Source organism: Prionailurus bengalensis, chromosome B2 (genome assembly GCF_016509475.1).
Source record: "Prionailurus bengalensis isolate Pbe53 chromosome B2, Fcat_Pben_1.1_paternal_pri, whole genome shotgun sequence".
NCBI classification, from domain to species: Eukaryota; Metazoa; Chordata; class Mammalia; order Carnivora; family Felidae; genus Prionailurus; species Prionailurus bengalensis.
In genome coordinates, this window is record NC_057349.1 from 135,003,822 (window position 1) to 135,292,179 (window position 288,358).

Sequence of the window (288,358 nt, forward strand, 5' to 3'; positions counted from 1 at the left end):
ATAAACCTCCAGAGTGGCTTACATTCACTCGTTCCATTTCTTCACTAGTTGTACTAGTTAGGGAAGACGAGGCTAAGCTGTAGTAACCGCTAAATCAGAGGTTTCAAATGACAGGATTTGTTCTTTTAAATGGTAGTATAAACATTTTCCCTTACACCAAAAAAAGTGTTTCATTCCAGGATAAACTGGCTTTTTGGGCTAGCTAGATGATCCAAAAGGCTGGAGAATCTGAAAGTTAAAAAAAAAAAAAATGTGCTTGAAAGCACCGTCCTTTGAGGACTCACTCTCCTTCAGGCAGCAAAATGTCAAAAAAATTAACTGGCTCAAAAATTATATTGAGAAATCAACAACAGTTAGTTATAGCTTGGAGAAAACAATTTGAGAACAGATGACACTAAATGTGGCTAGATTAATAATTCTGAAGTTTCCCTGGAGTTATTTTTTTTTAATTTAAAATATTTTAAAATGTTTATTTATATTTGAGAGACAAGTGTGTGAGCAGAGGAGGGGCAGAGAGACAGAGACAGAATCTGAAGTAGGCCCCAGGCTCCGAGCTGTCAGCAGAGAGCCCAACATGAGGCTCGAACTCACAAGCCGTGAGATCATGTCCTGAGTCGAAGTAAGATGCTTAACCTACTGAGCCACCCAGGTGCCCCTGAAGTTTCCCTGGAGTTATAATAGAACTCTGAGTTTACCAAAGGGGCTATAAACTTGTGCTCCTTTTAACACGATTTTTTTTTTTTCTCGTTTACTCTCTATGTTCATAGCAGAGTGGATGCAGGCACTAGGACCCTTGGCAGTAGGGGGGAAAAATGAGATAATCTGCACAACTTGTCTGGAAATGACACCTGCTACTTCTGCCCGTATCTCATTGGCCAGAGCAAGTCATGTGACCAAGCCTGACTTCAAAGGGATGGGACTGTGCAACTCTGCAGTGTGCTCTGAAGAAGAAAAAGAGAATGTGTGTTCCACAGTCATGACTACACTAGACATTTCTTCTTTTACAAGGGTGGCTCCTACAACCACCAGCCTTCTAAAGTGATTGTGTCCAAACTGGGACTCAGAAAATTATTTATTATTATCACTCATATAATAATAATGAGTGATAATAATAAATATTCAATAGGAAAAATGGAGCCATGCAAGTTTTCAAATGAAGGCATAAGTTATATAGCAAATAGGGAGATTAATTTGGCAGCTGTGAGTAGGAAGGTTTGGAGGGGAGGAAGAAGATTAGGAGACTTGCAAGAGGTGTGGTGACATGTGGAATTACACAGAGAGAAAGTTCTAGAATAAATAAATACATTAAACCATTTTTTAATTTAAATTTTTATTACTTACTGTTTTATTCCTTTAATTTAAATTTAAAACAATTTCCATTTCATCAGAGAAATCTAAAAGGACTTTTCAGACCACTTTATTAATTGTACTCACCTGGTCGATTGCATGTGGCAGTCCTTTTTCGCATACTTCAAAAATTTGAGCCATCTCTTAGGATACAGACTATATATATATATGAGAACATTCTTTTTTTTTAATGTTTATTTTTGACAGAGAGAGCATAAAAGCAGGGGATGGGCAGAGAGAGGGGTTGGGGGGGAAGGAGACACAGAATCCAAAGCAGGCTCAAGGCTCTGAGATGTCAGCTCAGACCCCGAGGCAGGACTCGAACCCACAAACCATGAGATCATGACCTGAGCTGAAGTCAGATGCTCAACCAACTGAGCCACCCAGGCCCCCAGAGAAAATTCTACCCATGAGTAAGAATACTGAATTTCTATATTCTGTTAAAATATTTGCAGTAACCAACTGGGGCAGATCCCCAGTGTTGTTCATTAATTTTATTATAGGGGTGCCTGGGTGGTGCAGTCGGTTAAGCATCCGACTCTTGATCTCGGCCCGGGTCATGATCTCACAGTTTGTGAGTTCAGGCCCCGCATCGGGCTCTGCACTGATGGTGCAGAGACTGTTTGGGATTCTGTCTCTTCCTCTCTCTGCCCCTCCCCTGCTTGTGCTCTCTCTCTCTCTCAAAATAAATAAATAAACTTAAAAACATTAAAAAAACCCCACTTTATTATATACACCCTTCCATCACAGTCCTGCTACTCCCAGACTGCTGAATGCTACAGGGGGAAAAAAAAAATCACACCACCATGAAGATTGATGCACAACTTTGTAACTTCCAACCCACCTGAAGCATATTTTTCTTCATGTTTCACCTCCATTCTCTGTTACTCTTGACATTAGTTATTTCAAACTTTCACCACTTTCCTCAAGCCACCTACCTACCCATTTCTGTCATCTCAGGAAATCACTACGTCTCCACCCTCAGAGAAGATAGAAGCTATTAGGTCGAAATTCCCTCAACTTGCTCCCTGAGGCAGAGAATGCCATCCAGCCACCAAATACTCATTTTCCTTACTTAGTAACAGAACCAACTTGACGAACTTGGGCCATCTGGAATAAGAACCACATTTCCAGACTCTTACGCAGCTAGGTGTGGCCACAGATCTAACTTCTGGCCAGTACAAGTGTTATGTACAACTTGGAGGAAGGCACCTTAAAGGGAGGGGCCCTGAAACTCCCCCTTATTCCCTGTCACCATCCCCTCTTTTTATCAGATTAGAACAGGGGAAAGATGGGAGACAGTATGTATAAGCAGCCAAGTGCTGACATAAGTAACCTTTAGGATAGAAGCCCTATGATGGAGGTGGCAGAATTGAACACGCGAAGTGTGGACTGCCAGCTCGGATGTTGTATTTCTAAGCAGTGATCGTTTGCATTTTATATGCAGCTAAGCCCAATTCCAGTACTTTTACCCTCCAATTTACACATGTCTCTACTTCACACTGCCCTTTGTTTTTTGCCTCTCATTTCGGTGAAAGTGAATCTTCCTTTGTCTATGCCCAGGTCCCTCACTTGAACTTAGATTTTTTTTATTTCCACTTTATGTCTTTGTATTTATATGGTTAAAACTCAAAAATAATACAAAAGATTATATAATGAGAAGTCTTCCTCCTATTCTTGCCACCCTAGAAATCCAGGTCCCATCCCCAGAGACAATCAATGATATCCAATTCATTAATTACCTTCCAGATGTCTTTTTTTTTATCATACATGCAATGAAATAATGCAATTTATTGGCCCTCTCATGAACTTTCTCATATTCTGCCAGTTTATGTCTTCAAAGGACAGTCTTTTTTTGTTATTTTTTTTTTAATATTTATTTTTGAGAGAGAGACCGAGCACAAGTGGGGGAGGGGCAGAGAGAGAGAAAGACACAGAATCCGAAGCAGGCTCCATGCTCTGAGCTGTCAGCACAGGGCCTGATGTGGGGCCTGAATCCACAAACTGAGATCATGACCTGAGCCAAAGTCGGACACCTAACCAACTGAGCCACTCAGGCGCCCCTCTTTTGGTTATTTTATAGCTTCCATTTTCTTGTTGGGATTTCCTATCTTTATATTTGTTATGAGAGTACTTTTCTTTAGATCATTGTGCATAGTTATAAGAGCCATTGTACTGTCTTTGCCACTTCCAGACGTTAGAATAGGATCTTAGAGTTGACCTCCACTGTTTGTTTTCTTTTGAGACTAGGTCATATTTTTTGTATTTCTTTGTAGGTCAGGTAATTTTGAAGTGTATCCTGGATATTGGATATGTTGTGTTATATATCCCCTGTTTCAAATCTGTGATGTATCTCTGGAGGTGGTGTTTGTTTGGGTGGTGGTTGTTAAGCAGGCAATTAGATTTGATCCACTTTCTGTTGGGCAGCACCTCAAATACCAGTTTAGTCCTTTTGTTCTTGGATTCTTCCTCACAGATGTGTGGTTAATGATTCAGCTAGAGATTTGGGCCTTTCTCAAGCAATGTATCTTGAAAATTAGATACCCCTCGAGTGCCACTCCTCTCTGCCAAGGGTTGTCTTCGATCCAGAATCTGCCTGCTCTTGGTTCCACTCAGTATCTTTAGGTGGATGTTTTTGGATTTTCCTCCGAGTTTAAAGTAGTTATATGAGATGAAGTCAATCCAGTGGGAGCTTACTTGGTCATTCCTTTTCTCTAACATCTCAGTCCAGGATGGACATACAGCCCCACATCACACAGTCTCTCAGGTAACCAGGTTTTATTCATTTTGTTGATCTACCACCAAGGTGTTTTCCTAGCTCTCACAATCAACAGTCACCAGTCTGTCCCTGTTCCATACTGTGGGAAAAGGGGAAAAGCAAGTGGAGGGCAAGCAGTATCAACTTTAAGTGTATGACCTTTAAGTATCACATATGCTCATATCCCAAGGGCCAATCACGTGGCCACACCTAACTACAAGGGAATATGAAAAACATGTGGTCGCTTAGGACAGTCAAAATTGGACAGGGATGGGGGCTCTATTCGTAAAAGACAGAATGACAGAATGGATGTGGGGGAACGAGAGCGGCATGTGTCATGAGTCAACCACTGTGAGAGCTAAGTTCTCATGAGAACCCCTTTTTCCAATACAGAAAAATTTAACCCCTCTCCAGGGGAAACGACTCAAAGTTCCACCCAGATTCTGAATCCAGCAGTATGTTTCAGATCTCTGGATCTTCTAAGTAGGAAGAAGGAGAGATTAGATATTAAAGAGAACAATAACTGCATGTATTTCAGACATAAATTTGATATCTCTTCTCTACCCTTCACACACATAAACAGATACAATTTTTGTGTGTTTGGCTTTGGCATAACAAAGTAGAGTCACAAGCATACCAAACAAGGGTCTACAATGTAGTATAATGAATCATAGGAATAATGCAACTTACATCAACTATACAACAGCCTCATGTAGACCAAATACAATTTTATAAAGAAGTGCAAACATGAGGATAAAGGACACTAAGAGTGATGGTAATGCTTGAAAAAGGATAAATAAAACTAAAAATGTGTGCATCTGTAGAAAGTTGATTTATACATAATATCAATATATGTATTAGAATTATAATATCAATATATGTATTTTCTCTGGTAGGCAAACATGTGATAAAGGACTGCAAATAAAGGAAAAGACATTAGTCAACTACATATTTAAAACATTTTTAAGTGGACTCAAATGATACTAAATGAGGAGTTTAATAATTAGAAAAGTTTAAATCTGTGCTGATCTAAAGGAAGCCTTCAACACGAAATATATATTGTACTTATGTGGGGCAAAATGAAAACATTTTACTGGGTTACTTTACTCAGTTTGCCTTAACCTAACTAGGTATTATCATTATATATATTTTAATTCCAAAACATCAAAGTTTTAATCACAAATTTTCTCTAATAAAGATTAAAATCAAACTACATAGATGACTTAAAAATCAGCTTTCCACACATAATTGAAAGATCTGAATTCTTTTTTTATTATTATCCCAGCAAATGTTACACTAGAGAAAATGATTGGGAAAATACAAATACAGTCATTAAAAACACAGGCTGATTATTCATATCTATTACATTCAGAAGTATGCAAAACAATTTAGTTATATTGCAAAGCTGTAATTCCTTTTCCTAACAAAGCATTATTTTATAAAACTGTAGTACTGTATTGATTCAATTTTAATACAAAATACTTATATACACAATACAATATAAAAGTAAACTGTGGTATAGTGCCTTCCACAAAGGGATATATTAAGGCGCTTTACAAACATACCAATATGTTGACTCAAATTACTTTTTGCTTTAGATTAAAACAAACAGGCTAAATAAATGTTTCACTTTAAATACCAAAGGGATTTTTGTTTATTTTTTGTATATTAAAGAAAAAATTTCTAAAGTACCTTAGGTAACAGCAGCAGCAATATCTAAAAATCCTCCCACTGTATTCTCTAATTTCTAACATATTATTAAGTCAGAATAAAACATTTCCACTCACAGTTTTGCACTTTGCAACAGCAGAAGGTAATAACTTTTTTAAAAAGTCAATCTCAAAGTGACTTCTTAGTCATACATTCTATGGTTCCTATTACAAATAAGGTAGAAAAGATACAGCAATAGGGCCTGCCTTAGGATGTCACTGGACAATACATAATAGTATCTACAGTTACATAATTATAGAACACATTTTATAAATACTATTAATATACATAAAAAGGGGGTAAGTATAAGAAAGACAGCAAGTTTTCAAATGAGTGGGAAAATGATTTTAAAAAGAAAACATGTATAACCAATGTTTTCACTCTATTTCAATTGAATGCATATAGATTTTTTATGTTGTTCTCCTATTTTTGGTCAGGAAGCACCAGATTCTATGCTAGAAGAACCAGATATAGTTTGGGAATAGGAGAGCTAATAAGTATATCCAAACTGTTAGAACTGCAGACACTAAAGGCTTGCTTTAGATAAACACAGAAAGCTCATATCGTCAGAGGAAATTTTAAAAGAACACACAATTTGTAGTGTCAACACAGATTTTGTGGGGAGAAATGGGGAGGAGACAGCACCCTAGTTTTCCTAGAACATGAAGGTAACAAAGTTGGTTCTTACGGCATTGTACCACAATCCAGAAGTAAAACAACCAAGTGGAAATTTCAATAAATCTGACTGAGAAAAGCCAAAGAGCCAGAGGGATATCTTAAAATTTGAGTAGTGAGCTAAAAATTCTTGAACTATTTTGTTTTGCACAGGATTTTATACGACTAATCAAATGTTCCATGAAGTGAAGACTGCCGACTCAGTATAGTGCCTTTTCTTACAATTCTCTAATGATTAGAAGTCCTTCAGAAATATTTCCGTATCAAGCCTGTAACAAGCCAAACATGTATTTCAATGCCCTCAAGTGTATGTTTAAAATGCCTTAGTGCCGTACCAGCGAGAGAAAGGCATTCCTAGGGATACGTTATCACATGTACAGAATTTTTCCATCACAAATTATCAGTGTTTATACAAGATGTGCTAATCTGAGTACTAACCAGTGAATTTAAAGCAAAGTTCTGAGTTTAGTGTATCAGTGTTCTTACAGGACAGAGGTCCTTAACCAAGTTTGTGACAGTTTTCAACATGTCCAGAATCCCTAAGACTGCACGCAGCATTATATGTGTGTGTGTTAATGTGCAATTTTCTGGGAAAAGAGTCTGCAACTTTCATCAGACTCTCAAAAAACCCAACGAACCCCCAAGACCCACCACTACACACAGTGGGGTATGCAGTGGTTTATAAGCTGAGCTCTGAGACAGCCACCTATGGAAAGGTGCAAGTGCGAACTAATGAATCTTCTTTGCCCTCCCCAATTCAACTGGAACAGCTTTGCCTTTACTTTCACTTACATATAGGATTTCCACTAGCTTGTTTCCATTGGTTTGAAAATCACTAAAATTACGCCTCTTCTTATCTACACATATACAATTTTGATAAAACAATTCCCTATCAGAGGATCTTAAAGGAAAGGAACTAAAATACAAATTTTACTAATGTCAGAATAGAGCCCTTTTCCCCTTCCTAAAAAATAAGCTAAATGTATTTTGGTATGAAACCACAAGTGTTCCTTAAAACCTAAACATTTTATATATATATATATATATATATATATATATATATATATATATATATAGGCATGCTGAAAAACATATTATTTAACCTTAAATTAAGTCAGGAGGATTTGAATTTTCTACTAAGACCACTATATAACTTTCTCTAATTACTAACAGACACCTTAAGAGTTAAATAATTTTTTCTGCCCATAGGTAAAATACTGCCAAATAGCCAGATTTCCTTTGCCAATAACAACTTGTATATACAGCACTGTTCTGAAAGAGGAAACATATAACATTACTGATGACATAATCAAAACTGTCACTATGCAGAAAAAGTACTTTTCTAGTGAATACCCACAAATAATTTTTCTACTTAAAGTTTCTTATGAAACTGAAAATAATCTTTCTGCTTAGGATGGTAGAAACTTAAAAAAAAAATCGAAGTAAAAATATGAAAGATCTTAGCATCCGGTATTGTAAATTTTGACTTATGGCATCTTTTTTCCCTTTTAAAACTAGAAGCAGCATTAAAAATACCAGTATAGAAAGAAAAATGGTAGTGCTTTGCTTCTTTTAAAGTCAGTAATTCTTGAGAAATAAATGCTAGAAGAGTAAATATTCCACAGAGGGGAAAAATAAGAAAGAGAAAATGCAGTATTTTTTCTTCTGATGAGCATACTGTTTCAACCCTGTATTTCTTAATTACAAGATGTAAATTATCAGATTAGCCTAAGAACACTCATCACCATAATGGCTTAATTTCTATAGCTTATTTTGTACCAAAAACCAGCATATGGGGTAAAAAAAAAAAAAAAAAAAAAAAAAAAAAAAAAAAAAATCTGTAAATGTGGGGTACATTTCATATTTGGTTAAAGCAAGATAAAACTAAAACTGTCTTTCAAAAAAATTTCAAATATTCTTGTCTTTTAAAATTATTTAGTGTATGTACAAATAGATACCAGGTTTCTCCTTTAAACAAAGCACTATTTTTTTTTTAAGTACTTTAAGTACCAAGAACTGACTATAATATTCAGTTCATAATTTATTTTCTTTATAACAATTTTTTTTTCTAAATTACTGATTAAAAAGGCTGGAATAAATTAACATTTAAAAAAGATTTTCCATAATTTAGGAACATAAAATATTGTACACAGAGCACTCATACATAGCTCTGTCACATTTGCATAATTTTACTCTCGGAGCCTCAAAAAACTCTGCGTTTCAGGTCTTTTTGCAAATCCTCATTACATTTCCTAGTGTGTTAAACATACACTAGATCACGATTTTTGATCTCTGAGCCTGTGTGTTGATCATCTTCATCTGACTGTTGCTCTGAGCCTTGTGAATTAATATATTCATATTCAATAGGCTTTGGATAATTATATGGGTAGCCATTGTCATCAAAAAACCTCCGAAAGGTAAATTCATAGAAAGCATGTTCAGGGTGCTTTCCATTTTTATACCATCCGTTGAGAGTGTCGTTTACATTTTCTTCCTCATTATCATCACTCCATAACTTATCAGGATCAACAGGATCAAAATTTGATGTATCTGTTGGGTGTGTGATTTTAGGAATGTATGAAGCAGATTGCTGTCTCAGGTCACTGGAGAAATCAATTGTTTTAAAAAATGGATGAGCTTTTATTTCATCAGCTCCATTCTTGCCTAAGCGATCTTCTGGTCCTCGGCAAAGTTTAATAATAAGATCAGAGGCTTCAGGACTCAGTTTAGCTTGAGGTGGAATGTGAAGAGATGTTTGCCAGTTGATAACCTTTAAAGAGGATTTTTTAGAAATTAGGAGGGAAGAGGTAAATAAGAAAAAAATGTCCTCCAAGTTTTATACCAAAGTCTTACCTATTTTTATCTTTAAAAATAAATTGCACAGTATTCTGCCTTCCTTACCTTTAATAATGAATGAATCGCTGATGGGAAATAACCTTTCCTCCCATTCCCTCCCCCCCAGGCAACTTATACTCATATTTTAAGACTCACTGTAAGTTTTAGCTCCCCTGTTAAGCTCTTCTACCTATGGCAGAAATGACAATTTCCATTGCGCTGTCCCGTTCCATGTGTTTACTGGTATCATAGTACAGACTTCGTGGGACCTGTTCTGTCTATGTCCTTCTACCACAGATAAAATTCCATAAGGCTATAGATCATGTTTTGTCTTTGTATTTCTTAGTGCTTGGCAAGTTGCCTGGCACATCGTTAATAGACGTTCGATAAATATTTATTCTGACTTTGAATAAACCAGAATGAGGGAGAGAGGGAGGGAGGGAGGGAGGGAGGAAGGGAAGAGAGGGAAGGATGGAAGAAAGGTAGTAGGTAATCAAGAAATATTTTTTACTATTGAGTTTCGAAAGTTCTTTTTATGGTCTAGATACAAGCCCTTTGTGGGAAATGTGTCTGCAAATGTCTCCCCCCAAGCTGAATCTTGTCTTCATTGTCTTAACTGTGTCTTCTGTATACTGAAAGTGTTAAGTTTTGATGAATTCCAGTTTCTCAACTTTTTCTTTTGTAGATCATGATTTTGGTATCATTTCTAAGAACTCTTCCCCTAACCCTAGGCCATAAAGATTTTATAGTTAAAGTATTATAGTAGTATAGTATTTATATTTTATCTCTGGATCGACAAACCATTTTGAGTTAATCTTTGTGTAGGGATGAAGTTTACATTAAGTTTCAGTACTTTCTGAATATGGCCGACCAATTATCCTACATTTGTTGAAATACTATTCTTTCTCCATTTGCACCTTTGTCAAAGATCAAATGGACATATTTGTGTGGTTCTATTTCTCTATTCTGTATCTTGTTCCATTGATCTATGTTTGTGTCCTTTTGCCAATATCACCCCGTCTAGATTACTGTAACTTCATAGTAATTCTTAAAAGTGGTTGATTCCTCTAACTCTGTTCTTCTTTTAAAACATTGTTTTCATTATTCTAGTTCCTCTGTTCACCCATATACATTTTACTTATTTACTTTTAAATGTTTGTTTGTTTGTTTGTTTGTTTATAGTGAGAGCGTGCACACATGTGCATGCGAGCAAGCAGGGGAGTGGTAGAGAGAGGGAGACAGAAAATCCCAAGCAGGCTCCATACCACCAGTGCAGAGGCCAATGCAGTGCTCGAACTCACAAACCATGAGATCATGACCTGAGCCGAAACCAAGAGACAGATGCTTAACCAACTGAGCCACCCAGGCGCCCTACCCATATACATTTTAGAATTGGCTCATCTGTACCTACAAAAATTAGGATGGAATCAAATCTATAGATTAATTTGGAGATAAGTGATAACTTTGCTATGTTGAGTCCTCCAATCTATCGACATGGGATATGGTACATGTCTCCATTTATGAAGATCTTTCTTGATTTCTTTCATCAGAGTTTGTAGCTTTCGGCATAGAGATCTTGTTCATGTTTTATTAGATTTATACCTGCATATTTCTTTTTTTTAATGTTTATATTTGAGAGAGAAAGACAGTGAATGAGTAGAGGAAGGGCAGAGAGACAGAGACAGAATCCCAAGCAGGCTCCAGGATCCAAGCTGTCAGCACAGAGCCCCAATGTGGGGCTTTAACTTACAAGTCATGAAATCGTGACCTGAGCCGAAGTCAGACGCTTAACTGACTGAGCCACCCAGGCACCACCCCCCTGTATATTTCAATTGGAGGAAACTTCTATGAATGGTACTGCTTTTATTTTTTTAATGTTTATTTATTTTTAATGTTTAATATTTATTTTTGAGAGAGGTGGGGAGAATGAGAGCAAGCACAAGCAGGGAAGGGGCAGAGAGAGAGGGAGAGATACAGAATCTGAAGTAGGCTCCAGGCTCTGAACTGTCAGCACAGAGCCCGACACAGGGCTCAAATCCATGAACCATGAGATCATGACTTCAGCTGAAGTCAGATGCTTAACTGACCAAGCCACCCAGGCACCCCTGAATGGGACTGCTTTTAAATTTCAGTTTCTGGTCATTTATTGCTTAAATATAGAAATACAATAGATTTTTATGTATTACCCTTATAAGTCTACAACCCTGCTAAACTCACTTATTATTTCTATGAGTTTTTTCATAAATTCCCTGGATTTTCTATATAGAAAGTTATGTTGTCATCTCTGAATAGGCTAAGTTTTTATTTCTTTCTAATCTGTATGCCTTTTATTTCTTTTGTTGTTGTATTACCCTGGCTAAGATTTCTAGAACTATGTCTAATAAGACTGGTAAAAACACACATCTTTGCTATGTTCTTGATTTTGAGGAGAAAGCATTCAGTTTTTCACACGCGCCTGCACACACGCGCGCGCGCACACACACATATATATATATATATATGCATATAGTTTCATATACATATATATTAAAATGAAGAGGAAATAAAGACACTTTCAGACAAACTAATTTGAATCAAACCTAAGAGAATGCATTATCAACACCCCTATACTTAAAAGAAATTTTACAGGAAGTTTTAAATATATTAAAAAAATTTTTTTAATGTTTATTTATATTTGAGAGAAAGAGAGAAACAGAGAAAGAGAGTAAGCAGGGGAGGGGCAGAGAGAGACAGATATACAGAATATGAGCTGTCAGCACAGAGCCCGACCTGGGGCTCAAACTCACAAACCACAAGATCATGACCTCAGCTCAAGTTGGACGCTTAACTGACTGAGCCACCCAGGCACCCCAAGAAGTTTTAAATATATTAAATGCAACGAAAGAAGTAGTTACAACTCAGGGGGAACATCATAGAAGAGATACCTTAAGAATGATTAAGAATGAGTTAGTTCAGGAGTTAAGCAGGTTTAAGAAAGTAGGGAGAGTTGTGGAAGATGGGAAAGAAAGAAAGAAGAACATTCCAGACAGAGGGAATGGTATGAACAGGGAAGGGAGTATAAATTTGGACTTTAATCCATGGACATGAGAACCACTGAAGGGTTTTTAATGGGACTGTTTATGACCAAAATTGTGGGCAGCTTTTCATTTAAGTGCCAGAGGTAATTTCAAGTGGAGATACAGATATTTGTTTGTTGTTTGGGGGTAAACTATGCATGGAAGGAAACAAAGCCAGGAGCCAGAAGGTGACAAAAAGTAAATTAGAATAAATCTGCACATAGTACTAAAGACTTCCATGAGAATGGAATGAGTATACAAGCACATGAGTGACAGTGTGATGACAGTGGGCTGACTGACACTAGAGTTCACTCCTGGAATTTCAGTGACTTCCTCTAACCTTACCAATTCATTCATTTTTCTTTTTTTTAAAGTAAACTCTACCCCCAAGGTGGGGCTCGAACTCATGACCCCAAGATCGAGAGTCACTCTACTGACTGAGCCAGCCAGGTGCCTCCTTACAAGTTCATTCTTTTTTTTTTTTTTAAATAAGGTTTTGTTGTTGTTGTTTGAGAAAGAGAGAGGGAAGGGGAGAGAGAGAATCTCAAGCAAGCTCCATGCTCAGTGCGGAGCCTGATGCAGGGCTCGATCTCATGACCCTGGGATCATGACCTGGGCCAAAATCAAGAGTCAGATGCTCAACCAACTAAGCACCCACGTGCCCCACCTTACAAATTCATTCTTAAATTCCAGAATAAGATGTTCTAAATAAAGGATTGCTAAAAGTCTATGATACAGGGACTCTGACAAGTCTTTGGTATAGATGCTATATCTTACCTTCATTTGTGTTTCTAATGGTGTTTGTGCCAAGAAAGGAGGTTGACCCACCAACATTTCAAAAAGAATTACACCAACACTCCACCAATCACATAACTGTGTATAGCCTAAAATAAGATACCAAAGTTATAGTTATTCAGAAACTTTTTAAAAAGTGCTCAGAATACAATCAAAATATTAAATCACCAAAATGCTGTATAATTAAAATTTTTATTATAAACCTGAAAAATAAGCCACATGTTAATTAATGTAAATTTCAGCTGGTCTAAAGGCCTATTGAGATTATCACAAAACTAATGTTTTTACCTGTTCGTAACAACACTTCAGGTGCAATATAATTGGGTGTCCCAACCAACGAATGTGCAAGACACCGCTGGTGTTGGCGTGCAGCTCTCCGCTCCAATGGCTTCAATCTATCTCCACATCGACAGTTAGAAGGGTCACCCCATTCATTACTGAAATCCATACTATCTTGCCGTGGATGGTCACCTATGTAGTAAGTACGTAAATAATAAATAAATAAATAAATAAAAGCAACGAGAACAAGAGTGAGCCTAAAGACTGTTTAATCTTTTGACATCATGGTTTAGAGTTAACAGTACTCTTCCCTTGAGACAAAATAAGACACAATGTATACCATATCACTGATGGTGTTTATTACTAACTACAGCCTGTGCTCCGAGATACTAATAGGACAAGTGTTACTCTAAGAAAAATTAGTATAAGTTTCAGTAATTTACTCAATGTTAAGTGATGATAATTAAAGTCATGAGTTCGTAGGATCAGGAATTTGTTATGCAGACTGCTTCCCCTTACTATTCTGAACAAAGTTTCAAACAAATGAGATCAGTGTTTGTTCATTCAATAAATGACAACAACAAATAAGACAGGGATCTTCTTTCAGGTAGCTTCTCTGTATTGGACAAACACAACAAACATATATATATATGTGTATATATATATATATATATATATATATCGATATACATATATAGTGATGCATATATATGATACATATAAAAATATATATATAAAAATAGTGATGCATCCCATTCAAAGAATCAACGTGAGGTAATATGACAAATGTACTAGGGTGGCTCAGGAAGATGAACTGAGGTGACATTTGTAAAAACCAGAGGGACTCAACCATTTGAAAACCAGGGCAAGACATTCCACAGAGAAACAACAGTAACAAGAGAGAAGACCAGTGGGGCTGGTAAATTAGGAGAGAATGGTGGACAATAGGAGTGGGAGCCGGTGCACCTGGGTTTAATAAGCAAAAGAAGTGGTTTGCCTTTTACTGCAAATGCAGTGGGAAGATACCAGAGAGTTTGAAGAGAACGACAAGATCTGATTTATGTTTCAAAAAGAAAACACTAACTGCCATGTAGAGCACCAACTGTAGGGAGGACAAGCGTGAGGAGTGACCAGTTCAGAGGCTACCCTGACAGTAACAGTGGAGATGTAGAAAAGTGAACAGATCAAGGGTATTTTTAGAGGTTGAATAAACAGGATTTATTGATGGATTAGATGTAGACGGTGTGGGGAAAAAAGAATCAAGGATAACTAAGTGGGTGGTGGTAGTGCAATTTACTAACATGGGGAAGACTGGAGGGGGAGAAATTGAGAGTTGTTTATTGGCAATGTGAAGTTTAAAAGGCCTATTAGACACACACGTGAACGGGAGGGGCAATTTCTAGAGAGAGAGATTTCAAAGTCACTGGAATGAAATGGCATTTAAAGCCATGACTGGATGAAATCACCTAGAAAAATACAGCTCATATTTAAACTGACTGTAATAATCATCTAGGCAGGGTGCCTGGCTGGCTCAGTCAGTAGAGCATACAACTCTTGATCTCAGGGTCACGAATTCAAGCCCCACACTGGGCATGGCACCTACTCAAAAAAGTAAAAAAATAAAAAGCAAACTTTAAAAAAATAAAGTACAATTTCCCCCCTCCAGTGAAGATTTTAAATCAGAAGACTGGAATAGAGCCCACGAATCATATTTTTAAGAAGAACCCCAAATATTTAGGGTGACTCTGAGGAGACAGGTTCAAGTGTCTCAGTTCTATCCACTTACTGTCAATCTACTTGGGTTCACAGAAACACAGGAGGCTAATACTTACCTGAGAAGATTGCTGTGACCCTTAAATTAGAATATATGTAAAGAACCTGGTCATATTAAGTATTCAAGAATTGTTAGATCGACTTACACTTCCATTAGCGCTTTGAAGGGATCTTGGTGAGCAGTGTAGTGTAGTAGAAATAACATGGGCCCTGTAATCAGACAAACCTGGGTTCAAAGCCTAGCCCCTACACTTCTTTTCTGTCTGACCTTGGGCAAATTGCTTCATCTAAGCCTCAGTTTCTTTATCCTGCCTCACAGTGATGTGAGATTGAACAAAATCATGTACATAGAGTGTTTAAGGTTAAATAAGTTGCATAATAGTCATACCACGGAATCCTAAATAGTACTGAAAATACATGTCATATGCAATAACACAGATCAACCTCAAATACATAAAAGAAGTGAACATAGAAGAATACATATAGAATGATTACATTGAAATAAAGTTCAAGAGTAGGCAAAATAAAATAACATTGTTTAGGGTTATAAACATTGGGAAAAGTATAGGGAAAAGTAAAGAACTGTGATTACGAAGTTCTGAAATAATGGTTAGTTCTGTGGAAGAAAAAGGGGAAGCAATCGTTTAAGGGCTTCAGAAGCATTGACAATCTAGTTTTTAAGCTGAATGGTGGGTATGGGGCTTCATTTAAAAATTCTGGGGGACGCCCGGGTGGCTCAGTTGGTTAAGTGTCTGACTCTTGATTTCGGCTCAATTGTGAGGTCCCACCGAGCATGGAACCTGCTTGGGATTTTTCTCATTATTTATTTCTAAATAATGATATTTAGAAATAATCTAACACATTCTTTCATTTTATAAGTCTTGGTGTCTAAAGGATTCACTCACATTTATCCAATAGTCAAGACTGAAACCAGGACTTATGGCTTCCATCCAGTGAGAATACCTTATATCTTATTACATTTACAAGTCATATTAATATGTACAAATTTTATGGTTTTACTCACCACTCTGATAGTACTTAGAATCATGTGTCCATCTGAAGCCAGTGCAGAGGCCGAAGTCAGTCAATTTAATATGACCATCACGATCAATCAAAATATTATCAGGTTTAATATCTCTATGAATAAAACCCATTTTATGAACACTTTCAACGGCACAGGTAAGTTCTGCTATGTAGAATCGTGCCAGATTTTCTGGAAAGATGCCCATTCTAATTAATAGGCTCATCATATCACCCCCAGGAATATAGTCCATTACAAAGTATAAATTGTCCTTATCTTGGAATGAATAATATAGACGAACTACCCATTCATTGTCAGCTTCGGCCAGGATATCTCTCTCAGCTTTAACATGAGCGACTTGATTTCGAAGCAGAACATCTTTCTTTCGAAGAGTTTTTGTTGCATACAAAGCCTTAGTATCTACTTTTCTTGCTAGACAGACTTCACCAAATGCTCCTATTCCTAGTGTCTTTATCTTCACAAACATAGACTTGTCCATTTTAGCCCTCTTAAGACGGATATAATTAGACTCTTTTTGGCAAAGCATCTTTCTCATTTGATCCTGGGCATCTTGAGATAGTCCAACCTAGGCAAATAAACTAAAGGTTAAATGAGGAATTAGCTTCTATACCAAATATTAAAAAATAGTTCGGAAAAATTCAGGCATATATTTAAAGGTTAAATGCATAATAATTTTTAATGAAGCATGTTAGAAATCTAGAATATACTTCAGAGAAAATTAATTAACACAAGTGCAGCTTAAGGGATAGTTAACAGGATATACAAAGGTGAGTTTTTTTTTTATGCAGATTCTGCCGTGGAGAGCAAGATGATACCAACGGTCAGCTTCCTACTGTTTTCTAATGCACCCCAACAAAGTTCCCAATGTGCAACAACCAAACATCTGTTAACATGCATCCTCATCCATCTCCCCATGCATATTCACCCCAAATTATGTGATCAGACTACCTTTATTATATATGCTTCTCTTGTGGAATGCCTACAATTAAAATATTCTTCCTCTTTTCTTTCATGAAAAGAAATTCTTCCCTCCAGATTCATTTATTCTAAAAAACTGATGTATTAAGAACAAAAGAATGTCTTCTCTAACTTAACCACTCATTCACAGCCCATCTTTCTTTTATTTTTCTCAGGCACTAGAGGAAGGGTAGGTAGGGTGCACAGCCACCACTAACACAAAATGCAAAAGGTTTCTCCTACCGCATTTAAAAAGGACAACTTGTTTGATTACAAGGTATCCTTTCGGTATTTTGGAACATTTCAAAGAATAGTCAATGTGACTTATGAAGACACCAAAAAACAGATTAAAAACAAAAGCCAACTTCTGAGTAGACATGGACTACCTGGATTTAGAAGGAAGTTTATTTTTGGCTAGTTCAATAAGAAACTAATTTAAGGGTTAAAATAGAATAGGAATGTAAGAAGTAGAGTCTAATTCTAGAAATGCAAGCCTAATTAGAATATAGCAACCTCATGCTTCTGTTAGGGTGTGCACATTTGCATGCAGTATCTTTTAAGAAGGGTGGCATGCCAGACTTAGTGTAGAACTGTTTCTCTTAAAATCTTACTTGCCTACACAGTAATGGAGGCTACAGAAGTCAGCAAAGCTTCCAACACCATAAAAGTTTAAATCAGCTATTAGTGAAAGTGAAGAGGAAAAAGGAAAAATAAACTAAGAAAATACATACAGACAGACTTAGTAAGAAATCCTAAGAGCTAAAATATGGATGGGTCATACAGATTATCATGGTGTTTCTCATCTAAGAAAATTCAATTTATAGCAGGAATAACAATACTGTGAAATCAGATTTAGACAAATCATTTTAAAAGAATGGCTCTCGTGACGCCTGGGTGGCTCAGTTGGTTAAGCGTCAGGTCATGATCTCACGGTTCGTGGGTTTGAGCCCGGGTGTCAGGCTCTGTGCTAACAGCTCAGAGCCTGGAGCCTGCTTGGGATTCTGTGTCTCCCTCTCTCTCTGCCCCTTCCCTACTCGCACTCTGTCTCTCTCTCAAAAATAAATAAAACATTTAAAAAAAAATTAAATTTAAAAGAATGGCCCTCAAATTATGTGAGGAAGTTTCATCACAAATTTAAGCCTCTTGGATTCTGAGTGAAAGTTAAATTTGTTTGAACTGTAAAATGTGACAAAAATAGTAACAATGATAGTATCACCATAATATCCAGTGAAGATAATGTACATAGAATCAAAACAGACTAATTTAAAATGAGTGAGCACTTATTCTTGATCTCCCTTTTAGTGGTTTAATAATTTCAGCATATTTTTCTAGTACATTATAAAAAAAATGAAATTAGATGAGGAAATAACTGAAGAGATAAGTCTTTGATACTTTTTAATAAGACCAACCAAATGAATAAACCTGACGAATAAGGTCCCAAAACTACTATAAGTAAAAAAAAAAAAGTTTCATATCAAGAGATGTACCCAGATATTTCTAGCTAGTTTAAACAGTTGTAAGAAAATGTATACAACTTAGAAAATAACCTTTGCAAAAAGAAAGAAAAGAACCTTTGCTATTTCCATAAAAAGGGATTATGTACACCTAAATAGCACTCCATAAAGTATATTTTTCTTAATTTATTAGAACTTTATTACAGGAAATGGAGTAAATTTTGAAATACTAAAATAAAATGGTATAATCAAAAGTACATTAAAGTTTACTGACTTTAAATAATTGATAATGTACTTAGCTATAAAAAGAAGGAAAAAACACTGGACTGATATTTAAAAATAAACACTAAGCAAACAGATGATCAAGTATAAAAATCTGCATTTTAAAAGGTTTTACCCGCATCATTTCATTCTCTAACTGTTTTTTCCGATGTAGCCGTTGCTGATGAGATTTGAGTACGTTTTCTACATGTTGCTCCATAAAGAATTTAAATGCCTGAGGAGAGTAACTTTGAATACGAGATTCCCTTCGCTCTTCATCTTTCTTGTTTTTCCTAACAGTGATGGGTGAAGTTGTAATCTGTTTCTTTTCTTTATCCCCACCATCCATATTTTCGTAACTTTTTTCACTCTCATCTTCCTTGGGCAAGCTGGGCTGATCCTCTTTGCTAGATTTACTGATTGATTCATATGGGGGAACAGATGGGTTTGGGTGTAGCAGATGTTTTGGGTAAGGTGGAGGTGGGCCTTGATAATTTGGAGCCTCAGCAACAGGAGGCATAACAGTCATATTTGAAGTGGTACCCTCAGAAAAAGGACTAGGTTGAACCGTTTGAATTGGCTGGGGTATCCAAGAAGGGTGTGTAGGTGCTAACGCAGTCTGTAGCTCTGGTTTTAATACACGTATACTTTTCACAGGCTGTTGAATAGGAGCTGGTGTAATTGCAGTGACTGTTGTAGCTGAGGGCTGAGAATTAGCAGAATGACTCGTTCTATTTCCTAACGGGTTATTAAAGGAATTTGACCTCACTGGTATGTTAGGTTGCCATGTGGGGATTTCATGCCCACTGCTTGGGGATGACTGGGCTGGAGCAGAAGATGACTGAGGCCACGTTGTTTGCAGTCCAGGTGCATTAATGTTATAAAGTTCCATGTTATGACTGTTTCTGTTTGGCACCATCATAGATTGGGGAATATTTCCATTTGTATATGATGAAGGGGCAGCAGATCCCCCTGTTTGTAAAGCAGAAGAGCTCTGTCCATTAGTTGGGGTCAGAGGATACGGAGGGGGCGGCTGCCGATTCACAGTGCCAGCAGGGACATTTTGGTGTATCATAAAATCAGTTTGACCGCTACCATTCTGAATTCCAGGTCTTCCTGGTGGAAAGTTAAATTTGTTGGAACTCTGCATGATGATAGGTTGTCTGCCAACAGGAACAGAACTAATGCCTCTCTGTCCCTGATTAGGAGGATTCATTGGGGACGTGTTCAGAGGCGGTGGAGGATAGCCCTCCTGCCAGGCTCCAGGTGGAACTGGAGAGATTCGGGAAATTACATATTCCATGTTTCCGGAATAGCGCTTTGTTTGAGAGTTTGGTTCCCACGAGGGAGGAGGTGGAGTTGTACCTCTTGGAGGGGGAGTCTGGCCTCTGGGAGGTGGGGGAGGAGTGACACTCCTTACTTGAGGAGGTGGTGGGGGGTTCACCCTCTGTCCGTTGCTTGGGTGGGCTTGAGCAAATGCTGTTATACCAGATCCTGACAAAGGTCTTCCTACATCTGTCTGCGAGTTGGGACTTTCGGAACGATAGGCCACGCTTTCTCCTAGCGGTGGGCCATGTCTCTGAGGAACTAAGGATTCTTTGGAACCTTTCCAGCTTTGTTTGCGGTTAACTGGTTGTTGCACACTCCCTATGGTCATAAAACAGAGAGAAAAAAAAAAAGCAGGTTTTTAACATCTTATTTTTAAAAAATTAAGTTTGGAATTCTGACACAGCTAAATGGTAACTCTCTTTCAAGAATTATAAAAATCAAAGTTTAGTACAGTAGTATTATTTTACCTTTCAAATTTTACTTATTTTGACTAGGTAATACATTTTCATGGCTAAAAATTCTAGAAGTACAAAAGAATACCCACGTCTGTCCCTTAGCCAACCAGCTTCCTTTCTTGAAGGTAACCATTATCATTAGTAAGATATTTTAGGGATACACAAGTAAATAGCATACTTCCTATTTATATTATTATGCCTACCCTTCTTCTTAAAATGTTGAAGATTCTGTATATAAAATGTTTTCTTACTTTTAAAAAATGTCACCACAGTGTTTCACTGTATGGATATACCCAAATTTATTTAATCAGTTTTCCTACTGAAGAATATTAAGGTTGTTTCTAGTCTTTTGCTATACAAAAAAAAAAAAAAAAAAAGGCATCGAAAAATTTTGTGCAGATATCATTTCATATATATGTTAGGTAGATAAATTATCAGAAGTGGCATTATTGAGCCAAAGTTTTGTCCATTTAAAATTTTAACAGATACAACTACTTTTAAATATATTTCTAAGACACCAGGGGGTAACTAGCTGAACACTAAATATAGATTTTACAGAGTTTCTCTTTACTAAAATTTCCAAATAAATGAAATAGGCAAGAAAATATATGATACTCATACCCGGCCCCCAAATGAAGTTTTTAAAATAGTCTGGATACTTGGAAAAGATCTTTAATACATTTAAAAATATATAAAATACATTTGTATAAAATATATAGAAATAATACATTACAGAAAGATTAAGTATTTCAGTGTAAAGATGAAACCATACAAGCACTAAGAAAAAAACAAGTGAACATCCATTAATATTGGGGTACCTCTTTTGTACCTCTTGGGAAGGTCTTCCCAGGTAGGACAAGGGTAGAGAACATACAGTAAAGACTGACAGATCTAAATACATAAAACATTTAACAACATTCAAAACAAAATAAGAAACATCTACAAATCTGAAAGGTCAATATCATCCTGGGAGAAAATATATTTAATAACACATATGAGAAAAAAAAGGTAAATGTTCAGAATGTACAGTTTAGGGGCACCTGGTGGCTCAGTGGGTTAAGCCTCTGGCTCTGGATTTGGGCTCAGGTCATGATCTCACAGTTTGTGGGATCAAACCCCACATCAGGTTCCATGCTGACAGCAAGGAGCCTGTTTGTGATTCTCTCTCTCCCTCTCTCTTTTCCCCTCCCCCACTCTCTCTCTTTCTCAAAATAAACATTAAAAAAAATGTACAGTGTAACAGTCTATTTCAGCTAGACTGGGCAGCATACTGGGTCTATGACTTGAGGAAAATCACCACTCTGGGCAACCTAGGCAAGTCCTCTGGCCTCCAAGCTCAGTCGCACCTTCCTCAGAGAGTCACCTGAGGCTAAAGACAACATGTATTCACTCCGCCGGCTTTTACCAGTTAAATCAGAAGTCTCCGCAACCTTCAAGTACACTGCCATCTCTGTTCTGCACCTCCCATAAAGCTCTCTGTGTTCTCCCACTTCCCAAACCCTCCCACTATTGCCCTCCAACAAATGCTCCTATATCATAACCTCTGCCCCAAGCTTTCCCACCACCTCCTTAAAGTTGGTTATCTTCTGCTGACATTACTTTCTTTTCGGTCCTTTGCAATTAACAGGTTTTCTTTAAAAAATGAACTGAGCTAAAGATGGGATTCTACCTCTTATTATTCCTTCACACTCTTTGGACGCTCATGCTATCTGGGTGGCCACGTTCATTCCTCTCACTTAACGAACTCCTACTTGTTCATCCTCATTCACCCATAGTTTTGACACCTGGTCTACCCTAAGCCCTGCCATCATTCTGTAACTTCAGCATCCACAAGGACGGACCATCCATCACCCTCACCTCTCAGTTCCTTGGTCTCCTCCCCTCGACTCTACCTCAAGTATCATTCCTAAGATAACATTTCTAATTTTGATATCATCCATATCTGCTTTTTTTAAAATCACTTCTTTGAGGTTTATACTCTTGGACCACAACTCTCCTTTCCTATTTAACTACTACTACAAGCATTCTTCAACCCCATTAAGACCTCCATATTAATCCCTACTTCATTAATCGTCTGCTTTCTTTGTGATACACTTTGGCTATTTTGTTTTCATTATTTTTTTAAGTTTATTTATTTTTGTGCATGTGAGAGTTGAAAGACAGGATCTGAAGTGGGCTCTGTGCTGACATCAGAGAGCCGTATCCAGGGCTCGAACCTATGAACTGTGAGATCATGACCTAAGCCAAAGTTGGACACTTAACTGAATGAGCCACTCAGGCACCCCCACTTTATCTAATTTAAATCCATGGTCCACTACTTCTTACTTTCCTCTGTATTCCCTTTTCTCTTCTCATTTCTATTCATTCATTAAATTTTTATTGAGCATCTAATTAATCTAAGTACAGTGGTGAACAAATAATATCCCTGGCCCCATGGAACTTCCATTCTTGGGGGAGAAGACTGACAATGATAACAAACAAATAAATAAACAAGGTAGGGGTGCCTGGGTGGCTGAGTCAGTTAAGCTTCTGACTCTTGGTTTCAGCTCAGGTCATGATCTCACAGTTTTGTGAGTTCAAGCCCCACATCAGGCTCTGAGCTGGCAGTGTCTCCCTCTGCCCCTTCCCCACTCACACTGTCTCTGTCTCTCTCAAAATAAATAAATAAACAAAAAATAAATAAACAAGGTAATATCTGTGTATTGATAAATCCAATGAAGGAACCATAAATGGTGTCAAATGATAGAGAGTAACAGGACAGAAAGGGATGACATTCAGAACAGAAAAGGCTCCACCAAGCAGATGAATTAAGAGTAGGCAAAAGTCCTCAACTGGGAGCTTGGTATTTTCCAAGAACAAAAAGAAACCCAGTATGACTGGAGAGAAGTAAATGAAGGGAAGTGGGGTACTGGATAAAGTCTGAGAACATCAAGGCCATCAAGAGGTGTCTGGAAGGAATGAAACGCCACTAAAGGCAGAGGAGGAATATGCTCTGATTAAGAACTTAAATTATAAATTACACTTTTATCAACATTCTGAACTCCCTTTATCGATCTTATTTGTACCTGTTTAGAACTCTACTCACAGATGATTCCAGTTACCCACTTTTTTCTCACACCTGCCAGAAAAGGTGGAGTAAAGTGCAGATTGATTCCACTATAAATTCAATGATCAGCATCATCAAATGGCTTTAGCACCGTCAGGAAATTCTACTGATTCTTTTGGTCTCCACTACAACTCTCCCCTGTTCTGAGTCTCCTCAAATCACCTGTCCCATTCCTCACACACCACTCCAGACACATGACCTGATTTTACACTTCAGAGAAAGCTGAAGGCATCAGAAAGGAACTCCTTATCTTCCCTACATCCCCTAAGCCTGTTTGTTCTCATTAAAGCAAAATGGTTGTTTCTCTTCCTCTGTAATATGCTAACAATCTAGGGAGGGGCAGTGAGAGAGGGGGACAGAGGATGTGAAGTGGGCTCTGCACTGACAGCAGCAAGCCTGATGTGGGGTTGAGCTCACCAACTGCAAGATCATGACCTGAGCCAAAGCTGGACAATCAACCAAATGAGCCACCCAGGTGCCCCGAGAGTTGATACACTGAAATGATTCTAAAACAATACTATTAAGAAATGAGAAAAAAAAATGTCTGATTAATCACCTGGTTTCAAGCTGGCATTGAGAGGTCTGGCAGCTGCTGCAGCCATCTGTTCCCGGCGAGGATCTTGGTAACTCATTTTACTAATGAATTCAATTGCTGCCTCTATACTTCTGTTGTTAGTTTTCTGAAGAGCTTGTATAACCATATCCTGGTATGAAGTTTAAAAAAAAAGACACAAAGTTTGAATCTGATAATTAATTAAGAGGCAAAGAGCACTATGAACTCCACCAGAGAAATTCAAAATTAGGAATAACAGGGCCCCAAACCATATGAATGTCCTGTTTGTAAAACTACTACAAACACCCATACAATCTCAAAGTAAAAAAGAAAATAAATCTTCAAATCTTTCACATGTTTAATATTTTCACCTTTATGTAACATATTAAAATTTCTGGGGCAATCACAGCAACATAACTGATTATTTCCCATTCTTAATTTCATCCTTACACAAAGAAGACTGTCAGATTGTTAAAAACGTATCAAACAAAATACTGGAAGCCACTCTTTTGTATCATTAAAGTATTTTAGTAATCACCTCTGTCACTGTCTTTACTAGTAAAAGAGCTAGTTTTTGCTTCTATCCTTAGAGCTTCCATTTTTAGAGAACCTTATTTACAAGGACATATATCTAGAACAAATGGTAGAAAAAACACTTAGACTGCATATAATTATGTGATGAAGACTTTAGGAAGCTGCATGGTATGATGAAAAAGCAGAGAGTTTGGAACTAAACAAGTGAGTTTGCGTTCCAGCAGCCTCACATTACTATGCTTTTGTTTTTTATGATTAGAAGCAAAAATACATTCCAGTGATTGCGTGGCCCACTTTAGAACTGTATCAACTTTGGAAAATTATTGAACATTTCAAAGCTCAATTTCATCTGCAATACACTCACAGTGTTGATGGGAGGACTAAATAAGAAAACACGTAGGGTGCCTGGGTAGCTCAGTTGTTGAACTTCCAACTTTGGTTCAGGTCATGAACTCACAATTGGTGAGTTCGAGCCCCACATTGGGCTAGCTGCTGTCAGCGCAGAGCCTGCTTTGGATTCTCTACCCCTCCCTTGCTTGTGCTCTTTCTCTCTCAAAAGATAACTAAACATTAAAAAAAAAAAAAAAAAAAAAGAAGGGCAACTAGGGGGTGGTTCAGTCAGTTAAAGCATCCGACTTCAGCTCAGGTCATGATCTCACAGTTCGTGGGTTCGAGCCCCACATCAGGCTCTGTGCTGACAGCTCAGAGCCTGGAGCCTGTTTCGGATTCTGTGTCGCCCTCTCTCTCTGCCCCACCCCCACTGTGATCGGTCTCTGTCTTTCAGAAATGAATAAACATTAAAAATATAACATTTTAAAAAAAGAAGAAGAAAACCTGTAAAAGCACATAAGCACAGGGACTGGAGATCAGATATGGGTTGTCCTCCTGCCCTGCTCCTTGCCCTTTGCATGTAAACCTAAATTATACACTAACATGCACAAAATATATGGACAGGCTTTTTTCAAGAGGGAGGCACATATTTACTTATCATAGAGGAGCTAGTATTTCAAACAATATTTTAAAGTGAGAAATGGCTTAGTAAGACTAATGGGTGAACAGACTGCTGACAGACAACCCTCCTAATGAAACGACTAGGGTGAGACCAACCAAAAAAAAAAAGGTTGTGGCAGAGACTTGCTGCCTACTCAAGATCCATTTTCCCTTTCTTGGAAAAAGTTACTGATTTTGTTGGAAGAAGTCTTCCTTATAGCTACAGTGGCCACATGACAATTCTGACAATGAAACAAAAACAAGGATTTGTGGAAGAGTGTTGCTATCCCTGATTTTAGGTACTGGTACTTCCTGTATCCTGTTTTGTAGATAATAGATACGACATCTGTGCTAGAGCATGATGCCACCAACAAGGAAAATTCAAGAAACTCTTAAGAATCTTATGTTCTGACATCTTCAAGAGACTGAACCAATACTAGCTATATAAACTGAGTCACTATTTTGTTTAAATCATTACTATTTGGATTTTTGTTAAAAGCAACCAAACTCAATCCTTAACTGATACAAAAGTTACAGTGTGATCACATTTTATGCCAATCAGACTTCTGCAATTTTGTAGTGAGACACAAAAGAATTAATAAGTTTCACTTTGTGTACAACTTTAATACAAATCACCCCGGATTAAAAATCAGTAGGGAGTGCTTAACTTCTAGCTAAGCCATACACAAAAATAGATTCAAAATGGATGAAAGACCTAAATGTGAGCCAGGAAACCATAAAAATCTTAGCACAGGCAGCAACCTCTTTGACCTCTGCTGGAGCGACTTCTTACTAGACACGTTGCCATTGCCAGAGGCAAGGGATATAAAAGTCAATATGAACTATAGGGACTTCATCAAGATAAAAGGCTTCTGCACAGCAAAGGAAACAATCAACAAAACTAAAAGGCAGCCCACAGAAGGGGAGAAGATATTTACAAATGACGTATCTGATAAAGGGTTAGTATCCACAATCTAGATCAACTCAACACCCCAAAAAACCCACAAATAATCCAGTGAAGAAATGGGCAAAAGACATGAATAGCCACTTTTCCAAAGAAGACATCCAGATAGCTAACAGAAACATGAAACAATGCTCAATAGCTCATCATCAGGGAAATACAAATCAAAACCACAATGAGATACCACCTCACACCTGTCACAATGGTTAATATTAACAACACAAGAAACAACAGGTGTTGGTAAGGATGTGGAGAAAGAGGAACCCTCTTGCATTGTTAGCGGGAATGCAACTGGGGCAGTCACTCTAGAGAACAGTATGGAAATTCTTAGGGACACCTGGGTGGCTCAGTCGGTTAAGTGTCGGACTTTGGCTCAGGTCATGATCTTGCAGTCCATAAGTTTGAGCCCCACATTGGGCTGTGTGCTGACAGCTCAAAGCCTGAAGCCTGCTTCAGATTCTGTCTCCCTCTCTCTCTGCCCCTCCCCTGCTCACTCGCTCTCAAAATAAATAAACATTAAAAAGAAAGGAAGAAAAACAGTATGAAAGTTCCTCAAGTTAAAAATAGAATTACCTTATGATCCAGGAATTGCACTACTAGATATTTACATAAAGGATACAAAAATACAGATTCAAAATGCACCCCAATGTTTATAGCAGAATTATCAACAACAGTCAAACTATGGAGAGGGCCCAAATGTCCACCAACTGATGAATGGATAAAGAAGATATGGTATATGTATACAACAGAATATTACTCAGCCACCAAAAAGAATGAAATCTTGCCATTTGCAAGCACATGGATGGAACTAGAGTATATTATGCCAGGCAAAATAAGTCAGTCAGAGAAATGACTTAAATACCAGAGAAAGACAAATACCATATGATTTCACTCATACATGGAATTTTAGAAACAAAACAGATAAACATATGGGAGGGGAGAAAAAAAGAGAGAGAGAAGGAAACAAACCATAAGAGACTCCCCCCCCCCCCCCCCCCATAAGAGATTCTTAAAGACAGAGAACAAACCCAAGGATTGATGGAGGGAGATGGGTGGGGGATAGACTAGATGGGTGATGAAGGAGGGCACTTGTTAGGATGAGCACTGGGTGTTGCATGTAAGTAATGAATCCCTGAATTCTACCCCTGAAACCAACATTGCACTGCATGTTAACTAATTAGAATTTAAATAAAAATTTGCAAAGAAAAATAAATCCACCAACTGATGAATGGATAAAGAAGTTGTGGTTTCTATATACAATGGAATACTACTTGGCAATGAGAAAGAATGAAATCTGGCCATTTGTAGCAATGGGGATGGAACTGGAGAGTGTTATGCTAAGTGAAATAAGTCAGGCAGAGAAAGACAGATACCATATGTTTTCACTCTTATGTGGATCCTGAGAAACTTAACAGAAGACCATGGGGGAGGAGAAGAGGGAAAAAAAAAGTTACAGAGAGGGAGGGAGGCAAACCATAAGAGACTCTTAAATACTGAGAACAAACTGAGGGTTGATGGGGGGTGGGGGAGAGGGGAAAGTGGGTGATGGGCATTGAGGAGGGCACTTGTTGGGATGAGCACTGGGTGTTGTATGGGACCCAATTTGACAATAAATTATATTTTTAAAAATATAAATAAGTACAAGAAAAGAAAGATAAATAAATAAAACTGGTTAGGCCAAATGAACTATATTCATGCTACTCTCCCACAGCAGTGTCATCTCACTTGGTAAGAAAAACTGGCACCCAACATGCTTTTTCAATATTGTGGGAATCATATTCTCGTTAATTACACTAGAATTTTAGCTGGTGATTATTATGCTGGCTTTTACTTTTGAAAAGTTATTGCTATATGTCAAAATATTTTTTACATCTGTTAACAGTATTGACCAAAGTCCCAAAAGTGGAGTGTTAGTACCAGTGTGAAAAAGAGCACTCTCATATCAGTAACTTTGGAATAGAAGTTTCATGTGATAGGAAACATTGTGTCCACATTACTATGGTTTTTTTCATGCTTAGAAGCAAAAATACACCCCATTGATTATATATTTACATACTCCAAGAATGCATCAATCCTGTTTAACATTTATTCCTACAAAGAATTTAATCTCAAAATATTTGAGATTTTTAAAAATTTTTATATATGAGAAAGAGTGGGGAAGGGGCTGAGAGAGAGGGAGACAGGGCATCCGAAACAGGCTCTGTGCTGACAGCAGACTTGAACTCACAAACAGTGAGATCTTGACCTGAGCTGGTCGGACCCTTACTGACTGAGCCACTCAGGCGCCCCTGAGGTTTTAATCTTAAAGACCACTAGAAACATACTCTCAAAAAATTGCAACAGCTTTGAACCTGGTGTAAAGGAACAGATAGGATTTATGAAATGATAAAATAGTGAGGTGAAAACTGGACAAAAATTTTAAAGCACCAAGTCAGAAACTTAAACAAATTCTTCAATATAAAGAGAGGCTATCAGAATGAGTGATTCAAGGAGGCAGCAGAAAAAATTTGCCATACCATATTCTCTATATCACCATGGAGATAAATACTGCTCTAACTTCATTATTTGGACAAATGAGGATTGACAAATGCCTAAATGCTTTTAGTAAAGCAACTTTGCTTAAGGGATTATTAATGTCAATAAGGTGACAATTTTGAAGCGTGTGGTGGTAATAAAGCTAACATATCTTTGTTAATGTAATGATTGTTATTATTGCCAACAGATAAAGAATAGGCTATTGACCTAAATGAAGTTAAGTCAAAGAAAGACTCAATACCATATGATTTCACTTATATGTGGAATCTAAGAAACAAATGAATAAAGAAAGAAAAAAAAAAACAGACTCTTAAATACAGAGAATTGGTGGTTGCTGGAGAGGAGGTGGGTAAGGGGATGAGCAAAATAGATAAAGAGCTACAAGAGGTACACACTTCCAGTTATAAAATAAGTAAATCATGAAGAGAAAAAGTACAGCATAGGAATATACTCAATAATATTCTAATAACAACGTATGAAGACAGATGGTGACTACACTTACCACGGTACGCAATGCATAATGTATAGAATTGTCAAATCAACATGTTATGTACTTGAAACTAATAACACTATATGCCAATTACACTAAAAAAAAAAATAGAGCATTAACTAATGCTTTAGATTTCTGAAAACAGTTTACATTACAGAAAGAATTTTTAAGTTCCTTAAAGGAATAGACCATGTTCGATATGACTCATTCTGCTGACTGAATAGTTCACACACAGTAAGAAATACATAGCTACTAAGGTGACTTCTCTGACATAACTCATTACTACTTAAGAGTCTTTATAGCCATGTGACTTTCTAAATGCTCTTTTCCTAGCAATATATAAAAGGAAAGAATAAGGTCAACGATTGCCTTCTGGCTAAGGGATTAGAGAAAAAGTACTCTGGAGAAACTCCATGTGAGCCATTTCCTTAATTCTCCAACTACTAACCAGGAAAACATCACAGGTCCTCTCCTCCTCTCTCTCTCTCTATTTTCAGGTACAAATTTAGTATTTTTAGAACCCGTAAGCATAAAAATGATAGTAAACAATATTAATCAAATGGATGAACAGAGTAGGCCAGAAAGATTCATCTTTTTTCTCCGTGGTTTAAGTGGAATCTCCCTTTTAAAATTCTTTACTATAATGCATACTTAAGTTCTGAACATTAGAGATATCTGAAAATGTTACCAATATTAACAATAGAAATAATTTTAAAGGTAATTATCTTTATGTAGTGGAGCTAGAAATAATTTTTGTTTCTTCTTTACATTTTTAAATTTTTGACAGGAATAGGTACTTTTATAATCAGTAAAAAAAGTTACTGTAACTGTAAGGAAAACATAATACTTGCTCATTCACATTTACATTTTCCATGGGCAATTTGTATCCAAAATGATTTCTGCCACCTAAAATATTCACAGAAAGTATGTAATCATGCAAAATAAATTTTGTTAATAACCGAAACAAAATATATACGTATACGTATATGTATGTATGTATGTGTGTGTGTGTATATATATACATATATATACATATATATGTGTATATATATATGTATATATATATATATGCTATGAAAAACTTTCAATATGAATTCTAAAGGTAAATATTAAAGACTTGGCCTAATTTACATGAACTGAAATTTCATTAAAGTAAAACTTAGAAGAGAACTCAGTGATTCATTAAAAAGGAATAGCATCCCAATCACAGGGATCCCAGAAGATGAAGAGAGAGAAAAAGGGGTAGAAGGTTTATGTGAGCAAATCATAGCAGAAAACTTTCCTAACCTGGGGAAACAGACATCAAAATCTAGGAAGCACAGAGAACTCCCATTAGATTCAATAAAAACTGACCATCAACAAGACATATCATAGTCAAATTCACAAAACAGACAGACAAGTAAAGAATCATGAAAGTGGCAAGGGAAAAAAAGTCCTTAACCTACAGGGGAAGACAGATCTATCACAGCAGACCTATCCACAGAAAGGAGTGGCAGGATATATTGTGCTGAATTAGAAAAATATGCAGCCAAGAATTCTTTATCCAGCAAGGCTATCATTCAAAATAGAAGGAGAGAGGGGCGCCTGGGTGGCTCAGTCGGTTAGGCCTCCGACTTCGGCTCAGGTCATGATCTTGCAGTCCGTGAGTTCGAGCCCTGCGTCGGGCTCTGTGCTGACCACTCAGAGCCTGGAGCCTGTTTCGGATTCTGTGTCTCCCTCTCTCTCTGGCCCTCCTTCATTCATGCTCTGTCTCTCTCTCTGTCTCAGAAATAAATAAATGTTAAAAAAAAAAAATTAAAAACAAAAACAAAAACAAAAACAAAATAGAAGGAGAGATAAAGAGTTTCCCAGACAAACAAAAACTAAAGGAGTTCCTGACCACCAAACCAGCCCTACAAGAAATTTTAAGGGGGGACTCCCTGAGGGTAGAAAAGGTGAAACAGAACAAAACCAAAAGCAACAAAGACTAGAAAGGACCAGAGAACATCACCAGAAACTCCCAACTACATAGGCAACACAATGGCAATAAATGCGTATCTTTCAGTACTCACTCTAAATGTCAATGGACTAAATGCTCCAATCAAAAGACTTAGGGCAACAGAATGGAGGAGAAAACAAGATCCATCTATATGCTATTTACAAGAGACCCATTTAGACCTAAAGACACCATCAGATTGAAAGTAAAGGGATAGAGAACCATCTATCATGCTAATGGTTGCCAAAAGAAAGCCAGAGTAGCCATACTTCTATGAGACAATCTAGATTTTAAAATAAATTCTGTGGGGTGCCTGGCTGGCTCAGTCGGTTGAGCGTCCGACTTCGGTTCAGGTCATGATCTCACGGATTGTGAGTTCAAGCCCCACGTCAGGCTTTGTGCTGACAGCTCAGAGCCTGGGGCCTGCTTCGGATTCTGTGTCTCCCTCTCTCTCTGCTCCTCCCACGCTCACACTCTGTCTCTCTCACCTTCAAAAATAAATAAACATTAAAAACAAAATTTGAAAAAATTAAAAAAATAAAATAAAAACTGTAACAAGAGATGAAGGGTATTTTATCATAATTAAGGGGTCTATCCCCCAAGATGACCTAGCAATTGTAAACATTTATGTCCCCAACTGGAAGCACACAAATACATAAATCAATTAATCACAAACATAAAGAAACTCCTTGACAATAATACCGTAACAGTAGGGAACTTCAACATCCCACTTACAGTGGACAAGATCATCTAAGCAGAGCATCGAGAAGGAAACAACGGCTTTGAAGGACACACTGGACCGGATGGTCTTAACAGATATATTCAGAACATTTCATCCTAAAGCAGTAGAATACACATTCTTCTCAAGTGCACATGGATCATTCTCCAGATTAGATCACACACTGGGACACAAATCAGCCCTCAACTAGTACAAAAAGATCGATATCATACCGTGCATATTTTCAATGTTTATTTATTACTGAGATAGAGACAGAGCACGAGTGGGGGAGGGGCAGAGAGAGAGAGGGGGGACACAGAATCCGAAGCAGGCTCCAGGCTCTGAGCTGTCAGCACACAGCCCGACGCAGGGCTCGAACTCACAGACCGGGAGATCATGACCCGAGCTGAAGCCAGACGCTCAACCGACTGAGCCACCCAGGCACCCCAAGTGTTCATACTGTGCATATTTTCAGACCACAACGCTATGAAACTCGAAATCAACTACAAGAAAAAGTTTGGAAAGACAACAAATACTTGGACACTAAAGAACATCCTACTGAAGAATGAATGGGTTAACCAAGAAGTTAAAGAGGAAATAAAAAAGTATATGGAAGCCAATGAAAATGATAATACCACAGCCCAAAGCTCTGAGACACAGCAAAGGTGGTCACAAGAAGGAAGTATATAGCAATCCAACCCTTCCTAAATAAGAAGAAAGGTCTCAGATACACAACCTAACCTTATACCTTAAAGAGCTAGAAAAAGAACAGCAAATAAAACCCCAAACCAGCAGAAGACGGGAAATAATAAAGATTAGAGCAGACATCAATGCTATCTAAATCAAAAAAATAGAACAAATCAATGAAACAGGAGCTGGTTCTTTGAAAGAATTAACAAAATTGATAACCCCCCCCCCCCCAGCCAGTTTGATCAAAAAGAAAAAGGAAAGGACCCAAATAAATAAAATCAAGAATAAAAGAGGAGAGATCACAACCAACACTGCAGAAATACAAACAATAGTAAGAGAATATTATGAGCAAGTATATGCCAATAAAATGGGCAATCTGGAAGAAATGGACAAATTCCTAGAAACATATAAACTACCAAAACCAAAACAGGAAGAAATAGAAAATTTGAACAGACCCATAACCCATTAAGAAATAGAATTAGTAATCAAAAATTTCCCAAAAAAACAAGAATTCAAAGCCAGATGGCTTTCCAGGGGAATCCTACCAAACATTTAAAGAAGAGTTTAACACCTATTCTCTTAAGCTGTTCCAAAAAATAGAAATGGAAGGAAAACTTCCAAACTCTTTCTATGAAGCTAGCATTACCTTGATTCCAAAACCAGAAAAAGACCCACTAAAAAGGAGAACTACACACCAATTTCCCTGATGAACATGTATGCAAAATCCTTGACAAGATACTAGCTAATGGGATCCAACAATACATTAAAAAAATTATTCACCACAACCAAGTGGGATGCAACCAACCTGGGATGCAGGGCTGGTTCAATATCCACAAAACAATCAATGTGATATATCACATCAATAAAAGAAAGGACAAGAACCACATGATCCTCTCAACAGATGCAGAGAAACCATCTGACAAAATACAGCATCCTTTCTTGATAAAAACCCTCAAGAAAGTAGGGATGGAAGGATCATACCTCGAGATCATAAAAGCCATATATGAAAGACCCACCATTAATATCATCCTCAATGGGGAAAAAATGAGAGCTTCCCCCCCTAAGATCAGGAACACGACAGGGATGTCCACTCTTGCAACTGTTATTCAACATAGTATTGGGAAGTGCTCACCTCAGCAATCAGACAACAAAAAGGAATAAAAGGCATCCAAATAGGCAAAAAGGAAGTCAAACTTTCACTCTTCACAGACGACATGATACTCTATATGGGAAACCCAAAAGATTCCACCAAAAAACTGCTAGAACTGATCCATGAATTCAGCAAAGTCACAGAATATAAAATCAACGTACAGAAATTGGTTGCATTTCTATACACCAATAATGAAGAAGCAGAAAGAGAAATCAAGGAATCGATCCCTTTACAATTGCACCAAAAACTATAAAATTTCTACGGATAAACCTAACCAAAGGGGTGAAAAATCTATACATTGAAAACTATAGAAAGCTTATGAAAGAAACTGAAGACACACACAAAAAAAGAAAAATATTCCATGCTCCTGGATAGGAAGAACAAATATTATTAAAATATCAACATTACCCAAAGCAATCTGTATATTCGATGCTATCCCTATCAAAGTAACACCAGCATTCTTCACAGAGCCAGAACAAACAATCCAAAAATTTGTATGGAACCACAAAAGACCCTGAATACCCAAAGCAATCCTGAAAAAGAAAACCAAAGCTGCAGGCATCACAATCCCGGACTTCAAGACGTATTACAAAGCTGTAATCATCAAGACAGTATGGTACTGGCACAAAAACAGACACTTAGATCAATGGAACAGAATAGAGAACCCAAAATGGACCCACAAACGTATGGCCAACTAATCTTTGACAAAGCAAGAAAGAATATTCAATGAAATAAAGACAGTCTCTTCAGCAAGTGGTGTTGGGAAAATTGGACAGCGACATGCAGAAAAACGAACCTGGACCCCTTTCTTACACCATACACAAAAATAAACTCAAAATGGATGAAAGACCTAAATGTAAGACAGGAAGCCATCAAAATCCTAGAGTAGAAAGCAGGCAAAAACCTTTCTGACATCAGCTGTAGCAACTTCTTACTTAACACATCTCCAGAGGCAAGGGAAACAAAAGCAAAAATGAACTATTGGGACCTCATCAAGATAAACAGTTTCTGCACAGCAAAGGAAACAATCAACAAAAGTAAAAGGCAACGGATGCAATGGGAAAGGTATTTGCAAATGACGTATCAGATAAAGGGTTAGTATCCAAAATCTATAAAGAACTTATGAAACTCAACACCCAAAAAAACAAATAATCTCGTGAAGAAATGGGCAAGAGACATGAATAGACACTTTTCCAAAGAAGCCATCCAGATGGCTAACAGATACATAAAAAAAATGCTCAACATCACTCATCATCAGGGAAATACAAATCAAAACCACAATGAGATACAACCTCACACCAGTCAGAATGGCTAAAATTGACAACACACAATTCTGGGGCGCCTGGGTGGCTCAGTTGGTTGAGCTTCCGACTTTGGCTCAGGTCATGATCCCACGGTTTGTGAGTTCGAGCCCCATGTTGGTCTCTGTGCTGACAGCTCAGAGCCTGGAGCCTGCTTCCCATTCTGTGTCTCCCTCTCTCTCTGACCCTCCCCCCGTTCATGCTCTGTCTCTGTCTCAAAAATAAATAAACATTAAAAAAAATTAAAAAAAAAAAAAAAAACACAGGAGGGGCACCTGGGTGGCTCAGTTGGTTAAGCATCCAACTTTGACTCAGGTCATGATCTCACAGTCCATAGGTTGGAGTTTCCTGTCGGGCTCTGTGCTAACAGCTCAGAGCCTGGAGCCTGCTTCTGTCTCTCTCTCTCTCTCTCTCTCTCTGTCTCTCTCTCTCTCTCTCTCTCTGCCCCTCTCCCACTCACACTCTGTCTCTCTCAAAAATAAATAAACATTAAAAACTTTTTTAGAAATAATAAAATAAAATAAATTAACAACACAAGAAACACCAGATGTTGGCAAGGATGCAGAGGAAGAGGATCTCTTTTGCACTGCTGGTGGGAATGCAAACTGGTGCAGCCACTCTGGAAAACAGTATGAATATTCCTCAAAAAGCTAAAAATAGAACTACCCTATGACCCAGCAATTGCACTACTATTTATCTAAGGGATACAAGTGTGCTGTTTTGAAAGCGCACATGCACCCCAATGTTTATAGCAGCACCATCGACAATAGCCAAAGTATGGAAAGAGCCCAAAAGTCCATCAACAGATGAGTGGATAGAGAAGATGTGGCATGTATATATACAATGGAGCATTACTTGGCAATCAAAAAGAACGGAATCTTGCCATTTGCAACAACATGGATAGAACTAGAGGGTATTATGCTAAGTGAAATTAGTCAGAGAAAGACAAATATCGTATGACTTCATTCATATGTGGAATTTAAGATACAAAACAGATGAACATAAGGGAAGGGAAATCAAAAATAATATAAAAACAGGGAGGGGGACAAAACATAAGAGACTCTTAAATATAAATATCAAACTGAGGGTTGCTGGAGGGGTTGAGGGTGGAGGCATGACTGAATGGGTAAGCGGCATTGAGGGAGACACTTGTTGGGATGAGCACTGGGTATTATACATAGGGGATGAAACACTGCAATCTACTCCGGAAATCATTATTGCACTATATGCTAACTAACTTGGATGTAAATTAAAAAATAAAAGATGAAATAGAACAAAACAAAATAAAACTTCTAAATTCCAGCAGATTGAGCAACATGTAAATTTTTAGTTTTGTGAATGTGGGCCTGAATGTGATGTGAACATCGCTGCTTAATGAAACCCTGATTATACTTCTTTCTCTGTAGTACAAACTTTAACTTCAAATGTTTCGAGCTGTCATTTCTACACAGCTCCCCAAAGCTCCTACTGCAGGCAGAGAAGTCCCTACCTACTCTGTCTTCCCCTGTGGCTTTCTTCAACAGCACTTACATTCTGACTTCATGACTTGACCTTTTAAGTCCCAGAAACCACAGAGAAAACTAAAGAGATAGTTATTTGATTTTGTTTTACTAATTAATGGAATTGTAAACAACATTCTTTGCTGACAGAGTATGCAAATTCGTATACATAGTTAAATTGTCTCAAAGGAATTATTTTGCCAGAAGATCACCTAAAAAGTGTTAGGTAGTAGTGTAAGATAAGAAAAATTCTTTCTTTTCTTTTTAAAAATTCCTACCTCGGGGCGCCTGGGTGGCGCAGTCGGTTAAGCGTCCGACTTCAGCCAGGTCACGATCTCGCGGTCCGTGAGTTCGAGCCCCGCGTCGGGCTCTGGGCTGATGGCTCAGAGCCTGGAGCCTGTTTCCAATTCTGTGTCTCCCTCTCTCTCTGCCCCTCCCCCGTTCATGCTCTGTCTCTCTCTGTCCCCAAAATAAATAAACATTGAAAAAAAAAAAATTTAAAAAAAAAAATAAATAAAAAAATAAAAATTCCTACCTCATCAAATCCAGCAGCTTGCAAATCTTGAAGCATTTGTGGATTAACTTCTGAAGTACTCCGACTTGTTTCATTTGCAAACGGTTGTAGAGAGTTTCGAATTTCCAGTAAGGCTTTATGATGGGTCCCAAATTTGGGTGGATTTCTAACTTGTCGAGGATCTTCAGTTGACATTTTACTTATGTTATGCTCAGCTTTAGCAGCATCTGATGGTTTGGATAAATTCCTAAGGGATTCCCGAATTTCTTGCAACATTTGCCGGCTACTGCCAGAGTAGTTACTGGCAGGAAAGGTCTTAGGCCTCATTTGTCTATATCCTTCTGGCTTTTCACTCCTCTTCATGAAAACATCTATATTTATAACCCACACGAAGGACTTCTTTAAGAGCTACTTGATAGATCCAGAGCTTTCTCTTGAGCAAAACTGAAAAAGATCCTTAGCAGAAGTCGCCAGGAATGATGAAATTCTTTACAATTGAAATAATTAACCCTATAAAAGAAAAATAAATAAAAGGTATAAAATGATTAATAAAGCAGTACCATGTATTTGGGGAGAAAACACTGATTTAGTAGTTAGAGACCTGTGTTATAATTCTGGCTCCATTAAGGATGGATGCAACAAGTTAGTTAACCTTTGTGCCTATTTCTTAATCTATAAAATCACCTCAAGTACTGGTTGTGGTGATAAAATGTAATTTTAAGAGTGCTTAGCTGGGGTGCCTGGCTGGCTCAGTTGGAAGAGCATGTGACTGTTGATCTCAGGGTCACTGAATTTGAGCCCCACGTTTGGTGTAGAGAGTACTTAAATAAATTAAAAACTTAAAAAAAAAAGTGTGCTTAGTAAGCATATAAAGTATACACAAATGGGGCATCTCGGTGGCTCAGTCAATTAAGTGGCCACCTTCAGCTCATGATCTCATGATTCACGAGTTCGAGCCCCACATTGGGCTCTATGCTGATAGCTCAGAGCCTGGAGCCTGCTTTTTGGATTCTGTGTCTCCGTCTCTCACTGCCCCTCTCCCGCTCATGCTCTGCCTCAGTCTCTCTCTCTCTCTCAAAAATCAACATTAAAAAAAGTATATACAGATATAAGGGATTACTAAGAGAATAATACAATGGACAACCTCTCATCAATTTCACCTTGCAGCTATGATTCTAGATTTTACAAATTAGACTTCAAGTATAAGATTTCTTTAGAAGAAAGGGTACTATTGTTGCTTTAAAAGTTTTTAAGCCAGTAGTCCAAAAGATACCTTTACACTTCAAAAACAGATACTTAGGTGTATTTCCCAAACTGTGGACTGGGACTCTAGAGACAGTAAGATTATTAGTGCTGGATGGGGGAAAGGACCTCCATGGACAATTTGTCTTATTCCTCACTTAAGGATGAATGTCTTCTAAAACACACTGGAAGAACAGTCATCTAAAGTCTACTTAAATGTCCTCACTGACAGGGAAATCACTAATGCAAAAAAGCCATTCCACTTGTGACCTGCATCAAGTGTTAGAGATATTTTCTTTTGTGGAACATCATGAAATCCCACTCAGCGCATACTAGAGCCTGTAATGGGCTGGTGGTGCTAAACACCTCTGCCCACATCCTTACTTAACCATCATCCTAACACCCTGTGAAGCAGCAGGTTTACCATCTTTACTTTGTATATGAGGAAACTGAGGTTCAGAGAGTTTGGCTAAAACAGTTTGTAAGTGGTACCACTGGGATGTGAAACATTGCTGATTATCACATATTAGGAGCCTATTTCTATTCTTATATATTTTTAAGTAATCTCTACACCCAAAATGGGGCTCGAATTTACAATCCCAAGATCAAGAGTCACATGCTACACCAAGCCAGCTGGGTACCCCATTTCCATTCTTATAAATGTAATCACCATTCACGTTACACAAAAAGCTCTACAGACAGATACAGACACATCCTTCTAGTCATTTAGGGCTCAACCCTATGTCACCTTTTCACCCACCCTTTCTCTGGTAACCTAATTATCCTATTTTCTTAATAGTACTTATTACTATCTAAAATTATTTTACTTGTTTAGTTGTTAATTGTTTATCTCCTGAGAATAGAAGACCTTATTTGCCTCATAACCAGTCTGTTCACCACTGATAATCAGAGCCTGCCTGACACACAGCGAGTGACATACAATGAATGTATACATTGACAAATGAGCAATAAACATGTGTCTTCTAAACATCCCCAATTCCTTTAAATGTTCTCTAATTCTAGCCATGTTCTTCTGGATATACTCTAGCTTGTCAAAATCCCAGAGGTGAGAAGAGTAATGGAAAAGCAAAAAAAATTATTCAAGCACCTGTTCTGTTAATTTTGGCAACATGAACTCATGCATTTACTTCTCTCAAAAACTGTCTCCTGAGGCATAAAATGGTTGGAGTAACATGGTTTAAGTTAAGGCTTGAATAAGGATTAGGAAAAATGCAATACAACTAAAGGAACACAAGTGTTCGAAGATGAAGCGTGTTCCTTGCAACACCATCTATAACGGCAAAACATGCTATCAATCCCGATGCTCATCAGCAACTGCTGGAGCAAGTCACAGCACATCGATATGTGACGGGGTACCTGGTAAAAAGAATGATGCAATTCTATCTAAATGTACTGACAAGAACAGACACCCATAATATATTCTTAAGCAAAAAGGGCAAGTTTCAAAACTATACATAAAACAAAGCCATTTTAAAATTAGATTATGGGGGTGCCTGGGCGGCTTGATCGATTAAGCTTCTGACTTTAGCTCCGGTCATGATCTCATGGTTTATGAGTTGGAGCCCTGCATTGGGCTCTGCACTGACAGTGTGGAGTCTGCTTCAGATTCTCCGTCTCCCTCTCTCCCCGCACTCCCTCTCCCAAAAATAAATAAATACACATTAAAAAAAATCAACTTTAGGGGCACCTCGGTGGCTCAGTCGGTTAAGTGTCGGACTTCGACTCAGGTCATGATCTCACAGTCCGTGGGTTCAAGCCCCATGTCGGGCTCTGTGCTGACAACTCAGAGCTGCAGTCTGCTTTGGATTCTGATTCTGTGTCTTCCGCTCTCTCTGCCTTTTCCCCACTCGTGCTCGCTCGCTCTCGCTCTCTCTCTCATAAATAAATAAGCGTTAAAAAATAAAAATAAAATAAAATCAAAAAATAAGACGATGATAGTTGTATTGCTCTGTAAATATACAACCACTGAATTGTATACTTTAAATGAGTAAATTTTATGGTATATAAATTATATCTTAGAGCTGTTAAACACTTTATTTTTAAAAATTACACTTATGTATATTCATTATATATGCCCATGCACGAATGTTTGCAGCAGGCCTGAAAAAGGATGAAGTCCTGAAGTAGACCATCAAAGCACAGTTTCCTGATGACTTCACCTCAACAATCAGTACTTTTGTGATACAGTTCTTAATTAGTTATGATCGATCCAATTCTACTTGACAAGCAGCCCACATTTCTCCATTTTGTAAAAACAAAACCTGTCATTTTGTTGCTAAAAATTACACATATTCTGTCTACAACATAACCCAATCTACTGATAATTACTTCATAAATGAAAGACTGACACATCTTGTGCTCTTATGAAGAAAGCTGGTCCCTAATGTGTACTTTTTTTTCCTAAGCATTCCCAAAATATTAATAGCTTACTAATGAAATTTTTCTAGGTTTCACATTTAGCTCACCAGTCTAAAATCTGCAGAATTCCCCTTTTCACCCTTTCTAAAAGCGAACGTATTTTCCACTCCTAGTTCCGGAACCCATCATTTCTCCACAATCAAGGATTAACAATGGCAGTTGTGCAGGGGCGCCTGGGTGGCTCAGTCAGTTAAGCGTCTGACTTCGGCTCAGGTCGTGATCTCACGGATTGTGAGTTCAAGCCCCACGTTGGGCTCTGTGCTGACAGCTCCAGAGCCTGGAGCCTGCTTCAGATTCTGTGTCTCCCTCTCTGTTCCTCTCTCGCTTGCGTGCTGTCTTTCTCAAAAATAAATAAAGATTTTTTGGGGCGCCTGGGTGGCGCAGTCGGTTAAGCGTCCGACTTCAGCCAGGTCACGATCTCACGGTCCCTGAGTTCGAGCCCCGCGTCGGGCTCTGGGCTGATGGCTCAGAGCCTGGAGCCTGTTTCTGTGTCTCCCTCTCTCTCTGCCCCTCCCCCGTTCATGCTCTGTCTCTTTCTGTCCCAAAAATAAATAAAACGTTGAAAAAAGAAAGAAAGAAAGAAAGATTTTTTAAAACTTCAAAAAAAACCAATAGCAGTTGTGCAATGTCATGTGTCACTTCGCTCAATAATTGGGTTACATTTCATTCATAGCATCTAAGCATTCAATACCTCACTTATTTTGGGTTTCAACTCTTTCCAAAATCATTCTCCTTGATAAAGAAAAAAACAAAAACAAAAAACAAAAAACCCAAAAAACAAAAACAACCATAATTTGCTCCTGTCAATATACAGTATTTGCTTCCATTGCTAACACAAAACTTGGTAAACGATAGCGGCACTGCAAAAATACCTGTTGAGCTAATAAACGCCAGTGACTTATCCTTTCCTTTTACTCTTAAAAATCTATAATCAGTTTTTTTCTAATTATACAAAGATGCATCCTTACTGAAAAATTTAAATATTATAGAATTATGTAAAGTAGAAGTCCCTCATAATTCACCTCCCTCAATATAAGAATCACTATAGTAGGCTGAATAATGGCATCCTAAAAGATATCTAGTTCCTAATCCCTAGAATCTTTAAATGTTATCTTATTTGGAAAAAGGGACTTTGCGGATGTCATTAAGGATTTTGAGATGGAAAGATTATTATAGATTATTCAAGTAAGCAGTATGCACAATTATAAGTGTTCTGAAAGGGAAGGGGAGATCTGATACAAACAGAAGGGGAAGAGGTAATGTGACCATGGGGACAGAGGTGGATTGGTATGGCCAGACGCCAAGGAACGTTGGCAGCCAAAGTGGCAAGGAACGGCTTTTCTCCTAGAGCCTCTGGAAGGAGAACAGCCTTGTCAACACCTTGATTTTGGGCCAGTGATACTGATTTTGGATTTCTAGCCTCTAGAACTGTGAGAGAATAAATGTGTGTGTGTGTGTGTGTGTGTGTGTGTGTGTGTGTGTTTAAGCCATCAACGTTGTAGTAATTTGCTATAAGCCTCAGGAAACTAATACAACCACTATTAATACTATATGGGGCCAAAAGATACATGAAAAGATGTTCAACATCCTTCATAATTAGGGAAATGCAAATCAAAACCACAGTAAGATATCAAGTCATACCTGTCAGAATGGCTAGAATCAAAAGACAAGAAATAACAAATACTGATGAGGATGTTGGAAAAGAGGAGTCCTTGTGCATGCTGGTGAGAATGTAAATTGGTGCAGCCACAGTGGAAAACAATATGGAATGCAAATACCATATAATCCAGTAATTTCATTACTGAGTATTTACCCAAAGAAAATGAAAACACTAACTCAAAAAGATATATGTACCCCTATGTTTATTGCATTATTTATAGTAGCCAAGATATGGAAACAACCTAGATGTTCAATGACAGATGAATGGATAAGGACGATGTAGTCTATATACACAATGTAATATTACTCAGCCATTAAAAAAAAAAAAAAAAATGAAAACTTGCCATCTGTGACAACATGGATGGACCTGAAGAGTATTATGCTAAGTGAAATAAGTCAGAGAAAGACAATATGTAGAATCTGAAAAAAACAAGTGAACAAAACCCCCTAAAACCCTCATAAATACAGAGAACAAACTAACAGTTGTCAGAGGGGTGGGGGTGGAGAATGGGCAAAATGGATGAAGGAGACATAAGCTGGGAGTATAGGCTTTCAGTTATAGAATATGTCAGCCACGAAGATGAAAGGTACAGTATAGAGAATATAGTCAGTGCTATTGTATGGTGACAGATGGTAGCTACACTGTGGTAAGCAAAGCATAACATCTAGTTGTCCAAACTGTATACCTGAAACTAATGTAGCAGAGCATCAACTCTACTTCAATTAAAAACATTTTTTTAAGGGTGACTGGCTGGCTCAGTCAGTGGAAAGTCCACTCTTGATCTCAGGGTTGTGGGTTTGAACCTCATGTTGGGGCTAAAGATTACTTTAAAATCTTTAAAAAAGTGTTCTTAAATACTGCATATACTTGGGGCACCTGGGTGGCTCAGTCGGTTGGGTGTCCAACTTCGGCTCAGGTCATGATCTCATGGTCTGTAGGTTCGAGCCCCACATCGGGCTCTGTGCTGACAGCTCGGAGCCTGGAGCCTGCTTCAGATTCTGTGTCTCCCCCTCTCTCTGCCCCTCCCATGCTCATGCTCTCTCTGTCTCTCAATAGTGAATAAATGTTTAAAAAAATTGAAATACTGCATATAACATAATACTACTATTAGTCAAATGGGAGCACAAAACATGACATCATTCTTTTACATAATATGTTAATTTATAAGAGAAGGTGTTGCCCAAACTTATCCGACCAAAGCACGTTTTTTCCCTCAGAGCATTTCATGAGATTCATTCCTATGGGATACATTTTAGAATATGCTGGGCCAGGGGCACTTGGGTGGCTAAGTTGGTTCAGCATCCAACTTTAGCTCAGGTCATGATCACCCAGTCTGTGAGCTCGAGCCCCACATCGGACTCCGTGCTGACAGCTCAGAGCCTGGAGCCTGCTTTGGATTCTGTGTCTCCCTCTCTCTCTCTGCCCCTCCCCTGCTCACACTCTGTCTCTCAAAAATGAATAAACGTCAAGAAAAAAAGAAAGAAAGAAAGAAAATGCTGGACCAGAATCATTCTAATCCTATATTCTGTATCTCTGTACTTGAATAATGTAATTTGTAACACTGCTAACATCTGAGTATATAATGGTCACAGAAATAACTGAGTTCTGGTATATGTGTAATAATGTGTTTTTAAGTTAAAATAAATAAAAAATTGGTTTATGCTTTATCTCTTTCATCTACATGTTGTAATACTTACGAATAAAATATGATGTCTGGAATTTATTTCAATATAATTCGGTTTTGTGGTGAACTGCATGGAAACACGGATGAGACAAAAGCACCAGGTAACTGTTGTAGCTGGCTGAGGGGCACATGAGAGTTATACTATCCTCCTTACTTTTGTGTATGCTTGAAATTTTCTGAAACAGAAATGCTCTGGATCTTGCAATGGTTCTGCTGCAAATTACTCTTACTCATATACAAACCACACCAAGAACACAAAGGATTTCTTTAAAGGAACCATTTGGGGCACTTGGGTGGCTCTGCTGGTTGAGTGTCTGACTCTTGATTTGGGCTCAGGTCATGATCCCAGGTCATGGGATAAGCCCTGCGTCAGGCTCCGTGCTGAGTGTGGAGGCTGCTTAAGATTCTCTCTTTCTCTCCCTCTCCCCTCCGCCTGCCCTGTCCGCCCCTAGAGCGCTCTCTCTTTAAAAAAAAAAAAAAAAAAAAAAGAAGCCATTAATACCATGCAACAACATCATTTCTTTTCTTTTTGTTTTTTTTTTTTTAACATCATCATTTCAACATTTTCTTTTCAGGGAAAAAATAACACAAACATTACATTTAAACATTCATTAAGTCAGAAGTCAGGTAATCCATACCATCTGATTTTCGCTAATGATGGAAAGGAGGAAATGTGGCAGATCTTTATCCAACTGCTGTTGACAAATCTTTGTGCCAGAGTCTATTTTCACATACTGCCCTCTACTTCCCAAATTAGTTCTGGTCAAAGCCCTGTGAGCGGATGTAACTAATGTGTCAATTCTGGGCTCAGGCAGTTAAAAGCCAGTTCTTCTCCATCTCTCTCTTTCCGCTTCAGTGACGATACTGGTCACTTTTTGAGATGGTAGCTTCACAATATGCAGTGAATGTGGGTCCCTAAGCCACTACTTAAGCTTCCTACTGAACTCCACTGGGGTCTGTGTGAGCAAAATAGGAATCTGTTGTGTTACCTCATGATATTTTGCGATTTTACCACAAAACCACCTAAGATTATTGTGGAAATAAAGACCACCTAAAGCAAGCAGAGTCTATTAAGAGCTTGCCATAGCAAGGGAGTCAGCCACAGTCTCTTTGGCAGAGACTCAAAGGCAGGCAGGGGAGTAGAAAAGCTTTAAACTGAATAAAAAGGAAGACTTCAGGTATGCTCTGGTTGTCGGCTGTTGCCACAAGGAAGCTGGAGGCCAGCTAACCTGAAGCAGGACATCCTATGTAATCGGTTGGCGGCTTTATGTCTTTCTCTGGTAAGTTCTGCGTCAGAAGGTGGCAGTTACTGACCAAGACCTGGCTGTTTGGGCCTACTGCTACTGAGGCTCTGGGTCACAGTTCTATTTTCATATATGATCTGGCCATTGTCTATCTGTATATTTAGTCTCTCATTCTCCTAATAGAGAAATTGGTACCTATAAGTGAGGTGCTATTATAACAAATACCTAATAGAGTACTGACTTAGTAGTCAGGCTGAGGGCTTCAAAGAAAGTGATACTGGAGGCTGGAAAAATGAAGAACCATGTTTTACAGTGGCAAAATATTTGATAAAGCTGTTGCCGTTATAACATGTAAGGTGACAGAGTCTACTAAATTTGCAGTTGCATAAAGAGTCTGAAAAAGAGAATCTAAGAAGTGCACTTTGGCTGCTACTGGCTATTTGGCAAAGTATTATAAATGAGGAAAGAAGCAGCTGATTTGCAAGCAGAAATAGGAAGGAATAGAAAGAGTTTAGAAACTAAAGTCTTGCAGGGTTGGAAAGCAGCTTGCTTCTAGGCCCCAAACAAGAAGAGATGGGAATAAAAGGCTGAGTACAGAGGCCCACTGGAATCTCTCGGCTGACTAAAGTACTTCAGTGGTAAAAAAATAAAATAAAATAAAATAAAAAAATAAAAATAAAAATAAAAATAAAAATAAAAAATAAAAAATAAAATCACATGAATGGGACGGCCTCCCCTGAAATAACCAACTGAGAAGAGAAATGGGAGCTCTCAAATCTTTGAATGAGGTTACTAACACATGTGAACTTTGGTTACGGACACATGGAATTGACTGGAACTAAACACATCAGCGGCTTATAACTTTGAGGAAACTGTTTTTGTTAAAGTTTGTTTTTGTTTTTATATAAACCACTCAGGCTCAGACTAAAAATAGTCTTTCACTATTCACAATTTAAACCCCTTGGGTTCCCAATTCCCACAAACCGGAAACTAGATGAGAAAGATTTGCACTTTCCAAAGAGGGACTATTCATTCCCCCAAAGCTCACACTTCATATGAGGCCAAAGATAATAATGAAAAAAGAATTCCAAGGAGGTTCTTGGAGTACAATGGCCAAGAGTCACAGAGAACAATGAATGAGGGAGTTCTTTCCATATAATTGAATTAAGGCCCAATCAAGGAATCCCCCCTACTTCCAAGGCAGGTTGCTTTCACAAGACCCGCCTACAGAGATTTCAAAATTATTATAGATCAGCAATTGCTATTTCCTATTCTTCTCCTTTTCTAACAGTAGCGTTTATTACGGCTCCGTGTCATACTACTGTGTACTGTGGTGAGTAAATCAGTGAGAGAGGGACGGAGAGAAGGGCAAAGAGTGAAAGCAAAGGTAACTGAACAGGTCTCTGGAGCAAAAGAAACCATATTTGGACCCAAAGAGGACATTACTGGACATACCGACCACAGGGTCTATGAATCTAGCTACTGGTGCTTAGGACACAATATACTAGCAAAAGAATTACGTAATACAACGAACATCTTACAGTAAGTACAATATTTTCTTGATTCTAAAATACATGCTTTTCCATATTCTGATATTTCTGAAGTTGAATATATCTTACAGTCTTTCTATATTTCTTTATAAGATTTTAAAGTAATCTCTACACTCAACATGGGGCTCAAACTTACAACCCTAAGATCAAGAGTTGCACACTCTACTGACTGAGCCAGCCAGGCACTCCTTAAAGTCAATATTTAAAGAAATTCTGGGGCTCACCTGGGTGGCTCCATCGGTTAACCATCCAACTCCGGCTCAGGTCATGATGTCACAGTTTGTGAGTCTGAGCCCCACATCAGTCTGTGCTGACAGTGCAGAGCCTGGAGCTTGCTTCGAGTTCTTTGTCTCCCTCTCTCTCTGCCCCTCCTCTACTGGAGCTCTGTCTCTCTCAAAAATAAATAAACATTAAATATATATATATTTAAAGAAATTCTGTCAGCTCCAAAGCAGAGAAGTTCTAGAACAGCAGACAGTCCACATAGCTAACCTGATCATAAATAAAAGGTGAAATTTCCTTGTCACTTCCACTGTGTTATTTTCATTGGCAGCACCACATATGGTTGAATCTGTACCCTTAATTAATGGTCAAAATGTCTTCAAAAAGATTCCACTATGACGTAGCATTATGTATTCAGGAATTGTCACCCAACAGGCAATGCAATTAAAGATATAAACAATTGTCAAATTTAGATGAGATCACAAAATTGTCAAAGAGATTCAAGTACAAACACTCAAACATGAACTTTCAAAGCCTTTTGAGTTATCAGAAGATGTTTTATTTCCAGCAGTAACTCACTCAACTAAGAAAAAAAATAGTTTAAGCAAAAGGAAAAGACAAAACCTCAGAATTTGTCAACATGCCACAAAATCATAAAAACAATAAAAGCAGCATGTCACCATGTTATGTGTTAACTATCCCCAAGCCCCAAGAAATTCAGAAGAATCCTAGATTCTGAATGTGAAGAAGGCTGAGATTCAAACTTCATCATGACCAAAAAACAAAAAAAAAAACAAAACAAAACAAAAAAAGGGTATACAATTGACAGGATAAATGTATGCTGCTGAAGGTTAATAAAAACTATGTTTAAGGGCACCTAGCTGCCTCAGTCGGTGGAACATGTGACTCTTATCTTGGGGTTGTAAGTTTGAGCTCCACAATGGGCACAGAGATTACTTATGAAAAAAAAATTTTTTTAAGAAATACTATTGAAAAAATTAATTACAAAAACAAAAACTACGTAGGGCACCTGGGTGGCTCAGTCAGCTGAGTAACCAACTCTTGATTTTGGTTCAGGTCATGATCTCATGGTTTCATGAGTTCGAGCCCCATGTGGGCTCTGAGTGGGCTCTGTTTGAGCTCTGTGTTGGCAGTGAAGAGCCCGCTTGGGATTCTCCCTCTTTCCCTGTCCCTCCCTCCCTCCCCCAAAAAACAAACAAACAAACAAAAACCCCTATGTTTATTTTCCTTTCCCTGAAATACTGTTACTAAACAGATGACTTTTGACTTACTGTTTAGAATTTCTTGAAACAGAAAATATGACAATTCAACCTCATCCTTTTTCATAATTATATATTGAATTACTTCATGTAGATGTACTATAATTTATCTATCCCCTACTCATGGGCATTTGGGTTCTTTCCAATTTTTTCTATTATAACATTTCAAACACTGATAACTTGAGTATTATTGGTAAAATTCTACTTCTGAGGATTGGTGGGGGAGTTCATGAATGTTCCTCTTTTATGATCATAGCTTACATGTATATAACATATTCCTTGTAAATATTAAATTAGTTCATAAAAATGTGACAATAAAAACTGTTGTGCAAACACTGTTAAGCATTTCCATTTTTTAAAAAAACGTTTATTTTTGAGAGAGAGTGAGCACAAGCAGGGAGGGGTGAAGACAGAGAGGGAGACACAGAATCTGAAGCAGGTTCCAGGCTCTTTGCTGTCAGCACAGAGCCTCATGCAGGGCTGGAACCCACCAACCTTGAGATCATGACCTGAGCTGAAGGTGGATGCTTAACTGACTGAGCCACCTAGTTAAGCATTTCCCCAGTTAAGCCCCAGTTAATGCCCCAGTTAAGCATTTCCCTTGAGATAAATTCCCAGAACTGGAGTTACTGCATCAAAGAGAATGCATACAGGCATATCTAGTTTTATTTGGCTTCACTTTACTGTGCTTCACAGATGCTTCATTTTTTTTTTTTTTTTAACAAATTGAAGGTTTCTGGCAACCTTGCCTTGAACAAGTCTATTGTCACCATTTTTCCAACAGCATTTGCTCACTTCATGTCTCTGTGCTATACTTTAGTAATTCTTACAATATTTTAAAACCTTTCATTATTATTATACTTGTTATGGTGATCTGTGATCAGTGATCTTTGATGTTATTACTGTAACTGATTCAGTGCACCATGAACCACACCCATAGAAGACAGCAAACTTGACAAATGTTGCAGGGGTTCTGACTGCTCCACCGACCAGCCATTCCCCCATCTCCTGAGGCATCCCTGTTGCCTGAGACACAACAATATTGATATCAGGCCAATTAATAACCCTATAATGGCTTCTAAGTGTTCAAGTGAAAGGATTTAGCTTTAAATCATAAGCTAAAAATGACTAGGGTGCCTGGATGGATCAGTTGGTTAAGCATCCAACGTCAGCTCATGTCATGATCTCACAGTTTGTGAGCCTGAGCCCCACACTGGGCTCTGTGCTGACAGCCTGGAGCCTTCTTGGAATTTTCGCTCTCCCTCTCTATCTCTCTCCGCCCCTCCACTGCTTGTGCTCTCTCCCCCAAATAAATAAATAAACTTAAAAAAAAAATGCTAAAAATGATTAAGCTTAGTGAGGAAGTCATGTCAAAAGCTGACAGGCCAAAAGCCAGGCCTCTTGCACCAAACAGTTAGCTAAGTTGTGAATGCAAAAAAAAAGTTTTTAAAGGAAATGAAAAGTGCTACTCCAAGGGCAGCTGGCTGGCTCAGTTGGTAGAAGCATGTGACTCTTGATCTCGGGGTTGTAAGCTCAAGCCCCACATTGGGTATAGAGATTACTTAAAAATAAAAATCTTTAAAATAAATTAAAAAATAAATAAAAGTCCTACTGCAGTGACTGCATGAATGATAAGAAAGCGAAATACCCTTATTGCTGAATATGTAGAAAGTTTTGGTGGTCTGTACAGCAGACCAAACCAGTCACAATATTTTAAGCCAAAGCCTAATCCAGAGCGAGGCCCGAAGTGTCTTCAATTCTGTGAAGGCTGAGAGGTAAGGAAGGTGCAGAAGAAAAATTTGAAGCTAGCAGAGGTAGGTTCATGACGTTTAAGGAAAGAAGCCATCTCCATAACATCAAAGTGCAAGGTAAGGCAGCAAGTACTGATGTAGAAAGCGCATCAAGTGATCCAGAGAATCTAGCTAAGATAATCGAAGTGGCTACACCGAACAACAGATTTGCACTGGAGATGAAACAACTTTCTATTGGAAGAAGATGCATCTAGGCCTTTCATAGCTAGAGAGAAGTCAATGCCTGGCTTCAAAGTTCAAAAAACAGGCTGACTGTCTTGTTAGAGGCCAATGCAGCTGGTGACTTTAAGGTGAGGCCAATGTTCATTTACCATTCCAAAAGTCCTAGGGCCCTTAATTATGCTAAATCTACTCTGCCCCTGCTCTATAAATGGAAAAACAAAGCCCTGATGACAGAACATCTGTTTACAATATGGTTTACTGAATGTTTTAAGCCCATTGCTGAGACCTACTGCTCAGAAAAAAAGATTCCTTTCAAAATATTACTGTACACTGACAATGTATCTGGTCACCCAAGAGCTCCGATAGAGACGTACAATGAGATTTATCTTATTTTTGTGCCTGCTAACACAACATCCATTCTGCAGCCCGTGGTCAAGGAGTCATTTCAACTTTCAAGTAAGGCTATAGCTGCCACAAACAGTGATTCCTCTGACAGATCCAGACAAAATACATTGAAAACCTTCTGGAAATGATTTACCATTCTAGATGTCATTAAGAACATTCATGATTCACGTAAAGAGCTCAAAATAACAACCTTAACAGGAGTATGGAAGAAGTTGATTCCAACACTTAGGGATGATTTTGAGAGGTTCAAGACTTCAGTGGAGGAAGTTAACTATAGATGTGGTGGAAATAGCAAGAGAACTAGAATTAGAAGAGGAGCCTGAAGGGGCACAAGGGTGGCTCAGTCAGTTGAGCATCTGACTCCTGGTTTCAACTCAGGTCATGAGCTCACGGTTCATGGGTTTGAGCCCCATGTTGGGTTGGGCTCTGCATGGGCAGTGCTAGAGCCTGCTTGGGATTCTCTCTCTGCCCCTCTCCCATGTTCTCTCTTCGCCCCCCGGCCCCAAATAAACTTAAAAAAAAAAAAAACAAAAAAAAAGTGAAGCCTGAAGATGTGACTGAATGGTTACAATCTCATGATAAAACTTTAATGGATAAGGGGTGGCTTCTTATGGATAAGCAAGGAAAATAGTTTCTTGAGATGGAATCTACTGCTGGTAAAAATGCTAGGAAGATTATTGAAATAACAAGAAAGGATTTAGAAACTGAGTTTCTTAGTTGAGAAAGCAGTGGCAAGCTTTGAGGATTGGCTCCACTACTGAAAGAAGTTCTACAATGGATAAAGTGCTATCAAACAGCTTCACATGCTACAGAGAAACTGTTTATGAAAGGAAGAGTCAATTGGTACAGCAAACTTCACTATTTTCTTATTGTAAGAAATTGCCACAGCCCCCCCAACCTTCAGCAACTGCTACCCTGGTCAGCAGCCATCAACAGCAAGGTAAGACCTTCCACCAGCAGAAAGATTAGGACTTGCTAAAAGCTCAGATGATGGTCAGCCCTTTTTAGCAATAATGTATTTTTTTTTTAATATATGAAATTTATTGTCAAATTGGTTTCCATACAACACCCAGTGCTCATCCCAACAGGTGCCCTCCTCAATACCCATCACCCACCCTCCCCTCCCTCCCACCCCCCATAGCAATAATGTATTTTTAAATTAAGGTATGTACATTGTCTTTGCAGACATAATGCTACTGCATTATCAGTAGACTCCAATATAGCATAAACACGATTTATATGTACTGGAAAACCAAAAAGTTCATGTGGCTCATTTTACTGCAATATTTGTTTTATTGTAGTGGTTTGGGAACTAAACCCACATATCTTCAAAGGATGCAGGTATTTAAAATCCTGACATTTGGGGGTGTCTGGGTGCCTCAGTTGGCTAAGTGTCCAACTCCTGCTTTCAGCTCAGGTCACGATCTCACATTTGTGAGATCAAGCCCCAAGTTGGGCTCTGCACTGGGCATGGAGCCTGCTTAAGATTTTCTCCTCCCTCTGTCCTTCCTCCACACACACTCTCATAAATACATACATACATACATACATACATACATAAATACTAAAACCAAAAATATAATTAACAACAAGTGTTGGCAAGGATGTGGAGAAAAAGGAACCCTCTTGCACTGTTGGTGGGAATGCAAACTGGTGCAGCTACTCTAGAGAACAGTTCCTCAAAAAGTTAAAAATAGAACTACCCTTAGATCAAGTAAATGCACCACTGGGTATTTACCTCAGAAATATAAAAACACTAATTCAAAGGGATACATGCACTCCTATGTTTATAGTAGTATTATTTACAATAGCCAAATTGGAAGCAGCCCAAGTGTCCATCAACTGTCCATCAATAGATGAATCGATAAAGATGTGGTTCATATGTGTGTGTGTACGTACACACACACACACACACACACAGGAATATTATACAGCCATAAAAAAGAATGAAATCTTGAATTTAAAAGGACATGAATGTAGCTAGACAGTATAATGCTACGTGAAATAAGTCCACCAGAGAAAGACAAATACCATATTTCACTTATATGTGGAATTTAAGAAACTAAAGCAAACAAGCAAAAGGAACAAAAAAAGGGTGAGACAAACCAAGAAACAGACTCTTAACCATAGAAAACAAACTGATAGTTACCAGAGGGGAGGTGGGTAAAACAAGCAACGGGGATTAAGGAGTGCACTTGCTGTGATGAGCACTGGGTGATGTATGGCATTGTTGAATCACTATATTGTATATCTATAACATAACACCGTATGTTAATGATACTGGAGTTGAAAATTAAAATTTTTTTAAGTTTATTTGAGAGAGGGAGAGAGAGCACGTATGCACGCGCACATGAGTAGAGGAAGGGCAGAGAGGGAGAGAGAGAATCCCAAGCAGCCTCTGCACTGTCAGCACAGAGTTGGATGCAGGGGCTTGAACCCACTAACCATGAAATCATGACCTGAGCCAAAATCCAGAGTTGGACACTTAACCGAATGAGCCACCCAGGCGCCCCTGAAATAAAATTTTTTAAAAAGGAAAAAAAATAAAGGAAAAGATATGCCAAAAAATAAAATAAAATCCTGACAGTGTCAAATTGCCTTCCACAAAGGTATATTAATTTACAATTCTTCCAAACAAGGTATGGTCAACACTGGCATTAACAAATCTTAGTAATCTTTGCTAATAGCAAATGTGAAAATTCAGATTAATAATCGGTAAAGAGAATTTAAAAAAAAATTTTTTTTTTTTTTTACATTTATTTATTTTTGAGAAACAGAGAGAGACAGAGCACAAGTTGGGGGAGGGGCAGAGAGAGAAGGAGACACAGAATCCGAAGCAGGCTCCAGGCTCTGAGCCCTCAGCACAGAGCCTGATGCAGGGCTCAAACTCACAAACCATGAGATCAGGACCTGAGTCGAAGTCGGACGCTTAACCGACTGAGCCACCCAAGCGCCCCTGGTAAAGAGAATTTTTTTAAGTTTATTTTGAGAGAGAGAAAAAGACAGTGTGAGTGAGGGAGGGGCAGAGAGAGAGGGAGAGAGCAAGAATCCCAAGTTCTGATAGTGCAAAGCCCAATGAGGAGCTCAAACTCACACACTGTGAGATCATGACCTGAGCTGAAATCAAGAGTTGGACACTTAACTGACTGAGCTACCCAGGTGCCCTGGTAAAGAGAACTTTTAAAAGAACTCTTCAAGGCAAAATAGCTTACCACTAACTCATGTTACACTGGTGCCAGATTAATCTCTCTAATAAATAGTTCTGATCATGTCAATTCCTTACTCCAGAACTTCAATGATTCCTTTAACTTAGTGATTAAAAAGCAATGGAGGGGTGCCTGGGAGGCTTAGTGGGTTGAGTGTCAGACTCGAGTTCAGCTCATGTCGTGATCCCACAGTCCTGGGATCAAGCTCTACATCAAGCTTGGTGCTGAGTGTGGAGCCTGCTTGGGATTCTCTCTCTCTCTCTCTCTCTCTCTCTCTCTCTCTCTCTCTCTCTCTCTCTCCCTCCCTCCCTCCCTCCCTCCCACCCTCCCTCCCTTGCTGCCCCCCTCAGCCCCTCCCCACTCCCACTCTACTACTCTCTTTCTTAAAAAAAAAAAAAAAAAAAAAGGAAAGGAAAAAAAAGACAATTGGAGTCAAACTGCAGGGTACAAATCCCAGTTCTACCACGAACTGTGTGATCTTGGCAAGCCATGTCTCAGTTTCTGCATCTTCAAATGTGGGCAATAATGATCCTAATAGAATTATTTTGAGCACTATGTAATGCTCAAAATACAGTTTAGTACAGTTGACCCTTGAACAACACAGGGGGTTAGGTGCAGCAACCCCCTATGCAGTCTAAAATCTGAATATAACTTTTGACTCCCCCCAAACTTAACTACTAATAGCCTACTGTTGACCAGATACCTAATAACGTAAACACAATTAACACTTATTTTGTGTAAGTATTATACTCTGTATTCTTACCTAGCTTTTTCTTAGGTTTTTTCAGTATTTCTAGGTTATAAAGTTCACCTGTGAGTTTTTTCAAATTGTTGCAAATCTCCAAAAAGTTTTCCAATATAATTTGTTGAAAAAAAATCTGTGTGTAAGTGGACCCACATACTTCAAATCTGTATTGTTCAAGGGTCAACTGTGCACGTTAAATGTTTAGAATAAATTCCCAACTCAATAAATGTCGGTTATCTTCTCTCTTTCCACTGTCTTACCCAGACTCTCCCCAGCATATCATACTCTAAACAAGCCAAATTACCTGAGAGCAGGTAACTTGTCCCCTGTGCTTTTCTACTTTCATGTCCTTACTTACACTGTTTATTCTTCTTGGGAGAGCCCCTGCCATATTTCTTCTTCTTGAAATTATACCCAACCTTTAAGGTACCAAATGACTTCTTCACAAAGATTTCATTAAACTGCCCATTTCTTATCCTTCTCTGAACTTTGCATGGTCAAATAAAACATGTTTTTGTCCTAGTCCTGTACTTGTCTTATTTTTCCTATTAGATCACAGATTCACAGAGAATATCACACAGAATAAAATACAATACATATAAAAATATATATCTCAACATATATACTCCAGGTAAAGAAGTGCATCCAGAGAGATAAACTGGCCCAAGTTCATGCAGCCAGCTGGAGGTCACGCTAGAAATGGAATCCACACATCCTGAACTGTCTCAGAGCTCTTTTCATCAGAACCTGCATCTTGAGTTTCCTAAGGGCAGGGATCATGACTCACTCATTCTTTTAAGGAACATTTAAATCAGCTAGAGTGAACAGACAAAACCTCCATTTCTTTGAAACTTTAGATCTTCATCTAAATGTCAGCAAACCCAAACAAATATTGTTGATATTTTGTCCAACTTAGGGAAAAACCAGGTACCATTACATAATAAGACTTCAAAGTGTTACCTTGGGTTGAATTAGGTTTATAAAAAAGATGGCCTGTCTCAATGCTTTGACAGAGTCAGTTCTGACAATAGCAACAGTAATATGTACTCTTTCTTTCTTAGCAGCATATAATCTCAGTTGTTTAGACAGCAATATTTAAGATTCTCTTATACTGAAGACATTTTCTTCACTTTGCATTCTATAAATTAGCTGATCAAAAGTGAAAACTATCACTATATTTTATCTTATGCTGAAAAATGACTGCCATTTCTACTTGATAAAAGTGTTGTTCAATGACTACATAACTTTATGGTCTACAAAAAGCCACTAATCTAAATACAACATCTAGAATGAAAACTAAATAACCATAGTTGGATCTGCTCCAAGGCTATATTTATATAGAATAACAAGGACTAGCATTAAAAACAAAAACGCAACCTACAGAAGAAAACACAGATCATACAAAAAAAAAAAAAAAGTAAAAGCATGTTTTATTTGCTTTTGGAAAGTCGCAGGGGATAGTCAATGAATAGTCAGGCATAGAAAGAATGCGCCTTCCCCAGCTAGGGCCTTGATCTAGTTTCTTGCAGTAGCAGCTGATCAGAGGAACACAATGCTACTTCTTTTAGTGTGAAATCAGTCAAATTCCTCCACTGCCTTAGGGAATCAACTAGCTCATTTTACCTATCAGCTTATTAAAGGAAAGAAATAACCTTACTTAAATCACAAATGTAACTATCTTAGCAGAGAACATTCAGTCCAATTATAATGTCCTGCCTTTTCTTCCTCATGAAGGAAATCTGATAAAGAATTTTAATCTTAAATAAATAATCCATAAAGGCCTGACAAGCTTCATGATTCCGGGTGAATGACACCGTAGTTGTGTGTGAGCCTATATTTGTTTACTTATGTCTCACCAGCTTTAGGAATAACATCTACAAAATAATATATATTTTTAGTCATATTACCATATGGGTCGACAAACATTAAACTCTGACCCCCTGGAAAACTTCCAACTGGCAAAGTCAGAGAAAGGGGTTAATTCAAATCACCTGAGAGCCATTCTTTGCGCTCCAAGTTCTTTTTGAAGTTACAACAAATAGCGTTTCTTGTATTTTCTTTCCTTCGTTTTATTTATGCACACATTCCTACTCCATAAAGATCTCTCCATCCCTCCTACCCCTTCCAACTACGAACAGCAAGCTAACATTACAGTGGACTGGAGACAGAAATTCCCGGGCTTTCTTCAAGGTATATCCAGGATCGAGTCCCTCTGGGATGCAAAGAACCGCAGCTCTTCCACTGCAATTTTGTTTCAGAACCACCTTTCACTTTCCTCCCTTCCTAAACACTGACCAGTCCGTGCTGGGGACAGGGGGGGGGAAGTGGGAGACAGTCCACCTAAGGCCTCCAGCAAATCAGGCTCTCCCCAACCTAACCTGCACTTCTAAGGCCGCAGTGCCTGCGGCTCTTCCGCCAGCCCGGGGCGCGGCCAACCCTCGCTTCCCCAGGGCAGGGCTCAGCTCGGGTCCATGCAACCAGCCAAGTCAGGCCCGCACCGGGCCGGGCCGGCCCGCTCGTCCGCAGCGGCCCCTGGACCCCCGCCAGCAGGACTGGGCGTGGGCCCCGGCGGCCACCGCCCCGCCAACTCGGGCTCGGGAGGAAGGAGGGCGCCCCACCCGCTACGCCAGCCCCAGACCTACCTGCAGGGGAAAGCGAGGCTCCTGGACAGCGGCCACGGGCCCGAGGGCTGGCGCCCAGGCGGCCGGAGCCCGTCCCAGGGACCCCAAATATCCCTGGTGGTGCAGGGCGGGGACAGACGCCGGGGGGCTGCCTCGGGCCAGCGCGGCCCGTCGCGGGGGTCGCGGGGACCTGGCTCTCCCCTCAGCACCAGTCCGCCGCCGCCGCCGCCATTTTGCCTTCCACTCGGTGGTGTCGCCGCCGCCGCACTCCGCCGCAGGTTTCCCGGATGTGGGCATTTCCCGGCGTCGCTTGCGCGGGGGCCGAGGACTGGGGGCTTCAGTCCGCCCCGCCGCCAGCAGCCAGCGCGCCGCTTGCGGCCTCCCGCCCTCCGCCGGTCGTCCTCTCTTCAGCGTGCTGGCGAGCGTCTCCCCGCGTCGCCCCCGCCTGGCGCTGGCCCGGTGACTCTCCCTGGCTCGTGGGATCAGGCTTGTCCTCTCCGAAGTCCGCTCATTTATTTCAGTCTCTCTTTTGCAGTTCAGCTCTTGCTGTGCACGGATCCAGAATCAAGACGCGCATCTCCAGAAGTTTAATTCTCAGAAGGAAGCAGCAATGAGTTGCCCTGAAACCTCGCTGTGGGTGGGCACTAGAGATTGGGATTTCTAGAAGCTTTGAAATAGATTGATTTTTGCTTAGCCCTCTTTCTTTCCCCGAGTAAGTCCGTGTTTAAGTATTTGCTGAATCAGATTAATATATTGCTGAACCCAAGGCAGAGTAACAGAGTTTGGAGATTTTTAACCTGTCAACCGAATCAGGGGATGAGAAAAGTCATTATTGTTAAGATTGGGATAACGTGACTGCGAGAAGAGGTTTTTATTTCTTGTTGAATTGGAAATTTGGGATGAGATCATTGGGTTTGTGATGTCTCAAGGTACCATCTACCCTTTGTAAAGAGTGCTTTTGTCAAATCTGCCTCTAGAAAATATATGGTTAATATTTGCAAACATCTAAGATCTTATTTTTGAAGTAATCTCTACACCCAATATGGACCTGAAACTCACAACCCTGGAAGAGTTGCAGACTCCACTGACTGATCCTGCCAGGCATCCCTCAACATCTTTCATTTTTCTACTAGAGACTATTAAAATTGTCTTAGGATTAAAGACTTATTTTTCTGATGTTAAATTAGTTACTGGCCACTGTATCCTAAAGTTCAAATGTGAAAACTAATGTTAAAAGAAAGGATTCCAGGGGCGCCTGGTGGCTCAGTCGGTTAGGCGTCTGATTTCCCCTCAGGTCATGATCTCACAGTTCGTGGGTTCGAGCCCCGCATCAGGCTCTGTGCTGACAGCTTAGAGCCTGGAGCCTGCTTCGGATTCTGTGTCTCCCTCTCTCTCTGTTCCTCCCGCACTCATACTCTGTCTCTCTCTCTCCTTCAAAAATAAATAGAAACCTTAATTTAAAAAAAAAAGGAAAAGAAAAGATTCCAGGGCAACTTGGTGACTCAGTTGGTTAAGTGTCAGACTCAGGGGTTGGTGAGATCCAGCCCAGGTTCAGACTGTGCTGACAGCTCCGAGCTGGCTTGGGATTCTCTCTCTCCCTCTCTCTCTGCCCCTCCTCTGCTCACACTCATGCTCTCTCTTTCTCTCAAAATAAATAAACTAAAAAAAAAAAAAAAGGAAAAGATCCCATTCTAAGAGCACTTTACAAGCACTTGGGGCACCTGGATTAAGCATCCAACTCTTGATTTCAGCTCAGGCTATGATCTCATGGTCTGTGGTTTGAGCCCCACATGCCTGAGTTTGGGATTCTCTCTCTCTCTCTCTGCCTCTCCCCTGCTTGCGTGCACATGCTCTTTCTTTCAAAATAAATAATCTTAAAAAGAAATCTACAAGCACAGAGTTTATAAAAGATACAGGGCATGACCCAAAGTGGGTCACATAATAGCCCTAGGTCTTACTTTCTTCACCTGCAGGACTAAGTAAGCTTTGGGGATCCTTTCAACCTCAAACTTCCATGAATGTTGGGGTACCTGGGGGGGGCTCAGTCAGTTAAGTGTCTGACTTTGTCTCAGGTCATGATCTCATAGTTTGTGAGTTTGAGCCCCACTTGGGCTCTATGCTGACAGCTCGGAGCCTGGAGCCTGCTTTGGATTCTGTCTCCCTCTCTGCCTGCTCCTCCCCTGCTCATGCTCTGTCTCTCAAAAAGTAAACATTAAAAAAAATTTAAATGGGGGGCGCCTGGGTGGCGCAGTCGGTTGAGCGTCCGACTTCAGCCAGGTCGCGATCTCGCCGTCTGTGAGTTCGAGCCCCGCGTCAGGCTCTGGGCTGATGGCTCAGAGCCTGGAGCCTGTTTCCGATTCTGTGTCTCCCTCTCTCTCTGCCCCTCCCCCGTTCGTGCTCTGTCTCTCTCTGTCCCAAAAATAAATAAACGTTGAAAAAAAAATTTAAATGAATCTAATATGTTCACAGGACTTCTTGTCCTTTTCAGGATTATATATCTGAAAAAGCATACTGCCTCCCAAATCTTGTCACCTTGGTCACTCATCCAGGGAACTTCTTCACTTAAGCTCTTCAATTAAAAAAAAAAAAAAAAAAAAAAGCTTATTTATTTTTGAGAGAGAGAGAGCGTGCACAAGCGAGGGAGAGGCCGAGAGAGGGACAGACAGAATCCAAAGCAGGTTCCAAGCTCTGAGCTATCAGCACAGAGTGCAACACAGGGCCTGACCCCACAAACTGTGAGATCACGACCTGAGCTGAAGTCGGATGTTTAACTGACTGGTCCACCCAGGTGCCCAAAAGCTCTTCAGTTGTAAGCCTAAAGGCGAGTATCTCCATAAACTACTGTTTTGGGGAAGTTTTCTAGATAATTCAAGGAGCTCAGTGAAGTGCTCTATCTGGGACTAGGAGATTTAATTCCAGTGAAGTAGTGGGGAGAGAAGAGGAGGGAAAGGAGAGAAGAGATGATTAGGAAAGAAGAAGCAATCCACAAGATGAAAAAAACGGCTGAAAGGTGGGGGTGAAGGTGAAAAAGCAGGGAAATACTAAGGCTGTGGCAAGTCTCTGAATGGCAATACCTAGCATTCATTTGAAGGGCTTTGTATTGTGATGAAAAACCCTTGGTCCAGCTACAGCCTACTGGACTTCTCAATGCTTCATGGAAATGAGGATTTGGGGTTTCATTTTGTTTTCATCAACAGAGGTAGGGGCCAATTTTCATGCTTGGGTGATTGCAGGATCAGGGGCAGCAAACAAGGAAGAAGTCTAAAGAGCAATGTGGCCCTGAGGGCATAAGCCCTCCTGGAAACTCAGTCTTAGGGGAAGGCTCTAGACTATGAGCTACCCACACTCAAGAGATGGAGAATTGCATTCTACTTCTTTCCCAGCAGAGAATCCACATAAATTAGTTTGAAGTCTGAGAAGATTGGTCTCTTCACTCATTTTTTTAAACCATTCATGTCAATATGGAGTCATGAATACTTATTTTATGGTTTGAGTATTTTATTTATTTTGTTGATCAAATTGTTCCAGCTTTGGCTATTGGGAGCTCTTCCGGTTGAATTGGCTTCTATGTCCCTTTGACATACCCTCCTTCTGCCATCATTACAGGCTTTTACAAGTGTTTCTTAAAAGAACTTCCTTACTTGAAAAAAAAAAAAGTTTATTTATTTTGAGAGAGACAGAGAGAGCATGAGCTGGGGAGGGGTAGAGAGAAGAGAGAGAATCCTAAGCGGGCTCCATGCTCAGCACGGAGCTTGACTCAAGGCCAGATCCCACAGCTGTGGGATCATGACTGGGTGGAAATCAAGAATTTGATGCTCAACTGACTGAGCCAACAGGTGCCCCAGAATTTCCTTACTTTCTGACAGTACAAGATGTTTTAAGCTACCTTATAGATTCCTGTCCCTCCAAGGAGTCCTTGCTCCTACAACTGGAGAATGGTATTAGAAACCAAATCTGGGTTCTCTGTGTGCTTATTGCTGCTGGAGTATCATTGCTTGTAGGACATCTCTTGCTAAGAAATTTTAAAATTTAAGTTCATTCATTCTGTACTATGAAGGTGTAAAATCTGTGTTTTTACGAATTGCAGCTATTATTTTACAGTTAAAAAATTTTCTTTTGTTTATTTTTGAGAGGGACAGAGCATGAGTAGGGGAGGGGTAGAGAGGGAGGCACAGAATCCGAAGCAGGCTCCAGGCTCTGAGCTGTCAGCACAGAGCCCGACATGGGGCTCAAACCCATGAACTGTGAGTTCACGACCTGAGCTGAAGTGGGACGCTTAACCAACTGAGCCACCCAGGCGCCCCACCAGTTTAGTATTAATTACAGTTTAGCTTATGTCCGTGGCCTGCACAAAAATTTTTTGACAGCTAATGCATTTCTACTTTTTTCCATGTGTATTCATTTTTGAGAGAGGGAGACAGAGCACAAGTGGGGGAGGGGGAGAAAGAGGGAGACAGAATCTGAAGCAGGCTCCAGGCTCTGAGCTGTCAGCAGAGTCCCACATGGGGCTTGAACAGCTGATGCATTTCTGATGTCTGTGTTAGGCTAGTCTGTTGTCAGCTACTGACCCCCAAAGTCTAGTTATGACAATTTAGAACTGAACATTAGTTTGTCTTTTTTACTTTATTTAAATAATTTTTTAAATGTTTATTTTTGAGAGTGCAAGCAGGGGAGGGGCAGAGAGAGAGGATGAGAGGATCTGAAGTGGGCTCTGCACAGACAGCAGAGAGCCTTATGCAGGGCTTGAACCCACAAACCATGAGATCATGACCTGAGCTCAAGTCGGATGCTTAACTGATTGAGCCACCCAGGAGCCCCGAACATAAGTTTACTTTTAATTAAAAATTTTTACCTAATCAGCTGTAATTTAGTCATTCTACTTCTCCCTGCTCACCCCCACCCTGTGGTTTTTTCACTCCTTGTACACCTAATACAGCAAAATGTTGGAATTGTTTTGATGCTAAGATAGTGTAGCTGGTAGTTTTGTACATTGCCACCACATTAACATGGTGGTTCAGAAGATACTGATGAAATAGTTTGAATACTTGCTTGTCAATAGTTTGGATACTTGCTTCAGACATCCCCAGGTTTCTTATCTGTAAAACTAGAGCATTGCTACTGCTTCAGACCGTGTAACTAGTCTGGGCTAGGTATCATATTGTTACCATAAGCTTAAATGAAGCCTTGATATGAACTATACGCTAATGAACTTGGTATTCTTCATGGACAAGATTCTAGAACGGATTACTAAAAGGATGTTTCCACAATACTATGAAATAGCAGTGTTACAAAGGAAAAGGAATTTTTCAACTTTGCAGCATTTTTGATGGGATAGCTATGTTTCTCCACAGCAACTTTGTGAAACAAGATAAATAAATGGGGCTGAATGTCAGTAAATTAGGTTGGCTTATAAAGATTTCAGTAACTGTAGCCAAATAGCAATGATTCACGTGTCACTGATAATTGGGAGGACTCAAGGAGTAGGCCTATGCACTTCAGTACATTTATCCTATCTCCTAACCAATGGGGGAGACTGTAGAACATTACAAGCAACTCTGGAAATCATCAGCTTCTGCTGAAAACATTCAAAAGAGATTGTTAGTTCTTTCCTCTATGGAAATAAGATTTGTCTTTGTAGAACAGGGATTGACCTCTAGTAAGGATCAAAGTCATCGACATTAATTCAAGAATAGGGGAAGCATAGTATAATAGACGTGTAAAAAAGGCTAACGGTTTAAGTTCAACTAGTCAGCAGTCTAACTGAACAAACATCAGAATAGTGAAAATAAGCTAAGACAGCATTACAAAGGAATATTGTACCAAGAACCAGGATGGTTAAGATTTCTGTCGGACTCTGAGCAAGGCAGACACCACCCGGGAAAGTGTTCATTTTGCAAGTCACACTTTAATGATGGTCTTTGGCAAATGGAAGTATTTTTTCCAAAGGAAAACACGATTGTGAGGTTAGTTCAGCTCACTCTGCACCGATTCCGTGTTTGCCATGGATCAGACATTGTATTAAACGCTGTTAATACAACATGCCCTGTTCTCGAGCACGTGGTCCAATAGACACTGGCTGCTAATACAGCTGCAAGCACAGCACAGGCTCTTAAAGCAGAGTATGATTTTTGTCTGAGGCCAGGGAAGGCTTTCTTGAGAATATGACATCAAAAAGGAGTTTGGAAGGGTTAGGATTTAGCCAAGGACAAGAAATACTGGGAAGAAATGCTTTGCCCATTAGAAACCATTGAAGAGATTAAAAAAGTTTACCCCAACAAGCTAGGGTATGTAGTTCGGAATACCTGAATATCTGATGAAAGATTACATTTTTTTGTGGCTCCCAGGAAGACAAACGAAAGCCAAGTTTCAGTTAAGTATATGAAAATGAATTTATTTAGTGAAACCTTATACTAAAGCACCCCAACATGATGCAAATTCAGTAAATTGATTGGTGATTGGCTATCTCACAGTAGGATCACATGATTGTTTCATTAACCCACAATAACATGACTCTTACCTTGTTTTTTTTTACAGGATTGTTTTCTATTCCATCCATACACTAAAACCCTGCCATAAGGCTACATCAATAAGAACTGTCCAAGTGAGGAGAGACTGCATTGGGAAATAGGAAACTTTATCACAGTATATTGTCAAGGGCAGGCTGGATGATAATTTGTTACGAATGCTCTGAAAGTGACAGTTAAATTTAGGTTAGAGATGCTCTCCAAGGTACCTTCCACCTCTGAGATCCTGCGGCCTTCAAAAGAAACTATTTGATAGTTTCGTGAATACAGGCAGTGACAATGAACAGATTTATAAATTAGGGTTTTTATTTATACTACATAAAGCTTATGTTTCTTATTAAATCTGAGACCCCCTCAGTTGATAGGAAATGTATCACTGTTCAAATATACTTTCTTTTACTCATGGTTACAAATACTCTTAAAACAAAGCAAAGATTCAACCTTGAAACTTGTTTCCAGCCCAAGCTAGTGTTCTAAGCCTACACATCTGGCTCCCTCCATCAATTATTTACTATAACAATCTAGGGAAATTGCATATATTGCTGCTGGAAACAAGAGAATGGTACTAGCAACATACATGAATCCTTTCAACTTTTTAGCAGCCTATAATGCAGAGGAAAGCAAAGGCACAGCAAGCTTACCACTCACTGTGCATGAAAAATGTGGGCCCAGGAGCTAGTCCTCCAAGAGGGATATCAACTCAGGGCCCACTCAGAGCACGGGTGGTAGCCTGCTGGATGGGAGAATGCCCGGAGGGTAAAGAAAGGGACACTGAGATCTGCGCTGCAGCAAGATATTTACATAAAGGGAAATAGTCAACGGAAAATTAATAGCTCTGTTGTTATTATGGAAACCATGTGATTACTGCTGGGGAATGTATTTCGATAAATATAACATGATATATTTCATTTTTAACAAATTACACACACATTGATGGATGGAAAAGGGAATGAAAAGACTATGAATTGTCTCTGTTTAACATTATAAGCACTTACAATTTTCTTTTGCCTTTTTTTCCTGTAATGAATTACTTCTGTAATGACAGAAAATCTTAAAAATTAGTCTCAGAAATAAAACTATAAACATTAAAAATTCCTATGGCAACATTTTCTTCTGATTCTTTGCAATTCAAGTTACTAATTATATCAAATATTTTTCAGACAAATATATATAAAAAAGCAGATTACATTTATGTATTCCATTTAAAAATGTTGACAAAAAACCCCAAACCAAAAGCCCTGAGGTAAGGTGGCATTAAAAAATTGAAAATATTTATTAGGACAGAAAAACAAAACTTTACCATAATTACTACCACTGGAATTATAAATAAAGTAAATGAATACATGCTCCAAGAGCTTAATAGCAGTGATTTGCCATTAAGGTCTTGATGTTCAATAACACATTTAATTTAACAAACTTTGAAAAGACAAAGTTATTAAAATGTCTTTAGGCACTACACATTAACCTGAAACTAATGGAACATTTTGTCAACTATACTCAAAACAAACAAAAGAAAACACTACAAGTTAGGTCATCGTTAGCTCTGTAGATAAGGACAAAGACATCAAAGAGTAAAGACATCTTTACTCTTATCACATCATCATACTAGTCTTATACACGTGATCTTCAAATTTCAGTTTGGAAGTTGGATCACTTATCAATGTCAAATTCTGTTTTATTGCACAATGTCCAGTTTGGCAATTTTGAACAATGTTGTAAAACTAAACAAAAGTAAAAATCTTTAGGAAAAATGTACTTTTTTCAAGAAAAATGAAGCTGGGTCCAAGCAGTTGATATAGTTCTGTTCAAACCTACTCTAACCTGTCATAACATTTCCTTTAAAAAAATGTGAACACTACAAAAAAATTGTCATTTTTGTTCTATTCTTTATGAAGAAGTTATTAAACTTATTAAGGAAAGAAAATGTGGAAGGGCTGAAGAAAATATCTACAATATAAAGGATAAACATCAACATTGGCTAGTGCCACCAGGGAGGGGCATATCCCTCACATTGTCAAAGAAAGGACAGGAACCTGTTGGTGGTTTGAGAATATTAAGTCTCACAACATCAAAGATGAAGAGCTGGGTCCACGAGCTGTCCAGAACGGCCTGTTTGAAGGCAGTGTCTACATCAGCAAAAGGATCCCTCTAATATTCTTCTACATGTTCCAATTCTCTTCTCACCAGTCATCTATCAGACTCTACGACTATGAGGGGAACATTCAACTGACAAAAACCAACGCTGGTCATCAACATCAACAATAGGTGACTGAAGCTTCCTCTGCCAATTTCACATTTTCCAATCATAAAAATATGCATAGAAGTGGTAATTCAAAAGGCTAACTATATGCTTTACCTGAAATCATGTAACTACTGTGTTTTCATGAAAAAAGTTGTCTAGTAACATAAATTGCTTCTGCATCAGTTCCACAAACAAGACAAGGACCTAAAACATCCAAACTGTTTACAGACAAAGTCCTGCTGGGAAGCAAGCTTGTGATTTCAATACGGTCTTTTGCAGGATCAGTGCTGAGCCAGGAGCTTATAAGAGACTGGTGAACATTAGCCTGGTTACTGATGCTGTGAGACAAAAAAGTGCTACTTCTTCCTCCTGTGAGAAAAGAAAAGAGAAGGGGAAAACAGCTTTCAAGACCAATTTTGTATTAGTAAGCATCTGAAATTCTACTGATATTGTTAAAAGGCTAGGATTTAAACTTTATTCTCAGAATAACAGAGTGATAAATCCATTATCACACATCACCATTTTTGACCAAATGCACATTCAGTGATATTAACTGCTCGCATTTCCATGGGACAATATGGATATCAGATTTGAAGTCGTTAGGCAAGGCAGGTTTTGACTGTCTTTCTGTTGATTATTTAATGGACAGTCTCAGAAACGTAGCATGAAAACCTCTGGCTGTGCGAAGTTAGCCAGTTTCTGGCATTTGTGGTCATCAGCAGTACAGCAGTAAGCAGCTGACAGATTTCAAGCCCTGATACTAGAATTTACCCTGAAGCAGAAGAATGGAAACATTCTGTCATCCTTTAACGTTAAAAATCTGAGAATTTCTAATATGGTATTTGAAACTATAACAAAATTACACACAAGAATCTTCATTAAACCCTTTTACCTTGGTTAAACAGTGATGATTTTTCAGGTACATCTGTGGAGGCGTCCCAATGCCAGAGGGATCCATCCTCAGAACAAGTAAATAGATGATCTGGGTTGGATGGGTGAAAGTGAACTTCCCACACTAAAAGATAAGAACCAAGAAGCTAATTCCTGTGCAGATTGGTTGAACAAACTTTAAAACCCGGTCTCTGTGCATCATCTTCCATTAACTCCACCACATACCTTCAACCCCCAAGTGTGTGATAAAAATCAAAGGCTTCAGAATTAAAGAAAAGACACAATATAATTCTCCAAATGGCTATAACATGTAGATAGCATAAAGAAGCCAAGTAAATCTACATGTGTATTGGGCCAGCAAATGAATGAAAATAAAGGCTAACCATTTGACCTATTACATTTTTTTAATGTTTATTTATCTTGAGAGAGAGAGAGAGAGCACCCACGCACACACATCTCAGGGAGGGGCAGACAGCAAGGAAGAGAGAGAATCCCAAGCAGGCTTCTCACTGTCAGCGCAGAGCCCGATGTGGGTCTTTGATCCCACAAACCTCCAGATCATGACCTGAGCTGAAATCATGAGTTGGACACTTAACAGAGTCACCCAGGTGCCCCAACCTATTACATCTTTTTATGGAAAAGTATGGCAATGGGAGAATTCTAAAAGTATTTTAATTGTAAGTTCTCTTATTTTTAATGCTTGTGTCATTAACATATGAAGGTTCTATTACTGGAAAGACTGAGAGAGAAGACCATAAAAGTAATATGCAAATGAATTTCAACTTTGCTTCATGTCAGGATTCCGGATAATTCTGGTATATATCACAGAAATAGCAACTAGCTCCTAGCAAACTAAAACCTAGCAATGTTCCCAGAATCTGGACTCAGTTTCAGATGGAGGGCTATTAAGAAGCCAATTTGGGATTTAGGACCCCTCAAGTTCTAAAACTTTAAGAGAACTTCCCGTGTCAAAAGACAAATGGGAGCCAATGACTGGCCAGGACGCCTTAGGAAATTATCTGCAGTGTGCAGATAAAACAGGTAGTGTGAACAAGAGTTCAGTGATTCTGGATTAGAAGCTTAAAGAGACAGCATAGAAGGTGCCCAGGGCAAAGCATATAAAGTTATTATAAGGCACATACTTGCAACCTGGCAATTCTCATTCTGACCATTACCACAATTAAGCATCATGCCACAGAACATAAAAAGCCCACCTTCTTCAGGAGAGCATGTTCTGGGCAAATTCCTATGTAAAATACATTGATACTGTTTCATTAAGACATAGTGAAACGAAACAGCCTGTAGAGCCAGAAGCAGAATGTACAAACCTAGATTCTTAAATATTTATTTTCAAAATAGAAAACAAACCTCTATACTAACATCATATTTCATTTCTAGCCAAGAGTCAGGATGAATCAAAAGAAGACATCACAATCTACTACATTTCTGTATATTGCTCAGCAATGCAGTCTGGCAGTTAAAAAGGGGCTCGAAGAAGAGATCTGAAAGTCTGTAATGTTACTACCACTGGCTTAGTCAACATCAGATTCTGTGAGGACATAACCTATTTCTTTTTATTTCTTTTTTTTTTTTCCTGGGCATGGTTATAGTTAGAAGAGGCAAAATAATTCTATCCTTTTATTTGCTTCTTGAATATAAACTTAAAAGTCATTTATCTTTCCAAGGTAATAATGTGATACTTAAACTGAGAAGTTGCAATATTGGTGTGTTTGTTCTTTTGTACTTTTACTCAAGTAGGACTTAATATAAACCTCTCAAGTCAGAATTTAAAACTATAACCCAGTCATGGTATCAAAGATGGTGATAAAACGAAAAAATTTCTATGCAGTCAACAACTCCCCACCAAAATCAAAAGATGAACAACAAAAAAAAGACAAGATCCTCTATCTACCGCTCTTTTTAAAAAACAAAACAGGTACAACAAAAAATTGAAGAACACACAGATTAGCAAATATTAATAATGATGGCCTACATTTGCATGGGAAAATGGCCTCCTCTCATAGGCAATATAAACTGTATGAGTATGGCAATATAAACTGGTATTACCTTTATGTATAACAGTTTGATAACATGTATTGCAACTTTAAAATTATGCAAACATTATGGGTCATTGATTCTACTTCTAAAGAATTATCTGAAGAAAATAAGGGCATAAAGATGAACATGTAAGAATAATCACTGTGGTTTTGGATATAATATTGAAAACACGTTGAAGGACCTAAACGTCAAATGAAAAGTGATTAATTATTACACATTTATACAATGCAGCCAAAAGCTACAACGTAAAATGATCCATATGTATCGTTACAGAAAGCTGCCTACATTAGTACCAACAAAAACTTGTGCATCTCCATAGCACTTACTTTCAGCTTCGTGAGCTTTCAGCAGAGACACAGGCATAGTACCTTGTCTAACATCCCAAATACTCAGCATTCCATCCTGGCCACCGGTGGCTACCACATGCTGCTGGTTGGGATGTCTATCAACACAGTGGAGGGGCACTCGGTCACCAGTCCTTTTGTGGGAGATACAACGACATCAAACATGCTGTCAAGTAGAATTTATCTTTGCACAATCCATGAAAACATGTTTCCCTCTAGTAACTAAATGATGGCCTCTGTGGCCTGAGCCACTGGTTGAACTTAAATTGTGTCCAAAAATTGAGTGCATTAAATATGTTTCCAAATACTAGAACTCTGGGAGGGAATTAAAGGCCAAAGTAATTTACTCTCTCTACAATTTGGAGACATAAGGAGCAAGATCATCTGATGGTAAGATGTGCAAACATATTTCCATTTCTTGGCATTTTAGAAACATTATGTGTCAACTAAACAGCACAGTGTTTACTTCTACCTTATTTAATATTTTGTTTATACAATTACTTTTTCAGTTTGACACATTCTATATTCCTCTTTTTTAATTTTTTAAAATGAAAAGTGCATTTTATTTTTTTCAGACATTTTTATTTTTATTTATTTTTTAAATATAATTTATTGTCAAATTGACTAACATACAGTGTGTACAGGGTGCTCTTGGTTTTGTGGGTGGATTCCTATGGTTCATCGCTTATATACTACACCCAGTGCTCATCCCAACAAGTGCCCTCCTCAATGCCCATCACCCATTTTCCTCTCTCCCCCTGCCCCCCATCAATCCTCAGTTTGTACTCTGTATCTAAGAGTCTCTTATGGTTTGACTATTCTTTTTTTTTTTAATGTTTATTTATTTTTGAGAGAGAGACAGAGCATGAGTGGGAGAGGGGCAGAGAGAGAGGGACAGGCAGAATCTGAAACAGGCTCCAGGCTCTGAGCGGTCAGCAGAGAGCCCCATGCGGGGCTCAAACTCATGAACTGCAAGATCATGACCTGAACCGACTGAGCCACCCAGGTGCCCCAACACATTCTATATTTGTAGAGAAAATAGCACACATAAGGGATTTTTGCTCAGGAAAAAATATCTTGGATTGTATTTTTTTTTATAGTTACTATCAGTAGCATCAATTGTTGAGCAAAAATAAATTCCCCATTAAATGATACAAACTTCAAAGAGATAAAGGCTCTGAATTAATACAAAAATATTTACTAAATGCAGCACAGGAATCCCAAGCCCATCAAATTATACTTGCTTTATCAAATTTAATTAGTGATCATTCTCTCTTCAAATGCAATTAAATACAATATTGTTTAAAATCAGTTGCTATGGGGCACCTGGGTGCTCAGTCGGTTAAGCATCCGACTTCAGCTCAGGACATGATCTCGCAGTGTGTGATTTCAGACCCCATGTCAGGTCCTGTGCTGAAAGCTCAGAGCCTGGAGCCTGCTTGGGATTTTGTGTCTTCCTCTCTCTGCCCCTCCCCGGCTCATGCTCGCTCTCTCTCTCTCTCTCAAAAATAAACACTAAAAAAATTTAAAGTCAGTTGCTATAAACAATCAAACGTTAACTATGTATTACACTACTGAAATTACAAATGAAAACTTACAGTGATAGTATCTGAGAGGGCTCATTTCCTTGTTTTCTGAAATCCCATATTTTTAACTGCCCAATTGAATTTACTGTAAGAATCTCAGGAGTTCGAAGGAAGGTTACAGCATGGAGCGTACTGCTATCTGCGTTGTCTACAAATTAAGAAAACAGTAGTGCCTGTTAAGAAGTCCTTTTTTTCCAGGAAAATCTTAAATCACATTCCTTCTATTAATTGAACTATTACAAGTGAACTTTTAAATGAATCAGTTTAATTTCTATAGTAAAAAGAAACAGTAATATATACATTAAAATAGACTCTGATAGAAAAATGATATCACTCATAAAACATCTGTTTTCTGCCTTATAAAGGGCTGAATTTTGACATATTTCTCTATTCCCCTTTAGATTATTACCCTCCATTGCTGAGAAAAATTTCAAGTTCCTCTCTATCCAATTTTATACCTTCCACTAGTGGTTAAGCCAGCAACTCCAAATCTCAGGGCTTCCTATAGAGCTCATTCTGAACTTGTGTCATCTGGCTGACTCATCTCAAATCTGTTCATCTTTAGGGGCACCTGGCTGGCTCACTTGGTAGAGCGTGCAACTCTTGATCTCAAGGTTATAAGTTTAAGCCCCATGCTGGGTGTAGAGATTACTTAAAAATAGAATCTTAAAAAAAAAAAAAAAATCAATTCATCTTTTGTTTCATCAACTCTCTTCTCCATGAAGTCCTTCCAGACTGGTATACCGGTCCTTTTCCTTTTCCCAGAGTGTTTAAGTTTATATCACATAATTTAGCATATACTTTTGTGATACTCCAAACTCTAGGCAATCGTCCTTAACAGTTAAAGAAGTATACCTCAGAACTCAAAAGAATAATAAACAACACAACTGATTCATGGGCTCAGTCCACGGAAGTTCTGATTCAGGTCTCGGGCGGTGGGTTGTTGAAATTCTCATCAGGCAAGTCTACGTGAAGCATAGTTGAGAATTACTGTACTAGAATAATCCTTCTAAAGCATGACAGAGAGGATAACATCCCCTTGCTAAAAAAGTTTCAATGGCTCTCTTAGGTGTCCACCTAACAAAATGTAACCTCTGCAGCTGCACATTAGACTTCACAACCCGGTCCCAATTCACGTTTCTTGTGAATTCAGGTGTGAGGTGGTATCTCGCTGTGGTTTTGATTTGTATTTCCCTGATGATGAGTGATGTGGAGCATTTTTTCATGTGTCACCTCTCCTACAGTAGCATCTAAAGTTGGGCTAAACTACACTTTTTGTCATTCTCTCAATGGACTTATCCTGTCCCCACATTATTCCCTTTGTCTGGTGTGCCATCTTTCAGTAATATTTGTGGCTTAGAACCTAGTTTAAATTAATTGCCACTTGCTCCTCAAGTCTTTACTTGGTAATCCCCTCCAGCCAAACCAAACCAAACCAAACAAAAAACCAAAAGTTTATTTTTCCTTTGTAGTCACTCATTCATATGTGCTTTATCGACCTATCATCTTGTAAAGAGATCTTACTTTGTTATCCAAGGGATACAGGTGTGCTGTTTCAAAGGAGCACATGCACCCCAACGTTTATAGCAGCAGTATCAACAATAGCCAAAGTATGGAAAGAGCCCAAATGTTCATCTATAGATGAATGGATAAAGAAGATGTGGTATATATATACAATGGAGTATTTAAAAAAAAAAAAATTTTTTTTTAATGTTCATTTATTTTTGAGACAGAGAGAGACAGAGCATGAACGGGGGAGGGGCAGAGAGAGAGGGAGACACAGAATCCGAAGCAGGCTCCAGGCTCTGAGCCATCAGCCCAGAGCCCGACGCGGGGCTCGACCCCACAGACTGCGAGATCGTGACCTGAGCTGAAGTCGGACGCTTAACCGACTGAGCCACCCAGGTGCCCGTATATACAATGAAGTATTACTCGCCAATCAAAAAGAATGAAATCTTGCCATCTGTAACAACATGGATGGAAATAGAGAGTATAATGCTAAGTGAATTTAGTTAGAGAAAGACAAATATAATATGACTTCACTCATATGAGGACTTTAAGACACAAAACAGATGAACATAGGGAAGGGAAGCAAAAATAATATAAAAACAGGGAGGGGGACAAAACATAAGAAACTCTTAAATATAATAGAACAAACAGAGTTGTTGGAGGGGTGTGGGAGGGTGGATAGGCTAAACAGGTATGGGGCATTAAGGAATCTACTCCTGAAATCATTGTTGCACTATATGCTAACTTGGATATAAATTAAAACAAATAAGTTATTAACAAAACGTAAAAAAAAAAAAAATCTTTGTACATTTTTACATCCTTCAAACACAGCATTGTGTTTACTTAGCACATGGTAGTTGCTTAATATACTATAATTAGCAATTAATATATTAAAATATATTTTAATAATAACTTATTAAAAACTTAAAAGTTTATTTATTATTGAGAGACAGGAAGAGACAGAGCATGAGCACGGGAGGGGTAAAGAGAGGGGGAAACGCAGAATCCAAAGCAGGCTCCAGGCTCTGACCTGTCAGCACAGAGCCCGACACAGGGCAACTCACAAACTGTGAGATCATGACCTGAGCTGAAGTCAGACACTTAACTGACTGAGCCACCCAGGCACCCCAAAATAGGATTTTTCTTACCTATGGTTCTTACAGCCTCCTTGTGATCAGCTCTGAAGAGATTTATTCGACCATCTTCTCCAACTGTGACAATTTCTGGGTTGTCGCACACAACACCCGTGCATGGTGCACTGCTACGGGAAGGACTGCCCGGACCTGTGTGGTAGTGAGCTGTGGTCCACTGCTGGCTGACTGACAGAGTCTAGGTGTCAGAAGTGGGAATATGATTAATCAAAGCAAAGCCCTAAAAACTAGCACTTTCCCCTGAATAAAGACTATTTTAAAATTCTGTCTCACGCCCTTCTAGAAAAAGAGTAATTTTCTCCTTTTTCCTTTGTATTTCTGAGTACTAAAGCTTAGAAACTACTTTCATCAAAGCTCTGTGTACACTGGGTTAGATTAAAAAAGAATGCTACTCAATAATACAGTAGAACCTTGGGTAAGTAGTAACTTGTTCTGCGTTCTGTGTTCCACATGACAAACATTTCTAATAAATTTTAACTTGATAAACGAGTGTTGTCTTGCAATACGAGTAATACAGGACGCCAAACGTCCCATGATCACAACTAAGCCAACGGTTCTTCTCTCTTGCACGCGTGCCTGAGGGGCAGGATTGTGGGTGATTGTCTTCCGTGTTCAAATGCTTGGTTTCAGGCCATGGTGTTTGGCAGAAAATCAGTGATTTTTCAGAATGCTGGAAGGTGCCCACAAACTGGCACTAGGGTATTTTTTGTCACTTCAAAGCATCTATGGACAGTCCTTTGCTTTTTCATACAAGAGGAATGAAATTCCTCTTGGAATGCTTTGCTTCATTCTACATCATTGAATAGGTTTCTTGTTAAAGTTGCACAAAAAGAAAAAGATTTCATTGAGCCAACAGGTAGCAGTGATTCTGTTAGTGAAAGTGAAAGTTATCCTACACAATAACGCTCCTCTCTCTTGTCTCCCTCACACCAGCCACAAAGGTTTTCAAAGGTAAGTGCAGGTTAATTTATTTTTCTTTATATTTTGTATTAGCTTTATTATTTTGTATTATATTACAGTATTGTAATCATTTTTATGTATTTTTGGGTTGTGGAATGAATCATCTCAGTTTCCATTATTTCTTATGGGGAAATGCGCTTTGATACACAAGTGGCTTTGGACTACAACTATGTTTCCAAAATGAATTACGCTCCCAAACCAGTTTTACTGTACCTCAAATATCTCAAATTAAAGATATGGTTTTAGTTATGTCATTTTTTTTTTTAAAGATTTTATGTTTTTAAAGTAATCTCTATACCCAATGTGGGGCTTGAACCTACACTCCCAAGGTCAAGAGTCACATGCTGTACTGAGTCAGACAGACACCCCAGAGAGTTATGTGCTCAAAAGCAACTCTAAATTCTTAAGGGAATTAGCCAACATCTGAGAAATAAACCTCTATAGCATTTTCTAAGTGGCCTCATTAAGAAAACTACTTAAAAAGATCTGGGTCTTATATTTACTAAGTGTGTTTATTTGGAAAATGACCTTTATTAACCTGAAAATCTAAACAAACACTCTTTTCCAGCAGCTTAAAACCATTACTAGATATGGGCTATTTTATCTTATTTATGTATTTATTTAAAAGTTTATTTATTTTTAGAGAGAGACAGAAGAGCAAGTGAGGGAGGGCAGAGGGGGGGGAGGGGAGGGGGGGGAGAGAGAGAGAGAGAGAGAGAGAGAGAGAGAGAGAGAGAGGATCCCAAGCAGGCTCCACGCTGTCAATGAAGAGCTCAATGCAGGCCTCAAATCCACAAACCATGAGATCATGATCTGAGATGAAAACCAAGAGTCGGATGCTTAACCAACTGAGCCACCCAGGTGCCCCCACATGGGACTATTTTAAAGGACTCCCCTACCATTATGCTCTGAAGGTCAGTATTCAGACTTTTAATATACAAGGCATTGAAAAAAATGTCAAGTCTTCCTATAGTCTATCCTCTCCAATTAAAACCAAGGTTCTATTCACAGAAGCAAAGTAGCTGTTCCTGTTCTCATGATACCTGAGCTAGAAGGTGCTCTTTCTTTCTTTGACAGATCAGAATAGCAACTGAAAAGAGAAAAATATAGGAAAATTACCTGCCGGAATAATACACTGATAGGTCAGGACTAACAGAATTTAAAGATAACCAATTTCAGTAAAGGCTGACACAAACCTGGTTCTAGACTTAGCCTACTAAAACATAGGTAATATGATACCTCCCCACTCCATATTTTGGGAGTATGAAACTTATTTGTGTCATTATTAAATACAGTCCTGTTTAGGCCCTTCTAAAAATAATTAAAATACAAATTCAGTTTTCAAGCAAAAATTCTTTACCTGGTTATTAGGATGGTGAAGGAAAACTGTTACGCATCCTGTTGATGAAGCAGCTACAATTCTTTCCTGGTCAAAAAACTAAATAGAAAATTCCTGCTTGTTATAGATTCAGAAATATTGATAAGGAGGAAGCCCATTTGGTTAACCCAATTACTAGCATAACAATTTTAAAATGCAACGAGCCTATAAATGCTAAACAAATAAAATGTGATGATGGGTCTGAGAGTAAAAACCACTATTCAAACAAGAGGATTTTCATGAAGAATAAATAACAATTTTTCCCCCTAAACTCCGCCTATAACTGATTTAATTTTGGACTGCTACCAGACAGGTTTAGAAAATAACCATTCTCAGAGTCAGGTAGCTTTCTATAGAAGAAAATGCAAGGAGTTTGAAGTCCTACAGATCAGGATTTGAAAACTTACTAATTCCATTCCCTCTACTTTACTGGCTTTGAGACATTGGCCAAGTTAAGTTCTCTAAGCCTTGGTACACCTTTAAAATGGAAGAAGTAATCTCCACTTAGGGGGTTGTGATTAAGAATTCAAAAAGCAAACCCATACAAAGTGCCTTGCACAGTATTTGTCACTTAGTGACAAAGAACATTTGATTCACAAACATGTGATGAAAATTACTTTACTTATGTAAAGTTCCCAAAATAACGTTGGGCAAATAGATGGACAACTAATTAAACAAATCAAGATTAAAACGAAAACTGAGATGAAATCTGCACCCCCTTCCCCAGTTCTGATTCTGCTATTAAGTGGCTATACAATGTTGGCAAATCATAACCTATAGAGAACTCAGTTTCCTGTAAAGCCGGAATGAAACTAGACACACTTTAAGGTCCTTTAGGTATCTAATTACTCTCAGTTTTTTAAAAGTTAGCTTTTCGATATTACAAAGACTTACTTGTAAATCCATGACATCACCGTGGTGTTTGATATCACACAATAACTGATGTTCTCCTTCAAATCCTCCATCAGAGTCAACGTTCCCAAAATCTCCAATAGACCACAGCGAAACATAATTTTCCTGTAAAGCATAAAGTTTTCCCTTGAGATGAAATAAACGTCAAACTCTCGAAAATTAAAATTTGTATTGCTTTCAAGCAACCTTGTTTTAAAAGCATCTCAGACAAATGGCAAGGTGATACTTTAAAGCACAAGAGATTCGAGGCTCAAGCACACCATCGATGGCTGAGGTACCGGACAACCGAGCCTCAGACACGAACTCGGGGGAGGGAGAAGGAGAGAGAAGCTAGAAGGCGAGAGTTCGCGCGCTGAACGCGGACGGCGCGGTTCCAGGAGAGACGGAGGAGGGAGGAACTTCCTGCCCGGGAATGGAGGTACCTCATTGTCCCAAGAGCCCGTAGCGAAGGTCTCGGCGGTCTGCAGGCTCCCCGGAGGTACCGGTCGCCACCGGGTTTTGCTGATTTTCTGAGACACAAACTTAGCATAAATCTCCTCCATGCCAAAAGCAACCACTGCAAATACAGCAAGAAGCACCGCGCGCGCCTCTCAGTCCCGCCCCTTCCCGCGGAGTCCTGATTGGATCGGACGTTACCAAACGGACGGTGGCTGCGGAGAGCCAATTCTCTTCCATGGGAGTGCGGTAACCACCAAACCCAAAGTGGAAGGAAATTGGGGCGCCCTTCCTCACCAATATGGCTCTGAACAGAATCTAATCAGTATGGCTCTGAACAGAGTCCAGTCAGTATAGGAACACGAAAACAGTGCACTTGTGCAATAATTGTGTAATATAAAGCAAATTTAAGGGGCGCTTGGGTGGCTCTGTTAAGCGTCCACCTGCAGCTCAGCTCGTGATCTCAGGGTTTGTGAGTTCTATCCTGCATCAGGCTCTGTGCTGACAGCTCAGAGGCTGGAGCTTGCTTCAGATTCTGTGTCTCCCTCTTTCTCCGCCTCTTCCCCTCTCATGCTGTGTGTGTGTCTCTCTCTCAAAAATAAACATTTTTAAAACATTTTTTTAAAAAGCAAATTTGAGAGCAAAAACAAAACAAAATCAACGCAGGAGAAACCACCTAGTAGCCACACCTAAGCATTATGGTTTGCATTCCAGGACCCATAGAAAAGCTTGAAAATCCCCCAATTCTCTTGGAAGTATGTACATTACTCTACAAACTTACTGGTAGTCCCTCAAATACTCTGCTTCAAAGTTGTTAATACCCACTATCAGAGCCTAGACTTGGAATTCTAAAAACTCCAATTCTAGTTTTGATGCCCATTGCCTAGCTGTGTAACCTTTCTCAATTCACTTATGTAATTAATAAGTTTTATCTGTCCCTCGACAGCCTAGGAGTCAGTCTCCTAAGTTCCTTCATGCTTCTTTCTGATTACTTATAATATCCTTTTATTCTACTTCTTGGAATCCTGGCCATCCTTCAAGAACCAATTCCTTCCCCTATCTTATCCTGATTACTCCAGCCCACGACAGGTCTAAATAAACATAGCACTTGATATCTAGACCGGTAATAGTACTTATAGGTTCCCCTCTGCTGCTTGTTTTCTTTTAATGTAGATCTCCCCAATCAGAATGTAAATCATATTGCATACAAGAGGTAACACTGATTTTTAAAAAATCTCCTTTAGATTACATCCATAACTGTGGTAGTTGTTTCTTAAAAAGGGGCCATGATATCTTGTTTTTGATATTGGTCGTCCTATTTCACAGCCACAGCTTATGGAAGCAGCACGTGTAGATGCAATCTGTCTAGGTCAGCTTTAGAGAGAGTTATCAAGCTCTTGTTGAGAGTAGACTGGTTTTGTTCTTTTTAAAAATTTTTTTAACATTTATTTATTTTTGAGACAGAGAGAGAGAGAGAGAGAGAGAGAGAGAGAGAGCGCGAGCGCATGAACAGGGGAGGGTGGAGGGTCAGAGAAAGAGGGAGACACAGAATCTGAAATAGGCTCCAGGCTCTGAGCTGTCAGCACTGAACCCCGACGCGGGGCTCGAACCCACGGACCGCAGATCATGACCAGAGACGAAGTGGGACGCTTAACCGACGGAGCCACCCGCGCGCCCCTGGTTTTGTTCTTTTAAGTAGAAAAACATTAGGAAACTTCAGAGAGATGACATAGAAAATTATTTAAGTCCCAAACTGACAATTTTATTTCTAATATTAAAGAACACTAAGATACCTCCTTAGCACAGTAGGCACTGCGTCCGACTCAAAAAGAACACCTTTTTGAGTGTGGTTTCATTTATGGTCACAGAGTCCCAGAAAACAGGTAACGTACAAGTATATTTAGGAGGAGGAGTAGGCTGAGTGTTACATTTAACAAAATCTGGTGAGAATTGGAATTTGAAAATTGCTGCTCATGCAGTAGCGTAGAGGTCTTGACATCACTTCGTTTCCTTTCTTAAACGTTTATCAGACTAAATGATGACTGGATTCTGTCAGTCTCAGTTCTGATTAGGAGTCAGCAAGTTGGATGTGATAGGCAATGTTCCCTGTCAGCTTCTCACTCATTGTCTTACAGGGTTGATAGCGATAAAGCTGGTGTCCAGTCTAACGTTGGAATCTGTGGGGATTAATCAGCTGAAAATGCCCTTGTGTTGGGAGAATAACACATTCTCCATAAGATACTGTGGTATTTTTAACCGATTGCATTGTTTTCAGGAGCAAAGCACTCCCTACGCTCCACCCACCCCAGTCTTGGTGTTCCTCCACTCAGATTTTGTGGTTTAGAATTGAGAACAAACCAGGGTCCCAAAGTCTCTGCTAAACGAACACTGATGTACTTGTCACAAAGCCAGAGGCTCGAGTACTCGGTTGAGAGAGGGCCTTCGCCCTCTGGTTCTATTAAGATTATTCAGGCTCCACGATACGGAGTTCGGGTTCTAACCGACCTAAATATTAGACAACTGGGTTGGGTGAGACAGGACCAAGGAAGCCCACCGTCTAACAATCTGGACAGCTATAGGAGCAGACCCGCCGCTCGCAACAGCTGACTCAGCTGGACTACGGAGCTACCGGCAGCGGCGTAACCAGATCGTAACCAGATCGCAACCAGATCGAGCAGACGCGGCGGCACGAATCAGCCTCGCCGTCGTGCCGCGGCGCTGAGTGACCAGGACCGTAGCCAGGCACGCGACCAACCGCTTCGGGGCCCACCCCGCCTAACCGCAAGGCGAACTCAGCAAATTGCCTGTGCGCTGGCCGAGGCCTCAGGAAGGGGGCACGCAGCAGCAGCTGCAGCGGCGGCGGCGGCGGCGGCGGCGGCGGTGGTGCTGACTCAGCCCGGGCTCCCAGCCCGTCCGCAGCAGCCGCAGCAGCGACCGGCACAGGCGGCGGGGCACGAGGCCACCCTTGCCTCCGGCCCCACCCCGCCGCACCCGAGGCCGCGCGGCGTCACAGAGCGCATGCGTGCCGCGGGGGATGCCGGGAGCGCGCAGTGGCGGCACCGGCGGCGACAGCAGTCAGAGCGGAGGCTACAGCGGGGACGCGAGCGGGGCGGTGACCGTGTGGGAGGTGGTCTCACTCTTGGGGAAACTGCTGGGCACCGTCGCCGCGTTGAAGGTGGTTCTGTACCTGCTCCGGGTGTGCTTAGCGATGGCCTGGAAATCCGGCGGCGCCAGCCACTCGGAGCTAATCCACAATCTCCGCAGTAAGTGCCACCCCCGCCCGATGTGGGGCAACTGGGCCAGGCTAGGCCTGGACTGGGTCCCCCTGGGCCGTCCGGAACGCTCTGTTTGTCCTCCCCCCGCCCCCCCATCTCCAGCCCGGTACCGGCTGGAGGGTTCGGCGCAGGGTTGCACCAGCAGCCTCGAACGGCATGCGCTGGCGATCGCCTCCCTCAGGACCTGTCACTCATCGGCGACGTGGACGCGAAGGGAAAAGAAAGCTACGGGCTGCTCGTGGTGGGGCAGGAGCAGGCGTCTCCCCGCGGGCCTGGGGGAGGGGTCGCGGCACAGGTGGTGGGGCTGTCACTCGAGTCAGCCGCCTGTTCGTCCGGGTCTGGCGGGCGAGGGGCGTGCCCTTGGGGTGGGGAGATGTTGGCGGGGCCTGGAGGCAGGGCTGCATCTGAGGGGACCCCACCCTCGACCCCCGCATCTTCTCGCCTTCCTCCTCCTCAATAATCGACCTCGCTGCGAGCATTCTCTCCCACACTAACTCCCCCGCCCTCCGTTTTTTTCCTCTGGAGGGAGATGCCACCCTCTGATATAGGCGAGGGGAGGGAGGGAAAGATGAGAGTATTGTCATTGCGGATGCTGGGAGAAATTTCTGGGGCGGCTGTCCAGTGGATATCTTCGTGGGGGGGGGGGGTGGAGGAAGAAATAATCAGAGGATGCTGTTCCTGACAGACTTGTATTTCAGGAGCTATTAGAGGTCCTGGTCCAGCGAAGGATTGTATGTGTGGAATGTTCTGACTTTGTTTTTCAAGGCTACCAAGGCTTTGTAAAAGCTTTGTGTGGAAATTTTTTCATGTCATTCTCTTTAGTTATTGTATGCCTTCCTCTTATGATGATTTTAGGGTGGGATGTGAGTGCTGTGTCACTTTCTTTTTTTAAATCGAAATACAGTGTCGCTATCTGGTTGGGAAGACCAGAAGGACCGCAGTCCATAATACTCACTGCGATCAGAATTTATAGCACCGTTTGCCACCAACTTTGCAAATAATCGTATCCTGCCACGTGGTATTTTTGTCTTATGTTATTTAGCTTTTTTAATGTTTGTCATGTTTCCTAATTCGATTTGTAACTTCCTTGAGGGCTGGGACTTTTTTTTTTTTTTTTTTTAATATCTTCGAATTCTCTCAACTCAATACCCCTTCCTTTTTTCGTAAATGCAATTAAATATACCTTATATGCTTGGATCTGTGCTTGGAATACCAAGATGAGTGACAAAAATAAATATTCTTGTCTGGCACATGGTTAGTACTTATAATTAGTCATTTGACTTTTTTTTTTTTTACAGTATTTTAAAAGTTTGAAATTATATCCTTTGTATTTAGCAACGAAGAATGTTTAGATTTCCCAATTCTGTCAAGCATCGCCAGCGTTCACTTTATGGAAGGATATTTGACTGGAGTGGACATTATATGCCGAGGCAGTATTTTGAAGTGTGATTTAGGTTCCTATGGATCACACATAAGCTCAATACGTTGCAAGTTTTTAGATAAAATTTCTTGAAATGGGGTAGTGCCTGCCGTTGCAGTGCACACACCCAAAACATTCTATGCACAAATTATGATTAAATAACGTTCCACTGGTAGGTTGGCACAATAGACACTCAGCTGTGGCAGAAATTGGTAATCAGGCTCTTAAAGTCTCTCCTTTTTGGGCCATATGTGTGGGAAGTCAAGCCTACCTCTTTCCCCAGTGGTTTTATAATCATTTTATTGTATTCTCTTATTCCTAGTTGAAATTTCTAAGGATAATTTTTCTATCAGAAAATTTAATAATAAATATTTAAGGAGCACCTGGATGGCTCAGCCAGTTAAGTACTGGACTCTTGGTTTCTGCCCAGGTCATCATTTCACAGTTCATGGGATTGAGCCCTGCCTCAGGCTCTGTGCTGACAGCGCAGAAGAATCCCCAGGGATTCTCGCTCTCCCTCTCTCCCTCTCCCTCTCCCTCTCTCTCTCCCTCTCCCTCTCCCTCTCCCTCTCCCTCTCCCTGCCCTACCCTGACTTGTGCTCTCTCTCTCTCTCTCTCTCTCTCTCAGAAATAAAGAAACATTTAAAAAATATTTAACATACATGGATGTTGATATTGCAGATATTTAGTCTTCTGTCTATGATTCATAAGAGGAAGTTTGAGTACTCAAATTGTTTTTCCTCTCGTAACACTTGTGCAATGTCAGTTTCAACTACTTGCAGAATTCTAGCTAATAGGTTTCATTTTTATTTAAATGTTCATTTATTTACTTTGAGAGAGAGAGTGCACGGGGGAGGGGCAGAGAGAAGGAGAGAGAATCCCAGGTAGGCTCCATGCTGTCAGGACAGAGCCTGGCTTGGGGTTCAGTCTCACAACTGTAAGACATGTAAGACATGAGCTGAAATTGAGAATAGGACACTTAATCTACTGAGCCACCGAGATACCTGGTTTCATTTTTATTTGTTAGTTTATTATAAAAGTAATATTTTCTTATGTGAGAATTTCAGTTAGCACAAAATTTGAAAACTTCTTTCTTTTCCTGGTTATTACACTGTTTATTCTAATAACTTAAAGGCTTCTACTTGAATTTTTAGAAGAAGATTAAAATGTGGTTATGTTGTTGAATATATTATATACTTGAAAATAATATGATGCTATTTGTTAACTATACTGGAATTAAAATTAAAAACTTAAAGAAAAGTGTTATTATATTGATGTTGAAGTGAAAAAGGATCTGCAAATTGGAAGAGGAAGCAAATTACAGTTATGTATCTTTTTAAAGCAATGAAGTTCACGATTGCTTTAGTTTTTTTTTTTAATGTTTGTTTATTTTGAGAGAGAGTGAGAGTGTAGAAAGAGAGAGGGAGAGAGAAATTCTAAGCAGGCTCTGCCCTGTCAGCTCGGAGCCTGACTCAGGGCTCAATCTCGTGAACTGTGAGATCATGATCTGAGCAGAAATCAAGAGTCGGATGTTCAAACGACTGAGCCACCCAGGTGCCCCATGATTGCTTTAGTTTTAATATTATTACAGTTTGTCGGGGTGCCTGGATGACTTCAATTGGTTGAGCGTCTGACTTCGGCTCAGGTCATGATGTCACAGTTTGTGAATTCAAGATGGGCATGGGGCTTGCTGCTCTCAGTGCAGAGCCTACTTCAGATCTTCTGTCCCTCTTTCTCTCTGTCCCTCCCCCTGCTTGTATTCTCTCTCTCAAAAATATATAAAACATTAAAAAAAATTTCAGTATTATTATAGTTTATTAAAAATATTTACTTAGTTTTCCTTTTATAAGATGTCGTACTATAACTATGATTGTGTATGATTTCATAGTTGATACGTCATTTATAGAATATTGTAGATGTAATGGTATATTTTATATTTCATAGCTTATGTTATGATGAAAATCACTATTTTTTTTAAGATTTTATTTTTGGGGTGCCTGGGTAGCTCAGTTGCTTAAGCGTCCAACTCTTGATTTTGGCTCAGGTCATGATCTCAGAGTTTGTGGGATTGAGCCCCATGTTGGACTCTGTGCCGACAGTGAGGAGCCTGCTTGGGATTCCCCTTCTCTCTCTCTCTCTCTCTCTCTCTCTCTCTCTCTCTCTGCCCCTCCCCACTCATGCACACATTCTCTCTCAAAATAAACATTAAAAAAAACAAGATTTTATTTTTTTTTTCAACGTTTATTTATTTTTAGGACAGAGAGAGACAGAGCATGAGCAGGGAAGGGGCAGAGAGAGAGGGAGACACAGAATCGGAAGCAGGCTCCAGGCTCTGAGCCATCAGCCCAGAGCCCGGCGCGGGGCTCGAACTCACGGACCGCGAGATCGTGACCTGGCTGAAGTCGGACGCTTAACCGACTGCGCCACCCAGGCGCCCCAAGATTTTATTTTTGAGTAATCTCTACACCCAACGTGGGGCTTTGAACTCACAGCCCCCAAGATCAAGAATCACATGCTCCACCAACTGAGCCAGGCAGGCACCCAGACAACCACTCTTAAGTAACTTAGAATGGTTAAAACTTGAGCATGCTTCAGAATCTCCTAGATCACTTGGAGAGCTTATTGAAACACAGATTGCTGTGGTCCAAGAATTTGTATTTTTCTTTTTTTTTTTTTTTATTCTTTTTAGGCTGGCTCCATATCCAGTGTGGGGTTCAGACTCACAACTCTGAGATCAAGAGTCACATGCTCCACCAACTGAGCTAGCCAAGCACCCCCAATAATTGGTATTTTTAACGAGTTCCTAAGTAATGCTGCTACTGGTCTGGGACCACACTTTAAGAATCACTGACACAGAGGGGCACCTGGGTGGCTCAGTTGGTTGAGTGTCTGACTTTGGCTCAGGTCATGATCTCTCATGGTTCGTGAGTTCAATCCCCACATCAGGCTTTGCAATCATGTTGGGGGGAGCCTGCTTCAGGTTCTCTGTCTCCCTCTCTCTCTGTCTCTCCTCTGCTAGCTTGCACTCACTCTCTATCTCAAAATTAAATAAACATTAAAAAAAAACTTACAATTAAAAAAAATCACTGACAAAGAATTGGAAATTATGAGGTTAAACACTGCCAATGTTTCAGCTGAATCAGTTTTACACTTTAGAATAAAGTTTTAGAAAAGAAGTCTATAGAAGTCCTGCCCAAAGAGTTGTCTGTAATGTCTGTATCTGTGCAGTTTAATATGGTAGTCATCAGCCACATGTGGCATTCAGCATTTGAAATGTGGTTAACACGGCTGAGGGACTAAATTTTTGTGTTATTTAACTTAAATAGCCCACATGTGGCTAGTGGCGGCCGTGTTAGTGCTGGTTTATGGAAATAAAGAATATAGCTATTTTATAATTATGGGCTAATAATGTGCTCTTGAAACAAATTAAAATAACTGTGAGCCTGCTTAATCCAGGAAATGTGACAATTTAAGTAATGTTTATATTAGAATTTATTTTCTACTATTATTGGGAACATTTCGAGTCATGGCCACGTAAAACAATGTGTTTTGTTTTGTTTTGACCTATTTTTATTTGTTAAAAAATTTCAATCCACTGCCCTAATATATCAGTTATTTTTACTTTGCATCTTTGTGTCATTTCTCATATACTCTCCATATAGAATTTGTCATTCAGCCAACCGATATTTAACTCTCTTCTGTATGCCAAACTCTAGGGATGTAGCACTCAACAAATATTGTCTCTTGTAGGTTACTTCTAATGGGAGCAGACAAGTGAAATAGCTGGTATGTCACATTATAAATGACAGAGTAGGGAAGGAGGCTGAGGAGTGTGGGGTGCTAGATTTGCAGTCGTAGGGGAGAAGGCCTCACCAAGGTGTCATTTGAACAAAGAGTTGGTGGAGGGGAAGAAGTTCTAGCTAGGTAGATAGAGCTGCGGGACAGGCATTCCAGGCAGAGAAAATTGCATGTGGTAGATTTGGATTAGGGGTGTGGGAGAAAGACTGAATCAAGGATATGATAGCAAGGTTTTGGGCCTGAGCAGCTGGAATGATCTGCCATTTTCTGAGCTGGAAATAATAAGCGAGTGAGCAGCAGGGACTTTGAAGTGGTGGGGAGGAGGCATGCAAGGAGGTGGGGGAGAGCAGGAGTTTAGTTTGGGGGATGTTGTGTTTAAGATGCTTATAAGACATTTCAGTGGAGACTTTGAGTAGGCATTTGAATAAAAATTATGATGGTTTGTGGTTTTTGTATCCTTATTTATTTCTGCAAATAAATTGGAATTATTTTCTTTTTGTATTTAGAGTGTCAGTTCTTAGGACTAGTAGCATAACTAGTGGGAAAGAGAATATTCCAATAATTTTATCATGTGTGTTCATGGGCCAAATATAACCAGCTAATAAAATCCTCAGGGATTATTTTCAGAAATTGGGGCAGAACATACCTCCTTATTTGACTTGTTTCAGGTCAGTTTTATGGGTACATACTAAGAAGTAAACTTACAGTACATTGAATCAGATTTAATTTATACGATGAGGGGGCCTTTAATATTGTGTCTACTTAAATTTAAATCATTTAAAATTAAATGAAATTAAAAATTCAGTTTCTTAGTCACACTAACCATATTTCAAGAGCTCAGTAGCCACATGAGACTTAGGAAGGAAGGAAGGAAGGAAGGAAGGAAGGAAGGAAGGAAGGAAGGAAAAGAAAAAGAAAAGAAAAGAAAAGAAAAGAAAGAAGAAAGAAGAGGTGCCTGGGTGGCTTAGTTGGTTGAGCATCTGCCTCTTGATTTGGCTCAAGTCATGATCCCAGGGTCGTGGGATCAAGCCCTGTGTCGGGCTCTACACTGAGTGTGGAGCCTGCTTGAGATTCTGTCTCTCCCTCTGCCACCTCCCCAACTTGTGTGCATGCTCTCACTCTCTCTCACTCTCTCTTTCTCTCTTAAATAAATATCCACATGAGGTTACAAGCTGCCTGTTAGTGCAGACAGAACATTTCCATCATTGTAAGTTCTATTGGGCAGCACTAGATCTGGATGTATTATCTATTACATTCTATTTAATGTGGTCTTGGGTCCATTGCGCTGTTCCACATATTTTTATTAGTATTACGTTTAGCTTTGACCCTCATGCTTTAAGAGTAGCAGTTAAAAAACAAGATATTCAGACAACAGTGATCAAGATGATGAGAGTTCGGCATTTTATATGGTGATTCGATGGGATTGAGGTTATTTGGTTTAGCAATGAGAAAGCTTAAGAGAGCAATCGTGTTTAAATATTTGAGGAAATGTCATGTAGTAGAGGGTCAAACCAGGACAACTGGGAGGCAGATTTTGGCTCATTATAAGGAAGTATTCACAATGCTATCCCAACAATTGAAGAGTTGGCTTTGAAAAATAATGTTTTTTGTCACTGGATATGTTGAAGCAAAGAATGACCGTTTTCTGTAAGGGATGTTGTAGAAGAGACAGGTCATCAGCTTTGACTGTGTGCTAGACTTCCACGGACCCTTCCAAATCCAGCATTCTGTAATTGTATTTATTTATTTATTTCTAATTTTTTTTTTAAGGTTTATTCATTTTTCAGAGACAGAGTGTGAGCGGGGGAAGGGGCAGAGAGAGAGGGAGACACAGAATCCGAAACAGGCTCCAGGCTCTGAGCTGTCAGCACAGAGCCCGACGCAGGGCCCAAACCCATGGACGGCGAGATCATGACCTGAGCTGAAGTCGGACGCTCAACTGACTGAGCCACCCAGGCGCCCCTGTAATTTTATTTTTTAATGTTTATTTATTTTGGGGGGAGAGGGAGAGAGAGAGCAAGAGAGAGAGAATACACAGGGGAGGGGCAGAGAGAGAGGGAGAGAGAATCCCAAACAGACTCCGTGTTGTCAGTACACAGCCCTACGAGGGTTTTGATTTCACAAACCATGAGATCATGACCTGAGCTGAGATCAAGAGTCAGACGCTTAACCAACTGAGCCACCCAGGCACCCCAAGATTCTGTAATTTTAAACATGTCATGGATTTCATAAAATCAGCTGTGGGGTTTGTGTATGTGTGTGTTAGGAGAGAGCCACAGAAGTTAACATTTGGTTACCTGTATTTTAGAGTTGTGTATAACATTTTAGTTTGTCAAATGTGAGGAGTCCAGGGAACATGCTGCTTTAAGAAATAGTGTCAAAACTGGCTCGCCTGGATGGCTCAGTCTGTTGAGCACCCAACTCTTGATTTTGGCTCAGGTCATGATCTCATGGTTGTGAGATTGAGCCCCGCATTGGGCTCTGTGCTGACAGCGCAGTCTGCTTGGGATTCTCTCTCTCCCTCTATCTCTGTTTCGCACCCTCTCTCTCTCACTCTCCAAATAAACTTTAAGAAAAGAAAAAGAAATAGTGTCAAGACAAATAGTTAGCTTTATGTATCTATTAGGAGTGATAGTTCAAGGAAAGATGTGGGTATTTACTAATTTTTTTTTTAAGATGTGGGTTTTTAAAAATTTTTTAATGTTTATTTGTTTTTGAGAGAGAGAGAGAGGGTGAGTGAGTGGAGGAAGGGCAAAGAGAGGGGGACAGAGTTTCCAAAGTGGGCTCTGCACTGATAACAATGAACCTGATATGGGGCTTGAACTCAAAACCACGAGATCCTGGGGCGCCTGGGTGGCGCAGTCGGTTAAGCGTCCGACTTCAGCCAGGTCACGATCTCGCGGTCCGTGAGTTCGAGCCCCGCGTCGGGCTCTGGGCTGATGGCTCAGAGCCTGGAGCCTGTTTCCGGTTCTGTGTCTCCCTCTCTCTCTGCCCCTCCCCCATTCATGCTCTGTCTCTCTCTGTCCCAAAAAATAAATAAACATTGAAAAAAAAAAATTCAAAACCACGAGATCATAACCTAAGCTGAAGTCAAACACTCAACCAACTGAGCCACCCAGGCACCCCAAGATGATTTTTTCTTTATTAATTATCTGACAGAGTGCTACATTAGTTTCAACTGTACGACATAGTGATTCGACAACTTTAGCGAGAAAGATGTATTTAGAAAAAAAATTTTTTTAATGATCATTTACTTTTGAGAGAGAGAGAGAGTGCAAGCAGGGGAGAGGCAGAGAGAGGAGACACAGAATCCAAAGCAGTCTTCAGGCTCTGAGCTGCCAACACAGAGCCTGACGCCAGGCTTGAACCCATTAACCATGAGGTCATTGTCTGAGCCAAACTTGGACACTTAACTGACTGAGCTACCCAGGCACACCAAGAAAGATGTATTTTGAAATAATCTCTGGTACTTAGATGATATGCTTTATTGTAACTTGCCATCACATGAAATTCTTCTTTAATTATAGTGTGAATTTAAAACTAATCTCTTTCCAGGGGCACCTGGGTGGCTCAGTCGGTTGAGCATCTGACTCTTGATTTCAGCTCAGGTCATGATCCCAGGGACGTGAGATTCAGCCCAATGTCAGGCTCCATGTTGAGCATGGAGCCTGCTTAAGATTCTCCCTCTCCCTCGTCCCCACTTCCTCTCTTGCATTCTCTCTCTCTAAAAACAAAATAAAATAAAACAAAATAAAATAGAATAAAATACAAAATAAAATAAAAACAGAAACTAATATCTTTCAGACTTTCTATACCCAGAGTGTCTCAAGCTCTGCTTATCTCATGTCTAATTCTCGGTAGGAAACAGGTGCACCCGGGTGGCTCAGGTCATGTGTGACTTTGGCTCAGGTCATGATCTCACACTTTGTGAGTTCGAGCTCTGCATCGGGGCATTCTTCCTGGTGTGTTCAGTGCTTCATATCAACACAGACTCTCTTCTTTTTCATTTCTACCAGGATTGCTTCTATTCTTCTATTCTCCCAGGTCACGAATCTTGAAGTAGTCATTGATTCTTTTAGACCGTTACCACATTAACTGAACAGTTCTTCCAGATGCCTTTTTTTTTTTTTCAACGTTTTTTATTTATTTTTGGGACAGAGAGAGACAGAGCATGAACGGGGGAGGGGCAGAGAGAGAGGGAGACACAGAATTGGAAACAGGCTCCAGGCTCCGAGCCGTCAGCCCAGAGCCCGACGCGGGGCTCGAACTCCCGCACCGCGAGATCGTGACCTGGCTGAAGTCGGACGCTTAACCGACTGCGCCACCCAGGCGCCCCCCAGATGCCTTTCTTGGTTTGCTTCCACTGTAGTTTCATTGATACTTTCCCAACCTAGGTCCTTAGTTCACGCTTGGAGTGATAGACCTCCAAGTGTCTGATAGGTTGTCACACTTTCCCTTTCCCTTCCCTCAGCTCTGTTCTACACATTATACTGATTTTCCTAATATACCGATTTCTGATAAGTTGCTTGCCTTCCCAGGCTCCTGTTGCTTGCTGTATTAAACACCTTTTGCTTAGCTTTGCGGCCTCTTTAGGGCCTTATACAACTAACTATTCCCATGCTCCAACTCCAGTTCTGTTCTTCAGGCTGATTTCATTTTCCGCTTCATATACTGTGTGCCTGAGGGTACCTATTCAGCTGCTATAACAAAGACCAAAATAACAATGGCTTAACATAATCAAAGTTTCTCTATCCTGTAACAACTAAGTAATTCAGAGCTAATATGGTGGTTCCATAGTGTAGAGCACAAGGATCTCTCTTGTGCTTCCTAAAGTCTTTTCCTCATCTGAAAGATTGAAGATAGTTTATTTACCTCCATCATTTCCATATTCCAGCCAGTGGGGTGAAGATTGAGGAAAGAGAAAAGCCCCCATTCCTTTTTAAGGGGATGATCTGGAAGTTGCATACATAATTTCTGGTATGTTCCATTGACAAGAGCTTAATTGTAAGATTATAGGTAACTATAGAGAAGCTAGGTAATGCAGTCTGTTAAAATTCTACCACTGTGAAGGAAAAGGACTCTCACTACATCTTAGATCTTGCTAATTGGAGAGTATATTTATGTATGTGTGTGTAGTGTGTGTGTGTGTGTGTGTGTGTGTGTATATATATATATATTATATATGTATGTATATAAATACAAACCATCTGTGATAAAGGGTTGGGAGAATTAAGATTAATTTTTAGTCAAGTAATATGTACATGGTTAAAAGATAAAATCATACAGAAGGGCTTTTAGTGAAAAATAATGATTGGTTGGCCCTATTCCTCCCCACCCCTAGACTCATTGCTTAGATGGAACCACTTGTGTTGTTTTGTTTTGTTTTGTTTTTAGTGGGCTCCATGCACAGCGTAAAGCCCAACGTAGGGCTTGAACTCATGACCCAGAGATCAAGCCCTGAGCTGAGTTCAAGAGTGGGATGCTTAACCAAGTGAGCCATTCAGGCACCCCGGGAACCACTTTTAACTATGTTTTTTTGGTTCTTCTGTTAGTTACCTTCATGTCTTTAAATCATGTGGTTAAACTGTCATTTCTTACTTTATCAACTTTGGACATTATCTGTTGACCTCCTGCCAAGATGGATGAGTATTTACACCTACTCCTCCCCCATCATAATTTTTGCTTCCTTTTTTGTGGTTACCTTTGTAACTTTAAGTAATATACTTTAACCTCACTTTCTTGTTCAATAATTCATAAACTAACACTACCTCTGGTAACTTTGTAAGAAAGGATACCAGCGAGCTCTTCCTCTCATTTTACAACTTATTAGTGGGTCTTTTACATTGTCAAAATTGATAGTTTGCATTTTGTTCTGAGCAGTAAATAAATTTTCTGTACATTGTTGTTTTTTTAATGTTTTCAATTTATTTATTTTTGAGAGAGAGAGTGAGTGGGGGAAGGCGGAGAGAGAGGGAGACAGAGGATCCGAAACAGGCTCTGCACTGACAGCAGTGAGCCCAACGTGGGGCTTGAGCTCACAAACTGCAAGATCGTGACCTGAGCCAAAGTCGGACACTCATCCGACTGAGTCACTCAGGTACTCCTGTACTTTGTTGATTTTTAAGTGTTGAAAATCAATAGTCACCAGTGATGATAACTCATGGCTGAGTTATGTAGTCTGCTGTGCGTTTATTCCCTGCCTTCTGTTTCCAGTATCACAAATCCCTCCTACTATTGTAGAGGAATAGTCAGATATTTTTCCTTGTTTTGTATTACATCAATTGCTTTAAATCCTGTCACATTTTAGTTTTCTTTCATATCTTTTTTTTTTTTTTTTCCCGGAACTTATTTCCCTCTGCACCCTTCTCCACCCCTGAAGTTAAGAAGAGAAACAGAGGGGTGCCTGGGTATCTCAGTCGGTTAAGCATCTGACCCTTGATTTCAACTCAGGTCATGATCTCACAGTTCCTGAGCTCAAGCCCCATGTTGGGCTCTGTGCTGACCACGTGGGCCTGCTTGGAATTCTGTCTCCCTCTCTGCCTGACCCTCTCCTGCTTGCTCTCTCTCTCTCTCTCAAAAATAAATAAATAAACATTTAAAAAAAAAGATGTTTTTAAGAAAAAAAAACCAGATACCTTCTCAACATGGCTCTAATCTCTTTAAGTTTTTTAATTATTTGGTTTATGGCTTGGATTCTACTACATTCTCCTTTTTGAACCTTCTTATTTGGATCAATTGCACATTTGGACCAACACTAGCCATTATTATAATTATTTAATTAAGGTCCTTGGTCCCTAGGGTGCAGGAAGATTGGGTATGGGTGGTTATAGAGCTGTTCGCTATTTCAGAAAGCCTGATGGTAATTACACATTTACTCATAATTGGGCTATCCACGAAAAGTGAAACATTAAATTATTTTAATGTTTGCTAAAAACAGTTCAGGGTGCTGGCAGTTATACATGTCAGATTACCAAAAATGGTAAAATGACTTAATAACTTAGTAAATGTAGCTTGGTTTAGGCATCTTTCAAAATACGGAATTTGGGGCAAAAATAAAAAGAATATTGTGAAAATTTTGGAAACTACCCAATAATGGCATAATAAGGGTTGATACTGAGACTTGATGTGTTCATCTTTTTAATAAATAGTGACATACTTTTAAAAACCATTTAGAGGGGTGCCTGGGTGGCTCAGTTGGTTAAGCGTCCAACTCTCAGTTTCAGCCCAGGTCATGATCTCCAGGTTCATGGGCTTGGGCCCCACGTCGGGCTCTGTGCTGATGGTGTGGAGCCTGCTTGGGATTCACTGTCCCTCTCTCTCTGTCCTTCCCCTTCTCATACTGACTCTCTCTCTCAAATAAATAAACTTTAAAAAATTTAAAAAAAAAAGTAAGAAACCATTTAGAGGGGCACCTGGGTGGCTTAGCTGGTTAAGCATCTGACTCTCCATTTCGGCTTAGGCCATGGTCTCACAGTTCTTGAGATCAAGCCCTGCATTGGGTTCTGCACTGACAGTGGAGCCTGCTTGGTATTCTCTCTCTGCCTCTGTCTCCATCTTTCTCTCTCTCTTTCAAAAATAAATAAATAAACATTTTAACAACAACAACAAAGACCATTTAGAGTTTTTAGTAAATTCCATATGCCTACATAGAGTAAGAAAGTAGCCAAAGAAACTCATGTGAGTTTGATAGAAGTGTATTACCTAGCTTAAGGGAAGTAGTCTGTTCACTTTGGTTTTTAGAATGTGCCTGGAACAATATGTTTGATTTTAGATATCACACTTTTAAGTATCCATCCAAAGAATGAATAAGTGAATATGATGATGGTTTTAAAAACTGATGAATATTGGAGACATTGAATGAAGCTGCTAAATCTGAGAAAGATAAGGCTTGTATCTTAAAGATATGATAAGTGGTCATATGTCTTCAGATGAATGAAAAATGTTGGCTGGATAGAAAATTCAGTATTTCTTTTGTGGCTTAAGAGAGCAGTACTAAGGGTTCATGTAAGTAAGTTGTAAAGAGGGAGATTTCATATTAATACAGGGAAATATAATAGAGTGATTTGAATGTGGAAATCTTCAAATAGTAATCATGATACCAATTTATGAAGAAGTTAGACTTTAGGGATCCTAAGACCCCATGTAACCTTGAGAGTCTGTGAATCATCTCTCTAGAATTGGAATTGAGTTCAAGACCAAAGAACCACTCAGTTATTTTGGGGGGCACCTGGGTGGCTCAGTCAGTTAAGTGTCTGACTCTTGATTTCAGCTCATGTCATGATCTCATGGTCATGGGATCGAGCCCCACATCAGGCTCTGTGCTGAGCATGGAGCCTGCTTTGGGTTCTCTCTCTCCCTCTCCCTGTCCCTCTTCCTCTGCCTCTCTCGCTCTCTCAAAATAATAAATAACATTAAATAAATTAATAACATTAATAAATAAATAATAAATAAATAAATAAATAAATAAATAAATAAATAACAAAAAGAATCATTTTGGGAAATGAATTAGAAGTCATTAAGCTATTTGAATATGTTAGTGGAAGTCAAGTGGTTAGTAGGAATGTAACATCTCAATTTGAATGGCCCTACATCTGATTTGCTCTGAGGTCTTAGACAACTTAGTCTCTAAACTCAATTTTATCATCTGTAAAATGGAGTAATAATAGTGCTTACTTTTTAAAAAAATATTTATTTATTTTTGAGAGAGAGAGAGAGAGAGACAGAGCACAAGCAGGGGAGGGGCAGAGAGAGAGGGAGACACAGAATCCGAAGCAGGCTCCAGGCTCCGAGCCGTCAGTACAGAGTCTGATGCAGCGCTTGAACTCACTAGCTGTAAGACCATGACCTGAGCCAAAGTCAGACACTCAACTGACTGAGCCACCCAGGCACCCCAATAGTGCTTACTTTATAAGATTGTTAGAGATGGCATAAGACTATTTGTAGTTCACAAGTTCATACCTTAACAGGGGTAGTGTATATAATATGGGTAGGATTTTGTCTGGCACAGGGTTATGTTTAGTAAATAATAAGTCTTATTGTGATTTAAAATTGTTTTGAAAATGCTTTCACTGTTTTATTTATTTCACTATTTTATTTTATTTTATTTTTTTATTATTTTTTATTATTATTTTTTTCAACGTTTATTTATTTTTGGGACAGAGAGAGACAGAGCATGAACGGGGGAGGGGCAGAGAGAGAGGGAGACACAGAATCGGAAACAGGCTCCAGCCTCTGAGCCATCAGCCCAGAGCCCGACGCGGGGCTCGAACTCACGGACCGCGAGATCGTGACCTGGCTGAAGTCGGACACTTAACCGACTGCGCCACCCAGGCGCCCCTCACTATTTTATTTTAATAAATTTCACAGGTAGCTTGCTTAAAGTTATTTGTGTAGAAATAGTATTTCCCATGGGAGTTAATTTACTCAAAATTTATACTACTTTATTTTATTTAAAAATGTTTTTAATGTTTTATTTATATTTGAGAGAGTGAGAGAGACAGTGTGCAAGGGAGGGGGAGGAGCAGAGAGAGAGGGAGACACAGAATCCGAAGCAGGCTCCAGGCTCTGAGCTGTCAGCACAGAGCCCGACATAGGGATTGAACCCTCAAGCCATGAGATCATGACCCAAGCCAAAGTCGGACTTAATCAACTGAGCCACCCAGGCACCCATATCCAAAATTTATAATATTTTAAAATGAAAAGACTAAATAAGTTTGTCTTTGCCAGTCTAGGACTATTTACAATGTTTTTCTTTCTTTTTTTTTTTTAATTTTTTTACATTTATTTTTGAGAGACAGAGAGAGACAGAGCACAAGTGGGGTAGGGGCAGAGAGAGAATGAAACACAGAATCCGAACCAGGCTCCAGGCTCTGAGCTGTCAGAACAGAGCCCAACGTGGGGCTCAAACTCACAAACTGTGAGATCATGACCTGAGTCAAAGTCAGATGCTTAACTGACTGAGCCACCCGGGCACCCCTTTACAATGTTTTTCTATTTCATGTGCTTTGTTTGCTAATTTTTAAGTATATTCTTTTGTTATTTGGAAGGTTTGTGTTTATACCTTTTGCAGTGTCTTTAAACTACCTTTTCTATTTGCTATCTGATCAGTCAGTATTAAATGGTATCCTTTGATTCCCCCTATTACCTACATAACAGTCAATGATCTAATTCTACTTTACCCCTTTTTTCTCCTCTCATTGTTTACAGATGCATTTTTTTTTTTACTTTGTCAGAACCATATGACATTTATGTATTATTCCACCCATGTCTCTACCCCTGTTTTAGTCTTTGCTTTACAGTTGGTTATGTGTCCTTTGATGATGTATCCCTGTTTATCTCTTGGTTAGATGAAGCACATCCTCTGGAAGATATCTCAGAAGGGCTTGTCTGACATTCCCAGAATTCTGGCACATTCAAAACATCTTTTCTCTAAACTTGATATTTGAAGGACAGTTTGGGTATAAAATCTTTGGTTTACACTTAAAAAAACATCTTTATTGAGGTATAAATCAACTAATTTTAAGATTACAATCTGACGGGCACCTGGCTTGCCCTGTGGGTGGAGCATACAACACTTAATCTCGAGGTTGTGAGTTTGAGCCCCATGTTGGGCATGGAGCATACTTAAATAAAATCCTAAAAAAAAAAAAATTACAGTTTGAAAAATTTGACAAATATAGTTGTGTAACCAACACCCTAATGATGTAGAATAGGGATTAGCAAACCACAGCTCAGAAGCCCATTCTGGTCTGGTGTCTATTTTTAGAAATAAAGACTTACATTACTTAACACAGCCATTCCCTGTATTTGGTATTGTTTGTGTTGTTCCCACACTACATTGACAGAGCTGAGTTGTTGCAACAGAGACTATTCGGCCTGCAGAGCCTCAAATATTTACTATTTTGACCTTTATGTAAATTTGCTGATCTACGATCTAGAACATTTCTTTTACCCACAGAGTTTCTCATGTTGCTTAGCAATCAATCTCCTTTACCCCTAACCTCTAGCAATCACAGATCAGCCTTGTGCCACTATGATTTTGACTTTTCTAGAATTTGATATAAATTGTCATATAGTGTACAATCTATAGGAGTCATACAGTATATATGGCTTCTTTCACTGACATTAATGCTTTTGAACTTTATGTTGTTGAATGTATCAGTAGTTTGCTGTTCTTGTTGTTTTGTGGGTTTAAAAAAATTTTTTTTTTTACATAAACTCTACCCACAATGTGGGGCTAGAACTCTCAAACTCATGACCCAGAGATCAAGAGTCGCATGCTGTATGGACTGAGCCAGCCAGGTACCCAGTAATTTGCTTTTTTAAATTGTTGATTTGTACTTTCTTTTCTTGAATTTCTTGAAAATGTTGCTTTATTCCTTTTTTGCTCTGAATTTTGCTCTTAGGAAATCTGACGGTTGCCCAATTTTTTTTTTTTAATCCTTATTACATAACTTGATTTTTTTGCCTTGAGGCTCTGAGGGTTTTTTTTCCTTGCCTTTAAACTCTGATAGTTTGCAACAACCTCTTTGACCTCAGCCACAGGAATTTCTTACTTGACATATCTCCAAAGGCAAGGGAATTAAAAGTAAAAACGAATTATTGGGACCTCATCAAGATAAAAAGCTTCTGCACTGCAAAGGAAACAATCAACAAAACTAAAAGGCAACCAATGGAACGGGAAGAGATATTTCCAAATGACATATCGGATAAAGGGCTAGTATCCAAAATCTATAAATAACTCACCAAACTCCACACCTGAAAAACAAATAATCCAGTGAAGAAATGGGCAGAAGACATGAATAGATACTTTTCCAAAGAAGACATCCAGATTACCAACAGACACATGAAATGATGCTCACCGTCACTCATCATCAGGGAAATACAAATCAAAGCCACACTGAGATACCACCTCACACCAGTCAGAGTAATGGGCAAATCAGGAGACTATAGATGCGAGGATGTGGAGAAGCAGGACCCTCTTGCACCGTTGGTGGGAATGCAAACTGGTGCAGCCGCCCTGGGAAACAGTGTGGAGGTTCCTCAAAAAATTAAAAATAGAATTACCCTATGACCCAGCAATAGCATTGCTAGGAATTTACCCAAGGGATATAGGAGTGCTGATGCATAGAGGCACATGTACCCCAATGTTTATAGCAGTGCTTTCAACAATAACCAAATTATGGAAAGAGCCTAAATGTCCATCAGCTGATGAATGGGTAAAGAAGATGTGGTTTATATATACAATGGGATACTACTTGGCAATGAGAAAGAATGAAATCTGGCCATTTGCAACAATGTGGATGGAACTGGGGGGTATTATGCTAAGTGAAATGAGTCAGTCAGAGAAAGACAGATACCATATATTTTCAGTCATATGTGGATCTTGAGAAATGTAACAGAAGACCATGGGGGAAAGGGGAAGTGGGGGAGAAGTTGCAGACAGAGAGGGAGGGAGGCAAACCATAAGAGACTCTTAAATACAGAGAACAAACTGAAGGTTGATGAGGGGTGGGGGAGAAGGGAAAGTGGGTGGTGGGCATTGAGGGGGGCACCTGTTGGGATGAGCACTGGGTGTTGTATGGAAGCCAATTTGACAACAAATTACATATATATAAAAAAGAAAGAGGGGCGCCTGGGTGGCTCGGTTGAGCATCCAACTTCGGCTCAGGTCATGATCTCGCGGTTTGTGGGTTCGAGCCCCGCATCGGGCTCTGCTGATGGCTTAGAGCCTGGAGCCTGCTTCGGATTCTGTGTCTCCTTCCTCTCTCAGCCCCTCCCCAACTTGTGCTCTGTCTCTCAAAAATAAATAATTGTAAAAAAAAAGAAAAGAAAAGAAAGCTACACCAAAGTAAATAAATAAATAAATAAATAAATAAATAAATAAATAAATAAACAGACATTAAAAAAATTCTTCAAATAAAGTCTGATAGTTTTATTAGTAAATGTCATGAAGTTGGCCTGGTAATATTTTTACTTACTTTCTGCTAGGTTTTCTTTGAATGTAGTTTAAAAATTATTGTTTCTGTTTAATCAGCCGGAATGTTTTTATTTGTATTTTGTTTTCTTTTTACAGTATCTTTGGATGGAGTTGAGTTTTTTCGTTTTCCTATTTTTAAACATTTTGTGGACACAATTCAACAGCGCCTTTTTTCAGTATTGTGACTTGCAGTTTCTTTTTTTTTTTTTTTTAATTTTTTTAATGTTTACTTTTGAGAGACAGAGAGACAGAGTGAGTGAGAGCAGGGGAAGGGCAGAGAGTGAGGGAGACACAGAATTTGAAGCAGGCTCCAGGATCTGGGCTGTCAGCACAGAGCTGGACATGGGGCTCGAACCCACGAACTGTAAGATCATGACCTGAGCCGAAGTCGGACGGTTCACCAACTGAGCCACCCTGGTGCCCCTGACTTGCAGTTTCTTTAATGGACGATGATGTGTTGGGAGTAGTGTTGGGAAAAGGGGAGGAGTCAGCACATCTTTTTGCTCTTTTGTTTCTGTAATATCCTTAATTATCTTTTCCCTTTTGCTGCACCAAGAGGCACCATCCTTTCCCTTTTTATTTGATTCTCCCCCAGAAGTAGAACTTCTCAAGGTTGCCACCTCTAGTCCCATTTAATTTTTAAATAGAACCATACAGTATCTGGTGTTTTGCTACTGGTTTCTTTCACTTAGCACAGTGTTTTCAAGGTTTATTTTATTGTATGGATATACCACATTTTGTGTACCCATTCATTGGTGGACATATGGGTTATTACCACGTTGGGCTATTATGAATAATGCTCCTATGCATATTTGTGTACAAGTTTCCATGTGAACATATTTTTTCATTTCTCCTGGGGATACATATAGGAATAGAGTTGCTGGGTCCTGTGGTAACTCTTACCTTTAACCATTTGGGGAGCTGCCATTTTCTGAGGTGGCAGCACCGTTTTACATTTCCACCTGCAGTGCATAAGTCCTTGCCAGTGTTTGTTATCATCTGCCTTTTTGATTGTAGCCATTGTAGGGGCTATGAAGTGGTGTCTCATTGTGGTTTTAATTTGCATTTCCCTGAGCAGCATCTTTTCATGTACCTATTGGCCACTTGTGTACCTTTGGAGAAATGTCTATTCAGATTCTTTGCACATTTTATCTCTTTACATTCAATTGTAAGAGTTCTTTATATATTCCAAATACAAGTCCCTTCCCAGATACATGATTTGCAAATATTTTCTCCCATTCTATGAGTTATTTTTCACTTTCTTGATAGCATCCTTAAGGCACAGAAACTTTTAATTTTGATGAAATCCAATTTCTATTGTTTTCTCTTGTTGCTTGTGCTTTTGGTATTCTGTCTGTGAATCCATTGCCAAATCCAAGGTCATGAAGATTTACCTCAATATTATCTTCTATGAGTTTTATGGTATTAGCTCATATATTTAGGTCTTTGATCCATTTTGAGTTAATTTTTATATATGATATGAAGTAAAGTTTGAGTTTCATTCTTTTACATGTGGTTATCCAGTTGTCCCAGCACTGTTTGTTGAAAATGACTGATCTTTCATCATTGAATGGTCTTGGCATCTTCGTCATCTCACCGTCTTTTAAGTTCGTTTCTTATAGCCAGTGCTGTGAAGATCCAAGTCCCAGGCCTGTGTTCCGTATTTTAGTACTTAGTGCTGTTACTCCTTTTGAGGGGAATGATTTTGTGTGTGCTTCATCTGTATCCCCTGCTTCTCCTTTTTCTCTTGGAGTCTTTTAACCTCATCCCATCCCTACCCTGGTTTTCTGTACCCACAGGCTTACCGCAATGGGAGGAACTTTGTTGGAATTTAGTGTTTATTTTATAGGTAATTCGAAGTCTGAATATTCTCTGCCTTCTAGTAATATGAAGGCATGGGTCATGTGTGGTTTTATATATGCCCCTTCATGATCTTAGGTTGAGGATTTTTTGAGTGACTATGTGAAGAGACTCAGGTTCTGGTAACTGCCATTACCCTCTGGAACCTGGACACTCCACAGTTAATGAATAAATTAAATAAGTTTGCATAAATATTTGAAACTTCTCATGATGCTTTTACTGAAGTCTTATTTTTTTTAAGTTTATTTATATGAGTAATCTCCACACCCAGCGTGGGGCTTGAACTCACAACCCTGAGATCAAGAGTCACATGTTTTTCCTTTTTTTTTAAGTTTATTCATTTATTTTGAGAGAGAGAAAGAGTGAGAGTGTGCACACACACACACGCTTGCAGGGGAGGGGCAGAAAGAGGAAGAGAGAGAATCCCAAGCAGGGGTCGCACTATCAGCGTGGAGCGTGATGTGGGGCTCCATCTCACGAACTGTGAGATCATGACCTGAGCCGAAATCAAGAGTCAGAGGCTCAACCGACTGAGCCACCCAGGTGCCCCAAGTCACATCCTCTCTCAACTGAGCCAGACAGGCACCCCACTAAAGTCTCATTTTTCAAAGAAAATTTTTAAATGTTTATTTTTGAGAGAGAGAGAGAGAGAGAGAGAGCGAGCGAGCACGAGCGGGGGAGGGGCAGCGAGAGAGGGAGACACAAAATCTGAAGCAGGCTCCAGGCTCTGAGCTGTCAGCACAGAGCCCAAAACGCAGGACTTGAACTCACGAACCATGAGGTCCTGACCTGAGCTGAAGTTGGAAGCTTAACTGACTGTGCCACCCAGGCGCCCCTAAAGTCTCGTTTTAAAGTAGTCATTCATAACGTAGCCAAATTCAGCAAAGCATATTTTGGTTAAAAAATTTTATTTCTTGAATGTTAAAGTCAAGTTCATACATTTAGTCTTACAGTTTTTAGATCTGTGAGGACAGGAATATGCTATCTTGTTTATTTGTATAATCCTAAGCATATACCATTTTGTCTGGTATGTATTAGACAGTCAGTAAACTTATTGAGTGAGTTAATAAGGGCTTTACTGAATAACAACATGGTACCATGAAGGTTATTCAAATTTAACGTAGTATATTTAATCTCAAAGAATGAATAGTTGGGGGACCCATATATAATCATTACTCACCCTGCTTTCCTTCTTGAAAAATTTCTTTTCGCTTGGGCTTTGTAACAGTTTATCTACTTGATTTTCATCCACCCTTGTGACTGCTCTTTGTCCTAATCTCTGAAGGTTCTGCTTCCTTTGCACATCTCTTCAGTGTTCGCTTTTGTTTTTCTTCCTGTGTATTCTTCCCTGGCCACTTATTTCACTTCCGTTGCTTCAGTTACCATCTGTATAACTAGAAATCTTTATCACCGCCCTAGATCTCTTTCCTGAACTCCAGGTCCACGTGTTCCGTGGACTGCTGCGTATCTCCACCTGTATGCTCTTTAGCCATTAACTGAATAAGTAAGTTACCCTTTTCTCCTTAACTCTGCTCCTTCTGTAGGATTTCTCAAGTCAGTGTATGACGTCAGCATTTCAGCCATTCTCCCCGTTCTTCCTTCAAAGCTAGTTAGTTAAGTATACATTACCACTAAACATAACTCAAATCCTACTTTTCTTCATCCTAACTGTCCTCACTGAGGACCAGGTTGTGTTTACCTGGGTCATTGCAACAACTGCCATTCTTGCTCTCTTCCAATCCAGTCTCTACAGTGCAACCAGAGTAATTATTCTAAAATATAGCTAATCATCTCATCATCTCACTCCCAGCTTAAAATGTTTGCCTCATTCGTTTCAGAAAATGGAATCATCAAAACAGATAAAGTGTTTGAAGTAATGCTGGCCACAGACCGCTCCCACTATGCAAAATGTAACCCTTATATGGATTCTCCACAATCAATAGGTGAGCTTCTGGATTTCTGAAATTGTCACATTTTTACTCATTAACTGTATAATTTTTGTTAAGTAAAACTAGTTTGAGACACAGATATTATTACCTTGCTAATTTGAATTTTATGCCTCAGGAAGTTTCATAATCCCAAACATAATCATTTCAATAAGATGATGTTATGTGTATGAAGTATGTTTTCTGTTTTCTCAAACTGTATATAATATATATAAACAATATTTTAAACATTCTTCATAAAACATACTTTTAATGAAAATTTAAGTTTAAGCTGAGTGCTCTTTAGGGCCTCAATGTTGACTGAGGTGGTTTTTCACATTAGTATCAGTTTTTTAAATCAATATTAAAGGAAGTAAGTGTAATAAAGTAGTTATTGATTTCTCTGCTTCACTTGCCCTGAATCTTTTGGTTTGTGCTTGATTTCAGAAAGTTCTTTATTTAACTCCTTCTCCTGAAGCAGTTTTTGCTGAACTGCTGAGCCTTGGCAGTGGGCGCCTTTGAGGCTTAGAAGTGCCTCGGGATCCTGTCGGCCAGCCGCCATACTTTCTTCTTTCAAAGCACTATAACAGTCAGCAGAGAAGATCCTGGGGAGCTTCTGAACCCCGAAGGCACCTGCTACCACCGCTCAGTGAAAATTGCTTCAGATGCAGAAGCAGGTAAATAAGTTTTGAGAAAGCAGCACCGGAAGAAAAAACTTGAAAGCTAAACACTACGAAAAGATTGTGAATTACCATCAGGTGTTAGTATATAGAGCAAATTGAAGTAGGTGTTAGTCTCTTAATCTACTCGGAGTGCCAGTTAGTTGTTCAATAAGTTGTCGGAAGTATGAAGCCACTTAATTTTGCAAAGATTTTGCATACCTATTGTATATGGAAGTTTGTTTTCTTTTCATAAATCTGGGGAGGAAAACAAGCCATAAAGTTACCAACTCAACTTACTTTTTCTTACTTTTTTAGCTAACTATACGGGAGAAGAATTTTTCAGAAATAGTGGGAGTGTTGTACTAGAAGAGCACATCAGCCTTTGGCATGATTGTATTTTCTCATTTTAACTGCTGCTTGACAGTACTCTAAAATGCAAAATAAAAGTTTTATTTTCTTGAGATCATAAAAACAAAAAATATTTTATGACAAAGAATTTGTGGATGTGAGGAAAGGAGTTACATGGAGTATCTGGTATGTTTTTGCATCGAATGTGTCAGTAGTTCTCTTCTTCTTTTGCAGGTTTCCAAGCAACAATCAGTGCTCCACATATGGTAAGTTAACTTTGGTCATTCGGGCACAATTGGATCACAGTTTTCCACTAAGATGGGTTTTTTTCAGTAAAAAAGGTTTAAAGAAAGTTAAATTTTATCATCTATGAGTTATGTCGGTTGGTAATGAGCCTCTTTTATTAATCCATGATCTATAGAAGGAAGCCTTCTTGGTAGAAACTGTCATTAAAGTTTTTGTTGGTTGTCATTGGTATCTAATCATGTAAAAATTGGATATAAAAGGTTATTTAGTGATGAGTGAATTAGGGAGAGAGTATTTTAAATGATATAATGGACATATCATAAAATCTCAAGTTGAATTTAATTTGAAATATTTTATTTGGAAAATCCATTAGGGGTTGGTCAAGTATAGCAGCTATGAAAATTTGTAACTTTGAGAAAGACCTATCTTAAGTTATCTAGCACTTTCAATCTGTTGGGAATTTTCTTGGGTTTTAAATGTCAGTTATTTGAATGAGTCCTCTATTGGTTTTTGGAGAGAAAAACAATAGCTTTTCTGATTCTCTGAAAGTATTTGGGGTTGGAGAAACTCTTATTTAAATGTAAAGACCTCTTTGTACCAAAATAAAGTCATATATATGATGAATTGGTAATTATACTAGAAGAAAATATAGGAAAATTATTACTTATAAGCATTAAATAGAAATGACTTTTTAAAACATTACAAGGGGCACCTGGGTGGCTCGGTTGTGTCCAACTTTGGCTGAGGGCATGATCTCATGGTTCATGGGTTCGAGCCCCGCGTTGGGCTCTGTGCTGACAGCTTAGAGCCTGGAGCCTGCTTCAGATTCTGTCTCCCTTTCTCTGCCCCTTCCCTACTCATGCTCTGTCTCTCTCTCCCTCCCTGTCTAAAAAATAAATAAACATTAAAAAATAAAAATAATTGCAACTATGTGGATGGAACCAGAGGGTATTATGCTAAGTGAAATTAGTCAGAGAAAGACAAATACCATATGACTTCACTCGTATGAGGACTTTAAGACACATAACAGATGAATTCAAGGGAAGGGAAGCAAAAATAATAGAAAAACAGGGAGGGGGACAAAACATAAGAGACTCTTAAATATGGAGAACAAACAGAGGGTTGCTGGAGGGGTTGTGGGAGGGGGAATGGGCTAAATGGGTAAGGGGCATTAAGGAATCTACTCCTGAAATCATTGTTGCACTATATGCTAACTAACTTGGATATAAATTTAAAAATAATAATAATAAAATAAAACAAAAATAAAGCATGACAAAAGACAAAGAAGCCTGATATATTTTGCAACATAAAAAATTGGGATTTCTAGGGTGCCTGGGTGGTTCAGTTGGCTAAGCATCCAACTTCGGCTCAGGTCACAATCTTGCAGTCTGTGAGTTCGAGCCCCGTGTTGGGCTCTGTGCTGACAGCTCAGAGCCTGGAACCTGCTTCGGATTCTGTCTGTCTGTCTGTCTGTCTCTCTCTCTCTCTCTCTGCCCCTCTCCCACTCACGTTCTCTCTCCAAAAAAACATTAAAAATTTTTTTTTTAAAAATTGGGATTTCTGCAGAGAAAAAAATGTTACAAGCAAAATTAAAAGAAAAACTGAGGGAAGTATTCAATAGGTAAAGTACAAGAATGATAGTTCATAGAAGAAATACAGATGACATTAGCACTTAAACCAATGAAAAGATGTCATTTTCATTTATATTTACATACTTAATAAGTTACACATTAGTGTTGTAGTAAAGTACCATTTTTCATGAACAGATTGTCAGAGATCAAAGAGCTTAATACTTTGTACTGGAAAGGGGAAACTGACAATTAATATACAATATACTTTTTTGTTGAGAGAGTACATTGGTAGTGTTGGAAAGCAATTTGGCAAATCTATAAAATGTGAAATAAATGTACCTTACACTCTTCAGTTTAAAAAAAATTTTTTTTTAATGTTTATTTATTTTTGAGAGAGAGAGAGAGAGAGAGAGAGGCAGAGTGTGAGCAGGGGAGGGACCGAGAGAGAGGGACATACAGAATCTGAAGTAGGTTCCAGGCTCTGAGCCATCAGTACAGGGCCTGACACAGGCCTCTAACTCATGAACGGTGAGATCATGACCTGAGCCGAAGTTGACCACTTAACTGACTGAGCTACCCAGGTGGCCTACACTCTTCAGTTTTATTTCAAGATATTTATCCTTGAATAATATAGTATATTTTTATAGGTACAAAGTTACTAACAATGTTCATTCTGCATTATTTATAATAGCAAAAAAAAAAAACAAACAATGATATTATTAACGAATAGCCCATTAATAGTCAGTGGTTAATAATAATACAGTGAAATACTGTGAAGCTGTTAAATGAGGAGTCTCTGTAGGGACCAGTATGGCAAGATGTTCAGCAAACATTAAGTATAAAAGAAGAGTATGTAAGAGTGTTTACAGTATTTTGTAATACGCAAAAATCAAGTCTGCACGTATACATATATACATATGTCTTCCTATAGGCATGAAAACTAAAAATGAGTTCTTCTAAGGTCAGAATTAGATGATTGGAGGGTGAAAGGGAGATCTGCTTTTCACTCTGCACTCTGTATATTATCAGTTTCTTTTTGTTTTCCTCTTCCCTTTTTTTTAAAGTTTATTTATTTACTTAAGTTGTCTCTATACCCAAAGCTCATACTCCCAACCCCAGGATTAAGAGTCGCTTCTCTGACAGCCAGCCAGGCTCCCCCTTCTTTGTTTTTTTTGTTTGTTTGTTGGTTTTTTTTCCATTCATGGAATAGGAATGGGTTTTTTTATGCATTAACTATTCAAAGAAATGAATGACTTAAAGCAAGTGTAGTCCTAAGATTCCTGCAGGCAGTTTGAAGTACTACTTACAGCAAAAGATTTATGTAGAAGCATTCATTTAATTCTCAAAGTTATTTTGGAGAATTGGTATCCTGCATGTCTGGGAAATTGACTGGAGGGGTGTGTCTTCCTATATCAAAGGAAATACTGCATGAATTTTTCTTTTCCCCTGAAGCTTGGTGCTGAGTATCCAGTTCACTGCCAAAGAAAACATGGCAGAAACTCCATGGCGAAGGATGCATTTTTCGACAAAAAAAATAACAACTTTAGTAAGCTACAATTCACCTACTGTAAAATTCACCCCTTTAAAGTTATGGATTTTAGTCTATTCAGAGTTGTTCAAACATCACCACTATCTAATTTCAGAACGTTTTCCTCAGCTCAAAAAGTAATGCTGTACCCATTCACAGTCAATTCCCATCCCTCATCTGCCAAAGTCCTGGTAACTACTAATGTGCTTTTTATTTCTATCTCTCCCGGACATTTTGCATAAATGGAATAATACAATATATAGCATTTCGCAACTGGCTTTTTATATTTGCATTTTTAAGGTTTGTATTGTAGCATGAATCACTACTTCATTTCTTTTTATTGCTGAATAATATTCCATTGTATGAATATACCACACTTTGCTTTTTTGTCAGTTGATAGACATTTGGGTTGTTCCCACTTTCTAGCTACTGTGATTAATGCTACTGTGAACATTAATGTACAAATTTTTGTGTGTGCATGTATTTTCAATTCTTAGGAGTGGAATTGGTAGATCATATGGTAATTCTAGATTTAACATTTTGAAGAATGGTCAACTGTTTTCCAAATGGCTGCACTGTTTTACATTGCTACCAGCAACGTATAAATGGGGGTTTCAGTTTCTGCACTTTCTTGTCAACACTTGCTATTGTGTGCTTTCTTTCTTTTATCCATCCTAGTAGCTGTGAAGTGGTATGTCATTGTGGTTTTGAGTTGCATTAACCCTAATGATAATGATGTTGAGCATCTTTTCATGTGCTTATTGACCATTTGTAGGTCTTTGCAGACATGTCTATTCATATCCTTTTCCATTTCTTAGTTGAGCTGTCTTTTAAGAAAAGGCTGCATTTAAAATAATATTTATTGTGGTATAATGCGTATAACATAAAACTTAACATCTTAATCATTTTTTTTTTAATGTTTATTTTTTGAGAGAGAGAGAGAGCACATGCACGCATGACCAGCGGAGAGGCAGAGCGAGAGAAGGAGAGAATCCCAAGCAGGCCTCCATACTTAGCACAGGGGCTGAGGTAGGGCTTGACCTCACGACTGTGAGATCATGACCTGAATCAGAGTCAAGAGTGAGATGCTCAACCAACTGAGCCACTCAGGTGTCCCCTTAACCATTTTTTAAGCATATAGTTCAGCAGTGTTAAATACATTGATACTGTCGTGTAACTAATCTCTAGAACTCTTTTCATCTTGCAAAACTAAAACTCTATACCATTCAACAGTAATTTCCCATTTCCTGGTCTCCCCAGCCCCGGGCGACCACCATTCTATTATCTATCTCTAAGAATTTGACTAGTCTAGATACCTCATAAGTGGAATCATAAAATATTTGTTTTTTTATGACTGGTTTATTTCACTTAGTGTAATATCCTCAAGGTTCATCCATGTCATAACTTGTATTAAAAGATTCATTTTTAATCACTTATATTTCCTTACCTATGTCTCTTAGTAAGGAAAATGTGTGTATTCATGTGTATGTGTATAGTCACGCAGTAGCTCTCTATGTATGTATGTGTGTGCAAGCAGTAATAATACAGTGTCCTTTGATGCTTGTGGAACCAGGATGTGAGTAGAATAAAATAATATTAATTATACATATGAACAACATTGTAATATGAACAAACATTTGTGATCTTATATCATTTATTGTATAGATCTCAGAAGTATTGAAAGAGAAACGGAAAGCGAGAAGCAACTCTTTGCTCTCTGTTGACATCTCTTTTTAATGAACTTTAAAATCACAGACTTGGAAGTAACTACAACCCTGGAATATTTTCCAAAGGTGTAATTGAAAATGTAATATATGCATTGGGCAAGAGATTAAAAGCAACCTGTTAAAATGGCATCCCAGTAGCAGTGAGCACACTTAGCATGCAGATATTGAATCCTAAATATCATTTCTCACTAAATGAGACTAGAGTTCCTTGGAGAAGTGACTGAATATTGGGAAATAAGGAAGTACTCACAGGTTGATGGGTGATGTTGAAAGGACATAGGAGCAGGTTTGAAGAGACTCCCAGAGGCCAATTGGAGATAATTTGAGAATTGGAAAATGATACATAATGAAGGTAATGTATTTTAACATAGTAAATCAGAAACAAAAATCCATGAATTCATAGAGATTAAAAATAAAAAAGTAAGACAGAAAATGAAAAACAGAAGAATGCCAATTAATACATATGGAGGGAATAATAAAATTTAAAAAAAATCACTATTTGGGGGGCATGTGGGTGGCTTAGTTGGCTAAGCATCTGACTCTTGATTTCAGCTCAGGTCATGATCTCATGGTTCGTGAGTTTGAGCCCCACATCAGGCCTACACTAACAGTGTGGGGCCTATTTGGGATTCTCTCTCCCCCTCTCTCTCTGCCTCTCCCCTGCTTGCATGCACTGTCACTCTCTCAAAATAAATAAATGTTAAAAAATATATATTTAAAAAATAAGTAAAGTAAATAAATCACTATATTGTAATCATCAATATAACAATTAAATTGGGCAGAGATTGTCAGTTAATCTAAAACAATTTAGAGGGGGTACCTGGGTGACTCAGTTTTGTTTTTTTTTTAAGCTTATTTATTTATTTTGAGAGAGAGACAGAGAGCAGGGGAGAGGCAAAGAGAAAGGGAGAGAGAATCCCCAACAGGCTCCATGCTGTCAGCACAGAGCCCAACATGGGGCTCGAATTCATGAACTGTGAGATCAGAACTTGAGCCCGGATCAAGGGTAGGACCCTTAACTGACTGAGCCTCCCAGGTGCCCCGGTAGTCAGTATTCTGAAGAACAGAAAAGTGGTAGGTGGAGGAGAACCGAAGGGAGAATATTTTATATTGACAAATACAATGCATAATCCTTGAATGGATTGGGGTAAAAACAGCTATAAAGGACATTTTGGGGACAGTTGAGGAAATTTAAGTACAGTGTGTATGTTGGATGATGATACTAAATTGATGATTTTCACGAGTGTGGTAATGGTGATGTGGTTGCGAAGGGAGATGTCTTAGTTTTTTTGGCATATGCGTGCTGAAGTATTTTGCTGTGAAGTATCATAATGTGTACAGCCTATTTTCAGATGGTATGGTAAAACAGTATGGCACAATACATAAACAGTTGGTGACTGCATATGAGGGAAAATGTGTATTCGTTGTATTTGTGGGTTTGAAATTTTGCATAATTATAAAAAAACTTAAAATTTTTAATGTTTACTTATTTGTTTTTTAATGTTTGAGAGAGAGCAAGACAGAGCACAAGCAGGGGAAGGGCAGAGAGAGAGGAAGACACAGAATCTGAAACAGGCTCCAGACTCTTAGCTGTGAGCACAGAGCCCGACGTGGGGCTCAAACTCCCGAACAGTGAGATCATGACCTGAGCCAAAAGTCAGATGCTTAACCGACTGAGCCACCCAAGCGCCTCTGTGTTTATTTATTTTTGAGAAAGAGACAGCATGAATTGGGGAGGGGCAGAGAGAGAAGGAGACACAGAATCTGAAGCAGGCTCCAGGCCCCAAGCTGTCATCACAGAGCCAGACACAAGGCTTGAACTCACCCACTGTGAGATCATAACCTGAGCCGAAGTCAGACACTTAAATTAAAAAAGCTTTTAAAAAACTGTTAATTTTGGATTTAGTGATAAACATGGGTTATCCAAAAAAATACTAGCTAGGGTGATAAAAGCATGAAAAATGCTAATAATTGTGATTGAAGGCCTTGACAATAACTCAGCATGCTCCCCTTTTATAAAAGCAAATCTTGTATAGACATACTGCTGAAAAAATATTCCTGGGTTTGTTTTGGAATTAAGATACCACAGTACTGCATGTAAACTGGGAATTGACACCTTAAAGAAGTCCCTTCTTGTCCTTTGATTTCTGGATCCAGAAGGACAAGTATTAGGGAAGTTATTTTGTTTCTTTGGTTACTTCCAAGTTCCTATAGTGTGATACTTGTTATTGTATTATTAATAGAAATTATTAAGCCTCATAACTGATTGTTATATGAATATTATGAAAGCTACTTCCGATGTTTAGTCCAGACCTTTTTCATGGTACCAATGTTTTTCACTCTTTAGACAAGAGCCTCTTTTGCGAAGCAATCTATATGAAAGATTGGTAAAGTTAGTTCTCTATTACTCTTTTCCCAAAACACACCTTTCCCTCATTGTACATTTGTGTGTTACCTCTCAAGGGGTTCTGTGGAATATTAATGACTTTGTGGAACACTGTTTGAAAACCATTGGATTGTGTATGGCTGTATCTGTTAAAGGCCTTTTCCCCATTTTATGTTAGTTGTGGAATAGTAGCCTTAACTTTTTCGTTTTTAACTTTTTAATATGGAAAGTTTCCAACACCACATAAATAAATAGAATACTATAATGAACCCTCATGTAGCCATAATCACCTTTAATAATTACCCCAAATTTGTTAATCTTGTTTTGTTTTTATTTTGTCTTCCTCTTGCTGAACTATTTAAAAACAAATCTCAAACATAATATTGTTCACCCCTCATTAGTACTTAAATGTAAATCTGATGACTTTAAAAACACAACTACAGGGACGCCTGGGTGGCTCAGTTGGTTAAGCATCTGACTTGGGCTCAGGTCATGATCTCACAGTCCGTGGGCTTGTGCCCCGCATTGGGCTCTGTGCTGACAGTTCAAAGCCTGGAGTCTGCTTCCGATTCTGTCTCTCCCTGTCTGTCTGCCCCTCCCCCACTTGCAGTCTGCCCCTCTCTCTCTCTCTCTCTCAAAAAGTAAACATTAAAAAAAAAATTAACTACAATATTATATCATATCATATTGTTCCTTACTTAGTATGTTATGTTGTCTTAAAACCAGTCCATGTTCAAACTTTACCAGGTGTTTCCAAGAAGTTCTTTTATGGTTGATTTGCTTAAATCAGGATCCAAACAAGGTCCAGACATTACATCTTTTTAGTCTTTTTCAGTCTTCTTAGTCTCTTTTAATTTTAAAAGTCTCCTTTCTTTTTTTAAATCCCACTTATTGGGCGCCTGGGTGGCGCAGTCGGTTAAGCGTCCAACTTCAGCCAGGTCACGATCTCGCGGTCCGGGAGTTCGAGCCCCGCGTCAGGCTCTGGGCTGATGGCTCAGAGCCTGGAGCCAGTTTCTGATTCTGTGTCTCCCTCTCTCTCTGCCCCTCCCCCGTTCATGCTCTGTCTCTCTCTGTCCCAAAAATAAATAAACGTTGAAAAAAAAAATTAAAAAAAAAAATCCCACTTATTTACTGACAAAAACTCATCCATTTGTCCTGTAGAATTTCCCATATTCTAAACTTGGTTAAGATTGTTTCCTGGTAATACTTAACTTGTCCCCCCTACCCCAACCTTTTTTTTTTTTTTTTTTTTTGTCTTTTCAGGAACACTGCCTAATGGTTCTTTCCATTGCATCACATCAGGAGGGACACGATGTCTGATCATTCACTTTTAGTGACTGGAATAGTCTTTTCAGGAGCTTTTTGTTGAGCTATTACACACATCGAGTAAAGTACACAAATCTTGTGTGTAGCTTGATGAGTGTTCACATATGTGTATGTGTAACCAGCACCCAGATGAAGATCAGTACGTTTCCTATGTCCTAGCAGGTTCCCTCATGCCAGTTCCTTAGCTTCTAACCTTGGTGTAACCAGTATTCTGGCTTTGGTCATGTAAACTAGTTTTCTAAATAGGGAGTTTCCAGTCTGTTCCATTTTTAGCTTTTAACAGAATTTCAGACTTACAGAAAAGTTGTAAGAATAGTACAAGTATGTACTTTTTACCCATCTTCCCCTAATGTTAACCTTTTACTACATTTTCTTTATCATTTTTTCTTTCTCTTTGTCTTTCTCATATATATGTATATACATGAAATATATGTATTTTCTTTTTAATGAATTCTTTGGGAATAATTTGGGGATAGAATGCTCTTTACCTTCAAAAATAGGACATTCTCAATAATCACAGTATCAAAATCAGGAAATAAACATTAATACAACACTGTTAGCCAGTTGACAGACCTTACTTAAATTTTATCAGTTGTTCTGGTTATGTCCTTTACAGGAAAATACAATTACAGAGCTGGAGTTTCATTCAGTTGTCATGTCTTCTTAGTTTTCTTTAATCTGGAACAGCACCTCAGTCTTCTTTTATGGTCTTGAAAATTTTGTGAATATAGGCCAGTTTTTTCTAGAATGTTCCTCAATTTGGGTTTGTCTCCTGTTTCCTCATGATCAGATATGGGTTATGCATTTTTGCCTGGAATATCCCAGAAGGGATGTATTTTAACAGATGCCATATGATGTCAATGTGTCCCATTATTGGTGATGTTAATTTTGATCATCTGACTAAGGTAGTGTCAGCCACGTTTCTCCACTGAGAAACTTGAATTCCACTGTAAAGTGACAGTTTTCATTTTTGTAATTAGTAAGTATTTTGGGTAAATACTTTGAGATTATGTAAATCTTCTGTTATTCCTCAAATGATAATCTACAAGTTTTAGCATCCATTTATTTTTGCTGAATCAGTTATTACTGAAGTGGTTGCCAAATGGCAGTTTCCTAAGTTCATCATTTCATCAGTATGAATTGATTGGGAACAATTTCCCCTTAATCTCCTATTTTTATATATATAGAGGTTATGTATTTTCTTATTATCACTATGGATTCATAAATATGTATTTTTACCAACCAAGATCTAGTAATGTTTATTGATACTGAACCTGATGATTTTTAATAATGAACGTAAGTAGGTATTTTAGGACAGCTTTTGAAATAACATTTATTGTTTTTTTTTTTTTTTAACATTTATTAGTTCTAACTTCATATTTTAGAAAAGCACTGAAATGTAAGTTTATAAAGAGGATGGAGTAGGGAAGGCTTTATTTCTTGGTTTGGCCCAAAGCATAAGCAATATGACTTTATTTGATTAATAATTTATATATACTATAAACATAAAAATATATATCCTTTGACCCCCTCAATTCTAAGAATTTATCCTACAGATATACTTTATAAGGTTTTTATAAAGATGATTATATTATCCTACATATATACCCGTTTTAAAATTTTATTTTAGAGCGAGACCATGCATAAGCAGGGGAGAGGGACAGAGGGAGAGAGAGAATCTTTCTTTTAAAAAAAATTTTTTTAATGTTTATTTTTGAGAGAGAGAGAGAGCGAGCAAGCGTGCAATCAGGGGAGGGGCAGAAAAAGAGGGAGACACAGAATCTGAAGCAGGCTCCAGGCTCTGAGCTGTCAGCACAGAACCCGACATGCGGCTTGAACTCACAAACTGCGAGATCATGACCTGAGCTGAGGTCGGACGCCTAACCGACTGAGCCACCCAAGCACCCCGGGAGAGAGACAGAATCTTAAGCAGGCTCCACGCTCAGTGCAGAGCCCAACATGGGGCTTGATTCCACAACCCTGGGATCATGACCTGGGCTGTAATCAAGAGTTGGACGCTCAACAGACTGAGCTACCCAGGAGCTCCTACACATATAACTTTTAAGATTATTCTGTCTCTTTTGTTATAGAAGATTGGAGCCAACTTAAATATCCCTCATTAGGGATTTTTGGGGGAGGATTTTTGTTATTATAATACATTCATATAAGAATAGACTCCTGAGCCATAAAAAAGAATGAACAGGCTATTTAAGTATTGATTAAGAAAGGTTCTTCAAGATACAATAAATGAAAAATATAGATAACATATTTGCTTGTATATACATAGAATGGATATGTTTGGCAGGAAGCACAAGAAACTGACATCATTGGTTGCCTTTAGGGAGTGAAACTGGACAAGGATGGGGAAGGTTGGGGACAGGGGTGGGGTGGAGACTTCACTATAAAAGTATATAGTATGTCATGTTTTCATTATCTTGGTAGATGACAATACTAGAAAAATCGGCAGGAAGTTGGCAACTTTTATTTATATGCCATGGTATATATACTTTATAGAGTCTTGAAAAACAAATGAATATTTGCTTTGTTTTCTTTTGGCAGCATGCATATGCACTAGAACTTCTATTTGATCAATTACATGAAGGAGCTAAAGCTCTTGATGTAGGATCTGGAAGTGGAATCCTTACTGCATGTTTTGCACGTATGGTAAGACCTTTATTTTTCATTCTGGCTCCAGCAGAAGCATATTATATATTTGGCTGTAAATTTCTTTACTAGCAGTTTTTGAGGTTTTTTTTTTTTTTTAATCCTATTAAAATAGCAGTTGGAACATGTATCACTTAGGATTTTCTTGTTGTTGGAAGTAACAAGATTCAGTCCACACTGGCAGAGGTAAAAGAATTTACTTGGTTTATATAATGGAAACATCTAGAGTGTATCTGGCTCTTCGTGTGGCTGGATTCAAAAGAAGATCAGATGTTGTTATTGACAGTGGGTTTCTCTCTGGTTCTGGGTTTGGCTTTGCTTTCCTCCAAATGTTGGCTTCAGTCAGGCTCCTCTCTTGTGATCACAAGATGGCAACCAGTAGCTCCCAAACTGTGTTCTTCCGGATTCTCAGCTGGCAGAAAATAGAATAGAGAGTCTGATTTCCAGACACTCCTACTAGGTTATTAGAAAGAGGGTGGAGCAAGTGCTCTTAGAAAAATATGTGTTATACTCTCCAGAGTATAAGTCTGGAGGCCTATTCAGGCATCTTGAGTAAAGGTTTGTCTGTGCTCAGATAATCAAATCAATTTGATTATGAAGTCTTGTCCCTTGCGGCCAGATAGGAAGATTCTGGTTTAGTTAAGTTGGGATTTATGGATGATGCGTCTTGGACCAGAATCTACTTAACTTGTTGTAAATATGTAATTGGCAGACCAGACCACTAGCATGTGAGCTCCAGGGAGGTGGGAATTTCATTTGATTTTTTTTTTTCACTGACATATCCATCCATAATAGTACCTGTTACATAATAAGGAATCAGGTTTTTTGTTTTTTTTTTTCCAGTTGTTTCACTTGTTTTGTAGAAGCTAAGTCATCACTAACAGAATATCAGGATTTTTTTTTTTTTCAAAGCTTAGTATTTAATTAGTGGTGTTCTCGATACTTGATGTATTTATGTTTCAGAGAAAAATTCACTTTTTAAAAAACATTAGATTTCTGAATAATCTTTTTTTAAAGTGAATTTAATGTTTTTCACACATTTATTATGTGCTAATTAGTGTTCTAAGTGCTTTTAATTCTCACGTCACTTAGGAGGTATGTCCCCTTTTCCTCATTTTACAGCTGAGGAGCCTGGTTCATAGAGTAACTTGGCCAAGGTTGTATAGTTGCAAATAAGTGATGGAACTTATATGTGAACCCAGTTACTCTGACTTCAGAGTCTTTTTTTTTTTTTTTTTTTTTTTTTTTAATTTTTTTTTTCAACGTTTATTTATTTTTGGGACAGAGAGAGACAGAGCATGAACAGGGGAGGGGCAGAGAGGGAGGGAGACACAGAATCGGAAACAGGCTCCAGGCTCTGAGCCACCAGCCCAGAGCCCGACGCGGGGCTCGAACTCACGGACCGCGAGATCGTGACCTGGCTGAAGTCGGCCGCTTAACCGACTGCGCCACCCAGGCGCCCCTGACTTCAGAGTCTTTATTGTGTTATTTTATAATTTATATTTAGGGCCTTTAATATTTTTATGTATTTTATATTTTCTACATATGGCAGTAGAATCAGGTACAGAAATCCCTATAGAATTTTTTATGTAACATTTTAAGATTTAGAGTGACATTTTTACTTTTTATTTTTTTATTTATTTATGTATTTATTAATTTTTAAATTTATTTTGAGAGGGAAAGAACCAGCAGGAAAGGGACAGAGAGAGGGAGAGAGAAAGGATCCCAGGCAGGCTCCATGCTGTCGATGCAGAGCCTGATGGTGGGCTCAAACTCATGATCTGTGAGATTTATGACCTGAGTCAAAACTAAGAGCTGGATGTTTAACCAACTGAGCCACCTAGGTGACCTCATGTATTTATGTATGTATTTATTTATTTATGTATTTATGTATGTATTTATTTATAGAGAGCATGTGAGCAGGGGAGACGGGCGGAGAGGGGAAATCTTAAGCAGGCTCCATGCTCAGTGGAGCCCAATGTGGGTCTCAGTCCCACAACCCTGGGATCATGACCTGAGCTGAAATCAAGAGTCAGATGCTTAACTGACTGAGCCAGGCACCCCTAAAGCCACACTTTTAGATGAAATTTAAATTAAAAATGATTGTACCAACTATCATTTAATATTGGCAGTTAAGTCTTACTTCAGGGTTTGGGCTTTAAAAATCAGAAATTGAAGAAAGAAGGTTTTTTGTTTGTTTGTTTTTAGTATTGCAAGTTTTTGTAATTTATTCTAGCTTAACTACTGAAATACATTTATCCATTTGGGAGTTAAAGCTGAGAAAGTTGTATTTCGTAAATATTTTATAGTATTCTGAATAACCATACAATTGGAGGCTTGAACCTTTTGTCTTCATTTCACATTGCAGAATATGATTTTAGCTGAGGAAACACTTTAGTGACACTTCAGAAAGACAAATTTAGGCCAGTGAGCTATTGTATTACTCCCTCATTTCTAGGTTGGATCTACCGGAAAAGTCATCGGAATTGACCACATTAAAGAGCTAGTAGACGACTCAATAAATAATGTCAGAAAGGATGATCCGATGCTTTTGTCTTCAGGGAGAGTGCAGCTGGTTGGTGAGTATCAGAAAACTGTCGAAATTTCCTCTCCAGAGAATTTTTATTTTCAGAAGATCCCATGCAAGCTAAGTAGTATTCAAGCTAATTTTTGCCTTTTTTTTTTAACATTCGCTTTAAAGTACTAAGTAAGGAAAACAGTTACTGTTTTTTTTTTTTTTTTAAATTCTTTTTTTTTTTTTTTTCAACGTTTATTTATTTTTGGGACAGAGAGAGACAGAGCATGAATGGGGGAGGGGCAGAGAGAGGGAGACACAGAATCGGAAACAGGCTCCAGGCTCTGAGCCATCAGCCCAGAGCCCGAGGCGGGGCTCGAACTCACGAACCGTGAGATCGTGACCTGGCTGAAGTCGGACGCTTAACCGACTGCGCCACCCAGGCGCCCAGAAAACAGTTACTGTTAATTGTGATGCTGATATGACTGTCAGCTGTTTCAGAAAATGAGTTCTTTCTTCATTGCTTTTTAAGAAGTAATAGCAAAGTATCAAGTGCCCATTATGAAAAATTTAAAGTGCAGAAATGTGAAAGATAAAAAAGAAACCCCCTCCTTTTCCCTCTTAAGTTTTCTAGACATAACTATATGTGTGAATAAATACACATATACACACTTTTTTTTAATCTTTCTTTCTTCTTTTTTTTTTTAAATGTTTATTTATTTCTGAGACAGAGAGAGACAGAGCATGAGTGGGGGAGGGGCAGAGAGAGAGGGGGACACAGAATCCGAAGCAGGCTCCAGGCTCTGAGCTGTCAGCACAGAGCCCGACGCGGGGCTTGAACTCACAGACTGCGAGATCATGACCTGAGCCGAAGTCGGATGCTCAACCGACTGAGCCACCCAGGCGCCCCTAATCTTTCTTTATTCTTGAGAGAGAGACAGGGTGTGAGCAGGGGAGGAGCATAGAGAGAGGGAGACACAGAATGCAAAGCAGGCTCCAGTCTCTGAGCTGTCAGCACAGAGCCTGACATGGGGCTCGAACCCACGAACGGTGAGATCATGACCTGAGCCGAAGTCGGACACTCAACCGACTGAGCCACCCGGGTGCCCCTACATGTTTTTTTTTTAATTGACTCATATATTCTGTCCTGTAGTTTGCTCTTTTCCATTCAGCAGTATACAGTGGACATATTTCCATGTGAACACTTTGTACTGTTGTGAGATATAACTAACATCAAAACATGCATAAAGCATAAATGTGAAGCTTAGCAAATACCTGTTTAATTAATCACAGTGATCAAGAAAGGGAATATTATTGGTGGCTTACATGTCCTCTGCTTGCTTTTCCCTCCACGGAAGACTTTCCTTTCTCCTTAATGGTAACCAGCATCATTACTTTTATGCATTTACTACCTAATTGCACCTCCATAGATAATGTTCAATTTAATTTTGAACTTTAGATAAACGGAACCATATAGTATATAGTCTATGATGAGTGACTTCTTTCATTCAATGTTATATTTGTAAGATTCATCCATCTTATCATATAGTTAATTTTTTTTTGCTATATAATATTCCACTGTAAGACCATTATCAAAATTTGTTTATTCTACCATAGATGGACATTTTGGTTTGTTTCTAACTTGGGGAATTAGAAAGCTGCTGTGAACATATGTGTATAAAGTTCCAAATGTATACGTGCACTCATAATACAAGCATTTATTTATGTAGAGTATTATTGCAAGTTCATAGGGAACCATAGATACTGCAAAACTTTTTTAAAGTGATTGAACCAGTTTACATTCCCATCAGCAATGTGTCAGAGTTGCTAGTGCTCGGTGTCTTACCAACACTTGATACTGTCAGTTTTCTTTTTACCCACTTAGTATAGAGCAGTGTCTCTTTGTGGTTTTATTTTGTATTTTCCTCTTAACCAGTGAGGTTGAACACTGTTTCATTTGTTTGACCATTTGGATTTCCTCCTTTGTGAAATGTCTTTTTCAGATATTGAGTTGTTCATATTTCTCTTTGATTTGTAGGACTTCTATAGATTAGCCCTTTATCTATTTATTCATATTGTAAACCTCTTCTCCCACTCCATGGCATGCCTTTTCACTTGTGTTGGTACTTTCTTGATTAATAGAAGTACTTAATTTTAATGTATCAGACTTACCAGCTTCTTCTGTGTCCTCTTTAAGACTACTCTAAAATCATGAAGATATGCCCCTATGTTATTTCTCAGAAGCATTATCATTTTACCTTTTCACATTTAGGTCTTTGATCTTTCTGACATTGATTTTTGTGTATGTAAGAGGTAGAGGTTCAAGTATATATTTTTTCCATATGAATATCCAGTTGTCCCAGCATCATTTATTAAAAATCTCTCTTGCTCTGTTTTAAACCTCCTATAATTCTTCCCACTGGGTAGTTCCGTCCAAACAGATTTTTAAAGCATAATTTCTTTTCTTTCAGTGGGAGATGGAAGAATGGGATATGCCGAAGAAGCCCCTTACGATGCTATTCATGTAGGAGCTGCAGCCCCAGTTGTGCCCCAGGCAGTGAGTTGGGTTTTTTTTCCCTGTGTCTTTGTGCTTCAGTCAACTAAAGCTATAAAAGATTTATAGAGAAATGACTTCTAGATGATGTTCAAAACATAATTAGACTTTTATGTCATGCATTTTCATTATACCTAGTATGCAGGGTTTTTTTCGTATGCAAAGAGTTGTGTAAATGACTTGAAGATTACTAAATCACAGTTTGTAGCTACCTTGTTTGAAGCAGTGTTTGATCCATCTAAGAACTAGTATACCAATAGAATTAGGAAAATCCATCTGGAGTCATAATCTGATAATCACTTGGTATTTTATTAAATACCAGAATATGCAAGATTGTTGGATGCATGGGTGAGACCAGGAAGTATTTGTCATACATTTTATCTCACAAAACTTATATTCTGGAAAACAAGTGTCCTACATATAACAGGAAAATTAATGATATGATAGCATTATCATTAACATGTAATATATGTTGATGCCAGAAGAAAATCTGTACTGTAAGAGTTCAAGGGAGGGAGAACATTTTTGCCTGGAGTTATCAGTGAAACTACATGCATGAATGGAGTTGCAGCTGAATCTTAAAGAACAGTAGGGTTTGCATAGTTGCGCTGAGAGGGAAGGGTATTCCAGTATTGTATATTACATAATTTAAGTACAAAATTGTTTTTTTATTTTAGTAAGACTGATAAACTTATGTCATCCCTTAATAATCCTTGATTAAGTTCACTGAGATCTTAGGCTTCTATGGAGTCTGAGTTTTCCACAGGTCTGGACTAGATGGCTAGGGGCTGAGAGTGACACTGCCTCTTCTGCCCAGTCTCAGCCACTCCCCAGTCTGGAAAAGTTCCTTTCTATATGTGTAGAGGAGTTCATGAGAAGCTGAAAGTTAAGGAACTTGTTCTGGTCATTGACTTTCTGCTTTATTGGCTGCTGAATGACTGGGAAAATCACTTAATTTCTCTGGCCGTATTACTTGTTAAAAAAAAACAAAACTAAACCAGTCGTTTTAACACATTGTATTTTTAATTTTTTATCTTTTATTAATTAAAAAAATTTTTTTATTATTTACATTTATTTATTTTTGAGAGACAGAGAGAGACAGAGCACAAGTGGGGGAGGGGCAGAGATAGAAGGAGACATGGAATCGGAAGCAACCTCCAGGCTCCGAGCTCCGAGCTGTCAACACAGAGCCCGATGCGGGGCTCGAACTTACAAACCGTGAGATCATGACCTGAGCCGAAGTCGGACGCCCAACCGACTGAGCCACCCAGGCGCCCCTATCTTTTTTTAATTTCAGAGACAGGGAGAACGTGAGTGCGGAAGAGGGGCAGAAGCGCAGAGGGAGAGAGAGATAATCTTAAGCAGGCTCCATGCTCAGTGTGGAGCCAGACATGGGGCTTGATTCACCACCCTAGGATCATGACCTGAGCTGAAATCAAGAATTGGATGCCCAACCAACTGAGCCACCAGGCACCCCTTAACACTTTTTTTTTAAATGTGTATTTATTTGTGAGAGAAACAGAGCATGAACAGGGAAAGGCAGAGAGAGGGGGAGACACAGAATCCAAAGCAGGCTCCTGGCTCTGAGCTGTCAGTGCAGAGCCCGACACGGGGCTTGAAGTCAAGAAATGTAAGATCATGACCCAAGCTGAAGTCGGATGCTTAACCGACTGAGCCACCCAGGTGTCCCTGGGTGCCCCCTAACACATTTTAGTTGAAGGATTAATATGCTGTAGAGGAGATGCCTGACTGTCTCAGTCAGTAGAGCATGCGAATCTTGATCTCAGGGTCATGAGTTTGATCCCCATGTGTGGCATAGAGTTTATTTAAAATTAAAAATATATATATATATGCTGTAGAAAGATGTACATGTCATAAATGAATAGTTCAATGAATGGTCACATGTGGACACATGATCCATAGGTATTTATTTATTTATTTACTTATTTATTTATTTGTAAGGCAGCCTAATAAGAACAATTAAAATGTGAAATAGAACTGTATTTAAACACAGGGCTTATCTTCTCCACTAAGACCCAGAGATGATCTCCAAGGGCATTTATGGCTTTAGCTCAATAGGAATTAAATGTTTGCAGTAGCAGTGGGAAGCGTTATAGGGGTTTTTATATATCAGATTAAAGAGAGACATTCTGAAGGGAGGGGCTTTCCAGTTTCAAGATAACAGAAAAGATGTTTATGCCTTTTCTTGTATATCACCCCAAAACAACTGGAGAAACAAGAAACAGAAACACAAAGTCCATATTTCATTATCACCTAGGAGATTGCACCTGCACTCCTGAGCCCTGTGGCATGTGCAGATAGAAAGCAGATGAAGTAATAACTGAGTCAGGAGGGCGGAGGAAGTTGAACTAAAGAGACTGCAGAGGGAATCATTGCTGAAGCAGCTTGCTCTGCAGAGCTTTTTATCTTTTTTTTTAAGTTGTATTTATTTTTGAGAGAGAGAGAGAGCACACAAGCAGGGGAAGGGCAGAGAGAGAGACATACACACACAGAATCCAAAGCAGGCTCCAGGCTCCAAACTGTCAGCGTAAAGCCTGACATGGGGCTCGAACTCACACAGTGAAATCATGACCTGAGCCGAAGTTGGATACTTAACTGACTCAGCCACCCAGGTGCCCCTACTCTGCAGAACTTTGAAAGGGCTTAGAAATTGGAGGCATCAGGACCTTGGAAATCACAGATGAAGCATGGGTTTGAAAAAAGGGGCTGCTGCTTGAAATTTCTGTATGAGGAACAATTAGTGTGAAGCCTTAAGTAAGAAAATTTCCGAGAATTGAAGGACAGTATTCTATAGTTTGAAAAGATCTGTTGAGTGCCCAGTATGATGATTTTTTTTTTTTTTTAAAGGGAGGGGTGCCTGAGTGGCTCAGTTGGTTGAGCATCCACCTCTTCGTTTTGGCTCAGGTCATGATCTTGTGGTTCGTGGGTTGGAACCCCGCATCGGGCTCTGCTCTCACAGTGCAGAGCCTGCTTGGGATTCTGTCTTTCTCCCTCTCTCTCTGCCCCTCCCCTGCTTGCTGTCTCTCTCAAAATAAACTTTAGGGGAACCTGGGGGTCTCAGTTAAGTGTCTGACTTTGGCCCAGGTAATGATCTCACCCTTCGTGAGTTCAAGCCCTGAGAGACAGCCCCTCCACTGCTCATGCTCTGTCTCTGTCTCTCATTCTCAAAAATAAACATAAAAAAAGAAGTTTAAAAAAAATAAACTTTAAAAAAAAAGAGAGGAAAAAAGGAACCATAATATCACCGTGATGCTAGAATATCAGGGATATTCTAAAAGCTTCCAGATAGAACATAATCTGTTAACGATTGGTAATCAGAAAGGTATCAGACTGCAGAACAGCAGCATTAGAATCAAGTCAGGGGCACTTGTGTGGCTCAGTCCATTGAGTGTCTGACTCTTGAGGTCGGCTCCAAGCCCCGTGTCAGGCTCTACACTAGCATGGAGCCTGCTTGGGATTCTGTCTCCCTCTTTGCCCCTACTCTATGCACAGGCACATGCTGCGCTCTCTCTCCCTCAAAATAAATAAATGAGCTTAAAAGAATCAACAAGTCAGAAGAACAAACCATCACAAATCTAAACTGAAAATGACTTCCAGCCTTGAATTCTATACTCACATATTGTCAAATATGTAAAATAAAGGTCGTTTTGGACTCGAAGATCTCATTCTCTCTCTTAAAATATTCTGTGCACTGTTTCACAGAATACTTCTAGAGGAATCACTTTGATAATATCAAAAAATGAGGGAAGAGAGAGACAGTAGGAAAAATCAAAAAGAGGAAGCCACGAGATCTCAGAAGGTAGGACATCTGGTCCAGGAGAGAGATGATACTATCCAAAGTACAGTTTCTTCCTTACCGTGTTTGATTACTGGTCATTTGAAGGCTACATTCAAATGGTAACATAGGGTTTAAATGTTTTCTGACCAAAAGGGCTTTCACTGAGTACTCTTGGTTTTTCATTGACAAGGTGTCCTCATTCTAATGCTTCAGGAACTCCAGCCTACCTTCCTTTGTCATGGTGCCAGTAATCCTAAATTCAGTCGTAAAACCGAGGTCTCCTTGTTTTCAGCTCCGTGATGCCCTAAATTCTGCAGTGTCAGAATAGGAATTCCTTGCTGATTTTCTGCACTGCCCGCTTCCTTCCCCACTCCAGACCACAAAGATTCAAAACAGGCACTGAAATTTCCTACTTTGCCTTTGATCTTCCCAAGAGAGGATGGTTCTGCTTACGCGGTTCAGCTTGAACATTGTGAGCCCTGCAGTTGTACTCCGTCCTATGTTAGATGCCAAAGGGCACAGAGATGGATAAGATCACAGTCCCTGTCATCAGAGAACTGGTAGTTTAGTAGAGGAGGTCGATGGGTAATTGAGTAATAAGTTTAACAGTCGAAGTATGTATGTACTAAATAAAGCACATTTCTGCTTTCTGCCCACGGACGCGGGAAGTTGTTTACAGTGTAGTAAAGTGAGTCTTAACGTAAAATCGGTAACTTGGCGTGTCTTTTTCTTTTAGCTGATAGACCAGTTAAAGCCTGGTGGGAGGTTGATACTGCCGGTCGGCCCCGCAGGTGGCAACCAGATGCTGGAGCAGTACGACAAGCTGCAGGACGGCAGTGTCAAGATGAAGCCCCTGATGGGAGTGATCTACGTGCCTTTAACAGATAAAGAGAAGCAGTGGGCCAGGTGGAAGTGATTTTATCTTCTGCTCTTTCTTCTTCCACACACGCAAGGTGAAGGGTGTGGATTCTAAGACATTAGACCACAAGGCTGCTTTTTTGGTTGTCACCTTTATGCTTCTCCATTCTAACATCAGAAATTCACTACATTAAAAGTCTAGACAAACTTCGCATGAGTGTGCCCTTCTTTTGGTTTAACTCATATCTTTGGGAAAGGGGGGTGAGACTTGGTTGGCACGAAGGTGGGGTTTTTTCCTTTCCCTTGGTTTTTTAAGTTTTTTATTTTTCCAAAGAGGCTTTTAGCCACTGTTCAGAACTTTCTAAGGATAATTTATTATCAGCCATTAATTTGCTATATTCACAGATCATTTTTGTAACTGCTGTATGATCATGGAAACAAAGGCTTTGGTCTGAAGAGAAGGGGCCATCATTTCCTGCCCCTTCCACCCCCCTGTTGTACCATAGTCGTAAAGAGAAAGAAGGGAAAAGATACTCTTGTCCCAGTTTTCAAAGGTGTCAGAATCCCAGAGAGGACATTGTTCCTCTCAGCTTGCTTTCTCTCTTTCAGTCAGGTTCATTGACATTCTGTCTGACAACCTGTGCCTGTTTTACATTCAGCTACTGTTTCAGAGCCACTATAAGGGATAAACTTCTCCCAGTCTATAGAACTGGCCAGCGCATTTTAAAGCCACTCTGAGTTCCTGGGGAGGTGGGGGGATTCTCTAAGCTCAAAGGGAGTGCCCAGGTCTCACAAACCCACCCAAAGGGCCAACAGCATGCGGCATAATCTTCAGTACAGCATGGCTCATTATAATGCCTACTTGTGTTTTGTGTCTCTGCATAATCTGAATATTTTGTTTGAAGCCCAGGTTTCTCTTCTTCCTCTCTCCTTCTTCTCCCTTCCCCTCCCCACGTCCTCCAGTGGGAAGGAGTGAAATCGATAAGTAAGAGTGACACTAGCTAAGACTATTTAAAATTAAATGTCTAAATAAGAAAGGCTTTACAGTTTCCTTGTTCTAGGATTTTTTTTTTTTTATTTGACAGGGGTACTTATTTTTAGAGAATTATTTTTATTTTTTTAGTGAGTAAAATGGTGATTGTAAGGTTAATAGACCTCAATCTTGTTTTATGGAAAGCGGAAAGACACTTTTTGAGTAAATGTTTGATTGCAAAAATGGTCATCTAACTCCGTTTGTTCAAAACTGAGTTTTTCTTTAAACTCCGATTGGCCATTTCTGGGATGTCTTACTAGGAATTGCATTTCATTCTTCACTTAATATGGATATAGCTCTTTTCTTTGAATTTTAACCTGGAGCACGGCCACTGCTTTAAAAAAAAAGCTTTAAAAAGCTATGAGTCTTGCCAGTTGAAATCATACAGTTTTTAACAACTAATTACAGACTTCCTCGACTTTGCTTCTAGGATGGTTATCTTGTTACATAACAGTATGATTTTGCTGCTATACACAAGCGGCAAACATATCACTGAGCTCACTGACATTTGCTACCAAGTAAGAGTTCAGATTTTCATTAATAATTTAAATTTTTTCTTTTACACACAATAAATGTTAGTATTGAACATTCTACTGTCAATTTGATGATGAAGGAATTACAAAAAGGTATCTTGTTTCTATAATAAGCGGAGGTGGGTTTAGCATGAAGCTCGTGACACTTAAGCTTCAGGACCTTCACGTGCTTAGGGTCTCTCCTGGTCCTCCCAGTTTTCTGGGCAGTCTTGTTTTTAGTCCTCTTTTTTTTTCCTTCATGAAGAGGTTCTTTCCGCTTCCCAGGTCATATAAACTCTAGGTTTCCACAACACCTATATTTACCCTTTATAAAACTAAACTATTTATATTAAAGTTAGGATAACTTTTAAATTTATGGACAAATATTTAGTCATTTACCAAATATTTAGGTATATATATATATATATGTCTGTTTTTCTTTTCGGTCTTCAACTTTTTAAAAAATTGAGCAATTTTACATGTATGTATCACTGGAGGCATTTCTCTAGTTGTACTAGAAAGACTTCTTAATTCTTTCTGTTGTAAATGTTGTTTGTTCAGACACGTTTTTCCTACATCCAAAGATGTAGTTTGATTTTGTTTTTGTTTTTAAGTAAGTTCTGTGCCCAATGTGGGGCTTGAACTCCTGACCCTGAGATCAGGAGTCGCATGCCCTACCAACTGAGCCAGCCGGTTGTAGTTTTACAAAGATGTAGTTTTACAAAGACAATCAGTTACTTAATTGTAAATCTTTCAAGAGTATAGGTTTATAGAATGTGAAGGTGAATGCTGAAAACAGCATTGGAAAAAAAAACAACTGCCACATTGAAAAAAATTTGTGCTGAAACAGATTACTAGAAAATAAGATGTTTGAAAGGGTAAAACAACAGTTAACTGAAAATCAAAAGAGACCATTAATCCACTGTTTCTATTTGTATTCTTAAACTCTCTGGCAGGATCGAGGCAGAAAACAGAAAGTATGCTCAGCTAGGGATTTTTAAAGTGATTTTAGTGAAAGGACCAATCAAAGAAATACAGGCAAGGTTATGGGAATAGTGAAGGGTCTTGACATACCCAGGGACCGGGGACCTACCATGCTGGGCCATAGGGGGAGGAAACAGTTTGACTGGAACCCACTGAGAGCAGGGACAGCATTGCCAGGGACTGTACTAGGGCCATGGATACACAGCTGTGAACGTGAAACCGACCATTCTCTTGGGACTTCTAGTCATGTGGGAGATCCAAACAAATCTAAAGAAGACAAACAACCAGTTAGAGTGTAGTGTGTTTAGGAGAGCAATTGAAGTGTTGAAGCCAGACCGTGAGGTGATCAGAATTCCATTTCAGAAAGATGACCCTGGCCGTGGCATAGAGAGTAGATTGGAAAGGGACAGAGCTGGAGTCTGAAACAGAATGCGGTTGTAGCAAGCTAGGGGTGAAATGCTGGTGGCCTGAATTAAGGCAGTGGTAGTAAGGATAGAATGTGGCTCAAAAGAGTCGCTTGCCATTTCCCACATTTGGGAATTCCCATCTAAAAAGCTCCTCCTCAGTTTTATTGCCAGGTGAGGTGATCTCTGTTCTTTCAGATCTTCTTCCAGATTAATGTAACAGCTCATCCCCATGCTTTCTTCCGAACCTTCTCATTTCCCACCAGCTTTCCGTCCTCCTCTTCCTGAGGAATCCAGAGCCGATTGCAGTGCTCTGTGAGGGTGAGGTGCAGTCTTTGCTGGGGACCTTCGATAGAAACTGTGTGGGAAAACAAGAGCAGTGGTGGTGGGCATGCTGCGTTCTCATGCCGCATAAAGCCCCAAGCCTGCGTGCAGACTTCTGTTTCCTTATGCTTGGAAGGGAGGTCATTTCTAGTTTTGGCGGAGTGATAAGAGACGATGCCAGACGTGGGGGCCATAGACCTAGAACCTGTGGTAGTATGTTCATGACGTGGATGTGTAATAGTTGTATCAGCTGCTTCGTGAGCTCTTCATACTTTTTAAATTTGTGTTTCATTTAACATAAGTATATTCATTTTATATATGTAGAGATCAGTATTTTGTTAATCATCTGGTAAGTTTTATTTTTATTTTTAAGAGCCACAGGAGTCAATGGAATAAGTTCATCTCTGGTTTGTGACGCTGAGGAATGTGTCAGCATTCTCATTCTATCAGCGCTTTGTTTATCCATGTCATCGTAAAGTGAAAAACATGTTATGAATCGTTTGGGCATTTCTAAGGCCGACAGTGTAGTTCCTAGGGTATCCGGTTGACCCTGTGTTCCGTATCGTCCCGTATTGTCCCTTTTAAATTCCTTGACAGACATTACAGCATTAATGCTGTACATACAAAATACGTGCAGTATTTTGTACCCTTAAAGGCAGGGATGTGTTTTGTTGCTTTTGGAATTCTTTTTACGTCTCTCATAAAGCTTTGTACAATCTACTGTATTACCTCAGAAAACCCATTAATTAGAAAACACTCGTGGATTTTGATTATTGTTTCCTGGTAGTACATCTTTACATTTGTTAGATAAATGTAAAGAATATACAATATACAATAAAGAATATACAATACCAAATGTTAGTAGGTTAGAGTTATTAACCTAATAAATAAATTAAGTATAGTTATATATTACATAATAATATATATAATTATTAACCTAATGAACATGTTTAGCACATATATAACCATTTTAAAGAGCCTTTCTAGAAATTAGGACATAATACTTTTTTTTTAAAGTTTATTTATTTTGAGAGAGAGTGAGCAAGGGAGGGGCAGAGAGAGAGGGAGAGAGAGAATCCTAAGTGGCTCCACACTGTCAACACAGAACCTGATGTAGGGCTTGATCTCACAAACTGGGAGATCATGACTTGAGTCGAAATCAAGAGTTGGATGCGTAACCAACTGAGCCAACTAGGCATCCCAGGACATAATACTTTTTATTATAAATGATCTACATGTGTAAGTCAGCTAAAGAAAGATACTTATGTAGAATTTGGAACATTAAATGGAAAAATAAAAGCTTGAAACTTATATAGATTTTGGAGTAATAGGATGTGACAAAGTTATACATGCACTGACAGCAAATTTTTGGTTTTCTTTGGTGCCCTAAATGTTAAAATTCAGGTTTATAAACTTAATTTCTTTTCCTTTTCCTTTTTTTCTTTGTAGTGCTATACAGTTCCTTCTATTTGTTTTTTAGTAATACTGTTTCTGACTACCAAAGTATAATGCATGTGCCATGTAAAAATTTTTAGAAGTACAAAGAATGAAATAAAAATTACCCACAGTGTCAGAACCTAGAGATAAACATTATCAACATTTTGGTAGATATATATATATGTGTGTGTGTGTGTATATATATATACACATTTTTTTTACTCTTTTATCCATAGTTCTGTATATAGCTCTTTTGTAATTCTGAGTTCATATAGTATAATTTTATAATCTTTTTTATTAAATAAAGTGGTATCAGTATTGTCCCACATTGTTAGCTGTTCTACAATACAATTTTTTCCCAGTTTTATTGAGATATGATTGACATAGGATTACATTACTTTTACATGTACAACATAGCGATCTGATGTATGTATATACTACAAAATGATTACCACATTAAGTTTAGTTTTATGGTTTCAGGTCTTACATTCAAGTCTTTAATCCGTTTGGAGTTGATTTTTTTGTGTGTGGTGTAAGATGGGCCAGTGTGGCGTAAGATGGGCCAGTTTCATTCTTTTGCATGTGGCTGTCTGGTTTTCCCAGCACCATTTACTAAAGACACTATCTTTTCCCCATTGTATTTTCTTGGCTCCTTAATTAGTTGACCATATATGCGTGGGTTTATTTCTGGGTTCTCTGTTCTGTTCCATTGACCCATGTGTCTCTTTTATGGTAATATCATACTGTTTTGATTACTCTAGCTTTGTAATATAGTTTGAAATCAGAAAGTGTAATACCTCCAGCTTTGTTCTTCTTTCTAAAGATTGCTTTGGCTATTTGGGGATTTTTGTGGTTCTATACAAATTTTAGGGCTGTTCTATTTCTGTGAAAAATGCTGTTGGGATTTTGATATGGATTGCATTGAATCAGTAGATTGCTTTGGTAGTATGGATATTTAACGGTATTAATTCTTCCAATCCATGAGCATTGTGTCTTCTTCGATGTCTTTCATTAATGTCTTCTACTTTTCAGTGTCCAGATCTTTCACCATGTTTAAATTTATTTTAGATATTTTATTCTTTTTGATACAATTATAAATGGGATTGTTTTAATTTCTCTTTCTGATAGTTCATTATTGGTATATAGAAACACAACTGATTTTTGTATATTGATTTTGTTTCCTGAAACTTCATTGAATTGGTTTATTAGTTTTGATTTTTTTTTTTTTTTGGTGGTGGTTTTAGGGTGTTCTATATATAATATGTTGTCTGCAAAAAGACAGTTTTACTTCTTTCTTTCCGATTTTGATGCCTTTTATTTCTTTTTCTTGCCTAATTGCTCTGGCTAGGATTTCCAGTGCTATGTTGAATAAAAGTGGCGAGAGTGGGCATCCTTGTCTTGTTCCTGATCTTAGAGGAAAAGCTTTCAGCTTTTCACCGTTGAGTATGATGTTAGCTGTGGGCTTGTCATATATGGCCTTTATTATGTTGAGGTACGTTTCCTCTATACCTAGTTTGTTGAGAGTTTTTATCCTTTTCTTTTGTAAAACAATTTTTAATTGAAGAGGACATATGGAAATGTTGTGCTATGTTGTTGGCAATAAGGATATACGTTTACAATGTCCTTAATGCCTTGCAACAGGTAAATCAAATACAGTAAATTATTTTGCAAAGACAGTAGTATCTTCAGTTTACATTTTAAAGAGTTAAGTGAATTTATGAAAAGAGCGTTTGCAAGTATGAAATCTTTGCAGTTTAAATATTTTAATGCTTGCATGAATTTAAGTAAAAGCTGTTCTATGAGAATTCTAGCATTTACATTATTTAGAAGAATATATTAAAAGGGACCAGAAATGATCATTTATCATTTAACAGATAATCCAGTACTCTATGACAAAGGCAGTTTATGGGAGATGTAATTTTTAAAATAATTTCTCACACAACTTACAAAATTTAGTTTTAAAAGAAAGCGTATTGTCTGATAGTCCCTTAATTCACCACATACCTGGGAAACTTTAGCTCTTTACTTACCTTCCCTTCACATTGATTTTAACAACTTTTTAAAGACTTTTTAATTTTTATTACAGATTAATTGTAAGAATAGTAGGAAGAGTTTCTGAATCTCTACATCCAGAGTTACCAATGGTTAACGTTTTTATACATTCACTTTCTCACCCCCTCTTCTCTATTTATATATGCATATATATCCTATTTTTTCTTGAGATCACTTGAGATTTAGTTGCAAACGTCATACTTCTTTACCCCTAAAATTCTTGTGTATTTAGCGATGTTTTTGTCACTCAGATTGCCCTCTACTCTGAAGTTTTTTTGGCTTTTTTGATAGCTTTATTTTTCCACCTTTAACAGCTCTATTGAGGCGTAATTTATATACCATACCATTTATTTTAGGCTGCATTTGTATTCCTTTCTTCCTGTCGCTGGCAGTTGCTGGGAAGGTGCTGTGCCTGGCTGAGCGACTGGTTTCTTTTGGAGCTGATGAGGCTGCCTTCTGAAATCAGCTGACAGAGACAGCACACCTCCAGATGATGCTTTTTCTTCCAAAGAGTTTGGTTGAGATGGACCTACGCAGCACTTGCTAACAGATACTCTAAACAAAAGACCAAATTCTTGTCCAGTTTTGTAAATGTAACTATAAAAAATGATTTGAACTCTACTCATCATCATTTTCTAATAAACAGTGTTAGCAAGCTCCTAGATGGAGAAGTTAAAGTTTCTCTGAATTTTTGCTCTTAAAGGAAGAAAGTTATCTTTAAGAAGTAAAAAATAAAGAATTCAGGGCCTTGAGGTTTCACGTTTCATTGCAGAGCAGCATGAGGGATGTGTGGATGGCTGACTCCCATCTTTGCTTGGACTTGGGACTGTTTGCTTTGCTTTTTTTTTTTTTTTTTCCTTCCTTTTTAATGCTTGGGGATTGGTGTATTTGTACTTATGTAATAATTGTATCTGAACTACCAGAAAGTTATAGTATGTAACTCCTACTGACGTATTTCTCTTTTTCACCCCCAGGGACGAACTGTAAAAGCGCCATCAGCTTGACCAGTATATAATATTACAGTGGATTGCTCATCTCAGTTCTCAAAGCTTTTTGAAAACCAACAGCATCACAGCTTGTTTTGGACTTTGTTACACTATTATTTTCAGCATGAAAATGTGTGGTTTTGTAGGGTTTCTAATTCTTCAAAGAGGCACGGAAGCCGAATTGGTAGAGGAGCGATGCAAAGTATAAATTTGTGGATTTATTAATTCAACACACCCACACTTTACTTTAAAATATTAAAAGACGAGGTTCTGTCAAATGGAAAACTTAGTTTGTGAATTGATTCTGAGGAGTGGTTTTTCTTTTAGACACTTAATTCTGTTTCAATATTAATTTATCAGATTCCTTTTGTACATCAGATAACACCACCATTCACAAGTTAGGATTCTTGGTTTTTGGATGTCTGTTAGATGCCACTAAGAAAATAGAGATGAGCTCCCTTTTTAAAGCTTTTGATGTGGTGTCATAGAATAGCATGTTGTAGATACAATCAGCTGCTTTGTCACCTTAAAACTAAGCATTTGTAAATATTAAAACTTACGAAGATGGCAGGTGATGTCCTTTAAAACACTCAGCTGTTCGGATTGGACATAACTGACATAGTACTTTCCCTCTTTAAAATTATAGGAGACTTGTAGCTCAGTATTGTTTTTTCTGTTTCCGATTTGCTGCTGATAACGTATATGGATTTAACATGCTGTGTAAGCTGGGTCCTAGTCACTGAACAGTTTATGCAGCTGCTTTGCCAAATAAAGTTAAAAGTAAAAGAGGCCTTGGTGGTGTTTGAATCCCCGGGAAAGAACCACATGTCCACCAGATACAAAGTGCTGACTGAGAGAGATCACGGAGAGAAAGTTGTTTCTCTGATGCTCCGCTTTACGACATCTGAGTGGCGTGGGTGAACAGATACCTCCAACGGTACGTTGCTAGACTGACTGTTTCCAGCGGACCAGGACCACACCTCATCATTCTTCTTTGCCTGACACGGGGCTTGCCCTCTTGCAGATGAACAGTAAATGCTGAATGAGTGCGTGAATGAAGGTCAAGGATGAATGTGACAAAACCCATCTCATCTGTAAACGTTTCCTGGGGCACCTGGGTGGCTCCGTCAGTTAAGCAGCCGACTCTTGACTTCGGCTCAGGTCGTGATCTCACGCTTCGTGGGTTCAAGCTCTCCATCGGGCTCTGCACTGACAGCGCGGAGCCTGCTTGGGATTCTGTCTCCCTCTCCCTCTCTGCCCCTCCCCGACTCACTCTCGCTCTCTCAAAAGAAATAGATATGTATTAATATGATGACTGTAAAAATGAGTTTGTTTTTTTTTTTAATTTTTTTTTTCAACGTTTATTTATTTTTGGGACAGAGAGAGACAGAGCATGAACGGGGGAGGGGCAGAGAGAGAGGGAGACACAGAATCGGAAACAGGCTCCAGGCTCTGAGCCATCAGCCCAGAGCCTGACGCGGGGCTCGAACTCACGGACCGCGAGATCGTGACCTGGCTGAAGTCGGACGCTTAACCGACTGTGCCACCCAGGCGCTCCTAAAAATGAGTTTCTAAGAAGGCCGTAGCGCTTTGGGATCTTGTTTAAATATTGTCATTTTATACCTTTTATAAAAAGATCTTTGTTTTTCCAGGAGTTCTAGAACTTGAAAAAATACAAACTGTGTATCTAGCACAGCTAGTACTCTCAGCAAAAGACCCCTCCCCCGCCCCCCCGCGTGCAAGTGAGTCTGATTCTGGCAAGTTGATCCTTAGCGTGTGTGGCAACTCTCCCCCACTTCTTAAAGTCTTAAGCTTTACTTGTTTAAAAATGGTTTTAAAAAAATATACACACATGTTTTTTCACTAGTGTCTCGGGTAAGATCCCACACAGGAAACTAGCGTTAGTTGGCAGTTAAAACTTGTGAGTTTTAGTTCCCTGCTGGTTTGCTGGTGTTGGCATCGCTTCTGGATCCAGTCCACGAGCCCTTTTGGTGCAGGACTCCATGTCATTTGAGGTAGTTTCAAAGGTCCGGTATCCTTTTAGGATTTTAGATTGATTCTTAACCACTAGTCTGTATCCTTCATAGCGATTGCCAACATTTTATTATATCTAAATTCCTACCATATGTAAAAAAGCCCTTACTCTCAAGGAGTTTGCAATCTGGCTTGAGGGGACAGGTTATAAATATGCTAGGACCAAGTGTCACCTGGTTGCTATAGACAAATGCCATGCCAAGCATTACTGTTGGATTTTATACTTTTGTGAGTGAACAAATTTTAAGTATTTATGTATTTTGAGAGAGAGCATGCACACACGTGCACGAGTGGGAGAGGAGCAGGGAGGGAGAGAGAGAGAGAGAGAGAGAGAGAAGTACAAGCAGGCTCCTGCTCAGCACGGAGCCCAGTGTAGGGCTCGACCCCATAACCCTGGGATCATGACCCAAGCTGATTTCAGAGAGGCGGACACTCAACCGAGTGAGCCCCCCAGGTGCCCCAACAGGAGTGGATTTTAAGGGAGCATTGATAGGGGCAGAAAGCAAAAATGAATTTTAACTAGGTATAAGAGCTTTCTTTTTAAGAGAGCTGAGTTTATGTGTGTGCCAGAGATAAGAAATGTTTAATCTTTAGTATTCATAATCGCTAAAATGCTTTAGCATTCCATTGTTTCTTAATAGAAGTGATTCCTTTAAACAGTATAAAGAGGACAGTGAAAATATTTTTTAAAGTTCCAGTCTGCTGTGTTCCTGTTGAAACAAGATGATTTTATAGATTTGATTTTATTAAAGGCCAACCTAGTTCTCAGTTAAGAATGAAAATGAAGAACTCCAGTTTCTAATGAGGATTTCAACTCTTTTCCAATCAGTAACATTAGTGGGGGGGGGGGGGGGGAATGACATTTTAGGAAAATAGTACATTATCATTGTCCATGTAAATATTTAAAATCCATTGCCTTGGGGCGCCTGGGTGGCGCAGTCGGTTAAGCGTCCGACTTCAGCCAGGTCACGATCTCGCGGTCCGTGAGTTCGAGCCCCGCGTCAGGCTCTGGGCTGATGGCTCAGAGCCTGGAGCCTGTTTCTGATTCTGTGTCTCCCTCTCTCTCTGCCCCTCCCCCGTTCATGCTCTGTCTCTCTCTGTCCCAAAAATAAATGTTGAAAAAAAAAATTAAAAAAAAAATCCATTGCCTTAATTTTTAAAAACTGCCATTGCTCAAAAAAAGTTGATTACACTTTTTAAATTGGCTTAATGTACCTATCCTAAGGTATCTTAAAAATTTAATGTATTTTAGGAGCGCCTGGGTGGCTCAGTCGGTTAAGCGTCTGACTTCAGCTCAGGTCATGATCTCACGGTTCGTGGGTTCGAGCCCCACGTCGGGCTCTGTGCTGACAGCTCAGAGCCCGGAGCCTGCTTCAGATTCTGTGTCTCCCTCTCTCTCTGCCCCACCCCTGCTTGTGCTCTGTCTCTTTCAAAAATGAATAAACATTAAAAAAATAACATTAAAAAAAATTCAATGTATTTTAAAGTAGGATAACATTTTTTTAGTAATATTTTAATGCTCATGAATTTTTTGAAATCTGAAACCATCCATAGCATTAGATTGTGAGCCGAGGAATAAAGCTCCTTAGTTTTGTTTCATTAGAGAAGTAGGTGTTTCTGCTTTTCAGGTAACTGTTAGTGAATCTTCCAGGAGTTTGGTGTGGCACTAAAAGAGCTCATATGACAACGGTCATTGAATACTAATGTTGTAAATGAATAGCAAACATGGGTAATTTTTTAAATGTTCTAAATGGGAGTCAGAAGGCCAATAACTTAGGTAAGTGCTACATTCTTTGAGGGTATAAATCATTTCCTACAACGCACTAAATTCTTAAAGAACTACATTAGTAAAGTAAAAGTGCCCTGATCTTGGGGTGCCTGAGTGGCTCAGTCAGTTAAGCATCCAACTTGATTTCAGCTCAAGCTATGATCTCACAGTCGTGAGTTCGAGCCCAGTGTCAGGCTCTGTGCTGACACTGCAGAGCCTGCTTGGGATTCCCTCTCTCCCTTTCTCTCTCTGTGCCTGTCCCCGACTTGCTCCTGGGCACACTCCCTCTCAAAATAAATCAAGTTAAGGGACACCTGGGTGGCTCAGTTAGGTGTCCGACTCTTGATTGTGGCCCAGATCATGATTTCATGGTTTGTGGTATTGAGACCTGCATCAGGCTCTGTGCTGTCTGCTTGGGATTCTCTCTCTCTCTCTCTCTCTCTCTCTCCCTCTCCCCTCCCCCACTCTCCCCACCCCTCTCCTACTTGCTCTCTCTCAAAATAAACATTTAAAAATAGACTTTTAAAAAAGAAGTGTTCTGATCAGATTTAAGTTTCATGTCTCTTAATTTCTCCTATCATTTTTCAGGAAGATGACAATGTTTTGTCCCCATTGTACTTAGAGGGTAGCTCAGATTGCCAGTAAGAAAATCCTGCGTAGGGGCACCTGGGTGGCTCAGTCGGTTGAGTCTCCCATGTCGGCCTAGGCCATGATCTCGCCATTCCCGAGTTCGAGCCCTGCATCGGGCTCTTGCTGACAGCGCAGAGCCTGGAGTCTGCTTCGGATTTTGTGTCTCCCTCTCTCTCTCTCTCTGTCCCTCCCCCGCTCGTGCTCTGTCTCTGTCTCTCAAAAACAAATAAACATTAAAAAAAAAATCCTGTGTGAAGAAAACTGGCTGGCCCGTGTAGCCCACAGAAGTTGTGTATCGTAATATAATAAAAATGAAACAAGTCCAAGAATTTCCTTATCTTTAATTCTTCTACCAGTGCTCTCATGGTAGATGTTAGTTCCCCTCTGTAGGCTTCACCTTTATAGCTGGCTTTGTGTTGTTTGAGCCGGGATTCTGTTTGAAGTGCTCCTTGTCTGGTGGGAGAGAAAAGATCTGACTTTTAGTTCCCATAGAGGCTGTCCTGAGGCAGTGAATCCCTCTCTTCCCCTCTCTCTTTCCCCTTGTTCTTTCCCTTCACTTCCTTTCCAAGACGAGAGAAAGTTCGAGGGCTGCTGGAGCTGAAGAGCTCATTCTTACTCAGAGTGTCCTAAGAGGATAGGCATCAGAATACTTTTTTTGTCCGAAGGGCAGGTGATTGCAGCACTGAGGACATCTTAAATACAAGAGCAGCAATCCAGGGGCCGGGGGCAGCCAAGGACATTTATATTTGAGTTCCCACGCCCCAAATACGTCACTGTGATGCCCCCGCCCAAAAGATCACATCACATAGAATAATTTTTTTTTTTTTTTGCCAACCCTGTTTATTTAGGCTTTTTGGGGTGATTATCTTGTCAGGATTTTGCTTGGGAATTACATTATAGATGAAAGAGACTGCAGAATTTCCATGCGAACACGACCGTGTCAGTTGTAAATCAGATTATAGAGATTTTCTGGGGGAAAAGAGCTACCCTTCTTTGGGATCTTGGCTCCTTTATGTGATTAGCTTGTAGGGAACAGAATTGGATAAAGCAGGCCAGACATTACAGGTGGGGGTGTTAAAGGAGTGTCAGATTGGCTCCCCTTCAACAGCAAACAACATTGAAGGCGTGATCTCAGATTGTAGAGTTCACGGTTCTGATTTCTTCATTCTTCTATACACACATTTCTAGATGACACATTTAGAGATTTTTCCAAATTTCTGTTTTGAGCTGTGAAACTGCTTTGTTTAAATATGAGAACATAGACTTTTGATATTTTTGGACTTTTGGGTCTTCAGTCATATGAAATGATGAAAACGAAAGAATTTTTAAGTCCATATACTCAGTACAATTTTCCTTAAGCTTTTTGGTAAAAGTTAAACTCATTTTAAAATGTGTTTTGAGGGGCGCCTGGGTGGCTCAGTCGGTTAAGCGTCCGACTTCGGCTCAGGTCATGATCTCGCGGTTTGTGAGTTCGAGCCCTGCGTCGGGCTCTGTGCTGACAGCTCAGAGCCTGGGGCCTGTTTCGGATTCTGTGTCTCCCTCTCTCTGACCCTCCCCCGTTCATGCTCTGTCTTTCTCTGTCTCAAAAATAAATAAATGTTAAAAAAAAAAATGTGTTTTGAGAAGTTTCCTATGTTTTGAAATAACTGTATAAAAACATCTTTAAGCTGAATGATATTGTAAGTTGATCTCTTTCCAATTTACAGCGAGGTAACAAAGACTAAAAACAGAGGTGATGGGAGAAGTCAAATGAGTAGGAACGAAGACACACGGAGACCTAAATGAAGCAAATGGAGGAGGCTCAGTCCTAGCCACTCAGTTCATTTCTGAACACAACCAGCTTTGGTGTGTCCAACCGTATTTTCATCCCTGGCGGTTTGACATTTACCCCCCCAAAAATCTGTGCTTGCTCTTAAAGTAGCTATAAAATATGCACTTTATTTAGAATACTAGAGAGAATTGAGCAGGACAAAAGAGCTGGGAAAAATAGGGCCAGTGCCCCCCAAAAAAGTCAGCATCACAATTGATTAAAAAGCCAGGGAGACGTGAACATTTGTGAACAGCAAACTAAGCTTTTCTATTTGGCTTGGGCAGTTTTTCGTTAGAAATCCTCATTCGGTTTTAACACCAACAGTTAGACAAAACTTAGAGTCCAGTAAAGAGAACAAATAATTGAGAGTCACTCTGCTAGGAACAAAACGGTACAATCCCCAAACATCGAACTGGGGACAGTGTAACTTAAGAGCCCCCCAGCGACAATCCCAGGCCCAGAAGCTGCTGTTACGGAGCATCACGACTGTGATGCAGGCAGCACGTTGTGAGGACCCGGACGGCCCCGTGCCCTGGGGCACAGCGCACTGTCCTATGTTTATGTACGGGAAGTCCAGTTAGTTCATCGGCAAGGTCTGCCCTGAACGGCAAAACTGAAGAACAAATAGAAATACGCATCTCCGCGTTTGGGTTGCGGGAAAATATGATAAAGGACAACATGAAACAGCCCTCAGTGACTGAGGAAGGCTGGGAAGTGTGAAAGCGAATCATGGAGCCGAATCACAGATTATGAAAAGGCAGGAGGAGAAAGATGAAGACATTCTGTTATTTTCCTGTGGAAGAGAACAAACCTGATACTCGAGTGACTGGCATTCAAGCTTCTGGAAGGATGGAGACTGGCTGTTGTCTGCTTGTAGAGACGGGAGGAAAGAAGCTCTGTGTTTTCTGGAAGGTGGCTCAGATGGGCCTTTTCTCAGGAAGAGACGTGAGACACACGAACATGTTTGAGCAGCAAATCGTGGACAAGCTTCCCTCTAAAATTATTTTGAAATCATCTTAGATGCAGAATGCCTTCAGATACTCACAGTTAAGGTGACTTTCAAAAGTCCCATTCAGTCCTTCTGACAATACAAATATTTTGTAGACCCCCGATTCTCCTTCTCTAATTCCTAATTTCCCCCTTTGCAAGATAAGGTTGATAGGATTAAATCCAGGTAATACAGGCACAGCTCAGTAAATACTAGCAACTTAGGATGATTAGGTTAAATGGTTGTTTAAAGTCACAAGAATAAAATACAATTTAGGAAAGGGATATCGTACACGTGGATATGGACATCTTTTCTCAAGTCTTTCAACACCATAGCAACACTAAATCGTGTTTTAATTTCTTCACGTATAAAAGATGTGCTGAAAGATGCACGCCTCAGCAGTTTTTATTGTGTCGCGTATGGCTACGGGTGATGTCCTTCTCTGGACTAGGACACTGCACGGCATCACACAGAGAGCGCCCAGGGCCTCAGGTCACTCGTGCTGTCCTTGTTCTAACCTGCCCTGGAGGGGAGATTGAAATCTTTGCTCAATTCTTAATATTCAACAAAATGCTTGGACCTCTCAGGACATAAAAGTAACCGATCTCTTTGTTTTTCTAGAACTAACTTGCCATTTCTTAATGGGTTCGTTATATTTCTGACCCAAATTAAGCCCTTTGCCAAAGGAACGACTTACCCCAGGTTCAGTCTGAAAATCAAGTGTTCTACAATGTGTTCAAGCATTTTAGAAGACTTGCCACTTATGAGAAAAAAGCCATACTATGTAAATGGTAACATCGTGTGAGTGTAGACAGGCACCACATTCCTCTCAAGGAGAATGATTTCTACAACATGTATAATCCCGGCATGAAGTGATGACGGGAATAATTTGCCTTTAAAAATCCTACCGACTGATTAACAGGGAAAAGATGCAAAGCCAGACGGCCAGTTTTCTGCAAAGACGAATTTGTGCAAGACTGCTCTATGCTGTGGGAATACGTAAGCCCGGCATTAGCTGATTGCACGTTACAGCGTCTGAAGCATTGAGTAAATAGTGGAGAAAAGTGGCTCAATCCCATTGGATGAAAGACCCTGCTGATCCTTAAACGCGGCACGTTTACAAAAGCTGCACCTACAAGTCCACTCAGCGTTCTGCTTCCCAGTTTGAATGCATCTTCCTCTTCCATCAACACAGACTAGTGTTGAAAACCAGCGACTACAGAAATAAAGCTGCTGTGTTCGGGACCATCAAGCAGTGCTGAGGAGATTCAAGAAAGAACTAATTGTCCTCCTCGCACTTCGCCCTCAGCTGAGTTGGTATTGAAATGTTTGACCTGCCACCTCTTCTTCCACCAGGATTTCCCAGCTCCCTTCACGACCGCGTTACGGCTATTTGTCATCCAAAGTCGGGGTTTTCTCACCCAAAGGTAAGCCTGATGAGGCAGCCCCCTAAATGACATGATGTCAGAGGCCCTGGGATAAACTCACATTCACCTTCCCCGAGGCCTCCTTGACGTGTTCATGGGGCTCTAGTACAGATACTCCTGCCATTGAAGGTATAAACTCGCTTGAGATCCATTCCTAGAGACAGGTTTTGAAGGGGAGAGGAGAAAGGAGAGCACGGGAAGCTTAGCGTGAAGAACAAGAGGGCCTCAGAACGAGAGGAAGCCGTGTATCAAGAGGCCCGTGGTTGGCCTCTAGGAAGTAAAGGGTTAACGTCGCCATTCCAAGGCCACCCCTCGAGTCGCTGAATTTTCTGCCTTCTGCCGTGGCTAACTGCAAACTGCTATTTTCAGGGACAGCTTACGTAAGTCAGAATTCGATGTGTGAGTCTTTACTCAGACGGACTCCTCTCTAAATTTCAAAATATTTCACACACTTCCCAAAGAAAATCTTCCTACAATAAATAAAAACAAAGGTTTGGGGTTTTCAGAATTTTCTGGGGTTTCAGTATTTTTCTTAGCCCAGTTCAAACCAAAGAGGTTTCTAAATATCCGGAACCCAGTATATATATGAATTAAAAGTGAAACATCCTTGCCCCCCAGCTATTTAAGTGACACTTTTATAGATACATCCCATTTATGAGGTAGTCAGATTCCTCAGACGTAATGGGACGAGCTTTTTTAAGTTTCTGTTTCACCAGGCGTAGTCGGCAAGCGACCATGAGAAGCAGCAGAGCCGTGATGGCCAAACCCAGGGCCAAGGGTAGCACTGCACCTGTGGAATCGTTAGAAACAAATAGGGCAGGTCACTGACTAGTAACAATAACGCTGCAATTTACTGTGTGATAAACACTTTACATGCGCTATTTAATCTGAACAAGTCAATTAAGTAGGTACTCGAACCATCACCATCTTATAGATTAACTAAGGTGCCCAGATTACGTAATTGCTCTAGGAGCACACAGCTGGCAAATGGCAGGTCTAGTTCTCAAACCCAGACGTCTTTAAAACCAAATCCTGGGATGCCTGGGTGGTTCAGTCAGTCAAGCGTCGGACTCTTGATTTTGGCTCAGGTCATGATCTCACGGTTCATGGGTTCGAGGTCTACATCGGGCTCTGCACTAGTGGTGCAGAGCTTGCTGGGGATTCTCTCCCTCTCTCTCCCCCTCTCTCTTCGCCCCTCCCCTGTGCACTCTCTCTCTTTCCGTCTCAAAAACAAATACACTTTGGGGCACCTGTGTTGCTCAGTCGGTTAAGCATCCGCCTCTTGATTTTGGCTCAGGTCATGATCTCCTGGTTCATGAGTTCGAGCCCCTCATCAGGCTCGGCACTGACAACGTGCAGCCTGCTTGGGATTCTCTCTCTCCCTCTCTTTCTCTCAAAATAAATAAACTTAAAAAAAAAAAAAAAAAAAGAAACTTCTTTTCATTTCTAAATCCAGAGAACCTACTCTCAGCCAGTAGGAGCACCGCTGAGAGGGACCTTCAGAATATGGTGGCGTGATTCTCGCTAAGGGTAGTTGAAGAGAAAGTCTCTGCAGTTCTCCTTCACAGGCTTTACCCTGTGGGATCGGACGCAGACACCCAGACTAGAAGCAGCCTGTCCAGGCTTGCAGGAGTCGGGAAGGGACAGGGTGTGCCCCAGATCAGTCTTTCTTATCAAGCTCAGCAGCTCTATTCTTAGACCCGTCTACTCTGGAGTCCGGCCAGGCTTGGAGATGATATGGTGGAACCATTTTTAGCTGCAGGGGCCTTGCCAACTGGTGGAATTAGAGGAGTAAAAACGTCCGTTGCAGAAGCTGATTCGGTAACGCTTCATTTCATTCACTTCTTCATTCGCTCAGTGTTAATTGGGAGCCATGCGCCTGACCCTGATCCAAGTGTGGGCGGCCAAAGACAATAAGCCAGTGCTGCAGAGTGCCAGCACCGCACTAGGTGCTTGGTGGTTTAAATCTAAACCTCACAACCACCACGAGTTGGTACTATTAGTATACCCATTTTACCAATGAAGGAACTAAGACAGCAAGAATTAAGTGACTAGCAGATGCTGGCAAGGATGCACGGCATCCTTTTGCTCTGCTGGTGGGAATGCAAACTGGAGCAGCCACTCCGGAAAACAGTACGGAGGGTGCTCAAAAAGCTAAAAATAGAGCTACCCTACGACCCAGCAATTGCACTACTAGGGATTTATCCACAGGGTACAGGTGTGCTGTTTCGAAGGGACACATGCACTCTAATGTCTGTAGCAGCGCCATTGACAATAGCCAAGGTATGGCAAGGGCCCAAATGTCCATCAACAGATGAATAAAAAAGATGTGGTATATATACACAATGGAGCATTACGCGGCAATCAAAAAGAATGAAAATCGTTCATTCTGTGGGTGGAACTAGAGGGTATTATGCTAAATGAAATTAGTCAGAGAAAGACAAACATCATGGGACTTCCTTAATATGGAATTGAAGATACAAAACAGATGAACATAGGGGAAGGGAAGCAAAAATAATATAAAAAGAGGGAGGGGGACAAAACATAAAAGACTTAAATATAGAGAACAAACTGAGGGTTTCTGGAGGGGTTGTGGGTGGGGGGGTGGGCTAAATGGGGAAGGGGCATGGAGGGAGACACTTGTTGGGATGAGCACTGGGTGTTCTACGTAGGGGATGAATCCCTGGAATCTACTCCTGAAATCATTATTGCACTATATGCTAACTGACTGGGAGATAAATTAAAAAATAAAAATACATAATAAAAAAATAAACATAAAAATAAAAAGAATGAAGTGACTAGTCTAAGTCTGTACGGTCAGGGGTGGAGCTAGGATAGGGCCCCAGACAGCACAGCTCCAGAACCACCGTGGTGCAGTGCTTCTCCAAAAGGGAAATGAGAGCATTATTATTCATGACTTCCGGTCTGGGTGGACAAACATTTGAATGAAAAAATGCAATTAAGTGTAATTATTATGATGGAATTATATAGGAAGTGCACATGTGAAAGATGTAGCTCGTGCTTCTGGTTCGTAAGAGTTTTGCCTGCGTGTTTAAATGAATAATGGAGCTTGTTTGGGGTGGGTGGGGAGATATGTTTCTTTTCTGACATTTTCAGATTGAGATGCCTATAGATGATCCAGGTCGAAATTTCTATTAGGTTTCTGGATTATTTGGCCTAAATATGTGAGAGTCTGTAGCGTCAAGGTGGTGACCGCAGCCACAGAAGTGAATGAGATCGCCAGAGAGAAAGGGAGAAGAAGGAGAACCAGGAGCGAGTAGGTGAGGAAGCACCGGCATTTAAGAGGGCAGACAAAAGAAGAGAAGCTAAGGGAACAGGAGACGGATCAGAGAGGTGGCAGGACAGCCAGGGGACAGGGGAGCCTTGGAAGCACAGGGAAGAGATTACTTCAAGGAAGCACTTGGCTGAACCAAATGCTAAGCAGAGGTCAAGTGGGGTGAAGCCCAGAGAGGCCAACGGACTTGGCAATCGGGAATTCATTTACGCGGAGACTGAAGATGGAAGGGTGCTATTTCGTTTTTGTGTGTTGGGAGAGATCTGAACGTGTCTGCAGCTGTCGGGGCAACGAGCCAGTAGAGAAACAGATGAAAAACATCAGAGAGTTAACCGATGATGGGGATAAGGGGCTGCCTCAAGATCAGGGGGAGACTGACCGTGGAAAGAGGGGACACTCCTTCGCTTAGTACTGAAGGAAAGGAAGGGTATGGGTGCAAACGGGCGACTATTCACGTGCGGGGAGGGGTGGTGGAGGAGGACCGCTGTGCTTGTTCAGGGCAGGGAAAGCATCAGAGGCTGCCCTTCTAAAGGTGTGTGATTCGTGTGAAGATGAACACCAGCGCTGAGGCCGCAGGGGGAGGGGGCTGTGGTTGGAGATGCCAGCCCCAGGGCCACAGTGCAGATGCCGTTGTGGTGACAACAGAGCAGACATACAATCTAGGGGAAACTTCTACTTGCCAAGTCAGATGTGTGGTGGCTGAACGTCGAACTGACTCCTGTTTAATGCTTTGATGACAAGGAAAATGAAATCTCCCATCACAAAAAACTTGCTACAATACTGAAAATTATTCTGGACTTTTCAATGCTTACTCGGCATGGTTTCTTCATTGTCTTTATCAGGGGTAATTTGAGATTTAAAATTTTCTAACCCCTAAAAAAACACATCATGATATAATTTTCTCAGGAACCAGCGAAGGAGATGAATTGTTCATATGAGCTGGAGTGATGTTCATAACATATAACAACTAGAATGGGCAGTGGCCAGTTAGAATGGAGGCTTTCTGCACACATCTAGGCATGGGGCGGGGGCAGGGGCAGGCCTGGCTTCCCTTTATATGTCGATGGGGCACAGGGCACTTTTTATTGAGATATGTGGGGACAGGGGCAAGGCCAGCAGTCCAGCAGACAGAACAGCCTCTAGGCACTTGACGTCTGGATTATTTTGGCCACTTGTTGGTTAGTGGTTACACGATAACGTGGTCCAGATTTTACAAAGAACACTCTAGGGTAAAAAAGTCTTCTCCGAGTTCAGGTCTATAATTTAACAATCATATTTTATTCTCCTAAATCTTTTACTAATTAGTTTGTGGGATTTAGGATTAAAACCTGCCTTTCTGAAGAACCGAGTCAAAAGTGTTCTCTTTCTAGTTAAAAGTGACCATAATTATGGAATTGTGGTATTCTTCTTTCACTCACTAAATATCCCCTCGACCTCCTACACTCTTTCCTCATTGTCTTTGGTCTTCATCCATCACTAGAGCAGCTGGAGAGAACTAGGTACTCTAGGATCTTTTTTTTTTTTTTTTAATTTTTATTTATTTTTTTAATTTACATCCAAGTTAGTTAGCATATAGTGCAACAATGATTTCAGGAGTACATTCCTTAATGCCCCTTTCCCATTTAGCCCACAACCACTCCAATAATCCTGTTTGTTCTCCATATTTAAGAGTCTCATGTTTTTGTCCCCCTCCCTGTTTTTATATTATTTTTTTGCTTCCCTTCCCTTATGTTCATCTGTTTTGTCTCTTAAAGTCCTCATATGAGTGAAGTCATAATACCCTCTAGTTCCATCCATGTAGTTGCAAATGGCAAGATTTCATCCTTTTTGATTGCCGAGTAATAACTCCATTGTATGTATGTACCACATCTTCTTGATCCATTCATCCATCAGTGGACATTTGGACCCTTCCATACTTTGGCTATTGTCGATAGTGCTGCTATAAACATTGGGGTGCATGTGCCCCTTCTAAACACACACCTGTATCCCTTGGATAAATACCTAGTAGTGCAATTGCTGGGTCGTAGGGTAGTTCTATAAGGTCTTTATAACTAACTCAAGCATAATAGCCATCATTTACTTATTTATTATTTATTAGCCAAACCAGTGTGGCTATTTATTATCATTTATTTATGCATGAGTCACACACGTGTGCTAAACGGTTTATGTTAATTGTCCCATTTCTCCCCCAACAAGTCTGAGGCAGTGATAGCTGCCATTTCCATCTTACGACTGAGGAGAACTGGGATCCGGAGAGAGAAAATCGCCTGCCAAAGGTCATGGAGTTTAGTGACGGAGCCAGGGTCTGAACCTCGGCCTCAGATTCTAGGGCCATGAATATCTAGTTCTTAACTTCTAGGCTGTGAATATTACTTTTTCCATAGCATGTTACACCTGGAAAGAAACAGAGTGATCCTCTAGTCCAATCAACTGAGAAAAGAGGAAGCCTAGGTCCAAGGATGTGAGGTTACTAGTTCAAGAGCCCACAGATGCAGCCTGATAGAGGGAGAATACAACAGCTCTTCCGATCCACGGATCGGTCACTGCTCTTGTCCTAGACTCTTGCAGCTTCATCTGGTACCTTCCACTGGAGGATATGTGGTTCTACAAATGTTTGTACTCTGCAATGAGTTTCCAAATTCCAGATTTACCTGTTTCTGGGGCTGGGTGTTCCCCTCCTCCTCGATCGCTCTTTGATTCAAAAATATAATTTTTTTCTTTTCTGTTCTTCCCTGAGGAACCACTATCTACAGAAAACAGAGAGAACATATGTCAAAGGTACATCAGAAACTTTAGGAAACAGACATGAAAATATAGCCTCATCTATTTTTCTTAGGATGGATTTAAAGAACTTGTAAAATTTATTACTCTTGTAAATGTAGGTCTGTGTTTGATATTAAAACACTAGGTAACTAACATGACCAGAGTATGGGACGAGAACAAAACCGCTGGACAGAGAAAGGGGAAGAGGCACACATACGAGAAATCCTACCAGCACTCTGGAGAAGGAAGGAAAGACGTCAGCTAGAAAAGTCACGGGTGATCTCTGCAATCCATACCATGAAAAGCAGAAACGTCCACAAAAGTTTTTCTTTAAAAAATGAAGAGTGAGCTTGCATAAGCCACTCAGACAAGTCGTTTGACTTTCTCACCTCAGCCCTACTTGGCGGGTATTCATTGCTCTTTGTTTTCCCCTTGGGTCAGAGAGGCTTGGTACTGGCCCGGGTTCTTTTTGAGTAGTAAGCGGGTCACAGGGCTGGGATTTAAACTCAGGCATGTCTAACTGCTTGTTGGTGGAAACCAGCATTTCTGGTGTAATGATATGTTGTTAATTATTTACTCGATCCAGTTGTATTACACTATTGAGAGTGACTAGTAAGAAAGATCAAACCTTAGGACTTTCATCCCAGGTCTGATAAGCCACGGCCGTACCACTGAATCATTTCCCATCCGGGAATTTACAGCATTTGTGTGCTTATTACATTGACAAGATGATGATTAAGCTAATGGAGTTGCCCTCGTGCTATGGTGTGATCTCAAGTGAGCCTGGGGGATAATATAATCCTCAGTGACAGTAAATAGAACGGATGAGCTGACATGAGGAATTCTACTGAGAAGCAAAAGCTTAAAGCTTCTTTACTCCTATGTCATCTACAGATCTGTTCGCAACACCTGCAACTGAAATAAGGCTACTTAAAGGTAGTTTTTATAAAACTCTTCGGAATCTGTACTAAGTGATATGCCTGGATTTACTAAGGATCACAAAACTCAACAGGATGATGGAAAATTATAAAGTTATTGCAGGTACCTACTAGGGCCAGAAAGCCAGGACTTGAAGAGATGGTTGCAGTCACGTGCTTGTGCTGTTAAAGAGAAGGGACTGCAAATGCGTGTGTTTCATTAAGGCATCCTTCAAGTTCCTTTTCACTCAGCCCTGCAAGCCATCAGTAGCTGAATCACACAGGCCATGTCCACGACACTCTGAAATACCCTCGACTACGGTCCCTCTTCTCCGTCCTCAACTGCCACAGCTTTAGGTCTCTGTCACCTTTCACTCAAGCACTCTGCGTGCAGACATTGCTACTGGAACACGTCTGCAAAGGCCCCTCATCCCCACTCGCTCAGCATATCAGTGCAAGGAGGTTAACCCACATTTGCTTCTCACGGCCAAGGCCACGGCAGGCTCCCTACCTTCTGCCGTGCTTTGTCACGTTACTCTAAAAGGCACCATACACGCCACCTGCAGATAGCCAGTAACTTGGGCTGTCCTCCATAAACCGCGGGCCCGAAGAGAATGACAGATGTGAGTAAGGCAGGAGCAATTTCTTGTGGGCCAGAGAATCAGAGTTACCTTGCAGGCTGATTGCTATCACTGTCCACTGGACTGTAGTGCTGGAAGCCCCCTCCCAACCAGAACGGCGAGGGGAGGGAACGGAAGCAGAGCAGGCAGTGGGAGACTGTAAGAGAGTGACCCCGGGGAGGCACCGGGCAGAGCCAGCCAGGGAACGGCTCTTACTGTGGCGGGCCACCAGGTGCTGGGACTGCTCGGCTCATGGCTCACGGACAAAGGGATTGCTGCCTGGAGCTGGAGACCTTTCCCAGCAGGATGGGGACAGGGATACTGCATTGAAGCCATGGGGCTGCTGGGGCCCTGGGGCCATCGAGAGCCCGGGCTGTCCTCCACCTGGCAAGCTGATTCCAACACCTTTGGATTTTGTGGATCAATCCAAAATTCAAAATGATTCTTGGGGCCAAGTTAGGGTCAATTTTTTATTTTGCCAAATAAAGACAGTAAAAGAAATGGCCATTTAAGAAGGCCATTGCCGGGGGCGCCTGGGTGGCTCAGTCGGTTGAGCGTCCGACTTCGGCTCAGGTCATGATCTCACAGCTCGTGGGTTCGAGCCCCGCGTCGGGCTCTGTGCTAACAGCTCGGAGGCTGGAGCCTGCTTCGGATTCTGTGTCTCCCCCTCTCTTGGCCCCTAACCTACTTGCATTCTGTCTCTGTCTCTCTCAAAAATAAACATTAAAGGGGCGCCTGGGTGGCGCAGTCGGTTAAGCGTCCGACTTCAGCCAGGTCACGATCTCGCGGTCCGTGAGTTCGAGCCCCGCGTCAGGCTCTGGGCTGATGGCTCAGAGCCTGGAGCCTGTTTCCGATTCTGTGTCTCCCTCTCTCTCTGACCCTCCCCCGTTCATGCTCTGTCTCTCTCTGTCCCAAAAATAAATAAACGTTGAAAAAAAAAAAAAATTTAAAAAAAAAAAAATAAATAAACATTAAAAAAAATTTTTAAAAAAAAGGTCATTGCCTTCACCTCATTATAAAGTAAGGAAATGTGTAACCCACAAAACATGAAGAGTTTAATACATAAAAAGGATAGCTCTTTGAATTGAATGAATGTAGTCTTATAAAAAAACTCCCTGCATTGTCCTTATTTTTCTCATTTTGCCATGAATGGATGAAAGCTTTATTATGGATGGATATTGATCCTTCTTCGACTGGCTTTGGAGACCAAATTCTCTTACTCTCCTTTTTTTAAAAAAATTTTTCTTATGTTTATTTTTTTTTTTTTAATTTTTTTTTTCAACGTTTATTTATTTTTGGGACAGAGAGAGACAGAGCATGAACGGGGGAGGGGCAGAGAGAGAGGGAGACACAGAATCGGAAACAGACTCCAGGCTCCGAGCCATCAACCCAGAGCCTGACGCGGGGCTCGAACTCACGGACCGCGAGATCGTGACCTGGCTGAAGTCGGACGCCTAACCGACTGCGCCACCCAGGCGCCCCTCTTATGTTTATTTTTGAGAGAGAGAGAGAGAGAGAGAGAGAGAGAGAGAGAGACAGCACATGCATGAGTCGGAGAGTGTCAGAAAGAGAGGGAGATAGAGAATCAGAAGCAGGCTCTGTGCTGTCAGCACAAAGTTCCACACGGGGCTCAAACCCACAAACCACAAGATCATGACCTGAGCCGAAGTTGGACACTCAACCGACTGAGCCACCCAGGTGCCCTGTTCCTCTCCTTCTTGATTCCACCTGTCCAGAGCTTCAGCAGGGCTTTCAAGGTTCTCCATATTGCCCTCTATTGCCGGCAAACTCCCTTCACTTTGGGTAGCTGGGACCTCCTGCTTCAATAATTGCCATTCTCAAACCCATTTTCTCAGGCTATTAATTAGAGCCCTTGTTTTCCATGTATTCAAACTCTTTCTGCCCATTCTTCACAGCATAGCAGAATGTCCATGCCTATCACAGGTGGGGACCACCTGTCCACCAGGCACGATGGGCATCGAACCTGGGGCTTGCAAAAATGTTTCAGTTTAATTTCTCTTAAAAATCACAAGAAAACAGGGGTGCCTGGGTGGCTCAGTTGGTTAAGTGTCCAATTTTGGCTCGGGTCATGGTCACACGGTTCGTGAGTTCAAGCCCCGCGTTGGGCTCTGTGCTGATAGCTTGGAGCCTGGAGCCTGCTTTCGATTCTGTGTTTCCCTCTCTCTCTCTACCCCTCCCCTGCTCGTACTCTTTCTCTCTCTCTCTCAAAATTAAATAAACATTCAAAAAAATCACAAGAGAACAATGGATATAATAATAATAATAATAATACATATATAATAGCGAATGTAGCCTGTGTTATATTAATCTCTACACCAACACAGTCATAAAGTTTAATATTTCGGGTTTTTTTTTAATAGGTCCATGAAAGTCATAACGCAGGTCTACAAGTAGCCAATCCTGACTACTCCAGTACTCACAGATGTCTTCCCTTTTTTTAAAGCTTATTTATTTATTTTGAGAGAGAGAGAGTGAGAGTGTGCACGGGAGGGGCACAGAGAGAGGGAGAGAGACTCCCAACCAGGCCCTGCACTGACGTGGGGCTCAATCTCTTGAACCGTGAGATCACGACCTGAGCCGAAATACAGACCTCGCTGCTCAACCAACTGAACCACCCAGGCGCCCCCGGATTCTCGTCCTTCTGCGCTTCTAATGCCCTAACATAAAATACCATACAAGCAGGTCTTAAGGGAACTGTAGCTGCTTCCTGTCTCTGTAGCTAAGAGAAAAGATCCTTGAACACTGTGAGGCTTGCTGCCGAAGCCATCATCCCCTTGGGGCTGGGGTTAGACCGCTGAGTTAAATTCTGGCTTTATCACTTCCTAGCTGTGTGACCCAGTCTGAGTTCTTCACTTCTCTGTGACTCAGTGTCTTCATCCATAAAATGCTGCTAATGATTTCTGCATATCACCAGGTTGCTATTAAGACCAAAGAAGCAGGGGGCGCCTGGGTAGCTCAGTTGGTTGAGCATCGGCTCTTGGTTTCGGCTCAAGTCTTGATCTCACAGTTTGTGAGTTCAAGCCCTGTGTTGAGCTCTGGGCTGGCAGTGCAGAACCTGCTTGGGATTCTCTCTCCCTGCCTCTCTCTCTCTCTCTCTCTCTCTCTGCCCCTACCGTGCTTTTTTTCTCTCTCAAAATAAATAAATAAACTAGGGGGGAAAAAAAAAGACCAAAGAAGTCCACAGTGACAGGCACTCAGTAAGTACTATTTCCAATAATAAATCTGGAAGTGGGAAGATCACATGGCTGGGAATTCATGTCCTACTTTTTAAAAATAATGAGCCAGGAATAAAAACACTGAAATTTACCAACGTCCAATTCTTTTCGGAGGATTAACTCGTTTGTCTTCTATCCAATGTAAAAATACGAAATAACCACATTCACAATCCCCTCCCCCACCCCATCTTTCCACCAAAGATGAGAGATTCTTCACCTTAATTCTGAAGAGAAACTCAGTACTGGGACCACCACTGCACTATTTCTATTTTTTATTAGAATTAACTATCTCGTAAGCTTGTAGCTCTCTTACCTGAGTTTCCTAGTGAGTGCTCCAGCGAAAATTCATCTAGCACTAACAGTTACTGAGAGACGTAAATTATATTTACGTACGATATCTCACGCACTATGTATAGCAACACTGTGAGAAGATATGATTATCCTCTTTCAAGCAAGGAAGGAAACACAGTTCGGAGAAGTTAATTACCTGGACACTAGTACCAGGTGGTGCTGGGATTAGAACCCAGGACCGATCCACAGCAGGAGCTTGTCTTTCTTTTTTAAAAAATATTTTCTTTAATGTTTATTTATTTTTGAGAGAGAGACAGAGACAGCATGAGAGGGGAGGGCAGAGAGAGAGGGAGACACAGAATCCAAAGCAGGCTCCAGGTTCTGAGCTGTCAGCACAGAGCCCGACGTGGGGCTCAAACTCACAAACAGCGAGGTCATGACCTGAGCTGAAGTCAGATGCTCAACCGACTGAGACACCCGGGCACCCAGAGCAGGAGCTTTTCTACTGAACCAAACTGCTCTCAAAGTCACAGATCCAAGAACTTAGAGTTTATACTGTATCTATTTACTCATATCCAGGCAAATCAAAAATAACTAGGCAAAATCACAAATTGAAATATTTCCTTAGGAAGTCTGAGATAAAGCTCTCTATTAAGGATGCAGCAGAGAAATAGGTTAATTGTAGTTAGAAAGGGGATCTTGCCTTGGAGATGGGTTCATTTGAAAGTAAACATATTCATTCTGGATCTTCAGTTGTCAAATCTGAAGAGTATTTTCTTAAATGCCCTCACTCCTGGGGAGAGGAAGCCAGTGCTGTGGGAGGTGGGCGAGCTCAGGCATTAGGGAGAGGACAGTACACACAGGAGACTTAAGAAGCCACAGTTGCCACAGACTCTAGAATTTCCAGGGGACGTGCCCTGCCCGAGTTGGTATTTGAAATGTGAATTTCTGTTTTCTACATTTCAGGGAGGAATTCACTGTCATTTCCAGACTGCCTGATTCACTTTTCCTGGACACCAACGTATGGAACACCATAGAGAAATGCTTCATTCCACACGTGCTATCATAGGCTCTCCCCAGAGTGGCAAGTCAGAACAAACGAGACAAAGATGGAATTTGCTTCTGCAAATAACTCATTTTGGTAATGATCCTTTTAGAAAAGTTAATGTCTTAGGAAATTATTTTTCCCCTCTTCTGAATGACCTATTGTGTTAACGTGTACCATGCATAGCCATGCACTCACAGAAGGAGTTGGAAGCTGGACAGAAGTTGCTTTAAATTTATTTTCAGTCGCCACTGCACATGCAAGCATGTTCTGGAAGGAAGGTGGAAATACTAGCTAGAAAAGTGATTACAATATGGGCCTGCCTTCCAGAATGTACTATGGCTTCCTGTGACCACCTGCCAACTAACACAAACAACAGAATCATTCTTTCTCACTATTCACTGGTAGACCACACCGCATGTCAACAGAGTAGGTAAGAAGGAGCTCTCTTCAGGAAATGTTCTGGATTATACTAGGACAAGATCCATTCATCTGAGGAAACAGTTGACTCCTGCCATCATGTGGGAGCATAATGTTATTCATCAGGCTTCAACAAATTCAAACTACCTTCCCAGACGTGTTATTTCATAAGTTCAGAATGGCTTCTCAATAAGAAGAGACAGTCCAGCAGAACGAAAAAATGAAACAGCCATGAAAAATACAGGGCACATGAAAAAACTCTTTTGAGTATCCTTTATAAGGATAGCCTCTCTGGATAAAACATCTCCCATAACGATGCGAAGGTCACAGGTGCTCACTCTGGCTACCTCCGGAGAGAAGTGAAACAGTGAGGCTTTGGCATGTTTAGCAGGGAAATCGGAGACAGTACAGGCAGAACCCCATGTGTCCATACAGAGACCAGGCATTCTCCCAAGTCTATGCTTCAGTTTGGATCCTTAAAGAACTTGGTTGACCTGCCGGGCTGGACATGAATTCTCAACTTCCAAAAAAATGGATTCAAGGGGTGCCTGGGTGGCTTGGTTAAGCGGCCTACTCTTGATTTCAGCTCAGGTCCTGATCTCACAATTCGTGAAGTCGAGCCCCCACTTCAGGCTCCTCGCTCACGAGCCTGCTTTGGACCCTCTGTCTCCCTCTCTCCGCCCCTCCCTCACTTGTGTGTGCACGCATGAGCGTGCACTCTCTCTCTCTCAAAAATAAATAAACGTTAAAAAAATTTTTTTTAATAAAAAAAAAAAGGATTCACTGTGAATGTGAATGTGGATACACCACTTTTCGAGCACTCTGCAGGGCTGGACATCTGATTTCTTTCCTCCGGCCAGCTCCGATAGAAAGAGGACAGCCTTGTTAATAAATGACTTGGGCCACACAGGGAACAGGCCCTACAGATGCAGCCACATCTCACAACAGTTCAGCCATTGAGTCACTGCGTGCTGAACAAACACAGGCACCACCGCGGCTCTGAGCGGGCGAGCGGACATTCACTGTGTGACTGGATATTGGCACAGGTCCTTAATGTTATCCTTAGTAACACGCTTGGGATGAATTCCCAAGTGTGGCATAACTGAATCAGGGCACATACAGATTCAGTGCTTCAGAAACTGCCCTCTAGAAGATTGTACTGGGTTCAGTCCCACCAAGAGCACCTGAGTCTTGTTTCTCTGTGCTCCATATTATTGGCTCCATATTATTGGCAAGGTAATAATAGTTTTCACCTTGCCAATGTGACAGGTGAAAAACCGCATCTCATTACTTTCTATACTATATTATCAGTATTAATGATAGTATCTCTTTAACATATCTTCAGTGAGTTAAGTTTTTTATCCTTACGAGATGCCTGTAGGGGAAGGAAGTGGCAGAAAATTCAACTTGTCCTTATTATATTAGCTGATGATCCTTGTAAAATCCAGGCACAGGTCACAAATAGGAGTGCATTTTTATTTATTTATTTATTTTATTAGTTTTTTAAATGTTTGTTTATTTTGAGAGAGAGCAGAGGAGGGGCAGAGAGAGAGAGGGAGAGAGAGAATCTCAAGCAGGCTCCACGCTGTCAGCACAGAGTCTGACCCGGGGTTCAAACTCACAAACCATGAGATCATGACCTGGGCCGAAATCAAGAGACGGAGGCCCAAAGGACTGAGCCACCCAGGCGCTCTGATGATGCATTTAAAAAAAAAATTTTTTTTTAACATTTTTATTTATTTTTAAGAGAGAGAGGGAGAGACAGAGACAGAGACAGAGAGAGGCAGAGAGAGTGCAAGCGGGAGAGGGGCAGAGAGAGAGAGAGAGACACAGAATCAGAAGCAGCCTCCAGGCTTTTATTTCTTTTTCCATCCATTTCCCCAACCACCTCCCTTCTAGCACCTATCAGTGTGTTCTCTGTATTTCGGACTCCTTTTGTTTGTTTCTTTTTTTGTTCGTTTGCTTTGTTTCTTAAAAATGTTTTTGTTTTTGGGGCACCTGCTGTGGCTCAGTCTGTTGAGCGTCCAACTTCAGCTCAGGTCATGACCTCACAGTTCATGAGTTCGAGCCGAACGTCGGGCTCTGTGCTGACAGCTCTGAACCCGGAATCTGTTTCCGATGCTGTGTCTCCCTCTCTCTCTGCCCCTCCCCCACTCACACTCTGTCTCTGTCTCTCTCTCAAAAATAAATAAACATTAAAAAAAAATTTTTTTTAAGTTTTTGTTTTGGGGGTTCCTGAGTGGTTAAGCGTCCAACTTTGGCTCACGGTCTTTCTATTTGTGAGTTCAAGCCCCACATGGAGCTTGCTGCTATCAGTGAAGTGCCAGCTTTGGATCCTGCCATCCCCCTCTCTCTGCCCCTCCCCTCCTCAAAGAAATAAACACTGAGAAAGAAGTTTTGGTCTTTGATGGGCATGTAATAACACACATAAATACTCCTGAGAAAAAGAAAAGTTTCATAAACATAATGTGTTCCTATTTTGTTAAAAGCGAATAAATGTCCAAAAAACTATTAGAACTGATAAATGAATTCAGTAGAGTTGCAGGATACAAAATTAATATACAAAAATCTGTTGCATTTATAAATACTAATAATGAAGTAGTAGAAAGAGAAATTAAGGGAAAAAAATCCCATTTACAATTGCACCAAAAAGAATAAAATACTTTGGAATAAACTTAATCAGGGAGGTAAAAGACTTAAACTCCAATAACTATAAAACACTGAAGAAAGAAACTGAAACTGACACAAACAAATGGAAAGATACACCACGCTCGTGGACTGGAAGAACAAATATTGTTAAAATGTCTATACTACCCAAAGCAATCTACAGATTTAATGCAATCCTCTCAAAATACCAATAACATTTTCCACAAAACTACAACAAGTAATCCTAAAATGTATATAAAATCAAAGAAGATCCCAAATAACCAAAGCAAACGTGAGAAAGAAGAACAAAGCTAGAGGTATCATAATCCCAGATTTCAAGACATACTACAACGCTGCAAGAATCCAAACAGTATGGTACGAGCACAAAAATAGACACATCGGTCAATGGAACAGGATAGAAAATCCAAAAATAAACCTACAACTATACGGTCAAAGGAAGCAAGAATATACAATGGGGAAAAGGCAGTCTTTTCAATTAATGGTGTTGGGAAAACTGGACAGCCACATGCAAAAGAATGAAACTGGACCACTTTCTTACACCCTACACAAAAATAAACTCAAAATGGATTAAGGACCTAAATGTGAGACCCGAAACCATAAAACTCCTAGAAGAAAACATAGGCAGTAATATCTTTAACGCTAGCTATAGAAACACTTTACTAGATGTGTTTCCTTAGGCAAGAGTAAAAACAAACAAACAAATAAAAGTATTAGGACTACACCAAAGTAAAAAGCTTTTCATGGCAAATGAAGCCATCAACAAAATGATAAGGCAACTTACCGAATGGGAGAAGGTATTTGTGAATGATATATCAAGTAATGGGTTAAAATCCAAAATATATAAAGAACTTAATAAGCCTAACACCCTCCCCCAAAAGCCCACAAAGAATCTGATTAAAAATGGGCAGAATAGACATATTGCCATAGAAGACATACAAGTGAACCACAGACCCATGGAAAGATGTTCAACATAGCTAATCGTCAGGAAAATGTAAATCAAAATCACAATGTCAGAATGGCTAAAAACAAAAAAGATAAGTAATAACAAGTGTTGATGAGGACACGTTAAAAAAGGAATCTTTGTATTCCGTTGGTGGGAACATGAACTGGTAAAGTCACTGTGGAAAACAATATGGAAGTTCCTCAAAAAATTAAAAATAGATTACCATATGATCCAGGAATTCCATTACTGGGTATTTACCCAAAGAAAACAAAACACTAATTTGAAAAGATATATGTGTCCCTGTTTACTGCGGCATTATTTACAATAGCCAAGATATGGAAGGAACACAAGTGCCCCTCCATAAATGAATGGATAAAGACGTGTGTGTGTGTGTGTGTTGTGTGTGTGTGTGTGTGATGGAATATTACTCAGCCATAAAAAGGACAAAATCTTGCCATTTGCAACAACATGGATGAACCCAGAGAGTACAATGCTAAGTGAAATAAGCCAGCGAAAGACAAATACCATACAATTTCACTCATATGTGGAAATTAAGAAACAAAACAAGTGAACAAAGAAAAAAAGAAACAAGAACAAAAACAGACTTAAATACAGAGAACAAACTGGTGGTTGAGGGAGGGGAACTGGCTGGGGGATGGGTGAAGTTGGTGAAGGGGATTAAGAGTAAATTTATCATGATGAGCAGGGAGCAATGCATAGAATTATTAAATCATTATATTGTATGCCTGAGACTATAACACTGTATATTAATTATGCTAAGATAAAAAGTGAATAAATGTGTGCATGTATGTGTATACATGAAAGTGACCAGAAAAAATGCAACAGAATATTAATGGTGAGTTTTGCTACATGGGCTGATTTACCCATTAGGTGGCAGTACTAACAAAGGTATAGACCCAGCTTAGGCATTTGAAAGCACCTAGTCGAAACTGTCCAAAAGAAAACCCTTCATGGAATATTTCTGTGGGCATATCTGTACAGATACACTTAAAATCTAAACAGTAGATGGGGTGCCTGGGTGGCTCAGTCAGTTAAGCATCTGACTTCGGCTCAGGTCATGATGTCATAGTTCGTGGGTTTGAGCCCCGCATGGGGCTCTGCTGAGAGCTCAGAACCTGGAGCCAACTTCAGATTCTGTGTCTCCCTTTCTCTGCCCCTCCGTGACTTGTGCTCTTACCCGCGCGTGCACGCTCACATTCTCTCTCTCCCTCAAAAATAAATAAACATTAAAAAAAAGAATATATGAAAAAAACTAAACATTAGATAAACAAGACTAGAAAAAAATATACCAAAATACCAAAAGTTGTTTTCAGTAAAGAGTGGTATTTTAAATTATTTTCCTTTTTTATTATTTGCATCTTCTGCATAGAACAAAAGAATTTCATAAAGAAGTTATTAAAGTAGCGACAGATTATTTCTGTACAAGGTATGCAGAGTTTGAGTACTGAAAAGACATTTACAAAGGCGTACAGAAATGTGATATTCTATATTTCTGTCTCTTGTCACAAACAATACAAATGTGCAAAAACAAATTTAAGATGTCAGAATGTTAATGTTTCAGCAGTGTGAACGTAGACAAGATTCTTATTAGCCTTATTAGTGAAAACAAAAAAGTTACAGATTTCGTTAATTGGGAGCATAGGACTGAAGTGCTCGCACAAGCAACCATTTCTTTTTTTTTTTTTAATTTTTTTTAATGTTTATTTATTTTTGAGACAGAGAGAGACAGAGCATGAGCAGGGAAGGGGCAGAGAGAGAGAGAGAGAGACAGCGAGGGAGAGGGAGACACAGAATGTAAAGCAGGCTCCAGGCTCTGAGCTGTCAGCACAGAGCCCATCGCGGGGCTTGAACTCACGAATTGTGAGATCATGACCTGAGCCGAAGTCAGACACTTAACCAACTGAGCCACCCAGGCGCCCCACAAGCAACCATTTCAATATGACGTAGATTCTCTTTACTTACATTCACTAGCTTAGTGCGAAGAGGGTTATGCTGCTTCATCTCAAAATAACCTAAAATTTCACACGTAGGGCATTTGTTTTCTTAACACAGGTGTTGAAATTTCCTAATTCGAACGTACTTACTAATAAATGTACAGGTAGCCCTGGAGTATATATGAATGTATTTAGTAGGTGTTCCTTAGTATAATCAGTGCAAATGTCAGATGGGGTGGGTTTTTTTTTTTTTTCCTTTTTGGCCACAGTTTTCATTTTAACTCTCTTCTTTGTTTTATTTCCATAACACTCTTCAAATATAACCTTCATTTTGAGCCCAGCGTCACTGGAGAAAATGAGGCTGTTTGCGGAGAAGCTGTTGAGGTCCTTACCTGACATCACAGGATCAGTCTGACTCTCTGGTCCCCAAAAAGTGGAATGATTCCTCTTCTCTGTGTTTGATACCACCAGTGGCTGGTTTGGGACAGTCACTTTCTGGGACTTTTCCAAGAAGGAGCCTCCTGCCACATCTTTGATTGGTCCTGTGATTCTAGGCTGGGCAGTTGCTGTGTGGGTCACCGTCTTCCGGTCAAGGCGCACTGAAGGATACAGGAGCTACCGTTAGCTGCTGGGTTTCTTTTCTGAACTGTAATTAAAAGCACTAAATTTGCAGTAGATTCAAAGCCATGGATACTTGGGAATAATAACCATCTAAGCCATGTTAGAGCCCCATAAAAATTACTCCCTTCTTTTCGAATGGGTAAACTGTTTTCTCTTCTTCCAATAACTGGCTTTCTAAATGTCACAAATAAATTGACAAAAACAAAGCTTAAGGGGCGCCTGGGTGGCTCAGGTGGTTAAGCGACCGACTTCGGCTCAGGTCACGATCTCACAGTTTGTGGGTTCGAGCCCCGCATTGGCCTCTGTGCTGACAGCTCAGAGCCTGGAGCCTGCTTCAGATTCTGTGTCTCCCTCTCTCTCATTGCCCCTTCCCCCACTCATGCCCTGTCTCTCTCTCTCAAAAATAAATAAACGTCAAAAAAATTACAACAACAATAACAACAACAAAGCTTAAGCTTAAGGTTTTGAGATTTTACATCCTTCTTCAAAACCAGCAGTTTTCTTCTTTCTTTCAGTGCCCTTTTGTGTATGTAGGTGACATTATAAGACTGGTTTACAGTCCTGACTTAGCTACACCCTAGTACATCACAATTTTTTCTAGGGGCGCCTGGGTGGCTCAGTCAGTTAAGCGTCTGACTTCAGCTTGGGTCACGATCTCACGGTTTGTGAGTTCGAGCCCCATCTTGGACTCTGTGCTGACAGCTCAGAGCCTGGATCCTGCTTCAGATTCTGTGTCTCCCTCTCTCTCTGCCCCTCCTAGCTTGTGCTCTGTGTGTCTCTCTCTCAAAAATGGATATTGAAAAAAAATTTTTTTCTAAAAAATTTATCAAAACAAAATCTTAACTCGCTTTAGGTTTTTTTGTGTGTGTTTTTTTTTAACATTTATTTATTTTTAAGACAGAGAGAGACAGAGCATGAATGGGGGAGGGTCAGAGAGAGGGAGACACAGAATCTGAAACAGGCTCCAGGCTCTGAGCTGTCAGCACAGAGCCCGACGCGGGGCTCGAACTCACGGACCGCGAGATCATGCCCTGAGCTGAAGTCGGCCGCTTAACCAACTGAACCACCTGGGCGCCCCTCACTTTAGTTTTTTTTAAAAGCATATTCCTCACAGCATTTTTAGGATGGGGAAGAGTCTTTTAGAAAACAAAGCAAATTTTGAAGAAGGTAAGCAATATAAAACATTTGACATTTGCAACTCAGATTACAGACTTATAGTTAATGGTCATTTAATTTAAGGCATAGCTTATTCACACGAAGTTATACCTAAAACTGGTTAGAAAAAGAACAATACTGAATTTGCATTTTATTATGAGAATAAAGATATCCCGTCTCCCCGCCTTGCCCGAAAAGGCCATGCAGCTGACTCACAATTATGACAGAAAGCCTCATCGGACCCATCAGGACACTGCTCCACTCCATCGCAAGCCAGCATGATGTCAATGCAGCAGCCGTCATCACAAGAGAAGTGGTAGCGTGAGCAAACGTTCGAGCATCCTGTTTGCGAACAAGTCTCAAGTCACAGGAGTGCCATATCGTCAACACTTCGCTGTGTCATGATTAAGTAAGACTAAATGTACATGGAACATTTTGGGGGAGAGAGATGCACATAATGGGGCAGACACCAACAGTCTGAGCTGGAGCAAAAGGTTGTGAGAAAGGGGTGCCTCCTTGACCCCCTGACTTAACTCTGAGGCATCACATGGGCTCTTGGTCGCGGGGCCGTTCTCCAGGCCAGCGCTGCCTACCAGGTGAGAACAGACGAGCAGCAGCTCTGGTCTTCCCCAGCCAGCCCCGGGTTTGCTCCCTCACGTTTCACTCTGCGTTCCTTTGTTCATCCCGTCGACTCTGTGGGCCCCCTAACACTGCCCCCCACCCCGCATGGCATTTGGCTGGCTGAATGTGTTTTATTAGAAACACCATTTTATACATGCTATGTCTTTAGACATGCTATGTCTTGCATTCTTGTTTTCTAAGTGATCATTTTTACTGAGATTAACTTTCGACTATTGAACCCTACTTGTTGACTACCATACATCCCTACCGCCATAAAGAATAAACACAATCTCTAGCTACTGGCTGGTATGAATTTATTTTCTTCAAATAATGAAATTGTCTCCCTTTTGGAGCTGTTAGTTGTTTTTTTTTAATGTTTATTTATTTTTGAGATAAACATTTATAATGTTTATTTATTTTTATTTTGCACACACACACACACACACGCGCGCGCGCACGTGTGAGCAGGGGAGGGGCAGACAGAGAGGGAGACACAGAATCTGAAGCAGGCTCCAGGCTCTGAGCTGTCAGCACAGAGCCTGACACAGGGCTCGAATTCACGAACTGTGAGACCATGACCTGAGCCAAAGTCGGATGCTTAACCTACTGAGCCACCAGGCACCCCAGGGGTTTGGTTTTTTTTTTTTTTTTTAAGTTTCTTTACTTATTTTGAGAGACAGAGAGCAAGCATGCATACAAGTGGGAGAAGGGCGGAGAGAGAATCCCAAACAGGCTCCGCACTGTTAGCATGTAGCCCAACGGGGGGATTGAACCCACAAACCGCTATATCATGACTTGAGCCAAAGACACACACTCAACCAACCAAGCCACCCAGCCGCCCCTGAAGTGGCTTCAGGCGGCCCTGAAGCTGTTAGGAGTTTTTAATCTACAGTGTAAAGGAGCTACATGTATTTTCTTGAAAGGCATTCCCCTACTCCAGATTAAGCCAACTTTACTAGACTTAGCTACACAACAACTGGGTGACTTTGACACTGGTTGATGCAGAGTAAAGGTATCAGGCTAGACGTAGGTCGTGAGGAACTCCCTAATTTCCCAGGGACACAAGGAACTAGACAATTCTCTCAGGACATGGGAGAATGGTAGATTATGATAATCCACCGAGGCAAATGGTTGAGCATAGTAGGTAAGTCCAAGTGAAATCTTGGATACATATTCCATTGCATGCAGTTAAACAAGGGCCTGGGAAAGGAGTCTATCTGGGTACAAGGCAATTTGAAGATACCTTGATCCAGGAAGAAGAGAAGAAATGGTGGGAGAAGTTCCTGAGAAAGAAGAGGAAGCAAAGGGCCTCAGTTATGACTGAAAATTTGGTCCTGGAAAGGAGAATCTGCTTCGGTTCCAGGAAAGGAACTCGGAGGAAAAGTGAAGGAAAACTGTGCTACCCTGAATACCAAGAGGGATACAATTACTGCTCACATTTTTCAGTTCATGACATGGAAATCCTAAATATGTCAAGGTTTTACTTACTACTTGGTAGCTTTTGGAGATAGATTGATATCTGTAACGTATCCATTTATTACTAGATCAGTGGTCTCTAAACTTTTTTGACCATACATCTGATCAATACATATAGTGTTGTATACTATGCATATAGTGTAATAAACACACATCTCCATCTAAAAATAATATGCATGTACCAGCATACTAACATATTAAACATGATATAGGGGCGCCTGGGTGGCTCAGTCGGTTGAGCGGCCGACTTCGGCCCCTTAATTTTCTATAAAAAGTTACATATATAAGATCTATACTCCAGTGGCCTTTCAGTAATCAGAAGTGATGCATGCACATAACTTTCTGCCACTTCAGATACATTTTGTCATCTTGGAGAAAGGCCGGAAGTGTGCAACTGGCAATTTATCTTTGGAGCCCTGGAAAACTGGCCCAAGTCAAGAAACCAGGCAAACACTGGGCTGGTGCAGTGTTAGCTCTCTGCTTGTACTCACACTTCTATCCCTCTCTCCCGCCCAGGCACCTTGGTTGTACAAAGCAAAATCCCTTTCAAACTTCTATAGGGATAACGGGATATCCATGCCTTCTTCCTATGAGCTCTTTCTTCCAATAATCGGCACCTGACTTGGTTCCTGCCCAGGCGAGCACTCGATCCCAGGACAGCCCGCTGGGTTCAGTGGTCCTCCGTAGGGAGGGAGTGGCTGGGGCTGATGCCATGTTTCCCATGGCCCTGGTGCATGCCCAGTACACCGAGGTACTAAAAACATGTTTTTAAGTTTATTTTTTAGTAACCTCTACGCCCAATGTGGGGCTCGAACCCAGAGATCAAGAGTCACACGTTTTTCTGGCTGAGCCAGACAGGCACCCCTCAAAAATGTGTTGAGTAGCTGTCTGGCTCTACTTTGCAGCTGCCATACATCAACGGCCCTGCTGGAACCTGGGCGGGATCAGACTCCTGACCCGGACGGCTCCTCTCACTTGCCATCACTGCTTCAGAGGGCAACAGCGGGCAGGAAATTGGTGTCACTCCAGGCCACAGGCAGCAGCCTCCTTCCTCACAGGAGGCTGGAACCTCGGCCGGACGGGGAGTCAGCCAGTCACATTCCGAACACTGATTGCGCTCTGTGTCCCTGTGGAAGGCAAATTATCAGGGGTGCCAAGTCCTTAGGATCCTCAAGTCTTGCTTCATTTTCAATATGCATCCCGACCTATGTTGGATGGAAGACAAGATCAGCCATATGCAGTCATTCCCTGATCTTTTTACCTTTATTCTCCCACTGACTGAGTTATCAGGGATGGCGAAGACATGCGAAGGATGGGTTTTCTGGAGCCATGGTTAGTGACTGTGAAGGCTCACCACGTGGGCGCGGGTGAGCACCTCTGTATGCCCAGTGCCTCGCACAGCTCCTGTGCACCCTGCGGTCCCGCACACACTGACAGAGTCCGCGGACTGAACGACAAGACCCTCAAAGACACAGCATCTCTGTACCTCTCCCTGGAGTCAACTGTGGGGGGTTTCCCCCTGCAATACCTCTATGTCTTTTGTGCTCTCAAGTTCCATATACATATATGTATATATATATTTTTTAACTTGATGAGCTAATCTTAGAAATGCAGATGTTTGGGAAGGTAAGAAACATAGATAAATGAGAAGAATGAGTTTACATTGTGCAACTGAAAGTGAGAACCATCACATGTATGTAAAGCTATGTTATTAGTATTTGTGTTAACGTGTCCATGAAAAATTTTAGCCCTTTTTTTTTTTTTGCCCAATAGTGTTTTTAAATTTTTTTTTAATGTTTTTATTTATTTTTGAGACAGAGACAGACAGAGCATGAACAGGGGAGGGGCAGAGAGAGAGGGGGAGGCACAGAATCTGAAGCAGGCTCCAGGCTCTGAGCTGTCAGCACAGAGCCCGACGTGGGGCTCGAACACACGGACTGTGAGATCATGACCTGAGCCGAAGTCAGATGCTTAACCGACTGAGCCAACCAGGTGCCCAAATAGTGTTTTTATTAAAGCATGGGGACAGGACCTGTGGGCAGAAAGAGCTAAATAGTCCTTTTATGGTTTTTTTTTTAATTTAATTTTTTTTAATGTTTATTTTTGAGAGGGGCAGAGAGAGCAGGCTCCAGTCTCTGAGCTGTCAGCACAGAGCCCGACATAGGGATCGAACTCACAAACTGTGAGATCATAACCTCAGCCAAAGTCGAACACTTAACCGACGGAGCCACCCAGGCATCCCTAAATAGTCCTTTTAAATTGACACATGCACTTTATAAATTTTAATTTGTTTTAAATTGTCATATGTTTAGAAAAGACTCTTAATTCAACAACAACCAAAAATGGAATGGAAGAGCCCATGGAATGAAGTCAGAATATAAACTGCTGGGGCATCTGGGTGGCTCAGTTGGTCGGGCATCCGACTTTGGCTCAGGTCATGATCTCATGGTCCGTGAGTTCGAGCCCTGCATCGGACTCTGTGCTGTCAGTTCAGAGTCTGGAGCCTGCTTCGGATTCTGTGTCTCCCTCTCTCTCTGCCCCTCCCCCACTCACGCTCAGTCTCTCTGTCTCAGAAACAAACATTAAAAAAGGTTTTTTGTTTTTTTTTTTTTAATTTTTTTTTTCAACGTTTATTTATTTTTTTTGGGACAGAGAGAGACAGAGCATGAACGGGGGAGGGTCAGAGAGAGAGGGAGACACAGAATCGGAAACAGGCTCCAGGCTCCGAGCCATCAGCCCAGAGCCCGACGCGGGGCTCGAACTCACGGACCGCGAGATCGTGACCTGGCTGAAGTCGGACGCTCAACCGACTGCGCCACCCAGGCGCCCCAAAAAAAGGTTTTTTTTTTTTTTAAATAAACGTATTTTAAACTATTTAACATTATTAAGCTTTATATTAGAATTCTTAACCCTTAAAAACCTTAATTTCTGGTTAAAATTAAGAAGTAAACAGTTGTGGGGGCCCCTGGGTGGCTCAGTCGGTTAGGCGTCTGACTTCGGCTCAGGTCATGATCTCACAGTTCGTGAGTTCGAGCCCCGCGTCCGGCTCTGTGCTGACAGCTCAGAGCCTGGAGCCTGTTTTGCATTCTGTGTTTCCCTCTCTCTCTGCCCTTCCCCCACTCACACTCTGTCTCTATCAAAAAATAAATCAATGTTAAAAAAATTTAAGAATATAAAATGCTAATCCAATACCATCTTTCTGTAAGTAGCTGGTTTCTGTCGACCATTGTGAATGCAAAGGAAGGACTTTCCTCTCACCTCCTGTGGAGAAGGTCATGGGCAGCACTGTCACTGAGACGTTGTCAGAGCTTCTCTGCCCAGCAGTGTCCATCACAGTGAGCTGAAAAGTATATGTTCCTTCCCGTAAGTGGGACAGCTTCAGGGTTCCTGACTGAGGTACCTGACACCCAAACAGGAAACAGCACATGTAGTTAGGAGATCTGAGGCACAGAGTCCAGTATCATCCTGAACTGGAAATCAGCATTACCCCTGGAACAGTCCCATGTCCCACCTGTCCACTCCCGGCCAAGGAAGGGAAATCCTAAAGCATGCACCATTTGGGCAGGTTGCCCTCCTCTGAACTCACAATTCTCAATTTTATCTGGGCTGACAATCTCCTTGACTAACAATAGTCTTTCACTTGCCCTTGGCAGTTGATGTTCCAAACCTGTAACTCTCCAAGCTCCACACCCAGTATCTAGTCCCTTCCTTCTCAGCAGGTGACCTCATCTACTTTGAGAAGAAAATTAGGACATAATTATGGCCATGATTATGTTTCTACCACTCATTCCTATGCTGGGAACACACCTGTATCTGTATCTGCTGTCAGCTCCTTTCCCCCAGCCATAATAAGATGAGCTGTCCCTCCTGCGCTCCAGGCCAACTCCCCCATCTAGGCCTTGACCCCTTCCCTCTATGACCTTTTTTTTTTTTTTAATTTTTTAATGTTTATTTATTTTTGGCAGAGAGAGAGACAGAGCATGAGCGGGGGAGGGGCAGAGAGAGAGAGAGAGAGAGAGAGAGACATAGAATCCGAAGTAGTCTCCAGGCTCTAAGCTGACAGCACAGAGCCCGACGCGGGGCCCGAACCCACGGACCGTAAGATCGTGACCCGAGCCGAAGTCAGACACTCAACCAACTGAGCCACCTAGGCGCCCCTATAACCTTTGGAACACTGACCATCAAGTAATTTCTCTTTCAAATGCCTCTGCTATCACTATGCTCAAGTTTCTCTCTACCCCCAAAAAAACAAAACAACAGCAAATAAAAAACCCTACAGTCCAAACCCTACAGCAAATAAAAAGTCATACAATCTTATCTCCTTCCCATTTCAACTTACCTTTCAAAGCCTTGTTCATGCTGCACTTGCTGCTTCCATTTGCTCATTTCCCATTTATTCTTTATCCCACCCATCTGATTTCTTTCCTCACCATTCCCCTGAAACTGCTGGAAAAACTCATTAGCTGATCTAGCAAAGATCACCAAGTTGTCAAGGTCAATGAGACTTGTTAGCCTTGCCTCCTCCCACTCCCCCTCCACTGGCTGTCTTACTGTATTTTACAAAGTTAGCCACTCCTGGCTTCTGGAACTCTCGACTTCCCTGGCTTCTGTTTCTGTGTCTGAATTCCCTGTCTATTCCTTGATGATCACCATGATGGGCTTCACTTCTGCTTACTCCCTAAACCCAGGGTCCCATCTTGACCCCCCATTCTCCTCTGCCATTTCTCAGGCAGTCTCCCAATCATGGCAAGAGTGATAGCTTCTGAGGTCAGTACTACGTTGTCATTTTGGGAGTCATTTTTGGATGCTCAATCCAACTACTATTTTTTTCAGCTGTCTCAAAGATACTGTAATGGCTGAATGTCCTATTTTCTAGGAAAAATCCCTTTTTGCTTAAATGAACTAGTCTGGATATCCGCTACAAATGAATTCTGACCATTACATGGTTTATTACATTGATGCATTACCAGACTTAAGAGTACAGAGAGTTGCCCTATTAGAACTATCAGCTGCTGGGAATGCAAGCTGGTGTAGCCACTCTGGAAAACAGTATGGAGGTTCCTCAAAAAACTAAAAATAGAACTACCCTACGACCCAGCAATTACACTACCAGGCATTTATCCATGGGATACAGGTGTGCTGTTTCGAAGGGACACATGCACCCCCATGTTTATAGCAGCACCATCAACAATAGCCAAAGTATGGAAAGAGCCCAAATGTCCATCGATGGATGAATGGATAAAGAAGATGTGGTGTATACACACACACACACACACACACACACACACACACACACACACAACACACACACACAATGGAGTATTACTCAGCAATCAAAAAGAATGAAACCTTGCCATTTGCAACTATGTGGATGGAACTGGATGGTATTATGCTAAGTGAAATTAGAGAAAGACAAAAATCATATGACTTCACTCATATGAGGACTTTAAGAGACAAAACAAAGGAACATAAGGGAAGGGAAACAAAAATAATATAAAAACAGGGAGGGGGACAAAACATAACAGACTCACAAATATGGAGAACAAACTGAGGGTTGCTGGAGGGGTTGTGGGGGGAGTGGGCTAAATGGGTAAGGGGCATTAAGGAATCTACTCCTGAAATCATTGTTGCACTATATGCTAACTAGTTTGGATGTAAATCTTAAAAAATAAAATTAAAAAAAAAAAAGAACTATTAGCTGCTTGTTTGTATTTATGAAATCCTAGAATTTAGATTCCTGCACATAATTTTGGCTTGGAGGCTTTGTCAGAACTATATATGCACAAGAACAGAATGCTTTACAATCACTTTAGGGGGCAATGCAAGGAGATATGGTTGTATCAATAATCAATCACCCAGAGCTCCTGTTAAGTACAGGTTTCTCAGCCCAGCCTTAGAGTCTGAGTCAGTGGGTCTGAGAGTGGGATCTGGGAATTTGCACACAACAGGCACATCCAGATGATTCACCAATGACACTGCAAGAAACGTGGGTGAAGTGGTTAAGAGCACGGAGTCTGGCCCAACAGAGCTGAATGCCAGCTCTACCGTGTGCCAGCCCTGTGACCTTGTACAAGCCACTTAACCTATTTAAGCCTCAGTTTCTTCATCTGTAAAGTGGAAATAATAATGGCACTTACCTTGTAAGCATCAAATGAGATAACTATGTAAAAAGAGCTTAATGTGGGGCTTACATATAAGTTTTAAATATAAAATACAAGTTTAGTTTTTTAAATATCGAAAGAGCATAACGTAGTAAATGCTTAAATGTAACTAACTGTCTCATTCGTTAGTTCTCATCTCAAGCTGAATAACCCTGTTTTTACAGACAGGAAAATGAAATCTCAATAACGTGACTCTCACTCACTGAGACAGAGACAGAATCGAGATGTCCAGGTGTAAAACCGTCACTAAGTGGTCCCATCACTCTCCTTGCAAAAGCTGTAAGCTGGAGAGCTGGCAAAGAAGCAAGCCAGTCCTTCGTTGTGTATTTCAAGGAGATGTTAGGCAGTTTTCACTGCCACACTGTCACATGATCTTCAGGCCCAACTACAACAAGAGAATATCAAACTTATTCTTATTAAGTGGGGTCCACTTATGTGAGAACTACAACACTACCTAAAGGGCATGCAGAGAGAAAACTGAAGATGACAAGAGAATGTGAGAGTCTGGAGCAGGCAACTGATCCTCAGAAACAAGAGGGTTCTCGATGTCTGAGAACAAGGAGGGAACATCAGCGATTCAGACGAGTGAGATTTAAAATGAGACAAAAACTGCGGCTTGGGACTCAGGGTCAAACCAAACCCCCCCTTTCTTTCACATTCCATATCCAAACACATCTGGAATTTAAGCGCTTCTCATCATGTCCATTGTCACCATCCTGGTCTGAGCCCACCCTGTCTCTAGCCTGAGTCACTGCAGGGGTCAAGAGACCTGCACTCCAGTGGCACTGGTACTGGTATCCCTTTATTCTGGAAACTTTCGCTTCCACCCCTGTCCACATGATTGCAAGGGAAGGGTGAGTTATAACCTCTCCCTATGGCCGGAGGAGTGTGAGGCTGAACCAAGGGGCGCCAATGACTGCAAGGGGCAAGAGGCTGTAAGGTTGCCGCTGGTGACAGACTCTCACTCTCTCCGACTCTGGCTCAGAATCAGGCAGGCCTTCCTAGGTCGCAGTGGTGTAATAGATAAGACCACTAGTTCCGGGACTTAGAACACGTGGGTACATGGTGGCAGCTGATGGCCATGCTGGAATGTGTTGACTGAGCCTTGCAGCCTTGAGTAAGGGAGTAAGGTGCTATGAGGGGAGAAGCTCTGTCACAGCTGGTCTGCCTGCAGACTTAAGACTGCAGAAAGCCGGCAGCTGAGAGGTTTGCTGCCCAGGTACATGAGAGGAGAGAGAATCCCAAGCAGGTTCTGCACACTCACCTCAGAGCCCGATGTGGGGCTCAATCTCACAATCCATGAGATCATGACCTGAGCTGAAATCAAGAGTCAGACACTTACCCGACTGAGCCACCCAGGGACCACGGGAAGTCTCTTTTCAGTGCTGGGCTGGAAGGACAGGCATCCACTATCTAAGAGGGCAATTGTCCACCTGGGCTGTGGATGCCTCTCTCTGCCTTCCTAGGCACCTCCTCTCTGATGCAGGGAACACTGATCCAGATCCAGGTCATGGTAATAACCTTCAAAGTCCTGGGTGAGCTTAAATTTAGATCTATTCAGGTTAATATCCTCTCCTTGGCCTTTTTATTCATTTAGTTAACAAAAGGTGTCTTTCCTTGAAATCAGGTATTTAGAATATTTAGAATGGTTTCCTAACTTCAAGCATCCAGGTGATCCTTCCATATCTCATGTTTATTTGACATTGGAAAGGATTTTACAAACATTTCCTAAGTGTCAGGATAAAAAATATATATGGCAGAGGAGAAAGAGAATAAGACAAAAGTTCTCATTGTTCCAACCAAGAGTAGGACAACATTCCCTGAGCACATGAGCCAATTTTCTTGACATCTGGCCATAATGCAGAGTTTCTACAGACAAAAGATTAGTACTGCTTCCCTGTTGTTTCTTCTCTTACTGCCCTTCTCTCCTTTCGAGTCTAGGGAAGATCGATACGATATCTTGGTGTGGCAAGATGTGGGTAAAGTGTAGACAAGATCTCTCTGAATCCTTCTTTCCTTCTTTTCTTTTCTTTGCTTCTCTTCTTTCTTCTCTTCTCTTCTCTTTTCCTTTCTTCTCTAATGTAATCTCTACACCCAACATGGGGCTTGAATTTACAACCCCTAGATCAAGAGATTCATGCTCTACTGACTAAGCCACCCAGGCACTCTCCTCTGTACTGTTTTTTAGAAAGAAAAGTAAAAGTATGTTATTGTACAGACCACTGGGCAAATGGCCAACTATCTATCCTCTGGGTAAAGCCAAACCTGATTCTCATTTTAACTGGATAGTGATTTTATGGCCCTAAGTTACCATATCAGAGAATACACATTGAATTTGAATGCTCTCAGACATGTCCAAAATTTTTGCACCATACAATGTGCATCTTTTCAAGTCAATAAGACTTTTGTAAGTCCTATCCTATTATCAAAATATTCAGGTTATAGAGACATATACCACAGGGCCCTCATCTGCAAAGTGCTCTCTGACTTCTCTCAATGAGATTATAATCTCTTCTTCCTTTGAACCCCAGTAGCACTTTTTTTTTTTTTAATGTTTACTTGTGAGAGAGGGCAAGTGGGGAAGGGGTAGAAAGGGGACAGAGGATTTGAAGCGGGCTCTGAGTTCACAGCAGCGAGCCCAATGTGGGGCTTGAACTCATGAACTGCGAGATCATCATGACCCAAGCTGAAGTTGGACACTCAACCAACTGAGCCAACTAGGCACCCTAGTCTTGCCACTTTCTACTTGGTATTTTTGTTATTTAGGTGCATATCTAATCTCAACCAGTGTCAAGTTACTTGAGGGCAATATTCCCTACAAGTTTTTCACAGCGCCTTACTCCCTTGCTTCTTGCCTTTGAAAGGCCCTCATAACTTTTTGTTTATATACAAGTGAGTGAATCTATTCTGTTTGTAATTCAGTTAACGTATTGGTCAAAATAGCCCAATATTTACATCCCAGGGTATTTAGATAAAACTGTAATAGTTTTCCTCTCCTGGAGTGCTCATTGTTTGAAATGTTTATTTATTTATTTTGAGAGAGAGAGAGAGAGAGAGAGAGAGAGAGAGAGAGAGAGACCGCACACACTCGAGCAGGGGAAGGGCAGAGAGAGAGGAAGAGAGAAAATCCCAAGCAGGCTCCACGCTGTCAGCACAGAGTCTGACATGGGGCTTGATCCCATGAACTGTGAGGTCATGACCTGAGCTGAAACCAAGAGCTCAACCCACTGAGCCACCCAGGTGCCCCTCCTGGAATGCTCATTTTGTGCTCTGAAATATGCTAAGCGCTTTATTTGCGTTTTCCTATTTTGATCCCTTACTGAAACTCTATCAGGTTGTATCATCCTCTTTACAATTGAGGAAGCTGAAGCTTAAAGAATGGAATAATTTTCCCAGGTTCACCCAGCTAGGGAATTAGCAAAACTGGGTTTGAATCCAGGCCATTTAGTTATAAATTCCATATGCACAGCCATTCCAGAATCCTACATCTCGGTCAGCAGATTCAGGCCTTCCAAGGTCCTTATTCCAAGAACCATTTCTTAGAAAGAACCCAGGCACAGTTTATATACAGACTGGCCAGCTGTCATGGTCTAAAAAACGTAGATTACAGTAAATCAGGTTTAAAGCCCGTTTGACCAGAAGCACACAGATTGACTGTCAACTCCTGTGATTCTGGAATCCTACTGTGCTTGTCAATTATTGTCTGGGAAGTTGTGTGTTTGTTTCTGAACAGGCAAAGAACTTCAAAGCTTCTGCCCTTTCTGGAATAGATCTTTCTTAATTCAGTTTACCCAGATTTATTTTTCCTGAATTACATACTTTTTCTTCCCCAGGGAGATTATTTTTCATTTCCTTATAATGATAATTACAAATAATTATATAATAAGTAATATAATAAGTAATATTATAAGTAATTTTTTTAAAGAAAAAACCTGCAATTAAATATTCAAGCCCTTGAGCTATAATGTAAAAAGAATTCCTACTTAAGTGAGGGCAGGCTACATTTAGGCTCATGGCTGACGCTGAAACACAACAGGTACGAACTATCCCCATCTTGCATGCTCTGAAGTGTCTTCCCCCTTAATCAGAGCAGGAAGTTCTAGGATTCACTGGTTTTTTTTCTCCTGTCTTCATTCTTCATTTTTGAAGCAAGACACTTACAAAGAAATCCTCAAAACCACAATGGAATATTCATTCATGGGCACCAATTTATCCCCAGGTGTTACTTAGGAAATCTGTATGGGGAATCGTCTCTGTCTGGAAAATGCCCTGCGGGCTGCCATTACTTTCTGTCCCTTATTCGAAGATTTGGGTGAATGGGAGGGCTGAGGTGCATGGATGTTGGTGAAATTTTGAGGCAGTTCAGCCTTGTTTCAGTTCTTTGGAATGTGGTATGTTTTGCTTCTCTTCTCCTGCTTTTGTTCTCACTCCCAGGAAACGCCTAGCCCTCTGGCTTTCTCAGTGTCAAAATTGCTCATTTTAAATTAAAAAAAAATTTTTTTTAATGTTTATTTTATTTATTTTTGAGAGACAGAGAGAGACAGCATGAGCAGGAGAGGGCAGAGAGAGAGAAGGAGACCCAGAATATGAAGCAGGCTCCAGGCTCCAAGCTGTCAGCACAGAGCCCGACACAGAGCTCAAACTCACGAGCCATGAGATCGTGACCTGAGCCGAAGTCGGACGCTCAACCGACTGAGCCACCCAGGTGCCCCAAAATTATTCCTTTTATAAAAGTCCTTTCTGGCCTCAGATCAGAGTCTGAAGCGTTGCCTCTTCAGACATTTGAGGAGTGAGTATTTGCTCCCTGTTGAAGGCTTTTTGTGCGCTGGTGAGCACATGGAGTATTTGGGGTTTGGGCTTCCTTGGGAGAATCTCTAAAAGAACAGCACCCAGGCAGCAACACAGTCTTGCTGGGTGTAAGACAAGACTATCAGGAGCGGTGTGAATACCATGGAAGGAAAAATAATCTCATGATACACTGAATAGTATCATCATGCTTGAATGTTTGCTATGTGCTGCTCACTGCTCCGGGGGCCTTACTTGCACAACCTTATTTGACCACAATAATAATGCCTTGAAAGGGCTCCTGTTCTTTTCATCTTGCAAGTGGTTTAAATCATCCGCCAAGGTCTCCCACACAAGAAGTAGTAGAGCTAGGATTCAAAAACCACAGTCAAGCAGATGCCCTGTCAGAAGTTTTACTTGTTTGTCTTTCATTCATGACAAATTGGCTCACTTGAAGGAGGAAGGAAATAGATGAAGTTGATTCGAAGTTTTCTCAGGTACCCAATGACCATTTTTCTCTTTTTCTTTTTTAAATGTAGAAACAGCTTCCTCTCCATCACTCGGCCCACTCCCACCAGAGGCCTAGGATGTCTGGGATAACTTTTATTGAAGTGATTTACATTTTGTTTTTCTGAAGACTAGAAATTCTCCAATAGCCAAGAAATAATAATAGTTATGTATGCCTAGGATCTCCTTTGATGGGGGGCAAAGAAATTGTCAGACGACACATAACAGCTCTTTGCAGTATCTGTATGAGACCAGAGTGCTGAGCAATGTTCTGCTGGTCACGCTAAGAAGGATGATACAGATCTGGGGGCTGTAAGAGCACTTTTGGAAAGATTAGCGAAGCAGTCAATTACTTAACAAGAGAGAGAGAGACAGAAGCAATTAATTAGCAAGTATTATTAGAATCCTAGTAAGTATTGTCACAGTTCTAAGCTTTAAGAGAGAAAGGGAAAAAATATCAAGGAATAAAGGAAGGAGGGAGGGAACAAGGAATGAGAAGGGAGACAGAGCCTTCTGGAAGCATCTGTGGGCAGTAAAATCCCTCTTCAGCTCATTGTTCCTCCCCTCACTGAAAATACTTCTAAAGAAATCCCTCCTCAATGTTATAAATTCTGTTGTGATATTACAGATTTTATGTATTTCTTTCTACACATCAAGGAAGACGTGTAGAAAACAGAAGACGATGGACACAGTTAGTGTTTAATCTTTAAGACCACAGTAGGTCCTCTGGAAACTTGGGTATTGGTTTGACAACTGCAGGCTGTCTTGAAAATCCTTGCTAAATTTTTATAAAATCTTTCAATAGGCTTTTAAGTCATCTCCTTAACACGTAATGATTCATTCCTTTTGTGAGCATTTTCAGTACTGACCCAAATCGTATCTCAGGAAATCTGACTGAGGAGGAGTAAGTGACAAAACGGCTCCTATACAAGGAGACAGAATGCAATTTGAAATTCAACAATTATTTTGTGCTCTCTTGCCCTATGACTAAAAACTCAAGTCTTGTTTCTATTTATATTCATTTTCTTGGAAACCTTTACTCTAAGGTTGAGTTATAAAATACCATTTTATCTGTTGGGGGTGGTTTAAAAATGAGTCTAGTTGGGAGATCCCATATAGACCATCCCGTCTCAAGAGACTTGGATTTTATCAAGGAGGACCCATGTTCCAATTTTCCTCTGTGGTCCTGGTGTAATTAGGAATACCACCTCCCTTGAGCATCCGACTTCAGCTCAGGTCATGATATCATGGTTCGTGAGTTCAAGCCCCATGTCAGGCCTGCTGCTGTCAGCACAGAGCCCGCTTCAGATCCTCTGTTCCCCTCTCTTTACTCCTCCCCCACTTCTGCTCTCTCAAAAATAAAAAATAAATAAATAAATAAAAATAAATATTTGGGAATACCACCTCCTTTCCCCCTCCCCTCAATAGGTCCCAATTTAGATGATAATCTATTTTCAAAAATTAATTATGTGCAGCAGGCAAGCCAGTGTGCAAATGGTTTTAATTTCATAATGAAGTTATTGATGTAAGCGATATCCATTCTTTTTTTTTTTTTTAAGTTTATTCATTTATTTTGAGAGAGTATGTGTGCAAGCAGGGGAGGGACACAAAGAGAGGGAGAGAGAGGACCCCAAGCAGGCACTGTGCTGTCAGCACAGAGCCTGACATGGGGCTCAATCCCACAAACTGTGAGATCATGACTTGAGCAGAAATCAAGAGTTGGATGCTCAACTGACTGAGCCACCCAGAAGTCCCCAAACCATATCCATTCTTTAGTAAACTTTCGTTACATGTGATATTCTAAGATCATTTAGTTATTCTAAAATCATTTGAACATCCTTGTACTCTGTATCCTGTTCCTAAATGTCATATTTTACTTTTGACTTCAGATTTAAATGTCTTATGTTGAAAAAAATGTATTACATTGAATAATCGTGAACTCAGTGTCATCTAATGGGCTGCCTAAAAAAATGTGTCCTTTTCCATTTAAGAAAATGCGCCCTTTTGTATTTGCATTTTGTATTATAGATTAATATTCAGTTAAGCAGATATAGAATATCCTGTTCAAGGGCAGAAAACATGTAACTTTATTTTATTTTATTTTTTTTAATTTTTTTTTTAACGTTTATTTATTTTTGAGACAGAGAGAGAGCATGAACAGTGAAGGGTCAGAGAGAGAGGAAGACACAGAATCTGAAACGGGCTCCAGGCTCTGAGCTGTCAGCATAAAGCCTGACGCGGGGCTTGAACCCACGGACCGCGAGATCATGACCTGAGCTGAAGTCGGACACTTAACCGACTGAGCCACCCAGGCGCCCCAAAACATGTAACTTTAAAGTCCAGCGGGTAGACTCTTCGTTCTGACCAATCATCTTTCCTATTCTTTTTTCATAAATGAAGAAACCAAGCCAGGAACATAAGCTTTCCCATATGTTTAGTCAAAGTAAACTGCTTAGTATAGCACTGAATACACACGCTAAGTACTAAAAATACTTAGACTAAGTTTTTTTTTATTATTAAGTTGGCAGAAATAATTCCTCTCTTACAATAAGGACCTAGTTGGTTTTTGTTGTTTTGTGAATACCTGAATGAGTCTTTTGGACGTGAAAAGATAGTCCTACAACCTAGCCTTAAGGTATTTCAAGACAAAGGGAGGGCTGACACTTCTACCCCCCACCCCTCCCCAGGCCTTTACTCAAAGCTTCTCTCTAATGAGAGAAGGAGTTAAGGAGCCTGTGCAGATGGAGAACAGGGAAGACGGAAGGAGAGAGGAGGAGTCCAGAAGAGGCACCCAGTGGAAAGCCTGGCCAGGGAGGGCCCTAGAGGGGTGAGAATGGTCAAGGGGCATAAGAACAAGTGTATCCCACATTGGGTTTTAACTTAATTGTTTTACGATGCTAGCCTATAATTGCCCTGCCCCCATTCTCAACAACCTTCCAAGTGAGCCCCTTTTGCAGCTTGAAGGAGGATTGCATTAACATTCCAGTCAGCTGGATCCCATCCTCAGAAAAAAGAATTTGACTTGAGAGTCCCAATTTTTCTGTCAGAAGTTTTGGGGTGTAGGGGTGCCTGGCTGGCTCAGTCGGAAGAGCACTGACTCTTGATCTCGGGGTCGTGAGTTTGGCCCCACACCTGTGTAGAGACTAATAGATAAAATAAACTTAAGAAAAGAAATTGTGGGGTGTAAAATCAGGCTGCCCAAGTGAAAGGGATCCGTGGGATGGCCCCTGAAGGATGTTAATTACTGTTAAAGGAAAATTCTCAAAATGTTTAAACTATGACTCTCACACAAATCTTCATTGTTGTTGTTCTTATGTACATATTTAATTTTGGAAGGAAATGAATCACTCTGAAATCAGAGACTTTTAAAAACCTCTCACTTGGGTGCATTGTAAGCAAAGTATAATTCCACAATGGCTTGAAAATACCTGTGTATCTTATTCTCGGGTATGAATATGTGTTAAGATCTCACACAAATCTAATATGAACCTGCATCAAAGATTTTATTTAGCTCTCTCTAACTAAAGAGAAAACCAATAAAGCATCCCACAGATTCAAAGGCAAATCTGAAGAATAGGAAGATACAAGGAGTCATGAATGCTTAAGTGAAGTTGCCAGGAGATGCAAAGCTGAAACAAGTTTGCTGTTAGTAACTATTAGTCACCAAAATGCATGTATTAACAGATTAATACCTTCGGGTGTTAAAATGTCATGCTTGAAATCCACTTTTCCACAGGACAGAAATCAATTTTATCTCTATATGAAAAATTTACTTGCATTTCAATGGACAAGAATAATTTGCCTTCCCACCTCTTTTCTTTCTTTAATGTTTGAGAGGTTGGGAGGGAGGGAGGGAGGGAGGGAGAGAGAGAGAGAGAGAGAGGGAGGGAGAGAGAGAGACAGAGAGAGAGAGAGAGAATCCCAGGGAGGGTCTGCACTGTCAGCGGGGGGGTCGATCTCACAAACCGTGAGGTCATGACCTGAGAGCCCCACCCTCTGTTTTCTACAATGTACCAATGGCGACCCTGAAGGATCTGCTCCGCAGCCCCATCTCTCCACTGAAAGGCGCTAAGTCATCTCTTGCCATTTCAGTCTTTCACCACATTTTATTACAATTTTCACCCACAAGGTGGGGATGTGCCTTCTTGTGAGGTTATTCTGAGGATTACAGATAGGTCTACACTGCCTGGCACTGAGTGGGGGGCTCAATTAATGGCACCTTTATTATGATGAAGTCATAGTAGGGTAAGAATTTACTTTTGAGAGCATTCATCAATGTACACCATTATAAGATAGTCAGTTTGGTAGCAAATAGCTCTTTTCTTGTAAACTTTGTCACTTGGGTTATGGTTTTATAACTTTAGATCCATCTGCCAATACATTATACACTTGGCTGGGGAATTGGTCCACATTTTCCTCTTGATGGCAGAGCAGTCAGCCCTAAAAGCCCATAAGGAGTGCCTAATTTTGTTACTTCTTCATAAATATCTTCAGTAAATTAATACTGAATCATCAGCAGTATTTTTATTCAGCACTCATCTATGCAATTCATTGCTTACAGAATAAAGCTTTTAATAGCAAATACACAAAGCTAGATGATAATGGAGGAAGATTTATAGCTGCTGGAACAGATATGTCCCAGAAGTGCCAATTAACAGTCAGTGTCCATCTCAAGGGAGCTCTCTAGTGGTATAATCAGTGGCTCGTCCAGGTACCTTTTCTGATCAAAGCAATAAAGATATTAATTTTTGCAGCTGACACAATGCATTGGAGGATAATAAATATGCTGGATGACACTTAAAGTTCAAAATTATTTCTGTTGTAGATGAAAACCAAAAGACTCGGATGTAAAAGGATAAACATAAGGTCCTGTACTCAGGTTCAGTAAATCGATTACACAAACACGGGATGGGGAGGCTATCAGGACAGCAGTTCATGTGGAAAGATGAAGCAGGTTTTAGGTAATCCTGCTAATGGAAAACTCACCATGAATCTATTGTGTGAAGCAGCCACTAAAATAGCTTATATAAATTAAGCTTCATCAATACAAGTAGAGACAATGCCTGAATCACAGGAGGTGATAGTCTGTGTCAGGAAGAACCACAGTTTACATATGGAATTCATAGGGGTGTCAGATTTTAAGAAGGGCATGGAACAGTCTTGAGAAAATCCAGAAGATGCTGAATGGTAAATGTGAAATCTGAAAAATCAACTCATGAGGAAGAATCTGAAAGACTGAGAGTGTTGAATTCTGAGAAGAGCATTCCAAGTGGTCGACGTTCATTTTTTTCAAAATTGTAAGTGGCTGATACACAGAATAAAAAGAAGATGCGTTCAGTGCTTTTCCAAAGAGAAGATCCAGCACCAGGGCACAGATGTAAGAGGAGGCACATCCCACTTCCCTAATAACTAGAGCTGATGGAAGATGTCACAGGACATGATGTGAACTAGTAAGCTTTCACCTCGGGAAAAAACAGGCAGACAGTGGATGACCACTGGAAGGGATGTGATGGAGGGGGCTCCTCTATGGGTGGGAAGCTGGGTAAGATGCTGGCCAAGGGTCCGGGCAAGTCTAAGACTATATAATTGTTGACTAAATAATGGACTTAAATCAGTCTTGAAGGACTAGCTGATTATCGTTTTTGGTTTTGTTCCAACAGAATCAAATCAGTGCTTCCCCACAGAGGGAAGACCCTGGAAGACAGAGGAAGCAGTTGACAGCTAACTGCAGGTCAAGGAGAGAGGCCTTCGAAGAAGCCAGCCCTGCTGACACTTTGATCTTGGACTTCTAGCCTCCAGGACTGGGCGAAATTTCTGTTGGTTAAGCCACCCAGGCTGTGGTATTTTGTTACGGCAGCTCTAGCAAACCAGTATTGACTTTTTGTGCCTCCTCTAACTAAAGCGGTTTGGACAAAGTTTATTTGACTAAGCCAGGAAATATTGCTATCTAGGAAGGGTCTTGAAGGAGTTAATAAAAAGCGACTAGTCTCACAACTCAGGATACCTTTTATGGACCCAGCAATTCCATTTCTGGGTATTAATTTGAAGGAAGCAAGAACACTAACTTGAAAAGACATATGCGCCCCCCCATGTTTACTGCAGCATTATTTACAATAGCCAAGATAAAGAAATAACCTAAACGTCCATTGACAGATGAATGGATAAAAAAACAGTGGCATACAAATATTCTGCCATAAAAAAGAATTTTGCCATTTGTGACAACATGGATAGACCTGGAAGTTATTATTCTGAGTGAAATAAGTCAGAGAAAGACAAATACCTTATGACCTCACTTATACGTAGAATCTAAACAAAAAACTGAACTCCAGGACACCTGGGTAGCTTAGTCGGTTCAGCATCCAAATTCGGATCAGGTCATGCACGATCTTGTGGTTAGTGAGTTCGAGCCCCACACCCAGCTCACTGCTGTCAGAGCTGAGCCTGCTTCAGATCCTCTGTCTCCCTCTCTCTCTGCCTCTCCGTCGCATTCTCTCTCTCTCAAAAAAAAAAAAAAAATGTATATATAAATAAATAAAATAAACATTAAAAAAATGAGTTTGGGGCACCTTGGTGGCGCAGTCAGTTAAACATTCTACTCTTGATCTTGGCTCAGGTCATGACCTTGCAGTTCCTGAGTTCGAGCCCCGCATGGGGCTGGGCACTGACAGCACAGAACCGGCCTGGGATTCTGTTTCTCATTCTCTCTGCCCCTCCCCTACTTGTGCTCTTGCTCTCTCCCACTCAAAATAAATGAATAAACTTAAAGAAAAATTAAAAGAAAAAACTGAGTTTATATATACAGAGAATAGATGGGTAGTTGCAAGAGGCAAGGTGTGAAGGTTGGGCAAAATGAGTAAAGTGATGAAATGAATAAGTCATGGGAGGTAATTACAACATGGTGGCTATAGTTAATAATACGGTACTGTATTTTTGAAAGTCGCTGAGAGTAGGGGCGCCTGGGTGGCTCAGTCAGTTAAGCATCCAACTCTTGATTTCGACTCGAGTTATGATCTCACGGTTTCATGAGTTGAAGCCTCACCTCAGGCTCTGTGCTACAGTGCAGAGCCTGCTTGGGATTCTCTCCCTCCCTCTCTCTCTACCCCTCTGCCGCTCACTCTGTCTCTGACTCTATCAAAATAAATAAATAAACTTAAAAAAATTCTTTTAAAAAAAGGAAAGTCGCTGAGAATAAATTTTTTTTTAATGTTTACTTAGTTTTGAGAGACACAGAGACAGAACACGAGTGGGGGAGGGGCATAGAGAGGGAGACACAGAATCCAAAGCAGGTTCCAGGCTCTGAGCTGTTGGCACAGAGCCTGATATGGGGCTCAAACCCACGAACTGTGAGATCGTGACCTGATCACAAAAAACAAATGTGTTACCATGAGATGTTAACTAGAATTATTGTTGTGATCATTTCACAATACCCAGTGATTATGTTGTTCTTCTGAGACTAATGTTATCCACAGCTCAAACAAGGCAAAACAAAACAAAACACAACACGACAGAAAGACTCTTGTGTTTAGACCGTCACTGAGCCAGTGACTCACTCCCATGTGTAGCAATTCCTGCTCAGCCCAATAAGTCTGGGGGAAAACCAGTGCTGTGTGTGCCCAAACCCGAATGTCTGAGGTCACTCTTCACCTCACTTACAAACTCAGTTATCTCAAGCAGGCCTCGTTGCTAGGTGAGATAGCTGCTTTCTGGATCATGTGAAGAATTCATGTATTCTATTGTTATTTTCCTCTTTATATTGTTTTATATTTTTCAAATTTTCTGCCTGAACCTTGAACTAAGGAAAGAAGAAATAAAAAATGTAAAAAAAAAAAAAGTTAAAAATGTAAAGAAATAAAAAATAAAAAAAGGAAAAAGTAACCTGAGTCATTAAAACAAAGCATGAGTCTTTTCCCTTCAAATGTTTTGCCAAAAATTAGCAAAAAAAGAGAAAGCTTCGGGGAGCCGGGGTGGCTCATTCAGTTGAGCATCTGACTCTTGATTTCAGCTCAGGTCGTAATCCCAGGGTCATGGGATCGAGCACTGTGTCAGGCTCCACACTAAGCATGGGGCCTGCTTAAGATTCTCTCTCTCTCCTCTCTCTCTCTCTCTCTCTCTCTCTGCCCCTCTCCTCTGCTCATGCCCCACCTCTCACTCTCAAAAAGGAAGAAAGAAAGAAAGAAAGAAAGAAAGAAAGAAAGAAAGAAAGAAAGAAAAGAAGAAAAGAAGAAAAAGAATGAGAATAAGTTTCAAAACAAATGATCAGGATCACTGTTTACTCAGTAGAATGTAAGTTCCTATTAATAAACCAACTTTTTCAACAATCACTTTTTAAAAAAAATTTTTAAAAACGTTTTTATTTATTTTTGAGAGAGAGAGAGACAGAGCATAAGCCTGGGAGGAGCAGAGAGAGAGGGAGACACTCAATCCAAAACAGGCTCCAGGCTCTGAGCTGTCAGCACAGAGCCCGACGTGAGGCTCGAACCCACAAACCATGAGATCGTGACCTGAGCCGAAGTCAGACGCTCAACCGACTGAGTTACCCAGGTGCCCCTCAACAACCACTTTTATGCTTTCTCCATTTTATAGCTCTTCTGCTAGCTTACTCATAATTTGGAAACGGGAGTGGAAGAACATTATGAGAGATCACCTCATGGGAATATTTGGTGTCATTACAATGACATCATGAATTACCTTCATGTCCACTGATGGGTCACCCAGCAACATTGTCCACTCATACTGGACTATGGCATGGTCGTCTGTGCTCTCACGGCCGTCCAAAACCACTCCATCTGTAGGCAGGTGCAAAACCACATCCTGTCCAGCCTTGCTGAGTGGAGGCTCATCCTTTTCTGTGAAAGAATATAAATAATTCACAGGAGATGACTGCCTATTTTTTTTACAATTTATTTAAAGCAGTATCTTGTTTGCTAGAATAGATGTAGTCTAGCAAGCAACTAGTATGAGAATGTATAGCAACTGAAAGCTATTTTCTTACTGATTTTCATGTATTCTCTTTATAATAAACAATAAAATAGCAATTTATTAAGAATATGGAATTTAGCTCTAACACATGCCGAAGAGAAGGTGTGGAGAATCAGCTATTAGCAGTAGCTAGGACAAAATTGTGGGTACAAGACAAAGTAGTAGGCCATCCAATCTGGAGTAGCAGTTTTACTCCCTAGAGTTAAAGTTTCATTTAAATCATAAATAATTTAAGTTCAAGGTTCAATTAAATGAATTTTTTAAAAAAAGGACTTTTGAAACATATCTGAAAAACATCCACCTCTGATATAGATTTTTTTCCTCATCCTCAAGTTTTTAAAATAGGTATAAAGTATTCTAGATATAGGAAATAAATTGGGCCACCTGGGTGGCTCAGTCAGTTAAGTGTCCGAATTTGGCTCAGGTCATAATCTCATGGTTTGTGGGTTTGAGCCCCATGTCAGGCTCTCTGCTGACAGCTTAGAACCTGCTTCAGATTCTGTCTCCCTCTCTCTCTGCTCCTCCCCTGCTTGTTCTCTCTCTCTCTCAAAAATAAATAAACATTAAAAAAATTTTTTTAAAGCTAATATGAAATTTGGAAAGTTAAGGCAAGTTCTTCAATTCACACAAAATAAAGCTTAACTTAGCAATTCTCTGGAAAACAATTTTTCACCTAGGAAAATAGAAAACATTCGGTTTCTAACAACTAGTTTTTATAACAGAAGCTGGCACACTGAGTTTCTGTATAATAGCAAAACAAATATGCTTACCTTTGATCTGGCATAGTACTAAATAATTTAAGGCTAACTACGTTCACTAACTACTAATCTATAACTGGTAGCTGCTTCAGTTGTGACTGATAGGAGAAGCTGCATACAGAAAACATTTCTAAGTGCAGAGTTATGAATATTTTATTGATTTAAGCTTATTAGTAAACTTACTCAAATGTACATATATATATGTATGTGTGTGTGTGTGTGTGTGTGTGTATATATATATATATATATATATATATTCTTTTTTTTTTTTTGAGAGAGAGAGAGAGAGGGGGAGAGAGCATACCTGTGTGAGTGGGGGAGAGGGGAAGAGGGAGAGAGAATCCTAAGCAGACCCCACACCCAGTGCAGAGCCAATGCAGGTGGATCCCACGACCTTGAGATCATGACCTGAGCCAAAATCAAAGGTAGGACGCTTAACCAACTGAGCCACTCATTCACCCTGATATATTTTAAAGAAACTTAGTAACACTACTGGGAAAAAATCTATAGGTTCTTATAATATATCCTTTTTGGTATCTGCTACTTCCTCCCTACTCCAGTGCCAAAGCTCTGTCCAAATGCTGGCCTGGATTTGTTCCTCCTTAACTTCTGCTGAATGATGTTGCTGAGGCACTGCTCTCTTCCTCCAAAGCCCAGTTGCTCCCTAAGCAAATGTCTAAGAGCCAATTCAGATGTCGCAGGGCCTGAGGTCTGGGGCTAGCAGCAATCCTATTGGTTTCTCACTAGGCAATAACAGGTAGTCACTCTTGACACACTGCAGCTAAAATGACTTTTCTGAAATTCTAATCTGATTGGGTCATTTCCATGCTTAAGAAAAACCCTTCAACAAGTTACCATGACTTTTCAGATGTTCAGAGACCTGCTCGTCCAGTCCTATCTTCTACTCTACTGATCCTCCCAATACCCAGAAACAGAATTTCTGTAAGGGGCGGGCAGCTCTCAGAGCTGTGGCTGTTCTGAATAAGAACGCTGCTGTTCATCTCAAAAAGAGATGACTTTTTTTTATGAGCATGTTTACAGGGCATAAGCACATTTGCTATTGCCAATGGTTACATTTGTCTATTGAGAAGAGTCCCATTTTTATAGTCATTTAAGAGAATGAGGACTAATAACTTAGATTTAAATAAGCCACACAATCAACCTTTGCCTAAGAAGAAATTTGTTCTGCCTTCTTCCACCTCTGAGCAAAGACCCAGTGTCTTATGTCTTCATTCTGCTTCTCCCAGATAAGGAGAGAGGTGACAATTTCATTACTAATAGGCCATTTTACACAGTGTTACACAGATATTTCTTTTGGTTCTGGAAGTTTCCATTGCTTTCCACACAGTAGTTTATCACTTTATAAATCTGGAAAGCATCTTATAATTTGCAGTAATACCTTATAATTAGCATGAAAATTTATTTTTAAAGTATTGTTTACAAGTAAACAAACTAAACCTATAGGATATAAACAATGAATGCTTTAATATATTTTTAAGCCCTCAAAGATGTAACCACAAAGACTTAAGATGGAAAAATCAGGTAAGTTCTGAAATACCCCACATATTACAAAACTAATTAATTTTATCCCTCCTGGAAGAAAAAAAAATCATTGTTTTAGTTGTTCACTTTTCTTTAGGTAAGCTTTAAGATACCATTTATAAGCACAATGAAATCCTCATATCCTCTACATTGATCACTATTGTAACTGAAATAAGAGAGATACATTTCTTCATCAGTTCAAGTCCAGGAAAGTTACACTGCATAATGCATTTCAAAATAAGCCAGAGCTTATCTACCCAGAAACAGGCCTTAAAAATAAACAAGTGACAATAAGAAGAGGAAAGGAGTGTGCTATCATTTAAAAAAATATTTGACTTGATGGGTCACCTGGGTGGCTCAGTTGGTTAAGCGTCTGACATCAGCTCAGGTCATGATCTCGTGGTTCACGAGTTCAAGCCCTGCGTCAGGCTGTGTGCTGACAGCTCAGAGCCTGGAGCCTGCTTCAGATTCTGTGTCTCCCTCTCTCCCTCTGCCACTGCCCAACTCGTGCTCTGTCTCTCTCTCAAAAATACATAAAAACATTAAAAAATTTTTAAAAATATTTGACTTGCTGATAAAGAACATGACAAAGGTAAATCTGCATTTTTCATCATCAAAATATAATAAAGCAATGCTAAGTACTCTGGAAGCATTGATTTCTTTCGAAAACCAGACACACTTGGTAAGATCTACAGAGGCGAAATAAGACTCGTACCAATTTTGATGAAGCCTATCAAGGTGGCATGTTATACAGGTAAGAATAATATTACTGTTCAGTTAACTAATCTGACTTACAACACACTGCTGTAAACAGAGCCTTAAGGACAAGGAGGAGGTTCTGGAATCTGGATCTGTACTGTGTGGGCACAAATGATATAGCGGAGGTTGAGGAATTACAAAGGACTCTTGAAGTCAGGATATAGAAGTCACGCCAGACTAAGGGAAGAGGCTTAGATACTATGTGTCAAAATCCATGAGTTTGGTTGATTGGTTTTTGTGGTTTCTTTTTTCATTGTGTGTTCTTAATTGTAACACTTCAGGAAAGAATTATTCATAACCCCAATCTGATTATCATCATTTTTAGTGTGTACTGTTATAGTCTTTCTCCATACGAGCTGATGATAATAAGAGGTGCCATTTATTGGGTGGCATAAGTGCTAAGTGCTCGTAAGCCATAATGTCACTCAACTCTCATGAGTCTCTGAGGTAGGTATTATCAGCTGCATCAGACTCAAGAAGAAATGATTTAGAGGCTAAGTTGCCTAAGATGATACAAATGATAAATCTGTCAGTTCTGATGTCTGCCCAGATCTTTCTAAGTATACTGTGGGGGTACCCAAAGTGTATTCCAGTTACAGGAAATGTAAATTTACATCCTGAATTAACCTAACTTATTAATAGGTTCTATTTATTAATATTTATTCATATGTTCTATTATTGCCCATGTTACTATATAAGCTTCACAGTTGCCATTTTGATTTTTTAAAAATATTTTTAATGTTTATTTATTTTGAGAGACAGAGAGAGGAAAAGAGAGAGAGACAGAGCATGAGTGGGGGAGGAGCAGAGAAAGAGAGGGAGACGCAGAATCCAAAGCAGGCTCCAGGCTCTGAGCTGTCAGCACAGAGCCCGATGCAGGGCTCAAACTCGGAAACAGTGAGATCATGACCTGAGCTGAAGTCAGATGCTTAACTGACTGAGCCATCTACGTGCCCCATCCATTTTGATTTTTAACCTCTCGTATTAGACATCTACTTTGTTATCAATTTTTTTCACCATTATAAATGATGCCACAATAAATATTTTTGCTCCTTTTTCTTTCGCATGGATCACTTTCCTACAAAAACTATTCCAGAAGAACGGATGACTATTTTAATGGTCTCTGCCACATATTTCCTGAGTGACACTTGTATGACGCAGCTCCACATTCACAAGCATCGAGACTTTGGGCAAGTTACTTTCTCTCCCCAAGCCTTCCAGTACACGAGAGATTATAACAGAACCCAGATCTTTGGCTGTTGTGAGGAGAATGAGTTCCTGTGTCTAAGGACCTTATAATAATGCCTAATACCAAACTCAATCAGCAACAAACACAGCTGATGGACTCTGCTATAAATTTGTGCCATCCCATCCCAACCACCCCCTCACCATTTCATGACGTTTTGACTCACCTCACATGGCCTCCCAACAAATTCTCTGTAAGAGCTTTTCTAAACCATTTTCATGCTCCTTTGGCTTCCAACTCTGTATGCTCACAAAAGTCAGAAAAAGGGATGCCTGGGCGGTTCGGTCGGTTAAGCATCTGACTCTTGATTTCGCCCCAGGTCATAATCTCACAGGTGGTAAGATCAGATCCCACATCGGGCTCTGAGCTGACAGTATGGAGCCTGCTTGGGATTCTCCCTCTCCCTTTGTCTCTGCCCCTCCCACATTCACGCGTGCTCTCTCTCAAAATAAACTTTTTTAAAAAAACAAAAAAAAAAAAGAGACAATTCAAGAAGGAAAAACATAGAAGTTTCGGAAGCATAAAGAACTTCAAACGGTTAAGCATCTGGGCAGGGCAAACACAGGGCATGTGGGTAGGTAACCTTTGCCCTAGCTGCAGAGAATGAGGGTGCCTTGGGGCCCGAGCTACGCAAACCCTTCTGGTTTCCATGTCGCTGGGGATATGAAGTGTGAGCATGTCAGTGTTTTCCAGAATGAGGACCAAACCCTGCAGTCACCTGTATTCACCCCTGACCATCTATATAATTGAATTCCCAAACTCAGAAACTTCTACTTAGTAAACCTAACTTTTTTTTTTTTTTTTTTTTAATTTCCACAAGCATATTCCTTGTTTTCCTTCTGTTATCCCCCGACTTATAAGAAAGCTTCCTGTGGCAATGTTGGTTTTTTTTTCCAGACGTGCATTGAGAACAAGGGAAAGGGATTTTGTTTCTTTGCTGCTGGGATTTTTTGGTCTGTGTTTGAGTCAAGAGGAAGGATGTATAACACCATGGGGCAGGCTCAGTGATGGTGGTGGGGGTCCAAGTGAAAGTGCTTCCTGCCTCCACTTCAGGGAGAACACTTTGGTGTTCTTCCCAATGTCTGCCTCAAGGCTGAGCAGTCACAGGGTGACCTTTGATGTCTGCTATCCCAACACGGGTTCTGAGCTTTCTCTGAGGTGCAGGTGGGTAGGGAGGTGGGCCATTGTGGATACGGTTTTCCAGACCCTTGTCTTTGGACCTTCAGGTCTTGGGAGATTCCAGATTTCCAAAGCAGCTGAGGCTATCCGCACCCCCCCCCCCCCCCAATCTTACTATGGTATCATTCTTATGTTATTATAAATCAAAGAGCAACAGAGTGGAATCAAAGGTGGGCCCAATCAAGGTTTTATTCCCTCAACGGCCTTAATCTCCAACGGCTACAATTTTTCTAGTGCCTTCTGTATATGCCTTGACTCTCATTCAGAACATGTGCAGGAAGTAAAACTATAGAATGAAAAGCATCATTATTAGCTCTTTTTAAAAAGGGACATGCCTTAAACTTTCTTATTCTCAACTAAAATCAAATCCCTTCCTTTCCCTCTTTACAAAAGGGATCTGTAGTTCATGGGAATCAGTTGGATCCACTTCAAAAATACCTGACACCAAGTTTCCCCTTCCCATTTTTGTCTGATGAAAATCACTACACACGGAATCATGAGTCGTGAGAACCGAGCTAAGAAACGGATGTGCTATGAGCAAGCTGGCATCTAATTAGATTTTGCTTTTGTGATTTCTTGACACAAACCATGACTTACAAAAAACCTCTGGGCCTAAAATAAACTCCCCCCCCCCTTCGAGCTTTTCTCCTTTAAATCGAATTTCTGTGACTCCTCTCAGGTCAGCCTCCCTCCCCGAGCCTAGAAAAATTCCAGAAGCAGCCCACGGTGCCCTCTTCTGCCCAATCTACTAAGGTTTCTCAGAAACCATCCATAAGACAAATCACAGCCACTCCTCTGGATGCCCGCGAACTAAAATAACTTGGAACGAAGCTGTTCCATTTCTCACTTGGCTGGACTGCCTAAGCGGGTCTCCCGGACGCAGCCACCCAACAGGTGCGAGGGCGGCCGCACCCAAGAGGTCTGACCCAGCCTCCTCCCGCGGAGTGCTCACCCTTGGGAGGCGAGGCGTCCGGGTCTTCCTGCGCGCCCTGCAGGGCGCGGCTCAGGCTGTAGCTGCTGTAGCCGCGGTGCAGCGCGAACTTGCAAACGCTGCGGCCGCGGGCGGTGCAGTTGAAGAGGTAGCAGCCGAGCGCGGCGGCGGGGGGCGCGGGCCGCCGGGGCAGCTCCACCACGGCCACGGAGCAGCGCGGCTCCGAGCAGCAGGCCGCCACGCACTGCCGCCAGTCCCGCACGGCCGCCGGCGCGGTCAGGAAGCTGGCGCCGGCCGCGAGGGAGTCCTTGGTGCGGATGATGGCGTCCGGCATGGCGCTGTAGCCGCCGCCGCCCGGGCCCGGGCAGCCCTCCTGGGGGCCGCCGCCCGCGCGCAGCTCCAGCTCCAGCTCCTCCTGCGGCCGCTCCTGCTGCAGCTGCCGACGGAACTCCTCCAGCAGTTGCTCCACTCCCGACAGCTGCGCGTGCAGTTCGGACAGCGGCGCGGAGGGCGGCCCGGCCGCGCCGCCGCTCGGCAGCCACAGGCAGAGCAGCAGCAGCCCGCGCAGCGCCCGGTGCCGCGGCGGCCGCCTGCGCCCCGAGCCCGCGCTCTCCCCGGCGGCGAAGGCCATGGCGGCCGGCGGCTGAGGCCGCGAGCCGAGGCGGGGCCGCAGAGCGCGAGGAAGGCGGGCGAGCGCGGGCCCCGTGCCCCTCCGGCGCGACCGCGGCGGCCGCTAGGCCCTGGCGCCTCACAGCGCGGCCTCCCCGGGGCCCGGCTGCGCCCCTGAGGCCGCGGGCGCGCGGTCGTCGGCGGGAACGGCAGCAACGAGAGGCATAGCCAGCCGGGCCGGGCGCCGCTCCTTGTCCTTTCTGGAGGCTTCCGGGAGGGCCCGCGCCTCGGGACCGGGACCCTGGGCGCACTCTGAGGCGGCTAGGCGGCCTCGGACCGGATCAGCACCCGGGCTGTGAACAGTGGCCGCGGCGGGGGCGGAGGCGCGTCAAGCCCCGCCCCCCACCCCCGGCGCCGAGGTCCCGCCCCGCCCCTTGCTCTCGTTGACCCCTCCCACCACACCCTACCGCAGGCTCCTCCCAAACTGGGAGGGCGCGGGAAAGAGACCTGTAGGGTAGCTTTCCGGGGGTGCCGCCCTGAGAGTTCTTAGGCCGACCACAGCCCTCCAAGCCTGGGCAGGCTTTGCATCTGAGACCCACCCGGCTTCATTAACGAGAGAGACCTGCTCGAGTGTCAGCTCGGAGGGGAAGCTCAAATCATTAGGACCTCAGGGTCTGCTTAAGAAAAGGGACTTGAACCAGGGAACCACCAGTCTTCAGTCCTTCACCTCCAGCGTCCCCGATTGTTTACACATTAGGTTCCCCAGATGCACTTGGGTAGCATAAGGCTGGCAACGCTGTTGAAATATATAAAAATCAAGCACATTCCCTTATGTTTTCCATAAGGGAAACTTATGGAAATCTGAACACAGCCAATTAGGAGGACCTGATGAGTTACCTCTATGCAGCGTGTAGAGAGGCCTTCCAGCTTAGATCATGTGAGATCTAGTGGAGTTGTGTTTTATTTATTTATTTATTTATTTATTTATTTATTTATTTATCTTTATTGAATGAAATTTCGCAGATAATCTTTCCCTTTACCGAAAATCCAGTCTACTGGAGACCACATCTGAGAGCTTTAACCGCCTGCCAGCAACTTCTACAACTTATTTATCTCAGACAGACTCTCTTTCTCTTGATTCATTTTTTTCTCCTGATTGTGGATCACATTTTCTTGCTTTTTGGCACATCCAGAAGTTTTTTTGACTGGATACATGAACATTGTAATTTGTACATTGTTCAATGTCTGTATTTTTTAGGAGGGAAAGAGAAAATAACTGGATAGGAAAATGCAATTTCTGATATATACATATACATTTTAAATTTTAGAGCTTATATTTAGGGACCTATTGCTTTCAGATCTAGAATAGAGGAGATAGAACTAGAAGGTAAAAATACAAAAGAAGAAAAAAGAAAACATAGCCCAGTATTTCTTGCTATTCCATGAAAAGGGAAATTCTTAGAGTTCATGAGGGTGTGTATGTGAGTGACTTTGAGGCTGAAAAAATGGCCTCTTAGCACTAAAGGCTACGTCTGGACTATAGCCTGGGCGGCTGGTTTTTCTACCTATGAGATAGTCACCCCACACAACCGAAGCCACTTAAAGATACCTTTGACAACATAAGCATTCCTTTTGTCTTAGACCTCAGAGAGCACCAGTAGTAGGCTTATGATAAAGAGAAACTTTTACTTGTGCTAAGAATGGACCCTGGAGGCAGCATCAAATCTTCCATTATAATAATAATTATTATTATGAAACATAAACATGTATGATAGTGCGATATAATATTAACTAACGATTGTAATGATTGCAAAGTATGCCGATACTTTCGTGTACATGAATTCATATGGCTTTCACAGAGATTTTAAGATGGACATGTGGCCCTCACTCCTGCCTTTGGGGCAGTGAAAGGGAAGTCCGTATAGAATGAGACCCAGCTCACATGTTCCATGGGGGAGACAATGAGGGACAGGTGGCAGGGACAGCATTTCTCAGGAGCATTCATCTCTAATCCTTCCAGCACTACCAAAGCTTCCCCCTTTATAACTTCACAAGAGGGTCCTTTTGAGAAAAGTAGAAATGACTTAATGTGTTTACCGTTAACACTGGTTATTTCTGTGGTGTGAGATGGGAATAGTGGAGGGAAATACTCACTTTTTTACTTTACAAGACTTCGTATCAGTTGAAATTTTTGTGATGAGGTTGTCATAAAATATTTTTCATTAAAAAAACAAACAGGCTCTGACTTCTGCTGCAGCCATATTAGAGTAAAGGGGTTGGGTTTAACCTCCAAACTTAGATGAAAAATCCAGAAAAAAATTAAAAAGAAACAACGTGCAGGGGCATCTGGGTGGCTCAGTTGGTTAAGTGATATAGGCTCAGGTCATGATCTCATGGCTCCAGAGCTCAAGCACTGCATCGGGCTCTGCACTGGCAGCATGGAGCCTTCTTGGGATTCTCTCTCTCCCTCTCTCTGCCTCACCTCCCCCCAAATAAATAAATAAACTTAAAAAAGAAAGAAAGAAAGAAAGAAAGAAAGAAAGAAAGAAAGAAAGAAAGAAAGAAAGAAAGGAAGAAAGAAATAATGTGCTTTGGACAGCAGATAACAGGCAGTGCAGGACCCTGGACAAGGGACACTAAGGAAGTGATCTTTCTGACTGCCTTGGCTTCCTGCCCGGAGAGGGATTCCAAACTGCAGGGCTGGGAGGGGAACCCAAAGGGAGCCTGGCAGTCTCTCTGAGCAGAGAAAGTGGCACTGAGAATTTTAAAGGGCCAGGTGGCTAGAATCCACAGGGCGGAGTACCAGAGGGGAGAGAGCTACAGGGAAAGAGATCCGGAGGCATGCAGAAGGTTCCCCCGAGCCTTCACCTGAGTGCCGGTCAAGTGCATGCTTGTAAGGAAACTATCCAAGGTCAGAGAAAGAACCACTGGAAAGAAGCAGGCAGAAGAATTTCCAAGCTGCATTGGCCTGGGAATAGTGATGTTCTGGACAGCCAGAGTGGAGAAACCTGTAATACCAGGGTGCAGTGGGAGAGAAGGGCTAGAAAGAAGTGCAAGTACACTTACACTAGGTGTAAGATACGTTCACATTTTGATTGTGGTGATGGTCCCACTGGTCCCTACATGTGTCAACGCTCATCAGAGTGTCTACTTGAAGTAGGTCCAGCTTATTGTCTTCAATTATACTTTAATAAAACTGTGAAAAGCAGGTTTCATTGCATGGTATATTAGGAGGGAGACTGGGGCTGATTATGATTTGTGAGAGAGGCAATAAGTCATTTCTCTCCAAGTTGCAGTTTTTCTCCTTTCATTTCTATTGGAAACAAAATATCTTTGTTTGCAAAGCCCACACATCAAAACCTTACCGATGGACAGAAGAATTTGTATGTAAAGACAAATATGTTGGGACTTTGGGCTGAAAAGATGGAGATGCATTCCTGCTTTATAAGATCATTAAGGGAAAGGCGCCTGGGTGGCTCAGTGGGTTAAGCGGCCGACTGGGCTCAGGTCATGATTTCACGGTTCATGAGTTTGAGCCCCGCTGTGCTGACAACTCAGAGCCTGGAAGACTGCTTCGGATTCTGTGTCTCTCTTGCTGCCCCTCTCCTGCTCACACTCTGTTTCTCTCTCTCTCTCAAAAAAACAGACACTAAAAACAATTTAAAAAAAAAAAAAGATCATTAAGGGTAAAGTCCAGCAAATTGGGATCTGCACATTGTAGGTCCATTTATTGAATGTTGGAACAAGATTGCCAGCCTAGTGACCATCATAAATGCTTTACAGGCATTAAATAAGTTTAGTGCATGCAAAGTGCTTAGAGTACAGTCCGCCACTTGGGAGATGCTTGCTAAATGCTAGTTATTATTTCCAGTTCCACTTCTTTTTTTTTTTTTTTTTTTTAATTTTTTTTCAATTTTTTTTTTTTTATTTTTTTATTTTTTTATTTTTGGGACAGAGAGAGACAGAGCATGAACGGGGGAGGGGCAGAGAGAGAGGGAGACACAGAATCGGAAACAGGCTCCAGGCTCCGAGCCATCAGCCCAGAGCCCGACGCGGGGCTCGAACTCACGGACCGCGAGATCATGACCTGGCTGAAGTCGGACGCCCAACCGACTGCGCCACCCAGGTGCCCCCCCAGTTCCACTTCTTAATTTTACAGGTACAAAAAGTAGGACCCACAGAAATGAAGGAGCGTCCCCAGTATTAGAAGGTGTGCAAATGCCCAAAGCCTGAATTTCCTACAACCTGGTCATTATACTATGATTCCTCCTTGTCCACACCACTTTCACGGAGTCTAATGTGCCCACACCCCTGGAAGGGGCAGCCCCAGCTTCCAGGTGGCCCCACCCCGTCCACTCAGGGAACCAATAATGAGCACCCAGCCCAAGCTGAGCTAATCAGATACTCTGTCCCAGGAACATAAAATACAGAATCGAGACACAGATGCAATGGGTGAGAAAAACATAGCTGGACAGCCGGGCAGGCTCCAGGGCTCCGTGTAAGGGGATGATGAAGCAGAGAAGCTGATCAGCAGAGGAGGAAAAATGGAGCAGTGGGGGCGGGAGGGGGGCGGCAAACAGGGAAGAGTGGACAGGAGCTCCTCGAGAGGGGCAGAATGAAGACAGGAGCTTCCTGGCAGCTTTGAAGCCCCAGAAGGCTTCCCTGAGTGCCTGCTTGGCCTTGCACTCGGGTTCTTTGCCTAGCCTTTTATTCTTTGCAGCCAAGTGAGCCATGCTTGTCCTGATTCAATTTCTGTGGGTTGCAAACAACAGAAACCCACTTCAAATTGGCTTCCACCGCGCTTACGCATGTGAGACAGGCAGGGCACCAGAGGCCACTGGGCCTGAAGGAAGGCAGTGGCCTGAAGGAGGGCCAGGACCCAAAGACAGACAGCTCTCCGCTTATTCCCAAGTGTGGGGAATAAGCTTCGGAATTCCCAGAGCCTGCACAGATGGGTTAACAAGGCGTAAAGAAATAGAAAGCTACAGGATGCTCCCACCCAAGTCTGGGTAAACAAGATTAGGTAAATAGGTATAGACAGGGCAGGGCAAAGGCCCCAAAGTAGAACAAAGGTATAGGAGGTAAACAAGATTACTTTGTATTCAGGGTGGAAACACCCCCCAAGTTAGTACTATAGCAGAAAGCTGCTTTCACAGGAAGGAAGGACCAAATTAGGCAAACGGGTAAACAGGGCTATAAATGGCTGCAGGGCGAAGTCTGCCCAGAGCAGAGCTAGTTAACAAAAGAAAGGTGCCCTGCTGACCCTGAGGTAGCGTGCTCTTTCTTGTCCCCTAGGCCAGTTTAGGTAAACAGCGGTGGTGCCTCAAGTCTGCTGTAAACAACCTTCCTCCTGGCTGGCCACCAGGATTTTGTTTTGTATTAACTCAAACCTGTAACCCCGCATATCTTCAAGACCCCCATTCCCTCACATCCATGAGTTAATGTTCACAGTTTCATTGTTTACCATATTTGTAAGCCTTCTGATCCTAATAAAAACCGAGCAAGGACCCTTAATGAGGGCTCTTGTCTTTTCCTGGACATTAGCCATCTCTCGCATTTTAATCCTGCATCCTGCTTTCTTGCTAGGCGAGAAAGAACGCTAGACCCAGAGTCTGTGACCAAGCAATTGGTCTCCCATTGGCTGTCTCTCCCGTCCAGGGCCAAGTGGTCTGCACCCATGATACCTGGTCAGTTCCAGGAGAGAGATTCTGTTGAGTCCAATTTGGTCCTGTGTCTCCCTCCCCTGGGGCAGTTACTGAGGTGCTGAGATTATGAGGTACAAATGTGGCTTCGGGCACTGCTTTCCCTCCTATGCGGTGAAAATCCTGAAAAGTTATCTTTTTTTTTTTTTTTTTAACGTTTATTTATTTTTGGGACAGAGAGAGACAGAGCATGAACGGGGGAGGGGCAGAGAGAAAGGGAGACACGGAATCAGAAACAGGCTCCAGGCTCTGAGCCATCAGCCCAGAGCCTGACCGGGGCTCGAACTCACAGACTGCGAGATCGTGACCTGGCTGAAGTCGGACGCTTAACCGACTGCGCCACCCAGGCGCCCCTGAAAAGTTGTCTTCTACATTGTTTAAGGCAATGCCCAGCATTGGCCCAGACATGTCTATTGATTTTTTTTTTTTTTAAGTAGGCTACACACCCTGCATGGAGCCCAACACAGGGCTTGAACTCATGACCCTGAGATCAAGAGTCAGACACTTAACCAACTGAGCCACCCAGGAGCCCGTGGATTTTTATTTTAAATTTAAGAAACATTTAGGGGCGTCTGGGTGGCTCAGTTGGTTAAGTGCCTGACTTCGACTCAGGTCATGATCTTGCAGTTCGTGGGTTCGAGTCCCACATCGGGGTCTGTGCTGACAGCTTGGAGCCTGGAGCCTGCTTTGGATTCTGTGGCTCCCCCTCTCTCTACCCCTCCCCCACTCACGCTCTGTCTCTCTCTGTCTCAAAAATAAACATTAAAAAAATTGTAAATAAAAAAATTAAGAAACATGTATAAAGACGTTGTGTTAGGATTGCCAGGAACTGCTCAGAGTTCTGCACCAACACAGACTCATTGACTTCCAATAACCTTATGTAGCATATACCATTATTATCCCCATGTTGTAGTGGTTGGGGAATATCCTACTCCACACATCAAAGCTCTTCCCACTTTGGCCAACTCTTCCTATATTCATTAGAATGTTTTCCCTTATATTCAGTTATCACCTGTTTCTAGCTTCCAAGTACTTGTCCTAGTTCATTTTCTGGGGTCTCTCAGAGCAATCTCTACCTTCTCCCAAGTGACAGTCATTCAAATATTTAAAAACTGCCACGATGCCATGCAACTCAGCCTGCTAAATAAAGTACAGCCTTAAGGGCACCGACAGCAATTCTAGTGCCAACTCTTACCGGCTGTGTGACCTTGGGGCAAGCCACCTACTCTTTTGAACACCCAGATTGCTCATCTATACTATACAAACAAGTAACATTATCTTCTCACATTGGTGCTGAAGTGGGTGAGGACTTCAGCAAGGTTGGTGGCAAGGAATGGTGGGATGGGGAAGGGCTCTGGGGGCTGTGACGGGGAAAGTGTTGCATCCACACGACTCCTGAAACAGAATGCTCCGGGCACCAGTGACAGTTGCAACAAAGTTTATTACAATGAGAGGCAAGGCCGACCGATCGGGACCAACACTCTTGATAAGAGTGTGGCTCCGAACAGCCGGGGTACAGAGTTTTTTAAAGCCGATCACATCGTTTTATCGTTATCTGGGAACAGAACAGAGAAACGGTTCCCAGATGAGTTAGAAACAGTTGCCAGATGAGTCAGAAACAGTTATCGAATGAGGTGATTATTTTAGACTTTCTGCCGCTAAGTTGCAACCAGTGGATCTCCTTGACCTTGTCTCTGATGCTCTTTTTTGAGCTTTTGTTTCCTTCATTGGTAAAGCCTGATTCACAAGAGTATGAAGTATGATTTACAAGAGTAAAAGCAAGGTTGTTATCTTTTGACCTTCAGTGTCAGAACAAAGTTGTTATCTTTCAAGCTAAGCGTTAGCCCTATAGTACAATTTAACCCTTACAAAAGGACAGTGTGTGGGAATTGCCTGTCTCTGACTGGCTCCCAGAGAGAACTTTCAGGGAAGCCCCTCTATTGGTCACTCCCTCACCCTTCCTTTTCCACATACTCATTTGTCTGTCAGCTCCACCATTTTGTCCCATTGACCAGGAATTCTCAGGCTGTTACTTGTAATCATCTTTGGAGGCCTTGGTGCCTTTAAGTTTGGTATGTCATGGGTGGTCATTTGCGAGTCTTGCTGGAAGGAAGTTCCAAGAAAAGGGTTCTGTGCTCAATCCCAGGGACGGAGGGGATTGTATTTGCCCCACAGTCGTTACTCAACTACAGTCTATATTGCAGGAATACGTAGAAACGCGACAACAGCACATGAAGTCAGTCATGACGAACACTTTACGCACAGAGGTGCCAGGTTTTGCCGCAGTTTTGCCGCACGACATTTTGTCTCTGTAGCAAGAATATTCCCTCCTTAGTGGCTAAAACAAGTTCTGTTCTCACCATTAATATACTCAGAATTTATTAGCGAACTAAAGTTTCCACTGTCTCTACTGAATTAATTAGAGAGATACCATATTGCTATTTTGGCCTGCAACAATTTCAGGTTTTCTTTTGAAAAGCACTTTAGGCTTGGGGCGCCTGGGTGGCTCAGTCGGTTAAGCGTCAGACTTCGGCTCAGGTTGTGATCTCTCAGTCTGTGAGTTCGAGCCCCGCGTCGGGCTCTGGGCTGACAGCTCAGAGCCTGGAGCCTGTTTCAGATTCTGTGTCTCCCTCTCTCTGCCCCTCCCCTGCTCATGCTCTGTCTCTCTCTGTCTCAAAAATAAATAAAGGTTTGGGGCGCCTGGGTGGCGCAGTCGGTTAAGCGTCCGACTTCAGCCAGGTCACGATCTCGCGGTCCGTGAGTTCGAGCCCCGTGTCAGGCTCTGGGCTGATGGCTCAGAGCGTGGAGCCTGTTTCTGATTCCGTGTCTCCCTTTCTCTCTGCCCCTCCCCCATTCATGCTCTGTCTCTCTCTGTCCCAAAAATAAATAAACGTTGAAAAAAAATTTTTAAAATAAATAAATAAATAAATAAATAAAGGTTTAAAAAATTAAAAAAAAAAAAAGAAAAGCACTTTAGGCCTTTTTTTTTTTTTTTTTTTTCATTTGGCTTGTTTGTACCTGAGGACTTTAAAACTTTTCATCATAAAGTTTGGAAAATCCATTCCTCCTTTATTTCTGCTCTGTTGCCAGAATGGGTTTTTGTGAGGTTTAATGCATTCTAGGTTGTATTGTAGCATATACATCACTATCCATAATTTTATAAGTTCATCAACTTTTTATAATTCAGAACAGGTGGGTATGTGACTGATAACCACATTCATTACTGTGCTACTAAAAAATCCTTTTTGTGAACATTGTTCTAAGAAAATCATCCTTTGCATATCTAGGATTTAGTTTTAAACTGAATTCATGTGGCACTATGAGCTGTTCAAACTGCCCCCAAGGCATGTTAAACTACACCATAATGTGAAGCTACCACAAAACAACGTTAGCAACCGTGGAGGAAACACCCGGCATTATGTCTGTTTCAGGTTTTACAACAAAGTGGCATTTCACATTGAATAAGCATCTTTTTTGTAAAAAAAAAAAAAAAAAAAAAAAAAATCAAGAATTTGTTTTCTTCTTTTTAAATTTTTTTTAAATGTTTATTTATTTTTGAGAGAGAGAGAGAGTGGGTGGGAGAGGGGCAGAGAGAGAGGGAGACACAGAATCCAAGCAGGCTCCAGGCTCTGAGCTGTCAGCACAGAGCCTGAAGCGGGGCTCAAACCCACAAGCCGTGAGATCATGACCTGAGCCGAAGTTGGATGCTTAACCGACTGAGCCACCCAGGTGCCCCTTGTTTTCTTATTCTTAAAAAAAAAGTTGGAAACAAATATTGCTTCACTCTGGGCCACAGTAGCCCAGTGCACATAAAGAGGCAAAGATACAATCTGTCTCTCCACAGGGTCAACACTTTCCACCAATAGCAAGTATCCCTTTGTTACAGACCTTAGAACTCAGTTGCCATTTGGGCAAGTGAATCAAGAGGGCTTAGACAACGGCTGGGCAGATTTTAATGTGTTCATTTCTTTAGTTTTCTTTTTATTAAAAGTCTTGTGAGGGGTGTCTGGGTGGCTCAGTAGGTTAGGCGGCCGACTTTGGCTCAGATCATGATCTCACAGCCTTCTGGAACATTAGAGTTTCCGAGAATTTGAAACAGTCAACATTTTTCTCTGTTTTTGCAGGAAAATACTGGAAGTAAATAGGGGCATGGAATTCAACAGCTGGCTAGAAATGTTTTACATTCAGTTGTTTGGAAACATACCAATTCAGCTCCTTGAATCTTCTGGTTAGAAAGCACAGATTTAACCTACTGTCTCTTCAAACACACCAAGACCAAAAAAAAAAAAAAAAAAAAAAAAAGTCATTTGAGGATAATATAGTTTTGCATTAAAGGTGAGTCTGCTTGGTTAAGTGTCTGACCGGCTCAGGTCACCATCCCACAGCTCGTGGGCTCACAGTTCATGGGCTGGAGCCCCGCATCGGGCTCTGTGCTGACAACTTCGAGCCTGGAACCTGCTTGGGATTCTGTGTCTCCCTCTCTCTCTGCCCCTCTGTAAGGGTTAAACTGTAGTGTAGGGCTAACCGGTAGCCTTAAGAAATAACAGCTTTGTTTTAACACTGCGGGTTAAGAGAGATAACAGCCTTATCCTATCAATCAAGGGAACCGAAGTTCAAGGAAAATCAACTGGCTTAGTGTTTGATTGGATTGGGGCAAGGGCATGTCTGAACTGTTTCCACCCCCATCTGGGAGCTATTCCTTTGTTCTGCTCCCAGGTAATGATAAGATGATGTGGTCAGCTATAAAAACTCTGTACCCTGGCTGTTCGGGACCGCACTCTGGTCAAGAGTGTCGGTCCCTATCGGTCGGCCTTGCCTCTCACGGCAGTGAATTTTATTGTGACTGTCACTGGTGCCCATAGCATTCTGTTTCAGGAGTCGTGTGGATGCAATGCTGCTCACTTTAAATAGCAGTTCATCTTTTTAAACCTAGCTTTCACTGATGACCTGAACTAAAAACAATTCGGCAACAAACTAGCCTACCTGCCTTCCCCACGCCCTTAACCCGCCTGCCTCTGCACTGCAGTCGCCCGCCCACCCTTCCCATGGCTCGCCCTACAGCCGGTTCCAGTAGATATACCGCCCAGGCCCGGGGCTAGGGAGAGAGCCCTTCCAGTGTGTTCAGGCAGCCAGGTCCGGATGTGAACAGGGCACATCTGTGGCCCGCCGCAACCGGGCGCCGGCGGCTTCAAGGGGAGACTTCGGGACCTGGACAGGGCTCCCCGTCGCACCGGAAGTCATTGGCTTGTGGGGTCTCCAGGACACACACTTCTCGGGGCGGGTCACAGGCCCAGCTGGGGCCTCCTTGTCCCAGAAGGGCTCCACAACCGGCGATAGTGGCAGTCCGGGCCATCGTCTGGGTCATAGGGCGGGGCCAGAATGTCCAGGAAGGCAGCGGGCCTGTCCACAGCATCGTGCAGGTGCGGGTTGTCCCGGTGCGGGGTGAGGACGCAGGGGCCGTGGGCGTGTGCTCAGCCTGTGAGCGTCGCACGCCCATCCACACGGGGGCGACCCACTCCGGGGCCTGCAACTGCAGCCTCAGCAGCTGCTCTGGCCCACCGCCCACCTCCGGCTTGTCTATACCACATTTTTCCTATCCATTCATGTATCCGTGGGTATTTAGGTGAGGCAACCACTATTCTAACTTGTGCTACCATGAACTAGTTTTGTTCGCTCTTGAACTTCATACATAGTCCTGTCAGATTCATCCAGGAGTTACGTACATGTCACAGTAATTTTTTTTTTCTTTAAAAAAAAATTTTCTTTTAACGTTTATTTATTTTTGAGACAGAGAGAGACAGAGCATGAATCGGGGAGGGGCAGAGAGAGAGGGAGACAGAATCCGAAACAGGCTCCAGGCTCTGAGCGGTCAGCACAGAGCCCACACAAGGCTGGAACTCACGGACTGTGAGATCATGACCTGAGCCGAAGCCGGCCGCTCAGCCGACTGAGCCACCCAGGCGCCCCAGTTTTTTTCTTTTTAAATACAGTAGATATCCAGTTGCACAGTACTATAACTCACTCATCCATTCATCTCCTGATGGGCATTTGTTTCATATTCCGGGGGCTCTTATGAATCAAGCTATCATGAACATTCTTGAATACATCCTCCAGCAGGAATAGGCAGCTGTGCCCACGTTTAGGATGGACCATGAGCAAAAAGAGGCTTTACCTGGGAAGGGGCATTAGGAAGAGATTTTATCCTGAAATCCACAAATTCTTGAAATGGTTGATGAGCATGAAGAAACGTTAGGACTTCCTACTGTCAGCGTGAAGCTGCACATGGACCTCGATCTCGCAAACCTTGAGATCATGATCTGAGCCAAAATCAAGAGTCGAATGCCCAATCAACAGAGCCACCCAGGCTCCCCTGAATCTCTTCATGTTCTCTGTTTGCTGCCAGAGTGAGAACGAAAGAACAGCGAGGCAGCCGTGGTCAGACGCTAAGGAGCGCTGGAGAGCTGAGCCTTGCTTCCTGGTAAAGGGCTTCTTTGGGCTTCTTTGGGCTTCTCTGGGCTTCAGAGGAAAAGAAGTGTTTATGTTAGATTCTGGGTCAGATTATCTTGGGTCTACCCCCTGCCTAGTGTTTCCTAATTTAAGACCCTTCCCGTCAGCTCTTTTCCTCGTTTGGTTTTGATGAATCACCTCTCTCCTCTGTCACATCAGCAAAAGCAATGTCAAGAAATGCCAGACAACAAAATAGGAATGTGCCATGGGCACACAGAGCTCTCTGTTTTCTCAAGTGCTGATGCTCGCTCTGATGGGAAGCCCTCTGAGACACAGCGGGGGAGGCTCTTCCCAAAGGTGGAGGAAGCGTGGGAAGATACATTTTTTACTCCTTATCTCTCACACACCCCTCCCTGGGCCTCACCTACCTCCCACCTCCCCTCAGCTCAGCTTGGACACTGACATTCACCGGTTGAACCCTGCCCCCGTCCCTGTCCAGACATGTAGCCCTTGAACGGCAGGCTCAGGCGGCCAGAAAGAAGCTGGCTGAGTTCAATCCCAAGTGTCCATGGAGGCCCAGCCTCCTTTAAATCCTCACTGTTGAGACCTAGCTCCTTTTCTTTTTTAAATTTTTTAAAATTTATATTTATTTATTTTTGAGAGACAGAGAGAGACAGAGTGTGAGTGGGGGAGGGGCAGAGAGAGAGGGAGACACAGAATCAGAAGCAGCCTCCGGGCTCTGAGCTGTCAGCACAGAGCCCGACGTGGGGCTTGAACCCACGAACCGTGAGATCATGACCCAAGCCGAAGTCAGCCGCTTAACCGACTGAGCCACCCAGGCGCCCCGAGACCTAGTTTCTAAAATTGGTCTTCTGCCTTCCTCCCTGCTCACCAGTCCCCTTTGCTGCAGGGACTGAAGCCTAAACCCCAGTCTGCTTGGTTGAGGCAGGTGAGCCCTTCTCAGGCACCTTCCACCTGGGGTTAAAGCCAGACCCCTGTGCCTGCAGCTCTGTGCAGGCCCCTACCCTGTGAAAAGAGATCATCTGGACCCACCGTGCTGCCGCCCCTGTTCCAAGTCTTGTTATACACAAACCCTGGGCTCCTGCTGCTGTCCTACTACTCACAGCAGGGGCCCTTTCTGGACAGTGGCCCCTGTCTGACTACTGATATGTGCCAAGCACGTTGGGACACTATTATTCGGTAAGCTTACTTTTCACTTCAGGGCCCAGACTTAAAACAGAGCAGGCTGAACCTTGCTGTTCTGTTGAACAACTAAAAGAGTTGAATCATTTCCCACATTAGTAACATAGTTCCTCACTGAATCCTATATGGAGTGGGTTATTTTGATCATCAGAATCTTGACTTTGGAGTTCACAGAGAACCCCAGGAACTGTGACTTTAACCCCAAGGTGTCAACTTTTCTAAACTGTTGTACCTCAATGTGTGAAGTCTCTTTGGGTCAGCCTGGAGAGGAAGTTATACAGATGATAACGGCAATAGGAGAAAGAAATGAGTTCTTAAGGCCAGGGAGATGGTGGGACAGGACTGGTTAGTGGAGTCTGGTGCTGTCTGGCATGTAATAATAGTTTTCTCTGTCTCTATGTCTCTTACCATATATATGTATGATTCTCATCAAAAAAAGTCCAATGTATTTATAATTTAATTCGCAATTGAAGATATTACTGACTAGAGAACTACCAGTTTGTCAAGACATTAATGAAAACCGGAACATCTACTTAAAAAAAAAACAACTTTTTTTGTTGAAATGTAATATTCCTATACAATAAAGTATATAAATCTTTAGGGTCAGCTTGATGTACTTTTTTTTAATTAAAAAAATTTTTTTAATGTTTACTTATTTTTGAGAGAGACAGAGACAGACTGTAAGTGGGTTAAGGGCAGAGAGTGAGGGAGACACAGAATCCGAAGCAGGCTCCAGGCTCTGAGCTGTCAGCACAGAGCCCGACGCGGGGCTCGAACTCACAAGCCGTGAGATCATGACCTGAGCCGAAGTCGGATGCTCAACCGACTGAGCCACCCAGGCGCCCCCCCCTTTAAAAAATTTTTTTTAATGTTTATTTATTTTTGAGAGGAAGAGAAAGACAGAGCATGAGCAGGGGAGGGGCAGAGAGAAGGGGAGACACAGAATCTGAAGCAGGTTCCAGGCTCAGAGCTGTCAGCACAAAGCCTGACACGGGGCTCAAACTCACGAACCGCGAGATCACGACCTGAGCCAAAGTCAGACACAACTGACTGAGCCACCCAGGCGCCCCTGGCTTGATGTACGTTTAAAAGTGAAATGCACCTGCATAATCACCTGTCAGGTCAAGTTATAGACCATTTCCTAATCAGTATCCACTGTTCTGACTTCTATTATCAAATATCAGTTTTGTCTGTTTTGAAATTTATGTAGAGTTCTAGAATATATATTCTTCTGTGTCTGACAGTTTCTTCTTAACTTCCTATCCATAGGAATCATCCAAGTTTTGTGTAGCAGCTTATTCCTTACCGATTTCTTTTCTTTTTAAGGTTTAGTTATTTTTCAGAGAGAGAGAGAGAGAGAGAGAGAGAGAGAGAATGCGTGGGGGAGGGGCAGAGAGAGGGAGGCAACGAACCTGAATCAGGCTCTGCTCTGTCTGTGCAAAGCCTGACATGGTTCTTGAACCCATGAATCGTGAGATCATGACCTGAGCCGAAGTCAGATGTTCAACTGACTGAGCCACCAGGCACCCTTCCTTATCAATTTCTATATATTTTTTTTTATTTCTAAATATATCACACTATCATTTATCCTTGGAACTAAGCCAGGCACCATAGGAGATATTAATATGTAAACAGATAAGTTAATTCACATGTCACTTTGCCATATGGTCCTCTACTTTTGTGTTATGACATCTAGTCAGTCAGCAGAGTGGACCTGTGGCTTCTGCCGAGCAAGAACTTATCTACACACAGAAGTGAGTGTGAATACAAAGTTAACCAAACACGAGTTAAACCACAATACATATATTCCTAGCTCATTTTCCTCTCAACTAAATAAAAAATAAAAATAAAAATGCAGGCACCCACTCCATTCCACCTGACACAGAAGGAAGTCTGATGGAAAGAATGCAAAGGAAGGGTTAGAAGATCATGTGTTAGATTGGCAGCCAGATTGCCATTAATGTTTTTGTTTTGTTTTGTTTTGTTTTTTGCCACCAAGGGTTGGTCTAACATCGCTGCTCTCTCATGATCCAGAGAAGAAACATCTGATAGTGGAACAGCTATCAGAACATTACAAAAATTGTTGAGTACATGGTGCTATCCTCAGACAGCAAAGTTTTTTTATTTTCCATCAAAGGTCTGAGGGAACCATGGGCTAGATTGCAATCAGGCAACGCCCACCCCAGACGTGGATCTTAGCCCCTGCCCCACCTCAGGAGTAGACGTCAGGGTGACCCCTGCCCCAGTGTGGGGGGGGGGTGTGTTCCACACTGAGAAAGTGCATCATTTCTGTGTAGAGACGGATCAGTGGACAGGGGCTGGGGCGAGACCCGTGGGTCACCTGTCCCAAGTCCTTACCGGACTGCATCCTCCCCCACAGCCAGAGGCCAGCCTGCGATACACTTACCCAATTTTCTTGAGATGCTGCAGCAGATGACAGTGATGACTGAGCTGATGACAATCACTCCTAGGATGATGCATGCAACTGATGACATGGGTAAAGACCGGTCAGCATCTGGGACCTTTTTGGGTGGTACTAAAACAAACAAAAAGCGAAAGCCCTGTCAAACCTGAGAACACACCTTCCTGGTGCTTGTCAGGTGGGGCGGGGATGGGTGAAATAGACAAAGGGGATTAAGGGTCCGCTTATTCCGACGAGCACGGAGTAATGTATAGAATTGTTGAATCATTATATGGTACATCTGTACAATAATATACAGCATATACGAATTGCATTTCAGTAAAAAATAAAATACCTTCCTGAGCACCCTGTCACCCCCAAATGTGTTGATTCATTATGTGGCAGCCAGTCTATCAGGTGGTGGGGTCTAAAGATGAACAGGGGGTTGTGCCCTGTCCTCACGGAGCGCATATTTCTACTGAGGGAGGCAGCTGATGTCCATCTGGTTATCAGACCGTTTGACATGTTCTCTGTGGACAGATCTATTTGAGGTGATGGCATCGGGGGTGCTTAGTTCTGTGGGGTGGGGGAGGGTTGGTGAAGGCTTCATTGGAAGTGACCTTTGCTCTGGGTCAAGAACAGGTAAGACAGAGGGAGAAGAGAAGGCTCAAGCCCAGGGATGCACGTAGATTTGGGGCCCACCTAGCAGTCCGGGGTGACCGGATCATTGGTTAGCGGGACGGGGGCCCCTGTGCAGAGGGAGGTGGCAGGGAACGGGGGATGGTGGAGGTCCTGTGGCAGCCACTGACTCTCCAGTCCACCAAGAGGCCAGTCAGTCGATGGATCCTTCCCATCTTTAATTGCACACACATGCTCTATCCACACAGGGAAGGCATTAGACCTTTAAAGAGATGTACTGCATCCTCCTCCCCCTGCTCAGTTACCTGGGGGCTCCAGCACTTTCTCCCAGTGTTCTAAGAATTCCCTAAGCCAGTGACGGCAGTCTCCCATTGAGATCCTCCTGAAATAGTCTGCCAGTCCCTTGTTCTCCCACTCCTCCTTGATGCCTCTGGCTCCAGGACTCGTGACTGTCCAGGTCATGTTCATTGCGTCAAAGAGGAGGGCTGGCTGCCCGTTGATGTTGAAGTGCCAGGACGCAGCGGTGCCTCGTTCTGCTTCACACTGACAAGACAGCTGGATGTGCAGGGTGGGGGGACCTGCAATTCACGCCCAAAGTCATTGGCTTGGACTCTTTTAGCGCCGTCACCTCCCAGTAGGTCCACCGTGTCTCTTAGGCGGGACCAACGTTCAGTTCTCGTCCCAGAGCCCCTTCCCTGCCTGTGCTGGCTCCTCCCTCTCTGGCTGACTATCTCCACCTCCCTACCCCCTTCTCCTACTCACCCCTGGTCACGCTGTTCTCCAGTTTGATGTCAGACACGATCATCCTGAGCGCTCGCCCCACCTCTCCCAGCATCTGGGTCAATTCTGTCCATGCTTTGGTGGCATTTACTTTCGCCCCCAGGAGACCCAAAGGTTTCATCTTGCTGCTGTCACTGTCATACTGAAAGACAGGCTTTTCGTCCACTGAGGCCTGCACTTCATACCAAGGGTGTCCGGGTCCAGACTGAGATTTGACGGTGAGGTCAAGGCAGAGAGAGTGAGTATCTGTGAGAGAGAAAGGGAGCCGAGGCCCCGACGCTCACTCAGAAGGTCCTTCTGCAGAGGGAGGGGTCTCCACTCCAGCTCCTCAACCTTCTGCGTCCTTAGTCCCCACCTCTTGCCGCCTGAGCTTTAGCAAAGTGCCTGGATGCCATAGACCCCTCGGACACACAGGCTGTCCCCCGGAGGATACGTCTGGCAAGTATTTTTAGTGACTTCTGCCAAGGTCTCAGGTAATAAAAGTACAAGGCAGTGTCTGCCCTCCTGGGGCTTGAAATCTAGCCGAACAGACAGGACTTTGAACGGAAAAGACACCACAGGACACATGACTAATTCAGGATGGTTCCCGAGTAACCGGCAGAGGCTTCCTGGAAGAGGAGGTGGGGACTCAGCAGGAGAGGGAGAGCTGGGAATTGGGAGCACAGTACAGGCAGGAGCCTCGGGCCGGGGCCCCCGTCCTTAAACACACAGGGACGGGCACCCACTTGCCTAAAACCTGGGGAAGACCCTCTCCTTCCTCCCTTCTCTCATCTTCCCAGCCAGGTTCCCAGATCCCAGGACACTCACGGTCCAGCGTCTTCCAGGTTTGTACCGGCGGCAGCATTGACAAAAGTAAATGTGCAGCGTGGTATGCCAGCGACATTGCTGATGTCCACGCCTTGGAGGGTAATCAGCAAGAAGTAGCTGTGGGCCACTTTCCAAAGTCGTCACACCCGGTGGCCCTGCTGAAATCCGGCAGAAGTAAGGTGTACCGCGGGAGAGTTCTGTACGTATTCAAAATAGAGCTAACCATTAAAAAACAAGAGAGAGAGAGAGGATGGTCCAAAACAAAGTTCACTTGGAAAATCCCTCTCCACTTTCCTCAAAACCCCTCTGGTGTGAGTGGGATTGTTGGCAGGTGCGTGAGCTCCTTTCCCCTCTCCGCCCACCAACTGCCTCTTTCTGTCTTCCATCTCCTCCTCCTTCTTCCCACATTTTCTCCCCTCTCTCGTCTCCCTTCTCCCACCCTCATCACTGATTGACTTTCACTCTCACCAAGTACACACGGGTTCATCGAACGAGCTGGAGACACCTAGCACCTGGTCTATCATCAAAGACGGCTTTACAGTCAAGTCCAGCAATCCTGTGGGAGCCAAGACTTGTGGAGCCGAGCCAAGCCAAGCAGTTTCTCATCAGAAAAAGTCTTGGGGCTCTGAGTTTTGAGTTGTGAAAGGCAGTCTAAGAACAAAGCTTTGGGGTCACTTTGAAATTTCCCACATCACTCGAAAGTTCCCCTCACAACTAAATGCTCTGAAGCCCATTCCCCTCACTTTTACAACCGGTCTACCTCTCCATCCAACAGCTTAGCCAGCTTGGGCTGCTCTAACAGACCAGCATGTGCCAGGCAGCTTAGGAAACTAACCTTTATAGCTCACCGTTCTGGACGCTGGAGAGCCCAAGATCGAAACACCGACAGGTCCTGTGTCTAATGAGGATCCTTTTCCCGGCTTGTGGACAGCAGTTTTCTCCTTGTGTCTTCACCATGCAGAGAGAAGCAGGCGATAACAAGCCCTTCTTGTTTTTTTAATAGCCTACGGAGACCTCACCCTCATTTCCTAATTACTCCCAAATGACTCATCATCTAATGTCTTCATGTTGAGGATTTCAACATATGAGTTTTGGAGGGACACATTCAGTCCATAACACCATCTGTCCACCTCATATGTAAATTCCCACTGTGTGCCTGGCATTCTGCCGGTTATTTAAAAGGCAAGTCAGACCCATTTGGTATTGTCTTGTGAATCAGACTCTGGGCCTTCCCCGATGCTTGGTTAAGTGGGTCTGTACCACTGGCCTTCCTTTAACTAGATCAAACATGTTGGAGTAGGCAGTAGGTTTTTAACCAGACACGTGGAGGCCCCTAATAAGAAAGTCATGGCCAGCTGTCAGGAATGTCAGAGGCCTGCCTGGCAGCACTCCACAGAAGCGGGATCAAACCAGCCAGGCCCAAGATGGCAGGTGCCATGAAAACAAACACTTGACCAGAAATGAAGAAAGAGCAGGAAACTCTGTATCCCCAAACTAAGTAATAAATATTCCACCCCCGGTTAACAACTGTCAATAAAAGAAATTCAACCCCCAAGGGCACGCTGCTGTGCTCTCTCTCTTCTGTCTCCGTCTCTCACTTAAAAAAAATTTTTTTTTAATGTTTATTTATTTTTGAGAGAGAGAGAGAAACAGAGCACAAGCAGGGGAGGGGCAGAGAGAGAAGGAGACACAGAATCTGAAGCAGGATTCAGGCTACGGACTGTCACCACAGAGCCCAACGTGGAGCTCGAACTCATGAACCACGAGATCATGACCCGAGCTGAAGTCGGATGCTTAACTGACTGAGCCACCCAGGTGCCCCTGCCTCATTTTTAAACTGGGTTATTTCCTCCATATTATTCCATGTAAGTGTTCTTTATATATTCTGGATACCAGCCTCTTACCAGATGATGAAGGAGCATAAGTCAGGCTGAGGGCAAAGTACAAGCTAGCACACTCTCCCCACCCCAGATGGGATGTGTGTGAAGTTCCTCAGGCACTCCTGGCTCCCCAAGAACAAAGGAAAGGAAAGAAAACAAATGGTTAACTGCTTTGATATATTATCTTAAGCTGAAGGCTCTTGAAAAACAGCCAATGCAGGGAGCAGTTGTCTTTGAACTCCCTTTATCTGCCAAAAGGAACTCAATTGTCAACAACCTTTTGGCAACCAGAAAGGGTTGACTCATTATCACTGGAGAGGAGACTAGAAGTTGACACCCACACCCAGCTTTGTCACAAACTATTCTTCCTCTTCTCTATTCTTATTTTTTTTTAACATTAAAAACAATTTTTTTTTAAGTTCATTGATTTATTTTTGAGAGAGAAAACACAAGCAAGGGAGGGGCAGAGAGAGAGGGAGACAGAATCTGAAGTAGGCTCCAGGTTCTGAGTTGTCAATGCAGAGCCTGATGTGGGGCTTGAACCCACAAACTGCAAGATCATGACCTGAGCCAAAGTGGGATGCTTAACCAACTGAGCCACCCAGGCACCCTGAGAGAGAGAGAGAATCATAAGCAGGCTTCATGCTGAGCATGATCCTGGGATCATGACCTGACCTGAAATCAAGAATCAGACACTCAACGGACTGAGTGACCCAGAGGCCCCTACCCAGAATTTTTTTTGATTGGATGCTTGAACTTCGTTAAATGTATGTATTTTTTAGGAAGTCAGGAATAAATAACTGGACACAAAAAATAGCAGTCTCTGCTATCTTGTTTTGTTTTTTATTTCCAGAGCAAACCCTAAGGAACCCATTGCTTTCAGATCCAGAGCAGAGTCAGAGATACAATTAGAAGATAATAATGCAAAAGAAAAGAAGTATCAGCCTAATTTTTTGCCATTCCATGAACAAGAGCAATTATAAAGTTTTTATAAATCATAAAGTTTTTAAGGGTGTGTTTGTGCGTGACTTTGAAGTTGAAAAACTGGCTTCTGAGCCCTAAAGAGAGTGGCTCACTTTGGGCTGCAGGTCCTCCCACGTATGGGATCTTGACCCCACACAACAGAAGCCACTTAAAGATACATTTGAAAACATAAGGATTGCTTTTGCCTTAGACCTCAGAGAGTGTGAGTAGGCTTATGGTAAAGAGAACCTTTCACTTGTGATAAAAATGGACCCTAAAGGTATCATCAAATCTTCTATAATAACAATTATTATTATTAATATGAAACATAAACACATATGATAATATAATAGTAACTACCAATTGTAATGATTTCAAAGTTTTCCAAACACTTTCATGTACATGATTTTATGTGGCTGTCACAGAGATTTTAAGATGGACACGTGACTCTTACTCCTGCCTTTGGGACAGTGAAAGGGAAGTCAATATAGAATGACATCCAGCCCACATGTTCCATGGGAGAGATAATGAGGGAGAGGTGACAGGGACAGAGTTTCTCAGGAACATTCATTTCCAATCCTCCCAGCACTGCCAAAGACTCCCCCTCTACTGATGGGGAAAAAAACCAAACCCTGACCTTGATAGGGAAAAATGATGTCATATGATGGCCGACAGAGGGGGCATCTCCAGTCCTCACCCGAAGACTCTCCTTCCGGGTTCTTCTTCCTGCCCCGCTTACCACGTGTGCCAAATTGCCAACTAATGTGGAAGAAACAGACTGTAAATTGTCCCCTATGTTTATGCTCAGGACTCAGATCTTTGGAGAGACCGTCTCCCTGGAGTCCAACGATGTAAATAAACCTCTGATCCTCCAAGATCCCCGAGTGCCGCTTGGTTCGTCTGTCAGTGATGCAGCCTGGTTCCCTAACACTCTAACTTCACAAGAGGGTCCTTTGGAGAAAAGTGGAAATGACTTAATGTGTTTACTGTTAACACTGGTGGTTTCTCTGGTGTGAGATGAGAATAGCGGAGGGGAATACTCACTTCTTTACTTTATAAGACTTCGTATCGGTTGAAATTTTTATAATTAAAAAGATTTTATAATGAGTCATAAAGCATTTTTCATTAAAAAAACAGGCTCTGATTCTGCTACAGCTGTAATAAAGGAATATGATTTATCCCTCAACTTAGATGAAAAATACAAAAAAAAAAAAAAGAAACAATGTGCTTTGGACAGCGGATAACAGGCAGTGCAGGACCCAGGACAAGGGACACTAAGGAAGTGATCCTTCTGACTGTGTTGGCTTCCTGCCCGGAGAGGGATTCCAAACTGCAGGGCTGGGAGGGGAACCCAAAGGGAGCCTGGAAATCTCTCCGAGCAGAGAAAGTGGCATTGAGAATTTAAAGGAGCCAGGGGGCTAGAATCCACGGGGCGGAGTACCAGAGAGGAGAGAGCTACAGGGTAAGAGATCTGGAGGTGTGCAGAAGGGTCTTCTGAGCCCTCACCCCAGAACGTGCATCCATCATATAGAAATGATTAATTACCTTACTTCCCATGCTTGTGAGGGTTAAGGGAAGCAAAGCATTTGAAGCACCTGGAACAATGGCAAAGGCATGGTATAGACTCTATAACTGTTGGCCAGCACTATTTTCTTTTAGTCCATTGGTCCATCGTATCATCAAGTTTTAGAGTTTGATTCTGTCATCCAATATACCTTTTTAAAAAAAGTTTATTCATTTTGAGAGAGCGAGAGCGAGAGCATGCACATGGGTGAGGGGAAGAAAGGGAATCCCAAGAAGGTTCTGTACTGCCAGCGTGGAACCCAATGAGGGGCTCGAACTCTTGATCATGACCTGAGCCAAAATCAAGAGTCAGATGCTTAACCTCCTGAGCCACCCAGGTGGCTCATCTAACATACTTTGTATCCCTTTTGGCTTTGTAGCACCTTAGAGGACAATCGTGTCTTCTGTCTTTATCTAAGAAATTGATTTAAAATATGGATTATGAGGGGTTCTTGGGTGGCTCCATCAAATGAGCATCAGACTTTTGATTTCAGCTCAGGTCATGATCTCAGGGTTATGGGATCAAGCCCTATGTAGGGCTCCACGATAAGTGTGAACCCTGCATTGACCCTTCCTCTGCCAGGAAGACTATGAGACATGGTTGGCTGCCACCATTGTGGCCGGCTCCACCATTTTTTACTCCTTATCTCTCACACACCCCTCCCTGGGCCTCACCTACCTCCCACCTCCCCGCAGCTCAGCTTGGACACTGACATTCACCAGTTGAACCCTGCCCCGTCCCTGTCCAGACATGTAGCCCTTGAACAGCAGGCTCAGGCGGCCAGAAAGAAGCTGGCTGAGTTCAACCCCAAGTGTCCATGGATGCCCAGCCCCCTTTAAATCCTCACTGTGGAGACGTGGTTTCTAAAACTGGTCTTCTGCCTTCCTCCCTGCTCACCAATCCCCTTTGCTGCAGGGACTGCAGCCTAAACCCCAGCCTGCTTGGCTGAGGCAGGTGCGTCCTCAGGTGCCTTCCACCAGACCCCTGTGCCTGCAGCTCTGTGCATGGCCTCCCCTACCCTGTGAAAAGCGATCATCTGGACCCACCATGATGCTGCCCCTGCCCATATCTAGGTATGTCCATTCCCTGGGTTCCTGCTGCCACCCTAGTACTCACCAGGTGAGCCTTAAGGCAGCAACCTAGTCTGACTCAAACCATAACTTGCCAAGCATGTTCACATTTCACCTCAGAGTCCAGCTTTAAAATAGAAATAAGCCTGAACCTCGTTAGAGGTGCCAGCCCTTTCCCACTGCCCCAAGACAGTAAGGCTTCATCCGGACTTAGAGGTGAGCCTGCCCAGGTCAAGGTTACTCTGCTATAGGAGGCCCTTACTTTTTTTTTTTTCTTTTTCTGAGAAGGAGAGAGATTGAGGGAGCAAGTGAGCACAAGTGAGCGAGGGGCAGAGAGAGAGAGAATCCCATGAAGGGGAGAGAGAAGGAGAGAGAGAGTCACTTCACAACCCCAGTGCAGCTCTTCCTGCCCTCGGGTCCTGTCCCCCATGCTTTAGTAAAATCACCTTTGTGCACCCAAGATGGTCTCTGAGAATTCTTCCTTGGCCTTGGGCTCTACGCTCTACTCCCGTCCCCCCAAAACCTCATCACATCTGCATCAAGTTGACAAAGCATCTTGACTTGGAAGGCGGGAGGACCTTCTCTACAACATCTACAGAGATCACTCAGGGGAGTCCTTACTGCCCAACATGGCCTTATGCTTCCTGTGCCCTGAACACCTATGTGCCTCTCTCTGTGCACGTCCCAAGCTGCTGCTCAAGTCCTGTTCTTATTGCCAATTGGGTTTCCTGGGTCCCTGGAGTTGGACCCTTCTGGTTTTTACTGAGAGCGGCCAAAGCCACCTGCCTCCCTCCCCCAGGACCCATTCTCCTCTTCACCCCCATGGTCTTCGGGGCCTGGTTCCCACCACTCTTTCCCCTGGGCCCACCCTTTCTCCAGCTGAATGTCCGTCAGGATCAGGATTGTCCTGAGTCCTTGCTTCACGTCTTCCCTAGAGTTTGGCTCTGTTCTGACCACACTTTGGTGGCATTTACTTCTCCTCTAGGAGAGCCAAGGGTTCGAACCTGTTGCTGTCACTGTCACAATGAGGGGAAAGTGTCACTGTCACTCACTGCCCTCTGCTGGAGCCCCTCACCTCACACCAGGCCTGGGCTGAGAGGTGACAGTGAAGTCGCAGGAAAGACCTTACGAGTCTGTGCGAGAAAAGCACAGATGACAGCTGGGAGGGGAGTGCCACAGACTCAATGTTTGTGTCCCCCCCAAATTGACATGCCGAAATCCCAACCTCCAGTGTGATGGTATTGGAAGGTGGGACCTTTGAGAAGACAGGCCACGAATGGGACCGGTGCCCTTATAAAAAAAAACCTCGAGTTCCCCCGACCCTTCTACAGTGTGAGGGCACAGTGAGAAGACAGCTGTCAATGAGCCAGGTGGCAGGCCCTCCCCAGACACCTGCCCAAGCCTTAATCTTGGACTTCCTAGACTCCAGAACTGTGGGGCAAAAAATTCTGTTGTGTATAAGCCAGCCAGTCTGTGTTCCATCAGACTGAGACAGGGAAGAAGGGAATTATCAGAATTCTAGTCTCTGGGATGCCAGGTACCATCCTTCTTCCCCTTCCCCTTCCTCTCCTCCTCCTCCTCCTCCTCCTCCTCCCGTAAAATATTTATTTATTTATTTATTTATTTATTTATTTATTTATTTATTTTTGAGAAATAGAGAGAGAGAGAGCAAACAGAGGAAGATCAGAGAGAGGGAGGGAGACAGAATCCCAGTCAGGGCAGATCCTGATTCGGGGCTTAAACTCATTGTTCCGGAACCAGGCTGGAACGCTGGCAGAAAAACCAAGCGGCACTTGGAGATCTTGGTGGATCGGAGATTTCTTTAACACCGGCGGGCTCCGAGGAGACCGTGTCTCCAAAGATCTGAGCGCCGAATGCAAGCGGGAAGGGTAATTTATCATTGTCAGTCTCCATATTCGTTGGGGGGGTGGGGGTGGTTTTCACACAGATGGCAAACAGGGCGAGAAGAATCCGGAAGAGGGGACTCCAAGCTAGAGACCAGAGCTTGTTTTAGTCCCATCGACCATCTTATGGTGGAAAACTTGATTTATTTTCCCAACACATGAACTGTGAGATCATGACCTGAGCCAAAATGAAGAGTCAGAGGCTTAACTGACTGAGCCACCCCGGCGGCTCTGGGCACCATTCTTCTGAAAGGCAGGACTGGTGGGTGCGAGGAAGGGAGGTGTTTTCTCCCTCGGTGCTAATTGATGCCTCCTTTTAAGCCTCCGATGTCCTGTAAGAGACACAAAAGAGCCCACCCGGAGGCTACCGAGTACTTTCCGGGTGTACATACTGTTGCCAGCACAGTAGATCTAACAAATATTTGAGGAAGACGTCAACTGTTTTGGAAGAACAGGGCCAAGTGCAGGGAAGGCACAACAATAGCTGATCCTGTCTAAGCTTCAGCAGTTAATAACGTAGCCGAACACAATTAAGCACCAAACAAAAAAATACACAAATATTATAAGTACCCTGGAGTTGCATGGTTTCTGGCCAAGAATAGCATTTCAGGAAGCCTGGGAGAACAGCCCTGAAGTGGGTGGAGGATGGGTGCGGTGTGCGATGTTAACTTTATAAGCCTCCTGACAAGTGTGCCCAGTAGAGCTGTTCACCAGCGCTGGCCCAGGGTCTGGAATTCTCTCTTCCCCCCGAGTGGATGTTGCTGCTCCAGGAGGGCGCCCCAGGACGCACTTGGCCGTGAGTGTCTAAGGGTGGGGCTCCCTGCTCGGGCAGTCCCCTCCCCATCCAGTCCAGCCACTGCCATCACGCCCCCGCCGCTCCCTCCCCCTTTAAGACGAACAGGGGGTAGGAGATCTCAACAAATCCGGGGATGAGGGTAAAGTGGAAAGGCAGAGAGGTTGAGGAGCAGGGCGAGGGGGACAGAAAGGAGTTGTGGAGGGAGGACAGGAAGACTCCCCAACAAAGTGGGACGACAGCGATGGGGACATGGGCCTGGAGAGGGGCGAGCTTCCTGAGTGCTGGGCTCTCCGTACAGGGTTCAGGCAGGCACGCTTCTGAATGCCCTGCTTCATTTCCAGACCCCCTTTTCCCGCTCCACCTCCCCTGCCTCCTCCCCTTAGCCCGCTAGGAATCTACTCGCCTCCCCCACCCTCTCTCCTCATTTCCTCTCCTCCCACCCAACACAGGCACATCCCCCTTCTGTTGGTGTTTTGCCCCCTCTACCTTCTTGTGCTGCCGGGGGATTATGTCCTTCTGCCCTTCGTAGGATGGAATGGATTGAAGGGAATATAATTGCTCAGGCAACAGGCAGGGGCTCTCTGAGGAGCAGAAACCCCGAGAGTGGAAAAACCAGTTCAGACCCTGGGCAAAGGCGGGACCCGCTGGGTGGGAGCAAGCTCTGGGGCGCCACCTAGCAACTGTCCCATCAGTCAGCATCGGGGTGGGGATTCTTGAGTGTCAAGTCAAAAAAAAAAAAAAAACAAAAAAAACCACCCAAAAGGATAAAAGGAATGTCACCAGCCACCCAGTTTTTCCTTGTCCCTCTTCTGTTTTGGTCCCATAAGAATTTCACGGTGAGGCCGGTCTAGGTTGTTGATCCCGGAGGCCAGGACAAGTCCCAGGGGGCAGACGACCACCCATGCCTCCTTAGTAGCATTCCCACCCGAATTGTCACCCACAAGGAGCCTACCCTTCCCATACCCACTTTCACTTCCCACGCTTTCACCTCCGTAGTCAGACACACACGCACCCCTACATCCCACACTGTGCACGGTAACCCACCCTCCACCCCGACTGTCCCTCTCCATACCGGCTGCTCCCCAACACCCTTCAGATAAACACATCCCCCCACTTATTCTTCATTTTTACTCATCCTTCTTCCACACACATACAAATCACCCCTCCTCGTGCTTTCCACACAGAAGGTCTCCTCACACCCCCCTTGACCGCCCTGTGCGCCCATTCTCCCACCACGCATACTTTCTCCCACAGACACGAGCCCGCTTGCCCCCACCCTCTACAAAATTCTTCCACACAAAAGATTCCAACACACTTCCACTGTCATCTCCAGAAACATTGGTGTCACAGACACTTCCCTGACACACAGGTCCTCATACACACATGGTCCCACCCAAGCGCATCCTACCCCCTCACTCTGCGTACACGCACGCCTTCCCCTTCCATCCCACGCTGACCTGTGCAGAGTCGAAAATACAATCGTTTGTCAACACACTTCTGGGAAATACTAGACACACACACACACACACACACACACACACACACGGCAACAACAACAAAACGCCCCAGAGTTGTCTCACACGAGTTGTAGTTGCCCCTCACACACACACCCATATCCACCTTAAAAGTGAAAGAGCCATGGGAATGCAAACTGGTGCAGCCACTCTGGAAAGCAGTATGGCGGTTCCTCCAAAACTTAAAAATAGAACCACCCTATGACTCAGCAATTGCACTACTGGGTATTTATTTAAGGGATACAGGTGCGCTGTTTCGAAGGGACACAGGCACCCCCATGTTTATAGCAACACTATTAACAATACCCAAGGTTAACAACTCGGGCAATAATAGATGTTGGCAAGGATGCGGAGAAAGAGGATCTCTTTTGCGTTGTTGGTGGGAATGCAAGCTGGTGCAGCCGCTCTGGAAAACAGTATGGAGGTTCCTCAAAAAACTAAAAACAGAGCTACCCTACGACCCAGCAATTACACTACTAGGCATTTATCCATGGGATACAAGTGTGCTGTTTCGAAGGGACACATGCGCCCCCGTGTTTATAGCAGCACCATCGACAATAGCCAAAGTATGGCAAGAGCCCAAATGTCCATCGATGGATGAAGGGATAAAGAGGATGTGGTGTATAGATACAACGGAGTATTACTCGGCAATCAAAAAGAAGGAAATCTTGCCATTTGCAACTACGTGGATGGAACTGGAGGGTATTATGCTAAGTGAAATTAGTCAGAGAAAGACAAAAATCATATGACTTCACTCACATGAGGTCTTTAAGAGACACAACAGATGAACAGAAGGGAAGGGAAACAAAAATAGTATAAAAACAGGGAGGGGGACAAAACAGAAGAGACTCCTAAATATGGAGAACAAACTGAGGGTGGGTGGAGGGGTAGTGGGAGGGGGGATGGGCTAAATGGGTCAGGGGCACTAAGGAATCTACTCCTGAAATCATTGTTGTACTAGATGCTAACTTGGGTGTAAATTTAAAAATAAATAAATTAAAATTAAAAAAAGTAAAATAGCCAGCTATTTTATTAGCGAAACAAGTTTACTGAGGAAGGGCAGAGGAGGGGAGCTTGGGTGGCTCAGTGGACTAAGCCTCTGACTCTTGGTTTCAGCTCAGATCCTGATCTCACGGTTTCGTCTCCCTCTCTCTGCCCCTCCCCAACTCCTGCTATCTCTGTTCTCTCTCAAAGTAAATAAATAAACTTAACAACAACAAAAAAGGAATAGCAGGGGAATTGCAATTTGGAACAAGCCACCTATGGCAACCCATAGGCAAGTCTGCAGGCAGAAAGGGAAGGTCGGCTTTTATTAGGGCTGAGTAGGAATCAGGGGAGGGTTATTTTGAACAGTTTCATTGGAGAAGAGCAAGCGTTTGAGGTTGTGGAGATTTCTCCTTGGCTGGTGGTACTCAGTGGGTTGTTGCTGGGGCAGGGGAAGATCTTCCTTCTTTTTCTTAAAAGCGGGAGATCAATTCCTGTGTGAAAGCGGCTGCCTTTGTAGAGACAAGCGTGATCTTCCTGCCCTCTGCTGGTTATGCAGCCTGCAAGGAATGATAGGTGCAGGACAGCGTTCCCTTCAGGGCTTCTGACTCCATTTTAAATGAGGATTTTTTCCTCTGTACTCCTTTTCACACCCAACACACTCTCCCAGTGTACACACTCACCCTTCCTCAGTCACAAATAAGTTAGTGTCAAAGCCACACGTGCACTCTCCTCTCTCCTGCCCCCTCCCATCATGCACACCTCTCTTTCTCTCTATCTTTCACTTACAGACACACACACACACACACACACAGACACCTGACCAGTCCTCCACGAGGCACAGGGTCCCTTGGCAGCCTCGGAGTCCACACTAGGGCAGTTCTGCAATGAGGCTGGCTGGCTGCCAGGCACTCTGCCCAGGGCTGAGTCTGAAATCATTAGGTGTGCACCTAGAACATAGCTAGAGCAACATCTGCTCCTTTTTGATGTTGCAACCCTATTTCTTTTTTTTTTTTTTAATTTTTAAAAATGTTTTATTTATTTTTGAGGCAGAGAGAGACAGAGCAAGAGCAGGGGAGGGGCAGAGAGAGAGGGAGACACAGAATCCACAGAATCCAAAGTAGGCTCCAGGCTCCAAGCTGTCAGCACGGAGCCCAACGCAGAGCTCGAACCCACAAACTGTGAGATCGTGAGCTGAGGCGAAGTTGGACGGGCCACCAACTGAGCCACCCAGGCGCCCCTCCAACCCTATTTCTAAAGCTGTTGTCCAAACCACTCTCCTACTGCCAGTGTAGTCTTGACCTCACCCAGAGGTTAGGGAGAGCCACACCCTTCCCAGCTGCCTCCTCTCAGAGGACTGGACTCCAGCCACACCCCTCCAGCTCTACCCTTGGGAGTCTTTTCCTAATGAATGAACAGATCGTGGGGACCCACTTTGCAGCTGCCCCACCCAAGTCTGAGGACTGTTCACATCTTGTGATTCTCACCACCCACCATTGGCCCCTGCTGGATAGAGATGGGAGTCTGAATCAGACCAGAATTTTCATTGCTCCCTTGTACACCAAAATTCACAGAGTGCCCTGTTCAACCCACTGCCTAGCTCTAAATCAGAAAGGGCACCAAGCCTTGGGATAGACTAAAGACCCGCGAACTGTGTGGACTCTGTAACTTAGAGCATGTCTTACTCAAGTGATGGCTCTATGAAGTAGGAGATCTTAGTCAACTGTTCTCAACCCGATGGGGAAAGGGCTCAGCAGAGTGTGACAGGGGTGAGAATAACAGTCTGCCCGTGGTCAAGAGGCAGATACCACACCATGATTTTTTAATTATTTTTTTATATTAAATATAATTTATGGTCAAATTGGTTTCCCTACAACACCCAGTGCTCATCCCAACAGGTGCCCTCCTCGATGCTCATCCCCCACTTTCCCCTCCCCTCCACCCCCATCAACCCTCAGTTTGTTCTCAGTATTTAAGAGCCTCTTATGGTTTGCTTCCTTCCCTCTCTGTGACTTTCCCCCCCTTCCCCTCCCCCATGGTCTTCTGTTAAGTTTCTCAGGATCCACATAGGAGTGAAAACATATGGTATCTGTCTTTCTCTGCCTGACTTATTTCACTTAGCATAATACCCTCCACCTCTGTCCACGTTGCTACAAATGGCCAGATTTCATTCTTTCTCATTGCCAAGTAGTATTCCATTGTATATAGAAACCACATCTTCTTTATCCATCTGTCAGTTGATGGACATTTAGGCTGTTTCCATAATTTGGCTATTGTTGAAAGTGCTGCTATAAACATTGAGATACAATGTCCCTATACATCAGCACTCCTGTATCCCTTGGGTAACACACCATGATTTTTGAGAGGCAGAGAGAGAGAGACAGAGAGAGACAGAGACAGAGACAGAGCACAAGTGAGGGAGGGGCAGAGAAAGAGGGAGACATAGAATCTGAAGCAGGCTCCAGGCTCTGAGCTGTCAGCACAGAGCCTTATGTGGGGCTCGAACCCATGAACCGTGAGATCACGACCTGAACTGAAGTCGGATGCTTAATCAACTGAGCCATCCAGGTGCCCCCTGCACCATGATTTAAAGGGGAGGACTTTAATATAAAAGTGACTGTGTAAGGAGATGGCCTACGGTAACTCCAGGGCTGAGGAAGGACAGGCTTAGAAGCCCCTCTACTGCTCACTCCCTCACCCTTGCTTTTCCATGTGTTCATTTACTGGTCACTGCACCCACTGAGCCAGTCAGGCACCCTGAGGGCTTTTATGGAGGCTTTATTACATAGGTATGTAATAAATCATTGGCCATTGGTAATTAGCTCAATCCCCAGCCCTTCTTCCCTTCCAGGAGGGAAGGGGTGCGTGTGTGTGTGTGTGTGTGTGTGGATGAAAATTCTACCCATAATTCCTCTGACATCCATCCTCCAGTCTCCAAGGTCAGCTCATTAGCACAAACTCTTATTTGCTGCTAGGTTCCTCTTCTGAGTAACAAAAGGTACTCCTCTCACACCTACCACTCAGGAAGTTTACAAGCATTTTAGAAACTGTGCTGGAGGGGAGGGTGGGGCCTGGCTGGCTCAGTTGGTAGAGCATGTGACTCTTGACCTCAGGGTCAAGTTCAAGCCCCAAGTTGGAGGTAGACTTTGATTTAAAAAAATAGAGGGGCGCCTGGGTGGCTCAGTCGGTTGAGCGTCCGACTTCGGCTCAGGACACGATCTCGCGGTCCGTGGGTTCGAGCCCCGCGTCAGGCTCTTGGCTGATGGCTCAGAGCCTGGAGCCTGCTTCCGATTCTGTGTCTCCCTCTCTCTCTGCTCCTCCCCCGTTCATGCTCTGTCTCTCTCTCTGTCTCAAAAAATAAATAAACGTTAAAAAATTTTTTTTAAAAAAATAGATAAAAAGAAATAATAAAGACAATAGTCTTAAAAAAAAAAAAACCTTAAAAAAAAGAAACTCTATGCCATGACCTAGTGCTAAGACCGTGTATATATTTCTTATTATGTCATATCACAGGCTACCAAACCAAGATACCACAGACAGGGAGCTTCAACAACAATTTTTTTTTCCCATAGTTTTTAATAATTCATAGTTCTGGAGGCTGGAAGTGTAAGATCAAGGTCCCGGCAGGGTTAGTTTCCTCTGAGGTCTCTCTCTTGGCTCACAGATGGACATCTTCGCCCACGTCTTCACATGGCGTTCCGTGCAACATATCTGGTGTACTTCCTCTCCTTGTAAGGACTGCACAGGCAGGTTGGATCAGGACTACACCCTAATGACCTCAGTTTAATGTAATTATGTTTCTAAAGGCCTTATCTCTAAATATAATCACATTATAAGACACTGGGGAGTTACGGCTTTAACATATGAATGTGAGGACACACAATTCTGGCCACAAATCAATAGCAATGACTTCCGTTGTATAGAAAGGTAACCGTTACTACATAAAATACCTCACTAACTATATATATATATATATATGTAGATCCCTCATTTTCCTCTTAACTGAAACCAAAAACATGCCACCAATTCCACCTGACACGGAGGGAAGTCTAAGGGAAAGGGTGTCAGAGTAAAACTGTCAGGCCTCTAATCAATTGTCAGCAAATATATTACTTTTGCAAATTTTTCAACATGACCAAGTCAACACGTTGTAAAGCTCCTTCGAGGGCTATGGGAGGAACCAGAGCAAAGGAAGGTTCTGAAGCCGAAGCTTCATTAGCTTCTTAGCAAAGCCACCTGCGCTGGAAGACTCTTCGTTTGACAGCCAGACTGTCCTCAATGTCAGTTTTTGCCGCCAAGCGTTGGTCCAACATTGCTGCTCTCTCATGATCCAGAGAGACCTGAAGGTCTGACCTTGCTGCTGTCACCGTCATACTGAATGACAGACTTTTTGTCCACTGAGCACTTCCTACCAAGGGTGTCCAGGTCCAGACTGAGATTTGACGGTGAGGTCAAGGCAGAGAGAGTGAGTATCTGTGAGAGAGAAAGGGAGCCGAGGCCCCGACGCTCACGCAGAAGGTCCTTCTGCAGAGGGAGGGGTCTCCACTCCAGCTCCTCAACCTTCTGCGTCCTTAGTCCCCACCTCTTGCCGCCTGAGCTTTAGCCAAGTGCCTGGATGCCATAGACCCCTCGGACACACAGGCTGTCCCCCGGAGGATACGTCTGGCAAGTATTTTTAGTGATTTCTGCCAAGGTCTCAGGTAATAAAAGTACAAGGCAGTGTCTGCCCTCCCGGGGCTTGAAATCTAGCCGAACAGACAGGACTTTGAACCGAAAAGACACCACAGGACACATGGCTAATTCAGGATGGTTCCTGGGCAACCAGGAAAGGCTTCTTGGAGGAGAAGGTGGGACTTGGCAGGTGAGGGAGAGCTGCTTACCTGAAACGTGGTGGGTGAGCGCCCACCCCCACCCCCTGCCCCAGGCAGTCTCTGGGGAATCACATGGCCCAGGGTCTTCCAGGCTTCCATCAGCAGTAGTATCCAAAAAAAAAGAAGACCTGCCCTGAGAGATGACAGTGGCGTCCTCCTGGAGCAGTTTTGGGAACAAAATCTGCAACCTACTCGGATGTGTCTACACACATTCACCCAAGGGCACTGTGCCGTCTTCACTTTGAGAAAACCGAAGGCTCTATTGAAATTGCAAAGTACGATGATACCAAAAGAGTATTTTGTAAGTGGTCACATGTTACTCATAAAAACAAAGATGTGACTTAAAGAAAACAAAATTCAGGGTGCCTCGGTGGCTCAGTCAGTTAAGTGTCTGACGTAGGCTCAGGTCATGATCTCAGTTGGTGAGTTCGAGCCCCGCGTCGGGCTCTGTGCTGACAGCTCAGAGCCTGGAACCTGCTTCAGATTCTGTGTCTCCCTCTCTCTCTGCCCCTCACCTGTTTGCTTGCTTGCTCTTTCTCTCTCCCGCTCTCTCTCAAAAATAAATAAAACATTAAAAAAATTTAAAAAACCAAAACCCAAAAACAAAATTCACTCCGAATAAGCTCTCTGCCTCCTGTCCAGAGCAATGAAAACAAACACCTTCAAAACCCAAAAACTAAAACCAAAAACAGCTATTCTGGTGTGAGCAGAATTGCCGGAGGCTATGTGCTCTCCTTTTCCCAACTCCCACCAAGTTCCGGTTCCAAATGCAGCCACTTCCTCTCTCCACTTCCGGCAACTTCTCAAGCACCAACTTTATCTCTCCACCCCCCACCCACTTTCTCTCCCTGCCCTCCACCAGTTCCTCTCTATATCCCACCCACTTCCTCTCTTCATCCCCCCACTTTCTCTCTCTGTCCCCCCCACCAGCTACTCTCCACCTCCCACCCACTTCCTCTTTCTATTCCCCACCCATTTCCTCTCCCTGCCCTCCACCAGCTCCTCTCTTCTTCTCACTCACTTCCTCTCCCTGGCCCCACCGGGCTTCACTTCTCACCCACTTCCTCTCCCCCCCCCCCCAACTTCCTCTCTTCACCTCCCACCACTTCCTCTGCCTGCACCCCACAACTCCTCTCTCCCTCCTGCCCACTTCCTCTCCCCGCCCCCCACCAACTTCTCTTCACCTCCCACCCACTTCCTTCTGCCTCCCACAAACAACTCCTGAACTGCCACCATCTTCCTCTCTCCACCTTCCATTAACTTCTTACTTTCACCAACTTTGTCTCCTAACCATCTACCAACTTCCTCTCCCCTCATCCTCCCTTCTTTGCCCTTGCCTTTCCCATCTCCCCCACCATCTTCCCGTATTTCCTCACCTCCACTCTCCACTCTTATCTGTTCAAACCCTTTCCTCCTAAGTGATGAAGATTTGCCCTCCTCAAGTGCTCCTCGATGTTAATCAAACTAGCTGAAGACGGCCCCTGGTCAATCACAAAAGATGGCTTATAATACAGTCCAACAATCTTGTTGCATCCAAGACCTAAAGAAAATCTAAGCGGGACACCAGGGTGGCTCAGTGAGTTGAGTTGACCGCCTGACTTTTGATTTGGGCTCAGGGTAAGATCGCAGGGGTGTGGGATAGAGCCCTCTGTCGGGGAGCCTGATTGAGATTCTCTCCCCTCTCTCCCTCTCTCTCTGCCCCTCCCCACTGCTTTCTTTCTCTCTCTCAAAATAAATGCATAAATAAAATTAAAAAATAAAATAAATGAATAAATTTAAAAATAAATAAATAAAATTTAAAAATAAAATAAATTAATTAAAAATAAAATAAATTATAAAAAAATAAATAATAAAATTTAAAAAAGAAAATCCAAGTATTACTGATGTGATGTGCAGTCCCGGAACAAACCGTCAGGAAAGAATTCTTGAGACTTTTTTTTCGGTGCAAAAGGCGTTTTTATTAAGGCATTGGACAGGATCCATGGGCAGAAAGAGCTGCTCTGGGATCGTGAGGGGTGACTGATTATATACTTTTTAGTTGGGGGGGGAGGGGCAGAGATAAAGGAAGTTTCCAAAGGGGTTTCATAATTTAAAGAAGACTAATAGGACCTTGGCGGTCTGGCTGATACTGAGCTTTCTGCCTCTAGCAAAGCATTAACAGTAAGGCAGTTGTCAGTTCCCCAGGAATGTCTCTGCCACCTGTCTCGGAATATTTGTCAATGGGCTGCAGGCTGCAAGGACACTTAATGTGATCTACATTTCTTTTGCCTTTGTTCTTCTCATCAGTTAGGAGTAGCTGCTGTGCACCTGCCTGCTGCAAACTCCTCCAAGGGCATGAGGAGCAAGGTCAAAGAAATAGGTCTTTGATTATCAACCCTTTCATTATCAGCCTGCAGTCCCCTTCCCCCCACCCCGTTGAGGACTCAAGGTTGATGACTTCTGACACAACCCTGGGGAAGACCCCGGGAAGACGCCCTGCCCAGCTCCCTCCCCCTTCTCACTCCCTTCCTGGAGTGGCAGCGGCTAGTGGTCCCCGGTCCCCGGGGTGGGGATCTGTGGCCGTCCTGCCCCGCCCCGACCAGGCTGCACCTTCCGTCCTGGTCTCTTTGGAATCATAATGGCCCTGAGTCCTTATTGTCCTCAGTCCTTATTGTCCTTATTATACAATCAGAATGTAAGTACAATCTCTCCAGGCCCAGGTACTTCCTCTAACCCTTCAGTCGTGCTTTTCCAAGTTAGAGACCTCCGAGAACCGGGCTCTATACCCTATGAAACCGAAATACCTGGAGAGGAGGCTTCCAGTCTTCCTGATACTTTGGGGCTTAGCCTAAGGTCAAAGTTCAGGCCGTAATTCGTGGGCCTCTGAGAACAGAGCAATTTACTAGACAAACGGCTTCATTTCTAATTCTCATAGTATCGGATGAGTAAAAAGCTTCCAGGGGAAATGACAAGGAGCATTTCCTATGTGTGTACTGTGTACATTTCTGTGTCTCAGGAGGCTTGGGCTTTTTATAAAAACACTGACAAATCTGGGGCAGTTTGATTTCCTACAGGTTCATATATAATTAAGTAATTGCTGGTCTTTCCAAGTGGGACCAGTCCGCTGTGGTGAACTCGGGATGTCACACACAGAGGGACAGAGCCACAGCATGCATTGCAATATTTGCATGTCCTGTGGTACCAGCTTGGACATGTGGGTCGTGAAAGAGAAACATGGTTTGAAAATCATGGAGCTGAGCCTGGTCCGAGGGGAAATTATTTTATTTTATTAAAAATTTTTTTTTAATGTTTATTTATTTTTCAGACAGACCAAGACAGGGCATGAGCAGGGAGGGGCAGAGAGAGAGAGAGGGAGACACAGCATTGGAAGCTCTGAGCTGTCAGCACAGAGCCTGACGTGGGGCTCGAACTCACGAACCGCCAGATCATGACCCGAGCTGAAGCTGGACGCTTAACCAAATGAGCTTGCCCCCTAAGCGGAAATTATTCTAATCATGAAATAATTCTCTTTGCACCTCTCCTCACCGCCTAAAGGAATGTGTATTAGTCTTCTGTTGCCGTGCGACAGATTACCGCCAACTCATCTGCCTCAATGACAGTCATTAGCTCACGGATCTGTAGGTCAAAAGTCTGGTGTGATGTGGTGGGATTTTCTGCCCACGGTCTCACAAGGCTGTGATTAAGGTATTGGCCAGGTACCAAGGGATTCTTACAAAGAAAAGAGTTGAATAGGAGACGCGAGTTTGACGCTCCAAGAAACCAAATGTGTTGGCTTTCTTCACAGACCCATGTGAACGTATTCATGGGCATCTGGAGTTAGAGAAGCTCCCAGTCCAGGTCAGCCCCCATCAGAAACTTCTACTGTGGAAAAACTACAGTTCAGTAGGGACACGCAGCCTACTCACAGGGGTCTCTTTGTTCTTGTCCAGGCCAATAACGCAAGTGGGAGACACGTCACTGCAGGGGCTTGGTCACAGACTCTCACACTTCCCTTCTGCTCTTCTCAGGGCCCATTCATCTTTCCTAAATATCATGTACCCACTCTCCCCTGCAAGACCTACATTCACGCCCCCCTTTCTCTATTTTTTTTTAAATTAAAAAATTTTTTTTAATGTTTATTTTTGAGAGACAGAGAGAGCATGAATGGGGGAGGGGCAGAGAGAGACACACACACACACACACACACAGAATCCAAAGCAGGCTCCAGGCTCCAGGCTGTCAGCACAGAGCCTGACGCGGGGCTCGAACTCACGAATTGTGGGATCATGACCTGAGCCGAAGTCAGAGCTGACTGAGCCACCCAGACGCCACCCCCCTTTCCCTATTAAGATGGTATTTAAGGCAATTTTAAACTGCCTTGGGAGTTACTCTTTTTCCCTGGGCCTCTCCCATGTGTACACGAGGTATACATATTAATAAACTTATATTTCTTTTTCTCTTGTTAATCTGTCTTCTTACTGGGGTCTGGGCCAAGAACTTGGAAGGGTAGGGAGAAAACTATTTTTTTCTCTCCTATAATACTAATATTAAAAAAAAAATCATTCTTTTCCAAGCTGAGGGTTTATCTGGCTTATGCTGTGGTGGCACGAGAATATGACCCTCGGGTCCTCGCCTACAGGTGCTCACTTGGTCACAGGCCCCAGGCCGTGCTCTGAGGTCCATTGCTATGGATGTGTCAAGGCTGTTGCCAGGCAGTGACTGAGCCTGATGGGATACTAAGGCAGATCCTTCCTGGGGGACATGGGACTCCTCTCTTTTACTTTTATGTAAGGACTTTTTTACCTTTTTACTTTTACTTAAAGACTTCCCTGAGGCCTTGTGGTACTTTCCCTAGACTGGGTAGCAGTCAGGATACCGCCACCCAAACTCCCGCCCCTCTCTCCTTCACTTAGGGTCTGAACCGCAGCCTCCCCAGGGTGCTGCCTCTTTTCTCACAGGGGCTTCCCCCATCGAAATGCCTGCACATTAATCCCGTCTTGGCTTCTGCTTCTCAGAGGACCCAAGTCAGAAGGATTTGACGGCTGAAATTCTGTTTCATTATATCTCGTGTTCTGGTAACAACTAACATTCCACATTTCCTCTCATACATCAAAAGCGAGAAGCTGTGTGACTTCGTGATTTGGGCCCTTCAAATTCTTTGGTCAATTCAGCTCGTTGAGTTTTTTTGTTGTTGTTGTTTTTTTCATTCTAGAGAAGTAGTTTGGGCAATGATGTAAAATAACACGTTTTGTTCCCTAAAATAGAAATTGCATCCAAATGTTATTCATTTGCCAAATCTTGAAAATATTTCACATCTTTAGGGAAATTCTGATTCTTTGTTTCAGTTGGCACAATAATCCGGAAAGAGGTAGAACGCACCAGTTCTGATCTGAAAGGCGTAGGGAGGTAAAACTATCAATAAGCCGAGGTTGGAGCTTATTTTGTAAACACGTTCTTGAGTAAGTTTCTCATTCCACACAGAGGATGGTCCTGAACTTCATGGTTCTTGACAGCATCGCAGAGTCTTTGAAGTGGATGCTGTCTGTCCCCAAGCAGCTGAAAACTCCTCATAATCTTTAAAAAAAAAAAAAATTAACATTCATTTATTTTTGAGAGAATGAGAGAGACAGAGTGTGAGTGGGGGACGGGCAGAGAGAGAGGGGGAGACACGAATCTGAAGCAGGCTCCAGGCTCCGAGCTGTCAGCACAGAGCCCGACGCGGGGCTCGAACCCACGAACCGCGAGATCATGACCTGAGCCGAAGTCGGATGCTTAACCGACTGAGCCACCCCGCCACCCCGGTCTCCTCATTTTTTGTTCCCAGGCCTCCAGGCTCCCATGTGTCCTACATCCCACCTGAAGGTCCAGCCCAATCTTTAATGTAATGTAATAGGATACTTATTTTCAACACCAACTAAGAAGTAGTTTTGCAAATTCAAAAGTGAACCTCAAACTGATCAGGCCTCTGAATTGAACAGCTGGTTGATAGAAAACATTGTCAGCAGAACAATAGAAACAGGCATGGGGATGCATTCAGCCAAGTCCAAACTATGAAAATTCTATAGGACAATCTTGTTCCTTCAAGACATTAAGTCCAAGGAAAAGATAAGAAGGGGAGCATAAAAGTTAAACAAGGTTGTCCAGGTCTGGACTGCGTCATGAGTGGAGTCGTAGCAAAGAGAGTGAGCACGTGAGACAGAATCAGCTGGGGGCTGGATGGGGAGAAATGGTCCTTTTAACTCCCAGGTCTCCATGACAGCCCAAGGAAGGCTCTGAAGGGCTGGACTGTGAGAGGGAGGAAGCTCCCTTCTTTGTTCCCGCATCCTTAGCTCCTGAATCCTCGACGCACTCTCCCCTCCAACTGTCTGGGGTTCAGGAATAGCGGCAAATTCTATAGACCATTGAGTGTGTGCACTGTTACCAGATGAATTCCTTTGACAAACGTTTTTGGGGAGCAGTACTGTGTGCAGAGCATGGGGCTAGGTGCAGGGCAAGTACAAGGTGGCTCCTGCCCGCCAGGGGCTTATGGTCCATCTGGCTGACAGCTTAGCAGAAAACAAACAGGCAAAACATCCTGGGAACGTGGTACATGAGTACTGGGCACGGCCAGGTCAGAGGCCTCCTGCGAAGAAGGCAGGACTTCACGACGGAACGGGTGAAGGGCGGGAAGATGACAAGCAGGGGCCCTGAATCAAACCTCTGTTTTCCAGAATGTCCAGAGAGTGGGGGGGAGCAGGGCGAGGAAGGATTCCCTCGTTGGGGTGATAAGAGTCCAAGGTAGAGAGTGGGCGGGGCTTTCCAGGAGCCGGGGAGGAACAGCTTCCCTGGCCACCTCCCTGTTAATCCATAAGCCCCACTAGAACACATGTGGAAGAGAGACAGACAGACAGACCTGAACAAGGAAAGAGGCAAAGCCCGAAGCATCTGGGTCACAGGATTTACAAAAGGATGGAGTACTTGTCTGTCTTCCTGCGCCAAGACCGAAACTTTCCCTCCAGGACAGGACAGGACAGGACAGGACACAGCACAGCCGAAGCACGATATGTCCAATGCGAGAAAAGAAATCGTGCCTTCGAAGAAGCATCCACAGCAATGCCTGCAAGCCGAAGCAATAGCAAGAACGTCATCATCTAGGGGTCAGAGGGACTCAGAGTGCGAAGCCAGGTCTGAGGTTATCGCTCCCTCCTGGTTTACCAGGTCCTGCTTCTCTCCTGGGGGGGAGGTGGGACCCCCAGCAGCAGGAGAAGCAGGAGGCAAAGAGGGGACTCTGGGCTTGGGACTAACCTAGTCATGTTTTAGATTAACACGGCTTGTTTGGACTTACCTGGTGTCACCAGGGACAGGGAATTTAAGGCTCCAGATGGGAGAGGCACCCCCCGCCCCCAAATGGTCACATATAGGGTGTTGAAATGTTTCTGGGCAGTTTGGTCCTCCAGGATTGTATTTTCTCTGTTGGCCTGCAGGATGCAAGGGCCCTTAGCCTTTCTCTCCAGAGTTCTTAATTGCTAAGAAAGTACATGCTCACTGAGTAGTCAACTGGAACACAAAGAAAGTTCATCCCTGCTCACCCACTGTTCTCTTCGACTCTCACTCTCCAAGTGTCTTTCCCCAGTTCGACGCAGATCCTAGCAAACTGTGTTTTTTGTGTAAGTATTTGCCAAGAGAGCTGTCCTGCTGTTCGGCACTTTGGTTCACTTAGTGAATCATGGACATCCTTCCCTGTCCCACACATGTCTACTTCGTCTTTTTTAACAGTTGCATAGAATTTCCTATGGTCTGCACTTAACACTTTGAAAATAATTTCTTTTTTTTTTTTAATTTTTTTTTCAATGTTTATTTATTTTTGGGACAGAGAGAGACAGAGCATGAACGGGGGAGGGGCAGAGAGAGAGGGAGACACAGAATCGGAAACAGGCTCCAGGCTCCGAGCCATCAGCCCAGAGCCTGACGCGGGGCTCGAACTCACGGACCGCGAGATCGTGACCTGGCTGAAGTCGGACGCTCAACCGACTGCGCCACCCAGGCGCCCCGAAAATAATTTCTTAAAGAGACTGATTCTCTTTCTACCTGGTTTTGTCAATCTAATTAATTGGAAGAAACCCTAGTACGCAATGAAGCCATTCTATGTAATGAATAAACTGCCCACCTACGCATTTAAAACAGGTACTGGCTATGCATCCTCGATGGGAGCTTTGAGGAAGTGCTCACTGAGGCAGTTCCTATGATCCATGGTTCAGGAGGAGCCATAGTTGACACAGAGATCCTGGGGTCACACTGTGTGAGAAGATTAGATGGTCAGTAAGGGCAGCCGCTGTCTCCCTGCCTGCCCAGTTCCCAGCCCTGCCACCGTTCCTAGTAGATATTTATTGAATACACGCATGTTCGGTAAATGTCCCTTTTCTAGAATTAATGAAAAGGGTGCCAGTCCTGGGTCATCAGTAGATGCTAAAACCATGGGCAGAAAGCTTGTTGGGGAACAAGATATTCACATAGAGACTAAATGTCAACCCACATTTTTTCATCATGCAAATGCCATACAAATAAACTCATCCATTAACATCATCATCATCATCGTCATTTGCTAGTCTTTGTTGACATTCTGGAGACTGGCTTGGGACTAACTCACTTGATTTCCTTTTATCTTGGCTGAAGAAAATTTTTACCTCCTTATGTGCGGTCGCCATGTTGTGTATTTTTTGTTTAAAGATTTACTTATTTGAGTAATCTCTGTACCCACACAGGGCTCAAACTCACCACCCTAGGATCAAGAGTTGCATGTTCTTCCGACTGAGTCAGCCAGGAGTTCCACTCTTGTGTGTATTTTAAGTTCTCAGTTCAGTCATGACCATGACCAAAATGGCCTTAATGTTCTAGTTCCCAGCTAGACTAATCTTAACATTAGCTCCTAACATCCCTTTTCTTAGAATACTTTTTTAAAGAAACTTGTAAGTTCTTTCTATTTACAGCCCACGGATGGTCATTCTCAGGGCCCTGGGAGCGATCTCTTTGAAATGTAAACATCAAAGGAGATGGGAAGGCTTCAACTACAGAAGTATTTCTCATAGTTTTGGAGGTTGGAAGTCCATGATCAAGGTGCTGGCAAGTTTGGTCCTCCTGAGACCTCTCTCCTGGCCTCCCTCATGGCTGCCTTCTTGCTGTGTCCTCACAGGGCCCTTTCTCTGTGGGCACCCACTTCTGATTTCCCTTACCTTTCATATAAGACACCAGACCTATTGGATTGGGGCCCCACTCTTAAGACCTCATTCATTCTTAAGTACCTCCTTAAAGGCCCTGTCTCCAAATACCCTTACCCTGGGGGTTAGGGCTTCAACCTATGACTTTGTCATAGACTCTGTCCATTACAGAAACTGACTTTGATGGGAGCTAATTAACAAACAGATGGTCTAATTACAGACAAAAACATTTGCAAGCTCAGGAAATAACACATCCTGTTGATCAACCTCCAATACTTTCCACCACCTCTCCTACCTCTTAAAATGCCCCGTCCTTTGTTTCAGTGGAGTGGAGTTCAGGCTGAGTTCTGGCCTCCCTCCTCTATTACAGTAGCCTTCAATGAAATCTTCCTTGCCCGTTCAATGCTGTCTAGTGCAATTTTTGCTTTGATGATGGGTATGTATAGATGTACATGGGTTATCTCTCCTGTTAACATCCATGATAAGTTTCTACATTTCAAAACCATGTCGTCCTTCTGAAAGCTATCATGTTTGTTGCGCATGACTGTGCTTTTATTTAGCAGAAATAACCTTGTTCCTTCAGAGCTCTAAGGGAATTGTATTATGTCGATGCCAGAGTAATTTTAGTAGTATACTGTGTGTGCTTCCCCCCCAATGTTTATAAGATAATTTTTTATTAATGTTTATTCATTTTTGAGAGACAGAGACAGAGCATGAACGGGGGAGGGTCAGAGAGAGGGGGACACAGAATCTGAAACAGGCTCCAGGCACAGAGCCCAACGGGGGGCTCAAACTCACAAACTGAGATCGTGACCTGAGCTGAAGTCGGATGCTCAACTGACTGAGCCACCCAGGCGCCCCAAGACAATTTTTAAACGTACAGAAAAATTGATAGAATTTTATAGTGAACCCCAATATACTGACCCCCTAAGATTCTACAGTTAACCGTTCACTAAACATGCTTTATCACATATTATCTGCCTGCCCATTCTTCCCTTCTTTCATCAATGTACCCTATTTCTGATGCATTTCAGAGTGGCAGATATTACAAAATTTGCCCTGAATGTTTCAGCATGCATCTCAGTAACTAAAATTCTCGTCTGCCTTTGAATCTGCACTCAGTTTCCCCATGACATCTTGAACTTCTGAAGAGCAGGGTCTGTCTCTGTCATCCTCATGAAAAATCTTCACTTCCTAGATCATTTTCTAACATGTAGGTATTAATATTTATCCAATGAATGTTGCTGAATTTCCTTTAATGGAATGTATAAAGTCTTTAGTGTTAGCGTTTAAACATTAAGGTTTAAAATTCAATTACCCGTAATAGAAGTGAAGACATACTGGTTTCTATTCTCACTAAGAGAATAAATGGCCACTAAGTTTCTCACTAAATGGCCACTATTGGAGCCACACCCCTTCCCCCAACATAAGTGCTATAGGAGGGAGAGCTCTGGTCTGATTAAGGGGATCAGGAATCAAAATAGACTTTCATTGCTCTCCCATTTTTATTAGCGTTAGTCCTGTTCAGAACTGTCATCTCCAAAATGTTTTCAGGGTAAGGTATATTGACCAGGTTCCCCTCTCAGTTTTGGAGAACTGTAGGAATTGTGGCTCTGGAACTCAGCCAGAACATAGCAACCAAGTGTGCAAAAATCACAGGAGGGAATTACATGTTGTGTAGGGTTGGATTTGGGCATGAGACAATAGTGAGGGATGGTTAAGAACGGAGTTTATTTCACTTTCACATAGGAGTGTGGAGGTTGCCCTGGGCTCTGATTATTCATCATGGAGTCGAGGATCTAAGACTCCTTTTGTCTTGTCCCATTAGCCTCAGTTTGTTGTTCTTTTTAATTAGTAATTAATTAGGAGAGAGAGAGAGAGTATGAGCAGGGGAGGGGCAGAGAGAGAGGAAGACAGAGAATCCCAAGCAGGCTTTGCCTGGTCAGCACACAGAGCCCAATGGAGGGCTTGATCCCGTGAACCACGGGAGCATGAGCTGAGGCAAAGTCACGAGTTGGATGCTTCACTGACTATCCACCCAGGCGCCCCTCACCTTGCTTTTCACGCCACATTCCCAGATGGCTACCTGAGCTTGAGACATCTTGTCTATATTCTAGGCAGCCAGAAGGAGAGAAAGGAAGGGGGAAAGGACTTACATCAGATGTCTTTTGGGAGGATTTCTCACAATACTTTGTTTTAGGTCTTTGATGAGAGCCTGGTTACATGACTATACCTATGTACAGGGAATCTTGGGGAAACAAGGTGTGAATCATGCAGGGTCCAGAGTCTAGCCATAAACCTGAGTTGTTAGAACCAAGAAAGAGTGGAAGCCAGATAATGGGTGGATACCAGTGCCTTACTTTTTCTTTCTTTCTTCGAGAGCTAAGATCTAGGCACCTGTTTATTTCAGGCCCAGAGCAGAGAGTAGCAGGGGACTAGAAGTCAAATATCTTTGAGAACAAAGTTAGGGAAACAATGAGTCCAATCTTAGTTTCCTGCACGGGAGGAATTGTAGAGTTATAGAGGTTAGATCTTCAAATGGCTTGGAGGGTCAAGGGAGAAGGCTGCTTCTTAGCCCTGAGAAGTATATTTGGAGTGCGCCATTTTGGGGTGCTGGGTTCTTCTGCCCGCGACGGATAAAATGCCATACACCTGTAGCTTCCTTAGTGCTTTTGAGGCAGGGTAAGAACTCCTTTGGTTTTTAGAGAGCTGGAGGCAGACTTGTTCTGAGGACCAAATTCTGAGGACCAACACCGGGACCAAAAGGAATCAGGGAAACTTACGATGAGCAGGTTATCATCAATCGTTAATATCAACAGTTAACTACAACACAGTCATCATAATAAAATAGTAATTAATGCTGGAATATTGCCTTCAAGTTTCCTGAGCTTTTCCAATTTGATCTTCACAGTGTTTCTGTGTAGACACGATCCCCTCTTGCTGGCTTCTACGATTATGGAAGGGACATTGTGTAGAACGAGGCCAGGCTTCCATCCTCCGCAGAGGAAGGGGAAGGTAAGCCAATGGAGGACGGTGCATCAGCGCATTTGCTCCGTAGCCAGGCCTTCGAGTGCAGCCTGCTCGCTGGCTCTCACACTGGTGTGCACCTTTGTACGGACTCCTGCCCGTCCCTTTGTCTAGATGATCTTTTTCTATCTGAACAAGGGGTCAAATTGCTTCGGGGCCCAGATAATGTCATCTTCCATCAAGTCTTCCCAGCCATTTCTGATGGAATTCGTTTCCTCTCTCCTATGTTCTAAAAGTTCGGGCTGCTGCCCGAATACCAGAATACCATTCTGTGTTCTAGGCAGGTATACATCTATATGGCTCTCACACCGGGTTGATTAGTTCTCTTCGGAAAGGGCACATGCTTGTTTGCCTTGACTTTCTAGGAGAAGAGTGACACATCCGAGATGTTCAGTGAATGTGTGAGGAACTAGTGTATTGAATTATTTGGGAGGTAGTGGGTGCTGAGGGTAGCATCTGAGGGTAGCATGCTGTGAGGGATTCGACAAACGCATTCACTGTATGTCTTTCAGGTCTACAGTCCATGGCCCTAACCACCTCTCCCTTCTCCTGAGTCCCCCACCCCCATCCCCTCCACCCCACCATCCTTCCTTACTGAGTGTCCTCTTGATCTATAACTAACAAGCTATGTAAGAGTTCCTGCTCTTTCCTCAGAATCCTCATGTCTTGGGCAACCTTGGGTCTGAGTGGGAGAGAAGAGTCTTGGTCCTCTACTTTTCCTTGGAGCCTTTACTGGCAGCTTCCTCAGATGCCATGAGGCTCCTCTGACGGTGTCCTCAAAGTTCTGCAGGCTTTCCCTGACTCGTATCTCAGTGTCCTCCCAGCTTCCACCTGTTGCCCACTTCCAAAGCCACCTGCATGTTTTGTCACACTTCCAGGTACACAAATCTGTTATAATCGCCTGTTGTGAGTTAACAGACTTTCCTCAAATTTAGTGGCTTAGAATTCCAATAATGATGTATTATCTTACATAGTTTCTGTGGGTCAAGAATTCAGGAACACGATAGCTATCAGGTTCTGGCTCAGGGTCCCCCATGAGGCTGCAGTCCAAATGTTAACTGGAGTTGCAATGATCAGAGGGTTTGACTGGGGCGGTAGCATCTGCTTCCAAGCTGGATCACTCCTATGACTGTTGGCAGGAGGTCTCGGCTTCTCATCACAAGGAATTCTCCATAGAACTACTTGAGTGTCCTTAAGACATGAGAGCTGGCTTTCCCTAGAGTGAGAGAACCAAACGAGAATGGTGGACACTTCAATGTCTTCTGTGATCTGGACTTGGAAGTCATGTTTTAGTATTTCCATTATATCCTGAAAGTTGCAATGTCATCCCTGTTGAGTGTGAGAGGAGCTTACATGGGAGGATGGATGCCAGGAGGCATTTTGTGGGCCAGCCTCCACCATTCCTTTACTGGGATCATCCTTGTCTTTGTGGGTCTGGCCCTGTGGTCAGAGGGGGGCAGGACACAGCAGGAGCAGGACTCAGAATCCGGAAGGAATGCCTAAAACAGGAGTCATTTGGAGTGGGATTGGGATTGAGGAAAATATAAGGAAATTTTTTTTCCATGTACCCTGAACTAGTAGGATCACATAGGTGATCAATAGAGAATGCCTTAGTCACTCTAAGAGCTGGCAATTACCAGGACCCCCCAGTGGGATGAGAGACAACTCCCCGTGGTCAGGAGAGAAAGAGGAGATGAAGCAATGGCTTCCAGTTGTTTCAATTATTATTGACATGACTTGAGGTCTGTTCTTCCCATCATCCTCAGGTCTTCAGTCGAGAAACAGTGTTTGTTGAAGGGCCTAGGGAAACTCTGCTTGGGGTTGGGCTCTTTCCAGTCTCTGCACACCCGAGACCTTCTCCCATCTTCAGAGTTAGAGAATACCACAATTCAATCTCCTCAGAATTCCTGAGCTTCTCCTCACAACAACCAATGTATCTGGCCCTGTATTTTGTTCCAAAACAAAACACCCCGAACAAATATATTTCCTTTGTATTTTTTTTATTTTTAATTTTTTAAATTAAAAAAAAATTTAATATGAAATTTATTGCCAAATTAGTTTCCATACAAAACCCAGTGCTCATCCCAACAGGTGCCCTCCTCAATACCCATCACTCACCCTCTCCTCCCTCCCCCTCCCCATCAACCCTCAGTTTGTTCTCAGTTTTTTAAGAGTCTCTTATGCTTTGGCTCTCTCCCTCTCTAACCTCTTTTTTTTTTCTTCCCCTCCCCCATAGACTTCTGTTAAGTTTCTCAGGATCCACATAAGAGTGAAAACATATGGTATCTGTCTTTCTCTGTATGACTTATTTCACTTAACATAACACTCTCCAATTCCATCCATGTTGCTACAAAGGGCCATATTTCATTCTTTCTCATTGCCACGTAGTACTCCATTGTGTATATAAACCACAATTTCTTTATCCATTCGTCAGTTGATGGACATTTAGGCTCTTTCCATAATTTGGCTATTGTTGAGAGTGCTGCTATAAACATTGGGGTACAAGTGCCCCTATGCATCAGCACTCCTGTATCCCTTGGGTAAATTCCTAGCAGTGCTATTGCTGGGTCATAGGGTAGGTCTATTTTTAATTTTCTGAGGAACCTCCACACTGTTTTCCAGAGTGGCTGCGCCAGTTTGCATTCCCACCAACAGTGCAAGAGGGTTCCCATTTCTCCACATCCTCGCCAGCATCTATAGTCTCCTGTTTGTTCATTTTAGCTACTCTGGTGTGAGGTGATATCTGAGTGTGGTTTTGATTTGTATTTCCCTGATGAGGAGCGATGTTGAGCATCTTTTCATGTGCCTGTTGGCCATCTGGATGTCTTCTTTAGAGAAGTGTCTATTCATGTTTTCTGTCCATTTCTTCACTGGATTATTTGTTTTTCGGGTGTGGAGTTTGATGAGCTCTTTATAGATTTTGGATATTAGCCCTTTGTCTGATATATCATTTGCAAATATCTTTTCCCATTCCGTTGGTTGCCTTTTAGTTTTGTTGATTGTTTCCTTTGCTGTGCAGAAGCTTTTTATCTTCATGAGGTCCCAATAGTTCATTTTTGCTTTTAATTCCCTTGCCTTTGGGGATGTGTCAAGTAAGAAATTGCTGCGGCTGAGGTCAGAGAGGTTTTTTCCCGTTTTCTCCTCTAGGGTTTTGATGGTTTCCTGTCTCACATTCAGGTCCTTCATTTTGAGTTTGTTTTTGTGAATGGTGTAGAAAGTGGTCTAGTTTCATCCTTCTGCATGTTGTGTCCAGTTCTCCCAGCACCATTTGTTAAAGAGACTGTCTTTTATCCATTGGATATTCTTTCCTGCTTTGTCAAAGATTAGTTGGCCATACTTTTGTGGGTCTAGTTCTGGGGTTTCTATTTTATTCCGTTGGTCTATGTGTCTGTTTTTGTGCCATACATTTCCTTTGTATTAGGAGGATGTCCTTTGTTCTCAAAAACCTAAAGGAACTGATATATCTGCTGAGGGAGACAGACAGTACAACTTGTGAAACTACTCTGGTCAAAGACTTTAAGACACAAAGGAAGGCATGCTTGATTCTCTCCAAGAGGGTAGTGAAGACTTCATGCGAGGTGCATCCTGGGGAGAAATAACATTTAACTAGGTGGGAAAATGGGGAAAGTGATTTCTGGAGATAGAGATGATCACATACTAAAGAGCTTAGGGGCATCCATGATCTGAGAATCCTGAATAAGATCAGGATACCTGGATCTTGAGTTATTGTGGAAGAAGATCTTACAGAGAAGAAAGGTATGAGGAGGATAGGTGGGAGATGTCTGGAATCATAGATGCTGCACAGAGAAAAATCCACAAATCATCCCAACAATAATCCATCTATCCATCTATCTATCCATCCCTCCATCCATCCATTTTTGCATTTCCTAACATATATTTTCTCTCCTTACACCCCAACACAGCACAAAAGAGGTAGTTATTATTAGTTTTTAGTGGGGTGCAGAATAAGAAAATACCCTGGGACAGACCCAACGTTGTGTACAAGCTGCTTGCTCATAAGGCGTACATTCCGAGGGATTTCATGGTGCCTGAAGTATCAATGGCAGATAAGGATGACTTTTTTCCCCCCCATTTTTCACATTGGAGCAGGTTTCCTTTAGATTAACAGTTTTTAAATGATTTTTTTTTTTAATTTTGATATAATAGGGGCACCTCAGTGGCTCTGTTGGTTAGGCAACCGACTTCGGCTCAGGTCATGATCTCACAGTTTGTGGGTTCGAGGCCCGCGTCGGGCTCTGTGCTGACAGCTCAGAGCCTGGAGCCTGCTTCAGGTTCTGTGTCTCCCCCTCTCTCTACCCCTCCCCTGCTCACACTCTGTGTCTGTCTCTCAATAATAAATAAACATCAAAAAAATTAAAAAAAATAAAATGTTGATATAACTATAAATTATGTGTATAAATTCATACAGTTATTGGAAATAATATAGAGGAGTCCCAGGTATTCTTTTTCTAGTTTCTCCCAAAGGTAACAGATTACAAACACTATGGTGGAGTGTCACGGCCAGGATATTGGCCCTGATACAATGCACATCTTATTCCAATTAAGGATGATATTTGGAGCCTTTGGCAGCCTCTATAGGTAGGTCACAGTGTAGGCCTTTAGGATTTGGAGCAGGACCCTGCCCTCACCTACAGATAACTGCCCTCCTTTTGAAAAACAAATCTTGGCCTGTGCTGGGCCTTAATGGGGGCTTGAATCACCATGTGACCTGAACTGCCCATTATCAGTTTGGTGTTTTCTGACCCAACAAGCCATAAAGTTGGGCACACGCAGCAGCTTTCCATCATCAAATGGGAGTGGGACGTGCATGATCTGGCCTGATCAGGCCCTGAAGGCACAAGGAAGTTATGTGAAGAAGTTGCCTGAAAGCCCACGGTCCCCACTCCTGCCACACTGCCCTCTCTCTCCCAGCCTGCACCGAACGTCTCATGGAAAGTTCCCTACTGTCAGTGGACAGAGGAAGAGAAGACGTGGGCCTGGTTTTCAGACGGTTATGTAAGATATGCAGGTGCCCCCTGAAAGTCACAGCTTCAGCATCACAGCCCTTCTCTGGAATATTCCTGAAGGACAATGGGTAAAGGAAATTTTCTCAGTGGGCAGAACTTGAGGCAGTATACCAGGTTGTACACTTTGCTGGGAAGGAGAAATGGAAAGATATGCAATTATATACCAATTTTTGGGCTGTGGCCAATGGTTTGGCTGGATGGCCAGGGATCAGAAAATCCAACTGGAAACTTGGTGACAAAGAGATTTGGGGGAGAGGTATGTGGAGAGAATTCTCTGAAAACACAAGGGTATTTGGGTGCCATGTGAATGCTCACCAAAGGGTGACCTCAGAACAGGAGGATTTTATTTTTATTTTATTATTTTTAATATCATTTACTGTCAAATTGGCTAACATACAGTGTGTGTAAAGTGTGTTCTTGGGCCAAAGCATAAGAGACTCTTAAAAACTGAGAACAAACTGAGGGTTGATGGGGGGTGGGAGGGAGGGGAGGGTGGGTGATGGGTATTGAGGAGGGCACCTTTTGGGATGAGCACTGGGTGTTGTACGGAAACCAATTTGACAATAAATTTCATATATTGAAAAAAAAAAGTGTGCTCTTGGTTCTTGGGGTAGACTCCCGTGGTTCATTGCTTACACACAACACCCAGTGCTCATCCCAAAGGACAGGAGGATTTTAATCAAATGGCTGGGATGACCCATTCTGTGAATATCAGTCAGCCTGTCTCCCCAGGCACCCCGCATTGCCCAGCGGGCTCATGAACAAAGCAGCTATGGTGGCAGGAATGGATGTTATGTGCTGGGCATTCCCCAGGGCTGACCTGGCTGTGCCCACTGCTGAGTGCCCAATCTGCCAGCAGCAGAGACTAACACTGAGCCGTGACATGGCTCCCTTCCTCAGGGTGATGAGCCAGCTGGCATGTGGATCCCACTGGAACACTTCCATCATGGAAAGGTGCAGCATTCTCGTTTTTGAAATAGATACTTACACCGTGGATATCGATTTGCCTTCTTTGCATGGAGTGCTTTTGCCAAAACTGTCGTCCATGGCCTTGTATACTTCCTTATCCACTCTCACTGTGTTCCATGCGCTGTTGCTTCTGATCAAGGAACTCACTTCACAGGAGACAAAATGTGGCAATGGGCCCACGCTCCTGGAATCCACTGGTCTTACCATGTTCTCCATTCCGAAGCAGCCGGCTTGGCAGGATGGTAGAATGGCCTTTTAAAAACTGAGTTACAGGGGCGCCTGGGTGGCGCAGTCGGTTAAGCGTCCGACTTCAGCCAGGTCACGATCTCGCGGTCCGTGAGTTCGAGCCCCGCGTCAGGCTCTGGGCTGATGGCTCAGAGCCTGGAGCCTGTTTCCGATTCTGTGTCTCCCTCTCTCTCTGCCCCTCCCCCGTTCATGCTCTGTCTCTCTCTGTCCCCCAAAAAATAAATAAACGTTGAAAAAAAAATTAAAAAAATATATATATATAAAAAAGAAAAATAAAGAAAAAAAAAACTGAGTTACAGTGCCAGCTAGGTGGCAATCCCTTGTGGGGCTGGGGCGAGGTCCTCCCGAAGGCTGTGTATGCTGTGATCCCACTCCTCTCCCTGGGCTTAAACCCTGGACCCTCTCCTCTTAGCTCCTGGATGGAGTTCTCTTACCAGTGGTGCCTCACATGGAGCCACCATGCTGCTCCCACCAAATGGGAGTAATGCCCCTGACAGGTGCGCCTACCCCTCTCTTCCCCCAAGGAATCTGTGCTGAGTCAGGCTGGCTTTTCTAAAACTCTTTAGCATCGGGGTGTTTGGGTGGCTCTGCCGGTTAAGCATCCGACTCTTGGTTTCTCCTCAGGTCAGGATCTCACAGTTTGTGAGATACAGTCCCGCGTCGGGGTCCTCTTCCCTGACAGTGCGCAGCCTGCTTGGGATTCTCTCTCCCTCTCTCTCTGCCCCTCCCCTGCTCTCTCTCTCTCTCTCTCAAAATAAATAAACTTAAAAACAAGCAAAACACAGATGCTAATACAGCACATGCAATTAACAAAAGCAAAAACCAACAAAAAAACCAACAAAAAACCCAACCCTCTAGCATCAAGAGGTCTTAAGACTTAGCTTCCCACCCTGCACTCCCATCCTTGTCCTCTCGCTCCCATCTCCTGGAAGTACTTCTTTTTCTGTTTTTAACGGTTAGTTAATTATTCTTGAGAGAGAGAGAACACGAGCCCCAGAGCAGGGGAGGGGCAGAGAGTGTGCGAGACAGAGAACCCCAAGCCAGCTCCAAACAGACACTTCCACACTGAAGCAGGAAACTAACAGCGCAGAGCTCGGGTTGGGGCTGGGGGGGGAGGGGGGGCGGGTGCGAGAACTCAGGAATCGTGAGATCATGACCTGAGCCAGAAATCATGACAGAGATCAGGACCTGAGCTACCCAGGCGCCCTGGCTGGCAGTACTTTTCGACCAAGTTCCCTTTTCTCCATCTTCTTTTTTTTTTTCTCCATCTTCTTTAAAAAAAAAAATTTTTTTTTATGTTTTATTTATTTTTGAGACAGAGAGACAGAGCATGAGCAGGGGAGGGGCGGGGCAGAGAGAGGGGAGGGGCAGAGAGAGAGGGAGACACAGAATCCGAAGCAGGCTCCAGCCTCTGAGCTGTCTGCACGGAGCCCCGCGTCGGGCTCGAACTCCCTGAGCCAAAGTCGGACGCTCAACCGACTGAGCCACCCAGGCGGCCCCCCTTTTCTCCGTCTTCTGGTCCAGAGACGCCAGGGCAGAAGAGGCGGAGGAAGGCTGCTAAGCAGGTGACTGGCTCCGCCCACAGGAACCTCTACTCCTCGCACACCCACATTACGGCAAGCTGCACTCGTCCCACCCTCAGGGCACGTAGGAAGTCGGGACTTCTTAAACGCCAGTTCCCTCCAGCTGGTAGAGGACTCCCATCCGCCCTGCTGTGCTTTCACGCCGCCCCGCCGCTGCCGACCATGGCTCGGCCTGGGGGCACCACCCTCCGGCTTTGTCTCCTGCTCCGGTTTCTGCTAACAGATTCAGCGCCTCGCGGCTGTGAGTTCAGAGGTAGAACCTGGGCGGGGGGCAGTGCGGCGGTCGGGAGGAGCATTAAGACTTGGAAGGAGTTGCGGGGTGCCCCGAGGGGTTCTGGAGCCTTCTCGCCGGGTGGCGTTCCGTCCTCCTCCTCAATTATTCCCCGGCCGGCTTGTTCCGCGTCCGCGGCGTCTGCGGGTCGTGGGTTCCGGGACCCGGAGAGGTAACTGTAAATGGGCAGTTTCCTCCGAAATCGCGGCTGCGGCCGGGTGGACCCGGTGGTGGCGGGGCAGCAGAGCCGGAGCAGGGGGAGGGAAAGACGGCCTCCTCGCGGAGCCTAAGCCGGAGTCTCAGCCCCTGAGCCCCGGGCTTTGGGCAGGACGGAGGGCGATCCCTCAGCGAAGGAACTGCCAGATAAACCTGCCCCGCGACGCGGCTCACACAACTCTGCCCGCACGAGTCTCCATTCCCGTTACCGGAGCACTTGGACTTCTCAGTTCACCGCCCCCCGCCCCCCCCCGCGTCCGGCTCCAGAAGCTCTTCCACCAGCCACGTCCCAGCACCTCCCAGCTCAGAGAGGGCAGGTCTGATATCCTATGGCCAGAGACCTCCTGGCTACCAGACCCCTGGACCTCACCGGCAGCCTCTTACTCCGTGTGACTTTCCCTGCTGCAAGTGGCATTGCCTGGCTCCAACACAGTAAAGGTCTCTTCCCGATATTCCAATGGGGATGTCACAAAGTGCACAGAGCACCTTTTCCTAACACAATACCTCTATGTCACAGCTTCTACAGGGTCCTATGACCGAGGAAGCAGGTTCAGCCACACTCATTCATCCAGGGATTGTTATGGCCGCTTCCCTGCTACAAGAGCACTGTCGGTTACTTACAGCAGAGACCTGGGAAATATTTAAGAGATGCAGAAAGTCTTTGCACCGGGCTGGCATTTAAGTGAAAATACAAGAGGGCTCCTTCATACCCTTGCATTCAGAGAGGTTTTGATGTTGGTACTCCTCTCTCTCACTGCATCCAGGATAAGTACTTTTTAAGCATTCTATTTGGAGAGAAGAGAAGGCCGTGTAAGAGTACTGTACTTGAATTTCCTTGCAACCTAGCCCCCAACCCACAAGTAATTCAACTGCAAAGATTTTTCACTCCTGGGACAAAGGTGGGGGATGTGAAAGGACCACATGGTGATGTGGGTACCTGAGCCAAATGATGTCGCTGTGAACAGGGGCTGGGAGAGGTGTCTTTTCATTATCTGGGGCACCCCCTGCCCTGCACCAGTTCGATAACAGGGGCTCCTGAGGACGCTTTCGATCCCTGTGGATGGTGTCAACTCACGCAGTAGGTTTACGCAGTGAAAACGTCCGGGTGGTCTCTGCTCCCCAGAGTACGCTCACCCCTGTAAATGACCACATGACTCTTTGGGGAAGGCCAGCAGGAAGCATTGCTCTTGCTGTTGACCTGAAGGGTCCCTCCTGATTGGAACCTGGCTTCTGCTTCTAGTAAAGAGTTGCAGTTCTGAGAGGCGGCTCCGTTCTGGAACCTGGGCAGAGGATCCAGACTCTCTGTGGGGTCACTGCTTTCAGCTTCCTCCTCATCCATCTTGGGGATTGGTCTTTGTTTTTATTAACTCCAGCAGTCCTCGGGTTGGCTGTCCAACTACTTTGCCTTTACAGTCATGTGTTCTGTGAGCCAGAGGGATGGACAGCTTTCTGTGGGTCAGGCCCCCGGCTGCTTTCCAGCGTCTAGGATCATTCTAGGATCATTTCAATTGTTGCCGCCTCCCTGCTTCGGACAGTTGAGTGCCTATACCTCAAATCTATTATATCAGGACTTCCCACCGCCAATACCACTGGGAGCCTATTTCTGCAACACCGTCCCATTACCGCCAAGCTTCTGCCTTCAAAGATAGCCATCACTAAGCTTCTTTTGTTTTAATTTCTTTAGAGAGAGAGAGACACACACACACACAGCGCAAATGGGGGAGGGGTAGAGAGAGAAGAGAGACAGAGAAGGAGAGACAAGGAATCCCATGCAGGCTCTGCACTGTCAGTGCAAAGCCCGATGCAGGGCTCGAGCCACAAACTGGGAGATCATGACCTGAGCCAAAGTTGCACACTTAACTGACTGAGCCACCCAGGCGCCCTGCCATTACTAAGCTTCTTCAGGATTTTGGTGCCTTCTCACCATGCATTGTTTTTTGGTTTCTGTCTTTTGAATTTTATTAAAATCCAAGCTAACATACGGCGTAATAATGGTTTCAGGAGTAGAATGTAAGGATTCATCAATTACACGTAACACCCATGCTTGTCCCAACAGGTGCCCTCCTTAATGCCCCCCACCCATTCAGCCCATCCCCCCACCCATTACCCCTCCAGCAACCCTCAGTTTCTTCTCTGTATTTCTGTCTCTTATGGTTTGCCTCCCTCTCTGTTTGTATCTTATTTTTCGTTCCCTTCCCCTATGTTCATCTGCTGTGTTTCTTAACTTTCCACATATGCGTGAAATCATATGATATTTCTTTCCCTGACTGACTTATTTTGCTTAGCATGATATGCTCTAGTTCCATCCACAGGCTGCAAATGGCAAGATTTCATTCCTCTTGATCACCAAGTAATATTCCATTGTGTATTTATACTAGATCTTCTTTATCCGTTTGTCACTCGATGGACGTTTGGGCCCATTCCATAATTTGGCTATTGTGGATAGTGCTGCTAAAACACTGGGGTGCATGTGCCCCTTAAAATCAGCATTTTGGTATCCTCTGGAGCGGTACCTAGTAGTGCAACTAAGGGGTCATAGGCTAGTTATACTTTTAATTTTTTGAGGAACTTCCATATTGTTTTCCCTAGTGGCTGCACCAGTTTGCAGTCCCAGCAGCAGTGAAAAAGGCTTTACCTTCCTCCACATCCTTGCCAATAGCTGATGTTTCCCGAGTGGATGATTTTCGCCATTCTGACTGGTGTGAGGTGGTATCTCATTGTGGTTTTGACTTGTACTTCCCTGATGACGTGTGATGTTGAGCATCTTTTCATGTGCCTGTTGGCCATCTGGATGACTTCTTTGGAAAAGTGTCTGTTCGTGTCTTTTACCTCTTTCTTCACTGGATTATTTGTTTTTTGGGTGTTGAGTTTGATAAGTTCTTGATAGATTTTGGATAGTAACCCTTTCTCGGATATCTCATTTGCAAATACCTTCTCTCGTTCCGTCCGTGGACTTTTAGTTTTGTTGAATGTGCGGAAGGAAACGGACCTCATCTTGACTAGGTCCCAACAGTTCATGTTTGCTTTTGTGTTCCTTGCCTCCAGAGACATGTCAGGTAAGAAGGTTTTGCAGCCTAGGTCAAAGAGATTGTAGCCTGTTTTCTCCTCTAGGATTTGGATGGTTTCCTGTCCCACATTTAGGTGGGTTTTTTTTTTTATCCATTTTGAGTTTATTTTGTGTATGATGTAAGAAAGTGGCCCAGGTTCGTTCTTCTGCATGGGCTGTCCAGTTTTCCTAACACCATTTGCTGAAGAGACTTAATTCCCACTGGATAGTCTTCCCTGCTTTGTCAAAGATTAGTTGGCCATATGTTTGTGGGTCTATTTCTGGGTTTTCTGTTGCGTTCCTTTGATCTATGTGTCTGTTTTTGTGCCCGTACCATACCGTCTTGATGATTACAGCTTTGTAATACAGCTTAGAGTCTGGAATTGTGGTGCCTCCTGCTTTGGTGTTCCCTTTCAACAGTACTTTGGGTATTCGGGTCATTTCTGGTTCCCTGCAAATTTTGGAATTGTTTGCTCTAGCTCTGTGAAGAATGCTGGTGTCCGTTTGATAGGGATGGCATTGAATATGCAGATGGCTTTGGGTAGTGTTGACATTATAACAATATTTCCTCTTTCAATCCACGAGCATGGGATGTTTTTCTACTTCTTTGTCCTCTTGAATTTCTTTCCGAGATTTCTGTACTTCGCAGCATATAGATCTTTCACCTCTTTGGTGAATTCATTCCTAGGTATTTTATGGTTTTCAGTACCATGGGGTTGATTCCTTGATTGCTCTTTCTGCTGCTTCATTATTGGTGTAGACAAACGCCACAGATTTCTGTACATTGACTTATATCCTGCAACTTTGCCGAATTCATGTATCAGTCATAGCAGGTTTTTGGTGGAGTCTTTTGGGTTTTCCACATAGAGTATTATGTCATCGAGGAAGCATGAAAGTTTGACTTCTTCCTTGCTGATTTGAATGCCTTTTATTTCTTTTTGTTGTCTGATTGTTGAGGCTAGGACTTCCAACGCTATGTTGAACAACGGTGGTGACAGCGGGCATCCCTGTCATGTTCCTGACCTTAGGGGAAAGTTCTGTTTTTCCCCCTTGAGGATGATATCAGCGGTGGGTGTTTCCTACCTGGCCTTTGTGATCTTGGGGTGTGTTCCTTCTATCCGTCCTTTCTTGTGGGTTTTGATCAAGAAGGATATTGTATCTTGTCAAATGCTTTTTCTGTATCTATTGAGAGGATCGTGTTCTTGTTCTTTCTTTTATTAATGTGAGGCATCATGTTGATTGATTTGTGGATATTGAAGCAGCCTTGCATCCCAGGAATAAATTCCACTTGATCGTGGTGAGTACTTCTTTTAATGGATTGTTGGCATGGGTTGGCTAGTGACTTGTTGAGAATTTTTGCATCCATGTTCATCGGGGAAATGGCTCTGTAGTTCTCCTTCTCAGTGGGACCATGCATTTTATGAGTTTCATTGAGAGTCCTCCAGACCGCTCCATGAGCATAGCTGATGGGCATATTTTTGGTTTTGTTTTGGCATTTCTTACATTTGTTCTGTCATATGCACTTCTCCGGGTCTTTTTAATCCCTTACCACTATCTGTCATGGAATTCCTGATATTCTAGTCTGTGCCGTGTGGATCATCCTTCTTTCCAAGCCTCCAGGGCCCATCCTAATGGTAGATTATCACCATGACCAGGCCTGTGCAAATGCTGGGACCCAGGATTGCAAATCTCTCTTCTCTGACTTTGGATTCTATCCTCACCCTGCCCCGCCCTGACTCAGCTCCTCAGGAGTAGGCCCCCTCACGGTCTCTCATCTTATTAAAAAAAAATTTTTTTAATGTTTATTTCTATTTAATAATTTAATTTTATAATAACTTTATTTAAGAATAATTTTATTTAATAATTTAATGTTTAATGTTTGTTTATTTTTGAGAGAGAGAGAGAGAGAGAGAGAGCATGAGTGGAGGAGGGGCAGAGAGAGGGAAACACAGAATCCGAAGCAGGCTCCAGGCTCTGGGCTGTCAGCACAGAGCCCAACGTGGGACTCGAACTCACAAGCCGTGAGATCATGACCCGAGCTGAAGTCGGACGCTCCGCTGACTGAGCCACCCCGGTGCCCCCATCTTCTTCGAGACACTGGGATAGATCCTGACCATCAGCCGGCATGTAGACCTCTTCTTCCCATGGCCAGCGTAGCACGTGCCTGAATTGATTAAAGACTGAGTGATGCTGGGTATCAGCCTGGTAGACACAGGGGACATGTCCCTGGCTGTATGGTTTCTGGTCAGGCAGAGGAATCCCGATCCTTGGTCCTTTTCCAAGAAGGGAAGGCGCCAGCCTTCAATTGTTAGGGGGGAGGGGCTGTGCAGGGGCCGCCTTTGCTCTGCTAGGCCAGCCCTGCAGAGATACAATGACTGTCACATGGATGGGAGAGGGACGCCTCTGGGTCTGTTCTTCCAACCCCAACGCTAACTTACGTTTTCATTTGCAGATGTTCTTTCTCCTGCCTTTGAATTCCCCATCATACCAAAGCCCAATCCTGGACAACCATGGTGTGAGATTCGAGGCAAGGTCAATGGAACCATGTTTCTGTATTATGCCTGTGGGAACAAGAAGGCCGAAGTCTTTGGTCCTCTGGGGAGGAATGTGAATGACATAGTGTTTTGGGAGAGACAGACCGAAACTCTGAAAGACCTGGCAGAAGAGCTCAAGAAGAAACTACTTGACTGGAAAGCAGATTTTATACCCAATGGTAAGTCGGAAAGGCTCGGGGCAGAAGTAGAACAGTTTGTGGGGCCAGGGACCTATTGTGTTCATGTACAACTTAGACATGGGTCCCACACACGTGGCCCAGCAGCCAGGGCAGTGAAGAGGGACAGAACAGGACCAAGAAGGGTGAAGGGGAGCCGAGGAGTGGACAGTGGGTGGAACAAGGGATCGGTCAAGACCAGAGGCTGACCTCATGCCCATGGTGGGGGTGGGGGACAGATTCTGTCTCCCTGCAGGGCAGGATGGTGTGTGTGCGTGGGGACAACGGACGCACCAGCGGATCCTGGGAGTTTGACATCAATGAACAGATATCCTACGTCTTTAACTCAGAGAGTGGAAAGTGGACACTTCGTCCTAGAGGCCTACAGATAAAGGCCTCATGGGAGAGTGACAGACATTTGACCAATTCCCTCATGAAGATCTCAGTTGGAGATTGTAACAAGTGGCTTGAGCGAATATTGGTGCACTGGGATGAACTGCGGGAGACAACAGGTAACTCAGAAGACTGGATGAAGTTGTTCTCTTGAAATCGGGCCTACCTTCTCCACTGTAGTGTGCGTGTGTGTGTGTGTGTGTGTGTGTGTGTGTGTGTGAGAGAGAGAGAGAGAGAGAGAGAGAGAGAGAGAGAAACAGAGCCAGAGAAGGTGATCCATCCATGGTGAATTTCTTTAGGGGAGAGTAATGGCCACATTATGTTCTAGCGTCCTTCCTTTCCCTTCTCATCTCCTGAAATCTCTTCCTTGCTGCATGTCCTTTAGTTTTCTGGGATTTCTTGGATTCCCTCTTGGCCCCAAACATGAGGGTGTCAGTCTGATTCCAGAGATTCCTTCTCGCTCTTCCCTTTTCTGAGAATCATCGATCTTCTCATCTCATCTCGTCTCTGGCCGGGGATCACTCCTGGCCACGTGCACTGTTCGCTCCGGAGAGGGGGTCAACCGTCACCACCCTCGTGCTCCGTGACCGCCTCTTCTGCCACAGCAGGAGTGACCCGTTATGTTGGAACCCGTGCTTCCCCCTTTAGCTGTGCGAGGTCCTTCGGGACAGGTCCCGTGTCTTTCCTCGGTTCCCACCCCAGAACCTGTCACAGCAGCTGCCACAATGTAGAGTGACAGAAAGCATCTGCAGTGTGGGATCATCTGCGGCAGGAGGAGCGGAGGGGCTGTCTCTTCCGATTTAAGTCTGAAACAGGATTTGGGGTCTGAAACCCTCTTGTGTTTCCATTTCAGCCCTGCCAGGCACGCAGCAAGTCATAGCCCAGTCCGGGGCCACGGCCCTCAGACCCATCACCTGGATGCTCCCTGTGATTCTCAGCCGCTTAATCATAATTGGCATCCAAGGTAGAGTCTTTTAGAGTGACAGGTACTGAGTGCAGATGGGGCGGGAAGGGAGGGGCAGATGGCCTGGTGTGAGGACAGGGACAGGTGACTCCCCCGCCCGACCCTGCCCGCTCACTGAACCTTGTCATCACAGAAGTGAGACGAGGTGATGAGTTCCCCTGTCAGTTGTTAGCAGTAACGTGGACAAGCTCAGCCCTGAGTTGTCATAAGGCCTCACTGTTAAGGCCGCTGGGAAAGGGGAGGGGCCCCCCAATGCATAAGGCCTGTTGACGCTAAGGAGATCTAGCAAGGTCAGGCCCGACTCAGACCTGATTCTAGATCGAAGAGAGCCAATTTGGCCCAGTGCGGGTGGTGTGCGGGGAGAGGGACGCACAGCTTGGGCAGTACTCACATTGGAGCACGAGAGGCGTGGTGGCTCCACGTGATGTCTCAGGGGAGGCGACTCCATCCAGGGGCCTACGAGGAGAGGCACCAGTGTCTGTTCCGGGGGAGGGAGTGGGAAGGCCGGGCAGAGGCAACTCCAAAGCCTGGAGTTGAGTGCTGTGTTCCCCCAGACAGTGGCTTGGGTCTTAGCACGTGAGGCAGAAAGTGAACAGTGGAGACTGTGCGTGGCAAGATGTAGAAGCGTGGGGGATCCGGCTCAGGCTGCTGCAGGCACTGGCAGCTCGCTTCCTGCAGACCTCAGGTCCGGAGCCACTGAGCACCCCTGCTTGGAGCAGAGCTGACCCGGGAGATGGGGGGGACAGAGCTGGCCCGGGAGATGGGGGGGACAGAGCTGGCCCGGGAGATGGGGGGGACAGAGCTGGCCCGGGAGATGGGGGGGCAGAGCTGACCCGGGAGATGGGGGGGCAGAGCTGACCCGGGAGATGGGGGGGCAGAGCTGACCCGGGAGATGGGGGAACAGAGCTGACCCGGGAGATGGGGGAGCAGAGCTGACCCAGGAGATGGGGGGGCAGAGCTGACCCGGGAGATGGGGGGGCAGAGCTGACCCGGGAGATGGGGGAGCAGAGCTGACCCGGGAGATGGGGGAGCAGAGCTGACCCGGGAGATGGGGTGGCAGAGCTGACCCAGGAGTTGGGGAGGCAGAGCTGACCCGGGAGATGGGGGGCTGAGTTGCTGGGGGTGCTCCCAGCTGAGCCGGACCAGGAATGAATGGGATGCGGGAAGGAGCATCATGCTAAGGGCTCTGAGTGCTGCTAGCTGGGAGGCTGGGAGGGAAGGGAGAGGAAAGGATCTTTGCTTCAAAATTCCACAAGGTTAGAGGTATCAAGCGCAGGCCCCTGTCTGCTGTCAGATCCCTCACCAGGTCCTGTAGGACTGCCCATCAGAGGCAGAATTAGAACCTGAGTCAAGTGGGCAGAATGATTTGTTACTTCCTGAGCCCAAACCCTTGGTAACAGCGCCTGGGGATGACTCAGTGATTTGTTTCCAGAGGGAGGAGGTTTGTAAAGGCGGTTGGACCCAGGGCTGGGGAGATGGCTGGAGGGAAGTACATGTCCCTCAATGAGGGCTGGGCTCTGGGTGCGGGGGTAGGTGGGGAAGGGCAGCCCCAGGACAACTGGCCCAGGAATTTCCCAGCCACGAGACCAACACCTGTTCTTTTCTCAAGGCTGCTGATTATACCAGGAAGCCCCCGAGAGTGTCGTCCTGCTTAGCGATTCTGTTTTGCTAGGCTACCTTTGGATCTCTTGCTGTTCATTTTTAGACCAGACTTTAAGAATCCAGCGACGTCACCAACTTCCAGCTATTACAAAGCCATAATTATCAAGACAGTATGGTACTGGCACAAAAACAGACACTCAGATCAATGAAAGAGAATAGAAAACCCAGAAATGGACCCACAAACGTATGGCCAACTAATGAGCAGGAGAGAATATCCAATGGAATAAAGACAGTCTCTTCCCAGTGGTGCTAGTAACACTGGGCTGCAATGTGCAGAAAAACGAACCTGGACCACTTTCTCACACCAGACAGAAAAATAAACTCAAAGTGGATGAAAGACCTCAATGTAAGACAGGAAGCCGTCAAAATCCTCGAGGAGAAAGCAGGCCAAAACCTCTTTGATCTTGGCCGCAGCAACTTCTTACTCAACACGTCTCCAGAGGCATGGGATACAAAAGTAAAACTGAACTTTTGGGGCCTCATCAAATAAAAAGCTTCTGCACAGCGAAGGAAACAATCAGCAAAACTAAATGGCAGCCGGGGCACCTGGGTGGCTCAGTCAGTTGAGAGTCCGACTTCGGCTCAGGTCACGATCTCATGGTCCGTGAGTTTGAGCCCCGCGTCGGGCTCTGTGCTGACCGCTCAGAGCCTGGAGCCTGTTTCACATTCTGTGTCTCCCTCTCTCTCTGACCCTCCCCCGTTCATGCTCTGTCTCTCTCTGTCTCAAAAATAAATAAACGTTAAAAAAAATTTTTTTTTAGACTAAATGGCAGCCAATGGAATGGGAGAAGATATTTGCAAATGACATATCACATAAAGGGTTAGTATCCAAAATCTATAAAGAATTTATCAACTCAACACCCAAAACACAAATAATCCAGTGAGGAAATGGGCAAAAGGCATGAATAGGCACTTCTCCAAAGAAGACATCCAGATGGCCAACCGACACATGAAAAAATGCTCCACATCACTCATCATCAGGGAAATACAAATCAAATACACCATAAGATACCACCTCACACCTGTCAGAATGGCGAACATTAACAACTCAGGCAACGACAGATCTTGGTGAGGATGCAGAGAAAGAGGATCTCTTTTGCACTGCTGGTGGGAATGCAAAGCGGTGCAGCCATTCTGGAAAACAGTATGGAGGTTCCTCCAAAAACTAAAAATAGATATATATATCTATATATATATCTATACACACACACACACACACACACACACACACACACACAATGCAGTATTACTCAGCAATCGAAAAGAATGAAATCTTGCCATTTGCCACCACGTGGATGGAACTAGAGGGTATTATGCTAAGCGAAATTAGAGAAAGACAAATATATGACTTTACTCATATGAGGACTTGAAGATACAAAACAGATGAACACAACGGAAGGGAAGCAAAAATAATATAAAAACAGCGATGGGAACAAAACATAAGAGACTCTTAAATGTGGAGAACAAACAGAGGGTTACTGTGGGAGCTGTAGGAGGAGGGATAGGCTAAATGGCTAAGGGGCATTAACATGATAACGAACTTGAATGTAAATTTTAAAAAAAGGAAAAAAACAGGGGCGCCTGGGTGGCTCAGTCAGTTAAGCGGCCGACTTAGGCTCAGGTCCTGATCTCGCGGTCCGTGAGTTAGAGCCCCACGTCGGGCTCTGTGCTGACTGCTCGGAGCCTGGAGCCTGTTCCGGATTCTGTGTCTCCCTCTCTCTCTGACCCTCCCCCGCTCATGCTCTGCCTCTTTCTGTCTCAAAAATAAATAAACGTTTTTAAAAAAATGAAAAAACCAAAAAGAATCCAGAGAAATCAGACACCACATGGTGCAGCACATGTAACATCCATGTCCATTCATGCATTTGGGGAATGCACTTTTATTTAGCACTTTTCTTAGTATGTTATTTCATTTTCTTTTGATACTAAGTGATAGAATTATTTTATTTATTTATTTTTAAATGTTTCTTTACTTGTGAGTGAGAGCATGCATGGGGGAGGGGCAGAGAGACAGAGGGAGAGAGAGGATCTGAGGCAGCCTCCAAGCTGACAGCAGAGAGCCCGACATGCACAGGCACCAGTGTCTGTTCCGGGGGAGGGAGTGGGAAGGCCGGGCAGAGGCAACTCCAAAGCCTGGAGTTGAGTGCTGTGTTCCCCCAGACAGTGGCTTGGGTCTTAGCATGTGAGGCAGAAAGTGAACAGTAGAGACTGTGCATGGCAAGATGTAGAAGCGTGGGAAATCTGGCTCAGGCTGCTGCAGGCACTGGCAGCTCGCTTCCTGCAGACCTCAGGTCCGGAGCCACTGAGCACCCCTGCTTGGAGCAGAGCTGACCCGGGAGACGGGGGGACAGAGCTGGCCCGGGAGATGGGGGTGCAGAGCTGACCCGGGAGATGGGGGAGCAGAACTGACCCGGGAGATGGAGGGGCAGAGCCGACCCAGGAGATGTGGGAGCAGAGCTGACCCGGGAGATGGGGGTCCGAGCTGACCCAGGAAATGGGGGGGCAGAGCTGACCCAGGAGGTGGGGGGGGCATGGGGGAGCAGAGCTGACCCGGGAGACTGGGGGGGCAGAGCTGACCCAGGAGATGGGGGAGCAGTCTGTCCCTGCCTCTATGGCCTTCACACCCATCGCCTCAGGTTATCACCATGATCACTCTGGCCATCCCCACATGGAAACCCGAACACGTCCTTGCCTGGTGTCTAGGCGGGCAGCCGGTATTGTGGGCACAATGGGGGGGACATAGGGGACCAGTGGTCCCTGACTGCTGGGGAGGTCTTAGCCTGGTAGCAGGATGGGGAGACCCCCAGACTCTCATTCTGCTCGATCCACAGACACCTTTTCCCATTCAAGGAGAAAACAGACTAAGACCTCCTACTCTACACAGTCCCCATGTAGAAAAATGAATTCCAAGTGACCATTGTCTTCACGGTCCTAAGGCTGTGGAAAAGTGGACGAAGCCTGTACTAGTGTGCTGAACCTGTCTCTACTCAAGAGCATAGGGAATAGAGCAAACTCTGTGATTTAACAGATATTTAGGAAATTAGTTCTGGGCAGATTCACTAGGAGCATATTCAGGAAAGGCAACGCTGTGTCGTTTGGAGGACGAGACACTCAAGGGAGGGTATTATGCTAAGTGAAATTAGAGAAAGACAAAAATCCTATGACTGCACTCATATGAGAACTTCAAGAGACAAAACAGATGAACATAAGGGAAGGGAAATAAAAATAATATAAACACAGGAACGGGGGCAAGACAGAAGAGACTCATAAATATGGAGAACAAACTGAGGGTTATGGGAGGAGTTGTGGGAGGGGGGATGGGCTAAATGGGTCAGGGGCACTAAGGAATCTACTCCTGAAATCATTGTTGCACTATATGCTAACTAATTTGGATGTAAATTTAAAAACAAAATTCAAAAAAAAAGATGCATGCTATGACTTCAATCTTCTTGAATTTGCTGAGTCTTGATTTGTGGGCTAATATGTTATCTATTCTGGAGAATGTTCCATGTGTACTTGAAAAGAATGTGCATTCTGCTGTTTTAGGATGGAGTGTTCTGAATATACTATTAAATACATCTGGTGCAGCGTCATTCAAAGCCATCATTTCTTCATTCATTTTCTGTTTAGATGACCTGTAACTTGATGTGAGTAGGGTGTTAAAGTCCCCTACTATTATTCTGTTATTATCTAATAGTTCTTTAATATTTGTTATTAACTGTTTTATGTATTTGTGTGCACCCATTGGGGTGCATAAATGTTTACAATTGTTATATCTCCTTGTTGGATTGTCCCCTTTATGATATTATATGTAATTATATATAATCAATATATAATTATATTAGTATTATATAAATATGTTTATTGATATCATTATCATATTCCTTCTTTTTTTCTTATTATTTTTCTTTTTTTTAATGTTTATTTATTTTTGAGAGCGAGAAGGACAGAGTGTAAGTGGACAAGGGGCAAAGAGAGAGAGAGAGACAAAGAATCCGAAGCAGGCTCTAGGCTCTGAGCTGTCAGCACAGAGCCTGATGTGAGGCTTGAACCCAAGAACCGTGATCACGACCTGAGCTGAAGTCGGACGCTTAACCGACTGAGCCACCCAGGCGCCCTGCAAGTGCACAAGTCTTAATTCAATCTGGACGAACAGCAGTTAGCTGTCTTATCATCTATGTTTTCTAGCAGATTTTTTGCCCTTGCAGCTAGACTTGCAGGCAAGCAATGGGGAAAAGTTTGGGGCACCTGAGGGAAGAATTTATATTGCCATGTTTCCTTACCAGTGAGGTGCCAAACCCATCTATACTATGATCTGATTTCACCCTCTACCTGACATTTCCACATGTTAGCTTTAGCCTACTTTAGCACCTTCACTTTCATACTGTCTCAATCATGCAGCCATTAAACCAACATTTAAATAACTTAAAATCGGGGCACCTGGGTGGCTCAGTCGGTTAAGCATCTGACTTCGGCGTATGTCATGATCTCAGTTTGTGCATTCCAGCACCACATCGGGCTCAGCTGCTGACAGTGTGGAGCCAGCTTGGGATTCTCTTTTGCGCCCTCTGTGCCCCTCCCCCACTCATGCTTTTTTCTTTCTTTCTCTCAAAATAAATGCATAAACTTAATAAATGAATACATAAATCTAGATATTGATTCATAAATAACTAACTTAAAATTCACAAGCCACACCAATGTGGTGATGAAGGGGAAAGTCTTCACCTCTTGAATCTGATAGAGTTCTGAATCTTGGTTAGGGCTCTATTTCCACCTACCCAAAGAGACTCCAGTGACAGAGATGTTAAGGAGGGCTGCCCATCCTTCACAGCAAGAGAGACCCCAGCCCTGGCCTTCAGGGCAGGCAGGGCTAACAGCTGAATTAGGAGACCGGGGCGGGGGGGGGGGGGGAGCACCCTCAGCAGGAGCAAGCCCTGGATTATTACATCATCTCCCACTAATGTCTTATTTCATTCCGACTTGAGTTTAGGAAACCACCCAGCCAATGACTCATAGTTCTTTTTTTTTTTTTTCTTTCTTTCTTTTTTTTTTTTTTTTTGATTCATAGTTCTATACAGACATTCCTCCCTAGTTGTGAGTGTATGACCAAGAGCCACTGGCTCTCCTGGGCTTTTGTATGCTGGCCCACACTGCAGCTTTTGGAGTCGGCAGCCTCCCTAGTCACATGAGCCAAGCCCTTATCTGTCTGTCTACACCTCATACTGGTTCTATTTGTCAGGGGAGCTCTGACTGAAATAGGAGGGTAAGGAAGACTGAATGGAAGGTAGTATTTGTGCCCCGCTTTCCTGAGTTCCAGGCTGTTGGCCCATGTAATCCAGAATACCTGACAGAGGAATGTGCCAGAACACAAAGCCTAGAGGCATGATGGTGAGGACCTCAGGGTATTTGTTGGAGGGTAAGAAATGGGATGGGAGGCTGTGAGGGAAATCCCTTGGCAGCCATGAGTTTAAAGCAAGAAAGTATTTGGGCACACGCACATACACACACGCACATACATACACGTGCATGCATGCACACATGCACCCCCCCCCCACACACACACACACACATACACGGCTTGGAGGGCGATCTCACTGCAAAAGAGCTGATTCAGTTGCCTGCCCTCTCCTGCACCAAAGTGAGGGTCGGGCTCCATAGAGATCAGTGTGCACAGCTCCGATCCGGGACTTAGCGGCTTTCCTGTCCACGAGGCCCTGGGCTGGCCATGCTGAGGACGTGGAGGAGACAGAAGCTGCCGGAGCACAGAGTCCGAAGGGAACAAAGAGGGAGGACCCGCCTTGAAAAAATGACCAGGCTGTGTTCCGAGTCACTTACCTTGTCACATCAAATTCTGAAACACGAGTGTTTCTTAAATTCCCATTTTTTGTAACGATAAAAATTTTTGAAACAGGCCTGAACTATAAAGAAGTTGCGAGTCCTGTACAGACGCTTCTCTTCCTGAACCGTATGACAGTAAGCGGTCACACCAATGTCCTCCCACTTTTCGTGATGTCCCCTGATGCCACACACTTTGGGATGTATTTCCCACCCACCGGGACATTCTCCCGCATCACCACGGATCATCCTATACTGAGTCAGGGCCCCTGACCACCGCCTCGTCCTCAGACTCTGCTGCCAGTTGTTCCAACAGCGTCCATCATGGTCACAGACAGGGATGGACTTAGGCATTTTCCATTTCCTGGGTGTGCTGAAAATGGGGGTTACAGAGGTTTATGTGCCTTTTTGGTTGATTGCTTGAATTTTTACACGTGGTAGAGAGATTTAGATTCACGAGGCCACTGTTAGGGGATGTCAGCCAGATGTCCTCAAATATACATTTGAAAGCTGTGTTCCCCTGGTGTTCGGGTCCGTCTTTGTATCACTTTGGAAAGTACTTCCGATTATTTAGTCTTAAGCAGAGAGAAACAAATCTCTTAACATGGTGTATATGTTGTACTTCACTCGGATATCATATTGCTAATGGTTGCTACGGCACGTACCACCGCAGCGGAAACACATCCATCTCCACGCTTTTTGGTCTCCGTGTTTTCCAGCCTGGAAGGAACACTGGGATCGCCGTGCAGTGGGCTGAACATCTACTACTGTCTGGACGTGGTGAAATAGAGGGCAAATGAGTGATTCCACATATACTCCTACCAACACCTAAGAGAACTCGTGTTAGTCTATTTCCTGTCCACCACTTGCTATAGACATATTTAGGATGTTGTCAAAAAGTAAACCAATAATAAAATAAAATTTTGTCCGTTTGATGCCTATGTGGGGCCTCCCATTGTTATTTGTGTTATCTTGATTATTGAGGATGTGTTCAATGATTTCAGAGGCTTATTTATCATCTGGAACTTGCTCTAAGCCCTTGCACAACTCTTAGAATGACTTATGTATCTGTAGGAGCTCTTTATATATTCCGGATACCAATCCTTTGCTCATGGAAGAATAACTTAATTTTTAGAAGCAGATCTGTTTCTGCCAGGAAGATTCACTGTGCACTGAAGGAGGTGACTCAGCGGGGAGAGACGACAGGAGAGTCACTCCTGTAGATGGGGGATCAGGGGAAATCAGAAAGATTCTCGATTACTTCATATTCAAATGTTTGTTTGCAGTTGGCATGTTGGATTTGCATTGTTTGCACTGAGACCCACAGATGGCTCCTTGAAATGTGATTTTTGGAGTGAGCCTTAAATTCTCTGCTCCCACAAGAAATCTAGCAGAATCACCAGTTATATTTACCCCACAAAGTGAGGAAGAGCAAGGAGTTCTTTAGGGGATAAAACACAAATTCCGAGTTAACTACCATTTTTATTACAGTGATATTTTATTTAAATATATTTACATAGAAATGACTGAAGAGAACTATCACATATATATTGTTCTCTTTAGACGTCAATGAGGTCATTTATCAGAAAAAAATCCCTGAGTTTCCATAACTTCAAATGATATTTTTTGGCACAAGTGTCTGCAAGAACAAGGCGAAAGTGCATAGAAGAATCTGATATTCCACAACCAAGGGACGAGATGGAAAACGTTCTCTTTGTTGAGATTCCTTAGTCAAGCATTTAAACATTTCAGAGCAAGAATTCCATCACTTTGGGGCGCCTGGGTGGTTCAGTCAGTTAAGTGTCCGACTCTGGCTCAGGTCATGATCTCAGGGTTCGTGAGTTCCAGCCCCATGTCGGGCTCTCTGCTCTCAGCGTGGAGGCTGCCTCAGATCCTCTCTCTCCGTCTCTCTGCCCCTCCCCCATGCATGCTCTCACTCACAAGTAAAGAAACATTTAAAAATAAATAAATAAAATGATTCTATCACTTAGTATCAAAAGAAAATGAAATAACATACTAAGAAAAGTGCTAAATAAAAGTGCATTCCCCAAATGCATGAATGGACATGGATGTTACATGTGCTGCACCATGTGGTCTGATTTCTCTGGATTCTTTTTGGTTTTTTCATTTTTTTTTTTAAACGTTTATTTATTTTTGAGACAGAGAGAGACAGAGCATGAGCAGGGGAGGGTCAGAGAGGGAGACACAGAATCCGGAACAGGCTCCAGGCTCCGAGCAGTCAGCACAGAGCCCGACGTGGGGCTCGAACTCACGGACTGCGAGATCAGGACCTGAGCCTAAGTCGGCCGCTTAACTGACTGAGCCACACAGGCGCCCATTTTTTTCCTTTTTTAAAAATTTACATTCAAGTTCGTTATCATGTTAATGCCCCTTAGCCATTTAGCCTATCCCTCCTCCTACAGCTCCCACAGTAACCCTCTGTTTGTTCTCCACATTTAAGAGTCTCTTATGTTTTGTTCCCATCGCTGTTTTTATATTATTTTTGCTTCCCTTCCGTTGTGTTCATCTGTTTTGTATCTTCAAGTCCTCATATGAGTAAAGTCATATATTTGTCTTTCTCTAATTTCGCTTAACATAATACCCTCTAGTTCCATCCACGTGGTGGCAAATGGCAAGATTTCATTCTTTTCGATTGCTGAGTAATACTGCATTGTGTGTGTGTTTGTGTGTGTGTGTGTGTGTGTAGATATATATATAGATATATAGATATATTTTTAGTTTTTGGAGGAACCTCCATCCTGTTTTCCGGAGTGCTGCCCCAGTTTGCCTTCCCACCAGCAGTGCAAAAGAGATCCTCTTTCTCTGCATCCTCGCCAATATCTGTCTTTGCCTGAGTTGTTAATGTTCGCCATTCTGACAGGTGTGAGGTGGTATCTTATGGTGGATTTGATTTATATTTCCCTGATGATGAGTGATGTGGAGCATTTTTTCATGTGTCGGTTGGCCATCTGGATGTCTTCTTTGGAGAAGTGCCTATTCATGCCTTTTGCCCATTTCCTCACTGGATTATTTGTGTTTTGGGTGTTGAGTTGATAAATTCTTTATAGATTTTGGATACTAACCCTTTATGTGATATGTCATTTGCAAATATCTTCTCCCATTCCATTGGCTGCCATTTAGTTTAAAAAAAAATTGTTTTTAACGTTTATTTATTTTTGAGACAGAGAGAGACAGAGCATGAATGGGGGAGGGTCAGAGTGAGAGAGGGAGACACAGAATGTGAAACAGGCTCCAGGCTCTGAGCAGTCAGAACAGAGCCCGACGTGGGGCTCGAACTCACGGACTGCGAGATCATGACTTGAGCCGAAGTCGGCCGCTTAACTGACTGAGCCACACAGGCGCCCCTGTTTTTTTCCTTTTTTAAAAATTTACATTCAAGTTCGTTATCATGATAATGCCCCTTAGCCATTTACCCTATCCCTCCTCCTACAGCTCCCACAGTAACCCTCTGTTCTCCACATTTAAGAGTCTCTTATGTTTTGTTCCCATCGCTGTTTTTATATTATTTTTGCTTCCCTTCCGTTGTGTTCATCTGTTTTGTATCTTCAAGTCCTCATATGAGTAAAGTCATATATTTGTCTTTCTCTAATTTCGCTTAACATAATACCCTCTAGTTCCATCCACGTGGTGGCAAATGGCAAGATTTCATTCTTTTCGATTGCTGAGTAATACTGCATTGTGTGTGTGTTTGTGTGTGTGTGTGTGTGTGTGTGTGTATAGATATATAGATATATAGATATATAGATATATTTTTAATTTTTGGAGGAACCTCCATCCTGTTTTCCGGAGTGGCTGCCCCAGTTTGCCTTCCCACCAGCAGTGCAAAAGAGATCCTCTTTCTCTGCATCCTCACCAAGATCTGTCGTTGCCTGAGTTGTTAATGTTCGCCATTCTGACAGGTGTGAGGTGGTATCTTATGGTGTATTTGATTTGTATTTCCCTGATGATGAGTGATGTGGAGCATTTTTTCATGTGTCGGTTGGCCATCTGGATGTCTTCTTTGGAGAAGTGCCTATTCATGCCTTTTGCCCATTTCCTCACTGGATTATTTGTGTTTTGGGTGTTGAGTTGATAAATTCTTTATAGATTTTGGATACTAACCCTTTATGTGATATGTCATTTGCAAATATCTTCTCCCATTCCATTGGCTGCCATTTAGTCTAAAAAAAATTTTTTTTTAACATTTATTTTTGAGACAGAGAGAGACAGAGCATGAATGGGGGAGGGTCAGAGAGAGAGGGAGACACAGAATTGGAAACAGGCTCCAGGCTCTGAGCGGTCAGCACAGAGCCCGACGCGGGGCTCAAACTCACGGACCACGAGATCGTGACCTGAGCCGAAGTCGGACACTCAACCGACTGAGCCACCCAGGCGCCCCGGCTGCCATTTAGTTTTGCTGATTGTTTCCTTCGCTGTGCAGAAGCTTTTTATTTGATGAGGCCCCAAAAGTTCAGTTTTACTTTTGTATCCCATGCCTCTGGAGACGTGTTGAGTAAGAAGTTGCTGCGGCCAAGATCAAAGAGGTTTTGGCCTGCTTTCTCCTCGAGGATTTTGACGGCTTCCTGTCTTACATTGAGGTCTTTCATCCACTTTGAGTTTATTTTTCTGTCTGGTGTGAGAAAGTGGTCCAGGTTCGTTTTTCTGCACATTGCAGCCCAGTGTTACTAGCACCACTGGGAAGAGACTGTCTTTATTCCATTGGATATTCTCTCCTGCTCATTAGTTGGCCATACGTTTGTGGGTCCATTTCTGGGTTTTCTATTCTCTTTCATTGATCTGAGTGTCTGTTTTTGTGCCAGTACCATACTGTCTTGATAATTATGGCTTTGTAATAGCTGGAAGTTGGTGACGTCGCTGGATTCTTAAAGTCTGGTCTAAAAACGAACAGCAAGTGATCCAAAGGTAGCCTAGCAAAACAGAATCGCTAAGCAGGACGACACTCTCGGGGGCTTCCTGGTATAATCAGCAGCCTTGAGAAAAGAACAGGTGTTGGTCTCGTGGCTGGGAAATTCCTGGGCCAGTTGTCCTGGGGCTGCCCTTCCCCACCTACCCCCGCACCCAGAGCCCAGCCCTCATTGAGGGACATGTACTTCCCTCCAGCCATCTCCCCAGCCCTGGGTCCAACCGCCTTTACAAACCTCCTCCCTCTGAAAACAAATCACTGAGTCATTCTCCGGAGCTGTTACCAAGGGTTTGGGCTCAGGAAGTAACAAATCATTCTGCCCACTTGACTCAGGTTCTAATTCTGCCTCTGATGGGCAGTCCTACAGGACCTGGTGAGGGATCTGACAGCAGACAGGGGCCTGCGCTTGATACCTCTAACCTTGCGGAATTTTGAAGCAAAGATCCTTTCCTCTCCCTTCCCTCCCAGCCTCCCAGCTAGCAGCACTCAGAGCCCTTAGCATGATGCTCCTTCCCGCATCCCATTCATTCCTGGTCCGGCTCAGCTGGGAGCAACCCCAGCAACTCAGCCCCCCATCTCCCGGGTCAGCTCTGCCTCCCCAACTCCTGGGTCAGCTCTGCCACCCCATCTCCCGGGTCAGCTCTGCTCCCCCATCTCCCGGGTCAGCTCTGCTCCCCCATCTCCCGGGTCAGCTCTCACCCCCATCTCCCAGGTCAGCTCTGCACCCCCATCTCCCAGGCCAGCTCTGTCCCCCCATCTCCCGGGTCAGCTCTGCTCCAAGCAGGGGTGCTCAGTGGCTCCGGATCTGAGGTCTGCAGGAAGCGAGCTGCCAGTGCCTGCAGCAGCCTGAGCCGGATTCCCCACGCTTCTACATCTTGCCACGCACAGTCTCCACTGTTCACTTTCTGCCTCACGTGCTAAGACCCAAGCCACTGTCTGGGGGAACACAGCACTCAACTCCAGGCTTTGGAGTTGCCTCTGCCCGGCCTTCCCACTCCCTCCCCCGGAACAGACACTGGTGCCTCTCCTCGTAGGCCCCTGGATGGAGTCGCCTCCCCTGAGACATCACGTGGAGCCACCACGCCTCTCGTGCTCCAATGTGAGTACTGCCCAAGCTGTGCGTCCCTCTCCCCGCACACCACCCGCACTGGGCCAAATTGGCTCTCTTCGATCTAGAATCAGGTCTGAGTCGGGCCTGACCTTGCTAGATCTCCTTAGCGTCAACAGGCCTTATGCATTGGGGGGCCCCTCCCCTTTCCCAGTGGCCTTAACAACGAGGCCTTATGACAACTCAGGGCTGAGCTTGTCCACGTTACTGCTAACAACTGACAGGGGAACTCATCACCTCGTCTCACTTCTGTGATGACAAGGTTCAGTGAGCGGGCAGGGTCGGGCGGGGGAGTCACCTGTCCCTGTCCTCACACCAGGCCATCTGCCCCTCCCTTCCCGCCCCATCTACACTCAGTACCTGTCACTCTAAAAGACTCTACCTTGGATGCCAATTATGATTAAGCGGCTGAGAATCACAGGGAGCATCCAGGTGATGGGTCTGAGGGCCGTGGCCCCGGACTGGGCTATGACTTGCTGCGTGCCTGGCAGGGCTGAAATGGAAACACAAGAGGGTTTCAGACCCCAAATCCTGTTTCAGACTTAAATCGGAAGAGACAGCCCCTCCGCTCCTCCTGCCGCAGATGATCCCACACTGCAGATGCTTTCTGTCACTCTACATTGTGGCAGCTGCTGTGACAGGTTCTGGGGTGGGAACCGAGGAAAGACACGGGACCTGTCCCGAAGGACCTCGCACAGCTAAAGGGGGAAGCACGGGTTCCAACATAACGGGTCACTCCTGCTGTGGCAGAAGAGGCGGTCACGGAGCACGAGGGTGGTGACGGTTGACCCCCTCTCCGGAGCGAACAGTGCACGTGGCCAGGAGTGATCCCCGGCCAGAGACGAGATGAGATGAGAAGATCGATGATTCTCAGAAAAGGGAAGAGCGAGAAGGAATCTCTGGAATCAGACTGACACCCTCATGTTTGGGGCCAAGAGGGAATCCAAGAAATCCCAGAAAACTAAAGGACATGCAGCAAGGAAGAGATTTCAGGAGATGAGAAGGGAAAGGAAGGACGCTAGAACATAATGTGGCCATTACTCTCCCCTAAAGAAATTCACCATGGATGGATCACCTTCTCTGGCTCTGTTTCTCTCTCTCTCTCTCTCTCTCTCTCTCTCTCTCTCACACACACACACACACACACACACACACACACACGCACACTACAGTGGAGAAGGTAGGCCCGATTTCAAGAGAACAACTTCATCCAGTCTTCTGAGTTACCTGTTGTCTCCCGCAGTTCATCCCAGTGCACCAATATTCGCTCAAGCCACTTGTTACAATCTCCAACTGAGATCTTCATGAGGGAATTGGTCAAATGTCTGTCACTCTCCCATGAGGCCTTTATCTGTAGGCCTCTAGGACGAAGTGTCCACTTTCCACTCTCTGAGTTAAAGACGTAGGATATCTGTTCATTGATGTCAAACTCCCAGGATCCGCTGGTGCGTCCGTTGTCCCCACGCACACACACCATCCTGCCCTGCAGGGAGACAGAATCTGTCCCCCACCCCCACCATGGGCATGAGGTCAGCCTCTGGTCTTGACCGATCCCTTGTTCCACCCACTGTCCACTCCTCGGCTCCCCTTCACCCTTCTTGGTCCTGTTCTGTCCCTCTTCACTGCCCTGGCTGCTGGGCCACGTGTGTGGGACCCATGTCTAAGTTGTACATGAACACAATAGGTCCCTGGCCCCACAAACTGTTCTACTTCTGCCCCGAGCCTTTCCGACTTACCATTGGGTATAAAATCTGCTTTCCAGTCAAGTAGTTTCTTCTTGAGCTCTTCTGCCAGGTCTTTCAGAGTTTCGGTCTGTCTCTCCCAAAACACTATGTCATTCACATTCCTCCCCAGAGGACCAAAGACTTCGGCCTTCTTGTTCCCACAGGCATAATACAGAAACATGGTTCCATTGACCTTGCCTCGAATCTCACACCATGGTTGTCCAGGATTGGGCTTTGGTATGATGGGGAATTCAAAGGCAGGAGAAAGAACATCTGCAAATGAAAACGTAAGTTAGCGTTGGAGTTGGAAGAACAGACCCAGAGGCGTCCCTCTCCCATCCATGTGACAGTCATTGTATCTCTGCAGGGCTGGCCTAGCAGAGCAAAGGCGGCCCCTGCACAGCCCCTCCCCCCTAACAATTGAAGGCTGGCGCCTTCCCTTCTTGGAAAAGGACCAAGGATCGGGATTCCTCTGCCTGACCAGAAACCATACAGCCAGGGACATGTCCCCTGTGTCTACCAGGCTGATACCCAGCATCACTCAGTCTTTAATCAATTCAGGCACGTGCTACGCTGGCCATGGGAAGAAGAGGTCTACATGCCGGCTGATGGTCAGGATCTATCCCAGTGTCTCGAAGAAGATGAGGGGCACCGGGGTGGCTCAGTCAGCGGAGCGTCCGACTTCAGCTCGGGTCATGATCTCACGGCTTGTGAGTTCGAGCCCCACGTTGGGCTCTGTGCTGACAGCCCAGAGCCTGAAGCCTGCTTCGGATTCTGTGTCTCTCTCTCTCTGCCCCTCCTCTACTCATGCTCTCTCTCTCTCTCTCTTTCTCTCAAAAATAAACAAACATTAAACATTAAATTATTAAATAAAATTATTATGAAATAAAATTATTATAAAATTAAATTATTAAATAGAAATAAACATTAAAAAAATTTTTTTAATAAGATGAGAGACGGTGAGGGGGCCTACTCCTGAGGAGCTGAGTCAGGGCGGGGCAGGGTGAGGATAGAATCCAAAGTCAGAGAAGAGAGATTTGCAAACCTGGGTCCCAGCATTTAGCACAGGCCTGGTCATGGTGATAATCTACCATTAGGATGGGCCTTGGAGGTTTGGAAAGAAGGATGATCCACACGGCACAGACTAGAATATCAGGAATTCCATGACAGATAGTGGTAAGGGATTAAAAAGGCCCGGAGAAGTGCATATGACAGAACAAATGTAAGAAATGCCAAAACAAAACCAAAAATATGCCCATCAGCTATGCTCATGGAGCGGTCTGGAGGACTCTCAATGAAACTCATAAAATGCATGGTCCCACTGAGAAGGAGAACTACAGAGCCATTTCCCCGATGAACATGGATGCAAAAATTCTCAACAAGTCACTAGCCAACCCATGCCAACAATCCATTAAAAGAAGTACTCACCACGATCAAGTGGAATTTATTCCTGGGATGCAAGGCTGCTTCAATATCCACAAATCAATCAACATGATGCCTCACATTAATAAAAGAAAGAACAAGAACACGATCCTCTCAATAGATACAGAAAAAGCATTTGACAAGATACAGTATCCTTCTCGATCAAAACCCACAAGAAAGGACGGATAGAAGGAACACACCCCAAGATCACAAAGGCCAGGTAGGAAACACCCACCGCTGATATCATCCTCAAGGGGGAAAAACAGAACTTTCCCCTAAGGTCAGGAACATGACAGGGATGCCCGCTGTCACCACCGTTGTTCAACATAGCGTTGGAAGTCCTAGCCTCAACAATCAGACAACAAAAAGAAATAAAAGGCATTCAAATCAGCAAGGAAGAAGTCAAACTTTCATGCTCCTCGATGCCCTAATACTCTATGTGGAAAACCCAAAAGACTCCACCAAAAACCTGCTATGACTGATACATGAATTAGGCAAAGTTGCAGGATATAAGTCAATGTACAGAAATCTGTGGCGTTTGTCTACACCAATAATGAAGCAGCAGAAAGAGCAATCAAGGAATCAACCCCATGGTACTGAAAACCATAAAATACCTAGGAATGAATTCACCAAAGAGGTGAAAGATCTATATGCTGCGAAGTACAGAAATCTCGGAAAGAAATTCAAGAGGACAAAGAAGTAGAAAAACATCCCATGCTCGTGGATTGAAAGAGGAAATATTGTTATAATGTCAACACTACCCAAAGCCATCTGCATATTCAATGCCATCCCTATCAAACGGACACCAGCATTCTTCACAGAGCTAGAGCAAACAATTCCAAAATTTGCAGGGAACCAGAAATGACCCGAATACCCAAAGTACTGTTGAAAGGGAACACCAAAGCAGGAGGCACCACAATTCCAGACTCTAAGCTGTATTACAAAGCTGTAATCATCAAGACGGTATGGTACGGGCACAAAAACAGACACATAGATCAAAGGAACGCAACAGAAAACCCAGAAATAGACCCACAAACATATGGCCAACTAATCTTTGACAAAGCAGGGAAGACTATCCAGTGGGAATTAAGTCTCTTCAGCAAATGGTGTTAGGAAAACTGGACAGCCCATGCAGAAGAACGAACCTGGGCCACTTTCTTACATCATACACAAAATAAACTCAAAATGGATAAAAAAAAAACCCACCTAAATGTGGGACAGGAAACCATCCAAATCCTAGAGGAGAAAACAGGCTACAATCTCTTTGACCTCGGCTGCAAAACCTTCTTACCTGACATGTCTCTGGAGGCAAGGAACACAAAAGCAAACATGAACTGTTGGGACCTAGTCAAGATGAGGTCCGTTTCCTTCCGCACATTCAACAAAACTAAAAGTCCACGGACGGAACGAGAGAAGGTATTTGCAAATGAGATATCCGAGAAAGGGTTACTATCCAAAATCTATCAAGAACTTATCAAACTCAACATCCAAAAAACAAATAATCCAGTGAAGAAAGAGGTAAAAGACACGAACAGACACTTTTCCAAAGAAGTCATCCAGATGGCCAACAGGCACATGAAAAGATGCTCAACATCACACGTCATCAGGGAAGTACAAGTCAAAACCACAATGAGATACCACCTCACACCAGTCAGAATGGCGAAAATCATCCACTCGGGAAACATCAGCTATTGGCAAGGATGTGGAGGAAGGTAAAGCCTTTTTCACTGCTGCTGGGACTGCAAACTGGTGCAGCCACTAGGGAAAACAATATGGAAGTTCCTCAAAAAATTAAAAGTATAACTAGCCTATGACCCCTTAGTTGCACTACTAGGTACCGCTCCAGAGGATACCAAAATGCTGATTTTAAGGGGCACATGCACCCCAGTGTTTTAGCAGCACTATCCACAATAGCCAAATTATGGAATGGGCCCAAACGTCCATCGAGTGACAAACGGATAAAGAAGATCTAGTATAAATACACAATGGAATATTACTTGGTGGTCAAGAGGAATGAAATCTTGCCATTTGCAGCCTGTGGATGGAACTAGAGCATATCATGCTAAGCAAAATAAGTCAGTCAGGGAAAGAAATATCATATGATTTCACGCATATGTGGAAAGTTAAGAAACACAGCAGATGAACATAGGGGAAGGGAACGAAAAATAAGATACAAACAGAGAGGGAGGCAAACCATAAGAGACAGAAATACAGAGAAGAAACTGAGGGTTGCTGGAGGGGTAATGGGTGGGGGGATGGGCTGAATGGGTGGGGGGCATTAAGGAGGGCACCCGTTGGGACAAGCATGGGTGTTACGTGTAATTGATGAATCCCTACATTCTACTCCTGAAACCATTATTACGCCGTATGTTAGCTTGGATTTTCATAAAATTCAAAAAACAGAAACCAAAAAACAATGCATGGTGAGAAGGCACCAAAATCCTGAAGAAGCTTAGTAATGGCAGGGTGCCTGGGTGGCTCAGTCAGTTAAGTGTGCAACTTTGGCTCAGGTCATGATCTCCCAGTTTGTGGCTCGAGCCCTGCATCGGGCTTTGCACTGACAGTGCAGAGCCTGCATGGGATTCCTTCTCTCTCCTTCTCTGTCTCTCTTCTCTCTCTACCCCTCCCCCATTTGCGCTGTGTGTGTGTGTGTCTCTCTCTCTCTCTAAAGAAATTAAAACAAAAGAAGCTTAGTGATGGCTATCTTTGAAGGCAGAAGCTTGGCGGTAATGGGACGGTGTTGCAGAAATAGGCTCCCAGTGGTATTGGCGGTGGGAAGTCCTGATATAATAGATTTGAGGTATAGGCGCTCAACTGTCCGAAGCAGGGAGGCGGCAACGATTGAAATGATCCTAGAATGATCCTAGACGCTGGAAAGCAGCCAGGGGCCTGACCCACAGAAAGCTGTCCATCCCTCTGGCTCACAGAACACATGACTGTAAAGGCAAAGTAGTTGGACAGCCAACCCGAGGACTGCTGGAGTTAAACAATAAAAACAAAGACCAATCCCCAAGATGGATGAGGAGGAAGCTGAAAGCAGTGACCCCACAGAGAGTCTGGATCCTCTGCCCAGGTTCCAGAACGGAGCCGCCTCTCAGAACTGCAACTCTTTACTAGAAGCAGAAGCCAGGTTCCAATCAGGAGGGACCCTTCAGGTCAACAGCAAGAGCAATGCTTCCTGCTGGCCTTCCCCAAAGAGTCATGTGGTCATTTACAGGGGTGAGCGTACTCTGGGGAGCAGAGACCACCCGGACGTTTTCACTGCGTGAACCTACTGCGTGAGTTGACACCATCCACAGGGATCGAAAGCGTCCTCAGGGGCCCCTGTTATTGAACTGGTGCAGGGCAGGGGGTGTCCCAGATAATGAAAAGACACCTCTCCCAGCCCCTGTTCACAGCGACATCATTTGGCTCAGGTACCCACATCACCATGTGGTCCTTTCACATCCCCCACCTTTGTCCCAGGAGTGAAAAATCTTTGCAGTTGAATTACTTGTGGGTTGGGGGCTAGGTTGCAAGGAATTCAAGTACAGTACTCTTACAAGGCCTATCTCTTCTCTCCAAATAGAATGCTTAAAAAGTACTTATCCTGGATGCAGTGAGAGAGAGGAGTACCAACATCAAAACCTCTCTGAATGCAAGGGTATGAAGGAGCCCTCTTGTATTTTCACTTAAATGCCAGCCCGGTGCAAAGACTTTCTGCATCTCTTAAATATTTCCCAGGTCTCTGCTGTAAGTAACCGACAGTGCTCTTGTAGCGGGGAAGCGGCCATAACAATCCCTGGATGAAGGAATGTGGCTGAACAGGCCTCTTAGGTCACACAACCCTATAGAAGGTGTGACGCAGAGGTATTGTGTTAGGAAAACGTGCTCTGTGCACTCTGTGACATCCCCATTGGAGGTGGGGAAGAGACCCTTACAGTGTCCAAGCGAGGCAATGCCACTTGCAGCAGGGAAAGTCAAGGCGGATTAAGAGGCTGCAGGTGGTCCAGGGCCTGGTTGCCGGGAGGTTTCCGACTCTGAACTGAGATGTGGCTGGCGAATTAGGGCGGTGGCGCTGCATGTGCCTTGAACTACTGCCCCCGTGTGCTGGGTAGTCCAAGGGAGGACAGCAGTGGGGACGGTAACCCATGAGGTAAGAGTTGTGTGAGCGGCCAGAGTCGGGGATTTCCTGGGGTCCAGGCCCTGTGGGATCGCGGTCCGTCCGGCCCGAGTCCTGGGCCGCAGGGGCTCGGGCTCAGGCTCCCCAAGCGGCAGGCGCCGGGTGGCAGCGCCCGCAGACCTCCCGCAGCGGCCCGGCTTCCTACCCTGCGCTCCTCGCCCCCAGCGTCAGGCAGCACTTATTTGCCCAAGTCGCCTCTTTCCGTCGCGGAGGATGTGACCCGCACCGCTGACTCCGCCGAGCCGAACAGGAGGCCGCGGCGGGGACGTGAGAGGGTGGCGCGGCGGCGCTACCCCGCGACCAGTGTCCCAAAGCTCTGGCCGGACTCACCTGTCTTCTCGCGCGCCGCTCCCAGGAACTCACCTCCGCCTCGCGCCCCGCAGGTGCAGTCGGACAGCACAAACAGGACCAGGAGCACAAACAGGACCAGGAGGCCAAGTCCGAAGTTGGTGGCCGCAGTGAGCGCCATCTCGACCCGGAGCCCCGGGACGAGCCAAGTGCGGCGGAGCCGCGAGTGCACGGGGAGGGAGCGCAGGGAGAGCTGAGTTACTGCCCTGCAAGCGCGGAACCTTGGCTTTGCCCCGCCCCAAGCTCCCTCCCTCACCTGGCTGGGCTGGACCTCTGCACGCGCATGCGTCCGGAAAAATTGGGCAAGGATTCTTGGAAGTTTGCAGATTCTCAGTGCTGTTCTATTTAATGAGCAGAATCTTCTTGCTGATCCACATTGGACCTACGGCGTGAGGAATACAAATGGCATTAAAAAAAAAATTCAAAAAATGTTAAAAGTGATCAAACCACGTAACATTTACCATCTTCCTTATTTTTAGTTTACATTCAGTTGTAAGCCTCTCAGCTTTGAATGTTGGCTCTGCAATGGACCTAGCCTGCAGCCAGATCAGACCTTTTATTTTTAATCTTTTTCATTTTACTATTTTTAATCTTTTTCATTTTAAGGGTGTCTTTTTTTTTTTTTTTAATGTTTATTTTTGAGACAGAGAGAGACACAGCATGAGCAGGGAAGGGGCAGAGAGAGAGGGAGACACGGAATGTGAAGCAGGCTCCAGGCTCTGAGCTGTCAGCACAGAGCCCAACGCGGGGCTCGAACTCACGAACTGTGAGATAGTGACCTGAGCCAAAGTTGGACGCTTAACCGACTGAGCCACCCAGGCGCGAAGACAATGTATATGCATTGGATTCTTTTCTAAATCTTACCTGAGAATTTCTAATTGGAGAGTTTAATAGTTTACCTTTTATTGTGGTTACTAATACAGGAGGAGTTATCTCAGCCGTCATATTTTTCATTTATTATGCTTTTAAAAATTCCCTCTCCATATCTGCATTCTTTTTACTGTCCTGAGCTTTCTTCTGCTAGTTTGAACATTATACATTCTATTTTTCTTAGAATCATTACCTTTAACCTTTGATCCATACTAATGTTTGTTTACATTTATTTATTTATCATTGCTTTCATTCATCCCAAAAAACAAAATATTTAGCATGTTTTCACATCTCTTGTGTGTTTTTCCTCCCATCCCATTTCCCTGATATTACCCAGATTTTCATTTCTGAGTTGTTGCTATACTTTTTCTTCTCTGTGATATAAATTTCCCTCACCCTTCCTGCCATTTTTTAAGGCAACAGTAATCTTTAACAAATTAACAATTAAAAATTGTTTTTTAAACAAAATTTTAACCATCTTTAACAAATTAAAATTTCAGTAAAATTGGTTACTCATTCTCCTTATTTCTCTTGTTACATCTCCTGGATGTGTTTCTGTTACTATTGGAATGCTTTATCCAAAAGATATTTTCAAGTTGGATCTTTCCGGGAAAAATATTTCTTAGGCTTTGTATGTTCAAGCCTTTTTTTTTTTTTTAAATTTTTAAATGTTTATTATTTTTGAGAGAGAGAGAGCTAGAGCACAAGTAGGGGAGGGGCAGAGAGAGGGGGAGACACAGAATCTGAAGAAGGCTCCAGGCTCTGAGCTGTTGGCACAGAGCCAGACATGGGGCTCCAACTCAAGAGTGCAGGATGACCTGAGCCGAAGTCGGCTGCTTAAACGACTGAGCCACCCGGGCTTGCCTGTTCAAAACTATTTTTAATACACTGTGGTATTCAGAATGCTGAAGATTTCCCCCAACTTTTATGTTCCCTGGTTCTCAATTAAATGTTAATTTAGGTACTGTTATGCAGGGGCCTGGCGGATGTAATTAAAGTGACTACTCCCTTGACCTTAAGATAGGGAGATTATTCTAGGTCACCTGAGTGGGCCCAGTTAATCACATGAGCCCTTCAAAATGAAGGACTTTCTGAGACCGAAGGCAAGAGAGATGTGGCAGAGAAGTAGTGGAGAGATTTGGTGCCCTGTTGCCGGCTCCTAGGTGAAGGGAGCCATATGCAAGGCAGAGGCCCTACAGGGGTTAAGGAGGGCCTCCAGATGGCAGGCAGCAAAGAAGAGGGACTCTCAGTCCAGAGACTCAAGAAATTGGATTTTGTCAGCAATCTGAATATGCAGATTCCTCCTAGTGTCTCTGGCTAAGAGCCCAGCTGGCCGATGCCTTGATCGTGGCTTTGTGAAGCCCACAGCGATGCCTTGATTGTGGCTTTGTGAAGCCCAGAGCGGAGAAACTGAGCCAGTTGAGACATCGCACGTACTCAGCTGTGTGATAAGAAACACGTGTTGATTTAAGCAGCTCGTTTGCGGTGATGTGTTACGGCTGCAGTAAAAACTAATACATAGACTCTCCTACCTGAGTGAGAACTTGACGGGGTATAAAATCCTAGGCCCAAAGCCCCTTTTCTCCCACACTTGAGAGATCATACCCCTTGGTCCTCCTGCAGCCAGGATGGCTGTTGAGAAGATTGCTGCTGATCTCGTTCCTTCTTACCTTTATAGTTTCCGAGGGCTCCCTTGCGGGAGGGAGCCAGAAGACTGCTCATTTGTTACCTCCATCTGGTCGAGTTTGTACCACACTTGGTTGCCAGCTGCAGCTTCGTGGAGTTGGAGGAAGGTTTTAGACACTTTTTCAACCAACAGATAGACAGATGTGCTGATGGGTATGACAAGTCCATTGCGTTTCCTTTCGTTCAGGTGCTACTAGTTTTCCTCCCCTCCACCTCGTATAAAAATCAAATTTGTTGAGATATAATTTAGAGGCAATCCTCTCCTCCTTTCGAACACACTTCTCTTTGGAAGTGTATGAGAAGCATGTAGACATTTGGCCAAATTATAAGGCACGTTCTCAGGCTACGGAAGCCAAAACAGATGGACGATATTACACCAGCTATGAATCCTTTTAGCAACCTGTAAATTCTACAGAGAATCATATTTCCAAGCAGCACTATCTTCGGGTTTGCAGAAGGGAAAAAAAGCAAATGATTTTTTTTCAGTGAACACACTTTAGCTAATAGACAAAGTGAGTGCGGGAGCTAGATTATGTCACTTTCACGTAGGATCAATTTTGTATTGTGTAAATTTCATAAAATCAGCTCCCATAATGCTAGATATATTATGATAGCTCATAAAGTATCCAACCCCCTTTCGTCATTGGGAGCACTTATATTAATTCTAGGCTTTGAAAGATAAATAGCCTGTAGCTTAGCCAAGCACAGCGGTGGCAGGGCCTAGCTGCTACAAAGAAGATGTGTTTTAGACAATACTCATGTGTATGGGCAAAAAACTCGAGGACTGTATTTGTGACTAACTGTATAACAGGTTATTTTAGTTTCTGTTCTGTGGAAAGTGTAAAGCATTCCAACAAAGGGTTTTAATGTAGATTTTTTTTTTTTTTTGCACCCATGCTGTTGATTGCTAAATGTAATAGTCTGATCATGACGCTGAATAAATGTGTCTTTTTAAAAACAAAACAGGGGCGCCTGGGTGGCGCAGTCGGTTAAACGTCCGACTTCAGCCAGGTCACGATCTCTCGGTCCGTGAGTTCGAGCCCCGCGTCAGGCTCTGGGCTGATGGCTCAGAGCCTGGAGCCTGTTTCCGATTCTGTGTCTCCCTCTCTCTCTGCCCCTCCCCCGTTCATGCTCTGTCTCTCTCTGTCCCAAAAATAAATAAACGCTGAAAAAAAAAATTATAAAAAAAAAAAAAATTGGGGCGCCTGGGTGGCGCAGTCAGTTAAGCGTCCGACTTCAGCCAGGTCACGATCTCGCGGTCCGGGAGTTCGAGCCCCGCGTGGGGCTCTGGGCTGATGGCTCAGAGCCTGGAGCCTGTTTCCGATTCTGTGTCTCCCTCTCTCTCTGCCCCTCCCCCGTTCATGCTCTGTCTCTCTCTGTCCAAAAAATAAATAAAAAACGTTGAAAAAAAAATTAAAAACAAAACAAAACAAAAAAAAGCAAGATAAAGAGCCACATTGTAAAATGATAGCACTTTTAAAAACTGAACTCAGGGGCCCTTGGGTGGCTCAGTGGGTTAAGCGGCTGACTTTGGCTCAGGTCACGATCTCACGGTTTGTGGGTTCGAGCCCCGCGTCGGGCTCAGTGCTGACAGCTCAGAGCCTGGAGCCCGCTTCGGATTCTTTGTCTCCCTCTCTCTCTGCCCCTCCCGTGCTTATGCTCTGTTTCTCTCTGTCTCAAAAATAAATAAACATTAAAGAAAAATTAAAAAAAAAAAAGAAAGGAAATTCACGTTTATCTGTAATACCTTTATCACAAAGGTGTGTGGACATACAATGAAAAACTAGTGATACACATTTTTTCATGAGCATGTTTTGCTTTATCAGCAGGCATGTGTTAAATATTTAATTATACCTGTAACTAATCAGATAAGAATTTCATGTTCCAATTTTTTTTCTGATTTTGTGGGTGTGTTACATTTTCTTCTATTTTTCTCTCCTACCATATTGGACACTTTAAAAAATTGCTCCTGTCGGGAAATGTCACCCGTTTTAATTACTGCCAAAATATTTCTTATCTCTTGTTAACGGTAAACCTAATTCTCAAAGGAGTGTGCTTGCTTTCTGTTCGGTTTCTGCTTGCAGAACACTCTTAATCTGATGTTATTTGAACTCTCCTTTACCTCCCTCTTTTTTTATAAAGACCCTTCTTGGTCTCCATTCTTAGTCAAAAAGGAGTCATCTTTGCACTTTTCATAGTCTCTCTGCTTCCCCTCCTAGAAAACATTCAACCAGTCACTGGTACTCCATGACCAAATCAAAGTTTACTGCAAGGGAAGCTCATTGTTTTCACAAAGCCAGGGTTCATCGTCCGTCGGTTTGGCAGCCATTGGCAGGAGGCACTGAGAGAAGGAATGGGGTCACAGCATGAGTCATCAGGAACCTGCCTCGGAAAAGAGGGAGGGGGAGAAGGGGAAAAAGAGAAGAAGCCTGAGACAGAGTTACATGAATCATCAAGAGGATAGAGGTAGCAGACGATGCACTGTTGTGATTCGTACAATGACCCCTTGTGCATTCTTTCTGACTAGTAGAGATCCATATGTGATTATCCATCCAGAACACAACCTCAGATAGACTGCAGGGATTTCCTACAGATAAGCCCTGCCAAAGAAACCTCATGACTTAATTGATATTAAATTATTTTATTATTTAAAAAAAATTTTTTTTTTCAACGTTTATTTATTTTTGGGACAGAGAGAGACAGAGCATGAACGGGGGAGACACAGAATCGGAAACGGGCTCCAGGCTCTGAGCCATCAGCCCAGAGCCTGACGCGGGTCTCGAACTCACGGACCGCGAGATCGTGACCTGGCTGAAGTCGGACGCCCAACCGACTGCGCCACCCAGGCGCCCCTAATTGATATTAAATTATATGAGGGCATTAATTAATCTCACGACACGAATCCTCCCTGTTTGGAAACACAACTAATCCCCAAGTAGGACATATAAAAATAAACTCACTCCTAGGCACATTGCAGCAAAATTGCAGGAAATCTTCCAGATCTTCCAAGAGAGAAAGGAGAAAGAGTGTAAAAGCAACTATTGATACGATTCCCTTCAATGGGAAGACAATCAAATTGACAACAGACTTCTAATCAGTTTTGAGAAATTCTCACCTATTATCTCTTCACATGTGACTTATTCCTGATTTTCTTCTATCTGTCCCTTTAGGATTCCAGTTAAACATGGGGTAAACCACTTCTCTGTGTCTGCTGTGGCTCCTACTTGTATATTTTTTCCACTCTTCAATCTTTCTGTGCCTTATTCTAGATAATTTCTTCTGATCCACCTTCCAGTCGACTGATTTCACTCTTGAGGCATGTATAATCCGCTATTAACGGCATCCACGGAATTCTTAATTTCAGCTATTCAATTTTACAGTTAGAGGTTGTTCCATATTTCAAATATCCTGGGTCACCTTTTATATAATTTTCAGTTCTGTATTGAAGTTTTTCAATCTCACTTTTCAAAATCTCCTTAAACATAGTCAGCATAGTTCTTCTAACATCCCTACCTGATAATTCTAAAATCCAAAGCTTCAGGATTCAATACAGTAGTTAGTAGCCACCTTTGGCTATCGAGCCCTTGAAATATGGCTAGCCTGAATTGAGGTGTCCTGTAAGGGTAAAATGCACACTGGGTTTTTGGAGATTTAGTATAAAAATGTCATAGATCTCATTATTAATTGTTACATTGATTACATGTTGAGATAAACATTTAGGTTAAATAAAAATTCGAGTTAAAATATACCGATTTAAATCAAACTATTTTAAGAATTAATTCCACTTGTTTCTTTTTACTTTTTCAATGTGGTTGCTAGAAAATTTAAAGTTCCACATATGGCCCACATCATAGTTCCATTAGAGCAGTGATCTAGATAGTCTGTGTGTTTTCTGTGGCTGTTGTACGTTCTTGCTGGTTCTCATTCTCACTGTCTTATTTCTTCATGTGCTTTGTTATCTTTGTCAGTGTGCTGGGCATTATATTTTGAAAACTGTTGCTGAAACAATGAGAAGTCTAGGCCGGTATCTCCTTTCCCCAGAAATGACTTTTATTTGCTTATATCAGGCACTCTGTAGCTATGTATCCAGATCACGTTCATTGCATTTTAGGAATTGAGATATTTTTGACTCTGTAGAAGCTTTGAAGGTGAACCGTCGTCTGTTTGAGGACTGGTTTACTGTAGTTCACCTTACCCTCGGGTCACCCTACCCTCAGGACTCCCATCCAAACTGCGTGGGATTTATCAGCACCCCCCACCCTGAGCAAGCCCTGGACTTCAATATTTGTTTGCTTGGCTCCATGAGTCTGTCCAAAGCCTGCACAAGCCACCAAGGGAGCGACTCTGTCTACGATCAAAAGCTGCGGGTTCCATTACCATGGCACTATTGCCACAATTAGGAAGCCACCAAGATAAGGATGAGAAACTACTGTCATCAGGCGGTCACCACAATCAGAAGCCACGGCAGCTGCTGCTGTCTCCAGACCCACACTGTGCCTGCGGTGAGCCGCACAAATGGATGCCCTGTGTCTTGTGCCCTGCTCTCAACACCTCAAAGCCAGTGACCAGAGCCCAGGACCTCTGCTGATGCTGCTACAAAAAAAAACCACGTCTTCACAACCAGGCTTGCCGGCAGGAGCAACAGAAGCCTGGCCTCTGCTCCAATTCTGCTACATTTGATTGACAAAATCTAAATCACAACCAGGACTCTGGCTGGGAAGGAGCCTGGGAAATACAGTTTTTAGTGTTTACGTCTCCCTAGCACAGGAAGGTGCACTAGAAAGAAGATGGGATGGGCGTTAGGCACTTCTTCCCTGCCCCCCACGCCCCCTCCCCCCGCTGCCATCTACCCCAAGTACGTGCAGTTACGCTGTGTTTTATTTATTTTTTGGTATTTCTTACTGAGTTCAGTGACTTGTTGTAAGGAAAACACACCCATGTGTCCACCATCAAGGTTAAGAAACAGAGTTTTGCCAGCCATCCCTGCGGCTGCCCCAGCACAGCATCCCGACCCAACCCCTTTCCTTCCCCTAAAGTCCTTATGTTTGTGCCCAAGTGCAAACATTCTTAGACATAGTTTAGACTTCCCTACTCAAAAGAAGGGTTTGTGTGCACTAAATCCATTTCTATCCACGAATTTCCTCCTTCCTCTGTTTCTTTTTTCATTCTAAAATATGATGCTATTTATTTACATTTTGAAATATGTGAAATAATATTCTATCTTGCTTTTTGGTCTACCCTATATACACAAGTACATGCATATCCACATATCTGGACCTAGGTAGCCACATATCAACACCTATGCATCCAATTTCTATGAAGACAGTGAGATAAGTAGTGGCTTCAAACAGTAGGTTCTGGAATTAGGGCTGCCTAATTCCCAATCTGTATTTGTGTGACCCCGAGCACACGAGTTTCCTCAAGCCCTCTCCCCAATCTTATTTTTCTCTACCTGTAAAATAGGTTTAATGATAGCGCCTACTCAGAACATTGCTGTGGGGCTCAAATAAGAGAACGTGTGTAACAGACTTATCGTAGTGCCTGGCTCATGAGAAGCATGCGGGAAATTTAGCTCTTTTTATTATATGGTAGCGGAGGATCTAGATGATAAACCCAATTCATTATATCACCTTGGCAAATCATTTAATTTCTTTGTGTCCTGATTTCTTTGTCTCTCGGATGAGGAAGTTGTCTTACCTCCAATATGCTGAGAAGATATTTTCAGCATTTTATTAAGTAAGTCAGAGAGTCTGGCTTCTAGGCAGTATTTTATTTTATTTTATTTCACTTTACTTTACTTATTTACGTCTTATACTCCTAACTTATCTCTAGGTGCTACTTAAGAGAAACAGGATAAAACTACCACCATTAAGCACTTTGACACAGGACCTAAAAGCCAATGATTTTGGTTGCTAACATCAAGAATAACGCCAGAGGGCACTTCTGTTAAAGAGTGAGGTGGAAGAAAGTAAGGTTGGATGTAGCCAGTGTTTTTAGAGGGTAAAAAAAAAAGCATGAGCAGAGGCCTGCAGGTACAAGTGGTTAGGACATTGGTCTTCTATGACAACCAAGTGAAAAAATGCTATTTAATTTAGTCTGCAGCTACCTGGATGTGCATGCCTTGGGAAAATGCTTGTGGATGGTTTTGTTACCCTCATCTGGATTGTTCTTATAAAGCTTAACGAGTCACATTAATAAAACCAAAACAACTTTATTTTCTGCGGTGAGAAGTGCTTGCAGGATTCTAGTATTTCAGTGAGAAAATGCCCTTATTTACAGTGTCTGCCAATACTACGGGCTTAATACCTGGGGGAGATGACCCGAGGAACTAACGTTGTGGCTCTATACACACAGTGACTTCGGTCTCAAAGGAAAATTTACTTTCGAAGAAATGCACATTAGACCTAATCAACATCAGAGATGGGTAAAGATGGATGGGTCATAATTGAAACATAATTAGTTAAGATTATATTATTTAATCGAAGCGCTTTTAACTCTTACAGAGATGATCCGTTTTCAAAATTGGAAATATAAGCAGCTTCATAGAGATCAGAACCTCATGAATATTAAATGCTATACAGGGCTCTTAGATTACCTTTCAATATCTGTTTATGTGAAAAGGGTTTGTATACTGTCCTATAGTCTTTTTTTTCCCTTTTAACATCATTTCAAGGGAACAAATAAATGTCTTTATGCAAATGACCTTTTATAATACACTAAACTGCCCTACAGTTTAGAACGAATGAAAATCCAGGCAAACGAAGCATCTCACCGATTTAAACAAGATTTCTATTAACTATCACCCTCCATGGTAATCTCAGAACTGCACGTTTAGAAAATTGGATGGCTGGAAAGTCTCAGCAGCTATAACTGGGCTCTGACATAGGAAGATTCCCCAAACTGAGCAGATGCCTATACATGCTCTAGGGACTTCCATGAAAGGAAGAGCTTAAGACATCCTTTTGGTTACTCAGAGGTATGAGAAGAAGCATGGGTGCTTTTCTTAAGAAGCTGATGATAGACTTGCTTAGTGCTTAGTAAGTGACGAAGTAGTAGTTCACATTTAATCTGGAGTCCTCACTGTTGATGTTACTCCGCAGATTGATGGCGTACTCCTTCATTGAGCACGGAGCACATCTTACTTTCAGGCAGGCAACTCTTTACCTGACCCCTGGCTGATCCTCTCTCAGGAGACACTTGGGTCCTAGGCCAGGCTGGTACGGGCACACGTCGGGGGTCTGCTCATTTTGGAGCTTATATAAATGTAAAAGTCATTACTTTTAATTGTTCACTCAGTACTCATTATCAAAGATGAGTGTGACTTCACACCTTTAAAAACATTTTTTGTGTGTGTTTATTTTGAGAGAGGGAGAGAGAGCACACGAGCAGGAGCAGGGGAGGGGCAGAGAGAGAGAGAGAGAGAGAGAGACAGAGACAGAGACAGAGGATCCGAAGCAGGCTCTGCCATATCAGTGCAGAGCCTGACTTGGGACGGGGCTCCAACTCCTGGACCATGAGTTCATGACTTGAGATCATGACCGTGACCGTGACCCAAGATCATGAACCATGAGATCATGACCTGAGTCGAAATCAAGAGTCGGAGGTTTAGCTCACTGAGCCACCCGGGTGCCCTGACTTCGTACCTTTTTATGTGAAGCCCAAGTAGAGGATGATAAGATATGGGGATGGAGATTTAAGAGGTTTATAATTGTCTGCATCTCACACTGGGGCGTGTGCACCTGTTAGTACACTGCTAAGTGACAGGGAGTACAAACAACCCCACAGGAAAAGGCCATGTATCGCTCTAGAGAATCTATTTCAGAGATTTGTGTGGGATAAGCTCACTGATTTATGTTTATATTAAAACTAATCCGAGTATATTCTGGAGCAAAAAGCAGACCTGCCCATGATTTCTTATCGGTGAAAACAAGGAATTTCAAAGAAACTTCTGTCTTGCAGAGGGCTGCTTTGGGCTGGGTTTCTTGGTTCTTTGACGTAAAGCAAGTGCTTCGTCATGTTCTTCTGGCATTAGCAGTACTTCAGGGGAAACATTCAGAATTCTTGTTTAACAATCTTATCTGACCTCCAAGGAAACAAAAGCACAAAGAAAAATCTTCTAGGGGCGCCTGGGTGGTGCAGTCGGTTAAGCGTCCGACTTCAGCCAGGTCACGATCTCGCGGTCCGTGAGTTCGAGCCCCGCGTCGCGCTCTGGGCTGATGGCTCGGAGCCTGGAGCCTGTTTCCGATTCTGTGTCTCCCTCTCTCTCTGCCCTTCCCCGTTCATGCTCTGTCTCTCTCTGTCCCAAAAATAAATGTTGGAAAAAAAAATTAAAAAAAAAAAAAAGAAAAATCTTCTAATTTATGAATGTGATTTGGGCTTTTACATACCTTCCTTCTTGATTTAACCTTGGCTATCCCCTCCCTCTCCTAACCTCAGCCATAACCAATTAAAAAGTTCAGAAAAGCACGATCTAGTGGGAATGAAGAACATCGTGCTGTCTATAATTTTAGTCCCTGCTGTGCCACTAACCAACGGTATGACTTGAACAGGGATGTGATTTCTCAGTCCCTCAGCAATAAAGACATACACTTACCGATAAAGCAACCAAAGTACTCATCGTATTTGCCTGACGTGATTGTTAGAAAGATCAAACCAGGCAACAGATGTGAAGTTTGGAGTGCTGTAAAAAGAGACAGAGTCTGCTTTTCAACAAATGGTGCCGAGAAAACTGGGTATCCACCTGCAAAAGAATGAAGCTGGCCCTTTCTGTCACACCATATGCAAAAATTAACTCAGAGTGGATCAAGGACCTAAATGTAAGACCTAAAACAATACAACTCTGAGAAAAAAACCATAGGACAAATATTTCTCGACACTGGATTTGCAATGATTTTTTGGATATGACGCCAAAGGCATAGGTAACAAAAGAAAAAACAGACAGATTGGACTCGATAAAAATTTTTAAAATTTGTGCATCAAAAGAGTAAAAAGGCAACCCACAGAATGAGGGGCGATATTTGCAAGTTCTGTATCTGACAATTACAATCCAGAATATATAGAAAACTCCTAAAACTCAACAACCAAAAGACAAACAACCCAATTTAAACACAGGCAAAGGACTTGCACAGACATTTCTCCAGAGAAGATACACAAAAGTCCAGTACGCACATGAAAAGATGTTCAACTAATCATTGCAAATCAAAACTATGATGACATATCACCTCACACTCGGTGGAATGGCTACTATCAGAAGAACAGAAAAGGGGCTCCTGGCTGGCTCCGTTGGAAGACCGTGAAACTCTTGATTGTGGGGTTGGGAGCTCAAGCCCCATGTTGCGTGCAGAGATTACTTAAAAATAAAGTATTTAAGAAAACAAAAAACCCCACCAATAAACAGAAAATAAGTGTTAGCGAGAACGCGGAGACATGGGACTCCTTGTGCACTGTTGGTAGGAATGTAAAATGGTATATCTGCCATGGAAACCAGTATGACACTTCCTCAAGAAATTAAAAACAGAGTTATCATATGATCTGGCAACTCGGCTTCTGAATATATACCCCCAAGGACCAAAAGCAGGGTCTCGAAGAGATATTTGTACACCATGTTCATAGCAGCATTATTCACAATAACTGAAACATGGAAGCAGTCTATGTCCATCGAAGGATGAAAGGATAAACAAAATATGGACACACACACACACACACACACACTGGAATATGATTCAGCCTAGAAAAAGAAGAGAATGCATGAATCTTGAGGACATTATGCTAAGTGAAATAAGCCAGTCACGTGTACACACGCACACACACACACAATATTGTATAATTTCACTTACATGAGAAAGTTCAGAGTAGTCAAAATCATAAAGACAGAAAACACAACAGTGGTTGCCAGGACCCGGAAGGAGGGGAAGATGGAGAGTTATTATTTAATAGGTATGGAATTTCAGTTTGAGAAGCTAAAGAGTTACGGGAATGGCTGGTGGTGATGGTTGTACAACATGAAGGTATTCAATACCACTGAACCGTACACTTAAAAATGAAGCTGGTGGGGGCGCCTGGGCGGCTCAGTCAGTTAAGTGTCCGACTCTTGATTTCAGCTCAGGTCATGACCCAGGGTTGTGAGATCGAGCCCCACGTCAAGCTTTGCACTGACAGCGCGGAGTCTTGGGATTCTCTCTCTCCCTTTCTCTCTGCCCCTTCCCTGCTCTCAAGCTCTCTCTCTAACTAAATACATAAACATGAAACAAAATGAAGATGGCAAATGTTATGTGTATTGTACCACGATTAAAAAGAGAGAGAGAAAGATGGAGCCCAAACGCTAGAATCCAGCGCCGGAAGGCATTTTGTTGAGGGGTGGATGCGGGCTTACCGCGAACAATTCTAATTTCAAGCCGTGTACTTAACTGCCGCTTTGTCTGCATGGTCTATGGCTTGTGATTCATCAGTTTGCTTCCACTGCTAAGCTTTGTTTTATTGCTTGGCTACGGGCTAATTCTGAGCCACGAATGCTAGAAACACACACCCAGGCCGCCAGCAGGAATGGGTAAGAGCAAGAAGGAATCCCCATCAATCCACACCCCCCCCCCCGACCCCCGAGACCACCCCCTGTACCCCCCCCCCTCTTCCCCCCCCCTCACCAAGAAGGAATCCCCGCCCCCCCCCCCTCCCCCCCAGCCCCCCCCCCCCCCCCCCCCCCCCCCCCCCCCTCCCCCCCCCCCCCCCCCCCCCCCCCCCCCCCCCGCTCTTGGGAACTAGGATCTTCTGGAGGATCTGTGATTGTCAGGCATTGTGCTCACCAAAGCACTCTAATCCCCTCAGTAGGCTGGGGGTACGCCTCTCACTTTATACCTAGAGAAACTGAAGATAACAGTTAAGTGCTTTACTCACGTGTCCTTGTATCTTCAATGCCTGCCTCCATTCTTGGCTGGTGAACTCCTGTCCCCCGTGTACAGCACAGCTCTGTGTCACCTCTCCGAGGAACCCTCCAGTTTCCGAACTCCTCCTTGGTGCTCCTGCAAGGTGGTGCACGTGGTTTCCTCATTTTCTTTCTCCCCAGTGTTTGTGCCTCTGTCTCCCGAGATGGACGGAGAGCTCTGCGTGAATGGCTCTGTGTCCCTGTCACCTAGTGCAATCTGCCAGAGGGAACGCTGGAAAATCCATGAATAAATGAGTGAACGAATGCATGAACAAATAAATACATATTTTAAAATAGTAGGTCCCATGGGGCGCCTGGGTGGCGCAGTCGGTTAAGCGTCCGACTTCAGCCAGGTCACGATCTCTCGGTCTGTGAGTTGGAGCCCCGCGTCAGGCTCTGGGCTGATGGCTCAGAGCCTGGAGCCTGTTTCCGATTCTGTGTCTCCCTCTCTCTCTGCCCCTCCCCCGTTCATGCTCTGTCTCTCTCTGTCCCAAAAATAAATAAACGTGAAAAAAAAATAAAAAATAAAAAATAAAAATAAAATAGTAGGTCCCCAAATGAGAAATTCACTGTGGTTTACGATTCTCTAGAACTTCTTACCAAACCTCTCTCTTTTCAGCTATTGACGGTCTTGGCCCGGTCCCAGCTGGTAGGAGTTCAAATCCACTGAGACAAGATTTAGAAAGGGGAATTTGTTCACTTCCTGCTGGCTCCAGGCCATTCAACCTTTTCAAGGTCTTTGCTAAGCCTGATGCTGGAAAGCTCCTTGATGGAGCAGGGTCTCTTGAAGAACACACAATCTGAGTACAAACAAGCCAGTTTAAACAATTCATCTGTTGGCCGTTGTTTTCAGCCCTCCATAATTAATTTAGTACTAATTGATTCTGTGCGTCCTTTAGAAAGACAGCAATTTCTCTGGAGGTTGTGCTGGTATCAGACAGGATTTTGATGGCCCCCAAGACTTCTTTCCTTGTACGGGATAAAGCAACTGGGACGGATAGACAGGCCAAGAAACGGCTTTGCGCATGGGCCTTACTTTGCAAGGTCGTTGAGGGCAGTAACTTGACTGATCACCCACGCAGTCCTGCCAAGGAGAGAACAACATAGCTGTGCATCCACAAACCTTAGCTGCTGGCAATGAGTGGGAAAGGGACATGCTGGGGGCAGAGCGTGTCTTTAACACTCTTGAGGTGTGGGTTCCTTCTAATCTCAAAGTCAGACCGTTCAAATTGAAG

At 42.6% G+C, this 288,358-nt stretch overlaps 7 protein-coding genes across 16 annotated transcripts; 2 read left to right on the forward strand and 5 right to left on the reverse strand.

The window, feature by feature from the left end:
* Positions 1–5,353: 5,353 nt before the first annotated feature.
* Positions 5,354–38,248, reverse strand: LATS1 (large tumor suppressor kinase 1). Of its 2 annotated transcripts, XM_043592588.1 has the most exons (7): positions 37,764–38,248; positions 24,389–24,536; positions 19,079–20,589; positions 16,253–16,835; positions 13,465–13,647; positions 13,159–13,265; positions 5,354–9,260 (listed from the first exon to the last, which is right to left on the reverse strand). In XM_043592588.1, exons 1-7 carry the CDS (start codon positions 38,103–38,105, stop codon positions 8,751–8,753), a joined length of 3,384 nt encoding a protein of 1,127 aa, XP_043448523.1. In that variant the 5' UTR covers positions 38,106–38,248; the 3' UTR covers positions 5,354–8,750. The 2 variants fall into 2 exon arrangements, 1 of the variants encoding a protein (XP_043448523.1); XR_006299079.1 differs by lacking the exons at positions 5,354–9,260; positions 13,159–13,265; positions 13,465–13,647 and adding an exon at positions 17,843–17,905 and having other exon boundaries at positions 16,802–16,835.
* Positions 38,249–64,383: 26,135 nt separating this feature from the next.
* Positions 64,384–78,194, reverse strand: NUP43 (nucleoporin 43). The gene is made up of 8 exons (XM_043592589.1): positions 77,991–78,194; positions 77,551–77,673; positions 76,639–76,716; positions 74,316–74,496; positions 71,671–71,806; positions 70,055–70,206; positions 67,672–67,794; positions 64,384–67,148 (listed from the first exon to the last, which is right to left on the reverse strand). The coding sequence occupies exons 1-8, from the start codon at positions 78,108–78,110 to the stop codon at positions 66,919–66,921; spliced, it is 1,143 nt and encodes a 380-aa protein (XP_043448524.1). The 5' UTR covers positions 78,111–78,194; the 3' UTR covers positions 64,384–66,918.
* Positions 78,195–80,404: 2,210 nt separating this feature from the next.
* PCMT1 (protein-L-isoaspartate (D-aspartate) O-methyltransferase) lies at positions 80,405–133,965 on the forward strand. 3 transcript variants are annotated; one of them, XM_043592590.1, is made up of 9 exons: positions 80,405–81,266; positions 103,174–103,278; positions 104,505–104,536; positions 115,614–115,718; positions 118,177–118,297; positions 120,705–120,790; positions 125,323–125,492; positions 131,487–131,630; positions 133,165–133,965. In XM_043592590.1, the coding sequence occupies exons 1-9, from the start codon at positions 81,038–81,040 to the stop codon at positions 133,175–133,177; spliced, it is 1,005 nt and encodes a 334-aa protein (XP_043448525.1). In that variant the 5' UTR covers positions 80,405–81,037; the 3' UTR covers positions 133,178–133,965. The 3 variants fall into 3 exon arrangements, with proteins under 3 accessions (XP_043448525.1, XP_043448526.1, XP_043448528.1); XM_043592591.1 differs by lacking the exon at positions 131,487–131,630 and having other exon boundaries at positions 80,410–81,266; XM_043592593.1 differs by lacking the exon at positions 131,487–131,630 and having other exon boundaries at positions 80,411–81,266; positions 125,323–125,539.
* A 5,561-nt stretch (positions 133,966–139,526) lies between these two features.
* Positions 139,527–191,699, reverse strand: LRP11 (LDL receptor related protein 11). Of its 3 annotated transcripts, none has more exons than XM_043592595.1 (7): positions 190,727–191,699; positions 184,000–184,157; positions 167,117–167,258; positions 161,978–162,103; positions 160,378–160,584; positions 147,780–147,875; positions 139,527–142,623 (listed from the first exon to the last, which is right to left on the reverse strand). In XM_043592595.1, exons 1-7 carry the CDS (start codon positions 191,334–191,336, stop codon positions 142,469–142,471), a joined length of 1,494 nt encoding a protein of 497 aa, XP_043448530.1. In that variant the 5' UTR covers positions 191,337–191,699; the 3' UTR covers positions 139,527–142,468. The 3 variants fall into 3 exon arrangements, with proteins under 3 accessions (XP_043448530.1, XP_043448529.1, XP_043448531.1); XM_043592594.1 differs by having other exon boundaries at positions 167,051–167,258; positions 190,727–191,391; XM_043592596.1 differs by lacking the exon at positions 161,978–162,103 and having other exon boundaries at positions 190,727–191,393.
* Positions 191,700–202,917: 11,218 nt separating this feature from the next.
* On the reverse strand, positions 202,918–210,557 carry LOC122490088 (retinoic acid early transcript 1E-like). Of its 4 annotated transcripts, none has more exons than XM_043592598.1 (6): positions 210,129–210,257; positions 209,294–209,511; positions 208,469–208,732; positions 208,012–208,284; positions 207,074–207,202; positions 202,919–203,532 (listed from the first exon to the last, which is right to left on the reverse strand). In XM_043592598.1, the coding sequence occupies exons 2-6, from the start codon at positions 209,367–209,369 to the stop codon at positions 203,453–203,455; spliced, it is 822 nt and encodes a 273-aa protein (XP_043448533.1). In that variant the 5' UTR covers positions 209,370–209,511; positions 210,129–210,257; the 3' UTR covers positions 202,919–203,452. The 4 variants fall into 4 exon arrangements, with proteins under 4 accessions (XP_043448532.1, XP_043448533.1, XP_043448535.1 ...); XM_043592600.1 differs by having other exon boundaries at positions 209,294–209,490; positions 210,142–210,254; XM_043592599.1 differs by having other exon boundaries at positions 210,142–210,253.
* Positions 210,558–244,762: 34,205 nt separating this feature from the next.
* Positions 244,763–254,993, forward strand: LOC122490091 (UL16-binding protein 1-like). Its single transcript, XM_043592603.1, has 5 exons — positions 244,763–245,117; positions 250,850–251,110; positions 251,347–251,619; positions 252,354–252,464; positions 254,074–254,993. The coding sequence occupies exons 1-5, from the start codon at positions 245,027–245,029 to the stop codon at positions 254,079–254,081; spliced, it is 744 nt and encodes a 247-aa protein (XP_043448538.1). The 5' UTR covers positions 244,763–245,026; the 3' UTR covers positions 254,082–254,993.
* A 9,358-nt stretch (positions 254,994–264,351) lies between these two features.
* Positions 264,352–273,878, reverse strand: LOC122490089 (UL16-binding protein 1-like). Of its 2 annotated transcripts, none has more exons than XM_043592602.1 (5): positions 273,632–273,878; positions 267,730–267,990; positions 267,221–267,493; positions 266,376–266,486; positions 264,352–264,952 (listed from the first exon to the last, which is right to left on the reverse strand). In XM_043592602.1, the coding sequence occupies exons 1-5, from the start codon at positions 273,768–273,770 to the stop codon at positions 264,945–264,947; spliced, it is 792 nt and encodes a 263-aa protein (XP_043448537.1). In that variant the 5' UTR covers positions 273,771–273,878; the 3' UTR covers positions 264,352–264,944. The 2 variants fall into 2 exon arrangements, with proteins under 2 accessions (XP_043448537.1, XP_043448536.1); XM_043592601.1 differs by having other exon boundaries at positions 264,352–264,953; positions 273,665–273,818.
* Positions 273,879–288,358: the final 14,480 nt, after the last annotated feature.

What these genes read in the sequence shown, in the direction of transcription:
- LATS1 (XM_043592588.1), bottom strand. Translation starts at nt 38,105, where the DNA reads ATGAAGAGGAGTGAAAAGCCAGAAGGATATAGACAAATGAGGCCTAAG. An exon ending in AAGCTGCTGGATTTGATGAG is followed by an intron (nt 24,537 to 37,763) that starts GTAGGAATTTTT and finishes ACTTCATACCAG; the next exon opens with GATATGGTTATACAAGCTCT. An exon ending in TGAAGTGTTGTTACGAACAG is followed by an intron (nt 13,266 to 13,464) that starts GTAAAAACATTA and finishes ATCTTATTTTAG; the next exon opens with GCTATACACAGTTATGTGAT.
- NUP43 (XM_043592589.1), bottom strand. Translation starts at nt 78,110, where the DNA reads ATGGAGGAGATTTATGCTAAGTTTGTGTCTCAGAAAATCAGCAAAACC. An exon ending in TTCACCATCCTAATAACCAG is followed by an intron (nt 74,497 to 76,638) that starts GTAAAGAATTTT and finishes TCTGACACCTAG; the next exon opens with ACTCTGTCAGTCAGCCAGCA. An exon ending in GGAGGCTGTAAGAACCATAG is followed by an intron (nt 71,807 to 74,315) that starts GTAAGAAAAATC and finishes CTTAATTTGTAG; the next exon opens with ACAACGCAGATAGCAGTACG.
- PCMT1 (XM_043592590.1), top strand. Translation starts at nt 81,038, where the DNA reads ATGCCGGGAGCGCGCAGTGGCGGCACCGGCGGCGACAGCAGTCAGAGC. An exon ending in CCCCAGTTGTGCCCCAGGCA is followed by an intron (nt 120,791 to 125,322) that starts GTGAGTTGGGTT and finishes TTTTTCTTTTAG; the next exon opens with CTGATAGACCAGTTAAAGCC. An exon ending in AAAGAGAAGCAGTGGGCCAG is followed by an intron (nt 125,493 to 131,486) that starts GTGGAAGTGATT and finishes TGCTCTGGCTAG; the next exon opens with GATTTCCAGTGCTATGTTGA.
- LRP11 (XM_043592594.1), bottom strand. Translation starts at nt 191,336, where the DNA reads ATGGCCTTCGCCGCCGGGGAGAGCGCGGGCTCGGGGCGCAGGCGGCCG. An exon ending in GGACGCCTCGCCTCCCAAGG is followed by an intron (nt 184,158 to 190,726) that starts GTGAGCACTCCG and finishes ATTCTTTCACAG; the next exon opens with AAAAGGATGAGCCTCCACTC. An exon ending in ACCCATCAGTGGACATGAAG is followed by an intron (nt 167,259 to 183,999) that starts GTAATTCATGAT and finishes TTTGGGTGTCAG; the next exon opens with GTACCTCAGTCAGGAACCCT.
- LOC122490088 (XM_043592597.1), bottom strand. Translation starts at nt 210,250, where the DNA reads ATGGTGAAGACACAAGGAGAAAACTGCTGTCCACAAGCCGGGAAAAGG. An exon ending in GGAGAACAGCGTGACCAGGG is followed by an intron (nt 208,285 to 208,468) that starts GTGAGTAGGAGA and finishes CGTGAATTGCAG; the next exon opens with GTCCCCCCACCCTGCACATC. An exon ending in GAAAGTGCTGGAGCCCCCAG is followed by an intron (nt 207,203 to 208,011) that starts GTAACTGAGCAG and finishes TGTTTGTTTTAG; the next exon opens with TACCACCCAAAAAGGTCCCA.
- LOC122490091 (XM_043592603.1), top strand. Translation starts at nt 245,027, where the DNA reads ATGGCTCGGCCTGGGGGCACCACCCTCCGGCTTTGTCTCCTGCTCCGG. An exon ending in AGCAGATTTTATACCCAATG is followed by an intron (nt 251,111 to 251,346) that starts GTAAGTCGGAAA and finishes GGTGGGGGACAG; the next exon opens with ATTCTGTCTCCCTGCAGGGC. An exon ending in TGAACTGCGGGAGACAACAG is followed by an intron (nt 251,620 to 252,353) that starts GTAACTCAGAAG and finishes TTTCCATTTCAG; the next exon opens with CCCTGCCAGGCACGCAGCAA.
- LOC122490089 (XM_043592601.1), bottom strand. Translation starts at nt 273,770, where the DNA reads ATGGCGCTCACTGCGGCCACCAACTTCGGACTTGGCCTCCTGGTCCTG. An exon ending in AGCAGATTTTATACCCAATG is followed by an intron (nt 267,494 to 267,729) that starts GTAAGTCGGAAA and finishes GGTGGGGGACAG; the next exon opens with ATTCTGTCTCCCTGCAGGGC. An exon ending in AATCATAATTGGCATCCAAG is followed by an intron (nt 264,954 to 266,375) that starts GTAGAGTCTTTT and finishes TTCTTTTCTCAA; the next exon opens with GGCTGCTGATTATACCAGGA.